Source organism: Perissodus microlepis, chromosome 5 (assembly GCF_051167445.1).
Source record: "Perissodus microlepis isolate ML-2025 ecotype Zambia chromosome 5, ASM5116744v1, whole genome shotgun sequence".
In the NCBI taxonomy this organism is placed as follows: domain Eukaryota; kingdom Metazoa; phylum Chordata; class Actinopteri; order Cichliformes; family Cichlidae; genus Perissodus; species Perissodus microlepis.
In genome coordinates, this window is record NC_140465.1 from 16,845,535 (window position 1) to 17,099,518 (window position 253,984).

General features: G+C 40.0%; 22 protein-coding genes and 1 long non-coding RNA gene across 37 annotated transcripts; 15 read left to right on the forward strand and 8 right to left on the reverse strand.

Annotated features, from left to right (window-relative positions):
• Positions 1–1,521: 1,521 nt before the first annotated feature.
• Positions 1,522–29,912, reverse strand: arhgef25b (Rho guanine nucleotide exchange factor (GEF) 25b). 5 transcript variants are annotated; one of them, XM_084928320.1, is made up of 17 exons: positions 29,699–29,909; positions 28,594–28,699; positions 14,913–15,235; positions 14,704–14,808; positions 8,942–9,063; positions 8,502–8,568; positions 8,260–8,363; positions 7,982–8,051; positions 7,275–7,364; positions 7,087–7,179; positions 6,376–6,426; positions 6,202–6,279; positions 5,908–6,099; positions 5,654–5,834; positions 5,358–5,563; positions 5,120–5,260; positions 1,522–3,496 (listed from the first exon to the last, which is right to left on the reverse strand). In XM_084928320.1, the coding sequence occupies exons 1-17, from the start codon at positions 29,753–29,755 to the stop codon at positions 3,395–3,397; spliced, it is 2,088 nt and encodes a 695-aa protein (XP_084784446.1). In that variant the 5' UTR covers positions 29,756–29,909; the 3' UTR covers positions 1,522–3,394. The 5 variants fall into 5 exon arrangements, with proteins under 5 accessions (XP_084784446.1, XP_084784441.1, XP_084784447.1 ...); XM_084928315.1 differs by having other exon boundaries at positions 5,908–6,279; positions 29,699–29,912; XM_084928321.1 differs by lacking the exons at positions 28,594–28,699; positions 29,699–29,909 and adding an exon at positions 25,866–26,348.
• Positions 29,913–32,708: 2,796 nt separating this feature from the next.
• ankrd33ab (ankyrin repeat domain 33Ab) lies at positions 32,709–36,344 on the forward strand. Its single transcript, XM_084927224.1, has 4 exons — positions 32,709–32,969; positions 33,065–33,194; positions 34,049–34,189; positions 35,419–36,344. The coding sequence occupies exons 1-4, from the start codon at positions 32,709–32,711 to the stop codon at positions 36,243–36,245; spliced, it is 1,359 nt and encodes a 452-aa protein (XP_084783350.1). The 3' UTR covers positions 36,246–36,344.
• Positions 36,345–38,021: 1,677 nt separating this feature from the next.
• On the forward strand, positions 38,022–49,067 carry LOC146387016 (activin receptor type-1B-like). The gene is made up of 9 exons (XM_084928326.1): positions 38,022–38,223; positions 40,583–40,828; positions 41,342–41,593; positions 41,702–41,932; positions 42,112–42,279; positions 45,026–45,182; positions 45,307–45,431; positions 45,557–45,687; positions 46,787–49,067. Exons 1-9 carry the CDS (start codon positions 38,157–38,159, stop codon positions 46,910–46,912), a joined length of 1,503 nt encoding a protein of 500 aa, XP_084784452.1. The 5' UTR covers positions 38,022–38,156; the 3' UTR covers positions 46,913–49,067.
• A 1,016-nt stretch (positions 49,068–50,083) lies between these two features.
• Positions 50,084–57,402, reverse strand: prkag1 (protein kinase, AMP-activated, gamma 1 non-catalytic subunit). The gene is made up of 13 exons (XM_084928327.1): positions 56,997–57,402; positions 55,909–55,960; positions 55,726–55,826; positions 55,563–55,644; positions 55,416–55,474; positions 55,205–55,250; positions 55,063–55,117; positions 53,749–53,875; positions 53,399–53,564; positions 53,263–53,300; positions 52,959–53,105; positions 51,840–51,939; positions 50,084–51,728 (listed from the first exon to the last, which is right to left on the reverse strand). Exons 1-12 carry the CDS (start codon positions 57,003–57,005, stop codon positions 51,841–51,843), a joined length of 981 nt encoding a protein of 326 aa, XP_084784453.1. The 5' UTR covers positions 57,006–57,402; the 3' UTR covers positions 50,084–51,728; position 51,840.
• A 3,182-nt stretch (positions 57,403–60,584) lies between these two features.
• On the reverse strand, positions 60,585–65,938 carry rhebl1 (Ras homolog, mTORC1 binding like 1). The gene is made up of 8 exons (XM_084928328.1): positions 65,495–65,938; positions 63,714–63,785; positions 63,523–63,590; positions 63,330–63,412; positions 62,841–62,897; positions 62,678–62,725; positions 62,416–62,497; positions 60,585–62,312 (listed from the first exon to the last, which is right to left on the reverse strand). Exons 1-8 carry the CDS (start codon positions 65,544–65,546, stop codon positions 62,220–62,222), a joined length of 555 nt encoding a protein of 184 aa, XP_084784454.1. The 5' UTR covers positions 65,547–65,938; the 3' UTR covers positions 60,585–62,219.
• A 3,674-nt stretch (positions 65,939–69,612) lies between these two features.
• On the forward strand, positions 69,613–77,745 carry LOC146387019 (zinc finger protein Eos-like). 6 transcript variants are annotated; one of them, XM_084928329.1, is made up of 8 exons: positions 69,613–69,744; positions 70,775–70,832; positions 70,933–71,040; positions 71,677–71,931; positions 72,180–72,347; positions 72,460–72,609; positions 72,820–72,951; positions 73,306–77,745. In XM_084928329.1, the coding sequence occupies exons 2-8, from the start codon at positions 70,793–70,795 to the stop codon at positions 74,190–74,192; spliced, it is 1,740 nt and encodes a 579-aa protein (XP_084784455.1). In that variant the 5' UTR covers positions 69,613–69,744; positions 70,775–70,792; the 3' UTR covers positions 74,193–77,745. The 6 variants fall into 6 exon arrangements, with proteins under 6 accessions (XP_084784455.1, XP_084784458.1, XP_084784460.1 ...); XM_084928332.1 differs by having other exon boundaries at positions 70,936–71,040; XM_084928334.1 differs by lacking the exon at positions 69,613–69,744 and adding an exon at positions 69,825–70,147 and having other exon boundaries at positions 70,936–71,040.
• A 50-nt stretch (positions 77,746–77,795) lies between these two features.
• On the reverse strand, positions 77,796–79,450 carry LOC146387020 (small ribosomal subunit protein eS26). Its single transcript, XM_084928335.1, has 4 exons — positions 79,345–79,450; positions 78,297–78,474; positions 78,079–78,209; positions 77,796–77,890 (listed from the first exon to the last, which is right to left on the reverse strand). The coding sequence occupies exons 1-4, from the start codon at positions 79,447–79,449 to the stop codon at positions 77,855–77,857; spliced, it is 450 nt and encodes a 149-aa protein (XP_084784461.1). The 5' UTR covers position 79,450; the 3' UTR covers positions 77,796–77,854.
• Positions 79,451–81,193: 1,743 nt separating this feature from the next.
• fkbp11 (FKBP prolyl isomerase 11) lies at positions 81,194–87,139 on the reverse strand. Its single transcript, XM_084928340.1, has 6 exons — positions 86,216–87,139; positions 86,064–86,126; positions 83,669–83,756; positions 83,513–83,546; positions 83,320–83,390; positions 81,194–81,447 (listed from the first exon to the last, which is right to left on the reverse strand). Exons 1-6 carry the CDS (start codon positions 86,342–86,344, stop codon positions 81,239–81,241), a joined length of 594 nt encoding a protein of 197 aa, XP_084784466.1. The 5' UTR covers positions 86,345–87,139; the 3' UTR covers positions 81,194–81,238.
• Positions 87,140–92,026: 4,887 nt separating this feature from the next.
• arf3b (ADP-ribosylation factor 3b) lies at positions 92,027–97,210 on the forward strand. Of its 2 annotated transcripts, none has more exons than XM_084928341.1 (5): positions 92,027–92,140; positions 93,705–93,950; positions 94,035–94,145; positions 94,246–94,370; positions 95,052–97,210. In XM_084928341.1, the coding sequence occupies exons 2-5, from the start codon at positions 93,803–93,805 to the stop codon at positions 95,211–95,213; spliced, it is 546 nt and encodes a 181-aa protein (XP_084784467.1). In that variant the 5' UTR covers positions 92,027–92,140; positions 93,705–93,802; the 3' UTR covers positions 95,214–97,210. The 2 variants fall into 2 exon arrangements, with proteins under 2 accessions (XP_084784467.1, XP_084784468.1); XM_084928342.1 differs by lacking the exon at positions 92,027–92,140 and adding an exon at positions 92,152–92,199.
• Positions 97,211–100,645: 3,435 nt separating this feature from the next.
• Positions 100,646–117,550, forward strand: LOC146387023 (receptor tyrosine-protein kinase erbB-3-like). Of its 2 annotated transcripts, XR_014800259.1 has the most exons (15): positions 100,646–101,354; positions 111,128–111,285; positions 111,649–111,835; positions 112,234–112,359; positions 113,100–113,165; positions 113,400–113,518; positions 113,632–113,773; positions 113,976–114,089; positions 114,182–114,305; positions 114,434–114,507; positions 114,626–114,716; positions 114,843–114,860; positions 115,751–115,962; positions 116,062–116,188; positions 117,479–117,550. XR_014800259.1 is itself a non-coding variant. In XM_084928338.1 (14 exons), the coding sequence occupies exons 1-14, from the start codon at positions 101,267–101,269 to the stop codon at positions 116,133–116,135; spliced, it is 1,593 nt and encodes a 530-aa protein (XP_084784464.1). In that variant the 5' UTR covers positions 100,646–101,266; the 3' UTR covers positions 116,136–117,550. The 2 variants fall into 2 exon arrangements, 1 of the variants encoding a protein (XP_084784464.1); XM_084928338.1 differs by having other exon boundaries at positions 116,062–117,550.
• Positions 117,551–126,128: 8,578 nt separating this feature from the next.
• LOC146387024 (receptor tyrosine-protein kinase erbB-3-like) lies at positions 126,129–148,533 on the forward strand. 2 transcript variants are annotated; one of them, XM_084928336.1, is made up of 29 exons: positions 126,129–130,555; positions 137,028–137,185; positions 137,549–137,735; positions 138,134–138,259; positions 139,312–139,377; positions 139,612–139,730; positions 139,843–139,984; positions 140,188–140,301; positions 140,394–140,517; positions 140,646–140,719; positions 140,836–140,926; positions 141,063–141,080; positions 142,642–142,853; positions 142,947–143,079; positions 143,559–143,652; positions 143,829–143,983; positions 144,063–144,116; positions 144,204–144,345; positions 144,427–144,540; positions 144,634–144,732; positions 144,964–145,149; positions 145,271–145,426; positions 145,612–145,687; positions 145,814–145,960; positions 146,309–146,406; positions 146,569–146,757; positions 146,856–146,924; positions 147,055–147,316; positions 147,480–148,533. In XM_084928336.1, the coding sequence occupies exons 1-29, from the start codon at positions 130,468–130,470 to the stop codon at positions 148,226–148,228; spliced, it is 4,242 nt and encodes a 1,413-aa protein (XP_084784462.1). In that variant the 5' UTR covers positions 126,129–130,467; the 3' UTR covers positions 148,229–148,533. The 2 variants fall into 2 exon arrangements, with proteins under 2 accessions (XP_084784462.1, XP_084784463.1); XM_084928337.1 differs by lacking the exon at positions 141,063–141,080.
• A 393-nt stretch (positions 148,534–148,926) lies between these two features.
• Positions 148,927–160,193, forward strand: pa2g4a (proliferation-associated 2G4, a). The gene is made up of 13 exons (XM_084928339.1): positions 148,927–149,125; positions 151,752–151,880; positions 152,167–152,272; positions 153,089–153,158; positions 153,266–153,358; positions 153,717–153,780; positions 153,936–154,014; positions 156,940–157,018; positions 157,115–157,248; positions 157,319–157,413; positions 157,492–157,619; positions 157,718–157,771; positions 158,835–160,193. Exons 1-13 carry the CDS (start codon positions 149,044–149,046, stop codon positions 158,895–158,897), a joined length of 1,176 nt encoding a protein of 391 aa, XP_084784465.1. The 5' UTR covers positions 148,927–149,043; the 3' UTR covers positions 158,898–160,193.
• A 1,481-nt stretch (positions 160,194–161,674) lies between these two features.
• Positions 161,675–163,377, forward strand: LOC146387026 (uncharacterized). The gene is made up of 4 exons (XR_014800260.1): positions 161,675–161,751; positions 161,851–161,877; positions 162,331–162,353; positions 163,046–163,377. It is a non-coding gene; the product is annotated as an uncharacterized LOC146387026 (long non-coding RNA).
• A 3,774-nt stretch (positions 163,378–167,151) lies between these two features.
• crbn (cereblon) lies at positions 167,152–189,175 on the forward strand. The gene is made up of 11 exons (XM_084928344.1): positions 167,152–167,317; positions 167,577–167,692; positions 167,827–168,029; positions 169,296–169,445; positions 172,278–172,440; positions 174,960–175,022; positions 175,122–175,206; positions 176,512–176,627; positions 179,715–179,779; positions 183,903–184,034; positions 185,407–189,175. Exons 1-11 carry the CDS (start codon positions 167,245–167,247, stop codon positions 185,588–185,590), a joined length of 1,350 nt encoding a protein of 449 aa, XP_084784470.1. The 5' UTR covers positions 167,152–167,244; the 3' UTR covers positions 185,591–189,175.
• Positions 189,176–197,254: 8,079 nt separating this feature from the next.
• LOC146387028 (uncharacterized) lies at positions 197,255–198,375 on the reverse strand. Its single transcript, XM_084928346.1, has 2 exons — positions 198,282–198,375; positions 197,255–198,206 (listed from the first exon to the last, which is right to left on the reverse strand). The coding sequence occupies exon 2, from the start codon at positions 198,070–198,072 to the stop codon at positions 197,545–197,547; it is 528 nt and encodes a 175-aa protein (XP_084784472.1). The 5' UTR covers positions 198,073–198,206; positions 198,282–198,375; the 3' UTR covers positions 197,255–197,544.
• Positions 198,376–199,579: 1,204 nt separating this feature from the next.
• On the reverse strand, positions 199,580–202,136 carry LOC146387029 (vasopressin V2 receptor-like). The gene is made up of 3 exons (XM_084928345.1): positions 202,059–202,136; positions 201,056–201,919; positions 199,580–200,872 (listed from the first exon to the last, which is right to left on the reverse strand). The coding sequence occupies exons 2-3, from the start codon at positions 201,882–201,884 to the stop codon at positions 200,664–200,666; spliced, it is 1,038 nt and encodes a 345-aa protein (XP_084784471.1). The 5' UTR covers positions 201,885–201,919; positions 202,059–202,136; the 3' UTR covers positions 199,580–200,663.
• Positions 202,137–203,052: 916 nt separating this feature from the next.
• Positions 203,053–207,159, forward strand: LOC146387030 (von Hippel-Lindau disease tumor suppressor-like). Its single transcript, XM_084928347.1, has 3 exons — positions 203,053–203,523; positions 205,866–205,988; positions 206,376–207,159. The coding sequence occupies exons 1-3, from the start codon at positions 203,337–203,339 to the stop codon at positions 206,567–206,569; spliced, it is 504 nt and encodes a 167-aa protein (XP_084784473.1). The 5' UTR covers positions 203,053–203,336; the 3' UTR covers positions 206,570–207,159.
• Positions 207,160–208,498: 1,339 nt separating this feature from the next.
• On the forward strand, positions 208,499–212,009 carry LOC146387031 (uncharacterized). 2 transcript variants are annotated; one of them, XM_084928348.1, is made up of 6 exons: positions 208,501–208,677; positions 208,768–208,846; positions 208,949–208,997; positions 209,090–209,173; positions 209,302–209,417; positions 210,692–211,124. In XM_084928348.1, the coding sequence occupies exons 1-6, from the start codon at positions 208,622–208,624 to the stop codon at positions 210,800–210,802; spliced, it is 495 nt and encodes a 164-aa protein (XP_084784474.1). In that variant the 5' UTR covers positions 208,501–208,621; the 3' UTR covers positions 210,803–211,124. The 2 variants fall into 2 exon arrangements, with proteins under 2 accessions (XP_084784475.1, XP_084784474.1); XM_084928349.1 differs by lacking the exon at positions 209,302–209,417 and having other exon boundaries at positions 208,499–208,677; positions 210,692–212,009.
• A 274-nt stretch (positions 212,010–212,283) lies between these two features.
• LOC146387032 (von Hippel-Lindau disease tumor suppressor-like) lies at positions 212,284–217,448 on the forward strand. The gene is made up of 3 exons (XM_084928351.1): positions 212,284–212,759; positions 216,145–216,267; positions 216,657–217,448. The coding sequence occupies exons 1-3, from the start codon at positions 212,573–212,575 to the stop codon at positions 216,848–216,850; spliced, it is 504 nt and encodes a 167-aa protein (XP_084784477.1). The 5' UTR covers positions 212,284–212,572; the 3' UTR covers positions 216,851–217,448.
• A 1,785-nt stretch (positions 217,449–219,233) lies between these two features.
• Positions 219,234–221,462, forward strand: LOC146387033 (uncharacterized). The gene is made up of 6 exons (XM_084928353.1): positions 219,234–219,414; positions 219,507–219,585; positions 219,688–219,736; positions 219,829–219,912; positions 220,041–220,154; positions 221,086–221,462. The coding sequence occupies exons 1-6, from the start codon at positions 219,359–219,361 to the stop codon at positions 221,139–221,141; spliced, it is 438 nt and encodes a 145-aa protein (XP_084784479.1). The 5' UTR covers positions 219,234–219,358; the 3' UTR covers positions 221,142–221,462.
• A 768-nt stretch (positions 221,463–222,230) lies between these two features.
• Positions 222,231–227,667, forward strand: tatdn2 (TatD DNase domain containing 2). Its single transcript, XM_084928352.1, has 7 exons — positions 222,231–223,305; positions 223,517–223,826; positions 223,943–224,356; positions 224,533–225,528; positions 225,652–225,779; positions 226,176–226,359; positions 227,169–227,667. The coding sequence occupies exons 1-7, from the start codon at positions 223,226–223,228 to the stop codon at positions 227,307–227,309; spliced, it is 2,253 nt and encodes a 750-aa protein (XP_084784478.1). The 5' UTR covers positions 222,231–223,225; the 3' UTR covers positions 227,310–227,667.
• Positions 227,668–229,260: 1,593 nt separating this feature from the next.
• On the reverse strand, positions 229,261–230,141 carry ghrl (ghrelin/obestatin prepropeptide). Its single transcript, XM_084927225.1, has 4 exons — positions 230,028–230,141; positions 229,571–229,648; positions 229,373–229,484; positions 229,261–229,280 (listed from the first exon to the last, which is right to left on the reverse strand). The coding sequence occupies exons 1-4, from the start codon at positions 230,139–230,141 to the stop codon at positions 229,261–229,263; spliced, it is 324 nt and encodes a 107-aa protein (XP_084783351.1).
• Positions 230,142–232,425: 2,284 nt separating this feature from the next.
• On the forward strand, positions 232,426–238,234 carry ccdc174 (coiled-coil domain containing 174). Of its 2 annotated transcripts, none has more exons than XM_084928354.1 (11): positions 232,426–232,546; positions 232,771–232,878; positions 232,974–233,074; positions 233,159–233,217; positions 233,304–233,451; positions 234,676–234,771; positions 234,894–235,030; positions 235,362–235,456; positions 235,855–236,002; positions 236,105–236,257; positions 237,530–238,234. In XM_084928354.1, the coding sequence occupies exons 1-11, from the start codon at positions 232,505–232,507 to the stop codon at positions 238,075–238,077; spliced, it is 1,635 nt and encodes a 544-aa protein (XP_084784480.1). In that variant the 5' UTR covers positions 232,426–232,504; the 3' UTR covers positions 238,078–238,234. The 2 variants fall into 2 exon arrangements, with proteins under 2 accessions (XP_084784480.1, XP_084784481.1); XM_084928355.1 differs by having other exon boundaries at positions 235,855–235,929.
• Positions 238,235–253,984: the final 15,750 nt, after the last annotated feature.

Consider the following 253,984-nt stretch of genomic DNA (forward strand, 5'->3'; position numbering starts at 1 on the left):
ACTGAAGTTGTCTGAGAGTGTCGGAGCCTGGAAGCTGAAGGCTCTATCCCTGAGCGTCTGAAACTTGGAGAGAGGAATGTACAGCAACCACATGTCAACACAGAAGGAAGATTTCTCAGGTGGGGCTGGGGGGTGTAGAGCTGAAGGAGATCAGAGAGGTACTGAGGGCCATGAACATGAAGGAACATGCAGGTAAGGAGTCTTATTTTTAGCTTCACGTTGCTCGTGCCAGGTTGTGCCCTGTCTTTCTTTCAAAACAGCTTTAATTATTTGTGGCAAAGATTCAACAAGTTGTTAGAAACATTCCTCAGAGATTTTGGTCCACATCAGCGTCACACAGTTGCTGCAGATTTGTCTGCTGCACATCCATGATGAGAATCTGCCGTTCCACCACATCCCGAGTCTGGTCTATTAGATTGAGAGCTGGTGACTGTGGAGGCCATGTGAGTACAAGGAACTCATTGTCATGCTCAAGAAACCAGTCTGAGATAATTTGAGCTTTGTGACGTTGTGCATTATCCTGCTGGAAGCAGTCATCGAAAGACCAGTTCGATGTGGTGATAAAGGGTTGGACATGGTCTGCAAGAGTACTCGGATAGGCTGTGGCATTTAAACAATTCTCTGTTGGTATTTAGGGACCCAATCTGTGCCAAGAAAATATCCTCTACACCCTCACACCATCAACAGCAGACTAAACTGTTTATACAAGGCAGCATGGATCTGTGCTTTACTGCTTACCACCAGATTTTGATAGCAAAAGTTCAATTTAACCCTCGGTTTCCTGTTCTTAGTTGACAGGAGTGATCCTCTGTGTGGCATTCTGCTGCTATTAATATAAAATATAAAAATATAATTAATCATAATATAAAATATTTGACTTGTAAACTGGTAAATTAAAGAGCTCACATTGTGACTCACTCTTTAATTCATAATGATGAGCATTTCCCTCCACTAGAGGGTGCTAAGCACCATCGGGTTCCCTGCTTTGTAGACCAGAGATCAGATTGTGTGCAGCTTCGATGTTTCGTTTGGATTTTCTTTTTAAATAATCTTATAAAAACAAGACAAAACAACCTGATTATTACACATTTGGGAACATAAATCTTCTGGATAGCGACCAAAGGCATCCATTAAGTTATACACTGCACATTATAATGAGGCTAGGAAGGGGTCCTCTGGCCTGTATTAGGAAAACTAATTCATGGAAAAGACAATAAATGACAGGAAATAGCTGCTGACTTACACTCTGACTGATCGATTGCAGACTGTTGGTTTAAGATGGAAATAATTCATATTTCCCAGCAACTATGCTTTAATGGGTCATTTATATTTAAAATAGACGGGAAACATGGAAGGATAAATGAACTGACCTATCAGCCTCGAGACCTCATAGGCACAAGGGCCAAAGCAAATATCGAGAACAAGTTACTCAATGGGACCAAATAACAAGAGACACACAACAGTCAGGAGACGCTAAAAGAGACACATGAAGTGAAAAACTAAAAATGATGATAACAAATATCTGAACAACTTCTTTAATTCCACGAGTGTATCAGGACAGCACGAGATTCACCGATATGATCCAACACAAAATTATTTACATTCAAGACGACAATGACAAATGAGCACCTCGGTTTTATCTGTGTTCCCTTTTTCCTCTCTCTGCTTGGTTATGACACGTGCTTTGTGTAAGTCCACAAATATGTTTAGTTCAGATAAGACTGACAATGGCAGGGTTAAAACAGGCCACCAGACAGAAAGCACAGCTATTCGCTAATCTCCAGGGACTGCAGGGCTACACATAACTCGTGTGGATTGAGATCCTGGACTATAACTGGGATTTACAGTCACTTGGCAATTTCATGGATACAGTTATTTGAGGAGGGATTTAAGATCTCAGTTCTCTGTGGGAATAAAGTGGAATTGGTCTCCTGTGAAAATATTACGCATTATACAAAGATCCATCAAAGAATTTTCAAAGGAAACAGGAAGAAATTAATACATAAACACCGTGAAGCACAGTCTCTGTGGTGACACAGATATATACACTTCATGTACATATATATATATATATATATGCCTGCATTTACACCAATCAGCCAAAACATTAAAATAACCTGCTTAGTGAAAAGACCTCTTTGGAGAAAGGGTGTCAAACATAAGGCCTGGGGGCCAGAATCTTCCTGACACAGACACCAATCTGGTCTACTGGAAAATGTGAAAGAGGGCGTAGTCTCGACTTTTAACTCTATTTTGGTATATTTAACAGCTTTTTCTGCTGGTAAGGACCGCCCTCCTGGGCATTCATGCTACACTAAAGTATTAACAATTAGAAAGAAACATAATTTTTGTTTGCCTCCATTTTTGTTTACTCTTAAATATCTACTCTTAAAACATTTCTTGTTTGTTTGTTTTATAATGGGTCCACATTAAAAACAATAATAATAAAATAATTTAAAAAAAATGTGAATTAACAACAATGTTCTGTTTTATAATTACAGAACAGTCAAGGAAATGAGATACCAGAACTTTTTCTGTAATTTTACACATTTATTTCTTACAATTTAACCCCAAAGTCATCCTGATAAAATTAGTTTATGTCTTATGGCAACATTTTTTTTAATCAAGCAGAAAAACTGAGACAAAATTTTGAAATTGCACTTTTTTTCTTATATTAAGATGTCACAGGCATTAAATGTGTAGATAAACCTAACCAACTTGAAATCAAAGTGGGCTGTATGTGCCCCCTCAATGGTAAAATGAATTTGGCATCCCAGCTTTGGAGGCATGGATGCAGGTTCACTGAGTCTGTGGCAAACTTTATGTTCTGTGGAATGGACGTGTTGTCTGTGGACGGGGCTTTCTCATGCCTTCGTGCAGATCCTCAGTCAGAATGGGTAAAGTTTGGAGGCCAAGTCAACAAATCTGGCTTTACGTCCAGTTTTTGCAGTGCGTATTGTGCACTGTCCAGCTGGAAGAGGCTGCTGCCCTCAAGGAGTGCCTTCGCTAATAAGGTGGAAGAAACATTATTTAGATGGTCCCTGAATATCAGCGTAACATCCAGATGAATGGCAGCACCTAAGGCTTCGCAGCAGATTTTTGCATCGCAAGAGATGATCGGAATTGTTCGGTTCATCTTGTTTTTAATGTTATAGCTGATTGGTAATGTATATGCAGATGCACTCAAATGAATACAGTCACACCAACGTAACTTCACTAGAATAGTCCCCACATTATAAGCCTAAAGGAAATATGAGACAATATGTGAAAACAGAGACACGTAGACTCGGACAGTTTGTGTACATGAGTGGAACAAAGTGTCCTGGCAGTCAGACCTAGTCGAGGTACTCCAGCTCCAGAAGGGTAAACTGAGTTCATGTGACACTGCAGCGCATTATTGCTCGCTCTCCTTGAGCTGATCCAAGTTATTTAGTTGATGCGCTGAATAAGTCCCAGCGTCCTTAAATGTGATTGTCTGGAAACTGGCGGGCACACCCTGAGAGGAAATAGGCAATTTTTACACTGGCATTTGAAGCAAAGACACACTGCAGATTTCAAAGGCTTCCTGTTAATCAGGTGATTGATTCTGGCATCAGTGTAATTCAGTACATTTGCAAAATAAGACTGAAAAGGCAAACTTTAAAAATAACACGGAGATAAAAGAATTGTGCTGTTAAGGCTGTAATATTAGCATATGCAGAATAAAGTGATTTGTTTTCACCACTTGAGGTAAATTTGAGGTAATTTAAACAAAAATTGTTAAATTATTTAATACAGTATGCACAACAAAAACTATAAACATACATTTTAAAAATAGAAACTTTAATCAATTAAAGTAATACTAGAAGTAAATAAGGCTATGCTTGCATAATAAAAAGCCAGGAAACCCTGCTCAAGTAGAACTCAAAGCAAGCAAGAATAAATAGGGGTTTTTAGTCATTAGGTAAATCATATGTGAAAAGGTCAGTTGTTGCACCAATTATGAAGGCCCTGTCACCTCTACTTTTTTAGCCTGGATCTAGGAGAATAGGGCTGCAAACGTTACGTGCAATTACTTCATCTGTAATGAAAAATGAACCGGTACTCAGTGACTTTCTTTACATAAATGTAATTAAGAAGCTGCTACATAAAAATGGCACGTAGTCAGGAATCATGCATGACATGTGTGACAAAGGCTGTGTGAAAAGGTAGATAGGAAACTTTTCTTTTCTTTTCTTGTGCATTTAAAGCACAATAGAAACACAGCTGATCCAAAACACAAAGAGCAAGCCAAGAGGACAAGAACAACTTTGTGGAATCAGGCCAGATCAGCACGTCTAATAAGTATTGTGATCAAACTGCTTCCTCCTCTTGGTGGAAGTCTGAATGAATGAGATAAAAGAGCAGGTCAACGGGTTTTCCATAAACTGGCTGCAGGTTAGGTCAACCAGGTTTGTAAATCCATGCAGTAACAACAACAGGATATTTTCACAAAGGCATACAGAGAGTCATTTCCCATCACCATCAATGATCGCCACAACAAACAGCCTCAGTCCACGCACACAGACCAGCTCCACAGAGCTGATCTACATCACTTTATTTTATTTAGAAATGCTGACTGCATTGAATTATATCACATTCTGCAACCAACTGCAACTAGTGTTGACTAAATGGCTGTCCAGAGCTTGATGGTTGTGCACATTCATGATCCCTTTGATGACAGGGCAATTGTCCAGACGACCTGATTGGAGGCAATCTTTCTGCAAACAGTTGCAGTCTGACTTGGACTGACTGCAATCAGTCTTAGAGATATTGTTGAAATTTTGCAAAAAACTGCTAATTTATAAATGCAGACAGACTTGTGACATTTTGCCATCAGTCTGAATGAGTCTTTGACCAATGACCACTGTTCAAAGGGACCCGACTCAATTGGCTGCCTGCAAATGTAATCGTTAAATGTGAATTTCTACCTAGTTTGGGTTCAAATAGACACTTTAAATGTTCACTGATGACACCAGTGCATAACTATAGACCGTAAACAACTTTTACCATATTTTCTTTCAGGGAGAATAAATCATCAGCATGGCAGATGCCTCATCTGTTAAATAACTGAGGTCAGTCAGCTTTGTGTATAATTTACCTGCAGGCTGTGATAGCTGCAGGGAGCCAGGCCATTGGATGTGCCACAGTCACGTCTCACCTCTGAGCACAGACTGAGCTGCATGGGGGAGGAAAGTGAGGGGTGAGCTGCACGAAGTGTTACCACGCAAGGGTTAGACACCTTAAAGAGACAAAGAAGTCAAAGTTAAATTGTGAGAAACATACAGATGCATGTTTGTGCATAAATATGATGGTGAGCACTGCTGTTTCACACACACCGTTTGCGAGGCCGGGCTGTGCTGGGATGAATGCATAGAGGGCAAGGAGGTGTTATAAGACAGCAAGCAGGGCTGCTGACGCCTGTCCACTGATGCTGAGGAGTGAGGCCACAGGCCAGATGCTGGTGTAGACGGAGACTTTGTGTTCCTGCCCAGGCTGTTTGACTTACTTTCCCTCCGTTGGTATTCTATCGGAGATTGAAGAGCTGCAGCAGACAGGAAGATATGTTGCATTATTCAGACAGACCAAACTTTTAAATCAACAGTCGTATAGAAGAAAGACTGAGCTCCGGTACCATTAAGGAAGTTCCTCTGAGTCTCTAATATCTGGACCACATCACTGTGCCAAGCCTGCTGTATATCCGGAGATGATGCCTGCATGATGAAGCGCGTCACACTGCCGTCAGTGCCTCGGGAAGTCAGGACCAGACAGCATGGATCTTCTTCAGAGTGCTCCTCCACACCAAGGCAGCTTACCTGCAAAACACAACATGCTCATTTTGAACATTAACAAAAGCACTCAACACTCAGCACTCAAATATAATCTCACCTTGATGCTGTTTTTAAAGGTGTACCCCGGCAAAGGGAAACCCTTTTTCTTATCAATTGGCTCACTGAAGATGACCAGCTGCTCAAACAGGAAGACCCGCCTCTCCCTCGCTTTGGACAGGAAGCCACTTTCCTGCTCGCTGACGGAGAAGGTATCCTGCTGGAGCAGCTTCCCCTGAGCCGTGATTTTCCCCTGAGCAGTGCATATATCATATACCATTGTCAAAGAACACAAGTCATCCCGGATATGCGTCTTATTTTTTAAGAACACATTAAAAAACGGCTGGGATCTTACCTCAAAACCTTGGAGCCTTCCCACATTCATCATATCATTACATCGTTTTGGCACAAAACACATAACCTCCACTGCTCTCTGAGTCAGATGGATAGCAGTGAAAACATAATTTTAGTGTGCGATTGAAATGATAAAGCATTTTATTGGAGTTTCCATTTCATAATGAGCTCGTACCTGCAGCTCCTCCACATCCTTCCCAGCTTTGCTGTAATACTTCAAGAAGTCCTGAAGGTGCCAGTCAATAAGAGATTTATTTTAATTTTCATAAAATAAACTGAAACAACTTGAATAGAAAAATGTAACATAAAGTAAGGAAATAAGGACTTATAATGGTTCAGTATAATCAAAACCTCCTTGTGACTAGGATCAAAATCAGTGGCTGAATTGAATTTTTCACATTTGGCAACCGGTTGCAAAAAACTGGGTGACAGCTGTTTGCAACCAGTTGCCGAACCTTTTGCATTCACTTTGCACAGGTCACCTGGATTGAAGGAAACTGTCTCAAAATAATCTTAATCTCCCTCTGCAACCACTCTCAGACAGATTGGAGAAGGTTTTTAAATAGCTGCCCTCTAATTTATAAAAGCAAATGGATTTTCAATAAGTTGCAATCAGCATGAGCCTGAGTACAACTCGTTCGCAAGACATCTTTCTGCAATAGAGAACTTGCCTCAACTGGTTACCCGCTAGTTGTATGCAAGGTTGCTGAGTGCCTACTCACAATTTTCAGTTGTGAATGTTTTAATTTAAGTAAATTAACCCATTTACTATTTAATATTTTGATCATTTTGATGTTTCCTGAATCAAACGAATGACAGATTATTTTAATGTTAACATGTAGCAGGTGCCATGCAAGTGAATGGGTCATCTTTTTAAGTAGCACACCTTCAGCAGTAGCTGATACTTCATGATCCTCTGAACAGGTTTGATAAGCAGGTCATTGAGCTGCAGCCTGTGACCCAGCTGTTGTCTGAGATCCTGTCAGAAGACAAAAATGGAAAGAAATGTGAAAAACAAGGGGTTTTTTAAGCTGAAAAAGTCATCTCTGGGGACAGAGACCGTTGGGCTGTCACCTCAAAGTATGTCTCGATGTATTCAGAGACAATGTGCTCGGACTTGGGTTTGTTCTGACAGTAAACCACATACATGTGAAGACGCCGCTCCTGGAAGTGGAAGAGGGATAATGGAAATTATTACAAATAAGTGTGGAGCAATGAGCAGGGTAAGAATTACACCTTAGTGTCCAAAGCTGAATTAGACATGCTGCAGTAACTTAAAGAAATAAAGATGTTTGGCCCGAAAATCAAATCAAAATTATGAGTTTATTCTGTTTATATTCAATACGGATCGCTCGACTGTAAAGTGCCAATAATCGTTTTCCACACCCTTCCAGTTTCTCCACATTTTGATGTTTTACATCAAAACACAAAATAAAAGTTGCTTTCTTTGTGTTTTATGTTGCCGTTTGCAATGATGATCATCAAATCTTCTGAAGTTTAGAGTAAAAACAACAAAAAAATTTAATAGAGCTCAGAGAGGTGTAGATTCAGCTCCTTTTTACAAACAGCAGGGTCTCAGTGGATGCGTCTTCGACACTGATTGCTGCCTGTTATTTACCAGCTGCACATGCAGTCAGCTGATCTACAAAAAGAAAACACATCTGCACAGCAGCAGGCTGAGGCATTACATCACTGGGGACTGTGATGACTAAATGTTCAGCCAAATGTTCAGACTGAGAAAAAAAAAAGGACACTAGTCTCTCACTGATCTTTAGGCTCACATGTTTGATGAAGAGCCGGGCCAGGCTGTCTGGATCACCCACACATTTCTCCAGCTCTCCCAGGAAATAACTGTGTGACACGAAGCACAGAAGGTCAGGCAAAAGCAGCCAACCAGCCAAACACACACACACGTACTCAGAGGCAGGAAACAAACAGCAGCAGGGGGTATGACACATGCTCAACAGTTATGAAACATGAGAAGTTTGGGGGGAAAACTTGTTAAACATAAGAGATGTTCATATTCAGAGGAACTCAGGGGTGAGACATTCTGACTCACTCCTTATGCCAGTCATAGATCTGGTGGATATTTCCAAACACAATCCTGTCCTTTCCTCTCAAGTCCTCAGGAACGCCCTGATTACCCATGGTGGCCATGTAACCCTGTATAAACACAAATATGTATCTAAGTTGCTTATTTCTATACGGGAAATAAACTCCTTTGCTTTTGGTACAAATGAAGGAATGTCAGGTGTTTCTTATATAAATACTAATAAGTAGATCATTTGAGGTGAGGCATACCTGCACTATAAGTCCAAGATCTTCAACATATAGCCTTTCTGTCTCTATCAGCTCTGTTAGCACGTATCTGAAAGACAAACATTAAAAAACAGGACTACTGTATTAGAAGCATTTGCAAGTTTTGAGAGTTCAACGAGATGCTTGATGATGATCTCAGGGCTCTGTGCGAAATATCAATCACAGTTAGTCACAGTTCTCTCAGCATAAAGGCATGAAACAAGGGCAAACACATAGCCTTTATCTATAAAAGGGAAAAATGATAAAAGAGCAGGGGGATCATTCCACAATTTGGGGGAAATAATTGAAATTGGACGATTGCCCGTGGTTTTCAGAGGGGTTTTTGGGACCGACAGGAGCAGCTGGTCCATGGACCTCAGCAGACCTGAGGGGATAAAGAAGTTAAAGAAGTTACAGTCATTGGTATAATGCTTTAGACTTACATGCTCTTCTCTAAAGCAATGTTTCTCTCTTCTTCACTGTCCACTGTACCAGAACACTGGCTGGTTGAGTCATCGGTTACAGTACAGCTGTCCTCCCGTTGCAGAGTGTTGATGCTTTGACTCTAAAACACAAAAGGAAAACATTACATCTTTTGGCATTTCTGTAACATACAGTATTACATTCAATCAGAGAGGTCAGTTGGTTAAAGTGCTCTGGATGACTGTGAAATAAAGAGTAGAAAAGTAACTCTAGGTACTTTTATTCAAGTAGTATTGTAGATACAGCAGTATTTTAATCTGCATGCTAGTTAAAAATTCTGTTACTTCTTCCCCCACTGCAACACAGTGCTGTGGAGCAATCCATTCACACACACTAAAATCATTAGGCTTCATGCACGGCACATCCAGTCAGTAATCGCCGCAGGAAACACATCAGTGGGGCAATTTTGAGTAACCTGAGAATAATAAGCACATTTTCTGTGCTGCTGAGGAGAGTGTTGGGCAGACAGCAAGGTTAATAATGAGCAGTTTGTCAAGTCATATACTGTAACTGAGAGCCTGCTAACTGAAAAATGCACAGAAAGCTGTTAAGCAACAAACATCACTCTTCACCTAAAAGCACTGTAATCTAATGTGAATTTAACTGGAATCCTAATTTTTATCTTTTGCCTCGGTGAACAAGAGCCTATTACAGAATCAGAACATGTTGTCAAGTAGATCAAATGTACATTTTATATTTGGAGAATGATTCAAATGTGTGGAGCTCAACTGGTTTGTAGGGATGCTCTGTTCTGCAATGACTTGCTGTTGTGCTGTCAGATAACTGGTGATGCTCTGAGATCAGGGAGCAGCTCAGCGGCTTCTCCAGCAAACAGTTTCATTTTCTAATTTATTCAAATTACTGAAAGAAAAAGCAGCAAGTACAAGTAGCACATGTACAAAGCGCTACTACTTTAGACAATGTATTACACAACATCCCAACTTTCCATAGTATCCTGGCCCGATTCACCTGACAGTGTCCAGACTTTTTGCGTGCAAACAAATTTATGGAGCTGCTCATACATGCTGGTGATTAATGGTTGTTACTAGTCTCTGCGCCAGGCTAACTGCCTTTTGGATGTTTGTTATACTGACCATACAAACCATGTATCCAATATATTTTCCAAACTATTAAACTAATCTTTTAAAGGGACAGTAAGACTGTTTATAGTAACCCAGGCAGCAGCAGAGTAAACAGTTAATAACTGAAAATAAATATGAAGCTACAGGTATCTAAGCAATGACATTTTTCTGCAGGGCCATGAGTTAAAAAAGGCTAAAAGTGAGAGCAATCATTTATTAAGAAAAACAATGTGCTTTATGAGTTAAAGGATTATTTTAATCATTTAAAAATTCCTCTTATCACCTTTGCAAAGCTTACAAAACTTTACTCTGTCATCTTTGGAGAAGTGTCCAACATCCACAGACCTGTTTCTCACCTTGCCTTTGAGGCTCTTCTTCTAATTTTGGCATGCATACTTTTGGCACCCTAACCCTGTTAAAGGCTGTTTACTTTACTTAATTACTTCCAGATGCGATCAACGAAAGCCCACAGGATTCAATCTACTCCACTCCCTCTCAAAGATTACTCAGTACAGTGTAGGGTTTTCTGAGAAATATTGTCGGTGCTTTTATATATTTATTTGTGTGTGAGCATGCACATGAAAAATGCAGCAAAATTGAGTCATAATGCACAAAGGTCAGGTGGTGTATATGAATAGGAGTGCTTTTATATGGGCAGGATGTAGATGGAGACATGTGCAGTGTAAGTGTAATTATGCTTTAAGTTATTCATTATCTGCTACAAGCTCTGCATTACATTATCAGAAGATTTAATAACAAGAGACACTCCATGGAAAATCTGTGGGAAAGTGCAGAGGACTTTACTGTTTTTTGTGTTTTTAAAATATATTCTTAACCAACAAATTGCCCAATTAATTGTTTAATTCACAAATCAAACATTTGCCTTAAAATCTGTCTAATAAAATGTTTTTTTATGGCCCAGAAGAGGCAGTGGAGTTTCTATTGATTTGATTTTGCATGATAGAGCTTTAAACTGAATCCATCCATGGCAAGGCAGATTGTGTTCACAGACAATGTTTTCTGGAAGTGTTCCTGACCCATGCAGTAATTTCCATGACAGAATCATGCCTATCTTTCATATAGTACACACAATACTGATTTGTCCCGTGACCCTTTGATGATATTATGGACTGTAGACGATGACATATTTCATCTCTTTACAATAAGTCTTTACAATTTTACATTGAGGAACATTATTCTGAAATTGTTCCACACTTTTTTGTAAATTGGTGACCCACTGCGTCTTTAAGATGCTATTTTTATACCCAGCTATGTTACAGGTCTGTTGATGCTTAATCTAGGTAGTTTTTTTTTTTTTGTTTGCTTGTTTTTTTTTCTTTTGATTGTCAAATTGCAGTCAGAGAGTCAAAATACTTGAATTAGTAACATACACAGAGGAAAAAAAATGTATAATAAACGAAGGGCTTTTGGAGTGTGCATATGAGTGTGTGTTTCTCAAGAATCTTTCATCTGATCTTCCTAACACTTGGCAGGTGTACTCCTGTTGTTCAGTTCTCATATTCTGGCTAAAAGCTGTTTTCTGTTAGGCTTTCTCAACAGTCTGACACACAGCCTGAGAGCAGGAAAGAGAGGCACATGCGGAGTCTCTAACAGAGGAGAACCATTACTTTAAGAATTTACATTTTAATCAGGGAGCTAACATAAGATAAATCTGAATGATACTCTATAGAGCTATGTCTAGCCCCCCACTACAGACTAGTGGCATGTCAAGGGTGTATTCCAGCTTTTAATTGAATTTCAATTCAACTTTTATATAGTGCCAAATCACAACAACAGTTGCTTCAAGGCGTTGCATATTGTAAGGTAAACACCTTACAGTAATACAAAGAAAGTGAAAACCCCAACAATCATATGACCCCCTATGAGCAAGCACTTTGGCGACAGTGGGAAGGAAAAACTCCCTTTTAACAGGAAGAAACCTCCGGCAGAACCAGGCTGAGAAAGGGGCAGCCATCCGATGCAACTGGTTGGCGTGAGTAAATGATGACAGGACAAAGACATGCTGTGGAAAAGAGCAAGAGATTAATAATAACAAAAAAAAAATAGATGAAGAGAGGTGTAAAAACATAGTGAGTGAAAAAGGTGACTGAAGAAGACTCAATGCATCATGGGAATCCCCCAGCAGCCTAGACCTATTGCAGCATAACTAAGGAAGGATTCAGGGTCACCGGATCCAGCCCTAACTATATACTTTATTAAAAAGGAAAATTTTAAGCCTAATCTTAAAAGTAGAGAGTGTGTCTATCTCCTGAATCCAAACTGGAAGCTGGTTCCACAGAAGAGAGGCCCGAAAACTGAAGGCTCTGCCTCCCATTCTGCTTTTAAATTATTTAGGAGCCACAAGTAAACCTACAGTCTGAAGGAGATATCCTGGTCAGAAATGATTCCAAGATTCCCCACAATGTTGCTGGAGGCCAGGGTAATGCCATCCTGAGTAAGTATCTGGGTAGAAACAGCATTTCTAGGATTTTCAGGGCCGAGTACAATAACCTCAGTTTTATCTGAATTTAGAAGCAGAAAATTTGAGGCCATCCAGGTCTTTATGTCTTTAAGACATTTCTGCAGTTTAACTAATTGGTGTGTGTTATCTGGCTTAACGGACAGATAAAATTGGGTGTCATCTGCGTAGCAGTGAAAATGTATGCTATGCCTTCTGATGATATTGCCTAAGGGAAGCATGTATAATGTAAACAGAACTGGTCCTAGCATTGAACCCTGTGGAACTCCGTAATTAACATCAGTGTATGAAGAGGACTCTCCATTTACATGAACAAATTGGAGTCTGTTAGATAGATATGATACAAACAACTGCAGTGCAGTACCCGTAATATCTACAGCATCTTCTGAGAGCTAACGGGGCTAAGCTACCTGCAAAAAAACTGCAAAGAGGCTACATTTATTACAAGTATCATTATTACTAAAGGACACCGAGGAGTAACTAAACATCTGACACACAGAACAGGAAGGTGCAAGAGGGCCATGCAGCTACCAAGTTGGCTACAAGCTAAGTTAGCGAATCCCTTAAGAAATAGTGAGTGAATACTGTGAATATAATTAGCGGCAACAGAGAGTGTGCTTTGGATAAACCATGTGAAGATTACACTATAAAATATTATCTATAAGTTACAGTGAGAGCCAGAGTGAAAATGGATGGCTAGCAACAGCAGAAGATTTCTCACAGCAATAACCTAAGAGCCCTTACGATTAGTGCAGGGACAATGTTATCAGATAATATTAGCTGTTTGCCAATATACAATATCTGTACTGGCATTTAAAACGGCAAGTACTTGACAATTTAAAAAGTAAACAAGAGACTACAGAAACACCCGTCAACCATATTATGAGTGTTGATGTTGCATAGTTTGTCCGGGAGAGGGCGCTCTGGAACCTCCCTGTTTGCAACACGTATTTTGAACACGACAAAAAAAGCAAATCTGGAGTCAAGTAGACTGTAAATGAGTAATTCAAACTTGTTGTGACAATTAAACAAGACTATTTTTTAAATTGCATTGTCACATTATTTTAGTAAGGACTCGTTAACAACAAAAATGTAAATATGTATATATATTTTACACCAGATACCTTTCCTGTTGCAATCCCCAAGGAATATAAGAGTTTATGTCTACTTCCGGGGTCTTTTGCTTGTTCTGCAAATACATAAACCACTACAATATAGAGCCACCATGTTAAAGAAATGAGCTCATTGTTTTTTATGTATGAAAGATTCAAAAATATTGACTGATACTTCCGATTTTTAAATCACCAAATATGGGTTGGAATACAAAGCTCTTCATGCACACATGTATGTTTGTGGGTGAATTCAATTAAACCTCTAATGTAGTCATTTAATGTGTTCTGTTGTGGATCAATGTTCAGTCCTTAACTGCCCACAAGTGACATAGATCATTTAGATGACAATGATGGGCTGATAACTCATGGAATAATAAATGAATTAGTATTGTCATGTTTTGGCATTCCTGCTGTGCTTACTGTGTGAGTTATTTCCTGTTTTATTTTGTTATCCTTGGTTACGACCTCTCAGTTGTACTTCCAACCTTTGTTCTGTTTTTTTCTGGACAACCTGCATTCAATTAGTCAGTCAGTCCCCTGAGAATATATGCCATCAGCTGTCCATGTCTCACTTACCAGACTGACTTGTCTGGATAATAGTCAAGCTTTTGTGCGCATGTTTGTTCCTAGATTTCTCAGTGTATCACTTCTGGGATTTTTTCCTTTTTTCTGCCCATTTCAGGATTTGTTTTCTTGGATTTTGAGTTTTCCCTGTGTCTTGTGTGTCCTATGTTTGGGTCTTGCTTCTTCTGAGAACCATCATAACTACCCTTTCAAGTATTTATTGCACAAATACACAACAAAATTGTTAGTTATTTTTTTTCTTCATGTGCATCAATGTACCAGGTTGTATTCACAGCATGCAAAAGAAACATTTACTGCCTGTGTCTGATATCGATGAATTTTAAATGTGTGCTTCTAGCAGAGTTACTTTTATGACTTCTATGAGACCTATTTATGGTGTTTAACTGCTGAGATAGAAAGAGGCTTTGAATCAGTTGCATTTATGGGTGTGTAAAGGTAAGACAGGTTAGGCGTAACATCATTACTAGACTCTGTGCGTCTCTGCCTTGGAGGAGGTCCGATAAGTAGCTCGGAGAAGCTGGATGTAAAGGAGAATGAGCTGCTGGATTCAACAGGCCATCTTTCCACTCCTGGCAACAAAAATAAACTGTAATTAGGAATAAATATATCATTATACTAATATAGCATATCTCAGTACCGTAAATGAGTTTATATGTCTGTCTTAAATACTAACTGTGTCTCCAGAGGTGAGGATGGTGTAGTTATTGTGCACTTCCATAGGCCTTTGTTGAGTTTCAGTGTGGGAAAGGATCAACATTGGTTGCCTCCCATCTGACCCAAACATCTGCTTCTCGCCTTTTCCCGCTCCACTTCTGGCATCAGAGCTCAGCTTGCGGACGGGATTGGTAAGCCATTTCTTCAGAGTGGTGACAGGGTGCCGTGAGCCTCCAGACGAGGAGTGCGAGCAGGGACTGGAGCAGCCTGAGGCCTGGTGAGGCACAGAGCCCACTGAGGGAGTGATACTGCCATCACTGCCTGCCACAGAGTACGACTCTGCTGCAAAAGGAGCAAGAAAGAAGGGGGGGAAGAGAACATGAATAAAGTCCAGGAGCTAATTGCAGGGTATATCCTCATAGGTCAAATGTTGCAGACAGAATTCTGCACAAAAATGTTCAATTTCCTGTCTTTAGCCCACACTGTAACTTCAGTAGCTGCAGCTACTGTACCTACGGGCACTAAATCATTTTAAATACCAGAGCTGGTCTGTTCTCACAAGGAAAGACTAAATAAATTCAACTGGAAATGTTATAGTAAAAGTTGACTTGCGTGCATTTGTTGTGCAAATTCACAGGAAAATGTAGTTAAAGCAATACTTTTGTAAAATAATAATATTTTTTTTAAAAAGATCTCTCCTATTTTAACATTCTTTTACTCAACACTAGATAATTTGATTTATTTTGTTATGCATTAAAGGAAATACAAACCCAGCACCAAAAAACAATTGGAGCACTGTGTAAAATGTCAAATAAAAGTAAGCTGCCAAACCATGGATACTATCAGAAGCTTTTCATGGTCTTGCTCTCTTCTGTTTCATGTTTTCCAAGCAGAATTTCAAATTTTGATTTGTCTGACCACAGAACAGTTTCCACCTTGTAGCCTCAGGCAATTTTAAGCGAACTTCGGCCCAGAAAAGCCAGCAATGTTCCTGGATCATATTCACATGTGACTTCTTCTTTGCATCACAGAGCTTTAATCTGCATTTGTGGATGGCACGGTGATTTGTGGAAGTGTTCCTGAGCCCATGCAGTGATTTCCATGACAGAATCATGCCTGTTTTTAAAGCAGTGCTGCCCAAGAACAAAATACACAACATCCAATACTGATTTTCTGCCTTGTCTCTTGCACACAAAGATTTCTCCAAACCCTCTGAATCTTTTAATGATATTACGTACTGTAGATGATGAGCTATTCAAAGCCTTCACAGTTTATATTGAGGAGCATTATTTTGAAATTGTTCATCAATTTGTAGATGTAGTTTTTTGCAGATTGGTGAATCTCTGCCCATCTTTACTTCCGAGGAACTCTGCCTCTCTAAGATGCTCTTTTTACACCCAGTCCCAAAACTGATCTGTTGCCAGTTGTTGTGAGCTGTTTGAGGACCACTAACTTTTCCAGCCTTTTGTTGCTCCTGTCCCAACTTCTTTAAGATGCGCTGCTTCCATCAAATTCTAAAAAATGTTTTATTGTGAATAAAATATCCACTTATGAGATTTACAAATGATTGCATTTTTTTTTTTTTCCAAATTTGGGGAATTGGGGTTGTAGTAGTGTAGTAGTATTCACATCATTTTGTTAAAAAAGTAGGTATAAAAAGTTAAAGTTGGCATTATGAAGAAAATGAACTTGTTTATATATCGTGTTATATTATTTATTGTTAGTTAAATATTTTTATGGAAAACTAATGTTTTATCTTGTCATTGTAGAGCATTTTCTTAAAAAAAACAAAAAAAAAGTGGCTAGTTGCTCACTAGAGAGTAAAAGCAAGATAGCCAGTACGTCATCAGTTTAATATGCTTACCACAGTTAAATGCAGGATACAGCATTTTCCTCTGAAATGTGCAACTATGTCAGAACTCTTCTGGTAAATATAGCTAGTGACCCCCGGATATATATCATGTTCATAGGATCAAACCTTTCTGATAACACAAATTAAAGCATTTTAAAATAGTCACAACTGAGATCATCATGTTTGCACTGAATGTTCTCAGTCAGCAGCTCAGCCTGGACCAGTACCAGCAATGACACCATTTAACACCACAGCTGGATCTTGTTTCCAGCTTTAAGTCTCTCCACTGTGGAAACTGGTATCAAATCGTGAACCACACGGTTTTAATCAAGAGCTGCAACCTTAATATTTCACTTTGTTTTGCTGATCGTAGCAAAATGAAATCTTTCAGGAGCCCCATTTTGTCATTTTGGACTCTTCCCAGAAGCCACTCTTCCCTGTCAGCACATTTATGTAAGCTGTAATCATAATAACAAGCTTTCTAGAAGCCAGTGGAAAACTGGGTCAGCCATTTGCCAAAACTGCCTGATGCAGCCATTAAACAAGACACCATACTGACAATAAAATACTAAATCATGTGGGATTTTTTTTCCTGTTCCATTTTAACTCCTTTTATTTTAAAAAAGACTGGGAAAAAAACTGTTCCCTGTGTACAAAAACAGACAAATATTAAATGCACTATTCATGATATTTGCACGATTAGTGATACCGACTGATGCTTTCAGCCGGCATGAAGATATCCTACAAAACAAAACAATACATTTAATGGAGGCTGCATTCAAGTAAGATTATATACTAAAACAATTGTCTGCTGCTTTATTCATGCAGTGAATAACACAAGCCGATTTCTGTAATGGGATGATTTAGACAGAGTGGAGGTGTTTGTGTCTGTTTAGAGTTTGGGATTGTTGACACGTTCAGAGATGAACTTGTCAACAGCTTGCTTATATTCTAAATGAACATGCTGACCAAAAATAATGGAAGAGTCTGGAAATGTAAAAGAAATAACGGTGAATCCAAAACAAGATGAATTTAGAGGATGAAGGACACAGAAAATAGATGCATTAGAAGGTGAGAACAAGAAGTAAAACAGCTAGAAGACATTATCCAGTACTAACGATTAGGTTTTTAACTGTCTTCTCTTTATGTTAAAAACAAACAAACAAACTGTGGAACAGCAGTAAGCAAGCAAGTTCAGGGTTCAAATCTGACTGACGCTTGCATATTTTCACTGTGCCTTCATGGGTTGGATGCTTTTCTGTGTCCCTTTCTCATCAGTACTGTGACAGATGTCGACCCTGTCCGGGTGTACCATGCATGTTGCCCGCTGTCAGCTGGAAACTACTAAGATGACAAGTTAGGATAAGGAATGCATATATTAGTTCTCTGGACCACAGCAGAGTCACATCACTGGTGAGTGCTACAGCCAAAATCACGCACAGTATAAAATTGTGGTTTTTTTCAGTTAATTTTTTTTATTTTCAAAGCAGATGTTTCAATCAGTTAAGTGACTGCAGCATCTTTATCAGCATCTCAACAACTATGTGATCCAAATAAGTACAGAACAAATTCAAACGGGTCACTACAAACAACCCCGAGCAGAGACTGCCATCTGGTCTCCTTTTTTTTTTTAAATAAAAAAAAAAACAACTATCAAGGTTAGGTCATTCATGAATGCTGTCAACCACCCCAACATCTGTTAAAATGAGGTATGTACAAATCACTGCTCGTTTTTCTGCAAATACACTAACATTTACCCTGAAATGACTCTTGGTATTCATAGTGGCTTCTTTGACATCCAGATCAGCACTGAGCTGAGCAACTCAGCCGGTCATGTTTGTTTGAAATTGTTATGTAAGGTGTCATTTTCCAACAGAGCAACAGCTGGACCACCATCAGGACTTAAGGGAGTGTTGGAAGTGCATGCAAGGATGCATGCTGCTAATGCATCAGACATTACAGACATAAGATTTTTATTTTAAATACATAGTTTTATATTCTGCAACCCTGTTGATTTAAGGTGGTTTCACAACATAAATGCTCAACGACATACAGATCCATGGACAGATTAGAGTTTGGAAGAGGATAATTTTCTCTGCATCCATGCCCAGATGGAAGGAGATGACAGTAAATGAGACCAAAACATTAAGGAGGGGTCACTCACTCCAACAGTAATCCTTTCTGGTGCACTGATCTCTGCCAGCATATTTTACTACAGTATGGAGTTTGATATGTGAGGGCAGAAACTGACTCACTGAACTGGAGTAGACCATCTGGGTAGTTGTGGATTATTTCTAAAGCTTCTAGTGAGTCAGAAAATCTTACCCCAGTTGGAATCACATCCAGAGTCATTCATAGTCAGTTATCAAGGAAAAGGAGGCCTCTTGACCTTTTTTGAGCATTTAACTTGCTACTTTGATATTTTTCCACTTTAAAGAAGTGCAGGTCCTCCCATTCTCTAGTTTTATAGTTAGTCTCCTGACCAGTGTCAGCACTGACCACATTTCCTTGATGTGTGCACAGAAAGAATAACTGAATAACTTTTGCAACTGAGTGTTCAAATAACTCACTTAAATATTTTGAATTAGTACCATGTCTGGCTCACAGTGAGTGACAGCAATCGGTACGTATTATCTAATTCTAATTTTCTAATGCTTTAAAAGTTATGTTAAACATTTTGCAACATAACTGAACGCTTAATTACAGTTAAAGTTACAGTTTACATCATAAAGTATTATCCATCCAGGAAATTAAATTGATTGTATAATTTCATAGAATATCTCTCTTAATAATCAGATGCCAACATGCGCTTTCATTTATTTCATTTATTTCAGTGTTTTCATCTCATTAAGCGTCATGTGAGGGAGCTGATTATTCATCTGTGCGTCACATTATCTTCCTGCTGATGGAAGAAATGATGATCACTGCAGTCTCAGTTTATACTTCTTCTGTCATTAAAAATACAAATCAAGCAAGGTGTATGTTTTCTGTGTACACCCACAGAAGTATATATCCAGTGCAATACACACAGAGAGGAATATGCCTGTTTATATGTCAATGAGTGTTTTTACTCCTTAACCACAAAGAGGACTTATCATGTAGGCATGAAGTTATAATTATTCCAGTAAAATAGATTTAAACAGGATCTGATCAAGACCTACCTGTGCACAAAATACACACCTGTTTAGACATGAGCCGCAACTTAAAGCCCTGTTTATTTAATGGCATATCATAAAGACCTCATAGTACCATATTATACAAACTGATCACTTTGCTCTCAGACTGCTGGTTTACTTGTGGTTCCTAGAGTTTCTAAAAGTTGATGGGAGCCGGAGCCTTCAGCGATCAGGGCCCTCTCCTGTGGAACAAGCTCCCAGTTTGGATTCAGGAAACAGACATCCAGGAAACAGGATCAGGTGACCATAGGCCATCCTTTAGTTATCCTGCTCTTATAGGCTCAGACTGCTGCAGGTCCTCTTAGCACTTCTTCTCCACTCACCATTTTTCCCTCCCTATGTGTTAATACACCACTGCAGCGAGTCACTACATGCATTTTTTCCCCCACAAGGTTTGTTTTGTCCTGTCTCCCTCTGCTCTCTCTCTCTCTGCTGTTCTCTTTCCTGTTACCCCTCCAACCGATCACAGCAAACAGATGCCCCTCCCTGAGTCTGCCAGAAGTCTTTTAAAAGGGAGATGTTCCTTCCCACTGTCACTTGCTCATAAAGGGTGGTCTGATTGTTGGTAACACTGTAGGGTCTTTGCCTTACAGTAAAAAGCACCTCATGGATTTCTACAAAATAAACTTGAATTGAACTGAATGTTGAATTACATTAATTTTACATGAGTGTAAATGAATTCTGTGTGGGCAGTTCACTACAATATCAAACCATGAAAGATCCACAGTGGAACAAAACAGTGTGTCAACAGCACGTACACAACTTCCTGCATAAAGTCTTACAGCAAGATATTAACTTATTGTACACATGAAGTACAATAAGTGATGATTTAAGACACAGACTATGGGCTCTCCTCAGTGCTTGCATTACCTAAGAATAAAAAATAACTTTGAACTAACCCGCTTTTACTCATACTGGTTACTTACACACACTGTTCCTGCTAACGTCTATTGCTAAATACACGAGCTACTCAGTGATCAGTTTCTCCTGCTGCTGCTGTGCTAAAATACCTTCACAGCGTACGCCATCTTGCCTCATTGTAGGTAAGGTTAAGGACAGAGTTTAGAGTGAAAAGATAAAAAGTAAGCATCACATTGACCATTGAGCACATGCCAGAAGCACACATTATTGTTTGCATCGTGTAGCTAATGGTTCCCAACAAACACTGATGTAGAAATATATCACAACCGTGTTTCCTGTTCCATGATTTTAGGGCATTGTTTGTGTAAAATATGCACTATAAATAAAACTGCTTTGTCTTAGAGAAAACTGAATCCTTCCCTTGCTGCAGGTACAACCCTGTTTAACTTTATGCTGTGATCAAAGGAGCTTGCAAAGAAAAGCGTCTGGACTTCTTTAAGTTTACTTGAAGACGTTTCACCTCTCATCCGAGAAGCTTCTTCAGTTCTAAGGTCAAATGGTGGAGAGTCCCAGATATAAACCTAGTGGGAGTATCCCCCCACAGAGGGACAAAAGGACCCCCTGATGATCTTCTAATCGCCTGAGCCAAGGTGTGAAACTGGGTGTGGGTCCCAATCAGCCAGAGTTTCGGGTGTGTTCATTGTGAAACCTGGCCCCACCTTATCATGCGAATTCCTGAGGTCAGATGGCCCAGGATGTAAGTGGGCGTTAAGGCGTCTGGGAAGGGATCTCAAAACTGGATTATAGATGGCAGAGAGTTGGTGTCGTAAACCCCCGCCTCTGTTCAAAGATGGTCGCTCACAGTGGACATAGATGGCTTCTTTCACTCCTCTTTCAAACCATCTGTCCTCTCTGTCCAAAATGTGAACATTGGCATCCTCGAAAGAGTGTCCTTTATCCTTAAGATGCAGATGGACTGCTGAGTCTTGTCCTGTGGAGGTGGCTCTTCTGTGTTGTGCCATGCGCTTGTGAAGTGGCTGTTTGGTCTCTCCAATGTAGAGGTCTGGGCATTCCTCGCTGCACTGTACAGCATACACCACATTGTTAAGTCTGTGTTTTGGCGTTTTGTCTTTCGGGTGAACCAGTTTTTGTCTGAGCGTGTTGCTGGGTCTGAAATGCACCGGGATGTCATGCTTGGAGAAAACTCTCCTAAGTTTTTCTGATACACCGGCTACATAGGGGATGACAATGTTGTTGCGTCTGTCCTTCTTATCCTCCCTCGTTGGTGTCTGGTCTTCTTTTCTTACACAGACTTAACAATGTGGTGTATGCTGTACAGTGCAGCGAGGAATGCCCAGACCTCTACATTGGAGAGACCAAACAGCCACTTCACAAGCGCATGGCACAACACAGAAGAGCCACCTCCACAGGACAAGACTCAGCAGTCCATCTGCATCTTAAGGATAAAGGACACTCTTTCGAGGATGCCAATGTTCACATTTTGGACAGAGAGGACAGATGGTTTGAAAGAGGAGTGAAAGAAGCCATCTATGTCCACTGTGAGCGACCATCTTTGAACAGAGGCGGGGGTTTACGACACCAACTCTCTGCCATTTATAATCCAGTTTTGAGATCCCTTCCCAGACGCCTTAACGCCCACTCACATCCTGGGCCATCTGACCTCAGGAATTCGCATGATAAGGTGGGGCCAGGTTTCACAATGAACACACCCGAAACTCTGGCTGATTGGGACCCACACCCAGTTTCACACCTTGGCTCAGGCGATTAGAAGATCATCAGGGGGTCCTTTTGTCCCTCTGTGGGGGGATACTCCCACTAGGTTTATATCTGGGACTCTCCACCATTTGACCTTAGAACTGAAGAAGCTTCTCGGATGAGAGGTGAAACGTCTTCAAGTAACTTAAAGAAGTCCAGACGCTTTTCTTTGCAAGCTCCTTTGACTACGATGACCTGGATGACTGAGAACCTTCACAGACTTTATGCTGTGATGTAAATCTGGTTAAAATCAGACATTTAGTTCAGCAGGAAACATACCATTACCCAAAAAAGTGTAAGATGGCTAAGTGAGTGTGTAAACTCCTGTATATGGAGGTGATCTGTGAAACTAGACACTTTCATGCTTGTTACTCATCGGGTTTACTTCTACACATGCTGGCAAGGATGATGTCACACACACTGGCTAATTGGCTATTAATCAAGGCAGTTTCTGCACCACAGTGAAAGAATGTCTGGTGACACACCAAACACTGTAGATTTCCAAGCAAGTTACCCAAAAATACTTTAACTGGAAGTGTTTCTCTGTCTTTATAAATAGCACTTGGACATTGTGCCAAATGAAATGAGCAATCAATGAGTAGGATCACAGAGTGAAGGAGAAGAATGAGGTCTTGTAAAACAAAGGAGAAATCTCCATACCAAACAAGATAAACACTATAAAATGAGAAGAAGAAAAAAGAAATACTGAATAAATAAAAGGCATGAGCAAAAAGATGTTAAAAAGCAGTTAGTGTTTTAGTGTCATCTATGACTGATCCACAAATAGAAAACAGATATTTTTAGAAATGTCTGGGGGGGGTGGGGGGGAATCACATCACTAAGAAGATGAGTATCCCAAAGGAAACCAGGAGGTGAGAAAGCGAGGCAACGCAACGCTGCTTTCATTTTCACATTTTACATGCCTGTTTGCAGGGTCTGCCACAGCAGCACAGCTCAGTGCGGAGAGCTGCCCTGTAATCACTTCCTGAAACAACTGGAACAACAGAGGATTTAAGGGTTGCAGTTGTGGGACATGGCTCTGTGTCTATGCATGTGCCTTTGTGTGTGCATGTCTTAATATGTGTGTATTTACAGCCGCATTAGCTATGAGGCAGTGTCACAGTATTAGGGAAATGATTTTTTCTACATAGAACAGCACTCAAAAATGCATCTAACATGAGAAACAACCAGATGAGAAATTTTACTAACATAATGCTTTCAGTATTTAAAGTTTGTGGCACACAAAACCAAAAGTGAAAAAATCTTTTCTAGCCATGGCTATGGGCATATCCATAGTAAACTAAACCTTAATCAAACAAATAAGGAAATCCAGTGAAATGCAGTTTGTTTGTCAAAGGCTTTTTGTGGAAGTGATTCATTATTTTTTGCCAACAAGAAAACAAGGGAATTTCTACAGCAACCAACACAACACAGGTATGTCATAATGAAATATGGACTTAGTCAGAACCCCTTGGCATCAAATTTTAATGCATCGAGTACCCTTACGTGTTATTGTTCAGTGTGCAAGGTTAATGTTGCAAATGTTCCAATGATGCAAAGGGTCATATTTTAACACAAACCACAATGCTTTCTTAAATCTAACTAAGTCACCTTCATCCCTAAATCACGCCATGGACTAGTAAATGACATAGTGGGGGTATTCTGAGAACATGGCCCTGATCCAGGAGCTCACACCTCACACCACAGCAAGGCTGGGCCCAGCAGACGTCATTTACTAACAGTGCACTCGGACAATATTTAAGACAAAATTTAAACAGCTGTTATTAGTAGCAGTAGTAATCGTAGTAGTTATAGTGGTAGTAGTTTTAAAGACTTCCTAAATATACTAGGACAGCCAGACCTTGATCATTTGTTCATACGCATGGTCACAGTATGAAAAACTGGATAAGATATGCCCTGACATCCTCGAGCATCTCGATGTATCTGTTGCAATACTGCATGGAGTTCTGAAATAGTACCAATGGTTAGCAGACCGAAGAGGTGGTCCCGCTTTTTAAGCGAGGGTACTGCAGAGTATGTTCCAGCTTCAGGGGATCACAGTCCTCAGCCTACGTAGCAAGGTTTTTACCATGTTACTGGATAGAGGAGTCTGTTAACTGAACCTTTGAGTCAGAAGGTTTAAAGTTTACATGTATGGTGTGGATTTGGAGAAGGCATATCTCTGTGCTATTTGGTCCATGAATAACTGTTGTGAGAGCTTGGTCCAGATTCCCAGGATTAAGACTAGCTCCCAGTTGGTGTAGGACTTTATATGCCTTCCCTTTGTCAGAGATTCTGTTCATAATTTGTATGGACATGACATTTTAGGGGCAAAGGGTTTACCCTATGGTCATGTTAGCTTCACTGACTGTGTGAAGAGGCTGGGATGGGAATTAGGACTTCCCAGACAGAGGGCATGGTTCTCAGTTAGAATGAGTTGCTACCCCCAGTGGAGGAGTTAGAGTATCTTGTGATCACAAGTGAGGGAATCGTTGTGGTCAAGAGACAGCTGAGTGTGAAGTGAAAGCTGCTTATTAACTGATTGATCTACAGTCCTACCCTGACCTTTGGATAACAAACTGTTGGTAGTCACCAAAAGAATAAGACCGTGGATACAAATAGCAGAAATGAGTATCCTTCGAAGGGCATCTGGGTTCTTCCAAGGTCAGGAGATAGCTTAGGAACTCAATCATTCTGGAGGAGCTCAGCTCAATCAAAATGAGCCAGTTAAGGTGGTTTGGGCATCTGGCTAGGGTGCCTCCTAGGGAGATGTTTCAGGTTCCACCCCAGGGTGGACCCAGGACACGCTAACGAGATTATGTCTCTCAACTGATTTTGGAATGTCTCAGTATCCCAAAAGCAGGTAACATTCAGATCAATTTTTTTGAAAAACATTCTTCTTGGCAGTTTACCTCCATCCATAGGATTAACACATTAGTGTTCATATAAATCTTCTAACAGCTGAAGTCGAGGGAAGAGATTTTTGGTTGAAAAGTCTGCATAACTTTTCACCTGAAACTTTCCTGTTTCCTGTTTTCCCGTACAATGAAATGGAAAATATTAAAAATTACCCGAAACCGAACAGATGAAAGATACATGCAAATAATGAAAAGATTAAAAATCAAAAGTAAAAGAGGAAGGATCGATGGTCTTTATTATATTGTATAACTGAATAAAAGCTCTTACTTTGCAGTGAAACTACAGAGTCTGAATGCATCTCCTCATATTACAAAATATGAACACTCTGCAACATCTTACAGACACCGCAACAACAGATGAATAAACCTGCAGTAAAACTTCTACGTACCTCTGGCTTTGACAAAGCAGCAGCCACATTTGCTGAGTAGTTTTCTAAACAGGTGCTGACACCCACACCCTCGGTGATGATGACTCCCTCTCATGGTGATGCACTTCTGCCGGTCCATTCAACACCATCAGAAATAGGCATAGTGCTGAGCACACACAGAAGCACATGCACACACACTATTTCTGTGGTAATCCCCGCAGGAGAGAGGAAAAGTGTACACAGAGCTTCACAGCCATATTCCAAATTCGAGCAACAACACCTGATGGGGAAGAAAACTCCACCACTATCCCATGATTTGATGGCAAATTGCAGGAAAACCAGAGAGGCTGTTGAGGGCTTCGGCTTACGAGCCTCTCTGCGCTGGGAGATAGTGGGCAAAGATTATGAGAGGGACCAAAAGCAAGTGAGGGAGCGACAGAGGGGCACGGAAGGGGAGGGGCCCTGATGAGGGAGGGATGGTAGCGAGCATGCTGCGCTGCTGCTGCTGCTGCACCAGCATCTGTTTTCCAGTCCCTCCTCTCATCCTCTCCCCTCCCCTCCTGATCCACTCTCGCTTCACACCTCCTTCATCAGCTTCTATTATCAGTGTTTGCTCTCTACTTACCATTAGCAGGCATGAATAACAACGAGCAAGAACTTTTCCACTGAACAGGCAAACAGTCATTTTCATTAGGCAATGCCTGCCTGTTGACTGTTCCACGTTTGGTCTGGGCTGGGTTAGCAAGAAAGAAAGTACACTATAAATCATGTTTTTCAAAGGAAGAAGTGCTTATTTAAATAATTGTGATGTTGACAACTATTTGCTACAAATTTGTTACAAATTAATCTCAGGTGTTCCCCACTTCCAGATTACAGAAACTATTCTACTTCTACTATTCAACACCACTTGACTCCAAAGGTTGCAGACCGTGGACTCTTAGTTAAAACAAATGTGCAATGCCTTACCACCATGCACTCAGCTAAAGTAATAAAAGCTGAGAACACATTGTGTGCCATCACAACCTACTAAGAGACAACAAGCTGCAGATTTGGAAACACATCAACGACCCACATTTGTGTATTTCAGGAGTAGAGGGGAAAAAGTGAGAAAGTGTGAAAAGAAATACCACATGCAGTCATAATTTCGTTTAAAGTCTATAAAATAAAAGCACACCCAGTTACTCAAATGGGCCGGCATTCTCAGCTTAATCTACGATTTATGTTTCCAAAACTTTTAACTAAACCATTCTCTCAAATCAGTATGACAGCCTACTATTCCCCGCTCGCCACCCGTCGATACCAAAGCACTGCTGTGGAAAAGCCAACATGTGGAAATATCCTGCACACAGCCCACCGAGGTAGCTAGATGGAGGCAGACCGATTTAATCTCAAAGCCAAGATTAAGTATTCTTGACGAGATGATCTTACGAGCACAGCTGTCCGTGCTCGCAGCGGTGACTCAAGAAGATTTACGAGTAAACTCGTATGATCCCAAATGTGGACAAAGTCAATGAAGAAGGGGGAGAAAAAAGGAATAGAAGAATTTGATACAGCTTCATTTTTTACTATATGCAAACTGCACAGTTTCACACACACATGCAAACCAACATTCACACATGACCAGTGCAAATGATGACATCTCCGTCCACAGAGGGGGAAATTACGGCTGCAAAAATGTCAAAATGCTCTTGTTCTGCTGGCCGTCGAGTTAAGCTTTTAAAAACTCTGCTGAGACGATGATCCCTCTGAGCTGAACTGCACTGATCCCGCCACAATTTAGGATTACAGTCCATGCGTGCATGTGTATGTCAGCTTGCGCATGCCTAATCAGTCAATAACTAATCACCAGAATAACATAATGTGGGGTTGCAATCGGTGTTTATTTTGGTGTGTTAATTCTAACTCTTGTGCATGCGTTGCTTTTCTGTCAAACAGCTCCCCACTATGGGTGATGTAAGAGTTGCACCCAGCAGCAAACAGAGGCTGTGTGCAAATCACTCACTACTCACTTTATAGCAAGTATTGACTATATAGAGATTTTATAGCACTTTCACTACACCTGAATTCAAAGTATCCCACAATGCCTCGTTAAATGTCGTGTACAACCAGTGGTCACTCCCCAACCCCTGTATAGTATCATGGATCAAAAATGGCAGACAGATGAGAGGAAAGAGAGGAGCACATGACACTACTAACTTTGTGTATTAATTTTGGAAAAAATATGTTCTGTGTTTAATACAATGCTGTGTGTCAGTATTTTTGTCATTATTTAACCTTTTTTCTTTTGCCACCTTCTGACTATGTAACAGCAATGGTGCTTTTAATGGTGCAGAGAAAATTATTCATAGAACTCAGTAAATATGAAGCAGGGAGTCATGCATGAGTGAATGATTATCACTGGTCCAAACCGTGAACCTATCTTAAGCCAAAACAAGTTGTATTTGGTGCCGAAATCTAACCAGCAAGTAAACTTTAAAGTAAAAAGCAAGTGAAGATGAAATGAATCAGTCAGTAAAAACTAAGTAAAACATAGCCTGCTTTCCTGGCTGATAAACTCTGAGTTACTCCAGACTCTGCAGCACTTTAAAAGAGGACCATTATCACTAGGTGTACAGTAATGATGCAGGTGGTGGATTGTGAAACAACAGTGCAGGATAGCATGTGTTTAATATGGAAAACTAGTGAGATTTGTCAACCAGGTGGCATGACATCCTGGGATACGAATCGATGCATACACTCACTGCGGTACCTTTGCAACCTGCGATCACACGTGACTTCCCAGCCCACTTCACCCGAGTCCCGATGTCCCGGCTATGACCATGCAACAACATTTTCTCCCTGCTGGTGTCTGAAATCTTATACATGGAAAAGACAAGCGAGTGATCAGTGAAGGGAATTGGATTTGTATTTTGATACATATATATGTGATAGATTAGGGGGGTAGGTAGATCCTAACAGACAGAGCTAATTATACCAGGCTAACACTCTGTTTCACCTCTCCTCCACCCCCTGTCTCTCTTATTTTTGCTTCAGCTTAAGTGGGTTCTTATCTTATCTGTGGAATTTCTCTTAGAGAACAAAAACGATCAGGAGAGTGGATAGTATCACAGCCTGGGGGTCAATGATGTTCACTCAAGTTAAGCCAGGGTAATTGAATCTTAATAGTCAGCTTCTAGCTTACAAAACAAAAATGCAGAATGCAGCTAGATTTGCTGATCACCACCCCAACAAGTCTTACTGCATGACATGTGAGAAAGATCTGCAGCTCATTTCATTTGAAATGATTTTTTTAAGGAAACCACGCTGCTCTGCATGTTGTTGTCTTTGCATTTATGAGAAATTCGAACGTATGGCCATAAAAACAGCAAGAAGCGCGTGTCTGCATGTTGGCTAAATGATTAAGGCTCAGGATTTGGTTTTCCATAACAGATGACGAATTAAATTAAACTGAAATGAGCCCTATTTTAGGGCAAAATAGTAATAATAATTTTAATAATAATGTTAATTTGTTTGCACTCATATTAACAAGAATGGAATCACTTTTAATGGATTTTGGAAGAAATTACATTTATGTGATTCTTTACATAAGAAATCTAAAGACTACATGGCAAAGAGAACAAGATGTGAAAACAAAAAATATATAATTTGAATCAAATAATAGTTGCACAGTTTTTAAAAAATCACTTATTTTCCTGTATTCAGATGTCTTCTTGTGTTATGTAATTCAACATCCATTATACTGGATAATATTTGACACAAATTAATACCTAATTAAACATTTGTTCAAAAATATGCTGATATATACATAAGATTTTATATGAGATCATTTCCTTTTATGTCACACAGGTACTCACTTTATCAGGCTTGTATTCCAGAAGTTCTTCATTCCTCCCTTTTGCCAAAGTCTTCATTTTTCTTCCTCTTGAGCTTCTTCTATCATTGCATCATCTTTCTTCACTTGGTGATGTACTCTTTCCCCTCATTAAATCATCCGTGCGCCAAGTTTTGGACTTTAATCAAAGGTAGAAAACAAGTTAAGCTTAGGCTTCAGAGAAACATCCGACTCATCCTGCCTGACAAAAAGACAAAAGCAGACAGCTTAAACTTTGCAGCGGGTCTCCTGCGGGAAGATGAGGACAGCTGGTCAATTTCAGTGGGATTTCTCCTTAGGCTGCTCTGGATTAGAGAGGGTCAAGCCATCCAGACAGGTCCTGCCATGTTCAGCAGATTCCTTGGGCTAATTTCAGACTGTTACTGCATTCCCAGAACAAAAAAAAATACTCAGAATAGTTTATTAAAAACCTCAACTGTCTTATTATTATAATTATTATTATGATAAAGAAACACAGACTTACTGCCTTTTCTTTTAAACCAGATTTGATTTAACACTTTTATTCCAGTTTGTGCTCTGAGGTAATTCCTGGAATATAAACAATCCACAGATTTAAATCATGCCAATGAAGTTTGTATATCCCATACACTTCTACCACAGATGTAGGATGTCATCACTTTCACTCTGCTGTGACCAACCAAAAAGACTGAGTGTGAGTCCCCATCCTGAGGTAAATTTGAGAAATACCATCCCTGAACTGCAGCTGTTTGGGAATTTCTTTGTTTTGGAGTCTGTCCCATCTATTCCGAGCACACTGGTCATGTCTAATGGGATTTGACTTTCTGCTAGTTAGTCTTAACAAATTAATTAGATTCCTTGGATTAAAGCAGCTTACTGTTAACATTTTATACTTGTAAATGAATTAAAGATGCCCACCAATAAAAATAATCTTGAAGACTGAAAAAAAAGTTTATATGGTAGTAGCTACTTATTTCCAGATTTTTATAATGTGGTCAAAAAGAAGACTGTATTACTGTAAGCTACATCGACCTCTAGGTGACCCTGTAGAGATTGCTTTTTCTTCTCCTTCATAATTTGAAATATGAAGGAGAAGAAAGCTATAATCTTTTATTGCACAGAAACATTATGAAGGGTTATATTTGTTTGTCCACAGCTACTTGTGCACATGTTTATCTTCATTCTTATGACCGATCAGGGGTAAAGCAGCTCATCTACTAATGGGAAGGTTGGTGGTTCAATCCGTCGCTGCTCCAGACTGCACACCAAATATGTTTGGGAAACATACCGAACCCCGAGTTGCTTCCAATGCAATCATTCAAGTGTCAATGTGTGTGAATGTGAGACAGAAAGCACTTAGGCATAGAAAATGGGTGAATGAGTCATGCTGTATAAAGTGTTCTTCTGCTCAAGTAGAGTAGAAGAACCAGTCCATTTACCATGTAAAATGTGTGATTTTAATATGTCGATGTCTGTCTCAGTTTTTTTTGTACACAGGTCTCTTGTGAAAAAGAGATTTCAATCTCAGTGAGACTTTGTGTTTAAATAAATACTTCAATAATAATAATAACAACTGCATGGATAAATAGTTAAAAAACGTCCTCAAAATTCAGAATTGTATGGCTGGATATTAGTCTAAACCTGTTACTTTGTAGCTTAGCATAAGGCCTTTTTAAACTGTTTAAGAGCAGTCCACTGCAACAGAGGAGTCGGAGCGTCAATCTGCATACTCATAAATCGGCACATCCCAAAAGAAGCAAAGTCGTAAAAGCTATTTTATTAAACAAGGGTATTATTTATGAAAAGTAAAAATCCAGATGTGCAGCTGAGGTGCTTTTTGAGGTTTCCATCAATGCTAGCAGTGGAACTTGAATAATTTATAGAAGGAGAAAACTTAGTTCATCCAGCTAAGACATATTTAGCTTTTAACTGCTATTAAAAGATGAAGAGAGCAACAGGTAATCCCCTCTATAAAGCTGTTACAAGTGGGATGAGCTAAGCATAGGAGATGAGCACACAGTGCCTCAGTGAAGACTCAACGAAGACTCCTCCTCTTAGTTTTATGTCATGATGACAACATGTGGGATGGAAATGGGTAAAGTATCTCTGTTCACAGGCCTGGGAGGAAACGGCTCCTCTGCAAACACAGCAGGAGGGTTGAAATCAGAAGTCATTTAGCACGAGTCACAGATAAATGCTGACAGGTTCATGCTACTTATGGTAAGTGTATGTATTTTCTGTTCATGTCTATGAGTGTCTCATAGTTTGACAGTCATGGTATTATTATTTATTACATAATGATGAATGACAGTCAATGCAGCAGATGCGCCTCTGAATTTTTATTTCTTTACTTCTGTTTTATGAACTGTGGCTTCACAGTTATGTACTGATATAAAATACTTGAGAAGTCTATACTCAGCGAATAAAAAAATGTACAGTTCAGCCATAACAGGTCATGGCTGTAGCATCAAAACATCTGTCAGTGATGTTCTTTATAGATAGATCTTTAAATCATATATTTGCAGTTTTGATTTCAGCGTAAAAAACTGTAAACTTAACTTTTTGCTGTGCGAAGTAAAAATTATACAAGTCAAAAAGCAGAAGTGATTACTTTCAATACCTATGTTGGCTTCAGATTGAAGCAAGCAGGTTCACATGTGACCAAGATTACTCTGAGGTGGGTTGTTCCTCATTTAGCCGTGTTGTGTGTTCAGCAGGGCATTTAGATTCTTATCCAGTTAACAGTGAGGCAGCGCTGAGCCCGGACTCATGTCACACTTAATCTGTCACCAAGTGAACCTTTGATCTTCCTGAAGCCTGATATATAGCATGTTGTGATGAAACAGCTTTATGCTTAGAATAAGAGGACAGATTTTAAAACAATAGCTTGCTTTCCAGGAAGCCAAAAAAACACGCATCTGACAGGAAGTTTCTGCCTGACCAGTTTCTGCTTTTGATATTGTTTTAGATGTAGACAAAGGCATTTGGGCCCATTTCACCTGTTCTGCTGGAAGATGGCCACTGCAGCGGAGGACCCCCACCTGGGATCAGGCCCTGACGATAGCGAAGTGTCTCCATCCGGGAGAGAGTCAGACTCAGATAGCATTCTTTCGGATGACTCGGTGCTTCCAGACTACACGCCAGAGACAAGAAATGGGAGTGCAGCATCAACACTGTATCAAGCGTGCGCCCGTAATGAACCGGTCTCTCTGCAGACAGTGCTTGAGAGGGGGGTCACAAAAGAAGAGGTGATGGAGCTGGACATCAATGGCTGGGTGAGAGTCTCATCCATAATGAACTCATGATCTCTATGACAGTGAGCAACATATTGCAACATCGCTGATCTTAACTGTTAACTTCAAACCAACAGAATGGTTTAATGGTGGCGTGCTGTAAAGGTTTCCTAGAGATCGTACATGGACTTCATACCTGTCCATATATTGACATAAATCACCAGGACAATGAAGGCAACACAGCACTGATGATTGCATCCCAAGCAGGTATGTTTTACCAACTTATTACAACTGGGGTGCTCAAGAAAAAGTTCATTTGATGCAAGTGACATGTTTGCTATAAAATCTGTTTCAGTAAAGGTGGGGATGGGTTCCCCACTCACTCTGACTGCATGGACAAACAGTTCAGGAAAGAGATAACTAAATGCATTCCTTAAATGCTGGTTAAAGCTTTATCAAGCAAAAAAGAAGCCATGTAAATGGACTAAAGCTCATTCAAAATGAACTGAGACAAAGTAGAAAATGGTACTTTGGTCAGATGTATCAAAAAATTTGACATTCTTTTTGGAAAACATGGACAACAGCTGTGTCCTTCCAACTGACCATCCAACATCTAAATCTTTCATCAGCTGAAAACATCTGGAACAACATGAAATTAAAAATATGTCAAAGGAGACCTGGGACTGTTGAGCAGCTAGAATCCTGTATCAGACAAGAACAGGAAAACAGTCTTCTCCCAAAAGTCCAGCAGGTGGTCTCCCCAGTTTCCAGATGTTTATGGACAGTTGTTAAAAGAAGCGGGGATGCTAGACAGTGGAAAACTGCACCAACTGAGAGTTATTGGTGCCAGTAATCTCAAAGTGAGCTAATATTTTTGTATGTATGTTTTTGTTTGAACCTTTGATATGGTTTATGTGTTCTATTGTGAACAAAATCTGGGTTTATTAGGTTTGTAATTATTCCATTTTGTTTTTATATTTTACACAGATTCCTGAGAACTTTTTTGGGATTGGGATTGCAAATAGTTTGAGCTTGATTTAATCTGAGATTTAACTAGTTGCAAATATGCACTCAACTCATGTTTTCTGACGCACTGTTGTATAAATTCTGTGTTTTTACAGGTCACATCATGACAGTGACGTATCTCCTGAACTATTATCCTGGAATAGACACAGAAATAAGGGATTGTAGAGGTTTCACAGCTCTCATCAAAGCTGCAATGACTGGCCGCACTGACGTTGTGGCAGCCCTTGTTATGGCTGGTATGTAAGAGTATAGTGCAAAAACACACTTTATTTCACTGGATCATTACCTATACATTTCAGCTACTGGTATAAAAACAAAGGTATGGTATATTCTCTGTTTCTTAATGCTTTGGGAAATAGCAAATATGAATAAATATCCATCATTAATTGAGATTAGACTCTTATAGAAATATATATATATATATATATATATAAAAAAACAACAGATTAGTCACTTACACATATGAGCTACTCAGCTAGCTCTTTTTGCTATAATTCAAACTATACTGACGTTCCATTAAAATAACTTTTTACAGTGTTGAACATACAAAAGCTACCCTCAACTGATATCACTGGATCGTTTCTGAAACTCTAACATCAGCTCTTTAACTCTGTCTTTCACTGCTCTAAATAAAGACTAAGAGCACTGCTAGTGAGAACGGCTGACCACATGGTTTATCTGACCATATTTGAACCCGGCTAAGTCTGCGCATATGTCAACGTGTCGGTGACGTGAGACTGGTTTAAAGGATCACTCTGAGGACATTATCACATCTTAACAGATACTGACTCAGTAATCTTTACCTTACTAGACTTGCGGGCTGGTCGCAGATTAGCCGTTTCCTTATTTTTGGACTGCACGTTTCCTCAAATCTCTGCCAGGAGTAACACTTAGGCCAACATTAATATCTTACAATAAACTGCCCTCATAATTAAATCCATAAAGATGGATTTCTGAAGCAGACTGTGGGAAAGTCAGCTGAACTTTACAAACCCCTGTCGGCTTTATTCTACCGCATTTAGAGAGCATATCACTGTATCAGAAAATTTAAGTTAGTAAGACAAATAAAACATTAGTAAACAGGCATTGGCACACATTTTCACATTTCACAGTATGACAACCACAGTTGTAGATAATTTTAACTGTGCAAAACGGCTCAGGGCTGTGCTGTTACTTAGTTATCTACAAACTGTGAGACAGCAACACGTTTATTGCAAGCCACCATGCGCCTCATGAACCTCGAGAACTCAGGTTTGGCATCAAGTCTGACGTGTGTAGGCTGTATGTGATAAGATTTACTAAAAAGTATTAATACATTATCAAGTCAGACACTTTGATGTTTAACATTTTTTTGTAGGGCAGCCCAAAACAGCACTTTAACAAGTTATTAATATGAACTTATTATTAATGAGTTATTATTAATCAGTACTTGTGTTTGTTTTTTCCTCCTGGTATTTCTTTTCAGGGGCTGACATACATGCAGTAGATTCCACCAGAGGAAGATGTGCTCGGGACTGGGCCTTTAAGACAGGTCGCTACGAGACCTTGCACCGTCTCCGTCGCCTCAATATGCATCCAAGAGCTGAGCAGTTCTGTGAGGGTTATGTCCCTGAGTGGCCTGAGCTCAAGGAGAGAGTAGCCAAGGCCGTATCTCAGAAAACTCCCAGGGAAAAAATTGCCCAGCAGATCAAAGACACCTTTGGATTCAGATTACCTCGTGACCCCGAGGACAACGGGGTGTTGGACCACATGGTGCGCATGACCACCAGTGTCTACAGTCCTCTGATTTCAACTGGATGTCGCCCACTCTGCCCCACGAGCCCTCCAGAGATTGGCAAGAAGCGTCTGGCCGTACAAGAGCTGGTCAGCAAACATACAAAAAAGGACCTTGAGGAAAGCTCAGTGTGCCACAGTAATGGCTCAGTGTCGCACATTATCCCCACAATCCACTCTGCGGAGTCGATTGCTACGACATGCTGTGCCGACACCGAGCGGCGAGGCAGTATGCTCTCCACCAAAGCTGCCACAACTTTTATTTCCCGGAGTATGGGGAGGCGGAACAGCGTGTTCCCCTCTGGTTGCATCCCAAAGATCAATGTAGACAGGCCAACAGAAGCAACACCAAAGAAAGAAAAGAAGAAGAAGAGGGAAAAGGGCTATCTGGAACCACCCAAGTGGAAGTACAAGGAGATCAAGGATGAGAAAAAAAAGGACAAGAAGAAGGCTGAAAAAGAAAAGGAAGAAAAGGAGAAAAAGAAGAAAGAGAAGGACAGCAAGAAGGCCAAAAAATAAGGTTTTAAAAAAGAAAGGGCTGTACAAAATATCCTTTGTGAGAAAAGTGTGTGTCTTTTCAACTCAGGGCTTAAAATGTTCAAACCAAAGAGCATTCAAGTAAATACTAAACTTAAATCTGAAAGGGAGTGACAGAGGAAGAGAACTGTAAAGACTCTTCAGGGAAGGTTTGAAGCATCTACGCTAAAAGCAGTACCTATATTTGGAGTTAATGTGAAAAATAAGTCTATTATTCTATTAGGGATTAAAAGACTTTAAAGAGCTTCTTTAAAAAAAAAAAGAATATGGCACAATGCACAAAATCCATATTTACTGGCTCATTCTTACCGGTGCTAAAGCATCCATGATGTCTACCTCATTATTCAAATAAATCACAGCCACAGTACGAGTAGACCTGCATCCATTTATAACATGAGATGTAAATCTAGAAGCATATATGCTACAGCTAATTTGTATTATTAAGTAGTATGTATAATATTTATACATAAGAAGAGTTTATGGATGAAAACATGAACTGTAAATACTGTATAGTGTTTAGACAACAAGCATCAAAACTCAGGATCTGTTTAATCCTCTAGGTTTATTGCCGCTTTGTGATATTGCCAATAATGTTCATGTAATCTTTGAATACCGTGCACACAGTCGTGAAAAAGAAAGTTTGCACATGACTCCGTACAGTTATGTAAAAAATCAAGTACACCCTTACCGACGGTAGCCGATCAAATGCACTTGATTAACTGATCATCAGCAGGTGTGAGTTTCTGTACAGATGTGGACGTTTTGGCAGTTTACTGATCTGGAGCATTCAGGTGTCTGTAAACACAATGCCACAGTCTTCCCAGGAGAGGATGTCCCAGGAGATTTAGCCCTAGGTCAGAGCGTGCAATCCTCAAAATAAGCTGCAAAAAAAACCCAAGAGCTACATCTGAGACTCTACAGGCCTCAGCTAGCATGTTAAATGTTAAAATTAATTAGAGAACAATTAGAAAAGTGAGGCTTGTTTGCTTATCTTTGCAAAAGTTGCATTTGAACAGACCACAAGACTTTTGGAACATAGATCCTTTGGACAAATTAGAGCAAAGAGGAGATGTCTGGTGGCGCCAGATTTGGCGAAAACCAAACACAGCATATCTGCACAAACACCTCATACCAACTGTCTAGCATGGCGGTGAGGCCATCTGCGAAAGTTTGGCTGAAACTGGGTCATGCATCAGTACAACAATCTCAAACTCAGCAGCAAATCTGCAAATCCATGTCTGAAAAAGAAAAAGAATCAACGTGTTGCAATGACCCAGTCAAAGTTTGGACCTTAACCTGACTTAAATGTTGTGGAGGAACCATAAATGAATGCCTGCAAACCTCAATAAAATGAGGCATTGCTTGAAAGAAGAGTGGGCTGTTAAGTTAAGATGTGAAAGACTGATAAAGTCCTAATGCAAAAGACTGGGTCAAATCATTGCTGCTAAAGGTGGCTCTTTATGCAGGACTTCATAGAGTCCGGTGAAAACTTCCTTTTTCACATGACTGTAGATGGATTTCAGCTGTTTGAAATTATAAAAATAAATGAATAAATAAAGGACAGTGAAGATTAATTAGTAGATTTGTTGGGTCTTAAAAGCACAGTGGTTAGTAATTTTATATCAACCAATTTGTAAATATAGCAATTTATAAATATTGTACCAGAGTATTGAAGGCACAGGATGTAACTGCGCAGTCTGCGTGTCTCCATTAAACATCTATCTATAGTTAATCTATAGATAGATAGATGTTACCTCCTCGCTGTCTGCGTGTGTCACTGCCTGCTGCTGGTGGAGCCTCTACACTACTTGCGCTGTCTCACTGTCTACATGACGGCTCACCAGATCCTTGGTTAACAACGTGTTAATGCGATGAACCTGGAATGCATTGATTATGGCTGACCTACGGATGTCACTCGCTGTCCTGGTTGTTCACACTGTCCTATACACAGCCTGCCAGGGTGAGTAACTTACTGTTTGTTTTGTCTGAGGACTGTCGCTACCGCTGTGGAGCCGACGCTCCGCGAAGTTAGCTGCTAGCTAGCGCTAAACTAACCATCATTAACCAGAGAAAAAACAGGTCAAACCTCCTGCTGTCGATACGGGGAGCTTTTCACTGCATGTTTATAAATCATGTTATGTTATCTGTCTATCTACGTTATCTCGTCCACGTCGAGGTTTGTTAGGTGAGTCTGATACAGCAGGTAAAATAGGAGCTCAGGTAGCAGTCTGTTTATACTGAGAGCTACCTTAAACACCAGATCCTGTATGCGTCCTTTAAAAGCATCCAGGTATCAGGCACCTTTGAGTCTTAAAAACTGGCTTAAAATGTTGATGTAGAATCGATTAAATGAAATTACTCGTGGGTAGAAGTGATACGTTGATGAAACTCTGCTAATCTTCTAGCTACAAAGGTAGTAATGTGTGCATTATAGCCTCTTGGAGTAATGCTGGAGAGTAGGGATTAAATCATGATCATGGGAGCGATTTTGCAATTACTTTATATGGCGCTATTGATGATGTGTATCATAATATGATATAGCCCAACTGGCATTTAATTGTCCTTAGATGAGATGGTCACATGGGGCATGTCTGCTTTGGTTTTATTTAGTGCATTCATCTGAAAATGCTGCTTCACGATGAAGTCTGATGTTCATAATATATTTTTATCTTTCTACACATTTCCCTCACATATTGTGTTTCTGCAAAAGTTTATTTTTAACTTATTAGTTTGTAGTATATTGAAATGCTCTAGACAGCAAACTAATGCTTATTAAATTGATGTTATTACATTAGAAAATAGTTCCAAAAACTTGGCGGACATTTTTTCTTGTTTTTTCTTTGACTTGTTGAAAGCTTTCAGTGTGGTTGAAAACAGGAAAATTAAAGTGAACAAAGTCGGTCGCTCAGCCTGCCAAATCCCTGTGCTGATATGAAGGCTTGTGTCACTGAAAAAAGCAAAGTAGCATGCTTTCATTGTAAATTACTTTACCCACTTGAAAAGTTTTATAGGTAGCCATCTTTGCTTTTGCATTTCTATTTTATTAAATTTTTTTTTGTCAGACACGGTAGCTTTGTGCCGCTTGACATCTTTGTGGTTTCAAACACAACAATGTATATTAAAATTGTGACATTTCTAGCTTTGGAAAATCTGAAATGTCAATCTTGTTTCATGTTTAGTCAGCGTTTATCTTCCTTTTTTCTTCTGTGGTTCTTCTATTTCTTGCCTCCAGTATGTGTGGGCATCGTGTGAGTCAGCACTACAAAATACATTGTAGCCCATTATATTTACCCCTTTATCTCCTGGATGCGTGGCTTTCTTGTTGTTGTTTTTTTATCAATCCCATCCAGCACACAGGCTGTTGAAAGGTCATTTTCCCACTGAGAATTCCCTGGCAGCTCTTTGAGAATAACCGGAATGCCACATCCCATTCTTGCCTAAATAGCATTACTCAATTTCAGAGGAACCCAGTCTCTTGGTTGCCTAATTATACTAAGTGAGTTATTAAAAAAAAGAAAAAACACTCTCCTGCACCTAATGCAATGACTGCACGTTTAACACTTCCTCTACTTCATATTTTTAGCACTTTGCATTGAGATATTTAGTTATGCGGTATATTTTGGTTCACCATCCTTGGCAGGAAGTAGCCTTAAACAGATCCCCCCACAAACCAGTAAGAAGCCAAAAAGGGAAATAGCTGCATGTTAAAGAGCAAAGCTGATCGTTTAAAAATATTTAGGCTTTATTTATGGCTTTATAAGTTGTAGTAGATAGTAAAGCTGTATGCCAAATTACCAATACCAATACCAGTTCTTCACAGGTGTACTACATGTACCAAATCATCAAAAAACTTCATCACTTTAAGCTCACAGGAAATATAACCACACAGTAACATGTGCTGTCAATCAAACTGCAGCTTTAAAAAGGTGAAAAACAGACCTTTTTTGAATGACTTAAAGTAGTATGTATGTTTCTGAGATTTTCCTGAAGCTGCCTCACCACCCTCTCAAAGCACATTTCCATCATGCAATGTATTGTAGGAGAAGAGTGTGCTTATTTACAGGGCACAGTACCTCCTTTGAGGTGTTTTAATGTCTCCTGACATACTAAAACCAGCCTACAATCCTCACATAGTTGTGTGAGGTTTTGGGACACAGCGGTAAGTCTTCAGGCTGTTGCTGCCCCCTGCTGTGTATTATAGGAGCTGTAAAATTCTCTCTAACTCTTCAGTACTTAAACAGTTTTGTGCCAGCGGATCACAGTTCGCTTGACTTCATGCAAGCTAATGGTCTTGCAAATGTTTTGCTATGTCTCTTCAGCTCTGTGGTGTAACTGCACCACTCCTCTGTGTAAGAAGTCTGACTTCCAGTGTGAGACCGATGGGGCCTGCACGGCTTCCACCATCTTCAGCAATGGAAAACAGCAGCACAGCCGCGGCTGTATCCCACAGGAAGATCTCGTGCCCCCTGGAAAACCGATCTACTGCCTCGGTGTAGAAGGCTACCTATACACGCAGTGCTGCTACACAGACTACTGCAACAGCATTGACCTCAGAGTACCCACTGGTGAGATTCACATTTAGTTACCTGTACTGTTTATATCACCAATGTCCGTGAAAGTCTGCTGTGCTAAATTAAAATTACATAGTGTTAAATGTCCTGCCTGTTCAGTGATCCCTCCAAAGAAATCCACATAATATTCCACATTGGGAATCACCAGTAAAATTTAAATCAAAGCTGTGGGAAGTAGGGGGACAGGTTCTAGTCAGCTGTTTGCATATAGCCTTATTGTATTTCTTGACTGTCTTAAAAGACTTTGTAGTTGCAATGAATGCAACTCATTTGCTCACATGCGTCTCTACAGAGGTTTAATTATTCTGGTGTCTTGGAGTTAAAATATAGTGTGTATATTTTTCCCAGCTGTGCGGATGAGTTCACTGAAGTTTTGGCTGTTTACCAAACAAAACAGAATAATTTGGATATTTTAAAGAAAATGAGCCTTTACAGGATTAATTTGCAATTACTCTAATTCAATATTTTTGTGATGCTTTTTCTTCCATTCCATTGTGACTCCATCAGAAATCGGGGGAGGCTACGGCCCGGGTGGGACATGGAGGCTCGTGGAACTGGTTGCTGTGATCGCAGGGCCGCTGTTCCTGCTGTGTCTGCTGCTGTTGGTGGGTGCGTTCATATATCATTATCACCGGAGGGGCTACAACCACAGGCAAAGGCTGGAGGTGGAGGATCCGTCCTGTGACCATCTCTACCTGGCCAAAGACAGATCCCTGGAGGACCTCCTTTGCAATCTATCCACGTCTGGTTCAGGCTCTGGTCAGTACACAGTTTGGTGGTGGAACTGCAGCCTGACAGTCATGTTGTGGATCTTCATCAGCTGGTATCTAGTAATCTTTTTCTATTGTCATTTTTTTTTCTGGGCAGGTCTCCCTCTCTTTGTCCAGCGGACTGTAGCCAGAACAATCGTCCTGCAGGAGATCATTGGTAAGGGGCGTTTCGGGGAGGTGTGGCGAGGACGCTGGAGGGGTGGCGACGTGGCTGTGAAGATTTTCTCATCCAGGGAAGAGCGCTCCTGGTTCCGTGAGGCTGAAATCTACCAGACGATCATGCTTCGCCATGAAAACATCTTGGGCTTTATAGCTGCTGACAACAAAGGTGCAACCCAGTTATATGCAATATTTAATTTATTTAGTCAAAGAAAGCACAGTTCATCTTTTCAGCAGTTTACAAGACCTTATTATGCATTTTTGTTTCACTGTGCTGTGTAATAACTAGTTATCCTAAAGTAAAATGATCATTTCTCGAGTATCTTCATTTGTATGTCTCTCCCTTAGACAACGGGACGTGGACTCAGCTATGGTTGGTGTCAGATTACCACGAGTACGGCTCTCTGTTTGACTACCTAAACCGCTACTCCGTCACTACCGAGGAAACGATCAAACTGGCACTATCAGCTGCGAACGGCCTCGCACATCTGCACATGGAGATTCTTGGAACGCAAGGTAGTGTTTGCTATTCTATTGTGTAATCATGTTAATTCTATTTATGTGTCCTAGATTACACTTTCAGTAAATATGCAGTTTTTTACATATGTTTCAGGTACTACATGTAAACTTCTGCCTTGAGTAAATAGCCTTCCTTGTTCTTCTGTATTGTGGCTGTGTTTGGAGTCTTTGTCATCAGATGATCAAGACACCTCCCTGATAGTATTGTTTTAGATAAAGAGTCTCTTTCCTGTACAGCCACAGTCACAGTAATGACGCAGTAACACAGGGGCAGGTCAAGTTTACTTTCTCATTTATACTCACCAGCCAGGCAAACCTGTTCAGGTGTTCCATATCTCCATATCTAATCAGCCAATTACATGGCTCGACTGCATGCATTTAGGCATGTAGACATGCTGAAGTTCAAAGCCTTTTAACATGGCATGGTCAGATGGGCTGGTCTGAGTATTTCAGAAACTGCTGACCTGCTGGGGATTTCCCACACAAACATCTCTATAGTTTACAGAGAATGGTGTGAAAAAAGAGAAACAATACAGTGAGCAAGACATTTGGAAGAAAATGTCTGGTTGATGCTGGAGGACCGAGGAGAATGGCCAGACTGCTCTCAGCTAATAGGAAGGAAAAAGTAATTCAAATAATCATGTATTACAGCCAATGTGTGCAACTTTCAATGCACAACGCGTCAAACATTAAAGCAGATGAAATACAGCAGTAAAAGACCACACAGGGTGCCACTCCCATCAAATAAGAACAGCAAACTGAGGCCACATTACACACTGGCTCAACAAAATTGCACAATAGAAAAACAGGAGATTAATTTCATGAATGTGCAGCAACTGTGTGATCATGTGATCTGTCATATCAGTATGGACAAACATTTCTGAGGAATGTTTTACTGCACCTTGTTAAATCTGTCACACAAAGAATTAAGGAAGTTCTGAAAGTAAAAGGGCCAACCCAGGACTAGGAAGGTGTACCTAATAATTTGTCTGGTAAATGTATTCATGTAGAAACGACTGGCAGTTCAAAACATCAGTTTTCTGACTTATGTTTAAACTAACATGCTATAATTCAGTTTCATAATCCAGTGAATTTAAGCATTGTGTGCACCTCCCTTACACTCTGTGCATATCTGCGTTATCAAAAAGTCCTTTGATCAACACCTTTTATCACTTCCACAGTAGTTTTAACTTTGCCTCCCCCACCCACAGACAGGAAAAAGGCATCAGGTGTTGACAGCTGAACTTTTCCGTTTTTTGCAAGACTCTGACGTAACTGGCTTGAGTCAACAGTAGGGCTGCCACGATTAGTCAACTAGTCACGATTACGTCGACTATCAAAATCGTCGAAGACTGATTTAATAGTCGACGCCTCGTTTGAAGCATCACAAAAGACGCAGAAATAAGTAGTAGGATTTAAGAGTGTAATAACGGACTGAAACAGAAGATGGCAGCACCTGTATGTACTACGATGCCAGCTGCCGTTAAACCCCAAAGAAGAAGAAGCTGTATCCCAGAATTCATAGCGCAGTGCAGCTCAGTTTACAACAATGGCGGCAGCTAGTTAGTTTTAATATTACTCTTATTATTCTTTCTGGGTCACAAAATAAACGATTAAAATATTTTCAGGCGAGAATGTAACTGTATAAACCTCAAATATTTGCTCAGTTTATCAAGACACCACATATTTTCAGAAGCGCTCCGACGTTTTCGGAGACGTCTGTTACCCACTAGCTCGGTAGCTAACCGGGGGCAAGGCTCACTAGAGCCCGTGAGAACACCGGACTCCCGCAAATCGTTTTCAAACCCACCGCTGTCTTTCGCTACTCAGGTTAAATATATATAAGTCACTTAGATAACTTCAAAATGTTATTGTTTGGCTTTTTTTTTAGTATTTTATTTGTTCCTGAGTAAATCGGTTTGGCTGAGATTAAAGTTATAGTTTTTACGCAGCTGAATAAACGTCAAGCAGACAACTGATTACCAGAAGTGTGAGATGCTCGAGAATATACTCCGGTGTCCCGTTATATTTTAGATAGCAAGGAGCAGACGGCTGAGTTTATTAAACTTCACCGAAACAATCTGCAAATTTCATTAAAATTTAATAAACTATCATCTTGTCTTTATTTTTAGTTAGCACATACCTTAAACACTTAAAGCTGTAAACTAATGATAGTTATATAAGAGCAGATGCATGCTGGTGGAATAAGCTGTACGTTTTACGTCCAATGGATGCATGATCTGATTAGTCAACTAATCGCAAAAATAATCGGTGACTAGTCGACTATCAAAATAATCGTTTGTGGCAGCCCTAGTCAACAGACTATGTCACAACCTGATATTTAAATGTTACTCACAGAGATTGTGCACTGACAAAGGCGACTGTGATATTTTGTAATGTTTTGCATATTTTGGTTAATCAAAGAACAATATTTTTTTTGTTGAATGGGCGTGTAAGCCGTGTTAAGTTACAAAACAGCTGCTTTTCAGTGATTTATGTTCCATTTTTTTAAGGCTTGGTCTCACCTATACTTATCTTTGAACATTTTTCTCTGTTGAGTCTGCTTGATCATAAATTGTTGCAAAAGTGGAGGAGTAATTCTATTTCTCGTAATCAAACTGTAGTAAATGAAAGTTAAAAAAAAATGGTACTTGCACGAACAGGCTCTATTTTCATGTTGACAAAACAATTAGATGCAGAAGAAAGTATTAACAAGTGACTGTTTTCCTTCATGTCATGATAGGAAAGCCAGGCATCGCCCATAGAGACTTGAAGTCCAAGAACATCCTGGTGAAGAAGAACTGCACCTGTGCCATTGCCGACCTGGGCTTGGCTGTCCGTCACGACTCTGCCACAGATACGATCGACATCGCGCCCAATCAGAGAGTGGGAACCAACAGGTCTTTCTCACCTGCTGACTTAACGCTGACCATCGTTTCTCACAGATATCTTCTGACATCTTTCCCAGAATATCCCTTTATCCTTTACGCCAGCACAAACCAGGACTGTGTTTATGTTCCCCAGGTACATGGCCCCAGAGGTTCTCGATGAGACCATAAACACGAGACACTTCGAATCATTCAAATGTGCTGACATCTACGCTTTAGGCCTGGTCTACTGGGAAATTGCACGCCGCTGTAACAGTGGAGGTTGGACTCTCTTTGTTTTCTCTTCAGATACTTGAACTGCCTTGTTTGTTGTTGTTTTTTTTTTCCTCTCGTTGGATATGCCAGAGACGGCACTGATCTGACCTCACACTATTCTGTGTTATCAGGTATCCATCAAGAATACCAGCTGCCCTACTATGATCTGGTACCGTCTGACCCGTCCATAGAGGAGATGAGAAAAGTGGTGTGTGACCAAAAGCTTCGACCCAATATTCCAAATTGGTGGCAGAATTACGAGGTATGAAAATTAAGTTCAAATCGAACTAAAATCTGCACTTACATCAGAAAGATCTTACTTTTGCAGTTTGGGCCTTTATTTATATTTCTAATTATAGCATTGCATTCATCATCTTAAACTAACAGTGTAACTTCCTCTTAGGTTCTTTGCTTGTGGTGTTTCTGAACTACACTGTTGGCTTTGTTACAGCTAGGACAACACATAATAGAGTTCATTCATTTCCAAGATTCACTAGTTTGTGAGTCTTTTAGTAATTTCTGTGCAGCTCCATGTGTAGCATGATAAAGCATAGTTTCCCCCACCAGAGAGCAATGATTACTTTAGTTTGTTAGACTGAGGCCACACCTCTTTATCTTTAAATACACACATTTGTGAAAGAGGTAAAGAGAGCTCACTAAATTCCAGTGTGGTACTGTAACAGGATGCTAACAGTCAATTCATGAAATCAGCTGTAAGTGGTATCATAGCAAAGTGGATGCATTTAGGAACTACAGCAGCTCAGCCGCAGAGTGGCAGACCATGTACAGTTACAGAGCAGGGTCACCAAGAGCTCTTCAGCAGAAAAACTGTGCATTAGGGGCTTCGTGGCATGGGTTTGCATGGCTAAGCAGTACGTGTGAAGGCACTCTGGTATTTTTGTTTGCATACATTGCAAATCTTGATCACAGTTCCCAAAAAATCCACATTTGTTGAGATTTTTTTAAGCCAATCATGGAAACTTTTTAAGTTTAAATGATATTTTTCACAATGATCTTATGTTTTTGTTTCAGTTTGTTTTATATATTTCCGTGTTGCCTTTTCCGTAATGTGTACAGATCATTGGTGATCTGCATTCATGCTGAATCTGAAAAAACTACAAAATAAGACCCAGAATGAAATAAACCGGGTTATTATTAAAACTGCTTTTCTACATTGTTTTTATTCTTATTAGTGTTTTATGTGAATGAATTAGGGTAATCTGATACTTGTATTCTTCAATATAAAGTAGCACTCAAATGCTGTTCATAGAGTGTCTGAACTACTTTGTGTCATCACCACCATTATTTATATTGCAATACAAGCTCTTAAGCCTTACTGGTGTTTTCCTTGTGCTTATCAGGCCTTGCGGATCATGGGTAAAATCATGAGGGAGTGTTGGTATGCTAACGGAGCTGCACGCCTGACGGCCTTGCGCATAAAAAAGACGCTGTCCCAGCTCAGCATTCAGGAGGACATTAAAATCTGAGCATGTGTGAGACAGCAGAACACTGAAGAGGACCCAGCCCCTCCATCCAGACTGAGAGGAAGGGGTCGGGCCTTCTAAAGAGATGGCACAATGAAGAGTGGCACTTTGTAAAATTTTACCGCACAGACACTTCTGTCAGGTTTGAAACCACTTTATTTCTGACAAACCCTACCTCGCTTTACCCAGCCAAAACATACAGGAACACCTTCCCTGTCTCATCCTTAGCTCCCGCTGCCAAACCTCGCCCTCTTTCCTCACCCTGTACGCTGCACTAACAGTTTCCTGAATTTCTTGTGTATGCAGTCATTAACAGCACATGTACTTAACCAAGTTACATTTTAAAAATCAGCTGCTGGTGTTTTATTGTTTCAAAGTGTGTTGACAGTAATTATTAGTTAGTAAACAGCATTTGCTTGTTTTGTCTTAGCAGAAGAGCATTAACTCATTTATACTGATTCTGTTATATCAGTAATTGAACACTGTGCGGGAGCTTGTGGGCCATCTGTGTAGGTTAATTCCTGCCATACCTGCAGCATTCAAAGGAAGATTTTATTGATACCAGTGTCATAGAGATCAGGACTCCTGGTAACCGTTCAGCCCAGGAGAAATGAGGCCTGCACAGTTTTTACTGTTTCATTCTCTCTGAGTCTGAACACAGTGCAGAAACAAATAGAAAAAAGACTGTGGGGGACTCCTTTGTGAGTTTGGTATGAGATTGAAATGATTGCTAATAGGAACAGATAAGCTGTGAGTAATATTTACATTTCCTGATTCCTGACATATTGCATTGCTTAGAAATCCTTTAGCACAAATAATTCACCTGATTTTAGTCTGTTCACATTTAGAAAAGTACATATTTAGGAATTATTAAACATCACTAGGATGGAGGGCAGCAGCTACTGCTGACTTTGATCTTCATTAGCTTCAGACCACTCACGTACAATACAACAAGATGCATGCAGATCCATGTGTTGTATGTTAGTATCATAGTCTCCTGTTATGAATGCATAACCTCAGATAAGCTTGTATACACAACATTCAGATATTACACTGCCCCTTCAGTGCAGTCCAGAATCCATGTTTAAGCTCATATTTTATACTCTTACAGCATGTCAGAGTTTTTTTTTCCCCTCAGGGCACTTTCCTCCTGATCAAGTATATTTACTGCATTGCACATACACTAGCCTTTTAAGGTGATACTTCAGTTTAGGTCTGAGTGTGTTTTTAGATGACTTTTTTAGTCTTTTTTTTTTTTTTGTAAAGTCAAATATTTACCAAATTACTTTGTGACCTGTGAAGTAACATCATTGTAGTTGTCAGGTGACCTGCTTATAGTACTTTATTACTGCCAAGCAGTATAAGTTAAATTCATATTTCTTTCTGTGCCCCCCAACCCCCCACCATGCTATACCTCCTTAATGTGCGTATTTTGCCTTATGTATATCACTTCACTCTTAACATTGTCAGAAATCACTGCATTTTTTTTATGTATTCAGGAAAAATGTGCACTTTCTGTCTTGAGCTGTATGCAGATTCTGCAGGTACTGTTTGCATGTATTCGTGTGAAGTCTGACAGACCAATTGTGCACTACTACTGACCTCGCTGCATTAACACCAACCTTTTCTCAGAATCATCTCCGGCCACGGCCTCCAGTGTTTAAAATCACGCCACTGAAAACGAGAATGTTTACACAAATCATGCCAGTCAGATGACCTACCTTTCTGACTGAAAATTGTAAAGATAATTTTGCTTTTCTTTAATCTCTGGGAGAAAGAAGTGTTGAAACTAAATACTGCTGAAATGCCTTCGTGTTAGCTCACATTTTTTTTCCAACCTGTGTTGTTTTTTAAAAAAGACCGGGGAGCTCTACTGAATGTGAAGCATATTTATACTTTCTTTGTTTGCCTTACAATTTAAAAGTGAATATTGCGTTCAGTGTTTTTAATACTTCGGTGTCTGTATCCCTTTGAAGGAACGCTGGAGTGAGAGTCAAAACAAAACAAATAACAAAAAAATATATATATATAGGTATTATATTACATGTTGTAAAACTCTCCGTTTATGTTATTGAAATTATTCTACTTAAAAAAAATCCTTCAAGACAATTATCATGTAACATTCAACACAAATGTAATAAATGCAGTCATTTTCCTATGTGGTGTCCTATTTCATTTTCGTCACCCTCCCCACTCAAAGAAATATTTTTATACTCAAAGGGGGTCGAGGATTATATTCATGTGAGAAAACCTACATTTTGATCCTGCAATTCTTCCCAACTTAACATTGTTTTTCAGCTCATTGCTTCAGTCTGGTTTTGCCCATGTGGTGTTAGAAAACATCTAAAAAATTAAGCAAGTAAGTAAAGTTTATTTATATAGCACCTTTCACAGACATGTCACAAAGTCCTTTTCAAGAAAGGTAAGAAAACACAATACAGTCATAAATACATCATAAAAACCCTGGTCTAATTAAAAGCTGTTTGAAATAAAAATGTCTTTAGCTGCTTTTGAAGGTCTCCACCGAGTCCAAACACTGTAGAAGTAGAGGAAGTGCATTGTCTGGGTGCAACAGCTTGGAAAGATTGGTCCCCTCGAGTTCTAAAAACGAGTGTGGGACCACTAAAAGGTTTTGATTTGATGACCTCAGGTTACGAGAAGAGGTATGTGTACGAATCAAATCAGCAATATAACAACAACCTGTAGACAAGCTAGCCCTTTCTTATTTAGACAAGTAAACAGGCTGTTACAGTATTCGAGTCTTTCAGAGACAAAAGCACGGATTATCATCTCGAGTTCACTTGTTGACACGATGGACCCAAGTTTTGAAATGTTCCTCAAGTGAAAAAAGCAAGATAGTAAGGTTCTTACTATCTGATTTAAATCTCCCTCCAAAGAAAAAGCTTCATCAAAAATAAGACTTAGATTTCTAACCTTATGCTTCTGTGAGGAACCTAAATCACCCAGTTGCTGTTTAATAGCAGGTATTGCACTGTCTGGTGCAATAATCAAAGTTTCTGTTTTGTCTGGGTTTAGCTGTAAGCAATTAAATAATCCATTTAAGAAAGGGTTAACAGGAAGTACAAAAGCCACAGTGCCAACCAGCTAGATATTAATGTCAAATATATTCATCAGTAATTAGCCACTGAAAAAGTTAAATAAAATAAATACAAACACTCTTAAAGAACCTTTATTGCTCATTGTTTAAATTATAATATCACTGTAGATTAGTACAAAAACTGTGCAGTTACATAGTTGTACACAATCCATTTCACATATCCTAAAACAGAAAGTGTGACATGTTCCTCACTTTATCTTCTTTAGAAAATAGCAAACGCTGGTATGTAGTGATTTTGATAAAGTCAGTCGTCTAAACGCAAAAAAACTCCATAAAAACTACATAAACCTATAACAGCCGATGTTCTGACACAGTAAATAAATCACATCAACACAACACAGAACAAAGAAAACAAAAGTAGAATAACTGAAAGTAATGGTCAAATTAACAAAGTAGGACTGTTTTTTAACAGAATGAGATTTTGGAGTACTGAAGCCATGAGCAGGGGGGATGTGTCTCTTGAGTAAAGTATAGAATCCATTACACATGCAGTTATAAGACAACACACTAAAATGCCAAAATATAACACCTATAAATATCCGGAGACAAGCACTCAAAGAGGATACAGCACAGTTAATGGTTGTCTTCAACAGCAAATTCATTTTAGACTTCACTCTAAGTGCTCTTCCGGGTTTGCTTCGTGGCTGTCTGGCTACACAACAGATTGAACTCTGAGGCCTTGGATTCTTTACAGAAACCTCATTCAGGTGTTTTGGGGGAAACTTATCAGGCCAAATAATGGTTCATTCTTAACTGAAAGGTACTGAGTGGCTGTAGAATATTGTATCCACTGCATGATGCTGATACTCGAGTAGAAAGGGCAGTCTAAGGCTGCACACCTCCACCAAAGCTTTCATCCAGATAATTTTTTTAAACCAAATGAGTTTGAAAGGTCAGTGATTTTTATGTTGGCCCCAGTTTTATATATCAAGTACAGGGGAACGGGTCACAAAACCTCCTTGGTGGAGGTAACTACTCAATAAGTCTTTGCAAATTGGAAGGGTGAAGTGGTTCAAATTGAATATGGTAGTTTGTATGTATGTATTTTACCAGCATTTATATAATCAAGTTAACTGAATGAGGAGTAATATCAATAACATCATACTACTACTTACTTAATCAGAGAACAAGGCTCAGAAAAGGCTCTGATGTGTTAAGAGAGTGCTGATCAATCCAAGCTGCACAGTTCAAAATCACCCTATTGGCAGGCTTTATGTGTGTAGATTTCAGCTTTAGATCAGAAGAAAAGTGATGCCAGCAAAAGGCAAAACAGGAAAATCAGTTTTCCTGTAAGGTTACAGACTATTTTATTATTGGAAACGTCTAACTGTCCTATATGTTGCTGGGTATTCCTGAGCAGCTACAGCTCCCCTCCAGAGGATTCTTGTGCTTCTGCATCTTTCTTGGTTTTCCAGTGACTCAAAATTTGGCTCAATTTACAGGAGGTTCTGTATAAGCTGTAGTACCAAAAAAATATTTTTATATGGTGTAAAATTCACAATCTTTTGGTTTCTGTAGACAAATAGAATTATTCATGGGTAAATTACAAAAAAAAACCAAACAAACAAAAATTATTGATAGAACTTCCATTTGCTGTCATAATTCCCCTCTTACAGGCTTGGTTATCTCCTCTCCTATGCTCCGGTGTCACCTTTAAAATGTGCAGCCTTTCATTTTTTGAGTAACTTTTCCAATTTGTCCCTGTAGGCAGAAAAATCAAATAATCACTTCAAGTTTATGTTCAGTGAATCCCCCTTATATAGAAAAAAATAAAAAAAAAATAGGTAGGCTTCAGTACAGAAGTGTACGTACTCTATTCTCTATCTGTAAGCACTAAGGCTTGAAGGATATCCGAAAGGGAGACGATTCCCTTCACCACCTCGTGCTCATCCACTACCACCAGCCTGTGCACCTGCAGGGAACACAAGAACATCGTTGGTGTTACACTTATCTCAGCAAGGTACCATTTTTACCTAAAGAACGTGGGGAGAAACTGGTGTAAAACAAACTGTACACAGACAGCAGCTTTGATAGCAGAAGTAACAAAGAGTTGATTTTTGTTTTTTTAATATGATTTCAAATTATGTTTTGAAACAATTATGACAAGAGATGTGCACACAAGTACCACTCAAAAAGGCCCCGGCATGGATTCAAATGCAGGATGTTCTTGCTGTGAGGCAAACGGGGGTGTGCTATTATTTATTATGGTGCTGATTTTTTTTAATGTATACTTAGTTCTTTAACTGAGTATTTTGGAATAAATCACAAATTTAACAATACCTATTTTGTCCATCTACATGGCCTTGCTGCAAACCCTCGGTTTATCCTCTTTTTGAAACAATGTAGTAATATGCTAATTAGACATGTGGTAATACTGATTATAATCCTAATCCTCATTCATCTCATAGTGGGCCTTGATACAGCCTCTGAATTTCTCCTCTGCCTGAAACAAACAGCTTTAGCATCTTTCCCTTTAAGGCCACCCTCTCTTTAGCCAGCCTTCTCCTAATTTGCTGCACCTCTCAAACAGAATGTTTGAACAGCAGGTGGGTGAGGCTTCTATAGTCACAGGCAGAGCTGTGTGCCTACAATGACCATCACAGGGATATCACCTCTCACTGAAATCATACAGACCTAACATTGGGGGGAAAAAAAGACTCTGAAACAGAGCATGAGAGAATACTTTTACCTAAACTGGCCTCAATATTTTAAACTTTTATATTATATAGATGGAAAGAGAACATAAGGAAAGGTATAATAAGTCCCCTTTTAATGAATATTTAATTTTTCCTACAGCTGCAGTGACAAAACACTGAAAGTTAAAGCTCAAAATCTGCTACTCAGATTATGCATGATAAGGAGCTTAAATAGTGGATGATTGACACATGCAGTAGATAATGTGAACAAATAATGTGTACATCCTCTTCTCACCTCAGCCTCCACCAGTCTGTTGATAATGGCCTCGAGGGTGTCATGCCTGTTGCATGTCAGCACTCCTTCAAAGTACTGTGAGCGGTGCTGCAAGGCTTTGGTCACCGTCACATCCAGGTTGTTGTACGTCTTCTCTGCTGCTAGATTCTGTAAAAAGACATGCTCTTATATGACGCTCCTAATGCATTGTTCATGATTTACTGTCATCATAAGAGTGCATTTATGGTGTCACAGACAGCACAATGTGCCCTGTCAGATGGTGGTGAGACACCTAAACAGCATGCAGTGAGTGCTTATAACTTACTATAACATCAAATTTTGAGTAAATGTCCACCACTCGACCTGCGAGACAGACACAGCACAATGGAGCATAAAATTCAAGATTTCTGAGATGGTTAATGGAAAACCAACAGGGGCATCATTTCAGTCAGTCCTCATACCTTTGTCATCAACAACAGGGAGCGCTGACACTCTCTGCTCAACAAAAATACCCAGAGCTGTGTAGAGCGGTGTGTCTGCACGGACCACTGCTATGTTCTTGAAAGTCCCGATATTCAGTTCTTCTAAAGTTTGCCTCAAGAACGAGGGTTTTGGCATCTCTGCTATCTGAAAACATAACAAGCATTTTAGATAACTGAATAAAAACTGTGGGTGTTTTAGTTAAGGAAATGAGATATTCCCAGACTACTTAACTGCAGACTCTTCTCTATTCAAAACAAAAATGAAGATGGCAGATGATTTAAAGTACTTAATGCAGCTGCAGTGTGGTGAGGAGCCCCGGGGGACTTACAAAAAGCTTCAAGAACTTGAGAATCCTCTTGTGTGTGAGAATATAGAGCGTGTTCCCCGTCAGCGGGTCAATTACAGGCAATCTGTGAATCTTGTTCTTCAGCAGAGATGACACAGCATCGTACAAACTGTAACACAGAAAGTAAGTTAATAAAGTTATTTAGTCTGCTAAATGAGACAGAAAACGACTGAATAAAATATTATGAAGAGACACATTGATGAGCAACTTTATTAGTTACACCTGTTCAGCTGCTCATTAATGCAATTATCTAGTCAGCCAATCACATGGCAGCAGCTCAATGCATGTAGACTGATTTTACTCTGAACACTGCATGTTTGTTAGCATTTCAGAAACTGGTTATCTAATGGGATTTTCCTGCACAGACATATCTAGGGTTTTTTAATAATTAAAAAAAAAAAGAAACAACACTAAAAAGGTGAAAAATGCCTCGGTGATGCCAGAGGTCAGAGGAGAATGGCCAGACTGCCTCAAGCTGATAGGAAGGTAAGAGTAACTCAAACAAACACTTTCTGCATACCAACCAAGGTATGCAGAAGAAAATCCCTGAACACACAACACACTGAAGCTTAAAGCAGAAAACACTGAAAACATCTGGAGCATCGAGAGATGAAAAATATAACAAAGATCATCCATGACTGCCGAACAGCTAGAATCCAATATCAGACAAGAATGAGACAACATTCCTCTTCTAAAAGTCCAGCAGCTTGTCTCCTCTGTTTCCAAACTGTTGTGAAAATGAGAGGCAATGATGCAACAATGGTGTTATTTAGCCCTTTAAACCGCCAATCATGTGTTTTATTGTGAATCTCAGCCCATCACCACTTGCCCTATTTTTTGTTGTTGTCGGTTTTTTGGGGGGTTACTTTATTTTTTAGTTATTTGATTTGTATGTGAGTGTTGTGTTTATATGATTATTTGTGCAAAATGTGAATACAAAGAAGAAAAGACACACTTTTTCAAAAAAAAAAAAAAAGAGGACGCTACACATAGCTAAATATGGCCGTGTCCCAACATTTGAGATGCGTTGTTGACATCAAATTCAAAATTATTGTGGGTGGGTTTGCCATGTTTGGCAAACATGCATTTCATTCGTTTTTATTTAGATTTCAACACAGGATCCCAAGGTTTGGGGGAATCGAGGTTGTATACTCTAGCCTTTCCTAATTTCTCAATAGTATATCTATGCAAAGTGATTCTGGTCAACAAACTAACATCCAAAGGGACTTTTCAGAGTTTTATATTATAGTGCAAATAAGCATTCACAAACTTAAAATAGCACATTCTGTTACTTACCTTGCATTAGGAGATATGCTAACCAGGGGCTTGAAAGAGTCTTGAAGGTACACCTCTATTGGAAATAAGAAAAGACAAATATGAATTTTCCCTTTAAGATATTACAAGTACATTATGTTACATATTAATAAAGGATTTTCACCTCTCCAGGTTTCAATTTTGTGCTCTTCCAACTCATATATCTGAACCTGAAAATTTACAATAAGTGAATGGAGGGATCAAGTAATGCAGAAACGAAGAGAAAGTGCATGTTTGACCAAAAATAAGGTAAAATATACATAACTAAAACAACCGTGGATGGAGTTTAAGTTTGAGATTTAATTGGTTACATCTATTCAGTGTCTACATCTTACCAATGGAGATTTATAATAGCGATGAAGAATGTTAATGAAGTCTGTGATGGTTAGCATACCTGCAGAGCAGAAACAGGAGTCCATTATTATTCAACTTTTTTTTTTTTACTTTTTAGTGCAACAGAGCCAAATGAAAGTTACTCTTACCAACGAAACACTGCTTCTTGCTATCCCATAAAGGCGCAGCTCGCACCCCGTTAGAAACAAGAGCAAAAAATGCCTTTTTCACCTGAGGATGAATTGCACAACAGATTAAAGCTATACTAGATCATGAAAAATATATGTATTTAATTTAGGGCTTTTGTTTTACCTGAAGTGATGTATCAAACACAACTAATTTGGAGCTGGTGGGCACAAGGTCATAACAACGATGGGACTTCATAAACCTGGTGTACACATTGTGTTCTGGATCTACAGGAATGAGAATCAGCTGTCACTATTTTCTAAAAATAACTGTTTCCCAGCATGACAGACTGTGTTGCAAGCCCCTTACCTTCAATGACTGGGTCCTTCTTGCTCTCAAGATCATCAATAGTTACTGGAATCTGAAAGATAACGTTTATATCACCAAATGAAGTGATATTTTTTGGTTGCATTCTATTATATCACACCAATATTGCTCTGACGCTACAACACTTTATTTTATACATTTTAATATTTACAATTTTTGGGGCACAAAAGATATACATCCATACAAAGCATTTCTAGAAATAACCTGATATTTCTAGAAGTGGTTATTTCTAGAAAAATGGTTGTGTTTATGTAAAGTTTCGCAACCTGATATATTGGGTAAGATGTGGGAATGTCTGTTTTTGACATGCACGGCAAAGTCAGATCTGAAGTTTATTGTTTGTTTTAAAGAAGTTTATCGTAGCTGATGTCGGAAAAAAAGTTTAAAGACCGTGAGAAGTACAGCCCAATGAGTCCTCTGATAAACATGTATTCACTGGAAGTGTCGCTGACAGGTCAGCTGTTTCCAGAGGAGTCATGAAAACCACGAAAATGTGAACCGTTTCATTGTTTATGACTTAACTCTGAGACGTGGGTAACTGTACTTTAACACCGAGTCATAGACTGCACTTAAGCAGCTGGCTAAACATCAAACAGTATAACTTTGCAGTCAAATAAGATCCTCTCTAATTAGTGAGATAATTTAGTGATTTCTAGGTGTCCAAAAAGACTCGGTTACACTGACAAGTAACGAAACTTTGGAAAATAAATAAATAAATACTATAACAGAAAGGTTAGCAGAGTATTACCTAGCCTGTCAGTCAGTTGACATTACTGAGCCTGTCGAGGTGACTTTCTATTTACGCTAAGGCTCTTAAGCTGCGTCATTATGTCGTGTATTGTTATATTTTACTGGTAATTGTGACAGGTACCGGGACTGATAATTATATCCGTTTTCCTGACAACTGACTAAGCGCAATAATAAGCGGGTTGGCCCCAACAACCACTCCACCAAGAATTTGCTCGCTAGCTAGCTTGTACCGTTAGCATGCTTCAAAAAGTCGTTCATTTGGTTTAAACGTGAGAAAGCTGGGTGGAAAACCTCTCTGTATATACAAGCTACTAACTTACACACTCCATGTTCCATTCGCTGATTCGCTTCTCTGTAGCCGGTTTCGTGTGCAGCTCTCCAAACCTCGAAGGTCTTCCGCTAACTAACTAACAACGATCAGCATGAATGGTTGTGTTGTCTCTGCCGTAATTGCCGTAATATTGCCGCACTCCAGGGATGTCATTTTAGCTCTGAAGCAGGTAGCGCTCAGGAGTAAAGAATTTGTGGTTTGTTTTATTATTGTGTAAATAAAAAAGCGTTTAGGAGTCCTATGGAATATTACTTTTAAGGAAAACTGAAAAATTCCCCAACTATTTAGAGTTACTCTGTTGTCTTGGAACTCTTGCATTCAGATGCTACGTAAAGTTTGGTTGAACAAAAAAAAGTTAACGCTTAAGAAAATCTTCTGTAGTGCTTTTTGGCTCAGACAACTTCTTAAACCCCCCCCCAAAAAAAGGTTTTGGTTGATAAGGTATATTCAGGTATATACAGTAATATGTGGGACTCAGCCACTATTGAGCAGTATGAAGATGGGAAATTGGGGACATTGGTAAATATTGAAAAAACTGGCTGAGAAAATACGTGAGTCTTTTCAGTTTCAGTTTCAGAGCAGGATAATTAGAAGCAGCATAACCTCTAACATATAACAATAATACTATATAATAAAAGAAGAAAGTACACTATACACGTCACAAGCATCTCTCTCTCTCTCTCTCTCTCTCTCTCTCTCACACACACACACACACACACGTACAGGGTGGGCCATTTATATGGATACACCGTAATAAAATGGGTGTAACTACAGGGGTCCAACAAAGAATGGCCACGCATCATACTGATGACTTCGGAAATTTATTTCTCTCTCTCTCTCTCTCTCTTATTGTCTTCAGACACCGTGAAAACTGAAGAAACACAAAGTTTACAACATAAATGTTTTGAGCTTATCAGTCTCTCATATCAGTGTCCATAAACAGTCTTGTGCAAGTAGAACAGAAAAAATGCACAATAATGGATATCACAAAAATGTCCTCTCATTACCAGTGTAGAACACGTATGCAACATTATACAAACAATATACATGAAACCATACCGTGTGCGCCTCTTGGACCACATGCAGAATAACATTAACGCTGAGGCTGTAGATGCATCTGTAGCCATGTATCCATGCTAGCTCCACAACGCCATGGTTGTGCTCTCAACCAAACTCTGGTCATGTGACAATTACAAACTTTACCTCATACAAACTTTACAGCACTTTACATATTTAACGAACCCATATTTTGTAATCACATATTTTAGACATGTTTTTTAATTAATGTTAAACTTTTATCATCTTATCTTATAAATAAATGAACTAAATTAAGCATGAATCTATCACAGAAACATGAAATAACCAACTTTATTTTAACTGTCTCAGGGACAGTTACAATGGGAATGGTTGGTGATATTAAAGTCCTGTTTGTGGCACATTAGTATATGTGAGGGGGCAAACTCCTCAAGATGGGTGGTGACCATGGTGGCCATTTAGAAGTCGGCCATCTTGGATACAACTTTTGTTTTTTTCAATAGGAAGAGGGCCATGTGACACATCAAACTTATTGGTAATGTCACAATAAAAACAATGGTGTGCTTGGTTTCATCCAGTATCCGTAGTTTCAGGTGCTGCACATCTCATATCTTCACACCATAGACAATTGCCTTCAGATGACCCCAAAGATAAAAGTCTAAGGGGGTCAGATCGGGAGACCTTGGGGGCCATTCAACTGGCCCACGATGACCAATCCACTTTCCAGGAAACTGTTCATCTAGGAATGCTCGGACCTGGCACCCATAATGTGGTGGTGCACCATCTTCTGGAAAAACTTAGGGAACGTGCCAGCTTCAATGCATAAAGAGGGAAACACATCATCATGTAGCAATTTCAAATATCCAGTGGCCTTGAGGTTTCCATGGATGAAGAATGGACCCACTATCGTTGTACCCCATATATCACACCAAACCATCACTTTTGTTGGTCCACCAGTCTTGGAGGGATCCATCCAATGTGGGTTAGTGTCAGACCAATAGCGGTGGTTTTGTTTGTTAACTTCACCGTTCACATAAAAGTTTGCCTCATCACTGAACAAAATCTTCTGCATGAACTGAGGGTCCTGTTCCAATTTTTGTTTTGCCCATTCTGCAAATTCTGTGTGCCGATCTGGGTCATCCTCGTTGAGATGCTGCAGTAGCTGGAGTTTGTAAGGGTGCCATTTGTGAGTAGCTAATATCCGCAGAAGGATGTTCGACTAATGCCACTTTCCAGTGACATGCGACGAGTGCTACGCTGTGGGCTCTTGCTGAATGAAGCTAGGACAGCCACTGATGTTTCTTCATTGGTGACAGTTTTCTTGTGTCCACATTTTGGCAAATCAAACACGGAACCAGTTTCACGAAACTTAGCAAGCAGTTTGCTAACTGTAGCATGGGAGTTGGGTGGTCTCGCAGGGTGTCTTGCATTGAAGTCTGCTGCAGTGACCCAGTTTTATATACACACATATATATATATATATATATATATATATATATATATATATATATATATACATATATACATATATATATATTAGTGTATGTATATGTTTCATTGTGTAGAGGTTGAATGTTAGTAGGAGTGGAGATGGAGTCTTGGAGTCCAGACTGGTTGAAAATTACTGCACATTATGATTTATCAGTCCCCACTGTGTGCTTGTGTATACCACCAGTATCTCTTTTATAAGGCAAAAACATTGTGACTTAATTGCAGTTTTTGGAAAAATACAATTTTGGTTTGACTCAAATAATGCCAGTACTAACTACCAGTACCATTTATTTTCAAATAATATACATATGGCTATTTTACAGGACACTGAAAACCCAAATCACACCTCTAAATTTCTAAAAAAAAAAAGAAAAAAAACCCTTTACTACACTGAACTCAATAAATTTCCTTACTTCCTTCTCTTTGTATTTTCCACAGTGATTTACTTGTTCTTCCTCATTAATAGCTGAACTTTTATCTGGTGAGACTTCTGCACTGTATCTGCATCATCTGTATCACATAAACAAAGAACTACACGCAACTTAAATCCCATAGCTTTATTATTATTTGTGATTTTTTTTTAAAGAAAGTATGTCAATATGAATATTTAACATGATTTCAAAACTGAAAAAGAACCCCTTTTTATGCATTTAGTTTAAGTAGCTTTGGGAATCACTATAGAACAACAACAAAAAAATTTGAATCATCTGCTAACAGCAAAAAATTTTCATCACATATATCACCAATATAATCAATATTCACAATATAAGGATGCTCTAATATATTGGTATCTGCATATAGTTGTCCTATTGACTGTCATCGGCCTGTTAAATAATACTAGATGGACTGATGTCAGCAGTTATAGTTTCTCTATTGAGTAACATCAAATTTGAATGGGTAGAGTACTCAAATCTTGTAGTAAAGGGCAATAAAACTTAAAATTTTAAAAAATATTATTTTTTTTCTTGTACAAAAAGCAGATTTAATAAAACTAATTTCACAAGCTAAGTTCCAAAAAGGAAGGGGGGGGGCAAAATCATCAGACACATCAGATGAGTAACAGATTTATTTATATACAAAACTGTTTACAGCAAGATTTCTGAATCAACATTGACCCATAGGGAAATATTGGTGTTCAGGTGTACGACACCTACACCCAAGGTGTCAAGTTAACAGAAGGGGGTAAAAATACTTTTAAGAGCACCTTGAGTCATGAAAGGAAGCAGATGAGGGAGTTTGAACAACAGTAAGGCACAAGACACAGCATCACCAGCTTCTGTTCAACCATCGTCATCAATTTGCAGCTATTCATTCAGCACAGCACTTGATAAAAAGTTACAATTAACCACTAAAGGTACAACATCGGGATTATGGGGAGAAGCTCCACAGTTTGTCACGTATTCATAAGGCTACAGATTCTATGAGGAAAAACAAAAAAAACACATCATGATTAAGGACCTCAAGTATCTGACTGCAACCATGCAAGTCCACAGTTTGAATTCAGTGGACTGCATACCATACTGACTTGGCTTTATCGAACCCACAGGAACCATCAAATCAAAACCACCAGATCAAAAAAGATAATGATAATAAATTCTAAGCTAACTCAGGCATTTTGCCACTTAACCTTACACAATGTTAAAAAGTATTTAAAAAAAAAAACCCCTCAATGTTCATAATTAACAATGCACATATATGCATAAACTCTACTTAGGATATTTAAGAGAGCAAAACTGCATCACTCAAGAGATAACCAATGATACCAAAAACCAATTTCTAAGATTAAATTTTTATTTTTTATTTTTTTTAAAAAAAGGCCATAAGTGGTAAATAGCAAAGATCTACTCAAATCTATCCTAAATCTCTCTGAGTGCTGTCCATAACATCTTTATTACAGTTAATCAGAAATTAAAATGTAGAAACAATGACAGTCTGTTTATCAGAACCTAAGATGTGAGTTGTCAAATATTTGAATATATAACAGACTTCTCTTGTCATAAAGACACAGCCCCACAGTTCATTAGTGAAAGGTACCTGAAGATGAGGAGACAAAGTTATTACAGTGAGGACTGTGAAACCACAGTGGGATATCTAATGTACAATGTCAGTATAGGCTATCCAAGGAAACCCACCATTTGTAAGAAACAATGACACTTTAACACCACATTTAAAGCAATGTGAACTGAGACTCTGCATCGATGCCAAAAAAGACCAGCTGAAGTAATACACCAGTCCTCGGAAAGACCATTAACCAGCCAATCACTGGAGAGTAATAAGGCATATGCCAGTGATTTCTCAAAGATTAGGGGGGAAATGATGCAATCAACATGAAGCAACAAATCTGAATGTCTAATTTTGTTTTCCGAGGATTTTGTTCAACTCAAAAAAAAAAAAAAAAAAATCAAGATTATGCCCAGACGTAGCTTACATTTCAATATTGGAAGGTGGTGTTCATCGAAGATGCTGCTTTGTTTAAAACAGAGTTTAATCCTTGTCTTAGAAACTTCTGTCTCAGTTTCTCAACTGTCTGAGCAGTTGCTTTGCTATGTAAATTAATCTAACATCACAATGGAGCAGAAAAGTTCCACCGCTGTGTCTTGGTGTCGGTGAGGTCACGATTGGCAAGCTGGTGAAGTTGTGCCTCCTGTCTTCAGTAAGTTAGCTTACTGATGTGTTGGATACACTTTCACATCACAATGCACTTCTTCTCCTCTGGGGGAGCATTGCCATCAGCTTTCTCCATCTCCAAAATGATCCGCTTGAAAACCTCCACAGCAGTCTGCATCGCAAGAATGTTGCCATTAGAGTGTTAATGTTCTCAGAAATTAATGTGGACTCGGCTAGCATTCAGAGTTAGCATTCAATAAGATATTTCTCACTACCTCGTTTTCCTTGGCAGAGGACTCCATGAATGCAGCACCCCAGGAATCAGCAAGTTTTTTTCCCTCCTCTGGCTTGATAACCCTGAAAGAAAAAAAAAAAAAAAAAGAGAGAAAAAAAAAAAACAACAAACAAAAATAAATACATAAAATATTAGATTGTTTTTTTTTTTTACTTGAACTGCTAAAAAAAACAAAAAGGTGCCATTGGTACAGTTACCATTCTACTAAGACATATTTTTACACTTTCCGAAATCTGGATTACCTTTCCATATGGAGATCTTTTTTGTTCCCTACAAGAACAGTTGGGACCCTAAAAAGACAAAAGCCTGAATGTATTAAGCATAACATAAAAAAAAAAAAAAAAGAAAAGGGAACAAAAAGACAGCACAGAAAATATTGAAATTTAAAGAACCAGCTAAACTTACTGAATCTTCCCAACCATGTCTAGCAGTTTATCATGTAGAACCTGCACAACTTCAAAACTGAACAAAAAGATATTTCAGCATGTGAGACACTGATCAGACAGTAGAGTTAACATACATCCTATGTATCTATAATTTATCATGATAAACATTTTGTACAAAAAAAACCCTAAAACAAACAAAAACAACTACAGCCTGGAAAATTATAATAAAGTGGATTTGATTGAAAAACACTTTATGACAGTAAGAAAAAAGAGAATATAACATGACTGCAAAAAATAAGGGTTAAAAAAAAAAAAAAAAAAAAAAAAAGACTACACTTGTGTTTTCTGATTAGTGTATTATCAGCTTCCCTCGGAGGCTATATCTGAAAATATGTCAAATCACAGTGTTGGTATGATTTTCTAGAAACATAAAGCATGGCAGTTGTAGTACAAAGAGTCTGGAAACCTGTGCTAGTGTATCCAAAATTAGTCCCAATCATCAACTCACCTCTTCATGGAAGTCACTGAATAGACAAGGACATAGCCATGGATGTCCATTGAGTGGGATTGTGGAAAAATTGAGTACTCATCCTACAGACAAGGGCAAATAAGACATTTGAGCACATGTTATGACATGGGCAAATTATCAACTGAAAAACAAACGCTCGGCGTTAGTTTACATATTAACATAAACTACTTACTTGTCCAGCTGTATCAACTAGCTGAAGATTGAAGTCTTGACCATTCACACTGACCATTTTGTTAAAGGCTTTGTTAAAGGAAAGAAAGGTGAACTAGTTTTACAATTCACTATATGCAATCAAACAGGAAAAAATGTCTTTGTTGTAACACTGTACAAAAAAAACAAAAAACAAACTAATGACAAACTTACTGTTTTCAATGGTGGGGTCATAGGAATCGACAAACTGCCCCTCCACAAACTGTATTGTAAGGGATGACTTTCCTGAGCGTTAAAAAATAAAATAAAAACATAAACAAACATTATGCAGTTAGTTACAATTATTCTGAGACATGATTTAAACAGCTTGTGCTTGTTGTTGATTTCTTGATCGTTTAAGCCTTTATACTGTAGATAAGTAATTTTAACACACTACAAATCCAACAAATTCTGTAACCTGGTCAGGAATTTAAGATGTATTGCCACAGTAAATGTTTCACATAGTTATTTTAATGTCCAATTATAGTCCCCCTGTGGTGTCTAGATAAGCTAACATGTTTTAAAAGTTAGGTAATGAAAGCAAAGGATGGCTGGCAAAAGGTGGAGGACTGTTCTTCTGATAGGCAACTGCCTCGAGTGCCAGTGTCCTGCAGGTTTTAGATATCACCCTTTGTCAACGTACCTGAATCAAATGATTAGTTCATTACCAGGCCTCTGGAGAACTTCAGCACATGTTGGGGAGGTAATTTAGCCATTTGAATCAGCTGTGTTGGATCAAGAACACATCTAAAACCTGCAGGACACCGGCACTCGAGGCCTTGAGTTGCCTACCCCTGTAGACGTATCTGCTATACAACCATAAAAGGCTGACATGTAGCATTCCTATTGGGTTATGTTCTGTTACAGCTATAAACGTTTTATGAGTATATACAAATTTTATGTAGGCATGTAAATGAATTTAGAATTATAATTTATCTAAGTAATGATGTGATAAAAGTTTTCACAGTGACAAAAAAACTGATATTTCTCTGTAAAACACCTGCACATATTATAGTACAGTTTCTGAATCAGAACTGTAGATTATTTAATTATGGACATACAGAAAGAGAAACGTTTTTAAGTGCTATTTCAAAAGAACACAGTTTTAAAGGAAGTACTGTACAAAGTCTTAAATCTTAAAGATACTAACAATTAAGTAAAATTACATGTATATTTCTTTAAATACCAGAATTTTTACTTTTTTAAAAAAATTTCTAATTAGGTAATTAGGTTTAGTTTTCAGTTAGTGGGTTTGTTCATTTCAGTTTGGTTTTTATTATTTTAGTTTCATTTTTAGTTTCTGTGACAAATACTGATATTTCTCTGTAAAACACATGCACCTATTATTATACCGATGCTGATTCAAAACTGTAGTTGACTTATTTGTAGACTTTTAGAAAGAAACTCTCAAGAGTTTTGTTTTGTTTTTTTAAAACAACAGATTTTAAAAGGACACACTTTACACTCTCCTTTTTAATACAGACGCCGACACTTGTATAAACAAAAAGTCACTAGGCCACAAATATAGGTGAACAACAAATTATGGCGCTTCATTGGTCACACAATGAGGTTTCATAATTTAAACTAATTTAAATAATACAATAAAAGGTTTATTCTTGTTGCAGATTGAGTTTCTTAAAATCTGGACGTTATGATTGACCTGCTAAACTAGAAGTTTGGAGCACACATTACTTGGCACTCCACCAGGGTATCCCCGGCTAAGTTTATTTTCACCGGTCACCTTTCATCTAGAAACGTGTGGATACAACTGTACAGCAACACTGGTTGACTTGAAGGTGCTTTAGTAGTTAATGTAGCAGAGAAAAAAAGAGCCCTGAAAAACAAAGGTAAGCTAGCGTTACTGTTGTACTTCGGATACGCTCACAAGGAAAACAAAGCCAGGACGTTAGCCTGTTACCCAAGCTAGCTGTGCAAGAGCTCGAACCTGTACTCACCTACAGACCGGTAACCTATAACGGCGATCTTTCTGTATTTCGGTTGAGGCATTGTAGTGAAAAACGGTGTTGAGTAGGTCTTTGAAAAATGTAGTACGCCACCTATATTTACTATCTAAGCAAACTTTTATCGCCACATTCGTCTCGCGTCACGTGACAACAACAAACTTTTTCGAGCCGCCGCTCGAGTTCTCCGCTGGGCCTCAAACTGGAACTGCAGAGTTTAGCTACCGTAAATACAGCTTATAGTCGTATAAAACTAAGCCCCTGCCTTCATCCAGTACATCATCGATTCTGGTGGGTATTCTGAAAGGATGTAACTGTCGTTTCAACCCAAAGTGGAAACGGGGGGGGGGGGAGAAAAAAAAAGCTGGTTCAACGCGGTCGCTGCTATCTGCAAGTCAAACTGACGGAAACTGTCATTGTGTAAGCACACCGTCGTAAAATCAGCCCACACGTCAGAGCGGCACGGGCCGTTTGCACAGCAGAGGTCACTCTTTGTACGTCCCAGCGTGTGCGTGACCACCATACTTACTTTTTTTAGACTTTTCCAGACCGACCTTCAATGCACAGTACCCGGAGAAATGTCAGATAAAGCAGTGTTGATTTTCCAAGTTTCAGTGCAGACATGATTTTTTTAGACTTAGGGGGCATTCTACAATTGGGGGACAATTTACTTAAAAAATAATAATAAGCAATAAATCAAAGGTAAACGTTTTATGAGATATATTATTTGTTGTGTGCTATGCAATTTTAAAGATATTGTGTGGAGAGAGATTTGTAAGTAATTTTGGACCCGCTGAAGTCTAAAAGAAATTACTGTCCTGAGTAATACATACTCAGGACTGTTTAATAATATTTCATATGTTTTTAATAAATGTTTGTAATGTTTATTTTATATGTATAGTACCAGAGTTGCATATCTGTGCTAGTTTTAGCGTTTTCTTGGAAAAAGATGTCAGCTGCAGAATGTGATGTAGTGTGAAAGTCGAGAATGAATGTAGTTATTTGGGTAACAGGTTAAAATGACACTCAGAAAAGATTGGGGAAAAATATGCCAAAGAGGACTGACTTTTGGTCTAGCCATGGTATTAGCACATGTCAACTCCTTTATGTCATGTTGCTTACTTTTTTGTCTCTTCCTTTTCCAGGCCAAGTAGGTTTCAGGAAGTTGATTGCACACACGCTGTGGGAAACAATTTGCAGAATATAATTGTTGTTCTTTAAAATATGTTGATGTTGAATAAATGGTTTAAAAAATATAAGGGACATATATGGATGAACAGAAATTGTGGATTTATATCTTATTTTAACTGTTATATTTGACATGGTTACCAAGAAGTTGGGATGAGAGAGGAGGAGTTATAGGTTTGGACTATTTAATTAGTTTTTAGGGAGGTTTTTTTTTTTTTTAACATTTTTTTTTTTTTTTTTGATTCTTAATTCAGTTTAGTTTCAGTTAGTTTCATAGCAGGTTTGACCATTTGAGTTTAGTTTTTGTTGTTTGAAAATGTTCAGATTTTTTATTTATTTATTTAGTTAGTCAGTTTCAGTCTTTGTAAGTATTGTTTGGAGGGCATATGTGAGACGCACGATTTAGGAAAACTAGTATAACGTTCAGTCTTGTAGAAATCCAAGGTCTCAATAAACACATCCACCAAAGTGTCATCATAAGGAAGATTGTTTCCACCACTAATTAATTTTTTTCCTGTAAGTTGATCAGGCTATCTAACGTGAAAATTGGAGATAATAACTTGACATTTTTCACTTACTTCTTTTTGTTGTCGTTTTTCTTCAGTGGCAGAAACAAGCCTTAATATCACCACACATGTTGTAATAACAAATTTTACCAAACCAACAAATACTAAAACAACATTTCCTCTAAATGTTTTATTTCCTTTTGGTTTTTTCACAAAATAATTTCAGTTACTTTTAATTTTTTAAATCTTTTTAAAATGCATTTCATCAGCTTATAATGTATTTATTCAAAATATGAATCTCAAAGATAACCGCTAAAGGATATCATTTTAATACACTGGAAAAAACCACACAATTTACCTTTTGTAAACACAGTAGAGTATGTGGCAGGAAGAGAAAAGTACCCAGCTCTGATCCACAGCAGTAGTGGGAAAAGTATTATGATTCCTTGCTGAGTACAATTATCTGTATATTAATGCAAAACACATTTAAAAACAGTCTGATGGGAAGAGGAATCACTCATTGCTGGATCAGTGACTAAAACCTTTGCCCAGGTCTTTAAAACCTGTATGAGCACCACCAGGAAAATGTGCAAAAAAATTAGTGCCAGTGCCAGCTGCCACAAACATATATAATAAAACTGAAATAAAAAGAAACGTGTATTTAATTATTTATTTAGGCTTGGTTAAACAATGCCGCAGCGGAATACATTTATTTGAGTGACTTGTTTATATGTTCAGCTGAAGTCATAATCATGTTTAAAAAAACCGTATTCTCTAACAGTGAAGATGCATATCTCACCATTTAGTTATTTCGTTTAAGACAAGACACGACACACATAGACAAGGACTGGGAATTGATGGTATGAACCATCAGGAGCTGTAAAGAAATCTCTCTCCAGAAGAATGCAGTCCTAGGAGCAGAAAGCATACTGCATAGAACCCACAGGCTTGGGATCTTAGCATCTGGTGTGTGTTAACACAATGCCATAATCTTCCCAGGAGTGGATGTGCTAGCAAATTCACGCCAAGGTCAAACCATGCAGTGCTCAGAAAAAATGCAAAAAAACCCAAAACCTAAGACTCACATCTTGGACTCCATATTCCTCAGTTAGCATGTAAATGATAAAGTTCATGACAGTACAATTAGAAAATGACTGAACAAGTATGACTTGTTTTTAAAGGGTTGCCATGAGAAACAATCTTCTCTCTTAAAAGAATATAGCAGCACAGGTAAGGTTTGCAAGGTTACTTTTGAAGAAACCATGAGGCTAAACCATGAGGGATCATATCTATTAGAGCTATTTTGTTTTATTTTGTAACTTTGTAAAGTATTATATTATTTAATTTAGTTTAATTTAGTTTAGTTAGTTAATTATTGATCTCACTGTCTTGGAGCAACTGTGGCCACATAATTTCCTCAGGGACTGATAAAGTATTCTGATTCTGAATGCAAAATACCACAGCTGGAGAAAACCAAACACAACATTTCAGCACAAACACCTCATACCAACTGTAAAGCACAGTGGTGGAGTGGTGTTGATTTGGGTTTATTTTGCAGCCACAGGACCTGTGTACCTTGCAGTCACTGAATCAACCATTAACCTCCTCTGTACAGCAAAGTATTCTAGTCAAATGTGAGGCCATCTGTCCGGCAGCTAAACCTTGACCAAAGCTGGATCATTCAGCAGATCAACAATCTCAAGCACAGCAGCAAATCGAATGGCTGAAAAAGAAAAGACTTAAATTGCAGCTATGCCTCTTGAACGACTTAGTCAAAGCCCAAAGTCCAACTTTATTGAAATGCAGCAGCAGACATTAAGAGAGCTGTGCATAAATGAACGCCTGCAAAGCTCAGTGAACTGAAACAACGCTGTAAAGAAGAGTGGGCCCAAATTTCTCCACAATGATGTCACACAAAAGTCTCACAAAAAACAATTACTTCAAGTGATTGGTGCTAAAAGATGGCTATGAAAGCTATTGAATGATGGGGTGTGCTTAGTGCTTAGTTTTTTACACAGCACTGCAGAGTCATGTAAAGACTTTCTTTTTCACATGACTATAGTGAACCAATTTCTTTAATAGACAATAGTTAGCCTAATTTGTGATTTGTAAAGGACTGCTACTATCTATCTATCTATCTATCTATCTATCTATCTATCTATCTATCTATCTATCTATCTATCTATCTATCTATCTATCTATCTATCATACCTTTTTGATAAAAATCTTTTCTTACAGGTAAATAACACAAATAAAGTTTAACAAAGAAATCTTGGGCTATTTGTAACTAAAAGTGGTTGTGTTGAAAATATTTTTAATTTAATATTTAACATAAATTATTACAAATTAATTTGCACGCTTGCTTTATGAGCCGGGTGATGGTTGTGCAATTAACCAGAGCTCTGGGAAACGGGTAGCTGTTGCTGCGTTGGAGATGTAACCCGGAAATTATTTGAAGCTGGAGGTAAACCCTGCCGGGAGATGCTGCTGTCATAATCAAACAGATGAAAATACGGAATAAGCTCACTGAAACGGCCCTTACAGGGAAAGGTAATTTAGTAGTTACTGGACAACTGGGCAGCTTTAAAACTACTGCTTCTGTGGTGTTGTTTTATACAAGTCAGCTTTAAAGCTGCTAGGGGAGCAGGCCAACAGCTAGCGGGCTAGCTGTAGCATTGTGGCTGGCTGTGGGTGCCATAGCAACCGTTTAGGAAACACTGGCAGTAGTGGCTAGCTCGTTAGGCTAGCGTTGGTTTGTTATGCTAGCGTTAAACACGACGCCGAGGAGTGTCCAAGTCAGCCCTAGTTAATTATTGTCACAAGTCAGCGCTATCTACTCGCATCGCCGCGCATGTTACTTAATTCCAACTTTGCTCCGTGCTTTCTAGCAAGCTGTCGGTGATGGCACACCGCCGTAACGTTAAAGTGTTAAGTTTAGCTAACTTGGCCAACGGTAATTTCCATCACATGCAGTAGGCTAACGTTAGCCGCCAAGGCCGTAAACTTAGGTTACCTCAACGCCACCGTTATGTAAACGTTTGCACCGTTTTTTGTCGTTTATTTTCTCAATTTCCGATTTAATCTTTCTCATGTTAGATTAGCGCAACTTTAAGTCAGTTTAGCAGCGTTGTCATGGCTCACCTCAATTGTTAGGGAGTCTTATCTGGGGTTGGTAAGGTTAGGTACGATGCTGAGATTAGCTGCTAGTTAATTATTTTTCTTGCACGATTAATCTTATTGATAGCAACAGACACGGATTTGATTTGATTTTTTAAATTGTTGTTGTTATAAATGAATGGCCGTTCTTGCACCGCAACAACAAATTAACGATAGTACATCTTAGTTAGAAAATTAAATGTGAGCGTTTATTTAGTTTTTTATCCCTTTGTTAATTGAAAGGGGTGTAGTCTAACGTGCTGTTTACAATCTAAGCCACACCACAATTACTTGATTTCAGAAAATGTCACGTTCCGACCTCAATCTGCAATAATTCATGTTTAAAGAATTAAGCGATTGTAGACAAATGGTTAGGTTTGTGTGCGTGAAAGAGAATTTATGTTTGTCACAAATGTCTTTTCAGTATTCAGTCTGAACTAGTATGGATGTTGATGACTGCAATGGACGGTCTTACATATCAGGTGCAGCTCTGATTTATTTAGTCACCCATATATACTTACCTTCTAAATTAGGCATGTTTTTTTTAAATGATATATCTTATTTTGGTTCTTTTTTTGGCAGCAGGTAGTGGAGACTCTTCATTGGAAAGAGAGTTTTCTGGAGCTCTTGGAGGTCCAACAGTGAGCACCCCAAACAGCAAGGAAAACTCTCCCAGTCGCTCCCTCAGTGGTCAGTGAGAACTTATAGCATCTTCATTAGTTCCATCTATATGAAGCTTTTTATTCTCTCAGTGTGATTGTCAAATTTTTATTTTCTAATCTAGATAAATATTTTTATAATCTTCTTCTCATAATCAGATTATGTTTATACATTAATAATATGAATTTTAAATTAACTTACTGGAGCAGCACTATTCACCCTACAGTGCTGGGGAAAGTATTTTACAGCATTGTGAACTACATCCCATGATTTCCCACTTACATGTTTAAGATCGCCGAACAAAATTTAAATATAATCCAAGCAAATACATTATATAACATATATAACTGCAATCAAGCATTTGTGATAACTAGCAGTGACTCTTTCACATTGCTGTGGAGGAATTTTGGCTCACACATCTTTGGAGAATTGTTTTCAAAATGTTTTGAAAACACTGTTGGGTTTTCAAACATAAATGACCTGTTTAAGCTCATGCCAAAGCATCTCAATCTGATTTAAGTCCGGATACTGACTAGGCCACTCCAAAATCTTTTTTTATTTTATTTTTTATTTTTTTTTAATTTTTAGCCAGTCTGAAGTAGGCTTGCTGGTGTGTTTCCGATTATTGTTTTGCTGCATAACACAAATGCGCTTGTACTTCTGTAGCCAACTCCATTAAAGTGGAGTTGTATAGTGATGAAGACCCAGGTCGGAGTACTGAAGATGAGCGAGGAGAACGGGTAGAGGAAGGAGGTCCAGAGCAAGGTTCTGAGGCTGTCACAAGCTATATAGAGCTCACCAATTCTGAAACTATGCCAAGTGGAGCCACCAGACTGCCAAATGGAAAGCTCAAGTGTGACATCTGTGGAATGATCTGCATTGGGCCTAATGTGCTTATGGTGCACAAACGCAGCCACACAGGTGATCAGTCAGTTGAGTTTGGATAAATATAGAGATGGTATCTTTGCTTGTTATTAATGAAACTAGGTCAGATGAGGGGGGAAAAAAAAAAACATCTTGGAATTTTATAGAAAATCAGCATTGTATACAATTGATGTACTATATTGACTTAAAAAAAACCCTTTGAGGTATAGTTGCAACTAACTCAAATTTTTTGAAATAGAAATTATGCTTAAGAGGTTGAGTTACCAAGTTTAAGTTTTCTACAGGTGAGCGACCATTTCAGTGTAATCAGTGTGGCGCGTCCTTCACTCAAAAGGGAAACCTACTCCGCCACATCAAGCTGCACTCAGGGGAGAAGCCCTTTAAATGTCCCTTCTGCAGCTATGCCTGTCGAAGACGGGATGCACTTACCGGCCATCTTCGCACTCATGCAGGTAGGACAGATTCAAGCCCGGTAGGTGTTTGTGTGTTTTTTGCTTCAGTTTTTTTTTTCCATTGTAGTGTACAAAAACAGTGAAAATGCTGTATTTCCACTTGTTTTACCAGTGTCTTCTCCAACTGTTGGGAAGCCGTATAAGTGCAGCTATTGTGGCCGTAGTTACAAGCAGCAAAGCACTCTGGAGGAACACCGTGAGCGCTGTCATAGCTATTTACAGAGTCTGGATTCCCAGCAGCCAACCAGTGCACCAAATTCAGGTATGTGTTCATAGATATAACTTGCACAGTATGGTGTTAAAGAAATACCAGCCTCCTAAAGGGAGTGTAGTAGCATCTAATGTAGACATGTAGTTTGCCAGCTTAGCAAGTTAACGCTTAGAACCCACTTTATCCAAACCGGAATTTAGGCAAACACAAATAGAAAATCCTAAAATAAAAGTAATAATAGTTTGTTTATACTCTGTACAGGAGAGGAAATGAGAGAGCTAGAGTTTATACCAGATCCTCTACTGCAGCCATCCTCAGACAAGATGGCATTTATCGATCGGCTCGCCAACAGCATCACCAAACGCAAGAGATCCACGCCACAAAAATTTGTAGGTGAGCATTTGGTCTCAGTGTGGACGGTTTCAGGAAACTCAGAAAGCAATAATCATTACTTGAATTGGAATACAGCATGAAGTAAGACAGAAATCTTTTGTTGTGCTTATATTACCAGCCACTATAATTTTAGATATTCAATTAGCACACAGTATTTATTTGGTTAGGAAAGGTCTGAAAGCTGCTCTCAGTATAGTAATCTAACTGAAAAAAGAAACACACAAAGAAAAAACTAAGTTTTGAGCATCTTGTAAAATTAGGAAAATAACCAGCATCATCGTAAAATAGAGAATGTATCCAAAATGCTGACTGTCATTGTACTGTATTATAAAGTCATATCTTTCTGTGTTGCAGGGCAGAAGCACATACGCCTCAACCTTGCAGATACACCTTACGAGCTCACTGCTAGTTTGGATAAAGATGGAGACATGCACCCAGTGGACCTTGATGCCCCACACTTTACTGGTCTGGGAGGAGAATATGTAGGTGTTGCAGGTACTGGAAGAGGAGGGGTATCAGACACACTCAGACCCTTGCACCTTCCCACCAGTCACTCTTCAAGTTTATCAGAACTCAGGCTGATTCACAGCTCCAGTCATGCTCCTGTTCCCCTTGGGCCAAGGTTAGATTGCACAGGGGCAGGAGCTGGCCTGGGAGCTGTGGGTGTTGGGAGCAGGGAGGCAGCAGAGGGTCACGAAGACCTGCCTCCGGGTCGAAATCACGCCCCTTCTCCTAGCAATGGCTGCCAGGATTCTACGGACACAGAAAGCATGGCAGATGAGCCTTACAACAGCTGTGCTCCGACTCCGACTTTGTACAGTAACAACGGCCATCACCTCCTCCACTCTAACAACCATAACCCAGCACCTCCACCCATCGCACACCACAGGAGTCGGGGCAGACACAGCCCCAGTCATGCCAAAGACGGGGAGGTGAAAAGAGAGGATGGAGGCCATTCTGCTCTCCCTCCTCCCACACATGCTCCAACACCGAGCTCACCTACGGCACCCTCTTCTACCTCCAAGGAGACTTTTCGGGTTGTAGACGGGGAGGGGCGAGCTGTGCGCTCTTTCCGCTGCGAGCACTGCCGCGTGCTTTTCCTGGACCATGTTATGTTTACAATCCACATGGGTTGCCATGGTTTTCGGCAGCCTTTTGAGTGCAACATCTGTGGCCATCGCAGCCAGGATCGCTATGAATTTTCTTCGCACATTGTCCGTGGAGAGCACATCTTTGACTGAGAATAAAAGGACAGCCTGCTGCCCTTAGTTTTTTTTTGGGTTTTTTTTGGTTTTTTTTACACTGAGAATGGGAACTGGTTGAGTTTGGTCTGCACAAAAGCAAAAGGCATCTGTGATGGTGTGAAACTGATGTTCCTAACGACACCGACACAGTTGGCATTAGTGGAAAGTTCGTGTATATGTTTAAAGAATTAGAGTAGTAGTTGCTTTCTGTCCACTTTTAACAACAAATCTATATTAAATTATTAAAGTAGATGAAGAGCCAACACTTTTTCATCCACAGATGTGCCTTGCTCTAAAATTCAGAATTTTAGCTCTGCTGCACACATTATTGTAGACAAATCTGACTTTTGTTGCTGAAATCTTTCACCCCTTGCACACTTTAGCAGAGATGAAAGAAAATGCTAAATATAAAGTTTGTAGGCTTGCAATCCCTACAGAATTTTTTTTGACACCTTCTAAAAGCACTTTTTCCAATTAAGTGATTCTCAAACAGACTTTAGGTTCGGCCAGGTTTTTTCCTAGCCCGGGGTTGATTCTGTACAAGTTTTATAATGCAAAGTAAAGTGCAGACCAAACTTAAAAACCAAGTCCAAGTCATGTAGACTTTAATGTTTGAGGGGTTGTCATTGGAATAGAAATGCACTTTGGTTTCAGTGTGAATGGAGTGAACAGAGTGTGTGTGTGTGTCTGAGAGAAAGGAAAGCTGCAAGATTGTGTGTGATTGTTTTTGAAAGTAAATTTAAAACGTAAAATGGAAAATGAAGGCCTTTATTCCTGTGAGTGAATGCCGTGTTGGAAGTGTATGAATTGTTTTCCTTTTCTATTACTGCTTTTGTTGCACTGATACCTGCCAGAATACAATGACTATATTAAACTATTTTATAGAATACATTAATGACCTGCACATTTCTCTGAAAATGTGAGGAAAAACAGGTGGAATGTTTTTCTCACTAGGAACAGGATTCGAGCATCACTGCCACAACTTGAGAGATTACCGAAGGAGGTTAAGGTGTTTGTTTTCTCCCCGTACAAAAACTCCCTCATACTGCAAACCAACAATAATAATCAACAAATGTGCTTATGCTGTATTTAAACATGATTTTGGTGTTGCGTCATTTTCCCGTGCCTTTCTACACGTTTCTGACCAGACTGAAGGATGTGAGATATAAAATCATTTCTGCCTTGTAGTTTGACTGTAGCTTTTTAATCTATCTAACAGAAGTCTGGCTCCCCCCACCACCCCCAACAGTTTTATCAGCAAAGATCAATTCTGATGCCTGAGCAATGTTGATGATGATGAAATGTGCATGGCTTTTGAAACATGCTGCTATGACATGGGTGTGCAGTAAATCAGTAGCACTTCACTACCGTCCTCATGGGTTAGAAACAAAGAGTTTTTTATATATATATATATATATATATATATATATATATGGAAAAAAAATATCCTGTCTTGGTCATTTGTGTGGAAATGAAATGTGAAGAGAAATGTGTCAGCTTTTGGTTCTATTTATTTTCATGTTAAAACAGCAGAGATGGTTGTTGTAATCAGTCTCTGTGAGTAATTAGTTTAACACAAGCACAATACGTTTATTGTTGAGAAGGATGCTTTGAATTCTAAATTGCAGACTTGTGCACAAAAATTAAAACTTAATTGATGTTGACTGTAGCTAGGGTTTCTTTTCACATCCTCAACAACAACAAAGATCAATCTGGGACACGGTGACAGATTTACCAAAGATACACAGAAATTTGCAGAGAAGACTGGAAAAACAGTGACTCTAGTCAAATTCATCAAGTAACTTGATCCCATTAGTTTTTTTTAAGTTCAGACAGTGTCTTATTGAGTAAAGTTTCCCTTGCAGTTATAACTGGTATTTCCTATTTTCATAATAGATGCCCAAGAAATATTACTTCCTGTAGAACCTTCACAGTCAGATCTAAGCATATTTTGGGTCCTGTCAGTGTTTGAGAATACTGAACTTTATCTTGACTTATAGTTAAAACAGCTTTCTGGATGTTTTGTTCTACAAAGAGAAATAAAACAGTAGTAATCATTTTTAAACTGTTTTTAAGATCAGCAGTACCGTGGTTCTCTATAAGCACCAAATAATTTCCCCAATGCTGAGCCAAAGAACCACTGTTTCCTACTGTTAAGCACTTTCCCCTACTACAGTGGCAAAAAAATGAAAACATAAAGTAAATAATATATTTGTACATAAAGTATAAGTTACAAGAAAACCTCAAGGTGTTCTTGTTCTTTTAATAATGCTGTTATTAAAGCCTTGATATATTCAAATGTTCTTCTCTTTGCAGAAGATCTTTGAAAATACATGACATAATGTTCAGCTTGTTTCATTTGATGGTGGATTAATTGTTACAAGTGGATCTACATTTGTTTGGTTATTGTTTCAGTCCTTTATTGTCAAAGCGCAGTAAGGTGATCTGGTTGCCACTCTAGTAACACAACCTAAACACATTTTAAATTTTTGTTTCTCATCAGGTTACTTTAATATTCTAATCATCTTGCCTTAATTTGTGAGCAGACTGTTAAATTAAGTTGGGACTGACGTTAGTTTGCAAATCAGAATCTGAAAGTTTCTTGGGAGTCTAAAAATCTACAAAACATTTGCAGTAACACCAAAGCTAGCAGTGTCACTTCATATCATCTTACACTGTGTATATTGTCATTTAGGCCCACGTGACTTTTCTCCAGTTGGTGTGACGTGCGTGAATTGGGTTGTTGCTGCTGTGCCTTCAGCTGGAGGTCTTAAATGTGTTTTATGTCTAAATGGTTCAAATTTATTTTCAGTGTGAAACTTTATGCTGTGTTAGTGCAAGAGGCTCCATGTTTTGAGTATACCTCGACCCACCACTCAGTGACCCTGCCCAAAACTAGTCTTTTTTTTTTTTTTTTTTTTTACCAACAATCCATTAAATACTAATTCATCAAAAGGACTTGGGTAATGCTACTTAGGAGCCAAAGAAAAATACTGAAATAACTTAATATTTGATGTATCCAGTTTTGTTGACCTTCAGTGAAATATTGTACAAAAACATTCAAAGTAAAAAGGTTTTACTCTATTCAATGGTTCAGTTCTTTGACAGAATTTGGATATTTAATTAACAAGTTCTGCATTATTAGTGGAGCAAATTCACCATTAATTCATGTGTGCTACAATGGTAATGTGCTTTTAAACCTGATGCATGTGGTACCAATGCTGTTTGCTCCTCAGCTTACACCCAGCCACCTTTATGTTTTAATCTTAAAGACAACCAAATAAACAGTCTACTCCAGTTTTAGCCTATACTTACAAAAATAAACTCCAGCTTTGTGGTATTCCGTGTTTTTAAACTTTCCTTGTTGCACTTTGTTCTTTTCAGTTTTTCTAACCTGCATTTCCCTGCTCTCCAAGTGGTCTGATATCGCTTTAAGTAACCGCAGAGCGTTTTTAAATGTATCATATGTAATTTTGCATAATTTGATCTTAAGCTACTGTTAGTTTTGTACTGTAAAAAAAGTTATTCCAAATAAAATATTTGAGCAGTTTGTCTTTCCTACGAGTAAACATCATTCAATTAATGAGCTTCACACGTTCATGTTTTTGTAAAGATTTCTCCATTTATTTGTCAGGTTTACAGCATTTTCAATTTCTGCTTTACACGGGCTTCGGAGGAGCTCTTGGTGCACCAGCCTGTAAAAGAGAAACATTCTTAGATTAAACAGGTGTAACCACGGATGGAACTTTGCCCAAATTATACTTGTGTTCCTGTTATTAGTAGTGACATTATCTACCTAATTAAGGTGCTATACAAAAATAATTCTAAACACTTAATGGAGCTACACAACAGGAGCTAAGAATTGTGTTTAAATAGTACTTACAGCAGGCCTGAACCTGGGTGGTGGGGTGCGGTCTTTCCTGGCCTCACAGGAGCGGTTCCTCACCACCTTGCTGTGGATGGCACAGCTGACACAGTAGTGCAGCTTCACATAGAGCTTGGGCAGAATATATGCTGCAGAGTGGACAAAGGTACAGATGAGTCAAATCATCGGGATGAAAAGGGGGTTTTATGAAATTAAGTACAATACAATACACTCACAGTCGAAGACGCTGGCCTCTGAGATGTCTCTCACGGCTGCCGCCTCCACGATATTCCTGATCACAAACTTCTTGATGGCCTTGTCCTTGGGGACGCAACGGGCACAGTTGGTGCAGCGGATGGGCTGCACATGCCCACGGCCCTTCTTAGCACGACCGTTGTTCCTCCTCTTCTTGGTCTGCCAAAATACAATAATAAGGGTTACCAATGACAAAGTAAACCTGAGTAAAATGTTAAAACAGAGGACTACATTAGGCAGTCTCAAAAATTCAGCTGTGTTAAGGTGGAAACAATTAACAATCACAAGAATATATCTGCTTTCCCCCTTGAAATCCCACATCAGCACTGGTTTCAAACCTTTTCACCACCACCCAGCCACACCAGTTATTAACACTGGCCACAAAGCAGTCGCTTCAAACTGACGGTCTAGTATGAATGAAATCTTTATTATATTAAAAACAGCAGCTCCCTGACGATTTCTCAGAGTATTACTTGACGTTCACGTTTACTATAACGTCTCAACGTTAGTGGGAACCCCTTAAACTGATGCACGTGCAATTCAGTTGCACATACACGTATGAACTAATGCCATCAATCACGAGACATTTAATCATTATTGAGTTTTGTACAATCATCTATCAATCTATCACTCTTACACAGTACGACTGACTCAAGTCACGGTTGGGGCTTACTGAAAAACACATTTTTAACCATGAACTGTTATATTTTATCGGTTGCTTTGTCAATCGCTGTGATGTGGCTTTTCTTTTTAGCCGCATCTGTTAGCTATGTTACAGCCCAAACCTGCACCGTCGTTATCCTTTGCTAGCACACGGAACACATGCACAAAATGGCTAGCGTGCTAACGGCTAGCATTAGGCCCAAACTCATTTTTAATCTTCCAGGATGACAGTTAATATCAACTCTCAGTTTTGTGACTTACACGTGGGATTAAAATACCCAAAGAAATGCAATTATGTGCCACTAGTCGACTGAAACATAGGTTTATTCTGTTTTCACGATTCGGCCATCAGTGAAACACACTCACCATGTTGCACGGGAAGCTGGAAAGAGGACCGGAAGAGGTTGCACCGTGAGAAGTAGTGCGGATGCTCCGCCCTCTAAATGTTACGAACAAAACGACAAAGTCCATTGATGTCTTGCTTTACTTTTCAATATTTGCAAAAGAAATGTGGCTATTGTGCACTAGGCTGAAACAAAAGCAAAAATATTGATTTTTTATGGGAAATAACAAAAACAACAACATTAAATTCGCGGAGGGATATCAAAACGCGCATAAAACTCCACGCGTCTCCCGAGTGAGCGGAGTTAACAGTTAAGGCAATGCTGGAACGGCAAAGGCGGTGTCATCGGCCTAACCGGTTATTAAAACAAGCTCACCTGCGACTAAAGCCCGTTAAAAACTGGATTTGTCTAGCTAAACAACAGGTTCTAATTGTTATTGAAATGAGAGTCAAATAAATCAATCACATTATCTCTCTCTATATATACATATGTATGAATATATAAAACTTGGGGTTCACAGCAAAATGGCCTTTAAGTTCACTATATAAATATCAGTATGGATAATAACACCAGTACCTGAAGATATTTTCTTAATCTGACAGCAGAATTGTATTAAATGACTATGTTACATCATTATTATTATTATATTGTATTGTATTATTATACTGGCACACTCTTTCTTTTCCAGGAAACAGTGTTTAACTAGACCAAAATGGGCTGTGTAGTTGCAATAAAGCTACAAGACATTATGAGTCACTGTGCTTAAAGGACAGTGTAGTGCTCAAAAGAAAAGCAGGGGAAATGCTGATAATACCACATTAGAATAATTTTCCATGACTGTATTCTGATTAAGGTCCACATGACTCTTTTTACAACTTAATCTTGGGGTTTCATGCGAGTTATCTTCAAAAAGGAAAAATGGTCCAATTTATTTATGGACTTATTAGGTGATGATCAGTACCGCAGAGAATATCTCTTAGTGGCACACCACAATTTGGCTTTTAATTAATGTGTCTTTATACATAAGCCTATTCAGTGGACATCTTTCAAAGCTTCCTGTCCTTTCTCTGTACACAAATGAGCAGGTCCTTACAAAAGAGAGTCTGTAAAATATTTTCAAACAAAAGGCCCAAATAAAAAAAGGTGGTTTAAACTCGCTGTTGTTACATGAGGATGTGAAGCAGGTGCTTCTAAACTGTCCCTTTATGCTTCTTCTGGTGAAATAACTTTTAACAAATTATGTTTTTTTTGTAATAAATAAACATCTAAAAGTCTGCTGTTCCATTGGTTTACAGCTTACCAGTTGCCCAAATTAGTATTGCTATAAAGTAAATGTGATCTTTCTTTTCAGTGACTGAACTGTAGGAAATTTATCAGGATTATGACAGCCAACTCCCTGGATGATGATATGATGTGTGTCTGGACACATCCACTAGATACTAATATTTGACCTGTGAGTCTTTGCTGTTGAACTTCAAAATTAAAATACCTTTCTTATTAATCCTACCCACACACTCCACTTTTCTATTTCACTGTATTTGCTGTTCTCTGCTCTCTCAATTGCTCCCAAGATGATTTCCACCTGTCAGATCAACGCAGGGCAGTGCTTCTGTATGTATGTTTGAAGCTGGCATGCTGTATGGACTACATATACATTTGATTTGAGATCTGAATACAATGTGAGCCTAACCTCCTAGAAAGAGCCTGTTCAGATACAAGCACTGTCAGTTTCAGGTTCTTCACCTGTAATTTTCTGTTTGTCCCGAGAGGACACTTAGCACATAACAGCCTTTAAAGTCTTGGCATACCAATGAACAAGGACCTACTCTAAATCCATCTCATCTCAATTCAACACAAACACAAAGAACAAGTTCAATTAAAAAAAACATTTATTTAAATAGTTCAGTGATTTGTCCTTATTTCTTCTTGTTCTTCTTATCCTTGGCCTTCTTTTTGCTAGCCTTCTGGGCACTGGCCTTTTTGTAGAGGTAAAGTCCCACCAAGCCCAGCAGAGTGGGCACCAGGGCCAAACACACCAGGGGGAACACATCGTTGACCATTCTCTGCCACTGCGTCTGCTGTGAGAGTGAAATCACCTCCACCTCGAACTCCAGAGCAGCATTACCTAGGACAGATCCATATCACAGTCACTATTCTGCAAAAAGTTTGTTGTTTATGATTATATGTTACATGAGTCAGAAAATAAAGGGGAAAAACATATAAAAGTTAACTGGAGAAACAAAAACAAAGCAATGAAATGCTTCCACGCAACGCAGTGCCTCTCTGCATATATTTTCAGAAATGAACTCGGAAGAATCAAATCAGGACACATCAGAAGATATCGTTTCCCCCATGTAGCAGAAAGGCTTAGACAGGGGGTGCAGCTCATCCTCAGGGAATGATCAGACTCTCTCAGGCAAGGCAAGGCAAGTTTATTTATATAGCACAATTCAACAACAAGGTGATTCAAAGTGCTTTACAGAGACATTAAAAAACAAAAACAAATAAAAAGCATGATTAAAAATTGATTTAAAAAAAAACAGTCGGTAAAATCAGAACAACAGATAAAATCAGTAGTTAAAATGTAAGTTTTGAAATTTAAGCTTAAACGTGTGGATTTGGTGTTTTATTCGAATGCAGCTGAGAACAGGTGAGTCTTCAACCTGGATTTAAATAAACTGAGTGTTTCAGCTGATCTGAGGCTTTCTATCTGAGTTTGTTCCAGATATATGGAGCATAAAAGCTGAATGCAGCTTCTCCGTGTCTGGTTCTGACTCTGGGAACTGATAAAAAACCGGATCTAGATGACCTGAGGGATCTGGAAGGTTCATACTAGGTCAGGAGGTCACTGATGTATTTTGGTCCTAAACCATTCAGAGCTTTATAGACCAGCATCAGAACTTTAAAGTCTATCCTCTGACGGACAGGCAGCCAGTGTAAAGACCTCAGAGCTGGACTGATGTGGTCCACTTTTTTGGTCTTAGTGAGGACTCGAGCAGCAGAGTTCTGAATGAGCTGTAGTTGTCTGACTGATTTTTTTAGGTAGACCTGTAAAGATGCTGTTACAGTAATCAAGCCTACTAAAGATGAATGCATGGACTAGTTTTTCCAGGTCCTGTTGAGACATCAGATCTTTTATTCTTGATATATTCTTGAGGTGATAGTAAGCTGAAAGAAAAGCCACGAGTGATCGCCTTTATCTTATGGTAAAACACTTCTACTGTGATGATGAAGGCCTTCAGTTACTAAACCTCACTGAAACAGACCACTGATGGTCAGTTCATGATTTATGGCATTCACAAATTTAGCTGCCCAACAGTGTGACGACTATACCCCATCAGCCTATTATGGCTGATGGGTAATAAAAGTACATCTTAGAAACCTGGTATTCAGATGTGTGGTGGAACAGCAGCTTACTAAGATGCCTCCTATACTTTTTTTCCTTTAATTTGTCAAGTGTTTATCTACATATATTTTACTGGACAAATGATCTCTTTTTATGGTGTTTTGATGATGGTGCCAGAGAGTGTGGGCACGTCGCTGCAGAAATGTGATTCCTGTAAATCATTAATTCTTTAATCAAACTTTGTATGACCTGTCATCTTGTCGTCATAACTATGTATAAACTTTTAAATACGGGTCAGTATATATTTAATGTTTAAATACTGTATTTTGTATTTATATTTCTGTCAGAAGTTTTTGCATCACGTGAGGGAGTATTGTCTTAATTTTGTTATGCTTGCATAATTATAATAAAGACTCTTGAATCTCCGTCATGGAAACAGTTGCTTTTGCTGTTTTGTCATTCATCTGTCATCCACTCAGCATTTTTTTTAACAGATCACCTAAAGCTGTAGTCCTGGAACAGACTTTGCTGGATTTGACACCCATAGAGTTTTCCAAATTTGCCTTTATATTGTATATACATATGGAAATATGATATTGATTTTATATTTGTCACGCTGCCATGTGCTGTAGGATATTTGTAGTCTATTACCTGGAATTGTTGGAGGGTAACCTTTCTTTCCATATGCGAGGTGAGAGGGAATAGTGGCTTTGATTTTCTGCCTGAATGAGAGAACAGAAACATACAGGAAGCATTCCTCAGATTCACTTCAAAACTATCCACTTTGGTATTTCTGATTTGTGACGGCATGCATCGTGAATTAACTGGTTTGCTATTCACTTACCCTTCACAGATGCCAATCAAGCTTTGCTCCAGACCTGATATGAAATTTGTACAGAGACATTCGATCAGTATAAAAAGCATGTCCACCACTAATTATGCAATATAAGCTAATCAGTCTGACAGAGCTGCTCTTAAGGATTGTCATTTGTTAACTTACCAGCGATGACTGTCCTCTTCCCCAGCTCGACAACAAGAGGATCCCGGGACAGAGATGTGTCAATCACCTTTCCATCCATCAGTTTACCCTGAAAACATTCAACAGGAGGAGTGAGGTGGTGCTGAGAATTTTTAAAAAATGCTGAGAGATTTCAGTGGGTGCATATTTTACAGAGGCAGGTTTGAGTTTAAAGAAGCGTGAAAAAGTGTGAGACACTGTCTTTTTAACCACAAAACACATTTATAGCTTTAAAGATAAATACAAGAAGTCATTCAAAATTTGCAGAAAACCTGAAGTGTATATATATATATATATATATATATATATATATATATATATATATATATATATATATATATATATATATATATATATATATATATATATATATATATATATATATATATATATATATATATATATGAGAGAGAGAGTTATTGATGCAATAAGAAGACAACCTCACTTGGTGAGTTTCTCAGATGTGGATTAAGTCTATGCCAACCCTGAAAAGATTTATAATTAACTTCTCTATTGCAAAAAGTTCTTCATCTAGGACTCGTCTTAATCCATGTCTGGGAAAATAAGCCACAGCGCTTACACCTTAAAGGAAGGTCCTGACAGTTTTGTAATTCACTGTCTTGCTAAGAGTTAGATGAAAAGACTGATTGCCAGGCATGTCTGTGGTTGGATTACCTTGGCACTAAGACGGGAACCAGGAGGGAGCTAACGGAACAAAATCTGCCTTCCAGCTTTCTACACATCCACAACCCATCACTTACAGATGTTAGAAGCAAATTTTGTTACTTCTGACAAAACAAACTAGCTCTTATTTCTGTTTCCAGCTAAGCAAAGCTACTGTAGCTCCAGCTGGTTATCTAATAAATATATAAAGCTTTTATGCAACTTTCTGCAAAAAAATCACCATATATTAGTTTTTATAATATAAATGTTGGAAAAGGAATGACCAAATATGAGTCAGATATGAGCAAAATATTTCCCTGCAGCAGATTCTTTGAACACACTTTCATTTAAGCAATCCTGTGCCATCTGTGTCACTTGAGTCCACAAAGAGCTAAATCATGAAGCGTTAATTAACAATTAAAAAGCACTCAGAGTCTAATTGAACCCTTAATGAATGTCTTTTTAACACCAGCTGAACTAGAGAGGTGCAAAACCAAAATGTAAGTTTGAAGATTCATAACAAATAAACATGTTTTTCATTTGCCTAAACTGAGTAACCAGGGTGTAACAGCGTAGCAAATGTTTTATTCTCTATTCAAACTGTCTAATTTCTTGTTGTATACAGTTTTATTTTTATGGGTATAACAGTGATGCTTACAGTTTCTAGTTTTTGTGCTTTTATTATTTGTCTTTTTCGACATTTGTTGTGAATTGTTGCCACCTTTGAAGCACAAGATTTTTTTTTAACTTCTATATAAATGATATTTTTTCTCATTATCTGTATTTTTTATTATCTATTCATCCATTTCTTCCACTTATCTAATTCAAGATGGCAGGGAGGGCTGAACGCACCTTGGATAGGTTGGCAGTCTATCACAGAGCTAATACAGAGAGACAGATGACCATTCACATTCACACCTAGGGGCCAGTTTAAAGTCACCACTTGACCAACTGCTGCCGTAAGATGGACCGGTGTTGGAGGAGCAGTGGACAGTGATCTCAGAGATAGAAGTAATGGGATTTTGATAAACTGACACAAAATCAAGACCATGTAAAGTTTGTTGCAGCCATGTGTCCCACTGCGGATATTATGCATCAGCACTGGTAGCACTAATTAATTGCCTGTGGACTGTGGGAGGAAGTTTGAGTACATAGAGAGAAAATGCAAATGCCACACACACTGGATGTGAACCCAGAATTCCCTGTGAGGCATCAGCAAACTAACTAATTTTTATATTAATTATTACTCCAGATGAAAAAAAAGAATTGCAGCAGTTAAATTTGGACTTCTGGGTTGCAATGGCAAAATTATGTACTTTAAAAAGCCGATTTTACATATTTTTAGCCACTTGAAATCTATATAATTAATCAGTAAGTTTCTATATTCAGGTTGAGTGGCAAAACTACGAGCTGTGGTCTTGGTACTGCTACTGCTGACGTGTTGCACCGCCCCATCGTTACACAGTAAAATCAGAGTGGATCTCCACATAAAACCACATTTAAAGCACACAGTGAAGCACTAGCTGACGATCAGAGCCGTTCAGTTCGCGGCAAAGCCTTTGTTTTATTCACGTGTGTACGAAAATGCACAAACACAGCGCAGGTCCACATGGTTCACGCAGACGGTGCCACATAGACAAGAACCGCGCACGCACTCAGCTTCTCTCCTCGCAAATCTCAGTGAAGCGATACACATCAGCAGCCGTGGACTCACCGTGTAGTGGATCTGCAGCGTGTCTCCCATTCTGGAAAGCATGGAGCAAGTTTCGGGTTTCACCTTTGGTCAGAAGAGTTAGCTGTTAACACTCATGCATCTTTGTGGCTGCAGTTGTGTTAGAGCTGCTGCTATTGCATTGTAATACTCACCAAGGTCTCCACCTGCAGCTCCTCGGGGGCGTCATCGTGGTCTACCTGCGCGAGTCCACAGGTGAAGACTGCGAGAAGGAGCAGAAAGACGCCCGTCCTCATTGTGAACTTCTGGGAAAGAGATGCCATCCGACAACAACAACTTCCGTGTAGGAGTCTTCTCCACTCATCAGCAGTGCGAAAGAGAGTGAGAGAGCCGTGCCCGTCGACCTCTGCGTCCAAAGTGGCTCAGCGCCAGGTAATGCTGATGTGTTGTAACACTGTAGCGATAAGCTCTAATAGCTGCTGGACGCCGTCCCAACACCTGGGTCCTCCAAAAGAGCCCGCCTCAAACATTCCGCATGCATCCCATCAGGCTGCCGTGGGTGTCAAGCGGAAACTCTGCAGAGGCGCTGGGGGGCGGTGCTGCGCAGCTTCTGCACGGCTCTCCTCCTTCACTGTGTGGCTGCTCCATGCTGGAGAAAGTCGGCGTGCTGAGGAGCAAACACCCCTCCGCTACAGACGCCACGTCGATGCTAGTCTCCCTATGCCCTCCGGTTTAGACTGCAGGAAACGTAAGTGATGGGTAGTACCCAGCTTTAGTCCGGAAGTGATGTAAAATAATGTATCGTATTAGAAATCTTCTAGAAAGTCTTTGTTTTGTTGTTTTTCTGAAGAACAGCATTATATTTGATTTCTCAACCAATGGTCAACTGATCATCAGTTTTCTTTTTTTCTAAGATGCCCCGCTCTTAAAGGTACAGTGGGTAATTTTTAGGTTATTTAATAGAAAAGAAATCAATGTTGTAGTCATAAACACACACTGATGTGTGTAATTACGTCTTCCAGCAAATTGAAATTACACATGGGAGCGGGAACTGGGTTGTGATGTTGCTTTGCCATCTTGAATACAAGATGGACATCCATGTTCTGCTTAATGTTTTATATATGTGGCTAAAGACCGGCCATGTACTAGTTCATTCTGTTCATCTGGACGTAGCGTTTTTAGTGGGAGAAGAAGTGTTAGGTCATTCATCCAAGTGACTCCTTCAGTATCAGCTGACTGCACATTTCCCCAACCTTATAAACAATACATTTACATATTGAATGAAACTAGCAACACTAACGAACAATGGGCTGTGAAGTCAGTTTCTTGATCAATAATATCCATATTGTCATGACCATTGCATTGATCAGTGACCACTGACAAATGGCTATGAGTACTGTTCAGAAGGTTGGGGAATGGCTGCAATCACAACACTGTAAGATGGTGAAATATGTACCCTCAGGCCCCCTCCTCGATTCAGAAATGGTCTTTCCCTTTTCACGTGGCCTCCTTGACTCCCCACTCAAACCAGCATTCCTCCCTGTCCAGGATGTGTACATCCTCATCATTGAGTGTCTACTGGCCTATAGGTGTAAATAGACTGCGGAGTTTTGGCCTGACGAGTTAGCTCTTGTGTGTTGTGCCATCCGCTTAGCCAGAGGTTGTTTGGTTTTCCCCATGTATAAATCACGGCAACCCTCGTGGCACTTAACAGCTTACACTATTTTACTCTGTTTGTCCTGGGGGACCCGATCCTTGGGGTGGACCAGTTTTTGGCACAGCTTGTTTTGGGGTTTGAAAACCACAGAGATGCTGTGTTTAGAAAAAATGCGTCTCAACTGTTTCAATACTCCTGACACATTAGCGAAAACCCTGCCAGCAGCCTCATCCAGATGAACAGAGGCACCTTTGTAATTTAAAGATCATAAATTGATCTTTCAAGCTACATATAACCATTTAACATTTGTACATGTGTTTTTTCATAATCTCTTTTTTATTGTGTCTCCCCTCCCTCATCTCCACCACCTCTCCTCCTCAAGCCTCATTTCCTGAAAATATGTACGAACATGCTTGTCAGCAGCAGACATGTGACCCCACCCTCTAAGGACAGCTGATAACGAGCCGACCAAACAACAGCAATAGTTGCATCTAAGATAAAATTATGCCAACTAATGTTAGACTCAAGTGTCCTAAGAATCACACTTTCCTTCTGATAAACAGTTTCATTACATTCTCACATTGTATGAGAGTTTATTTGGTGTTTCAGAGTCCAACAATGTTATCTCCACTTCAAAGTAAGTTTCACTAACGCTGGCTAACAGCAGCTAACAGCAGCTAACAGCAGCTAACAGGAACACTTTCTGATAAAAAAAAAAGTGTTAAAATAATATCCTTAACAATTCACCTCGGTATCACTGTCATCAGACAGAAATGAGCTTTGCTGACTCATCAATCATGTTAAACTTCTTTCATAAAGTTTTACAGCCGCCTCCAGCGTAAATAGACGTGGACGCTTTTCACTCAGCGTATTGACAGCTGAGGTAAACAGCAGGCTGGCAATATACAGTCACCAGAATTATTTGTAGTACAGCACCTAGTGTAGCTACCATCATGCACTTGAAGTGGGAGGGGCAAGAAAACCAAAATTATTTGACTGCAGTCTACTGACATCCACTGGTGAGATTTTACACACTGTATCTTTAAAGGGGACACAAAATCACGTGCAGTAAAATACAAATGAATGAATAGACGAATATCCAGAAATGTTGTACTGGGCTGTGAAACATAATGACATCTTTAACGTAAAGAAAATGTGAAATGGTATAAATTCAGGTACAACTGGTCAAAACATCCAACATTTTAAGTATGTCAGTCTCTCTGTGCCACCCCATATAGTCACAGTCATGCATGCCAAATTGATTATTTGTATCACAAATCTGTTGTGTTTCATTTCAATAGTATTTTTATGTCTTCCTTAAATGCTGCCAGTTCTCAAAGCAAATTTTAAAGAAATGGCCTTCAGTCTATACACATTTAATTCAGGTTCTCTGCAAGAACACTGTCCCAGATTGCAGTATTTGTGCCACATGCTCATGTGTTAGACAAAGGATAGTTTTTCGTGCAGAGGAGTTAATTATAGTATTTAGCTCTGGTGTTAACTAAAACAAACATCTAGTCTTGCTTGCTATGTGATTCTTCCAACACCGCATGCCGGGATGAAGCACCATGTGGCTTAGTCATATCCAGAGACCAAAATCTAATCATTTGACTGTGAACTACAATGATGGTGATAATATTCTGATTTGCCATTATGCGTCGTGGTACAGTTCGTATCTACATGATAAATCAGGTTGATTTATGCTAAACTACTTCCTCTCGCAGTCCAGAATGATCATTTGCCATGTTACTGTTACGCAACAAATGCTTTACTTTGTTCCCCATCTGTGCAGGGAAGTATTGCACAAGTGTTACTAAGTTCTGAAAAACAATTTCAACCATTTTCTGAAAACCAAGTAATTTTGCACATAACAGAAGTTTTATGTAACATTGTGTCGGGCACAGTGGCACTTGGATTTCTTTCATTTACAGTTGCACCCATGCTGAAGCTGATGGTGATTGACTCATTCAAAATAATTGAAGTAAATCTGTAGCTTTTAGTTGTCTCTGGGTGAACCTGCTGAGCTGGTTTAAGAAGTTGTTTTCTCAGCACTTGTTATTGTGACAGTTGTGTGAACCTGTCCTAAAAATGCTCTAGCTCCATTAAAACAATTGCATGTGCTACATTACATGTTTAATTTTTTGCTTGTGCATTAGTGTAATGCAACGGATTATTCACAATTTCAGTGTTGTCATAAGCAAGAATACTTCTATGTGTTATGTAGTACCATCAGGGAGTAGTCTGATTGGTCACAAATTCTTTCTACAGTATGTCAATGACTTTCAGCACACAGCCTGTTGTAAAAAGTTGTCTTCATGAAAAAGAACCATGAGTTCTGCAACAGACAGTCCCAACATCATGAACTCAGTCTGGTCTCAACAACACAACGGTGGAGGCCCATAAATATACTGTAAACTTATTCATGCAAACTTTTTATCGAATTCTACTGATCATTGAACTCCCAAAGTCAGCAGAAAATGCCACATGTCTGCTTAATCAACCACACTGGCTGCCTGTACCACAACAAATTAACTATGAAATACTCATGATAACATTTAAAGCTCTTCATAGTCTCTGCCCTGCATATTTTACTGATCTCCACCAGTCTTGCACTCCTCCCCCACTCCCTGTTGTCTCTAGGTGCTAGATTATCCTCTTATGCTACAACAAAACGTTCTAACTCTACTGTTCAGGAACTGATTTGTTTTCATATTGTACTTTGCAAAATCAAGATAAACTAAAATAGTAAGAAGAGAACATCTACTTAACCCCAATCAAGATTGTTTTAATTGAGTTAAAAACAGGTTTGTTATTTCAGTAAAGATTATACATCCATAGTTTATGTAATTGAATGCATTTATGCTTAATAGGATCTCCACAAACTAAACCACTTTAAAAGAGTATTCCCTGAACTGGGGCAATGGTGGGTTTTGTGGCATCTGGGAAATGTTTAGAAATTCCCATGTGTTACAGCACACTGTGATGTGGGTGTCTGAGAAACTGGGCAGCTGATAGGCCCTCGAGGCACTGGTGATAAAATGAAGAGCACAGGTGTAATTAATAACACTGATGAAGCGTCTTTTCTGTATATTTTACCTCAGTGAGGAACAACACCGAGACCCTAAAAATGTTAAACCTAAACTGACTGTGACTGCTGTTGGTGTTAGTGCAGTTTTCCTGCTCTGACATGTCAGAATTTTGCATTTAATCCTAATAAGGACCACAACTTTTGGACTTTTTCATACATGGAGCAGCTGGTTGTTTTTCCATGGTGTGCAGTGTAAATTTATGTCTCATTCATGTTTCAGACTATTTACATGACTTAAGATTTCAAAGATCCAAAAGATTGCCCATTGATTTAAAAGCACTGCATATCTATACAGTTGTTTTCCCATAAACTGGCTCATTTAAATGAGTGACCTCATTTAACCAACTCAACCAAGCATGAGGTAAGGTAGAATGCTATGTGTAATAAGGATTCTTATTTTATTTCACCCCCTGCAAAAGACTGGAGGCTCCAAGCAGCTCCTTAAGCAGCATGCTGTTACAGTGTGTGTGTGTGTGAGAGAGAGAGAGAGAGAGAGAGAGAAGGGGAGTGTCAATGAGTGCTTGTCATGAAACATACTTGAAAATGAGGGTGAGAGACTGCAAAAACTCCTCCCACCGAGAGCCAGAGGTGGACAGAGAGACACACAGGAGACCCTGGCTGTCCACAGCCCACTGAATAATGCTCAAGACCCAAGGTTTTTATTGTTTCTAAAATATATCTTATTCACTTTTTCTTTCTGACCCTTGTACTGTTGTAACAAGTGAATTTCGCCAGTGTGGCATTAATAAAGTCTGTATCTATCTGTTTTCACTCCTCACTTCCTTTTTAAAAAAATCCTCTTTACTTCCTTTACCTCTTCCTCATTTAGCTGTTTGTATTAGTTTTGGTGTTAGTTTTAACCTTTTTAATTATTAAAGGCTGAATAGATAGTTAGTTTAGAATAGATAACCCATTAAAGAATTTACTGAATCGAGTTGAATCTCAGTCATAGACATCTCAAAGCCTCATGATTAAGGTTCAGACAACCCATTTGCTAAAGAGTAAAATAAAGGACAGCTTCCCTATACATTTTTAAATGTTTATTAGTGTTGAGTAGCTTGCTCAGCATCCTTTCACATAGTTCCCGTTTTTGTGTTTCAGTCTAGTTTCTATTTTTATTTCAGTTAACCAAAATACTAACTAAAATTCACGGTTCGCTCTTTTACGTGACGTTTTAGTTAACTATAATAATCTTACAGACAACCTGGTTTTGTTTTTAAAAGAAAAGAAAAACAGAGAGAAGAGTCTTTACAACCTTTTGGTCGTATTGTACTGTTGAAGTGACACCTGCTCTCGCGAGATCCCGCTTGCTGCTGAGTCGCTTCTCTCGGAAAGTGTCGTGAGACGTTGATAGTAGAGGACTGCTCGGCTAAGGTAAGTGAGGATACTGGCTCCACCATCAGCACGACAAAAATCCACGTAGTTCCCGGCAGGTGATGAAACTGTAGTGGAGCAGATGTCTGTCCGGTGGGGGATGTATTAAGCTCGTTGTTACCCGGATACTCGGTCCGGGTAACAACGAGTGACGGCTCGCTAGCAGCCGGATGCCCGCTGAGGTGATGAGCGGACGGATGGATGAATGGGGCGGATCAGCACGCTAGCTACCGTCACGTCTAATCGATTCCGCGATTGAAGCAAACTAGACTGATAAATGGAGTTATTGTAGAAGCGATAATTCGGGGGGGGAAGGCGCGACTTTGTGCGATAACTAAGCTTGGGTAAAGACGAGAGATTTTACAGGAGCCCCGTGTAAGGGTTACCTAACGTAGCATTCCGGGCTAACCTGAGTCACTGGCAGCTGAATGAATTCTATCAGACCGGCACATCGCGGCCCTTCGCCCACCTAAGATCACCATTTAATGAAATATGCCGTGTTTGAACCTGCGGTAGCTGGATGAGGAGAGGAGCTGGTGTCAGAAACAGCAGCAGGGTGCCGATCGTGTTCAGCACCATGGACAGGGCTGCAGGAAGTCCTCGTTTACTTATATTTTCTAGTCTTAAATTTCACCTTACTGAGTCTGTTTACTCGCTTTCTGAATAGCTGTCAGCATAGGACTGTTTAATTACTGCACTTACAACATATTAAAAACTAAGCATTGGGCAGCTCTTGTCCACATTAAAAATAAACATACAATCAACAGTGTTTGAGTACCTTTTATAGTTTCATTTGATTTGTTCGTCTTTGGCTTGTGTGACCTTACTTGAATACTTAGGTGGAGTGTGCAGAGCATATTTTGCAGCCTTAGAAAAGAAATCCCACCTGTGTTGAGTATTTTTAGTTATTTTTGCCCCTTGAGTTGTCATTTGACTATTTCTACTTGCTGTGTCCACCCTGAAAGAAATATCCTTCCTCTTGCTGCTTTCCCTGAGGTTATCCCTCCTTTCCCCTTTGTGCTGTACAGATTTTACACCCACCTAGGGCACTTTTTTTAAAAATCATTATTTGTGCCTGATATGACTCTGTGTAAAAGTAATCTAAAGGGAGAATTTTAGTCATTTGTCCCTGCTTATGACCAGATGGCTTTGTTATAGATGTGTTCAAGCCATGCTCTGTAATATAGGACATTTTTCATGTGCTTTAAGGGCTTGGCGCCATTACAGGCTAACATTTGAAGGAGAAAAAAGCATCAGAAAGGGTCTGAACAGATTGTGCTGAAGCCTGGAGTCATGGCATCTCCATCACCCGCTCTGTGATAATGACTGTGGGCGAGTAACACAGCTTTGCACCTGTCTTGCTGCGTGCATGTAGAAGTGAGATTTCTCTGGCTTGATTTTGTCATTTTAGTGTTTGAGAGGTGAGAGGAGGAGTGAGCCAGAGTATTTACTGGATTGTAATTTGACAGACTTGACAGTTTGGCTCGTTAATCATTCTGTCTCATTCCAGCATGTTAATAATTAAGACCAGCATGATTGCTTCTCAATGTCTGTTTCTTTTCAGCCCTCCTAAAAAAAAAAAATCAATCCCCGCTGGACAACTGACACTTTGCAGAAAGGCCTCAAGCACTTAAACTGACGTTTAGGAACATCGTCTGAATCATGGGGAACATTTTTGGGAATTTGCTGAAGAGCCTCATAGGGAAGAAAGAGATGAGGATCTTGATGGTGGGGCTTGATGCTGCTGGAAAAACAACGATCCTCTATAAGCTCAAACTGGGGGAAATAGTCACCACAATCCCAACAATCGGTATGTGGAAGCAGCTTTCTATTCGCATCAGCCAACAGTGGATATGATGTTTTGCTTCACGCACTGTGTGACCTCTTATTTCAGGGTTCAACGTGGAGACAGTGGAATACAAGAACATCAGCTTCACTGTGTGGGACGTGGGTGGGCAGGACAAGATCCGTCCTCTCTGGAGACACTACTTTCAAAACACGCAGGGTGAGCGGAGCTAATCAGAGGGTCACAGCGACGTAAGCGCTTGCATTTCTCTTCTTCTAATGCAAATGGTTTATTTTGTTTCTTACACTTGCCGCTGTAGGTCTAATCTTTGTGGTGGACAGTAATGACAGAGAGCGTGTGAACGAAGCGCGAGAGGAGCTGATGAGGATGCTGGCTGAGGACGAGCTGAGGGATGCCGTGCTCCTCGTGTTTGCTAATAAACAGGCAAGAGACTCTAGTGTTATGTATATTCATACACATAGCAGGCTCATAGCAGAGGGTGAGCCCCCAAATACCAACTTCCTTATCTGTGTAATTTTAAAGCAGTTCTGGAAATTAGGTGGCATTAAATTATAGTGTGAGTTGTAATCATTACCAGGGTAGTAAAAAGGTAGTAAAACAGTCATTGTGACATGAACTAATGGGTAATCACAGATGTTACTAGTCACATTAGTGAGGTCAGTGATATTTAGGTGCAGACTTATAATTAACATCATGTGAACTTTCACATCGAGAAAGGTTTTCACAGGAGTATTAGGGAGCGGTTACTTTCTAAGCTCTAATATTAGAGAGTAGTCTTAAGACTACTCTCTAATGTCTTAAGACTACTCTCTAATGAAGCAGGAATATTATAGAGCAGTTTAGAGATTAGTTACTCTGTAATAATACTATTATTATATGTTATAATACTATTGTTATGCTCTGTTACTACTACAGAAAAGTTACTCTCTAATACTCCTATGAAAGAAGAAGACTTAGAGAATAACTACCCCTAATACTACTCTCTAAAGCTTGCAAAGTAGTAATAATAATACTCCAGTCAAAATAAAACATGCAGAAAATTCATCCACGCAGAGATGGAAAGCGCAATTTTCTCTCCTCACTGACCCGTCTGCTCTTTGACAGGACTTACCAAACGCCATGAACGCTGCAGAGATCACAGACAAGTTGGGCTTGCACTCTCTGCGTCATCGCAACTGGTACATCCAGGCCACCTGCGCCACCAGTGGCGATGGCCTCTACGAGGGCCTCGATTGGCTGGCCAATCAACTCAAGAACAAGAAGTAAGAAGAAAACTGAAAGAAAGCATCCAGCGACCACACCCATACCTACTTTTTATTTCTTTTTAGGGATGAGGGTGCGGGTTGAGCACCGAGGTTTTTGATTGATAAAAGATTCTGGGTCTTGGGTGGGGGCGGCGGGGTGTCAGATTTAGATTTTTGGTCTGGTCCTTCTGGTTTTCTGTGGTTATAAAAAAACACATTCTCATGTTCGTATCTAACCACTCACTCACAGACACACACACAGAGACACACATATGCACACTAACAATAAGCAATCACAGCAGGCACTTGCTTTTCCTCCGTCCACCTCTCGTCCCCCAATCGTCTTTAGGTATATAATGTACTGTATGTTAGTCACTAGGTGCTGTGTCGAGTCACATGGGACTCCAGCAATGAGTCCAATCTGACTTTGTTGATGTATGTTTTCCCGTTGTCAGTGGTCCATGAAAGGAACTGTTCCACGTCCTGTTTTTTTTCTTTTTTTGTTGTTTTTTTTATGTCTTTTCCTACAGAGTTCCAGAGCCATGTTTGAGAACAGTCACATCTGGCAGATTCATGTCACAATGATTAATATGATTGCTTTGCTTTTCCTTTTGACTTGCGAGCGTGTACTTGAACTCCGCAGCCTAGACAGTATTATCCCAAGCAGCTCTCTGACGTCTTTTGATATCTGTGCCATGTTTCTACTCCCCGTGTGGCAACCCGAAGCGTCGAAGCCGCCCTTTTTAAATATTTTAAAACGCACAACACTCTTTCTCAGTTGCCTCACCTGCATGCATCCTGCCACCACTGTTGGGTACTTCTCCATCCAGAGAACCGCATAGATGTTATTTGTATGTTTTCTCCCCTCATCGTGTTCTCGCGCCGTTTACAGTAGGATGCGCAAAACTATCCGAAATCACCACTTTTAGTGCAGTTGGTGGCAACATTTGCTCAGAACAACAACAACAAAAAAAAGCCAACAAAAAAAGCGACTAGTCAGCTTTATGGTCTTTTTAGATGTGAAAACAGCATATAGCACATTAACTCAGCACAGATGGCCTGTGCTGCTTGTCTATACGAGTACTCGAACTGCGTCAGGTTGCTCTTGCTTGTGTGGATTTTTTTTTTTTTTTTAATTTTTAAATTTTTTGTGTCTAATTTGCATACCGGGGGGGTGGGGATGGGGACGGGGACGATGCTGTAACTGATAACTCCGTATTACTGAATGTGAATATTGTTGATGAATCTATAAGTGGCTGTAATGATGTTTATCTGACATGCCATAATTTCAGTGATGTATCTGCATAAGTCATGCAAAACGAAGCAGGGTAACCGGATTGGTATATCGATGTTGTAGTTTGCAGAAATTCACAAACCACCTACTTTCCGAACAGCAGACGGGATTGCGGCGTCGCCACTGATACCAGCAGAATCCGCAGACTCCTGTCAATGAAACGATTCCTTTGTGCCACACATGGGTACTGCTGCCACTCATATACCAGTCACAGTGCAACACGCTGTGCATCCGCCCTACCAACTTATCAGCACATATCCAGCATCTGTTGTAACCATGAGTTAGATCCTTTGGTTTTCGTGGCCTTATATCCCGATTGATTTCCTCTCACAGGGTTTGGTTTCATATTTACCAGTAAAGAATGATTTATTCCTTAATGCCCTCTAACGGCAGGTTTCGCACCACAGCTCACTATGGTAAGGCAAAGATTTCGTCGTATAATGTGTTCTTTTGATTTTTGCCCGTATACTTGATTCATATTTGGTGGTAGATTTCTTCAGTTCTCTTTGGGGTTTAAAGAAACTTTGATGTAGACTGTGTCTGTGAAACAATCAGTGCAGAGAAAAAAATGATTCTGATGATTCATTCTGTACCGTTATAGTTACACAAGTAGATTTAAAAAAAAATGTTGAAGACCATGTTTCAATGCTGAATGCATGGAGACATCTGTATGTGATGTAAGAAACCAAAATCCTGCTGTATTATGAATAAACCCATTTTCTGAATGATCTGTCTCATCAGCTGGGAGCGGGAACTCATAGGCTTCATTGCCACATACTTACATCTTCTTCTTCCTCTTTTGGCTGCTTACACAGCACCATTTCACCCTGGCATTTTCCTTTGTCACACCAACTCTTCTCCACATCCATGAATCTTAGCTGTCTTTGTTTTTCTTCCCTGGCAGCTTCATAGTCAACATGCTTTGTCCAGTACATCCACAATCCCCGTCTCTGACTTTGTTTCCAAGCTGCTCAACCTGACCTGTCCCTCTGATGTTCCAATCCTGTCCATTATGGTCACTCCTAGTAAAAATCTTATCATCTTCAACTCAGCTTTCAGTCCTTTTCTCAGTATCACCGTCTGTAAACCGTACATGGCAGCAGGTATCACTACCACCTTGTAAACTACTTCCTCTCTTGCTGCTATTCTTCTGTCACAAATCACCCCTGACAGTCGTCTCCAGCCTACTCCACCCTGCCTGCACTCTCTTCTCATTCTGCACTCACCTGTCTTGTGCACTGTCCATTATCTTGGATTGCTGACCACAGGTATTTCAACTCCTCCACTTCATTACACTTCACTGTTACACCTGCCTCTATGTCCACGTGACAAATGTCTTGCTGTGACAGGCTCCAACCAGGAGAGGACACTGTTCCACAATGATATCTGTTCGGTCAAAGAGGTCCCAAATCATTAATCAAATTCGTTACAATTTTAAAGGTTTATTTGTCCTCTGAGACACCCCTGCTGAACAACATGCAGTAGCTGACATGATTTTAATTGTTCATCTCAGGCAACTCAGCAAGATCGGTTCAATCTTATCCAAAAGAAATAGAGATGGTCATAAGTGCGTTCATTTCCTCTAAATCAGACTATTGCTACTCTTTAAACACATGCTTGAGCCAGCAAGAGCTACTTAGATTAACGCTTGTCAAGTGTGCTGCAGCTGGACTCCTCAGAAATAGATATATGTACATAACTCATACATCACAAAACATATGGAATAATTCCTAAATCTGCAGTGAAAGGAGAAATATACTGTCATGTGAAAAAGGAAGTACAAAAACAAAGTGCACCTAATGAGTCCACCGTTTGTAGGGCTACCTTCAGCAGCCATAAGTTGAAGTAACTGTTTTCTGTTATCAGGGTCTCGTTTTGTCGTAGAGGAATTTCAGCCTTCTTCTTTTTTTTTTTATTTAAATTTTCAGTCCATTGAGGTTTGCAGGCATTCATTTATGCACCGCTCCCTTCTTTTCAGGCATTCTGTTGTAGATTTATTACTGTCCTTCCAATCATTGTCCTGTTGTGTGATTTACATGTTAGACAGCCTCACTGGACTCTAAAATACTTTGATACACATGGGAGTTCATGGAGTTCATGGTGGACTCAATGACTGCAAAGTGTCCAGGTCCTGTGGCTGCAAAACAAGCCCAAATCATCACCTCTCCACCACTGTGCTTGACTCTTGGTATGAGGTGTTTGTGCTGATCCTGTGGTTTTTGCCAAACTGAGTTTGAGACGTGGCTCTTGGGTTCCTTGCACCCTCGTACCTTTCTGAACTTTTAACTATGCATATTCCTGAATAGATCTTTAAGGTCAGCTGATCAAGGAAGCAGAGTAAAGCACAGGAGGAGACCATTTAAATGTGACTGCGTTTTGACACTTTTCTTTTTGTTGTATTTCTTGTTCTTCTATTTTTCTGTATTTTCCTGCTCTAGTTTATTCCGTATAGGTTTACAGCACTTTGGTCAACCTATGTTGGTTTTAAATGTGCTTATAAATAAACTGACTCAACTTGACTTGTCTGAACATTGCACAGTCTGACCTTGGGTTGAATTTGCTGCCAAACCTCCTGCTTTTACAAGATGTGATCACACTGGCCAATAATCAAGAGTGTCTGATCGCTCCTATTTCTGACAGAAGAGTCCGGGGAAGCCTTTCTTTTTCACATGACACATGAGGGAGTAAAGAGATTTACACATTTAACAGACTAGGTTTCATTGAATTTGACAGTTTAGCAAAAGGAAGATAAAGACAAATATTGACATATGGAAAAAGTGCATATTTAGGAGCTGAACATTTTAGTGGTGTGTACAAAACAGTTTAATGCACCTTTTCATGGTTTGCATCAGGTGCAAAACGAGTCCATTTACTTTCACTACTCTCAGCTTTACCCTGAAGCACCAACATACTTCAGTTACACTTCAGTAGTTTTCTGTGAGGTTTTTCTTTGGTAAAACAGCCTGAGAGTAGAGTGTTAATTTGAGCATCAGGTTCCATTAAAGATGTTAAAGTCGTTTAATGTTTCTCTGAACTTCTGTTCCTAAGCAGGCAGCTTCTGTGAGGAGAAAAATGAAGGAAATGCTTTTGATAATGATTCCTGTCATTGGTAAAACATTAACCATTTGTTTTTGAGTTTCCTTCTTACCTTTAGGCAGGGGGAGAGAGAGAGGTTATGCATATGAAGAAAAAACAAACTTGCATCAATCAGATTTATGCAATCAGTGTGTCAGTCTTTGTTTTCCACTGAAGTTATTTTGTATGGCCGTGTGTGCGTGACATGAACTGGAGGTTCAGGCAGAGCCAGTTTCCACAGAGCTGTTCAGCTCGCTCATCCACTGTAACTGGTACACGGTGTTTGCGTGATGATAAACAAGATGACAACAGATATGTTTTTTGTTACAAAATCTCACATTAGTTTGGTTTAAACGTGCAGTTTGACTTACTCTCCTGTACTGAAACTGTTCAAGAACTGCCTTTGTTATACAAGCAAATAACAAACTTTGCAAGGAGTCCCAAGTACAACTGTAAAATCACACAGGAGCAATGATATGATGCAGCAATAAAAAAAAAAAAGCAATCGTACATTTTCAGACTTTGAGGAGGTCAAAGTCCTGTTATCAAGAAAATAGATGTAAGAAACATGCCATCAGATCATATGTGGAACGTGCAAAGAAGCAGAGAAAAAAACTGAAGAGATTATAAGTTTTTGTTGTTGTTTTCTGCAGCAAAGGACAATAATGGGAGGGAGTGACTTGCATGCGCTGACTTTAATAATAAAGCTATTTACACGCACAAGAAAACAAGACTGATAAATAAGGGCTGAATTTTACATGATTTAACGAATGATAAAAACAACAACACAGACTTGTTTGCCTGAATAATGTTTGGGGAATTTACCCACTCAAAATCTAGCTACATTTAATCATTTCACAAATTATGATAACAGATACACGCACACACCATCAACAAAAAACGTTGTCTTCATGAAATTTTCATCACATGTTGACAAACAGCAGGAAGAAAATGGCCCAGAACCAGTGCAGCCATGCAAAAAGCAGTTTTTAATGCACTCACGTGGCAGAGATGCATGGCACAGCTTTGCAATATCATCCTCCCACATAAGAGGTGGAAGGTGTTGTTTTTACTGATATAATATCTTACTCTTTGTGTTACTATTGTGGCACACTTTTGTTGCTATTTTATTGTCATTTTTAATTCACACCAATATTATTATTATTACTGAACTGTAGACAACAGAACTGTGGATCAATCGGCCTCACGTACAGAGAGGGAAACTGTTTTCTGAAGGCAACACGCGTTTTTAACACGGTTTCCAACTGGACATAGGAGCAAAGGTATGAACGCATTTTTCAAGTTGTTTTCGATGTTTCTACTGGCTTTCTTTTATGCTATTGTTTGTTGCGCGTGAAGCCGCTCCCGCTACTGATTGGCTCCGCGGTGCGCTCCAATCACCGCGATGTAGTGACTCTTCTCCACACAAACCCGACCGGTCGACTAGTAAGATTGTGACAAATGTAGCGAAAACACAAACAGGTTTTGTTTGGTTTTGTTTTTCTAACTGGATGTACTCCTTCTGTTCGTGAAGACTAGAACAAGGTGAAGCAGAGGATTAAGAAAACGACAGCCGAGTGGTGGTCTAAATGGTCAGACTCGGAAGCAACGAGGGGATTTGGGAAGATTCAAGGACACATTTCTTCTCTATAAATACGATGGTGATGTTTATTTGATTCGACGCCAGCCTGGAGATTTGAATAAGAATGAAGGTCCTTGTGAAGAAGGTGCAGCAGGTGCTCTACGTCCTGCTGCCGTGTGTACTCCAGCTCTGCTGCGCTCAGACTCAAGGAGGTGGGCATAAACACCCGCACACACATATTCACACACGTTTATTTTTATCATTACCCTGGGAGAGGAACGATGAATACAGTGGCGGTTCTAGGCTGTTTGGAGCCCTGGGCGAACACTCCCCCCCCACACTAATTAATGTTATCTTGTTGTATCCCTGTTGTGGTCAGTGCTATCCTCTATGTTGTTGCATGCTGGGGGCAGCAGGTTGAGGGTCACAGATACCAACAGACTAAATAAACTGATCCACAAGGCCAGTAATGTTGTGGGGATGGAGCTGGACTCTGTTAGGGTGGTGTCTGAGAGGCAGATGTTGTCCAAGATATGGATAATACCTCCCACCCATTCCATGACGTCCTGGCTACTCACAGGAGCACGTTCAGTGAGAGACTGAGAGTACCAAAAAGCACCACTGAACAACACAGGAAATCATTCCTGCCCGTGGCCATCTCCCTGTACAATTCCTCCATCTAATACACTGTAAACACTGCAATAGTTACACATTTTTTTTTTTTACATTTTTAAACACGCTCTTTTTTACTCTGTAATATTCTTGTCATTTTTTTTATATTTATTTATAATCACCAATGTTAATCCTTGATATTTATAACTGAGTGATCTGTATACGGGGCTGGACTGGGACAAAAAATCGGCCGGGGCATTTTGACTAGAGACCGGCCCACCAGGTATTATACGAAAAAACATTAAGCCTTTGAATGAAAACAAACGCTGTTGTGACAGTGATGTACGCTGTCTTATTGGTCTATGTATGATTTCTATACGTTGTACATCAGATAAAAACTTTGGTTGTAAGATTCAGATAATTATTTAATAAAAGCTAGATATTTTAAATGAGAATAAGAAAGAAAAGTATTTCTTTGTGCCCCCCTCTCCCTGTTAATGCCCCACCTGCCCCCCTGGCAAAACTTTGCTAGACCCGCCCCTGCACAGTTACCAGCTGTCAGCTACACAGAAAGGATCCTGGTGTTATTTGTCTCTCAGAAACAGTTCATAACTTCCCTTCAACTCATCCATGTCACCTAAAAGGTAAACCTGTTTCTCCATCACCTGTTCAGCTCTGATGATTCAGTAAGGACATCTCCTGGTTTCATCTTCATGTTTCCCTCTCACCAGATAACCAAACCGACATAATGACCAGCAGCTTTTACAGCTGTGGCTCCAGCAAACATCAGCTGATACTAGAAATTAATATTAAATAAATTCTAACAACAGCTGATCAAGCTTAAACGTGCTGCTGTTGTTTAGCACGACAACCGCTAGTTTCCTCTTTCTGGCGCAAAGTGGGCGATAAATACGCAAGAGAGAAAAGCCAATCAGCTGATCATTGATCAGTTTCACGATTGAATGAGAGAAGAAGAGACAGCTGACAGCATAAAGACAGAGAAAAACTCCAACTTTTTGTCTTTTTCCATTCCAGCTGAAGTACGGGACAAACTGTGTTCCTTTTCACCTCAATACGAAACGCGTAATATTTTCTCTGAATACGGGACAATTCAGGTTTTTAGGGGACGGTTGGCAACTCTACTAACTAACCTTATGAATAAAATAAAGTTCACTATCAGTAACATAGCACCCACCCAGCTGTAGAAACTCCGTCATGCTAGCTAGTACGCAGTACAAGTTATTGTAACTGACGGTAAAAAGTCAGCACAACGAAAATAAACTCCACCTAAACTTGGTTTATATCTGACCCAGATAGACTGCAGGTCATAACTTCTTACCTGAAGTTCAGTTCACCTGACACTCGGACCGGCAGCCGCCTCGGGTGTCTTCTCCTCCTGCCTCACCTTTCCCTCATCCACCTGGCCTCTTGTGGCAGCTCCGCCATAGCCACCACCAAACAACTGAGTTGTTTTTACACATCTGACAGCATCTGGCCAATCCATCACCTTTCATTGTTTATACTGTTATAAAAATAAATAAATAAATAAAAAATCATTGGCCCATAAAAACAAAAAATCACCACCGGTGGGCCGATGGCCAGTCCAGCTATGTCTGTATATATTAGTGCTATTTCTTAGATGTGTAAAATCTGTAACATCATTATTGTTTGGAGTTTAGTCTGTTACTGTTACTATTTTTACAATTTCTTCTTGGACCAACTGTAACCCACATAATGTCCTTAGGGATTAATAAAGTGTTCTGATTCTGATTGTTTCAGGATGACCTGCCATTATCCAATGACAGTAGTAATAAGGGGGCATTAGTCCAAGATGGCGGCCAACCAAACCGGTTTGACAACCGGTTTGACCGGTTTCGTGTGTGTGCGCATGCGCGTTCAGGTGTGCTGGGGGCATGCTAGTTCATGTGTGGAAACACACAGGGCGTCAGAGGGGTTATATGAGTTTATGTGTTTTTAACTGGGCTTTAATTTAATCAAACCATAGGATTTTTTAATTAAACTATTTTTATCACTTAGGTGTATCTCAACATTCAGTTATGCAGACATACGTGTTCTTAAAAGCAATTCTTTGTTTTGCGGGCGGAGTGGAAGCTGTTTTGGTTCACAGTGCACCTTAACAAAGAGGGGGTGCTTTTTATTTACATCTAGTCAAAAGTGTTGGTAATAGTGTTTTAGTCACACTAATTTTGTGATTCTGACAATATCTCAGCTTGCAGTGATGCAAGCATTTTATTTTAAAAACGGCACAAATGGGAATTTCTTCTGAATGGGTAATGTCAGCATGTTCACAAGCGTTTCATTTAATCAAACCCCTAGTTTTAATTTAACTAGTTTTTAACGCATCTACTGGGGTTTCTTTCCAGGGTTGATGCGATCATTTTATTTAAAAATCGGGATTTTGGAATGTTGAACTAAGAGGGAGACAAAGCCAGCTACTTTTTGACACAGTAAATGGTCACAAATAACATTCAGTCCTTTAGAAAATAAATGCTATAAGCAGGCAGTATAACTCTTTCAAACTAATTGTGTCTTAATCAAACTAATTTTATAATTCTGATGTCTCCTCATGCAGCATGCATGCATTTTATTTTAAAAACGGCACAAGTGGGAATTTCTTCTGAATGGGTAATGTCAGCTTGTTCACAAGCGTTTCATATAATCAAACCACTAGTTTTAATTTAACTAGTTTTTACGCATCTACTAGGGTTTCTTTCCAGGGTTGATGCGATCATTTTATTTAAAAATCGGGATTTCGGAATGTTGAACTAAGAGTGAGACAAAGCCAGCTAGTTTTTGACACAGTAAATGGTCACAAATAACATTCAGTCCTTTAGAAAAGAAATGCTATTGGGCTACTTCTAAAACACGTTGCACACGATGTCACCTTTCCCCCCAAAGCAACCAGTATCGCTCTTTTCAAACTAATCGTGTTTTAATCACACTCATTTTGTGATTTGGATGTCACACCTTGCAGCGATGCAAGCATATTATTTATTTAAAAACGGATCAAACGGGCATTTCTTCTGTAAGGGGTTTCGTGGTTTCAGAGTAGTTTTTAACACAACAGATGGTCGCAAATAACATTCAGCTCTTTAGAAAATAAACGCTGCAGTGATACTTCTAAAACCAGTCGCCCAGACCGGCTCCGTCTTTTCAACAGCTGGCTAATTGTTTGAATTTGTTCAGGATTACAAAAGCCCACCGCGGGTATCATTTAATTGTTGGGATTCCTTAGGAAAAGGTAAAAGCCGGCAGGTGTACCAGTCGAGCAAGGCCGGGACCCAACCTATTGTTTAAAGTGGTCGGCTCTTTTTGTAATTCCTCGACAAGGTAAAAGCCCCGCAGATGTACCAGTTTCTGAAGTAGCCAGCAACAGCGGTCCCTTAAGCCTATCTTGGCCATTTACACCGGATCTCAGCAACTGCGTGCCCCCACCCTCATTGTTTTAAACTTGCACAGCAAGGTGATACCCTGTAAAGTAAAGTAAAGTGAAGTGAAGTGTGTGTGTTAGTCCCCATAGGGAAATAGTTCCTCTGCATTTAACCCATTCACCCAGTGGGCAGCCACCAATGCAGCGGCCCAGTGTGTAGGGACGGTACCTTGCTCAGGGGTACCTCAGGGTAGCCGTTCAGTGGAGTCGAACCCCCGACCTTCCGATCATGGGGCCACCACTCTACCTACTGAGCTATCCCCATCTATTGTTTTGGAAGCACCCGGTCCTATATGAAGCGTTCCTGAGAGCGTGAGACCCTTGCCATTTCGCGTCAGGACCAGCGCCGGTGCAGACCATTTTCTACCCACACAGAGCGTTTATGACCAGCCAGCGTTGCTTATGCATAAGAGAAAAGCGACAATACAACGAGGTTCTCTGCTCCAAGACATCCGCGGTCCTTTCACACGGTAAGCATGTGTGTTATAGCCAGCGCTTCATAAATGTCTGTCTGGCAGCGCAGATTATTCAAACTGTTTTTAAAACGTGACTCATTTGTTGTCCAAAAAACATTTCATTTGCTAAGTTACTGATTTAAAAATATATTTTTTTGAATTTTTTGCTGGATGTCAAACATATGATAGACTCTTGAGTATATTTATATAGCAAAATTCACAGTGGTATAACCATGTTAAATAAAAGATGCCCAAGTGTGCACCAATGCACTCTAATGCAAGCCTTTGAAATGTATGTTGATAAGTACATGAAGCGTACATCTACCTCTATAGTTGAAAAGAGTCTGTATCCATACTTTGTGGATCTGCTGATTTGTTTTTAATGTGGCACTTTTTTCACCAACCGCAGATGATGAAATCCTCTTTATTTGAGAAAGTGTCCCTAAGCTGTGGCTACTCATAATTACTGAGTTCCCTAGCCACTTCTTTACTATGTCAGCAAACTTTCTGAACAGGAAAGGTATCGTAGATTTAAAGACACATCTTCATTGAAGCAAAGGCAAAAAATTGGAATGAATTTTATGTGGCTGTTCATATTAATTCCAACAAAGAGTGAAAATCCAAAAGCTGCTGCAATCATTTGTATTAATGATCTCTCTCTCTCCCTCCCTGTGTGTGTGTGTGTGTGTGTGTGTGTGCGTGTGTGCAATGCTGCGTGTGCTACTATGCGAGTGTGTGTGTGTGTGTGTGTGTGTGTGTGTGTGTGTGTGTGTGTGTGTGTGTACAGGAGAAAGGTGATGGCTGGAGCTATTTTTTTTTTATGCATTTCGAATCAACTTTTTTTGTTTTACAAGAAGTGTATTTCATACATTGGAATAAATGTATTCTTTTCTATACTTTATAAGTATGAAACTCTAAAGATTTTAAGTTCATGCACATTGTGAAACAAGAATCTAAATCTTTGTGAAACAATGATTTCTATAAAAGCATGTTGTTTATGGGGATAATGTGAAAAATCTTTTGCGGGCTCTAATAATGATCAGTGGTAATTGAAGAGGAAGCTTGAACCCTGGCTCTGGACATTTTCATGACAAGTGACAGTGCAGACATCTGCTAACGAGAGAACATGTTTTATCATCATAACAACTGCGAATTTAAGCATCGTTAAAGTGTCACTTCAGCAATGCTACCAGAGAAAGAAGTGTTGACTCATGTTTTTTAATAGAAGACTTAAAACACTAAACTCTAATTTCAGGGGTTTATTTTAAGTTTACAGAATATAACATCTGGTAAGACGATGAGTTTTTACTTCTCACTGTCTGTGTTATGTGTATCCATTTATCATGTTGTGCTTTGCTCTGTAAACTGTAAAATGTTTCATTGTATTCATGAAATAAACCAGAATTTCAAATATCCGAATCGTTTACTGTTTTTCTGCTTTTGTTCACTCCAAGTTTGACAAAACCCACAGCTCACTAACTATGTGGAGCAATCTCAGTGTATTTAGCTGCTTTTTCCCTAAACACAATCAGTTGACTGAAAGAAATGCCTGTAGTCATCCACTGTGGTCATTGACAATGTTGAAGGAGATTTGTTCCATAGACACCTTATACTAGCGTTTCTTACACTTAATCCAACACTGCTATGTTCTATTTAAACCCAGATTCCTTTTATAGTTTGCAGTGAAATTTCTTAAACCATTGTTTAATGGGACAGAAGTACAAGTCACTCTTTACTAATACACTGTAGATAAGTTTATTGCTGAACGACACAGCTAGCAGTCTCACACACTCTTTAGATCTTTGAAGTTTTGTGTGTGATGGTTTTGCCTCTCACACCTTACCCCTTTCTCCCAGTATCACAACAGTATGACTCCCGAAGTACGACTCAGTAAACAAACAAGGACTCTAAACTCAGAACAGAAAGATATAGTTGGAAGATTAGTGATTGCTTTTATGATGCGTAATAAACTACACCCTCTTCTTCTCTGTATTTATGTTGTTTGTGTGCGCGTGTGTGTGTGTGTGTGTGTGTGTGTGTGTGAATGCCTTAGAAGTCAAAGTATACATTAGCCATACTTACAAAAACATTTTTAATTTCATTTAGAACTGAGATTCTAAGTTGTAAGCAGAAATCTTATGCTCAACCAGGAGTATGTTTCCCCACTTTCACAATGCTGAGGCATCAAATCCATGATCCAACAGATGGTTTGTCACACGTGGGCGAGAAGGGCAAGCCACCCCTTACTTACACAACCTCACACACTATAGATTTTTAAAGCTCTTGTGTACAACGGTTTAGCTAAAGATATAACTTCTACTTTTGATAAAGATCACTCCCTCTGCATATTTCTTAAGAAATGAAGCGTCTTTACTGGGATATTTATTGTCAAACTATGCAATTTTCCAAATGTGTGTGGAGTAAAATGTTGTGACCAAGAATCATTCAGGATTAACAACACAAACTGTTTTGATAGCAGAAACAGTCTGTCTTATAGTTCCCGTACTTTACCGCTAGTTTTACAAACACATTCTTCTTCATATCGGTTTAATTGGTTTTTTATGAAACTGATTTTCAATAGTACAACCAACGTCTAACTTTTCCTTGCTCCCCAGTATAAATGCAAGAATTTTGCAGACTTTATTGAAACTGTCACAATTTAACACTCAATGCCATAAACAGAGTTGATCCATGTTTCTATGGACAGTGTTTCATACATCAACAGCTCTGAAAATCACTTTTAAAGTAATGTAGAACATGATCTCTCTCACTCTCAGCGTCTCTAAAAAACCCAGCAAACTGACAATCACCTCTAAACAAGGGGGTTAGTTTATAGGCTTTTTGTTTGTTTGTTTGTTTTGTTTTTTATTAGCCGCAACACCATGTAATGCATGGATGTTAGACTCTTTCACCAGACCATGTTGCTAGCCCAACCACCAGGCTCAGGGTCTCTGAACTCTAACCCTGGCTGCCAAATGTGCCTCTGACCCTCTTGTGCCTGTTCACCACCAGACTAAGTTTGTAGTCTCACCTACTAATATTATTTTATTACAGGGCAATATTCAGCTAGGTTACTACTTTGACTTTCTTACTTTGAGCATATTTCTGAGCCCATACATTATCAAACTTTTACTTGAGTATTTCTGACACTAGCAGCTATACTTCTACTTAAGTAAAAAAAAAAAAATGCCTGCACTATCGGTATAAAGCTGTCTGCAATTCTTTAACAGTTCATGCAACAATTATAAATTAAACCTGCACCACAGCTAACTCTTTTTAATAACCAATAACAGGTGTATTTCTTAGATCTACAGATACAGCCAAAACACTCTGCTTGTATAATGCCATATTCTCTCCCAGCATACCCTTGACTCACAACAGGGTGATTCCCAAAGTACGACTCAATAAACAGAGACTCTAAAACCAGAACAGAAAGATAAAGTTGGAAGATCAAAGATTAAGGTTTGTGTTTTTATAGTACAAAGTAAACTGTCCCCTTGTCTTCTAGGCCTTGGCGTGCATACCTTAGAAGTCAGATTATACATTAGTCATACTTCCAAAAACATTTTGAATTCCATTTATAACTGAGATGTCAAGCTGTTATCAGACATCTTGTGCTCACCAGGAGCATGTATCCCCAACTTCAAAACCTTAAGGTGTCAAATTCACAAACCCAACATGGGATCATTCAACACAGGGGCCAGAAGTGCATGAACATGAACACATGAACTAGCATGCCCCCGAGCACACCTGAACGCGCATGCGCACACACACGAAACCGGTCAAACCGGTTGTCAAACCGGTTTGGTTGGCCGCCATCTTGGACTAATGCCCCCTTATTACTACTAATGACACATCTGCTTACCTGTATCTTTTGCTCGTTTCTCCTCTTCTTCTTTGCTCTTTTTTCTAAACTGAGCACCTGATGGCTTAGAAGTTTTCTTGTCCATCTTCCATTGGTTTGAATTTTGCACTCCAGTATGAGCACCCATCCCCTAACCCAAGGTTCACAACAACATAACCTAATAAATCTACACCTTAGTTCACAGATTTGCTTTGTCTGGGTTTATTTCTGGGATTTCACACAACCCAGGATTCAAATCATGAATACATAATGGGCTTGGATTTACATCATTATGAATGAAATGTGCTCTATTTGGAAGCAGCCGCCCCCCTCCCCTTTCGACGGGTTGTGTGAGACTTTAAATCATCAAAGTAAAGTGTATATTTATTTTCTTAATCTTTTTATATTTGTTGTTTGTTTAATTGCACTTCTGCAACTGGAGCCTCGTCGTCTCGTCTCTCTATATACTGGACTGTATGTAGCGGAGATGACAATAAAGTTTACTTTGACTTCAGCACAGCAGCAAGCAGGCGCACAGAGGGCTCTCGCGCTCACTTGCAAATTATAAGTCTGTATCATAAAGTCTAGTGTTTTCGTGTTTGTTGGTTTGTTTTTATTTTGTTTTATTTTGCGAGCAGGTTATTAAATGCCGCTCCAGCCAGCCAGAGAATCCCCCGTCGCCCCGCCCCTCTCCTCCCTGTGCCGCAAGCAGCAGGCGCACCTCGCAAACTGAGGGCGCCCTTACTCCCACCGATCGGTGCCTATGACATCCCCAAAATGCGGTGGCATGATGTTTTCTTTTCTTTTCTTTTTTTTTTTTTTTTTTTTTTTTTTGGCCGATGCCCGTGATGCTGCCCCCAGCACGATGCCGCCCTGGGCAACCGCCCATGTCGCCCTTATCAAAAATCGCTACTGTCTGTGGGGTTTTTTTATAGTTTAAAAACGGCTCTTAAACTTGCAAGTTGATCTTTAAAATCAAGCCAGAAAGGTGTGAACAGATGCATAGATACAGATATGCAAGTAACCAAGTAGCTGTGTGGTGTCTGTTTGTCAAACTGAAGGCTTCCACTTTCTTTTCTGATAGGAGCCAGTTTGGTCTATCTGAAGGTAGTGGCGCGCAGCGCTGGCACTACTGTTTCATAAGTCAGTGTTTTGGGATTGTACCCTGTGCTGGTTACAGTCTACAGATTGTAGACTGTAACCAGTGTTGAGGTCATTACCCAAGAAAAGTAATGTATTGAACAATTTCACCTGAAACTCTGACACATACACACACCAGTTAGCTATGTAAACCTATAGGCTAGAGTCAAACACACCAACACAGTGAGGAGACAGCCCAAAGCCACCCCAGAGTGATCTCCACAGCCACACAAACAGCCACATTTCTAAATGTTTCTTTAATTGACAGAACATCTCTCTGCTATGCTAACGTGAATGGAAAGTGTTTATTTTTAGTTCATTAATTAAACTGTTAAAACTGAACATGATAAACTAGGTAACGCAGTGTGCTGGAGGTTGTGGAAAATGGCTCGCTGTATACTGACGTGGATAGCCTTTTAAAAATCAGATGATTAATGAATTCACTTTTTTTTTTTTAAATCTAAGAACCTTTGCTTTTCGCAGTGACCGTTTGTGACGGCACCAAGAACTTTCTGAGCACGACTGGAAATTCAGAGATCCAGTACAACTTGATGAAGACGAGGTACAATAACTGCGACATTGTGATGGGCAACCTCGAGATCACCATGATGGGCCACACCAGAGACTTCAGCTTTCTGGAGGTGAGGTTGCAAACATTACGAACAACAAACCAAGAGAGAGTTTGACTACCGCTTTCACTGCAAATGTGTCACTGACAAGATGAGTAAGGATGTGAATCAACCATTTTCATTCGCCCAGGTGAACAGAGAAAGTCAAAACATGTTGTGTTTGATTGCTCTCTGTAATGGATTTTGTCTCAAATCCAGAATGAGCTCATTTATGCCCCCCCTCCTTTTGTGCTAGTCATGCCACTGGAGTCACAGTGACTAACTCAGTAAGCAAATACGCCCCTGCTGATTTGTGACTCTGATAACAATTTGATTGAGCAGAAGAATTGACAAACTGCATTTTTCTCTTCCTTGTTCTTTTCTTTTGCCTCACAGTCTATCAAGGAGGTGACAGGGTACATCCTTTTTGCTATCAATGAGTTCAGCCGCCTCCCACTGCACCACCTGCGCATCATCAGAGGCAGCACACTGTATGAGGACCAGTATGCCTTGGCTGTCATGGTCAACTATCAGAGGGATGGGGAGCATGGCCTTCAAGAACTGGGCCTGACTCACCTCACAGGTACACAGAGAGTCACTCATTTGATGTATAGAGTGTCTTTAACATGTGGGAGGCTGGATTGGAGCAGATAAGAGGTCAAGTTGGATGTGGCACTCTTACTGTTGGAGCTCCCACACCTACACAGTTCAGCCACACCTTTAGAATACCGGTTGTTGAAACGCAGCAGTGTGTGTGTTTGTGCCCGTGTGTGTGCTTGTGTGTAGGAGTGATATGAAGTCCCTGGAATGTACCATGTGCTCAACCGCTCAACTGCCAGTGTAACATGAGCTCCAGCACATGATACGTTTGCTGTGTAGTAAACAGAGAATGGCAGAGTTTGTTAGGATGAGTCACAGGCCTGTTCTGGCTTGCTTTCCTAATTGTACTGCCCCATTTACACCTATGTGTACCTTCTACAGAGATCCTCAGGGGAGGAGTGAAGATCATCCAGAATAAGTATCTGAGCTACGCCCCGCAGGTGAACTGGCTGGACATAGTGAAGGATGGAACAGCCCAAATTGTGATAGAGGACAATGGGCCTGAAAGTGAGTGCACTGGGTTGTAACTACACACATAGATATATCTGTGTCTTGTTTTTAGGAGCCAGAAGTGAATCCGTTTGAGCCCACAGGTTGGAATCTTAAGCTAATACTAGCAAGCTTAATGTTAATGTGCATCCATAGACTGATGCATTGCATTACCCAGACACAAATACCTGCTAATTGTACTAACATACAAATAAAATAGTAGAATTTCACTCCACAAAATGATGCAATTAACCACACAGAAAACACCCAAAAAAATCCCTAAAAGTTGCAAACCCGACAAACAAGTGGACCATCTGAGGTGACACCTAGCAGACACGTGGTGGTCTAGAAGCCCCTGGTCTCAAACTTCAAAGCCTTAAAACAATTTAAACACGTGAGTCATTTAAAAAAATAAGCACAAAAGGCCAAATTAGTTCTAAAGACAGAAACCATTTTTTGTTTAAGTCTGTAAACATGTTTACGCTGGCGAAACATTTTAATTTGAACGTCTTATTGGGGTTAACTCGCACTTGGATTCACCCTCAACTGGCCATTAGAGGAACTGCAGGCTTCATTTTTCAGCGCTGCAAGTTGCATCTTGTAACTTGTGAGGTTTCATTTTTTTCTTCTGCTGAACTTTGGATTTAAAACAAAGAACAAAATCTGAACTTTTCCTTTAATTTAAGACTTTTGTTCTGGTTTTGTATTAAAATGCGGAAACTAATAAGAGGTTTTTTTTGTTTTTTTTTTTATCTCAGAGCCTTGTCACAAAGCCTGTGGAGACGTGCCATGCTGGGGTCCAGGAAATGACACATGCCAGATCTGTGAGTGATATCAAGCACCTTTATCTTTAATATCTTGATTTTCCACGCACTGGTTACCTTGTGATGCCTTTGAGATGTCTCACATATGAGTCATGGCTGCCAGAGTTGTTCATTTACATCTTGTATTGCACATTGTTAATAATATACGTAACTTCAAAGTTAAAAGTTTAATATGCATCTACGGTACAGTTTTAGTTTCACGCCAGGTTTTTACAAGCGTCGACTCTCTTACAGTGACAAAGACCGTGTGCGCCCCTCAGTGTAGTGGCCGCTGCTTTGGTAGAAACCCGAGCGAGTGCTGCCACGTTGAGTGTGCTGGAGGTTGCACTGGGCCCAAGGATACAGACTGCTTTGTGAGTCCAAGTCTTCCACAGGCTTTAATGATAAGATATTTTCACATGTTGCAGTACAGAAAACGCAGATGTAAAGAAAACAATGTTCCTGTGTTATATATTGCATTTTGCAGGCCTGCAGGAACTTCAACAACTCTGGCTCCTGCGTGCCTCAGTGCCCACAAACTGTGATCTACAACAAGCTTACATATAGAATGGAGCCCAACCCCAATGCCAAGTACCAGTACGGCTCTATTTGTGTGACCCAATGCCCCAGTGAGTCCCACACATGACAATATTCACATAAACTCAGAATTTATACATAGTTTCTTCCTGTAAGAGTGCTGTTTTTATATATTTTTATTCATTGTTATGACTGCGCTGTTCAGCTTTCTTCACGGTGTTTACTGAAGGTTTAACGCAGTCACTGACGATCATTTATGCATTTATTCTCATGTGTTTTCTGTTTTTTTAATAGAAAACTTTGTGGTGGATGGCAGTTCATGTGTGAGCAACTGCCCATCTAATAAAATGGAAGTGGAGAAAAATGGTGTGAAAACATGTGAGCCCTGCAAAGGCCTCTGCCCTAAAGGTATTTCATGCAGATCGAACTCAAGCTCTCTCTACAGATACCTTACAGCTTTACTGTTATTAACTGTTTCCTTCTCATCTTTTTTTTCCCAGTTTGCCATGGCACAAGCTGGACTGATTCAAACAGTGAAACAGTCGATGCTCGCAACATAGAAAGTTTCATAAACTGCACTAAGATCCAGGGAAGTCTTAACTTCCTGGTGACGGGAATAGAAGGGTAAAAAAAACTTTCTTTCATAAAACGCAGCAAAGATTTAAAAAAAATATTCTTTAGATCAACCTGCACTTTTTTGACGTTTTTGCAACATGCTTTTCCTTTTACTTATTTATTTCATTTTTGCTCAGTGATGCCTACAACAACGTACCACCCCTTGATCCAGAAAAACTGAAAATCTTCAACACGGTGGAGGAGATTACAGGTGTGTGTATGTTGTGGGGTTGTGCTTTTTTTTTTTAGACTGCTTTTATCTTTTTATGTTATTTAATGCCATTTGCAGTCTGGTTGAGGCTTCTGAAAAACAATCTCTCCGTTTTCAGACTTCCTCAACATCCAGTCGTGGCCTGCAAGCATGTCTGACCTGTCAGTCTTCTCCAACCTCCAAACAATTCAGGGAAGAAAACTTTACAAGTGAGAAACTGTTTTTTTGTTTTTGTCTTTTCTGCATTGTTATGCTTTACTGGAATATAAAAGTAATTCTGTTTTTTATTTTCTTTGTTATTTCTAATTTTTATCCTATCTTGTTATCCTGTTTAGAGGAGTGATTAGTAAAAGGTACAGTAAAGATTTCACATGCTCACATCTCTCTATCTCCTCCTAGAGCCTACAAATGTTCTGTCAAATCAGTGGTGTTGGTATTTTTCAGGGGTAATTCAGCACTGGGATTGTCTGGTTAAGCTGGCCGTGGGCACAACCTTTTAAAGCTGGGAGAGGCAGCATGTTTTTGACATCAATTTGACAAAGAAAAAGCTCTTTTCAGACTGGTCTCAAGATTCAGTAAATGAGAGGAAAGCAAGATGGGGTACATCAGAGTACTTTTACCTGGGTTTAAATCCCGTTTGAAACCAAAAGCACTAAAGCATTAAAAACAAACCGCCTTCTCAGCTTTAATGAGTTCACATATAACTAAAGAATTTACCAAAGTAGATTCTACAAAATTGATACCGCAGTATCAGTTTTGTTGTAGTATTTCCATACTACATACTACATGATGCATGAAAATACTGAAGATTAAACATGAATATGTTTGTTGGCCGTTTGTCTTTGTAAGTACATGGGTTATGCAATTTGAAAAACATGACATTCAGACACCGAATCACTGAATTCATATTTTGTCTAAAAGGTATCAAAATGAATAGATGGTGACAAACTTCTCAAAGAAAACACACTGTGAAAGATTATATTACATCATTAAATGTAATCAGTAAGAACAACAAGAAACACAAAGTACCACACTGCTGGATTTTGTGCAAATACAGCTAAAGTGCATGCTTAATTATGTTTGTAAACCTTGAAAAATAATGTCTGAAATCATGTTCTTGAAAACTGCTAAACCTAAAAGAAATATGGCTTTCAATATTCACTTTGATTTTGTGGTAATTTAAACAAAATTGGAACATTTTCATCCACTTTCTGACCTTTATTTACTTCCTGCTGTTCTACAGGAGCTATGCACTCCTGGTGGTTAAGATCAATTCTCTGACCTCGTTGGGGTTGCGCTCGCTGCAAAACATAAATGATGGTGCCGTGTACATTAAAGGAAACAAGAATCTCTGCTATCATGATACTGTCAACTGGACACGGCTTTTAGGCTCCCGTCCACAGAAACGTTCAAAGCTCTTAGCCATCGCCAACAACCAAAAGAAGGGTGAATGTGGTGAGTGGGGGCGGACCATTTAAAACTTGCAAGACGTGATTGTGAACAATGGCTCTGCTCATAACATCGTTTCTGTTTTGGTTGCGTCCTTGGTTAAAGAGAAGCATGTGTGTCACCCGCTGTGCTCCTCTGATGGCTGCTGGGGTCCAGGCCCAGACCAGTGTGTCAGCTGAAAGAAATACAGCAGGGGAGGAACCTGTGTACCAGACTGCATGTTCTTAACTGGGTCAGTATTCACAAAATGACGTATAAAGCGATTATTAATATAAAGCTTTAACGGTGTAACATGTATGCAGGTTGTTAGAGAGTGAATGACAAGGAGGAGTGGTATTAAAGAAACAAGCAGTGATTTAGAGAATTTATATTTTCTGATAGTTTCAAAAAGAATTTACATTTTAAAGCACAAATACTCGCACCCTGTTTGAAGTGCCACATTGCAAATAGATTATGTGCAAATACAGATAAAGTACATGCTTAATCGTATCCACCATGCTCTCTGTGCACAAATCAGCCGGGGAGACAAATTGAATAACTGATTCAAATGCATTGCCGCCCAATTCTAGTGTGTTATAAGCAACGTTCCCTCTAAAATGCGCGCGCGCGGTCTCTGCGCACAGAAAATCTGCGTTGCGCACAAAAAAAAAAATCTAACCTGAATTGAAATTAAAATTAAAACGTTAACAATTTTTGTTTTGCAGTGTTAGTCAGTAAGTGACTGGCTGCTCCCGTATGGGATTAGAACGATGCCACCTTATCCCATAGTCCAGCCAATAATGCGATTCACATTTGTATATACGCAGCTAATCAACGTCATTGACAGGCTATGACAGCGTCCTTATGTGCCGACACCGGTAGCAAAGCGACGTGGCTGATGTGGAGTGAAGCCACGTTAATGACAACGTGTACAACCATTAGAGATGTGAGCAGGACAGACGGCACAAATGATGGAAAAGTGTGGACTTTATACCAGTTTTTAAATTGTGTTGATAAGCCACGTAAAACCAGACTTATGATAAAAATATATGTAATGTTTGGTTTTCTTCCTGAATACTATCGTTGTTTATATTTACTGCAGGAAGAAACGGTAAAAACAGCGTTTTGTAAGGAAAACCTCGAAAGCACTCTCCGCCTGTGAGCGAAAACAAAACCAGAAAAAAACCCCACCCTTTCCTATTGGTCGAACAATGTACCATGTCGACCAATCAAAAAATGATATGGCAACCTGGCATTTAGTTGTTTAGGAAAGGGCGGCAGTGTTTTGAGACGTGAGAGATTCGCGATGTTTAGCGCAAATCTTGTGTAGTTAGTGTGCAGCGACTGCTGAATGTTACAGGTGTTACAGGAGTGATACATCTCCTGTTGTCAGGCCTGCAGGTATCAAGCTGTTGTTCTCCTTTATCTCAGCTTAGTAGTAGGGCCTATAAGACAAGTATGTGGCTGTAATATGTTGTATGGTGATTATTGTTGTCTATAATTTGATTGTAATTTGTGTTCTGTTTTTCCATTCTGTTTGTAGAACCACACACACACACACACACACACATACCCACACCCACGCTAAATCTGCCATTAAAGAGCTGAACAATCATCCCCTGTCCTCGTTATTTTCTGGAGGGTCATAGTGGCACTTGACCTGTGCACACCCTGCGATCACCACCGTAGAACTGAACCTCATATCAGAAATCATCATAACAAAATTGGTCCTTCGAGCCGGATCAGGTGATTACAGAGTGAAGATGGATTATGACCCCCAGAGAGCAGGTGCACGTCCACGGAGGGCTGTGCGACCACCAGGATGGATGACTCAGTATGAAGGCTACACACTGCCACAACTGCTACATTGGAGCAACAGCAGACTAGAGAAGGATACGCCAAGATGACGCCCCTCACCCAGACTCCTGGTTCTACTGGAGCTGCAGGACAGACCCCAGTGTCATCCAGCATCCCTCAGGAGTTCATGAACATTGTGCAGCAACTGCAGGAGGACAACAGACAACTTCAGCTGATGGTAGGAGACATGAGGAGGCAGATGGATCGTAATGTCACCACGTTGGAATCCACCCGCTTACGTTCTGCCCAGCAACCAGGGGGCTACATTTCAGCTGATGACACTTGGGTCTCCACACCTCTAACTACACAGCCTTTTCCCCTGAGACCAGAGCAGCACAATATATCCTACACACAGGATGCAGCTGAAGAATGGCCAGTACCACCACCTCCAGTTTTTCTCCGAGAGATCATCCTGATCTACCAGAGGTATAGTCTGTTCCACCTCCACCGCTACCAGCCATTGCACAAGAGCTTAGCCAACGCTTACAAGAGCTACAGTTACAGCAACCCTCAGCCACTGAAGCTCCTGACTTTCAGCCTTGTGCACCACAGTCCACCCCCTTATCTCAATCACTAGCTGGACCTAGTTTCGACGCGAACATGCTCCCCCCAGAACAAGTGTTGGCTCCCACTACAGCCATAGCTGTAAAGGAGAAGACCTACAGAGGACCATCGCCCTCCATCCCAGAGTTCACGAAGGGTGATCCCAGGCAGTTTGCTAGATTAAGGCTTGCCCTAGACAATATTCTCCCCTTTGATGCAACCGAGAGGTTCAAATATCAGGTCTTATGTGACTATCTTAAATTTGAGGAAGCTCTTTTAATTGCTGACTCCTACAGTAACTCACCTCACCCCTACTCTGACACGATGGCCTCGCTCACTAAACATTATGGTCAGCCGCACCAGCTGTCACTGCAGAGGATAGCAAAGCTTATGGATGAGCCCAGCATCCGCCCAGGTGACACAACTGGATTCAGAAGGTTTGCACTGAGAGTCCGTGCTCTGGTTGGCATGTTAGAGCAACTTGGGGAAGATGGACACATAGAGCTGCAATGCGGGTCTCATGTTGCTAGACTGACACGAAAGCTACCCCAAGACCTACGTGCTGCTTTCCGCCGCTACCTTTACCCACAGAAAGATGGAATACCATCATTGAGAGACTTTGCAGAGTGGCTGGAGTATGAGCTGGTCATTCAAGAGGGTGGAGATCACACAGAGAAGGTAGAGGAGAGCTCGAGAGACAGGAGCAGCATGAAAATAGATAAAAGAGCCACCAAAAGGACTACCACCGTGCTGCATGGTGCAACACACAACACTGCCCCCCAAAGGTCCTCAGGCACAACCCCTTACACTTCTGAGGTCCAAGACAAGCCCACAGCTTATTGTCCGTATTGTAATAACACTCTGCACTTCCTAGATCAATGTGTCAACTTCAAGATGCTGACTAAGGAGCAGAAATCAACTTGGATTAAGTCCAACAATCGCTGCTGGCGTTGTGGGCGGCACCACCAGGCCGCTCAGTGTCGACTTAAAATGCAGTGTAAGACATGCAGGGGAAAACACCTAGAGGCCCTGCATGAAGTGAATCTCAGACCTGCTGCACCCAATCCACCAATGGAACACGTCGCTGAGCTGGGGAGTAAACCATCTACTGAGGTACTTTATCTAGACCGGCGTGCTGGCTGTAGCCAAGTGCTTCTGAAGATAACCAAAGTGCTGCTGCAGAACGGTGAGCACACCCTGGAGACATTCGCCATATTGGATGATGGATCTGAGAGGACGATCCTTCTCCCTGAGGCCACTCAAAGACTGCAGTTACAGGGCACGGCAGAGAGTCTTACTCTACGTACGGTGAGACAGGGATTGAGAACCTTGCATGGCGCATCAGTGACAGTCAAAGTCTCCCCTGCCAGCCAACCATCCAGAACATTCACCATTGAGAGAGCCTTCACAGCTGATGACCTAGGCTTAGCTGAGCATTCATACCCCGTGAAAGCACTTCAACAGAAATATAGACACTTGAGAAGGCTTCCCTTGCAGCCCTTCACAAATGCCCAGCCACTCCTTCTGATCGGCTCTGACTGTCCTCACCTAGTAACGCCCATCAAACCTCTGCGCCTAGGCTTACCTGGAGGACCAGCTGCAGTCAAGACTAGACTTGGTTGGGTACTACAGGGACCAATCCCCTCCCTTAAGCACTCTGCTCAACCGCGACAGTGCCTCTTCCTCTCAACTGCCTCTCCTCAATCAGAGCTTCATAGTCAAGTAGAGAGGCTTTGGCAACTCGACACTCTCCCATATCGAAGTGAGAAACTAGTGACACGGTCTCGGAGGGAAGAGCAAGCTATGAGGGTTTTGGAGGCAAAGACGACAAGACTGAATGTCGAGGGAGTAAACAGATATTCAACTCCCCTTCTGCGTGTCAGTGATATGCCTACACTCCGAGTGCCACCTGAAGCAGTACTCCCCAATCTACGTGGCACGGAGAAGCGCCTCAGTTGAGACCCAGAGAAGACTAAAGCTTATCAAGCGGAGATGACAAAGTTGATAGCAGCAGGCTATGTCAGAGAAATCAGTGAAGAGGAAATGAGGGCCTCCAAAGAATCATGGTTCATCCCCTACCACATGGTGACACACAACGGAAAGAACCGTGTGGTGTTTAATTGCTCATTCACCTATAGCAGGGGTCTGCAACCTTTAACACCCAAAGAGCCACTTGGACCCGGTTTCCACGCAAAAGAAAACACTGGGAGCCGCAAATACTTTTTGAAATCTAAAATGAAGATAACACTGTATATATTGTTTTTTTTTTTTACCTTTATGCTTTGTGTGAATAACTAAAGTAAGTAAGTAAAGTTTATTTATCAAGCGCTTTTCACAGACAGGCAGTTACAAAGCGCTGTACACAAATATTAAAATAAACAATACAATCAATAGACATTATACACAATGTAAAAGATCAAATGTAAATAATGTAAAGAATATAAAATACGTAGATCAACAAAAGGCTTGTTTGAACAAAAAAGTTTTTAACTGCTTTTTAAAAGAATCCACAGAGCAACTAAGGTGTGTTGCTTATGAAATCCATGAAGTGCTACAGAGAAAATTAATTTTATTTATGTAATTAACACATTTTGAACTCTTAAAGAAATATAACAAAAGGAAAGACACCCAGCTGAACTAAAATGATCCATGTAGCAAACAAAAACTGTTGTGAGCCGCCAACCTTATATCGCCTTTGGGCTTTTGGAGCCTTGATCTGACTTTTAAAAAATAATTGGAAAAAAAAGCACTATGCTGCTAAAAAAGAAATAGATATTCGCAAAATTCTGCCTAAATATGTATTTTACCTGGTTAATGTGTCTGGCGGGGCGTGGTCTGCAGTGCTGCTGTATGGGAGTCGGACGCACCTGAGCGGCACCCGCAATCACGCCTCGCCGCCTTAAAGTCTGTGCTCTCTCTGCCGTTGTGTTGTCGGGCTGTGAGCTGCAAAGCTACAGCCGGCTGTATGCGTACAGCAACCGTGTGTGAAAAGTGGTCAATAAAGAGATGCTGAAAAGAGTGTTCATGCAAACATCGTCGGGTCTGCCGTGGTATGTTTACAATGGGACTTCTGGTCCCAAACCTCTGCGCACAGCGTCTGCAAATTGGGGCTGTACGAAGTCACTTTCATCTTCACGCAGGACTGTAAGCTGTCATCTGTGAGGAGTGAGTGGTGTTTGTTTTTAACATAGTTCACGGTGGAGAACAGCTGCCGACATAATATGGATCCGAAGATCCATAATTGGTCTACCTGGGGTCGAAAGTCTCGATAAATGCACGGCGTTTCGGCGGGTACACCGGCTTCCGCGAGTGTGACGCTTATTTTGAGCGATGAAAAAAATAAGATATAATTTTATTTTTATATTTCAATATCACAATAATCTTCCAATTTAGAACTACAAGTTAAAAAAAGAACTAAACACAAATAAAATACACTTCAGCTAAATACTTCTAATTTAATTTCCCAAACCACCCGGAGCCGCAAAATAAAGACTAAAGAGACGCATGCGGCTCCGGAGCCGCGGGTTGCCGACCCCTGACCTATAGGGATCAGAACCTCAACGAGCTGCTTTTACCAGGCCCGAACCTGGGGGCCTCTCTTCTTGGTGTGCTGCTACGCTTCAGAGAATGCTCCATCGCAGTTAGCAGTGACATCAAGGGGATGTTCCACCAGGTGAGGCTACTGCCCGAGGACCGGCCACTACTACGTTTCATCTGGCGCGATCTGCAAAGAGACACCCATCCCAAGGTGTATGAATGGCAGGTGCTCCCCTTTGGGACAACATACTCACCATGCTGTGCAATTTATGCACTCCAGCGACACGTCCATGACCACAGTGACCAGGGAGATGACGTGCGTGACTCCATTGAGAAGAATTTTTATGTTGACAACTGGTTACAGAGCTTCTCTTCTCCAGATGTGGCCACAGAGGTTGTGGACAAACTACGGTCACTATTATCAGAGGGAGGATTTGAGCTCAGACAGTGGGCCAGCAGCACCCCAGATCTCATCAGCCATCTACCAAAGGAAATAAGATCGGAGAGCAGCGTACAGTGGCTGAATCAAACTGATATGGACCCTCAAGAATCTGCTCTAGGTCTGCGCTGGATGTGCTGCTCTGACACTCTGCACTACAATGCAGTTGGAGAGGAATCCTCCTACCATGAGAAACCTCTACCGGGTTCTGGCGAGTCAGTATGACCCACTAGGGTTTCTCGTCCCCTTCACAACGAGGGCGAGTACTAGTCCAGCAGTTGTGGGACAAAAAGCGTGAGTGGGATGACCCCCTGTTACCAAGTGACCTGCTCTCTGCATGGAACGAATGGGAAGGTGAGCTGCAGCATCTGGACAACATCAGTCTACAACGTTGTTATGTGAGCCCAGAGCTGGACAAATCCTACAGTAGGCGTGAGTTGCACATCTTCTGCGATGCATCTCAACAGGCATATGGAAGTGTTGCCTACCTACGGACAGAAGATACTGCTGGAAAGGTGGAAGTTGCTTTCCTGACTGCCCGCTCTAGGGTGGCTCCTAAACGGCAGATGTCCATGCCACATCTGGAATTATGTGCAGCCTTGACTGGAGCTCAACTCGCTAGCCTGCTGACCAAAGAACTCACCCTACCACTATGCAGAGTGGTGTTATGGACAGACTCCACCACTGTCCTAACATGGATCCAGTCAGAGTCCTGTCATTTCAAGGTGTTCGTGGGAACTCGGCTAGCTGAGATCCAGGAACTGACAGACAGCCAGTCTTGGCGTTATGTGACAACATATGACAATCTGGCAGATGATCTAACTAGGGGTAAAAGGCTACAAGACCTCACAGTCCAGTCCCGGTCGGCATGTGGGCCCGTTTCTGCAGCTACATCGAGACCAGTGGCCAGAGCACCCAGCCACACCATGTACAGACTTTGCTGAGGAGCAGCGTAAACCAATAACTTGCTTAGCTGTGTCTACTGACTCTATCTCCCTGCCTGATGCACAGCAGTTTACCAGTTTTAGTGAGCTTTTGGAAGAAACAGCCAGGTGCCTTCACGGAGCGGCTGGTGACAATCTCACATCAGAGAACTACAAGGAGGCTGAGCTTATTCTGCTGAGAGCTGCTCAGAAAGACAGTTTCCCAGATGAGATCCAGTTCCTGATCACTGGGAAACCAGTTCACTCATCCAGCCGTCTGTTTTGCCTAGACCCGGAATTTGATAAGTCACTTCAACTCATAAGAGTAGGTGGTCGTCTCAGACGATGCCATGATTTGGAAGCTGCTGTGATACATCCAGTTGTATTGGACCCTACACATCCAGTCACCAGACTACTCATCCGACAGGCTGAAAGTGATTTGAAACACCCAGGAGCAGACAGATTGTTTGCAGAGTTGGGAAGGAAATACTGGATTCTTTGCGGCCGTGAAGCCATAAGAAGTGAACAGCGCTCCTGCCCTGAGTGCCAAAAATGGAGAGCCCAAACTGCCAACCCAAAGATGGCTGACCTTCCCCTTGCACACCTACGATTACATCAGCCAACCTTCTTCTCAACAGGCATCGACTGCTTTGGGCCAATGCAGGTGAAGGTTGGTCGGAGAAATGAAAAATGCTGGGGCCTGCTCTTCAAATGCTTGACGACTTGTGCCATTCATATTGAGGTGCTGTCTAGCATCAACACCGGCTCATTTCTAATGGCATTAAGAAGATTTGTCTCTCGTCGTGGGAAACCAGCTGAGATACTGACATCCTCTGTTTGTACATTTTCTATAAGCTAAGTTATCGCTAAGCTAAACGGGCTAAGCTAAGCTAAGTTCGCCTAGGCCAAACTGAGTTTGGTTTGAGTTGGTGATTTGTTATGTGTATTTGCCTTCTTTAGTTGGCATCATAAGTGAGTGGGGCACAAGAGTTAAGTGATGGAAAGATGTTTATTTTCTTTGTTGCCAAATATGGTTCAGACTATAAGTAAAAGCCGCCAGCTTAGTAGTAGGGCCTATAAGACAAGTATGTGGCTGTAATATGTTATATGGTGATTATTGTTGTCTATAATTTGATTGTAATTTGTGTTCTGTTTTTCCATTCTGTTTGTAGAACCACACACACACACACACACACCCACGCTAAATCTGACATTAAAGAGCTGAACAATCATCCCCTGTCCTCGTTATTTTCTGGAGGGTCATAGTGGCGCTTGACCTGTGCACACCCTGCGATCACCACCGTAGAACTGAACCTCATATCAGAAATCATCATAACAATATACTGTATTTTGCAGACAGAGAGTTACAGGACTCTCTCCCAGACCACAGACTCATACTCATAATACAAGTCAGAGCTTTATAAAAAAAAGAAAAAAGAAAGTTGTGTTTTCAAAATTGGAGTTCAAGTTATTTTTTACTTCCAATAGTGTTAACATACTACACTACGGAGCCCCGCAAGGGACATGGGAGAAAAAAAAATTAAGATAAACTTTTGCGAGTTTGTTTTGCGAGATCTCGCAAAAGTTCATCTTAATTTTTTTTTCTCCTGCTGTATTACGAATAAACCCATTTTCTGAATCAGCTGGGAGCGGGAACTGATAGGCTTCAATGCCACATACGTACAGCTTCTTCTTCTTTTGGCTGATTTCACAGCAGCTCATCTGCCTCCATTTCACCCTGGCATTTTCCTTTGTCGCACCAGCTCTTCTCCACATCCATGAATCTTTGCCGTCTTTGTTTTGTTGTCATCCTCTCCCCCTTCCTCTGGACTTCAGGAAGACCAGGAAACACTTGACCCCTGTTTCAATCCAGGGGGTCAATGTTGACATTGTGGAGGACTATAAATACCTCTGAGTATACACTGACAATAAACTGGACTGGGCTAAAAACACCACAGCACTTTACAGGAAGGGCCAGAGTTGCCTCTCTCTTTTGAACATCTGCCGGACAATGCTAAAGATTTTCTACGAGTCTGTTGTGTGTTGCATGATGGGGGAGCAGGCTGAGGGTCGCAGATGCCAACAGACTCAATAAACTGATCCGTAAGGCCAGTAATATTGTGGGGATGGAGCTGGACTCCCTTAAGGTGGTGTCGGAGAGGTGGATGTTGTCCAAAATAAAGACAATGTTAGATAATACCTCCCACCCACTCCATGACATGCTGATCAGCTACAGGAGCACATTCAGTGAGAGACTGAGATTACCAAAAAGCACCACTGAATGACACAGGAAATCACGTCTGCCTGTGGCCATCTGCCTGTACAAACCATCCACTTAACACACTGTATACTGCAATAGCTACACCCTTTTTGCACGCGCTCTTTTTCTTATTCAGCTATTTATCAATAAGTGACTTATATATATATATATATATATATATATATATATATATATATATTGTGTCTATTTCTTACTTAGTGTATTGTCTGTCTTTGTTACTGTAGCTGCCCACTTGGAATTACCACTCGTGACGCAGAGAGCTTCGACTGATACAACTTTATTCTCTCCTCTTTAAACCACCGACAATATGGCACCGTGAAAACTATAAAGATGCACAAACAAATACCATTAAACATTCAAGTAGAAAGTGCAGAAATGTTCACATTTTACTATAGAAAATTATTTTGATTAACTCAAATAGTGACATTGACATAAATCAATAGTTTTTAAACTATTTATGTTACAGCATTTAATAAAATGAATTAACGACAACCTTTCTGTCTCTTAAATACATAAACAATCATTTGCATCATTAAACCAACCTCTTTCTGCTTCCAAGGGTGCTAATCATGCTGAATCAGCTAGCCAACCTCCTCCATGCACATCTCTTAGCCAGTCTTTCCACACCACAAACAAATGACATGCATATACAATAAAAAACGAATTCAACCACATTGAGTAAACTTTCAAAGCTATAGCATGTGACAGACACATAAAACACATAGTTTTGCATGAGTACCCTCAAAAAACAAACGCTTTTACTCACTCTGAAGCAACGTGTTTGCGTCGCCTCACCGAGAACAGAACAGGAAGTCTGCCACAATAAAAGAGGAAGTGCTAAGGTACTCTTCAAAATAAAAGCGCAAAGTAAAGTGGCTTTGCCGGCATTTACAGTTACTGTTTATACTGGAGCACTGTAACCAAAATAATTTCCCGTAGGTATCAATAACGGATTCTGATTCTGATTTTCTTCTCTGGCAGCTTCATAGTCAACATGCTTTGTCCAGTACATCCACAATCCCCGTCTCTGACTTTGTTTCCAAGCTGCTCAACCTGACCTGTCCCTCTGATGTTCCAATCCTGTCCATTATGGTCACTCCTAGTAAAAATCTTATCATCTTCAACTCAGCTTTCAGTCCTTTTCTCAGTATCACCGTCTGTAAACCGTACATGGCAGCAGGTATCACTACCACCTTGTAAACTACTTCCTCTCTTGCTGCTATTCTTCTGTCACAAATCACCCCTGACAGTCGTCTCCAGCCTACTCCACCCTGCCTGCACTCTCTTCTCATTCTGCACTCACCTGTCTTGTGCACTGTCCATTATCTTGGATTGCTGACCACAGGTATTTCAACTCCTCCACTTCACTACACTTCACTGTTACACCTGCCTCTATGTCCACGTGACAAATGTCTTGCTGTGACAGGCTCCAACCAGGAGAGGACACTGTTCCACAATGATATCTGTTCGGTCAAAGAGGTCCCAAAGCATTAATCAAATTCATTAGAAATTTAAAGGTTTATTTAACCTCTGAGACACCCCTGCTGAACAACATGCAGTAGCTGACATGATTTTAATTGTTCATCTCAGGCAACTCAGCAAGATCGGTTCAATCTTATCCAAAAGAAATAGAGATGGTCATAAGTGCGTTCATTTCCTCTAAATCAGACTATTGCTACTCTTTAAACACATGCTTGAGCCAGCAAGAGCTACTTAGATTAACGCTTGTCAAGTGTGCTGCAGCTGGACTCCTCAGAAATAGATATATGTACATAACTCATACATCACAAAACATATGGAATAATTCCTAAATCTGCAGTGAAAGGAGAAATATACTGTCATGTGAAAAAGGAAGTACAAAAACAAAGTGCACCTAATGAGTCCACCGTTTGTAGGGCTACCTTCAGCAGCCATAAGTTGAAGTAACTGTTTTCTGTTATCAGGGTCTCGTTTTGTCGTAGAGGAATTTCAGCCTTCTTCTTTTTTTTTTAATTTAAATTTTCAGTCCATTGAGGTTTGCAGGCATTCATTTATGCACCGCTCCCTTCTTTTCAGGCATTCTGTTGTAGATTTATTACTGTCCTTGCAATCATTGTCCTGTTGTGTGATTTACATGTTAGACAGCCTCACTGGACTCTAAAATACTTTGATACACATGGGAGTTCATGGAGTTCATGGTGGACTCAATGACTGCAAAGTGTCCAGGTCCTGTGGCTGCAAAACAAGCCTAAATCATCACCTCTCCACCACTGTGCTTGACTCTTGGTATGAGGTGTTTGTGCTGATCCTGTGGTTTTTGCCAAACAGAGCACTGTGTATTATGCCCAAACATCTTCACTCCAAAGGGATGTTGTTTGAGAAGTCTTGTGGTTGATTTAGATGCAACTTGATGCTAACCCGAGCCCTGCTGCCATGTTCTTTATCCTAGCAACCTTTCCAAACAACCTCTCAGCCCATGTCTAACTGTAGTTTCATGAATTTTAATATCTAACATGCTAGCTGAGTCTTGAGTCTCTGAGTTTGAGACGTGGCTCTTGGGTTCCTTGCACCCTCGTACCTTTCTGAACTTTTAACTATGCATATTCCTGAATAGATCTTTAAGGTCGGCTGATCAAGGAAGCAGAGTAAAGCACAGGAGGAGACCATTTAAATGTGACTGCGTTTTGACACTTTTCTTTTTGTTGTTTTTCTTGTTCTTCAATTTTTCTGTATTTTCCTGCTCTAGTTTATTCCGTATAGGTTTACAGCACTTTGGTCAACCTATGTTGGTTTTAAATGTGCTTATAAGTAAACTGACTCAACTTGACTTGTCTGAACATTGCACAGTCTGACCTTGGGTTGAATTTGCTGCCAAACCTCCTGCTTTTACAAGATGTGATCACACTGGCCAATAATCAAGAGTGTCTGATCGCTCCTATTTCCGACAGAAGAGTCCGGGGAAGCCTTTCTTTTTCACATGACACATGAGGGAGTAACGAGATTTACATATTTAACAGACTAGGTTTCATTGAATTTGACAGTTTAGCAAAAGGAAGATAAAGACAAATATTGACATATGGAAAAGGTGCATATTTAGGAGCTGAACATTTTAGTGTGTACAAAACAGTTTAATGCACTTTTTCATGGTTTGCATCAGGTGCAAAATGAGTCCATTTACTTTCACTACTCTCAGCTTTACCCTGAAGCACCAACATACTTCAGTTACACTTCAGTAGTTTTCTGAGGTTTTTCTTTGGTAAAACAGCCTGAGAGTAGAGTGTTAATTTGAGCATCAGGTTCCATTAAAGATGTTAAAGTCGTTTAATGTTTCTCTGAACTTCTGTTCCTAAGCAGGCAGCTTCTGTGAGGAGAAAAATGAAGGAAATGCTTTTGATAATGATTCCTGTCATTGGTAAAACATTAACCATTTGTTTTTGAGTTTCCTTCTTACCTTTAGGCAGGGGGAGAGAGAGAGGTTATACATATGAAGAAAAAACAAACTTGCATCAATCAGATTTATGCAATCAGTGTGTCAGTCTTTGTTTTCCACTGAAGTTATTTTGTATGGCCGTGTGTGCATGACATGAACTGGAGGTTCAGGCAGAGCCAGTTTCCACAGAGCTGTTCAGCTCGCTCATCCACTGTAACTGGTACACGGTGTTTGCGTGAAGATAAACAACATGACAACAGATATGTTTTTTGTTACAAAACCTCACATTAGTTTGGTTTAAACGTGCAGTTTGACTTACTCTCCTGTACTGAAACTATTCAAAAACTGCCTTTGTTATACAAGCAAATAACAAACTTTGCAAGGAGTCCCAAGTACAACTGTAAAATCACGCAGGAGCAATGATATGATGCAGCAATAAAAAAAAAAAAAGCAATCGTACATTTTCAGACTTTGAGGAGGTCAAAGTCCTGTTATCAAGAAAACAGATGTAAGAAACATGCCATCAGATCATATGTGGAACGTGCAAAGAAGCAGAGAAAAAACTGAAGAGGTCAATTTAAGTGTTTGTTGTTGTTTTCTGTAGCAAAGGACAATAATGGGAGGGAGTGACTTGCATGCGCTGACTGTAATAATAAAGCTATTTACACGCACAAGAAAACAAGACGGATAAATAAGGGCTGAATTTTACATGATGATTTAATGAATGATAAAAACAACAACACAGACTTGTTTGCCTGAATAATGTTGGGGAATTTACTCACTCAAAGTCTAGCTACATTTAATCATTTCACAAATTATGATAACAGATACACGCACACACCATCAACAAAAAACGTCTTCATGAAATATTCATCACATGTTGACAAACAGTAGGAAGAAAATGGCCCAGAACCACTATTGTGGCACACTTTTGTTGCTATTTTATTGTCATTTTTAATTCACACCAATATTATTATTATTACTGAACTGTAGACAACAGAACTGTGGATCAATCGGCCTCACGTACAGAGAGGGAAACTGTTTTCTGAAGGCAACACGCGTTTTTAATACAGTTTCCAACTGGACATAGGAGCAAAGGTGTGAACGCATTTTTCAAGTTGTTTTCGATGTTTCTACTGGCTTTCTTTTATGCTATTGTTTGTTGCGCGTTTTGCTCCCGCCCACAAAAATCAGTGCTAGAGGAAAACAGCCGCTTGCACTACTGATTGGCTCTGCGGTGCGCTCCAATCACCGCGATGTAGTGACTCTTCTCCACACAAACCCGAGCGGTCAACTAGTAAGGTTGTGACAAATGTAGCGAAAACACAAACAGATTTTGTTTTGTTTTTCTAACTGGATGTACTCCTTCTGTTCGTGAGGACTAGAACAAGGTGAAGCAGAGGATTAAGAAAACGACAGCCGAGTAGTGGTCAGACTCGGAAGCAACGAGGGGATTTGGGAAGATTCAAGGACACATTTCTTCTCTATAAATACGATGGTGATGTTTATTTGATTCGACGCCAGCCTGGAGATTTGACTAAGAATGAAGGTCTTTGTGAAGAAGGTGCAGCAGGTGCTCTACGTCCTGCTGCCGTGTGTACTCCAGCTCTGCTGCGCTCAGACTCAAGGAGGTGGGCATAAACACCCGCACACACATATTCACACACGTTTATTTTTATCATTAGCCTGGGAGAGGAACGATGAATACCCCCTCTCACTTCCACCTTAGTTAGAGGTAATCACCTGTCCTCACAGACCTCATATGCAGAACCTGTTCTGCATACTTGTTTGCTGTGAGTCACCTGCACCTCTCCCACGGCTCGATATGCTTTATCATGTTTGTGACAGAGTGGCCCAGCCTCTCTGCCTTACTGACAGCCAAATGTGCATTTCTTTAATAGTTCCGCAGTTGCAGTGGCTATTAAGTAAAATATCGCAAAATAAAAGTGCCCAAACTTTACATGGATGGCAACAGTTTGTGGTGTGAAGTAGAAAAAACATGAGTGCTGGTTCACTGCTTGCTCTTGGCATAGTTTAGCCTAATGTATAAGGGACATCACACTGAAACTGATCATTTCTTAATGTGTGGGTTCATATAGGGCAACTAGTCATTATTTTCATTAGTGAATCATCTGTCAGGGTTTTTATTCCCCTCATCTGTTTAATAGTTTGATCATTTGTATTATAAAATTTCAACAGATGTTCTCTTCAAGAATAATTACACTTTTATTACCACATAATTAATCGATTGATCAGCTCTCAGAGTAACACATAAGCATTAAACGTCATATAGGTGTATGGGAAGTAAAGGTAGCATAGACTTAAAGTGCTTACATACATGAAACTTTTAGTTGTTTGCCGTGCTTGAGTGATAATAATAAGAACTTTATTTGTGTGGCACTTTTCTAAACACAAAGTTTCAAAGTGCTTCAGAGTTTGAAATTATAGAAGCTGCACATTAAAGATGTACACGTTTCAACATATTAACCACATATTCAACCACAGGGACACACATTCATTCCAACATATAAACTTCCACCCACGCAAAAAGACCTAAACCAGCAATGTCAGACTCAGTTTACGTCGCGGGTCACATACAGCCCACTTTGCTCTGAAGTGGGCCCGATCAGTGAAACAACATGATAAATGTGTAAAGAACAAAGTTAAATGCAGAGACTGACCTGCATTTATAAAATATAGTAAGTTTTGTAAATCTAGTGGACTCACTAATAGTTGAAAAACAGGAACTTTGATGTAGTATAGAAGGGCATGGAGGTAGGCAGTCTTAATTGATAGGAAAAGCCATAAAACTTGGGAAAACACAATTAAAAGATCAAAATCTGTGCACTCTCTTACATTTTCTAAAGCTGTCCAGTGGGCCAGATTTCAGTCTTCGCTAGGTCGATTCTGGCCCCCAGACCTTATGTTTGACAGCCCCAATGAAAACTATGGCCCCAGAATATTGGGGGAAACATTAAGGGAAAGATGGCTTATAAAAATTAGTTTTCGGGAGTTGTTTAAAGCAAACCACTGATTCAGTGCTGAAGAAGGCTGTTCCAGAGTTTGGGCGCTACAACCTCAATACATGATCACCTCTGATTGTAAAGTAAGAGCATGGTACAGTCAGGAGATCCTAATCAGATGATCTGAATGGTCTGCAGTGGTCTCTTTAGATCTGTTACAAATGCACTCTGTCACCACTAGGCATTCTGATATGTTTGAGTTTTGATTTGAGTCCTGAAGGAACGCTGTGAACTTTGACTTTGTGTTATTGCTTTTGCCAACTTTTACAGGTGAATTTCCAGGTGTGTCTCTTCTCAGTGTCTGAAAAAAAAACAATGCTTGGCAGGTGCTGTTCAGTGACTTACTGTGTAGTCATCACCACTTCCCAAAAAAAACAACTCATGAAAGTGCGGGAAATGACTCTAAACCTCTTGAAGAGGACCACTAATGCACAGCTTCATTCCTTTTGACCTGGTTATTAAACACATGCCATCATTAATATATTAAATAATAGAGAAACTAATCATAACACTGGCCTGTGGTTTGTTGGCTGCTTTCTTTGTGTCTTTTTTATATGAAACATCAAAGTCGCTTTCTACAGTAAAGCAAATGAAATGCTGTTCACACACTCCTTTGAGCACAAAACTTAAAAGACAGCGTTACATAAAGCACACTCTAGGTGAACTGTACTGCTGCAGCCAAGTTGTAGTACTTGCATTTTTGGATGCAGTTGTTGTGCCAAGAAGAAAAACAAGGAATTTTCTACTCTGAATATCACAACCTTTGCAAAACAGTCTCTCAGGTGTATCAGAGAGGGGTTTTCCTTTAATATTAGGAGAAAAAAAAAGTATTTTAAAAAGAAAAACAAGAACCTTTTAAAAATTGCAAATATGCTGTTGCTCCTGTTGCCAGAGTGCGATGTTAAGCAACCCTCTGTCTTGGTGTGTTCAGCAATGCTTTGTGGAGCACATAAAGAGTCTTCCAATTCATTTACACACAATCTGTGCCTAGTCAATACCTCGCGAGTTGCTCAGGTGCCTGTGTTTGCGTTCGCGTGCGCACGCGTGTGCACGCGTGTGCACGTTCACTTGTGAGTTATGCAGCAATCTCTGTACGTCCTGTGCCAAGTTTCTGTTTACCTCATCGTCTCAGCTGCTTTTATTGGGCTTGTTTATCTCCTCCTCCCTCTATTCTTTTCTTTCGCTGTCTCTTTTCTTTTCAAATACTGAATCCTTGGTAACAGACAAATGAAAATAACAGCTAAACCCGATCCGTGCTGCATTTTCATCGTGTGTTAGGTTACCTGTCAGGACAATGACAACACGCTGAAGTGAGTTCACAATTCATGCATGCTCGTTAGTGATGGATTTAAGTAGGAAGGCTGACATACCGCAGTGTTTGTAAAGAGTTGGGGTGACAAACAAAAAGCAAAGTGTCGGCTTTGGACAGAGAGAGGTTTGGGTGCACATCTTGATACAGTACGACACTTGTTTTGCACTCTTTCAAAATGGGGCCATTGTGTTTGTGTGTGTCAATGTGTGTGCATTGACTCTAAACCCTCCACCCCATTCTTTTTTTCTCTCTCCATCATCCATCTGCCAACACTGAAAGTCCTCCTTTGACAGAGGAAAAACCCACTCAGCTTGTTGAGATTTTCAGCTCCCACAGCTGCAACTTTGTGCACCTCCTGTATGACAGACACACTTTGTCACATACAGTCCTGCATGCGTACACACCGGTTTTTCCCTTTCTAGAGGGCTGTGCTTATGCATGCTCTATATAAGTTACTGGGTAGAAGGTTGTGGACTATATGTGTAGAGGTGTTGGCAAGTATTTCCCAACAGGCAATTCAGACATTGTCAACCACTGATAGCACTGTGCACCTCACAGGGTAGGGCAGACAAAGAATTTGACCTGTGAGCTGTGCGTGCGCTTTCAATTATTTGGATTTTAATTAGCAAACATTTCCAAATAAGTTAAAAGTTGAAAATCCAATGTGTAAAAAAAGCAAAGCAAAATATGAAAAGGAAAGACCTCAAGAGGAAATAAAAGTAGAACAGGTTTTTTTTCACTTGTTGCAAAATACAGACTTATAGACTTTTGTTTGGCATTATCTTCACATGATAACCACAGAACTACAACTTCAATCCTAGACTAGTGTGTGAAAACTTCCAACTTTCCCACACTTTCAAATCTGCTGTGTGACTGCTAAATTGTCAAGGCCAGTTAACCTCCACATTACTGGGATGACAGCAGAAAACGGTGACGTAAACCTTCACAGATTTTATTTTTGTGAACTTCACTCTCACCCCCAATTTGAAACATAGGCTTCCTGTTAAAGTGTTTTGTCAGTCCAAGCCGAGTAAACCCTGATCACATAATCAGGGCTATTCTCCAAGACTTAACAAAGCTCCTCATGAGCCCAAGAGAACATTTTACAACTGTTTGCACAAGCTAAGAGTGACTGCACGGTGAGCAATCACATCTTTATGTCTAATATCTGCAGAGTTTCATGTCACTTCACCATTATGTGTTTAAGCTGAGCACAAGATGCTGCTTCTGCTGTCATCCTAGAACGGCGGTGAACTGTCCTGGACAGTTTGCAGGTGTTATGAGTAAGACATCATTTTCTGGAAAGCAGGATAAACAAATACTCGTCGTTTCTGTTATATTGCACTGGTGACAGGAGCTTCTGAGCAGGATATCTAAAAATAACTGTTAAAAGCAAACGCACACATGATGGCTAAACATCATGCAGCGTATTTTTCTGATTTGAGTCGTTTCATATTTTTAGTCCAGAGCTAGGGTTTTTTTGAAGATGGTGCTCTCAAAAACACAGTAAAGCAATCCTTATCGGGACTTTATGACATGCTCTTTGCAACATTGTATCACACAAGTACACACACGCACACACACTTTGACCTGCGCAGCGTTCCTTTGCTGTGAGGTTAATAATCATTAGTCTTTTTATGCCCTTGTTGATCCTGTTGTTCTGCTTTTACTGTAAGTTTGTTTCAGTACAAAGTAATCCTGGGATAGTCGTCCATATATCCAGTACGCTGCAAGCACGAACTGCTGATAGTTAATTTGGCATAAACTGTAAGTAAATGTATCCTACAAAGACTTTCACTTGCCTCGGGATCACAAAGGCTGCTTTTTCTTCATCCTAAAAATAACAGGTGTCTAACTTTAATAAGTATCACTTAATACAAGAGGCAAGAATCCTCTCTCTTGATCTAAAATGGCTTAACTGGCAGGAAATGCATGTGATTGATACATTGCGACCATGAGCATGTGGACATTGCTTTTAAAGTTTTTTTTAATGAGATTTTACATCATTGTTGTAGCGCAATTTCTCATCTTTCAACCACACAAGATGTAGTGAAGGTAATAGGGAGTGCTGTTAGTTATTAAAGCTGGGCTTACAGGTCATCCCAAAGGTGTTGATTCAGGTTGTAGGAAAGCAAACCAAGTTACTGGAAGCACTCTATTGTTTAAAAGATAATTGTATGATCTAACTGTAAGTTGGATGTGCATAAAGACGACATATCGTACATAAGCATATGTCTGTGCAAAGTATTGCTTTTCTATGAGTTTCACATCAGTAGCCACGCTCTGTTCACCGTCCGCGTTCCCGTTCTTCCATTTTCTCTCAGCAGCTTCTCTCCCGTCTAACATTTGAATAGCAAAGCAGCCTTCGAGTGATGCTAAATGGCTAAAGTCCCACAGACCATAAACAAGGCTTTGTATTTTTATTGGAAAGAAGCGCATGCTCTGCACAATCCTTAGCTTGTTTCAAACTGTTACAGTACATTTATTCATATTGAGCGCACCAAACACAGTGGTGTGTAGTAAGCGGCATAAAGCACACTTTGTAAGGAATTATGCTGTTGACTCATTAATGATTCATTAGAACTTCTGTGGGATTATTTGTGTTGTGATATAATTGCTCAATCACCAGTGATGTTTAGCAGTTTTACCCACTTTATCCCAACTGAGTAAATAATGTACTCAGGACAATAAGATACTCACACGGTGCATGAAATGTAGAGTACTGCTCCTGAGTTTGGGATCACTTAGAATGCTTATTGGGTTTTTTTGGGGGGGGTTTTTGTTTTTTAAACACAGACACATTTGTTTATATTTATATATTTGTAAGGCATGAAATTAACCCGAAATGTTGAAAAATACAAAGAGTATAATTTCAATCATAAATAATTTCTCATGAGTCTTATTAGAAGATCCAGCAACCACTGCTTTGTGTTAACTAATTCAAGTTTATCCTGTTAAAAGTAAGCATACATTTGACGTGTTTTATAAATTAAACATGGATGGATGGCCTCTGTGGGTTTGTTTATTGTTTAAAAACAGGTCAGAAACTTGCAAGTTCATCTTTAAAATCAAGTCAGAAAAATGTGGACAGATGCATAGATATAGATATAAAAAAAAGTTTCCACCAAGTGTGTGGCATCTGTTTGTCAAACTAAAGACTTCCACTTTCTTTTCTGATAGGAGCCAGTTTGGTCTATCTGAAGGTAGTGGCGCGCAGCGCTGGCACTACTGTTTCATAAGTCAGTTTTTTTGGGCTTATTTTAAGACTGTAACCAGTGTTGAGGTCATTACCCAAGAAAAGTAATGTATCAAACAATTTCACTTGAAACTCTCTGACACATACACACACCAGTTAGCTATGTAAACCTATAGGCTAGAGTCAAACACACCAACACAGTGAGGAGACAGCCCAAAGCCACCCCAGAGTGATCTCCACAGCCACACAAACAGCCACATTTCTAAATATGTTTCTTTAATTGACAGAACATCTCTCTGCTGTGCTAACGTGAATGGAAAGTGTTTATTTTTAGTTCATCAATTAAACTGTTGAAACTGAACATGATAAACTAGGTAATGCAGTGTGTTGGATGTTGTGGAAAATGGCTCGCTGTATACTGACACAGATAGCTTTTTAAAAATCAGATGATTAATGAATTATTACAGCGTTTACTGTCATTCCCAACTCTTCTGGTTATTTGAAATGAGGACACATGTTTTTCTGAAAAAACTTTTTTTTTTTTTAAATCTAAGAACCTTTGCTTTTCGCAGTGACTGTTTGTGACGGCACCAAGAACTTTCTGAGCACGACGGGAAATTCAGAGATCCAGTACAACTTGATGAAGACGAGGTACAATAACTGCGACATTGTGATGGGCAACCTCGAGATCACCATGATGGACCACACCAGAGACTTCAGCTTTCTGGAGGTGAGGTTGCAAACATTACGAACAACAAACCAAGAGAGAGTTTGACTACCGCTTTCACTGCAAATGTGTCACTGACAAGATGAGTAAGGATGTGAATCAACCATTTTCTTTCGCCCAGGTGAACAGAGAAAGTCAAAACATGTTGTGTTTGATTGCTCTCTGTAATGGATTTTGTCTCAAATCCAGAATGAGCTCATTTATGCCCCCCCTCCTTTTGTGCTAGTCATGCCTCTGGAGTCACAGTGACTAACTCAGTAAGCAAACACGCCCCTGCTGATTTGTGACCCTGATAACAATTTGATTGAGCAGAAGAATTGACAAACTGCATTTTTCTCTTCCTTGTTCTTTTCTTTTGCCTCGCAGTCTATCAAGGAGGTGACAGGGTACATCCTTTTTGCTATCAATGAGTTCAGCCGCCTCCCACTGCACCACCTGCGCATCATCAGAGGCAGCACACTGTATGAGGACCAGTATGCCTTGGCTGTCATGGTCAACTATCAGAGGGATGGGGAGCATGGCCTTCAAGAACTGGGCCTGACTCACCTCACAGGTACACAGAGAGTCACTCATTTGATGTATAGAGTGTGTTTAACATGTGGGAGGCTGGATTGGAGCAGATAAGAGGTCAAGTTGGATGTGGCACTCTTACTGTTGGAGCTCCCACACCTACACAGTTCAGCCACACCTTTAGAATACCGGTTGTTGAAACGCAGCAGTGTGTGTGTTTGTGCCCGTGTGTGTGCTTGTGTGTAGGAGTGATATGAAGTCCCTGGAATGTACCATGTGCTCAACCGCTCAACTGCCAGTGTAACATGAGCTCCAGCACATGATACGTTTGCTGTGTAGTAAACAGAGAATGGCAGAGTTTGTTAGGATGAGTCACAGGCCTGTTCTGGCTTGCTTTCCTAATTGTACTGCCCCATTTACACCTATGTGTACCTTCTACAGAGATCCTCAGGGGAGGAGTGAAGATCATCCAGAATAAGTATCTGAGCTACGCCCCGCAGGTGAACTGGCTGGACATAGTGAAGGATGGAACAGCCCAAATTGTGATAGAGGACAATGGGCCTGAAAGTGAGTGCACTGGGTTGTAACTACACACATAAATATGAGCACCAGGTATGTTTAAGGATCGGTTCAGATTTCCGTTTCACTATAAAACTGTTCAACAGAAATTCAGCAAAGGTAAACATGGAACTTTAAACTGAAAGAGGTAGTTGTTTTTCCAGTCTTTTCAGTGCTTATTTCACTTTCTGTTTTACTGCCTCTCGGCCAAATCTCAGTGAAAGGAGGAGAAATCACTGTCGAGGAAAATTGGAGCAAAAAACATAGGTAACTTAAAAAGATCCACTCTTTGGAGTGCATATAATAGATGGACGTAGTCACCACGACTTCATCCACTGGTTTGTGAAAGCATTAGACAGTCTGCGTCTTGTTTTTAGGAGCCAGAAGTGAATCCGTTTGAGCCCACAGGTTGGAATCTTAAGCTAATACTAGCAAGCTTAATGTTAATGTGCATCCATAGACTGATGCATTGCATTACCCAGACACAAATACCTGCTAATTGTACTAACATACAAATAAAATAGTAGAATTTCACTCCACAAAATGATGCAATTAACCACACAGAAAACACCCAAAAACCTCCTTAAAAGGTGCAAACCCGACAAACATGGTAAAGTGGACCATCTGAGGTGACACGTAGCAGACACGTGGTGGTCTAGAAGCCCCTGGTCTCAAACTTCAAAGCCTTAAAACAATTTAAACATGTGAGTCATTTAAAAAAATAAGCACAGAAGGTCAAATTAGTTCTAAAGACAGAAACCATTTTTTGTTTAAGTCTGTAAACATGTTTACGCTGGCGAAACATTTTAATTTGAATGTCTTATTGGGGTTAACTCCCACTTGGATTCACCCTCAACTGGCCATTAGAGGAACTGCAGGCTTCATTTTTCAGTGCTGCAAGTTGCATCTTGTAACTTGTGAGGTTTCATTTTTTGCTTCTGCTGAACTTTGGATTTAAAACAAAGAACAAAATCTGAACTTTTCCTTTAATTTAAGACTTTTGTTCTGGTTTTGCCTTAAAATGCGGAAACTAATAAGAGTTTTTTTTTTTTTTATCTCAGAGCCTTGTCACAAAGCCTGTGGAGATGTGCCATGCTGGGGTCCAGGAAATGACACATGCCAGATCTGTGAGTGATATCAAGCACCTTTATCTTTAATGTCTTGATTTTCCACGCACTGGTTACCTTGTGATGCCTTTGAGATGTCTCACATATGAGTCATGGCTGCCAGAGTTGTTCATTTACATCTTGTATTGCACATTGTTAATAATATACGTAACTTCAAAGTTAAAAGTTTAATATGCATCTACGGTACAGTTTTAGTTTCACGCCAGGTTTTTACAAGCGTCGACTCTCTTACAGTGACAAAGACCGTGTGCGCCCCTCAGTGTAGTGGCCGCTGCTTTGGTAGAAACCCGAGCGAGTGCTGCCACGTTGAGTGTGCTGGAGGTTGCACTGGGCCCAAGGATACAGACTGCTTTGTGAGTCCAAGTCTTCCACAGGCTTTAATGATAAGATATTTTCACATGTTGCAGTACAGAAAACGCAGATGTAAAAATAAAATGTTCCTCTGTTATAAATTGCATTTTGCAGGCCTGCAGGAACTTCAACAACTCTGGCTCCTGCGTGCCTCAGTGCCCACAAACTGTGATCTACAACAAGCTTACATATAGAATGGAGCCCAACCCCAATGCCAAGTACCAGTACGGCTCTATTTGTGTGACCCAATGCCCCAGTGAGTCCCACACATGACAATATTCACATAAACTCAGAATTTATACATAGTTTCTTCCTGTAAGAGTGCTGTTTTTATATATTTTTATTCATTGTTATGACTGCGCTGTTCAGCTTTCTTCACGGTGTTTACTGAAGGTTTAACGCAGTCACTGACGATCATTTATGCATTTATTCTCATGTGTTTTCTGTTTTTTTTAATAGAAAACTTTGTGGTGGATGGCAGTTCATGTGTGAGCAACTGCCCATCTAATAAAATGGAAGTGGAGAAAAATGGTGTGAAAACATGTGAGCCCTGTAAAGGCCTCTGCCCTAAAGGTATTTCATGCAGATCGAACTCAAGCTCTCTCTACAGATACCTTACAGCTTTACTGTTATTAACTGTTTCCTTCTCATCTTTTTTTTCCCAGTTTGCCATGGCACAAGCTGGACTGATTCAAACAGTGAAACAGTCGATGCTCGCAACATAGAAAGTTTCATAAACTGCACTAAGATCCAGGGAAGTCTTAACTTCCTGGTGACGGGAATAGAAGGGTAAAAAAAACTTTCTTTCATAAAACGCAGCAAATATTTTAAAAAAATATTCTCTAGATCAACCTGCACTTTTTTGACGTTTTTGCAACATGCTTTTCCTTTTACTTATTTATTTCATTTTTGCTCAGTGATGCCTACAACAACGTACCACCCCTTGATCCAGAAAAACTAAAAATCTTCAACACGGTGGAGGAGATTACAGGTGTGTGTATGTTGTGGGGTTGTGCTTTTTTTTTAGACTGCTTTTATCTTTTTATGTTATTTAATGCCATTTGCAGTCTGGTTGAGGCTTCTGAAAAACAATCTCTCTGCTTTCAGACTTCCTCAACATCCAGTCGTGGCCTGCAAGCATGTCTGACCTGTCAGTCTTCTCCAACCTCCAAACAATTCAGGGAAGAAAACTTTACAAGTGAGAAACTGTTTTTTTGTTTTTGTCTTTTCTGCATTGTTATGCAGACAGAGTATTTCCTGGAATATAAATGTCATTTTGTTTTTTATTTTCTTTGTTATTTCTAATTTTTATCCTATCTTGTTATCCTGTTTAGAGGAGTGATTAGTAAAAGGTACAGTAAAGATTTCACATGCTCACATCTCTCTATCTCCTCTTAGAGCCTACAAATGTTCTGTCCAAATCAGTGGTGTTGGTATTTTTCAGTATGATTTTTTCAGGGGTAATTCAGCACTGGGATTGTTTGGTTAAGCTGGCCATGGGCACAACTTTTTAAAGCTGGGAGAGGCAGCATGTTTTTGACATCAATTTGACAAAGAAAAAGCTCTTTTCAGACTGGTCTCAAGATTCAGTAAATGAGAGGAAAGCAAGATGGGGTACATCAGAGTACTTTTACCTGGGTTTAAATCCCGTTTGAAACCAAAAGCACTAACGCATTAAAAACAAACCGCCTTCTCAGCTTTAATGAGTTCACATATAACTAAAGAATTTACCAAAGTAGATTCTACAAAATTGATACCGCAGTATCAGTTTTGTTATAGTATTTCCATACTACATACTACATGATGCATGAAAATACTGAAGATTAAACATGAATATGTTTGTTGGCTGTTTGTCTTTGTAAGTACATGGGTTATGCAATTTGAAAAACATGACATTCAGACACCGAATCACTGAATTCATATTTTGTCTAAAAGGTATCAAAATGAATAGATGGTGACCAGTGTTGGTCAAGTTACTTGAAAAAAGTAATCAGTAACTAATTACTGATTACTTCCCCAAAAAAGTAATCCCGTTACTTTACTGATTACTTATTTTCAAAAGTATTTAATTACTTAGTTACTTAGTTACTTTTAAAAACACGATTTACAACCTGAATAGGTGATAAAGCAATAGCTCTTTCAGCCCAATTCTACTTTTTCTGCATAATCCATCATACAAAATGTAATCAAATGGAAAAGTCTCTTTTTTTTTAACTTGTTTTATCAGTTTTAATCTTTTAACTTTATGCATCAAGCAAAAATTAAATTATATGCAACATTCTCTGACTTGAAGAAATTAGTTTAACATTTAAACCTATTTTCTGCACATTCCAGCACATAAAATAAAATATTTTTTTTGTGTTTACACTCAGTCTTTCAAATAGATGCAAGTAAAACACAGCAGAAAATAAATAAAATCAAAGACTCAGCGGTCCTGTTGCTCTATTTTCACCTGTAAAGCAGGAGTAGGGTAGCGTGCAGCGTTCCTACAGGAAAGTAACGGTAATCTAATTACCGTTTTTGCAATAGTAATCCCTTACCTTACTCGTTACTTGAAAAAAGTAATCAGATTACAGTAACGCGTTACAAGTAACAGGTTAATGCTCATCTCTGATGGTGACAAACTTCTCGAAGAAAACACACTGTGAAAGATTATATTACATCATTAAATGTGATCAGGAAGAACAACAAGAAACACAAAGTGCCACACTGCTGGATTTTGTGCAAATACAGCTAAAGTGCATGCTTAATTATGTTTGTAAACCTTAAAAAATAATGTCTGAAATCATGTTCTTGAAAATTGCTAAACCTAAAAGAAATATTCACTTTGTGGCACATTTTGTGGCATTTTAAACAAAATTGGAACATTTTCATCCACTTTCTGACCTTTATTTACTTCCTGCTGTTCTACAGGAGCTATGCACTCATGGTGGTTAAGATCAATTCTCTGACCTCGCTGGGGTTGCGCTCGCTGCAAAACATAAATGATGGTGCTGTGTACATTAAAGGAAACAAGAATCTCTGCTATCATGATACTGTCAACTGGACACTGCTTTTAGGCTCCCGTCCACAGAAACGTTCAAAGCTCTTAGACGTCACCGACAACCAAAAGAAGGATGAATGTGGTGAGTGGGGGCGGACCATTTAAAACTTGCAAGACGTGATTGTAAACAATGGCTGTGCTCATAACATCGTTTCTGTTTTGGTTGCGTCCTTAGTTAAAGAAAAGCATGTGTGTCACCCGCTGTGCTCCTCTGATGGCTGCTGGGGTCCAGGCCCAGACCAGTGTGTCAGCTGTAAGAAATACAGCAGGGGAGGAACCTGTGTACCAGACTGCATGTTCTTAACTGGGTCAGTATTCACAAAATGACGTATAAAGCGATTATTAATATAAAGCTTTAAAGGTATAACATGTATGCAGTTTGTTAGAGAGTGAATGACAAGGAGTGGTATTAAAGAAACAAGCAGTGATTTAGAGAATTGATATTTTCTGATAGTTTTAAACAGAATTTACATTTTAAAGCACAAATACTCGCACAATGTTTGAAGTGCCACATTGCTGGATTATGTGCAAATACAGATAAAGTACATGCTTAATCGTATCCACCACGCTCTCTGTGCACAAATCAGCAGGGGAGACAAATCAAGTAACTGATTCAAAGGCATTGCCGCCCACTTCTAGTGTGTTATAAGTGAAGATTAAGAGGGATTACTGTGTATAGGTCTATACATTGTTAAGGAAAATCCTGAGCATTGGCCCTAAGATGTGACTAATGTCTGCTGTAAGTCTTTGAACTTGAATAGAAACTGGGTTTATGCCTCGATTGCAGGAAGCAGAGGGAGTTTGCTACTAAGTCAGGGGAGTGTCTGCTCTGTCACCCTGAGTGTAAGGTCCAGGAGGGGAAGGAGACGTGCACAGGCCCGGTATGTTTGACTTAAAACTTCTAGAAGGAAAAAAAAAAAAGAAGAAAAGAACTGGCATAAGGCTTCTACTGCCACCTAGCGGCCTTACAAAAAATGGCTGTATACCATAATGCCGCTCACCTTCAACTCTTGCAAAAACCTTTCTGCTTTTATTTACCCTTTTTTTTTGTCTGCAGGGAGCAAACAAATGTCTAGCTTGTGCCAGCCTGAAGGATGGGCCACACTGTGTCTCCATGTGTCCTGAGGGTGTTATGGGGCAGGAGGGAACCATCTTTAAATATCCAGACAAGGAGGGCAACTGTAAACCTTGCCACAGCAACTGTACCCAGAGGTAAGTACAAGTGGAATGATGTAGTTAGACACACACAATTTGCTTCTTCAAACTGATCCCCTGTGTTTATTGTTTTTAGGTGCACCGGTCCAGGAATCGGGGACTGTACAATATCATCTAGGTACATTTCAGGGTAAGTTCTCCTCTCATTCTGATATATGCTGTATGTAATTTTGACATTCAAGTATTAAGAGCTGACACTGTGCCCCTTTGCCTTTAGGCAAATGACCACGGCTATCGTACTGGGAGTGATTGCCCTCATCTTTGCTTCCTTCTCCATTTTCGTGCTAAGTATTCTCTACCGCCGAAGTCTCGCTATTCGTCGCAAGCGCGCCATGAGAAGATACATGATGAATAGCGAAGTCAGTATCTGTATTCGAGTGTTACTGTGCCGCTGTGCTTGTTTTGGGTTTGTCATAATGCATGCCCCTGTGTGCCTGCAGAGTTTTGAGCCCCTGGAAGATAAAGGGACAAAATATGAAGCTCGGACCCTTAAACCTACAGAGCTGCGTAAGATCAGGCTGCTGGGTAATGGAGTGTTTGGATCAGTCCATAAGGTACTTGAAGAGACAGACTCCTATAAAATGCTCCTCTTGTGCATTTGACTTTCTATTTAACAAATTATGAATCTGTCTCTCTGCACCTCACAGGGCGTTTGGATTCCTGAAGGCGACACAGTGAAGCTTCCTGTGGCCATTAAGACGATTGATGACCGCAGTGGTCGTCGGAAATTCTCTGAAGTGACCGATGTAAGAAACATAACAAAAAGAAGAAATGTGCTAAAGAGATATATTTTCAGAACCAATCACTCACTGCCTATGCAGAACCACATGCCAGGCTTCTAGGCGATGAGCATTTGACACTGAAAGTATGGATTATACAGATTTTTTGTTGTGGAGCACCTCCTTTAATACCATAAATCTCGGTGATTGTTGACACTAAATGAAATCCCTAATGATCTACTTATTCGGTTGCTACAGCACATGAGGACGATGGCAAGTCTGAACCACATTAACGTTGTCAGGACCCTGGGTATCTGTCCCGGTGACAGCCTGCAGCTTGTTACCCCGCTCAACAGGCAAGGCTCGCTGCTGGGACATGTAAAGAAAAATAAGGGCAAGCTCAGCCCACAGAGGCTGCTCAACTGGTGTGTTCAAATTGCAAAGGTATGGAAGAAAAAATGCTTAATATTTTTTGTTTGATGTCAAACTTTTTTTTTATATATATATGTATACAGTTTGGTTTATTCCTCCAAGTACTTCACCACCATTGTTGCTCTCCTGTCAGGGTATGAATTACCTGGAAGAGAACAGGATGGTTCACAGGAATCTGGCTGCCAGAAATGTACTCCTGAATGATAATTTCACTGCCCAGGTTTCAGACTATGGCATTGCAGACCTGCTCTACTCTGATGACAAGAAGTACTATTGCAACGAGCCCAAGGTCTGTTTTGTTTTTTGTTTTTGTTTTTTAGCAGAAAACGTGACATCTGGTCACACTTCTTTAAACAGTCTTAAATACCTTGCACACCTTAAAACATTATGCTGTTTTCTTTCAATGACTTGACTGCTTGTTCTGCTGTTTTTACTCAAGTAACCAAGAGAGAACTTTTCTGTTTACAATCTTAGACACCAATCAGGTGGATGGCCCTGGAGAGCATCTTGTTTCGCAGATACACTCATCAGAGCGATGTTTGGAGTTATGGTGAGTTTTAAAGCGCTTTACCAGCGCCAGATTGTTTCATACTCACGTATTAAAGTACGCAAATTTCAGAGTCAGTATAGGAGAAGTGTAAATGCAGGCCACACTAAATTCCTCACCCTGCTTTAGGTGTGACAATATGGGAAATGATGTCTTATGGAGCAGAGCCGTATTCAACGATGCGACCACAGGAGGTTCCCGATCTGCTGGAAAAGGGCGAGCGTTTGCCCCAGCCTCAAATTTGCACCATAGATGTCTATATGGTCATGGTTAAGTGTGAGTACCTCACTAGTATTTCTCATTTTCATGTGCAACCAGTAGTGCAAATACCAGTGGCGTGGACTGAGGGATTGCAAAAAAAATATGTTGGACTGAAATGTCTGTGTGCCATTAAGTTTAGTATAAATTCATAGAGCTCAGAAGATGATTTGGTTCATAAACCTCTGATTTTTTTATCTGCCACGTCCATTAGGCGTGACATATGAATAAAATGTTAAAACTAATTTGCACATTTTAACCTGACATTAAAATAAATATGAAAATGACTGAAAGCCGCCGAGTATTAAGTAGGCTGTCAATTCTTCATTTTGTAATTGGTTCCGATGCCCTTTTATGACTCTCCAGGTTGGATGATTGATGAGAATGTCCGTCCAACATTCAAGGAGCTGGCGAGTGAATTTACCAGAATGGCCAGAGACCCACCTCGCTACTTGGTGATCAAAGTAAGACAGCTTCATCACAGTACAGTAAAGTGGAGCTTCAGTTAAAGCTATGTGTAGTTTGCTTATATATATATATATATATATATATATATATATATATATATATATATATATATATATATATATATATATATATATATATGATTTGCCTTGTTTGGTCAGGAGGACTGTAGCCAACAGGACTCATCCCCAGATGAACCCGTCCAACGAAGTGCAGACCTGGATGACTTGGATGATGTAGATGTCAACCTTGAGGACCCGTTGGCAGATGAGAAAGAAGATGACTTGTCTCCAGCCAACTACTACATGGCAAAAAGTCTCAATCGTTACTCTAGGATGGACACTCACAAAGTAGGGCATACCACTTTCCTCTTAACTTGAATGTGCATGTGTGTGTGTGTGTGTGTGTGTGATATCATCCATTTACTGTCTGTCTTTTCTTATAACAGGTGATTCTTAATCCATCCAGCGGAACTGGATACCTGCCCATGACCTCAGGTGTTGACAACCATACACAGGTAGATAAAAGAGACTTTTGTGGTGTTAAACCAATTCATAGTGTTTATACACATGACCAGAACGAGTCCACTGAAGATTTCTGCTGTTACCAATTTGCCAATAGAGTTCTGATTGTGTTTTGTTGGGTAGGCGATGTGGCAGTCACGCTCTCGGCTAAATTCTGCCCGTACTGTGTCCGAGAGCTCGGAAGGCTGCGGCACTGGAATGGAGATGGAGATGGGTGAGGACTTCCCCTTAGCAGGGAGCCTGAAAAGAAGACGTCATCGTGAGGACAGCGCTTATGTGTCTCAGAGAGACAGCATGTCCGGCGGGCCACCTGAGACTCCCTCACCAGAGATGGAAGAAGAAGATCAAAACGGATATGTGCTTCCTGGAGGGAGCCCGGAGAGAGGTGATACCATAACTGTTAATTTACAACACACTAACAGTTACCGCTTGGAAATGAGCAGCAGCCCTAGAAGATTAGCTGTACTAAGCCAGCTGTTTAAAATACTTTGTCTTTATAGCCCCAGTTTAGCTAGTCTTTGTTGTTTACTGTTATCTGTTTCTTTCAGATACGTTGCTTTTCTCATCGCGAGCTGCTCCTGGGAGGATGGGAAAGTCTCGTTCATCAGAGCTCCTGGACGACCCATATGATGAAGAATACGAGTACATGAACAAGCAGGTGTGTTTAACGCCTGTATCACTCAGGCAAGGCAGCCAGTGGCTGAAGCCGAACAAGAAACGAACCTCTTCAATGTCATCACACGTGACAGCGTCCTCATGTGACACCGCTGTGTCGGTGGAGGTCAGGGGAAGCTACACCAGGAGCAAGGACAACTCTGACTCTGAGCAGCAGGGTTCCAGTGAAGTTGCGTATGAATACATGGACATCAGAGGCGGCGAAAAGCTGGAAGGTCCGCCAGTACGTGACCCTCCTCCTCCTCCAGCTCCTGTGAGGATGAGCAGCAAGGTGGAAGAGGAGGAGGATGAATACGTGGAGGACGATAACTATCATTACACAAACAGGCAGCCAAAGCTACGACAGGCTCTTCAAGACAAGAAAGAGCTGAATGTAGAGGGGACAGAGGCGGATGAATACGAGGATATGGACTGCTTTTCTGCCCCACCACCTGGCGGAGATGGTGCGGTGTATCAAAACTTACAGAGGGAGGAAAATGGGACAGTGGGGCGCAGAGAGCAACACCAGTCTGTGCGGGCCGGAGTCAGGGTCACGGAGCCTGCTGTCGGTGACAGATCTTTCGACAATCCAGGATACTGGCACAGCAGGATGTTTCTTAAGCCCAGTGCTGTGCCGACATGAAGAACATTTTAAATCTCATGGACTTCCCTCTCAAACACAGTCATGAAGGATCTGAAATGAGAAAAGCAACCAAAAGCCACGTTAAAGATGTAGCATGTAACAAAATGTACAAAAAACCCCAAACAACACGTGACTATTTTGCAGCTTTGTCCTTTGTTATACACCAAAATTGTTTTTATTATGTGATACAAGCTATATTTTTGTGTTTACATTGTAAATAAAGAGATTTCAGGTAAGAAATTGTGACAATATCATTTGAAGAATCATTTAAAGATGTTTACTCAATAAAAATATTTTGAATACTTGGTATGGAACTGCAACATTTTTATTTTAAATGAGCTGGTGAACTGTATAATGATGCAAAGTGTGCAACCTGTCAAAGGGCGCACATCTAATTACAGATTAACAAATATCCTTGGCTGAGCTATAGACATTTGCTCAAGTGGTAAATGCTCCCACAGGGGAAATATAATTATTAATGTTTCATTGTTCTCAGCTACAACTGGGGGAGAAGTCAGTTACACCCTGTAAAAGGTGCTAGAAGCAAAAAAAAAACAACCCCACAGTTATCATCCAAAAACTGAGAGAAACTAGCTTTTACACCATTTGGCGAGCCGGTCGTGACCCTCGTGCCGGATGTTTCACAGCCATGGTTTAAACAGTTGGTAGCGCGACTTTATTGGCGGGCTGGGGTCGCTTTACGTCAGGGTGAAGTGGGAGGGGCTTGGGGTAGCAGCTTCGGTCAGAGCTGAGCCGAGCCGAGGGGAACTGTCGCTGTCCAGAGCCGACTAGCGACTTCAAACTACACTGCCAAGATGTCCGACGACGAGCAAGAACAGACTATAGCCGAGGATCTGGTCGTCACCAAGTACAAGATGGGCGGTGACATCGCTAACCGTAAGTTAATGTCAGCGAGTAACTGTCGGTGACTGGATGTGACGACCTGCTCTTTTCGGCCTGTCGTACAGCAGCTAACATTGGTTCCGTATAGCAGCAACCATGTGGCTTAGATTCCAAGCACACATATGCTATCACATCTAGCTAGCTAGCAGGTGCAGCCGGGTCGGTTGAAAGCTGCTTTTAACTGAATAACTGAGCGACTGCTCGGCTTTCTGCTATTGTTACCCAAGAGCAGCGATAGGGTTTCTTACAGGCAGCTGTCTGTGTCACTAACTAGTGTGGGATGCTAACAAACCAGCTAGCTCAGAATGGTGACCGGTGTTCGGCTGTAAATGTCACGTAAACGGTCACGAGCTGAAGCTCTTTTAAAATACGTTTATGGTGACAGATGACATTCATGGTCAGTCGACAGCATGAAAGTTGCTCTAAAATCATTCACATAAGGCTTCTTTGTGCATTTAACGACCAGCACCTTGTGATTTCATGATCACCGCTCCATTATGTGATGAAAACACAGGAAACACTTGCATTCTATAGATCTCAAACATCGCACAAGATGTATCAGGGCTCGCAAAATTTCAAAATCCCTGGTAGCCCTTCGGGCAGGGACTCTTCAGTTTTTGGTAGCCCAAAATAAATTTAAGTAGCCCGAATAAAAAAAGAGAGCAATTTTTTGATTGATGTTTTGTTTCCTGTTTTGTTTCCTTTACAATATTATACATTAAAGTATAATATTGTAACGGAAACAAAACATTAATCAAAAAATTGTTGAAACACAAATTACAACATTGTATAAAAATTACAATCATCAACTCAAATACTTGGTTCTAATTGAACAGAAATTTCTATGAACTTGTAAGAACTGTGTAGAACATGAATCAGTCTGTGTCAGATCCTGAATTTGAAATTTCCACTGAAGTCACGGGTAAGAGGCAAGTGGAACCAAGATCTAGGCCATTTGCTTTTTGAAGTTTGCAAAGACTGCTAAATTTTGCCAGTGGTAGTTCACTCTTTGCAACATAGTACGCTGTTCTAAACAGATTTTTCAGGTTTATTTTTAGTATGTTATTTGCAATTGGTGTTTGTTCTGGGAAAGATATTGCAGACTGAGCAATAATGCATTTCTTGCATTTCTCATGGGTTCTAATGGGGGTCTTTCTTAAAATGACTGGTCCCAGTAACAAAGGCGCTTGTCGACTCAGAAATCGAGGGAAAACCAACAACACACCCGGCAGAACATTATGTTATTTACACGGGTGCACATAAGTGGTCCGCATGTGCGCATTTGCTGTCAAAATAAAAGACGCGCACCAGATAAGAAGTTGCAACGCGTGTTTGCGTCCATATAAAATGCACTGTTTTTGTCCGCTAGAGTGGGATTTTCACGGCACATTCCGCACCACATCTCTGTGCGTTCATCATTTGTTTGAAGCCAGCTCACCTCCTGCAACTACTTTTCCGAGAATACGCGCTTCTTTTGTGGTTCGGAGTCCTTCTGACATTTCTTTGGAGGTGGAGGAACACCAAAGTAATTGCTTAAAGGAGCTTGCTTCTTCGACATCTTTAAGAGTTCTAAACAAATGTCTGTCCTCCTCCAGAAAATCTTATGTACGCAAACACGCGTTGCAACTTCTTATCTTGTGCGCCTTTTTTTATTTTGACAGCGAATGCACCTGCGGACCACTTATGTGCACCCCTGTTTATTATTTAGCTTGTCATATCGCAGCCACAGAAATTCTTTTGTCCATGAAACCATAAAGCTGCACTTTATTTTTTGCCTTATAGTCTGATTTGTCATAACTTTTCCGTTTTGTGGTAACCTTTTCTTTGGCTGTCACTTCTTCACCCTGACCTGTCTTATTTGGCTCAGCAGAACTAAAATATATATCCTGCTGCTTTTACACACGCACTCACTTAACGCTCAGCGATTCTCTGCGCGATCAACCTCTCACATGTTTAAGCTTGCTGCGGGAGATTTCACTTGTCATGTTTGCATAGTAAGCTAACGATTGATAAGACGATGTCAGAGGAATTGGTGCGCAAATTATCGTCACTCACCAATCAGTACTGTCGCTCTCTATACACAGTTCGCGCGATTGCAAAGTGAAAGCAAAAAAAAACAAGCAAATTCAAACGAAATTTCCGAAAGAATGCAAAAGCATTGACATATATTTTCCCTTCCTACGATAGCCCGACGGGCAGGGCAGAGATAGATTTTGGTAGCCCGACTGGAAAAATCGCTAGCCCCGGGACGTCGGGCTAGCGATTTTGCGAGCCCTGTGTATGGTTGTATTTAACAATTTAAGCGGTAATTAGGTCGAGGTACTTGGTCAGATTAATGCTGTAATGAAAAACAAACTTAAACCTATCCATTTAATCTATTTGGATGATTAGTGCAGTCAGGAGATGGGACATATTTGCTGTGGCACTACGTCATAGTACATTAAATGCATATCCTGGCCACCACAGTTTATATTTACATTCTGTGTTTGTGTTACAGTGGTGGTCTGGAGCTTATCTCAGCTGTCATAGGTCTAGCATGCTAACATGATCAGAAAAAAAAAAAAAAACGTATAGTGAGCTAATGCATCAACCTGCCTGACTTTCCTCTTGTCTCATCCAGAGGCTCTCCGTCTGGTCATGGAAGCAGCCAAACCCGGGGTGTCAGTGCTCAGTCTCTGTGAAAAAGGTGACGCCTATATAATGGTGGAGACCGGGAAGGTCTTCAAGAAGGAAAAAGAAATGAAGAAAGGTGAGGCCCGCATCTGCCCGTTATGGGTTTTTGTGTTTTTTTTCTGAGGTGGACACATCAAGGAAATTAGATCCAGTAGAACAAACTGTTGGCAGTGTTTTCTGTGTCATTTCGCACAGCATCGAGTAACTCGAATAGCAGCAGGGGCTTTAAAAACTAGCATGGTGACAGAGTAGATCTTCTAAGTGATATACTCCTCCATACTCCATTCTTGTATGGCTTTCTTGATTACATTTGTGGATCATTTCCAAATGAAGACTTGGTGGTTCTCTTCTCCCTCTTCTAGGCATTGCGTTTCCTACCAGCGTCTCAGTCAATAACTGTGTTTGCCACTTCTCTCCCCTGAAGAGTGACCCTGACTACACACTTAAAGATGGGGATCTGGTCAAAATGTAGGCACCATGCTCTGCAATAATGTTACCCCCTCCTTTCCCCGTGTGTCTCTAGTCTCCCAATGTATTGTCCTCCCTACTTTCTGTGTGATAGCTCCGCTTTCTCTTTGCTGTTGATTGTGTCCTTCATCTCTATGGTCTTGCCTCTTGTGTGTGCTGTGTGGCAAACGACAAGTAAGGTTTCTTTTTAGAACGGGTAGTATGCCGGATGTTAGTTTTACTGCCCATCTTATCCGCTAAACCCCATATATGACATTTCTCAAATGCAGTATTTGGCTTTGAAAAAGAAAGTAGATTCATCTTAGTTGTTGCGTTGCCACTAATGTCTTTGTCCTCTGTAACGTCTTTGTGCTGTGTGTGGATATTCAGTGTTGTAAAGATATTTCTTCAAGTGTCGTGATGTGGTTTTTACACTTTTTGTTTTTTTAATGTGTCTCACTTTGCTAACCTCTTTGCTGGGCACGTCTGGAAAGTTTAATACAGTCGGTAATGCTGTTGCCTTGAATTCATAATAAGTCCTTCACCATATTCCAGCTGATCTACTGCCAAAAAAGAAACTCACCTTGGGTTATAGCTTCCATTTATTGCAGATTAAATTGTGTGTTTTTGTCTGACCTTCTCTTATTATTGTAGTCCTCACTAAGCTAATTTTCCAAAGTGGAACGATCTTTTGTCCTTCCCAGTAGATTTGATGTGATTGCTTCCTGCATCAGTACTAGTACATTTGACAGCCGGGTAGCACTTAATTAAAGGCATGATCTATATCCTACAGTTATTTAATTCTTTCGTTTTTCCTTTTCTTCTGATTTTGTGTAGCGATCTCGGGGTTCATGTTGATGGCTTCATCGCCAATGTTGCTCACAGCTTTATCGTGGGAGCCAGTAAGGTGAAAAAACAAAAAAGCAGACACATGTACATATCACACCTTGGTCACAGTTTTGTATCATCTCATGTGAGTCCTGAAGTCATCTTTTTTCGTTTTTCTATATGCAGGAGAACCCCGTCACAGGCCGGAAAGCTGATGTGATCAAAGCAGCTCATCTGTGCGCAGAAGCAGCGCTACGCCTCGTGAAACCTGGTAACCAGGTACGTTTGAGTGTTTCATGAGGCTTTTCCACGTCAGCTGTGATCAGGACTAATATTCTCTGCAGGGGTGTGCTGTGGTCATCAAAACATCTAAATGACTTGTTGTAATTATTAATTTGGCACAGATCTTACTTTTTATGCATTTTTGATAAGTGGAAGAAAATTAATGGATGTGTAATTCGCTCCAGTAGTGCTTCTTTGCTACTCTTTAGTCCATTTTTCTGGCTCGAATACCATCATAGACTAGTTCTGCTACAAACTAGGTGTGAACTTATTTGCAGTCTCACATGTATTTTAACGGTCATCTCGTACAAAGATGTAATTTGGATGTGAAAGTAATTAATTTTCTCTGCCTCAGAACACTCAAGTGACAGAAGCCTGGAACAAGATCGCACAGTCGTTCAAGTGCACACCTATTGAGGGTGAGTTCCTATAAAAACCTTTGTATTTTAATGTGCTGTCTGTCTTCACATAACAAGATGATGATGTGTGGGATTAATGACATGTATGGGAATGTTTTCATGGAAACGGTTCATGTTTTAAGCTTATGGATTCCGCCCATCTCTTTGTTTTAAAGGTATGCTGTCTCATCAGCTAAAGCAACATGTCATAGATGGAGAGAAGACCATCATCCAGAACCCAACAGACCAGCAAAGGTACATCTTTGCAATAAATATGAACTAAAGACAAAATCACCCTATTTCCTTCAGTTTTCTTCCACTCGTCCAATTCAGGGTTATAGTTTGGGTGGAGCCTATCTTAGCTGTAACAGTGTGAGAGGCAGGGCACACCCTTAAAAGGTCACCAGTCTATGACGAAGCTATCACAAAGACACAAACACACTTTCACACACGTGTTCACACCTACAACCAATTTAGAACCGTCAGTTAACCTAACATGCATGTTAGTCTCCCAAATCAAAGAGGAACCTAACATACACAAGGTGCCACAAAGCTGCTGCAGTTGCAGTCACTTTTTATAATTCAAAAATAATTACTTACAAAGATTGAATGCAAATAAGAAGAACTGGAGCCAACGCAAAAACAAACAAGAGGAGGAAGACCGAGAACCGACCACTCAGTGGGCTGGTTTGGATTCAGGTTTATCTTCTAAAAATAATGTTAATAAACTAGTAAAACTGAAACAGGGCTGCTGATAACTCCCAGCTTAGGTAATAATGAACAAAACTGTTAAAAGCAACTGAAGGAGCAAACGCACCTACAAAAGAGACTGCTCTGTCTCCTCTGAATTTATATGAGGGTGCGTGAGCCTGCTTGCTAGGGATGAATGCAAGAGGAAAGAGCAGGCTTAATATGGATAATAGAAAAATGATAACCAGATGGTAGATGTGCACACTGAGCCGTGCATAACAAATGCCCACGTCATTTGAAAAGATTTAAAAAAATAAAATACTGCATGGCCTTGTGACTTTTTTTTTAATAAATCCAAGTTCTCTGTAAAGACAGAAAACAGTCCAAGATCTTTCAATTATTTTGTCCTTCAGGCTTGACTCTTGTACGACAAACTTGCACAAACATTTTTGCTCAGGCTATCCCACCACTGAATTTGATCAGTTTTGGAGAATCCCACTGCTGAACTTCATCCACCTTCCAGTGCAATCCCAAGAAATCTGTTTCGTGATGCTAACTGTTGTACAACTGTAGAAAATCTGGTTATGTGACAGTTTTTTCAGTCATGAATTTAAAAGAAAGAAAGAAAGTTTCATAAATGTATATTCATGTAATGTGTTGCTGTCCAGTGCAGGGTAGGTATGGGCCAAGTTATTATTTTTGAATATTGGCATTGCCCCAGAATGTGACTGTGTGCATGTACGCAGCTTTTCTGCCTGTGTGCCGATGCCAACAGCGGTAGTTGTGCTGCATTGGAATGAAAAATATTTAGAGGGAGATCCTCCTGAGTAACTGGAATGATTTTTGTGGGACTGTTTGTACAGGGAGTGCAGAATTATTAGGCAAATGAGTATTTTGTCCACATCATCCTCTTCATGCATGTTGTCTTACTCCAAGCTGTATAGGCTCGAAAGCCTACTACCAATTAAGCATATTAGGTGATGTGCATCTCTGTAATGAGAAGGGGTGTGGTCTAATGACATCAACACCCTATATCAGGTGTGCATAATTATTAGGCAACGTCCTTTCCTTTGGAAAAATGGGTCAAAAGAAGGACTTGACAGGCTCAGAAAAGTCAAAAATAGTGAGATATCTTGCAGAGGGATGCAGCAGTCTCAAAATTGCAAAGCTTCTGAAGCGTGATCATCGAACAATCAAGCGTTTCATTCAAAATAGTCAACAGGGTTGCAAGAAGCGTGTGGAAAAACCAAGGCGCAAAATAACTGCCCATGAACTGAGAAAAGTCAAGCGTGCAGCTGCCAAGATGCCACTTGCCACCAGTTTGGCCATATTTCAGAGCTGCAACATCACTGGAGTGCCCAAAAGCACAAGGTGTGCAATACTCGGAGACATGGCCAAGGTAAGAAAGGCTGAAAGACGACCACCACTGAACAAGACACACAAGCTGAAACGTCAAGACTGGGCCAAGAAATATCTCAAGACTGGTTTTTCTAAGGTTTTATGGACTGATGAAATGAGAGTGAGTCTTGATGGGCCAGATGGATGGGCCCGTGGCTGGATTGGTAAAGGGCAGAGAGCTCCAGTCCGACTCAGACGCCAGCAAGGTGGAGGTGGAGTACTGGTTTGGGCTGGTATCATCAAAGATGAGCTTGTGGGGCCTTTTCAGGTTGAGGATGGAGTCAAGCTCAACTCCCAGTCCTACTTCCAGTTTCTGGAAGACACCTTCTTCAAGCAGTGGTACAGGAAGAAGTCTGCATCCTTCAAGAAAAACATGATTTTCATGCAGGACAATGCTCCATCACACGCGTCCAAGTACTCCACAGCGTGGCTGGCAAGAAAGGGTATAAAAGAAGAAAAACTAATGACATGGCCTCCTTGTTCACCTGATCTGAACCCCATTGAGAACCTGTGGTCCATCATCAAATGTGAGATTTACAAGGAGGGAAAACAGTACACCTCTCTGAACAGTGTCTGGGAGGCTGTGGTTGCTGCTGCACGCAATGTTGATGATGAACAGATCAAAACACTGACAGAATCCATGGATGGCAGGCTTTTGAGTGTCCTTGCAAAGAAAGGTGGCTATATTGGTCGCTGATTTGTTTTTGTTTTGTTTTTGAATGTCAGAAATGTATATTTGTGAATGTGGAGATGTTATATTGGTTTCACTGGTAAAAATAAATAATTGAAATGGGTATATATTTGTTTTTTGTTAAGTTGCCTAATAATTATGCACAGTAATAGTCACCTGCACACACAGATATCCCCCTAAAATAGCTAAAACTAAAAACAAACTAAAAACTACTTCCAAAAACATTCAGCTTTGATATTAATGAGTTTTTTTTGGGTTCATTGAGAACATGGTTGTTGTTCAATAATAAAATTATTCCTCAAAAATACAACTTGCCTAATAATTCTGCACTCCCTGTATTGTGGAATAAAACTGACGCTCGCAATGTGTTTTGACTGCCTGCTCTTTCTGTTGATTGTCAGAAAAGACCATGAGAAGGCGGAGTTTGAGGTACATGAAGTCTACGCTGTGGATGTGTTAATCAGCACTGGAGAAGGAAAGGTTTGTTGTTTTTCTTCTTTGTTTGTGAATGAATGTTATGATTCTGCTCCCAGTAATCAGCACTGAAGTATTGTGTTCTATGCGATTTGCTTTTAGGCCAGAGACTCGGGTCTGAGGACTACGATTTATAAGAGGGACCCGAGTAAACAGTACGGCTTAAAGATGAAGACCTCTCGTACGTTCTTCAGCGAGGTTGAGCGACGTTTCGATGCCATGCCCTTCACTCTCAGGTGGGAACACCACACTTTACTTGTAGCCAGCTGACAGCGAGTTGGGTGCTAACAGCCATTTTTCATTCAGAGCTTTTGAGGATGAAGCCAAAGCCCGACTCGGCGTGGTGGAGTGTGCCAAACATGAGTTGCTACAGCCCTTCAGTGTGCTACATGAGAAAGAGGGTGAGCGTCTTGGCTCTCTGCTAGACACGTTTGAATTATTCACAAGCTGTTAACCCTACGCCTGTATCTTGTTCTCAGGAGAGTTTGTAGCTCAGTTTAAGTTCACGGTGCTGCTGATGGCCAACGGGCCTCACAGAATCACCAACGGACCTTTAGACCCAGAGCTGTACAAGTCAGAGCATGAAGTTCAGGATCCAGAGCTAAAGGTAAGAATGATAATAACAATAATAAATATATATACAATAAATCAATTTCATTAGACATCTTGTTCACATCATGTCAAACTGTGTTGTCTCTTCTCTAGACTTTACTACAGAGCTCTGCAAGCCGCAAAACACAGAAGAAAAAGAAAAAGAAGGTAATATTTTATTATCAGTAGTACATGCCAATGCATTTAAACCTGACTTCATAAGTTAATGTTTCAGATGGTGTGATTTGATATTGATATGGTAAACATCACAGTTTGGAAATATCAAAAATGACTGTATTTAGTGTTTGCTGACTGAGATGTTATTGTTGTGAAATTAAAGTGGTAAGTGCCCTGATTGTTTAGCAGTAGTTTGTGGACAGAGATGAACTCAAGGAAAACTCGTGTATGCTCATGCTGCGGTATTGTTTGGCCTGTTGGCGCTTTTGGCTGTGAAATGAAAATGATATAATCAGGGTGCACATAAGTGGTCCGCAGGTGCGCATTCGCTGTCAAAATAAAAGACACGTACCAGATAAGAAGTTGCAACGCGTGTTTGCGTACATAAGATTTTCTGGAGGAGGACAGACATTTGTTTAGCACTCTAAAAAATATCGAAGAAGCAAACTCCTTTAAACAATTACTTTAGTGTTCCTCCACCTCCAAAGAAATGTCAGAAGGAGTCCGAACCGCAAAAGAAGCACGTATTCTCGGAAAAGTGGTTGCAAGAGGTGAGCTGGCTTCAAACAAATGATGAATACACAGAGATGTGGTGCAGAATATGGTGTGAAATCCCACTCTAGCAGACAAAAACAGTGCCTTTAATATGTATGCAAACGCGCGTTGCAACTTCTTATCTGGTGTGTCTTTTATTTTGACAGCGAATCCACACCTGCGGGCTACTTATGTGCACCCCTGGATATGCTTTTAAAAGGTGTTATGGGTACATAATTGATGGGGGGGAATCTTATTGGTATGTGGTTGTTAGGCAACATAACGATGTCGTGATATATATCGTTCAGCTTTTGTGGATCTGAATCGTTTACATAAAATTAAAATGATAGGATTCTTTCATAAGGTGTTGCTGGTGCATAAAAGCAACGAGGTCGGTAACTAGATCATAAGCCCTCATAATCGGGTCATTCCGAACAAATTTTGGAATATGGTAAGATGGGACTAAAATCTACAACAATGCCTCCTTTTACTGATTTACTTATTTCGTTTGATCTTTAAGGCCTCAAAGACGGCAGAAAACGCAAGTGGACAGCCGACCGAGGACACAGAAGCCGCAGAATGAAAACTGCCTTTCCACACATGCAAGACTCCAAAGAAATGCAAGAGAAAACATGACAAACTTCCCTGAACTCGCTGCCCATTCTCAACTCAGTATAGCCAATTAAATTGATCAATTCATAAGAGCATTGGCATCAGATGAATATTTGACATTCCTGTGTGAATTATTAACCCTTTACTGCATTCATGAAGAGGGTTACAGCACCGAGGATCCTACAGAATCTTTACAGATGGTTTCAGTAAATTTGTTGCTGAATGTTAATTTTTCTTTTAAATTTATAAATATATTAGTCCTTTTTACACTTGTATTGTTGGCAGCTGAAAACTTTATTTTTGAGTGGACTGGGGCTTACAAGTGGGCATTAATGGGAGTAAACTGGCATAAGGTTTGTGAATTATACCAACAGAAACTTGCATCATATTTGTTTAAGGTGTCATATCATGTTGTGTGGGATTTGCCACATTTCTCTTTGGCAACAAAGTCATTTCAGGAGACTGAAAACTAATTATATGTGTTAACAGACTTTTACATTCATGTGGAAATCCAGAGGTTTGATTGGCCGCCTTTAAAGCTCACTTTAAGTGCTAATTTTTCATCCACTTGATTATTAAGACATTTCTTAACCACGCCATGCAGTAAAGGGTTAAATTATAATTTTATCTCTCATTAATTGTTACAATCTACAAATGATCTGACTGCAGGACCTGAGAAACACAGACATGCTTACAAATTGGTTTTTACTTAGATTTTATGTATTGGAGGTTTATTCTTCTATAATAATGACCGGAGTACATTTTTCGCTAAAGTGACGATGTTTTACCTACACTAGATTTTTAAAAGCAATAACAGAATTAGCAGAAGAGCAAATATTTTTAAGTATACAGGCAACAAAGTTGTAATCAGCTTGACCTAAGGGAACAAACTGCTACATTTACTGCCATTCCCCTTGAATTTTATGAAAAGAGAGAACTCTGTAACTGTATGTTCCAGTTTAACGACAGGAAAAGGAAAAAAAAAAAAAGAACTTTTCTATCAGCGATTTGCTTTACTACATCATTTGTCTCGTGAAGCATGACAGCTAAAGCTGATCAGGTTTTAGGTAAACTGTTCTGGGTGTCTTCAGAGGAGTTGGACCATGCAGATCATCTGTGGTCAGAGTTTGATTTTTGAGATCTGGGATAATGTTGGGTCACATTTGTCAACAGGTGAATATGTTGGAAATCGGAAAATCCTGCTTTGTAGCTCAGTCAGTGGGCAATGGACCTTTACATCTATGAAATAAAAAAACATTTTCATACACTTCTGTCTTTCATCATTTCTTCAGGGCAATGCTGTTTTATGTCTAGTCTAAAGTATCAAGATCATCTGATTGTGTCCAAAAATTAGACGTTTTGTTTGTCTTTTAATGTTTGTTTTAAGCTATGAAGCAAATACTGATATTAGCAGAAACTAAACACAAACTGTTCAAGAATCCTGTTTGAGACAGTTTTGTATCATGTGTTATTCTTCTGGAAGCTGGTGTCAGAAGATGGACATTGTCAAAAACAATACTCAGGTAGGCGGTGGTATTTAAACAATGCTCTGCTGATACTGAGGAGCCTGAAGTGTGCCAAGAAAATATTCACCATGCCATTACACCACAGGCAGCCTGAGCTGCTGATACACAACAGAACGAAGCTGTGCTTTTGTGTTGTTTATGCAAAGTACTGACCCTGCATTCTAAATATTGCATCAGAATTCGAGAACCATCAGATCTGATGATGATGTTTCAATCTGCTGTTTCTAATGTTTGTTGAGTCTGTGCAAATTGTAACCTCAGTTTCCAGTTCTTAGCTGACAGGAGTGGGAATAAGTGTGGTTCTGCTGCTGTAGTCCGTCTGTTTCATGGTTTGAACTGCTCTTCTGCAGACCTTGATCATAACAAGTGTTTATTTGAGTTACTATTTCCTTCATGTCAGCTTGAAGCAGTCTGACATCTGACATCAACAGAACATGTTCCCCCAGGCAACTGCCGCTCACTGGATATTTGTGGATATTTTTGGACCATTCTCTGTAGGGCCTGGAAGTGGTTGTGTGGAAAAATCCCAGTAGTTCAACAGTTTCTTAAATACTCAGACCAGCCTGTCTAGCACCAAGAACTATGTTTAAATTCACTTAAATCACCTTTATTTAACTCAATGATAATCTAAAGTTAATTTGGTTTGATTTAGAAACACACATATACTGGTTATTAGATTAATTTTTAAACACTTTCAAAATATACGTGTAAAACAGCTGGAATGAATGAAAGATCCAGGTGAACTTCTAAAGGGACATTGAGATAAAACAGGATCTTCAAAGCAGGTTTGTGGCTATTTTGTGAAAAAGGTGTCAGAAAGGTCTACAAACAATGACCTGCACTTTTGGTGTTAGTCCACCATTGTGTATGAATATGTGTATTTCAATTCACACACACACACACACACACACACACACACACACACACACACATATTGCATTATTAATTAATAATTAATTACTATGATTAATATTTATGACTTTAACAGCTGATTCAGTAATTTTGTGTTAGTAATGTAAACTAAAAAAAATGCGAGTCTTAACGAAACATAAAATCAATAAAACCAACTTGACTGCAGGGTTAATTTTGTGCTCAACGGAAGGTCGTCGCCTTTAGAAAGCAGGAAAAGTGGTTGGAAAATATCACCTGGCTCGCTCGTACGTCGATTTGAACAGTTGGACTACATTTCCCGTTGAGCTGAGGCGCTTCAGCTGTCGCCTGAACATGACGTCACGACACTTTTAAAACCCGCTCGTTTTCTTCGTCACATCCTCTTTCCGTTGCTCTTCTCGCTTTGAGGTATGTTGAGTTCATTCCCCGCTATCAGGATCCAATTTAATCTGCTAATTTAACCGGTCATCCACTCTTACTGATCACTAATTGTTTTCATTTTCACAGAAACCTCTCCACACGATGAGAGCCAAGGTGAGATAACAAACCAATATCGGTATTTCAGCTGTTTGTGTCCTCTTCCCGCGCCAGCTAATGCTGCTAGCTCCTTCCTTAAGCTCTTCGTGTTTATATCATTAAATATACCCTGCTACCCAGCTCCTTAAAATATTAATAGAATTTTAAGTGATAACAGGGCATTAGCTACATATAGTAGTATAAATGCTAATGCTACTAGAAGCTTTGCTTTGGGGCATCTTGTAATGTTGGCGCCGTAGCTCGCTGAGCCCAGGCAGCCATGCGTGTTTGAAAACTGAGATCTGCATGCAGCGTGACAAACACCACTGTGAAATGCTTTTTAGTACAAACATGTACTGCATGTTCTGAGGCCCTGTAACTGTCTGTATCACAGTAAGCATGCTGTCCAAGTAGTGGCGCAAATGTGGTCTTGATGTACTCCTAATGACTGCTTTTTCTCCCTTTTTTCAGTGGAGGAAGAAGCGTATGCGCAGGTAAGCATCATGATAAACGAAGAAAATGTCTTTGTCAGCCCCCTAATCCAAGCTGCTCAAATTTAGGCTAGACAGCTGGACAACACAATTGTTTAGGCTTTGGAAAAGTTAGGTTTATAAGGAAGCAAGTCTTTGTTTTTTGTTTTATTTTAAATTTAGTGGATATCATTGAGCTTTAACTGTAAAGTATGTTAGGTTGGGCTTGTTCAAACGTTGACAATTGTTAGCCCCTACGTTTCAATTGGATGCAGGGAAAATTATATCTACTGAAAATGACCTGGTTTATACAGTTGCTGAGCAGCATTACTCCAATAACTGAAATTCAGTTTTCAGCCAAGTTTGTACAGTGTCAGTGTTTAATTTAAAGATGTACAGGTTTGTAACTGAGGGACCACTGTTAAAAAGGTTTACAAAATGAATGAATAAATGAATACACGTCAATGTAATCACAAACTCGCTTGGTCTAGGTGGTGATAAAAATCATTAAATAGAAAACACTCCTGTCCTGTCCTTAACAGCTGAAGGGAAATTTACATGATTGGTCCGATATTGATGTGCATCACAGGGCTGTCCAGTTTTGGTCATAATCTCGATAACTAGTATTACTGAATTATAGTTTAACAATTTTTGTTACTATCTTAGTCCTTGTGCTATTGAGTGTTTTACTGACAGCTGCTGTTGATTTCCAACAGGCTGAAGCGTAAAAGGAGAAAGATGAGGCAGAGGTCAAAGTAAGCCCCTCCTCCTGCCTGCCAGCTGTGATCACGTCTGAGCCTCTCCAGGTGACTGACATGCGGACGAAGGGGGATTGCTCGGCGGTTCCATCAACGAAATTAAAGGCCTAAACCCCCGATTTCAGATGACCACGCTTTTCACGGAGCCCGCTGTGACGGTCTGACTGGAAGATGGTGAAGATGCTGGAGAAGAACATGACTGCAGCTGTGTTGTTCATGGACCATAATGCATCTTGTTTCTGTACAATTGTTTGTGGTGTTTTGAACAATAAATGAACACTGTTAAATTACCAGTTTAAACCTCTTGATTTTTATGTTATAAAGTAAGGCTAGGTTGACTTACTTGTACTTGAAATGAATTACACCACTGGTGTCCTACAGGTGTTAGATGTGTCCTTGATCCAACACAGCTGATTCAAATGGCTAAATTACCGCAACATGTCTTGCAGTTGTCTAGAAGCCTGGTAAGGAACTAATCATTTCATTCAGGTGTGTTGACCCAGGGTGTTATCGAAAACCTCCAGGACACTGGCCCTCGAGGCCTGGAGTTCGACACTACTGAATTACACATTGTGTAGATTTTATCAGGGCTGTCGGGCAGGCTAACTGCATGCAGGGAGTGTTACATGTTAATGTGTTAGCTGGATGAAAAGAATTGGAGGCAAATATAACTGCAGGTGATTCATCCAAGTGCCTTTTAGAAAAATTGCTTTTGATCTGAAATCAAAAAGGTTAAAGTCCTTCAGTTGGAAGAGAACTTATAGTACACGTTGTTTTTAAAAGCAGAGGTCAAGATTGACTCCTGTGTGAACTGCTAAAGGTCAGCTGTGACACAGAATCCTGGTGATAGTGTTTTTAGTTCAATCAAGTTGTAAATTGCATCTTGCTGATGAAATGCTGCTATTCAGGGCCATCCCACAACAATAGTCATTCATTTCCATTATTTTTCATCTCTATTTTCAACCATTCTGGTTCTTTGTTTTTAGCCCAATGACATAATGCAAAATCTGCTACATAGTTGCTCATTAGAAATAAACTTTCTATGTATGAATGAAAAGATCAAGTATGGACATGTTATTAAAGTTAATAAAATTTCATACTATTAAATTTCTTGCAAAATGTATGAAATGTATTGAAAGGGACAAATATCCCCTTTGCAGGCATTAATATACACTGATAATGAGTAGATGTGGATTAGAAAGTCACTATTCAGTGTATTCAAGGCTAAGTACCTGACAATATTTGAGTAAATGTAGTAACTTGCCCTTTGTGTATGCCACTGTAAATGAAATGCCCTATTTCCTGTATAATCTAATTTAAACTACATCGTTATCTCCTTATTCTCTTTTCAAAACCTGCTGGACTGTAAAGGTTTACTATAGGAATATCAAACATGTGGTTTGATATGAAGTAACCTGCCAACGGTCCAGTCTGGTCCATCTGATTGCTTTGAAAACTGAAAAATTTCACAGAAGACAAGGTTAGCTTTTGGACATTAAGAACTGTGGTAATTTTAACTTGAATAGTAGCTATCAATGGTAGCTATTCATTTAGAATGTGTGGATTTCTGGAATATATGCATCCCAAAGTTTGTTTTTTTTTTTTTTTAATTTATAAGTATACACAGAAAGACAATATATATCTCTATTTGAGTTTTATAATTTAAATTAATTTACAGATCGTTGCCTACTGGGTAAAATACGACCAACTGTTAACCAACTGGTCTTCAGATAACTGAAGAACCTTTGTAACACAAGTACAGACATCATTGTAACTGTAATTTAGTTACAGAATTTAGTGCAGTAACATTTGCCTTCTGGATGGCAGCAGAGTCTTTCAGGCTGGAGTCAAAGAGTTTTCCCAAGCTCTTGACTGGTTGTTCCGTTATGGACGGGATTATAGTTCCTGAGATTGAAAACCGGAACTTGTCCGTCACCTTTCCCTTCTTCAGCACCATAGATCTTGACTTGGAAGGTTTGACACTCATCCTTGCCCCTGAGATGAGACTCTCAAGACCTCATAACATCCACCTGCACCCTGGGACTGATGGCATCGTGATGGTGAGATGCCATCAGTCCTGACCTAGTTAGCGGCCCTCTACACTCCACCTCAGCGGCCTTGACCACCATGTACATTGCGAGAGCAAAGAGCATAACTGAGATGGTACAGCCTGTTATTATACCTTTCCTGAGGCAATGCCAGTCTGAAGTCACTGACCCAGAAGTGACCCTCAGTCTGAAATTGCCATAATAATCCAAGATCAGGTGCTTGATCTTGCTGGGAACATGGTGGAGGTGTAGAGCACGCCCAACCAGCTTGTGTGGGATAGACCCACAGGCATTTGTCAGGTCAAGCCACAAAACAGCTAGGTCGCCCTTGTTCTTGTGGGCTCCTCTTATAAGGTGTGTAACTACGTTAGTGTGCTCTAGGCAACCAGGAACTACTGGGAGCCCCCCCCGTTCTGAACTGACGGATCAATGTAGCTGCTTCTAAGAAGAAACTCGGTCAGTCTCCGGGAGACGATGCTAAACATGACGATGCTCAATAGCGAGATGCTCCAAAACTGGTTGATGTTTTTCGAGTCCTCCTCTTTGGGAATCCAGACTCCCTCTGTGCACCTCCACTGGTCATGATCTCTTGCTCTCTGCCATATCACCTTTAAGATCTTCCACAGATGTCGGAGCAGCACTGGGCAGTGCTTATGGGACCTGGGGAGGATGCTGAGCAGGCTGACTTGATGACCTCACACACCTCCTTCAAACTTGGCTCTGTCAACTTAAACTCTGCTGATGGGGGGTTGACGAGAGCTTCATTAGGTCCCAAATCTTGTTCCCTCTGTGGGTCACTCATGATGTCTTGAAGGAAGTGACTCACCTCCTCTATTGAGCATTTCAGCTGGCCGCTGTGCTTGTCCCGAGCAGTTGTTTTAGCAATAAAAGCTGCTCGTTTCCTGGCTCTCTCTCTCTTCCCCGTCTCCTGTGCCACTCTGCTCTGCGGAGGATTATCAGCTTCTTCCTCAAGATGTCATGCAGTCTGTCCTGACTCTCAACACTCTTAGTTCTCAGACTGGAAATGAAACGTGTGAGTAAAACACAAGTTTAACTTATAAATACATGTTCATACTTTTATTTTACAATCAGAGAGAAAGAAAAAGAGAAGGGAAAGGTGCAGGACAGACAGAAAGGTGACAGGCTCAGGCTTTATACACTAGTACAAAAATAGCACAAGGAGTATTTCCTGTTTTTATTAGTATTTGTTTTATTAGGGGTACTAAATAAGATGAGAGCTAAATTTAAGTATAAAGTGGTTAAGTTTGTACACTGGCCAAATGTTTGGGTCCTGTGAATAAACTACTGTTCTTTTAACTTAACAAGTGAACTGCCTGCTTGTTTCTTCTTAAAATAAATATGTCTCAACACCACCAACAGAACCAGCTAAGGCAGCAAAATAACCGAACTAACATTAACATTAGTGTAATCGATCGTGCTGTTTGTGCGGGGCTGTAAAAGTGATTTTAAGCTCAGTGTCAAAGTCCTCCTGTCCTCCACAGCTGTCTGCTAAGGTTTATGCAGCATTCACACCCTTTGTACATGTTTCAGCTTGATCTGTTTGTGGATATTCTGGCATTAGTTATCCATAAAATCGTAATGTCTTTTTAACGTTAAAGTCGATCTTTGAACGGCGTGCATCATAAAGTAAAAGCTTTAAAAGCAAGTGGAACCTGCATTAAGTACTAACTAACATCACTAATGTCACATAACTTTGCTGACATGCAGCCAAATTGAACTTTTTCATGATTGTCATTGGAACATTTGTATCGCTGCACAAATAAGTGAGATAAAACCCAGTACTTACTTTTAAAATTTTACTTTTTGGCTGTCGCGTTTGAGCCATTTTTAAAAATTTTTATTTATTTATTATTCCTAATTTACTTTTTTAATTAGTTTCCTTTTTTCTCTATTTTTTCCCCCGACGTGTTTTTTTATGCTTTTGCTGCGTTTACTCTGCTTTCGTTTGGCCCCTCGGGGCCACCGTAGTAAAATGGCATTTCAACAGTGTGCATTATGTAGCGATGTCGCCGGGGGACGCTATATTTCCAGCGGGTACTGCACATTGACACGCCGTAGAAGAAGACTTAGTATTGTAAACACAAGGATATGGCTGACGAGAGGGGTGGAGGGGAAGACAACGCCAACGACAACATGGGGAACCAGTTACAGCTCTTACCAGGTACCCGTTAAGCTGACCGAAAGCCTGCTCGGTGTTTTCACCGGGACAGTGCGTTTCTCTTCCTCCTGCTAAATGCTAGCTAACACACCTCCACAGCAGGCCACTCTTAGTGATCACTCTCACTGTCTCAACCCTCTGCTTTCGCTTTCTTTTCAATTATGCCATCAGTGCGATTTATTAAGTTGAAACTTTTACGTCTAAGGCTTGTCAACGAGCTACCTAACTTAGCCTCTCTGTGTACACTTGTGCGCTGTGATAGACAATGAGGAGGAGGAGGAAGAGGAGGATGACATGGAGACCGAAGATCGAGACAGTGAGGAGGCAGAAAAGCCCAACATCATCACCTTTGACCCTAGTCTTCCCACATCACATTCAGTGAGTCATGCATCACAATCCCTCTTATTCTAACATCTCTTTTTACATGATTTTCTTTCATACATGTGATCCATCTCAGAGTTTTAGTTTCTCTGCAGCTGCTGTGTTAATCTAACCCCCTTTTTGTGTGCCAGTACCTGGGTTCAGACATGGAGGAGTTTCATGGCCGTACGGTCCATGATGACGACAGCTGTCAGACCATTCCCGTGCTGCCACACACAGCTGTGATGCTGGTGCCGGGCCAGACGCTGCCTCTGCAGCTCTTCAGGCCGCAGGAGGTCAGCATGATGAGGAGCGTCATCCAGAGAGACCGCACTTTTGCTGTGCTCGCACACAGGTGTGTGATGCTGTTAAAATCTTTGTGTATGCTGGCAATCATGGAAAGATGCACAGCTCTTACAAATGGAAAGCATTTTTTTGTTTTCATTTGAAGAAAATACAGTTGTGGTCAGAAGGTTGCACACACTCATCATAGGCATGAATGTCACTGCAATTTTGGGCTTTTAATGATTTCTTTGAACTGTTTTTTTCCCCCAGGGTTGAATGATTGTAAAACATATATCAGAAGTTTGAATTTATTTTTGGATTTTCTCTAATCCATGGAGGGTTAAAGTTATACACTCTGGCTTACACACACTCACTTAAATCTTCAAATATGTGAAGGTTATGCAGTGTCTTTTAACCTGACAAGTCTTAGGTCTATTAATATCTAATTTCTGATCACGGTTGACCACAACTGGTAGTGTCTCTTTCCCAGGATTGACCAATACTTAGAACAATGGGAAAGTCCAAGGACCTCACTATAAAACCAAAATGAATGCTTATGTTTTGTTTATTTGTTATGGTGGCACAGGTGTTTAGATTTTCCTGCACCTCAGGTGATTGCATGAGGGTGTGGTCGCATGTTATTTACCTGACACTGGCGTCAGGTGAGGCTGCAAACCTAGTAACACAGTACTAGCTGCATAAATATGGTGGTGATAGCATCATGGTCCGGGTTTGTTTTGTTGCCTGTGGCTCTGGTACATGGCACAAAGTACATGAAATAATGAAAGTGTACCACCTCTAAATTCTTCAACTTTAACTCACTCACAGCTAGATGGTTGAAACTTGAATAGAATTGCATCTTTCAGCAGGGCAATGATCCCAAACACACATAAAAACTTGTTTTGGAATGGCTAAAGCAGGTAAAAGCTTCTGGAATGGTCTTTCTAAAGCCCCGACCTCAAATCAATTGAAAACTTGTAGACAACACTTAAAAGCCAGGTCCATACCAGGAAATCAGTGAATTGAAACGCACTCTTAACAATTCTGCCAAGAAGAGTGGCAGATCCTCTGTGGATTATAGAAAATGGGTTATAGAAAATCCCAGATAAATTCAGGCTTGTGTACTCCAATTCTTGTTTTAGTGTTTGTTTGTTTTGTTGTTGTTTTTTTAAGCCAAAATTACTATGGCATTCATGTCCACGTTGAGTGTGTGTAACCTTGTGACCACAGCTGCAAATTTCCATGACTCTTCTTTATGTAAACTGTTTCTTGTGGGTCACTGGTGGATAATTCTCAGCATTTCATTTCAATTTCTGCATCTGATGTGTGTCTGCAGCGATACAGGTGAGCCGGATGCAGAGTTTGGAACTACGGCTGAAATCTATGCATACAGAGAGGAGCAGGAGTACGGCATTGAAACAGTCAAAGTGAAGGCTATAGGGAGGCAGCGATTTAAGGTCCACGAGATAAGAACTCAAGCAGATGGGTAAGTTGAAGTTCCCTCATAAAGCATTAAACCAAAGGTCGGGGCTGAATTCTTACTGCCAATCCCTGGTTCAAAGATGTGCGACAAATCAACAAAGCCACACATAACCCTTTAAAAATGCCAAATGAAATCAAATATATGCAAAGGAAAAAAAGTGCAGCCAGCTGTGGAACAGAAAATGGGTGCAAAACATTTTTCTTGTTCAATTCAGAGTTTCTGCAGTAAAAAAGGAAACTTTGTTTCTTGCATTTAGTGAGACAGCTGTTTTCTACAGGAGTTGCATACCTGCAGGTTTTCAGCCGGACAACTAGTCAGAAGCACATTTAGATGAGAAGGAAAACTATGTCAATAATGGCACAGAGACACACTGTCAACAGTCACACAGTATTTGACCACTAGGGGGCAATCTAACACTTCATAAAATCAACTAAAAACACAGGTTTTTATTGCGTCACAAACTGCTTCAAAACAAGTAGCATGGAGGCTGTCTCTAATAGATTTACTTAAAAGAAATGTAGTTTCTTAAAACATTTGTTTGTGGAAACCAGAGACTACAGCAATTCAGCATCGCGCGGATGTGCATGTGGATGTGGATGTGTCAGCTCTATACCTATCTATATTACCAAGAGGTGGTAAACAGACACTACACAATATGAGATTATTATGATTTTGAACATTTTGCAAAATGTTGTGTATTTTAATAACATACTGTATATTGCAATTTATCATCAACTGCAAAGTATCGCTTTTATCCAATAAGATAATGTTACGTCATTTTAGTTATTTTTTTTCTTTTTGCTGCAAAATGAGATTGTCAAGCATACCAACACTTATCACTAAAAGTCTGTAATCGGTCTACCTTTGAATGGGGCAAGTTGGCAATTACACGCAGTCTGTTCCTAATAATTCAATGGTAAATCATTGAAATTTGCATATCTGTTGCTGTCTACATAAACTGAAATTCACATCTATCTATTACATTTATGCTCAGCAGTCTTCCTCTTCTATTGGAACATAACCAGAATACAACCAGCTGACAGCCAGTTGTGTCGAGTCCCCTCGAGTTGTGCTCATTGACAAAGACTCATTCAGACTGATGGCAAACTGTCTGCATTTATAAATTAGACAGCATGTCTGTGCAAACCTTTAACAATCTCTCTGTGAGTGACTGCAGTCAGTTCAAATCAGAATGTGACTGTTTGCAGAAAGGTTGTCTCCTATTGGGTGATCTGTGCATTCGCCTTATGACTGCACAAGTGGTCATGACTGTGCAACACTCAAGTTCTGGGCAACCATCTCGCCACCATAAGTCCTATTTTTACTTGCGTCACTGAGTCATTAGCTTGCTTTTAATTTGGAAGTAGCTTTGTCAAGCTAAGCGTGTCCAGTGTTGGATGGTTTTTCGGTTGAGATGATTTAATGTAAGTTTACTTGCCTAACATTATCACAGGATGATGATGCATGAGATGCCCTCTCGTGCATAGTACTCCCAGAGTATTTTAATGTATTTAATAAAATATCAATATTTAGTGTCTCCAGATCCATACAATATCACCACACAAAATCACAATCACAATACTATGCTTTAGCAATATTTTTTTCACCGCCTCTAGAATCATCCTCAAATGTTGAAATTTGTGAAACAGCCACAAAGGCAGTAAGAGGGCTGTTGCAACAACAGATTTACGTTTCTGACTTATTCCAGAGTTCAGTGCAGCTGCTTAAATGCAAAGCATATTGTCTTTTTGGACTGAAAACAAAGGAAGCATTGATAAAGATGTATCTATTGAAGTCATGTAATAGATCGTATTAGCCCACATCCTCCCTGGAAATCATCGGCACATACTGTCCATAAAAATGAGGCTTTATTAAGGCATTTTCCTTTTCTCTAATTGAGGTTATATAATACACATACAGTGGTTGCCATGATTGTTGTGACTCTTGGAAAATACAGCATTTAATCAATCACTCAATTACATGCAGTCTGCTCTTTCTCTTGTTTAAAATTAAAATATACTTTGTACTTTTTCTGTCTGTCCTTTCTATTTCAGTAAACATCCTCCCTGTAATATTTCTAAGATTTCCTGCAGAGGGAAATATTTGTAGGGTGTGTCAGGGATAAGAATCTGCCTTTCACGGGTGGAGGTGGAGGGTTATCAGTCACATCCAGTAGAGACAGTGAGTCTGTGTTACCTTATTTGACAGAGGTCTGTGCATTTTCCCAATATTTTATATAGTTTGATAAACAAAATGTGTATCATGCTACAGAAATTACACCCCAGTTAACAAACCCTTAAAATCTGTTGACTTTTATCCCCCCTCTTTGGGAATGGCACCAAGCTCATTATGTGGAAGCTCATAATTTGATATTTGAGTCTGAATTATTACTTTTTTTTGGGAGGGGACTATGACAAAATGTCTCTCAGATGTGTAAAGGGATGAAATGGCTTAGTAATTATATTTTAGATCAGATTAAAAGGTCAAGTCTGGACAGACATGGATTTAGCCCTACAGCTGTGAGGCAGCATTTCTTGTTTCTCTGTGGTCTGGCTTTGCTTTGTATTTCTCTGCACGAAGTTCACTGAGAATAATCTGTGTCGGGCACTGGCAAAATATTTCTTATTGTCGAGTGAGGAAAAAACCCAGATGGCACCTTTTTGTGATCACCTCAGTGATCCAAACATCCTGTAATGTAGCGTTTGGCCAGTGCACCATTTGTTTAATCTACTATTCGCCTGCTCAGTTTCACTCATAATCTGCTGTCATCATTCACATTTCCCTTCTTTTGTGTCACGGGTCTTTGTTATTGTCTGCTTTTGTTCCTCTTCTCAGGATCAAACAGGCTAAAGTGCAGATCCTTCCAGAACGAATCCTTCCAGACCCCCTCTCCGCTGTGCAGCTAACGCCTCTGTCCAGGCTCCACATGCACCCTTCTTCCAAACCTCCAAGTCAGAGCTGCAAACAGGCTCAGTGCTGGTGGAATAACTACAAACAGGTACAGAGAATCACGCACAAATGTGAAATCTGTGTGCGCTTTCTAAAAGTAACAGTTTCTACTTTTGGAGATGTTCGAATCAGATGACAGTGACAAGAAAGTTAAGATGAATTTCCTCATCTAAGATGCAAAATGTATTTTTTCCACTTTGAGAAACTGTTCAGTAAAACATCAGATCAGTCGGTGCCTGTTCAAATAATCAAAGTCTAGTTTTGTCTAAAAGTGAAGACCTGAAATACATTCAAAGAATTACTAGAAATATGTGGTGAAGTTTCCATTTGAATCATGAGCAAAATGAGCATTTTCACCCTGAGACTGAATCCCACCCTAATCCTATACTGTTAGATCCAAAGGTTTTTGGACAGTGACATAAAAAAAGATTATGCCTCTCTACACCACCACAGTATATTTTAAATCAAATCACAATTTTTCCTAAAATGTTGCATTAACTACCTAAAAGTAATTGGACAAACTAACATAATGTTAATTACATGGAATGTCTTTAATACTTGATGAAAGTCTGTGGACGTAATCAAAAGCTGTTTCCTCCCCTGAGATCCTCTGCTAGACCTTGGCTCTCTCTGCCTTTAGTTTTGTCTTTGATAACTGAAAAGCATGCTCTGTTGGGTTGAGATCAGGTGACTAACTTGGCCACCGAAGAATATCTAAAATATTTTGCCTTGAGAAAATCTCAGCTTGCTTTTGCAGTATGCTTTGGGTCATAATCCATTTGCAGTGTGAAGTGCAGGATTTGGTTGAATCTGAGCAGACAGAATAGCCCTGTACACTTTTATCAGTCATTCATCCTCCTGCTTCTATCAGCAGTCACATCATCAATAAACACTAGTGGTCCAGTTCCACTGGCAAACGATACATGCCTGTATCATGACACTTCCTGCACTATGTTTCACAGACGTATTTTGATTCGGCTCAAGGGCTGTTTTTTTTCCATCTCCATACTTTTCTCTTCCTAGCTTGTACAAGTTCTTCTTGGGTTCATCTGTCCAAAGAACTTATTTTAGACCTCTTTTAGATGTTTTCTGGGAAAGTCTAATCTGTCCTCTTATGGCTGAAGGGGTATTGTCGTCATCACAGTTAGCGGGATGATTGTGAGTTTGTGAATGTGATAACTCGAGAATGAGGCAATGTTTGAATTTAATACAGTGGGTGCAGCTAATAAAAATCTCAACGACCTTGAGTTTGAGCCCAAGGTCAAGTTTTCTGAAAATCTTTTAAACGCAGTAACACAAGAAGAAGTTCATGTAGGATTTTGAAATTGATCTCACAGGTGTCTCTGCTACTAGGGTGAGTCATACCATTGGCGATTATCAGTGTTTTTGTTCTTTAGTGTAACCAGTAGTTTGCACCTTCTTGTAAATCCTCCTTTCCCAATCATGAAGTCATCTCTTAATTGTAGACTTTGACAATGATGCAACTGTATCTCACTGAGTGTTCTTGACTTGGTCAGATGTTGCTATTAAATTAATTTGGTTATGATCATTTGGTAGGGATCGTCTGTGGTCTTTCAGGCCTTTGATTGTTGATTTGGACCTAAAATTTGTGCTGTCCCTCGTAGGTTTATTTACTTTTTTCAGTCTAATGATGGCCTCCCTCACTTCCAACAACATCTCGCGAACGAGGGAAGAGACCTCATCTGCCCATTATACTGATTAACATTCAATTGTCCAATTACCTCTGAGCCCCTGAAAATTGTTATTAAAAACAATTAAAAAAAAAAGACCCAAGATAAAAACGTCTCTAACTCCTAAACTGTTAATGCAGTTAGTAAAACTACTTGATTTAAAGCTGAAATCCTGCCAATTCAAACACATTTTGATTGTCTGATTCAGATCTGTTGTGGTGAAGTACTGAGGCAAAATTGCAAAAAATGTGTCATTGTCCAAAAATTCTGGGATTTTTACCTCCATAAACTGTAAATGGTAAAAAAAAAAAAAAAAACATAAGCGGCTTTTTTCTGTCTTGTAATATTAAATACTGCCTACATTTAACTGAGTGCTGAATTATAGCTTGATATTTTTATGGTTCAGCATGTTTGGAGTTGGGCATGCTAATCTTTATTGTTTGACATTTCCAAATACAACCTGTACGTATAACCTATGGTGTGCTTAGTTAGTACATAGTTCATTTTAATCCAGTTCACTCACATGAATTGACTAGTTGCTGCAGCTGATGTGTTTCATAATGTAAAGATGTGAAATAAATCAATACAGTTAAAAACAGTAGAGAAAGTGACTTAGTGCAGATGTGTTGGCAGGTGTTAGATTGTTTTAGTAGGAGAAAATGTTAATGTCTACTGTTAAAGGAGAATAAGTAGATGACATGTTAAGGTATCTGTGCAGGTGATATTAACACTGGATGTGAAAGTAGCCCATGTGCAAAACCGTGACCTGGAACATGCTACTCTTACTTCTCTATATGACAAAGGGACGGATCTTGTGTTGCTTCCATAATCATCAGATTAGATTTGATTTAAGTGATACATGTGTTATTGACCACAGAGAAAGTTTCACTGTGCCAGTCTGACGCCATGGCCACCCTGGGTCTATGCACTCTATGATTCAGTAAGTACTGCAGCCCGCGGCACTTCCTCCTCTATATATAAACATGACACACAAATGAATATAAACCAAGATTTCTGCTTCTGGTGGTTCACCTCACAGGAGTCGCTCATGAACAGGGTGAAGAAACAGCTTCACGAATGGGATGAGAATCTGAAGGATGATTCCCTCCCGGCGAATGCAGTAGGTCAGACTATGTTGATTTTATTCCACAAGGTACAGGTACAGATGCAGACAAAATTATTACCTCCCCTATTATTAAAGTGATGAAGTCAAGGGGAATTTCTACATAGCTCACTAGTTTTTTTTGCAGAATGTCACTTGAGAAAGTGTTGTGCCAAAAATAAAATAAATCAGTTTAGATTTAAGAAAAGGAATTGTTGATGGTCACAAGGCAGGAGATGGATATACAAGGTTTTCTGAGAGTCACGAACTGGAGTGAGACGTATCAATAATAAATTCAAAGAGAGCTATTAATACAGAACAAGCCTGGCAGAGGCAGGAAGCCAAAAAGGCTTCCAAAGGCTCTGGAATGAAAACTAGTGAGAGATGTGTTTTAAAGACCCCAGAACAAAATGCAGAGACACTAGTAAATGATTTAGCAAAGTCAGAAATTGTAGGATCAAAGGACACTCACTGGAACGCCGCACAGGAATGGACTACAAGGTTGCTGAAGGGGAAAAACTCTACTTCTGTAGAAAAAGATGCTTTTAAACCAGACTGAAGTATGCTAAAGACAACCTGGAAAAAGATTACGCAGAACTATTTGGCCACAGAAACGTTGCTTATATCTGGAGGAAGAAGAGCGGTGGACAGCCCAGAGAGCACCACAATGAAACATGGTGGTCGGAGAATCATGTAGGGATTCTTCGGTTCTTCTGGAACTAGGAATCTCATCAAGGTGGAAGGAATAAAGAAGAAAGACGTGGAGATTTTAAAAGAAAGCAGTCCGCAGCATAACTGGTTCTGGGTCATTGCTTTGTCTTCCAGCACAGTGACTCAAAACATACATGGCTCCTGGTGAAGAATTGCTATCAGAAGACCAAAGTAAACATTACTGGCTAGTCTGCACAAAGCCCTGGCTTGAATCCGAATGAAAATTTATGGTGTGTACCGAAGACCAGAAGGAGGAGGGGGTGGTGGAGATTGACCAAAGAAGAATGGGCTGGGATTGCTCAGAAGACGTGTGTGAAAACCACAACAAATATCTGCAAGGTGTTACCCAGAAAAAAGGATACGCAATAGATTATTAGCATCAGGGGGGCTAATAATTTTCACCTGATTGTTTCTGTTTCTTGTGAAATTGTTTTGTTTCTGTGTGCAAAGTAAAATATGGTACGCAATCCCTATTGGGAACTACTTTTTTAGGGGGGCTAATAATTCTGTCCTCATCTGTATGCAAACATGCACACTCGCAATTTGTTTGTGTTCGTTGTGCTTTCTGTTCTCTTTATTTCATCGCTCTCTTGTCCTTCTGTCTACGCTCTGTCAGATTTCTCCTACAGAGTAGCAGCCTGTCTGCCCATAGATGATGCTCTGCGGCTCCAGCTATTAAAGATTGGCAGCGCCATCCAGAGACTTCGCTGTGAGCTAGACATTATGGATCGGGTAAGTAAATGTCACCAACAGCCTCGCTGACCTGCCCCAAACCTCAGACATAATTTGTCTTATGCAGTGATAAGATTCCTACTTGTGCTTTACTGAGCACACAGTGTCCCTCTGGTGTGTCTTGTTATATTTAACCATGTCTGACGGGGGCTGACAGATGTGTTAGTGCTGCAATATTTCAGTTTTCAGAGTCAAAAGCAGCCATTGCAGCATTTAAGGTTAATGGACCGGTATTTAGCATCCAGTGAACATCAGCTGTTTGTCACCTTGAAGGGGTTGATCTGATTTTAAGGAGAGGTTGGACACAGCAAGAGAGCTATCCATATTTCAATTAAAGAAAAAAACTCAAAACAAAGCACTCTGGCCACTGTAGATCTGCTTTTACTCAGTCATGTGGGCCAAAGCAGTCACAGGTTGTTTTTAGCCGTGTTAGCAGTATGGCTTTGTAGTAAGGACACTTATGCTGGTCAGTGGTTTCATCACTTTGCTGCGATTGAAATTGCTTCATAACTGTTACATTTGGCAAAAACATTTAACTCCCACTCCAGATGATTTGAAATCATCTCTGGTCTGGTAGCTGTTCTTCTAATCCCTTTAGTCAGGTCCACTATTTACAGAGACTATTCTTCAGGCCCTCTTGAGCACAGGAAGACATGTTCCACACATGCTCAGTGGAGAACAGCAATAGCTACTTTGTTTGTGTTCATCTGAAGAGGATGACAAAAAGCTATGTGTGAGTGCTTAATGAGAGTAAAATAAAAGAAGGGAAGGAGAGGAGTTGCATTAAAGCTCCTATATTGTGTAGCGTATTGGTTAATATGGAGACGGGTTACACCCTCATGGGGCTTTCATCAGCATCAAACACACATTGTTTACTCCTTCTTCTCTTAGATACTCCCATTAGGACTCCACACTGTTGATCATCCATTTTCATCTCTCCCAGTCTTTTTTGTCTTTCTCTGTCACATGTCCAGCACCTGACTGTCTGCTCTCACAACATCCACAAACCTCTTGTGCCTTCTTTTTTTCCCCCCTCTTGCCCAGAAGCTCAAACTTTAATAACCTTCTCTTAAAGATAACCATCATTTCTCCTTCCTCTCTCATTTTGTCCCTGAGCCTTCCCTCTAATATGCTCATTCCTAATCCTGTCCATCAGTGTAAATCCCAGTGTAAATCTCCTTCACATGAGAAACTACCTACAGTTCTGCTTCCTGACCTTTTATCTCGAACCTGCAATTGAGTCCATAAGTTTCTGTGACATTTCTTGTCATTTTGCCTCTGTACACCAACATAGTGGATTTTATATACTCAAGATTGAAGTGATTGAAGTGCAGCGTTTTAGCTTTCATTCAAAGGTTTTGTACAGAAAGCTTTGTATTACCTGTTTAGGAATTTTGGCAATTTATGTGCATAGTCTCTCATTTTCAGAGGTACAAAATGAACTGGACGATTGACTGACAAGGCTAGTTGAAGCCTTTTCCCCGTTATTTAATGAGAAATAAAGTATATGTAATATATGTAAGTTAAGATCATCTAACTAAGTCAGGTTCTGTCAGGTTCTCCAATCAAGAGTCTTCTTCATGAGTTTTAGACTTTAGGCTCCTTATTAAAATTATGTAATTTTTTTTCAGTTGCTTTTGAGTCTCTGAAAATGGGAGACTGTATAAAAATGGCTGAAATCCCCACACAGTTAATGCAGGACTTGAAGCCTCTGGAATTAAAGCTCAAAGTCTACAATCTTGATTCTTTAATTTGAAACTCACTGTGGTGGTGTAAAGGTGCTTAATTACAACAAATTATGGACCTAACTGTATATGACACACCCGATCTCACTGCCACCTTTCCTTTTACTTCCATCACAAATCATCCTGATATGCTCTTCACCTTTCTTCCATGACCGGCGGCTCTCTGAATGGACAACACATCTGATATCGTAGTGGCTCACACTATGGTATCAGGGTCTTAATCTAATAACAAATAAAAAAAAAAAAAGATTGCAATCAAGGTACTTAAAAATATTAAATATAAATCACAAAAACAGTCGCCTCAAGGCGCGTTATATTGTAAGGTAGACCCTACAATGATAAATTCAGAGAAAAACCCCAAAATCATATGACCCCCTATGAGCAAGCGCTTTGGCCACAGTGGGAAGGAAAAACTCCCGTTTAACACGGAGAAACCTCCAGCAGAACCAGGCTGGCCTGGAGGGGTGGCCATCTGCCGTGACCGTTTGGGGTAAGAGGATATGTTAAGCTGTTTGATGGCAGCACCACGTCTCTGAAAGCTGGGATGAAAACAAAAAAAGTCTGAGAAAGGAAGCAAGGTACTAAAAAGAAATCATTTTGCAACTAATGAATTAAATTGACAAGAGGCCACATGAGTGGGTATAACATTTTTTTTTTTTTTTAAAAAAGCACCTTAGAGAGGTAGAGTTCCTCAGAAGTAAAGATGGGCTGGCCTTCACCAATCTGCAACAAATTGTTCCTCAGTGTAAACATACAGTACGTAACATCAAATGACTCAGAGAAGAATAGGACAACATTCCTCTCATCAGTTCTTAGTCATTTACAGACTGATTTACTAACATGTTTTCTATGTTGTGAATGAAAAATGGTTTAAAAAAAAAAGGTGTGACTCTAGTCAGTTAGCCAAATCCAAATAATAAGGAGTAAAATTAGAAAAACAAACAAACATCTAATTGGTTAGCAAGCTCAGATGACTGATTCAGGAGGAGGATGGTAAGTTAATGTTAATGCCTAATGTTTTTCCAGGCATGTTTATATAAACAGTGATCAGTGTGTCGCACTTGTGTTGAATCAGAAGCTGAAGCTTGATTTGTGAAGTGCTTGTTAAATGTGTTTGCCCATTATCTGTTGTCCCTTCTTTCTGATTGAGGATAATAATCCCTCTCACCAACGACACTGACGTGACCTGAGCTCGGGCCATGTTTTGAGTCGCATTTGTGGAAGCGTGACGATTGGCATGATTAATATAACGCCCTCAATGAGCCTCAACAGTGGACGCTTTGCTTTGAAAATATGTGACATGTATACATATTGTTAAAACCCTCTTTTCTCTGCTCCTCAGTGCACGTCGCTGTGCTGTAAACAGTGCCAGGACACGGAAATCACCACAAAAAATGAGATCTTCAGGTGAGCGCTTGTTTTGTTTTTGTTAAAATAGTAGTTGGTAATGATCAGCACATAGTGGTTCTGTCTCAGCACTAGTAACATCCTTCTCACATCACTGGAAATTTGGATTCAGTAATAGAATAAAAGATGATGTAACCAACTTCACAGATTTCACAGATCTCCATGTTCAAGTCGGCAGTTTTTCCTGCTTTTAACAATAATGAAGTGTAGTAGACGCTTCAGGTTTTTTTTTATTTTATTGAATAACACATGAAATTAAATTTTTGACTGAAAATGACTTTTATAGTTTTTTGAGTTGTTTCCGGAGCATCTGGCATAATTGGGGGTGGAGGTCTATGACAGTTTTATTATGTCTTATTATCCAAGTTCTTCTTGTTTTTTTTCTTCATTGTAATCACTGAAATTATTAGCACGTCAAAGTCGAGCAATTTGTCTGTCTGTCTGAGAGTTACGTAAACTCTGGGGTTACATCAGGAAAATAAGTGGTGCTTCTCTACACCTCCTCACTCACACAGTCTAAGTGCACTCTCTTATACGCACACTGTTATATAATGTCATTTTCTGACGGTTTGCTGTGTAATGGTTAATCTGTTTGTCCAACAGTGACACAAAAAACCTTGAACAGTCATGAAATTGCCCAGAACATTCTTAGGGGTTTATGAGAAAAGTGCACTTTCTGTTTTGTCATCCATATAATTTAAGTCAGTGAGTGATTACGTGTGAGAGAGGCAAGCAGACTAATAGTTGAAGCACTGCCTCTGACGAATTTACATACCGTATGGTGCTAATGCATCTTCTTTCAATGCCAGAGCAGAAGTACATTAAATGTAACCAAATTACCGCTTTAAAGACTGACTGAAAATGAAGTTTTTGGGGCTGATTATACTTGGCGTGTTTGTGTGTGTGGGACATCAAAATGTCTTTTGATGCGTCATTTCTGATTGTGTTTGGCTTTTGGTACTTTAAACCTGAAAATGCAGTCTCTTTGGATTATTCATGGTGTGGGTTTAGCGCTGTACAGGAGCTGCTCTACCGCCTGGCTGTAGCTCAGGAGGTAGAGCAGGTCACCTACTAATCAGAAGGTTGGTGGTTCGATCCCTGGCTACTCCAGTCTGCATGTCAAGTGTCCTTGGACAAGATACTAACCCCAGGTTGCTCTCCGATGCATCCATCGGAGTATGAATGTGCGTGACCGTAGTTAGGAAGCACTCAGTATTAGGGCTGCCACAAACGATTATTTTGATAGTCGACTAGTCACCGATTATTTTTGCGATTAGTCGACTAATCAGATCATCATCCATTGGACATAAAACGTACAGCTTATTGCACCAGCAGCATCTGCTCTTATATAACTATCATTAGCTTACAGCTTTAGGTGTGTAAGGTATGTGCTAACTAAAAATAAAGACAAGATGATAGTTTATTAAATTTTAATGACATTTGCAGATTGTTTCGGTGAAGTTTAATAAACTCCTTGCTATCTATAATATAACAGGACACCGGAGTAAATTCTCGAGCATCTCACACTTCTGATGATCAGCTGTCTGCTTGACGTTTATTCAGCTGTGTAAAAACTATAACTTTAATCTCAGCCAAACCGATTTACTCAGGAACAAATAAAATACTAAAAAAAGCCAAACAATAACATTTTTAAGTTATCTAAGTGACTTATATATGTTTAACCTGAGTAGCGAAAGACAGCGGTGGGTTTGAAGCCGGGAGTCCGGTGTTCTCACGGCTCTAGTGAGCCTTGCCCCCGGCTCGCTATCGAGCTAGTGGGTAACAGACGTCTCCGAAAACGTCGGAGCGCTTTTGAAAATATGTGGTGTCTTGATAAACTGAGCAGATATTTGAGGTTTACACAGCTACATTCTCGCCTGAAAATATGTTAAACGTTTATTTTGTGACCCAGAAAGAATAATAAGAGTAATATTAAAACTAACTAGCTGCCGCCATTGTTGACAACTGACCTGGGCCGCGCTATGAATTCTGGGACAGAGCTACTTCTTCTTCGGGGTTTAACGGCAGCTGGCATCCTTGTACATGCAGTGCTGCCATCTTCTGTTTCAGTCCGTTATTACACTCTTAAATCCTACTACTTATTCCTGCGTCTTTTGGGATCTTACAAAGCTTCAAACGATGCGTCGACTATTAAATCAGTCGTCGACGATTTTGATAGTCGACGTAATCGTGACTAGTCGACTAATCGTGGCAGCCCTACTCAGTATAGAGAAAGTGCTTGTGAGAATGGGTGTGATTGGGTGCATGTGGCATGTTGTATAGAGCGCTTTGAGTACTCCAGGAGAGTAGAAAAGTGCTAACAAGAATCAGTCAATTTACAATTTTACCACTTACAGCACTGTGCAAAAGTCTCGAGTCATCTTCATTTCTTTATATTTTGCTTCCAAGCAGCCAGACTTTCTTGTAACCTTTTCAAGTTGTTTTAAGCAATAGTTCTTCAGGCTTTTCTGAAGGTCTTTGGAAGTTTTCCGTTCGACATTTTCACTCTGTTTCAGTGTAAACCTTGTAACTGACCATTTTGAGAGGAATGTTTTTATTTATTAAGCCACGTAACACTGACCTATGGATCATTCAAGCATAAAAAAGGCACCTAGCTCAAGTGATGAACCAGTATTGTGTCTAGACGTAATACAAACAACCAATTTTAAATGGCATCTTTAGGTACTTTGTTACTGGCAGCCTACTACAAAACACATAATTTAATCACATTTGTTTTTGTTGACTCTATAATAAATGCCACAGATAATACAGTTTACAGCATAAAATAGTATTTTTTGCACCAACAAGGTGATTCGCAAAGAGATATTAGGAAAACCTGCCATTGTCTATGGTCTGTCCTTAAAGAAATGTAGGGAAACTGAACAGGACAAAAGAAGAAATGACAGGCTGAAGTAACATCAGCAGATGAACAATATCGGAAAGTCTGAAAGACGAATCCAAATTTGAAAAATGCACAATGGAACGATATTAGCCTTGGCTTAGCCTCTCCAGGTTATTGAAACAGTGTGGGATAATCTTGACAGCACAAACAAAAGACAGTCAAAGAAGCTCTTTGAATGTCCTTCAAGAAGCCTGGAGAACTATTTCTGAAGACTCCTTAAATAAATTAGAAGAAAGCTTTCATAAGTAAGTTCAGGCTGTGTTGAAGTATGAAGGTGATCATAGTAAATATTGACTTTCAAGTTCATTTTACAAACTCTTATTTTACCTTAGATACTGTATTTCATTGTATCATTGCACATGTTTTAATAAATCACTGCACTTTCTTCCCATTTTTCTCCAGGGATGAGTTGAAACTTTTGCGCAGTCCTTTTGAGTTTCCAAATTTCACTCTTAGCTCCAAGAAAAGGAGCAAATGTTCTCCTCCAGCTAAAGGTAGATGACAAATAAAGGAAAAAAACCCATCATTAGAAGCCTTAACCTCAGCCTAACATAACAGCTTCACTGGTCCTGGAGATGAACACCACTCCTCTAAAAGACATTTCCTCATTTTTTTTCTCTCCATGTTTTAATGATGCCACTGTGTAATCAGACCAAATGGGTTGTTATCTGGTGGTGCTAAGGTCTTAGCATAAGATTCATGTTATTTTCATATTCTTCTGTCACTCTGAAAGAGATCATGACCATCAGGAGAGAGGTGATTTCTCCCACTAAGGCAGGAAGTGGATACCAACCATGCCAGTAAAATGCCTTCACGGTATATCAGAGCCAAAGTCCTTCCATCTAGTGGTCAAGCATTCAGTTTTTAAAATTGTGTGAGTCATGTGTACGCCTGCAGTTTTATATTGCATTTTTAGCTTAGCTGAAAATAGCACAGATGAGATTAAAAGTTCTTAAGAAGCTCCACTGAAAACATTACCCAAAAGAGTTAAAATGCTCTAAGAAGGAAACGATGAAGACAGAAAATTTGTCTTCATTGTTAATATAAAAATGATGAGCACAGCTGAACTTTTTGGCATTTTCAATTTTAGACCTCTTAAAGCCCGTTTCCCCTTTTCATTTTCAGTGTCTCACTTTCATGATGTTTTGTTTTCGCTCAACAGTTTACCGAATTCACACATTTTCCACCTGCCTCTCTCTCTCTCTCTGCCTCTCTCTGCAGCCTGTCCTTGTACGGCCCCATGGCTGCGTACGTCAACCCTCACGGTTACGTCCACGAAACGCTGACTGTCTACAAAGCCAACAACCTTAACCTGGTTGGAAGGCCATCTACGCTGCACAGCTGGTTTCCAGGGTAAATATTTTTAGCATACAGCATGAGTGTGCTTTCCATAAATGGATGTTTTAAGTAAGAGTCACATCTCTTGATACCGCACAGCCCAGGGCTTAGAATTTAATGGCATCTGGTGTAGCTGCAAGTTGCTGTGACACTGCTCAGTGCCTGAAATTAAAATGCTTTGTACTGTACTTTGTGTCAACTTGGTTATCAATGGTGCATCTCTTTATGCATGTTCAGGTTGTGCAATCTTGGATTCTGCAGTCAGTGAAGCCTCCAAATGACTTACACTAATAATCCGCTCATCCTTCTTCTCCTGCTTTTCCCATTCAGGGTCACAGGGTGTTAGTCTGTCCTACCTGCCATAGGGCAAAAGTGAGGGTAGTAATTAAATAACCCAATTTAAATTCCTGCAACATGATACCTGTGCAAAGCACTTTATGCTGACAGTAGTGTCAGTTCTTTTAAAATTTTAAGATATTTTTAAAGTTGTATCGCTGAACTACACTGAGAGATTTGGTGAATGATAACAGAATTAAACAGACCTGTAAGAATCTGTTTCAGAGTTTTAGAAGTTGAGGTTTAGATTCGACCAGGCGAATCAGACTCCAGAGTGGGACTTGTGATTTGGTTCTGTCGCAAACAAAAACAGTCACACTCTTAAGAGGAATGAGTTTGGACACAAATGACTTCTAGACCGATTTATTTTTCAGTGCAAACGTGATCTGACCTCATTCCGACTCATCTGAGAGATGTACACATAAACAACTCCAGCAGCTGTGCATGCTCTGAATATTGATACACAGATGAGCAAAATCAACAGTTGCTGTAGTTGCAAACCACTACTTATGTTTTTTCTGCCACATGATAAAATGGGCTACTCCAGTATAATACAGAGTTATTCTAGAAGTTTCTTGAGACATGGATTGCTTTTGTTTTGTTTTTGCTTTGACTCTGGGCTTATAGAGTAATACTGTGAACTTCTTAGTGATGTGAATTCAAGGTATATTTGACTTTCTGTACATAGTTTTCATTTGTATGTTTCACCTTTACTGTACATGTGATTCGGCGCGTTTTTTTACTGAGACGTCGTTGAATCTATTCTTATGGCACACTCACAGGGAGGACTGTGTTGGCATTAACTTGGAACTTGGAAGTCATCTAATCATGCGGCAATAGAGTACAGTGCATAAGTCTTAAGTTGCACTTTATTTTTTTATTTGCATTGTTTTCTTGCCTCCAAAGAGCCGGACCTCCTTGTAATTTTTAAAGTGGTCCTGAGCAACAGTTCTTCAGGCTTTCTGCTTGTAGCAAAGTGCCAAAAGTATACACAGTACTGTATGCACTACTGATCACAAATGTGAAAATGTGGCACTTTGATTGCTTTCAGGTACGCCTGGACGATTGCTCAGTGTCGAACCTGCGGATCCCACATGGGTTGGAAGTTCACAGCCACCAAGAAGGACTTGTCTCCACCTCGTTTCTGGGGTCTGACCCGTTCAGCCATGCTCCCTCGTATCCCACAGGGTGAAGGGGAGGAGGGCAGAGAGGGATCTCGCCTCTTCTGTCTGTGATACCAGACCATCTATTTGCCTCATTCAGAAAATTCCTGCAAACTTCCCACAGTCTGCATCTTTAGCTACTGTCTGGCTGCAGTTACTTCAATCACAATGCCTGTCACCCCTGGCAACAAATTCAGCATATTAGCAGAAAGGTCATTTTGGCCTTCAAATGGCAATTTTTAAGTGCATATTTGAACAGGCTGGATGTAATTATTATTCTAAAAGGTTCTTAAAATGCGGACGCAGTGTCGAGGTTGAAAGCAGTCGGTTAGAGTGAGAGTCAAACTGAGACTTGCAGAATAGACCATGATATGTGGTTAAGATCCCAGCATGCAGCTGCCTAATCTGCACCTCTTTCCAGCTGTTTTCCAAATAGAAGAACACACAGACCCACAGGGGGACGCTGAATGCATAATACTCTTTACCTTCACCTCCTCTCCTCTGTCTTAGCTGGCTGCATGCAGCTAAAATTGAGACGTCGTCGGCAAGCTGCGATGGCCACTTTAAGCTGTTGTAAAATCCACACACAGTAATTTAATAGTCTAGCATTCAGATCCTTTGTGAGTTTCTCAGATAGGATTTCTAATATTATTATCAGCTGCGAGAGACCGGTGGAGAAAACTGTTTGAAAGAGAGTGCACTCATGTATGTGTAGATCTGTCACGATAGGAGATATTTTGAATTTTGGAATTACAGCGGATGTATTTTTGTATGCAAGAAGGTTGGAAATTAAGCTAACATATTCATTGATGTTTGGTGAAACTGCAATTTGTTATCACAGTGGATTTGTTTTGTTCGAAACAAAAGAAACTGAAGTGACAATAATGATATTGTGTAATATATCTGATATAATCTGTGTCTGTTTTGTATTCACTAGAGACTCATTATCCCATCTGGAGACAAGCATCATCTTTGATTGCACGAGTGAAAATTAGCGATGCATTGGTGCCTTGCGGCAGACTGTTTATCAAAGGTCAAAGCCCACTGAGACAGAGCAAGACGAGCATTTACCCTTCTTTTAGTTTGTTCACGTGTGGTACGTTAAAATGGTGTGCCTACGCTCCAGCTCGGTGTCTTTTGAAGTGCGAGGAATCGGATTCAGAAAGGCAAAACGATGATAAGATTTAAGAGTTATTATTATTATTATTATTATTATTATTATTATTATTATTTTAATATTCTCTTGGGTTTGTAGGGTGACAGTTTTCAGGATTTTACTTCTTGTGATTCTGTTGCAAGGGTACTGGCTCACGTCTGTATTTATGTACGGTAAAACTGGGGCAGTATTTGTTGTTTATATGGCTGTCGACCGACTGTTTGTAGAGTCTAATTTATTTATTTTTTTCCAAAACTCTTTTGCTGATTCTTTGTTAGGAAATGATCTTTTTATGAGTAAGCTGAGTAACACAATGAGAAATCATCTCGAATGTTTGTCTGATGACATGTTTTTGGATAGAGAACATATTTTTTTGGATAAACGTGTCTTTTTCTTCACTTTTTCTGCTGAGAGAGGAAAACATTGTTCATGTCTGTGGGATCACATTAAAGTGGCAATAGATACATTTTAACTTTACCCCTCTACCCTTCCAGCAATGCTGCAAAAACTGCAACACTTTCTGTTTACCCCCCCCCCCCCAAAAAAAAAAAACCAAAACAAAACAAAACAAAACAAAAACAAAAACCAGCATAGTTTATCACCACCCCTGTTTCTTTCTACCCTTGATTGTTACTCTGGTTGTTCTGCAGTCTTCTATTATCGCTGCCTGGTGTAAGCTATAGTAGTATGCGCATCTAGAGACTGGTTTGCAACCATCTAGCAACCACCAGTTACAAGGGAAAAATGAGCATGTCCTGACTGATTCAGAGTGGTTGCTGGGGGTTAATGGCAGCTGCTGGGGAAGTGGTTGCTAAAGATCCAGTTGTGCAGGCCTATTCAGTGACCCCATGGTAACCAGCAGGCACCAGGAGAAAAACTGCCAACTAGTTGACCAAAATCTCCTTGTGATTGCTTTGGTTGCTAGCATATTGCTGTGGTCGTAGTTTGAATTGAAGTGTGTGAGTGTGACACAGACAGGAAATAGAGAAAGTTCACCTTCACAGTAAAAGTTGTGTCTCAGCTCTGCAGCTAATTTATTCAAGCCACAATTTTTCAAGTTGGGCTAGTGTATAGCAAGTATTTGCAGACGAACATTAAAACCACATGCAACACCTGTGGGTTTTGGTGAAACATCATGTTTGCTAACGATTTCATCCAGTGAGAGCCAGAGACCTCCACGAACTGGTGCCAAACATTCGAGGAACATATCCCATTTAAATTTGGCTACACCTACCCTCAAATGATGTACAAATGATCCAAACAGGTCTTCCAGAAAGCCGTCATGAGACAGAAGCTGCCCAGGAACGGGAGAAGTCCTTTAAGGGACAGAAGGTGCTTGGCCATGTTTAAATCAAGTATACTTTCTGCTCTTTCAGGATGGAGTCATAGAATTTTTATGATTGGAGCCTCTGATAGCCACTACATTGTAATAGCTACTTTCAGCTGCTGCATCAGTCAAAGGGGGCCACCACATATTTGACTTACAGTTGATACCCTTCCTTATGCAACCCCAAAGGGATATGTTTCTCCTCCTGGGATTTAACCAGTGATTGTTTGCTTGTCAGGCAAATGTGTAAATGTGTACATTATGTAATCCACATTTTCTTAATGAGGATTTAAAGTAATTATTGCCACTTTAAGCCACATCCACTGCCTGTTAAACAGAAAGCTGGAGGAAACTGCTTGTATGTGACAGTAATTTAACTCAAAAATTGAAAAGCAAGATTAGTGGTTCAATCAGGCAGAGGCTCATAATATTACTACTTAACTATTAAACTTTAAAGAAAGGAGATGATGGTACAAAGTTTTTTGTTTTCTTTTTTGTTTTGTTTTGGCCTTAGGACAGAGGCACGTTAGTTGTTTTCACTGGTTTACAGTCTTCACGCTAACCTAACCAGCAGCTGGTTCTGGGCTTTCTTCTAACAGACATGTCATATTTCTCTCAGCATTAAAAAAACAAACAAGCCCATTTCAAAAAATAATCTATTTCTCTAAAGGGGAGCAACTTACAATTTCAAATTTCTTCCTTGTTATTCTTACTGCTGAAACATGATGTCTAAGTGTACAGAGTTGTATTGATACTTGGTGGGGAAATACCTTTGTTATTTAATAGTTTATCTAGATGTAATCCAATCACCAATCTTCATATTATTGCTGTTCCCTCAAAAATCTGAAAATGTGAGCTTCCGAGTATTTATTTTTTAAGCTTTTACTCATAATCTTCATATTTCATATCAAAACACTTTGTTTCGTCGAGCAGATATATCCGCTTTGAGAGGAGCTCAGAAATTTAAATGACTGTCTTGTGATCTTTTGATGATATTCTCCATCATATAACTGATTTGAGTGTTTGCCATGCCGTCTGATTTACACTCACATATTAAAAACTATAACCTGGATGCTTCACTGGATAAATCATCTGTTTGCAAAAGCCTTTGCTCGTTTCACCAAGCCATTCGTTGTACCACAAATTTAAATAAACACGCAGGTTCCAAGCAGTAGCTCTTGTCTGATTTACATGTTTGTCTAAAGAGGACATCTGTGGGAGGTTTTTGAGATGATCTGCTGAGCTGTAACATGCAGGTAGAGCTAACCAACCACCATGCGCCTTCATTGCAGCGTGCAGTATGCAGATGTGACTACGTGCAACTATGCAGATGCACGTGGCTGGAGGATCATTGATATTCTGTAGCACGTGTGAGAATCTAATCAGTCCATGTATGGGAGCGGAGAATCGTCAGCCACTGTGGCCTTGAACGTGAGGGCCCATCGGAGAGGAGCATTTATAGTAAAAAAAAGTTCACTTGGTTTCACACGTAGACTACGTGACCTATGGTCGTGGTTAAAAAGTAAAAACACCCCATCCCAGATCTTCTGGTCATTATCAGGTCTTAAATGAGGTTAATACACCCTCAGAACAAAAACACATGAAATATTACACTATGTCATTATGAATTTAACAGAAATTGAGCAAAAATGCAAGTCCCATAAGTAAAATTTACCCATGCCTCCAAGAATAAATGCTTACATATACTATATTTCTCATAGTATGATTTCGTCATGAATGTTGCCCCCCTTTTTTTCTCTGTAAAACATTAGACAGCTTCATTAATTTTCATACGAAAAATGGAAGGCACCGTACGATGACCATTTGAAAAACAAACAAAAAAATTATTCAAAACAAAAACAAATTATTCACAGCAGGAACCTCTGCAGTATTTAATTTGGCAGATTTTTACGCCAGATGCCCTTCCAGATGCAACCCCCAGGGGATTTGTGTGTCCTCCCAGGAGGGGAGGCTTGTTAGGCAAATGTTTAAACTGCTACACCACAGAAAACAAATATTTAGCATACTGTTGTTTGCATATTGGTCAGCTTGTTTTGTGGCTTTAGCAGTTGTTTTGTTTCTCTCTTTCCTCCTTTATGAAACGGATGATGAGGTGGTGCTTTTTCCTTAGTCGTCTGCGACCAGTTTCTGTAAAGTCATTCCTCGATTTGTGGTCAACAAAAATCACGTAAATATAGAAAATCCTCCCTACAGTTCCCTATTGGAATTTGTTTAGATAAAAATGTAGATATTCATTGCTAGGCTAACTGGTAAAGTGCTTTAATTTTTTTTGAGTAAGTTTAAATTTACTTTTTTTTTTTACAATTAGTCCAAATTGATGACAGCTGACTCATTATTATTATTAATTAAAGTGAGGTTTTTATTCTCACATAAAAGTTTCATATTGTAAAAAATATATATACTTGTGTATGTGTGTATGTATGTATGTGTTGTGTGTGTGTGTATATCTATCTATCTATCTCTCTCTCTATATATATTACACATACGCTAACAGGTCACTTTATTAGGTACACCCGCTCAGCACTTTTAAACACACGTCTAATTAGCCAATCATATTGCAGCAATGCCATGCATTTAGGCAGGTGCACAACCTGCAAAAGTTCAAACTGGTCATCAGAAGGGAGACAGATTTAAATGACTTTGAATGTTGTTGGTGCCAGACGGGCTGGTCTGAGCATTTCGGAAACTACTGAAGTGATGGTACTTTCCCACACATGCATCTCTCAGGTTTACAGAAAATGGTCAGAAAAACAGAAAATGTCCAGTAGTGGTGAAAACACCTTGTTGATGCCAGAGATCAGAGGAGAATAGCTAGACTGCTTTGATCTCATTGGAAGGTAACAGTAACTCAAATAACCACTCATTACAACCAAGGTATGCAGGAGAGCATCTTTAAATGCAAAACAGGTCCAACTTAGAAGCAGATGGGCTACAGCAGCAGAAGACCACACTGGGTGCCTCTTCTGTCACCAAACCAAAACTGGACAACAGAAAACTGGGGGAAAAAAAGAAGCTGTGACATTTGTAGTGTCAGAATTTAGTGTAAACAACACCTTGGATAGCTGCTGGTATGGTATCAAATATATTTTCTTTGCACTTTGGGCCCCCTAATATCAGCTGAGCATTGTTTAAATGCCACAGCTTACCTGAGTATGGCTGCTGACCACATCCATCCTTATACGACCACACTGTACCCATTGTCTCATGGCTCAAATCATCTCAAACTGGTTCCTTAAACATGACCGAGCACCTCAATCACCAGGTATCAGCCCAATGGAGAATCTTTGGGATGTGGTGGAACAGGAGATTCACATCATGGATGTGCAGCAGACAAATCTGCAGCGACTGTTTGATGCCATCATGTCAAAATGAAGATTTTTTTAAACATTCTTTTATCAGCTAATTTGGGTTCAAGCATATATCCCCAGTCTGCTGATTATTATAAGAATATGCCTAACAAGCTCACGCTTCTCTAACTTCCTTGTTTATTTTAAAACTTCCATTCTTCCGCCTGTCCCATGCAGACTCAAGTGACATCGTTTGAGGACATGCACCGGATTTCTTTTCTGCTTATGCAGCGTGAAGGGCACATGTAAGTTTTACTCTACCCCCAAAATGTGAAAAACAATTTACAAAAAGATCAAAAACTAAACTAAATACAACATAAAATTAAACAACTTGACTTTTTTTTAAGGCCGAGATAAGATAAAGTGACATAAAGTGCCCAAAGTTGACAAAGCAGATAAAAGACAAAGGAGATCTTTGGCTGATCACAATAATGTAGATACATAAAGGCAAACAGACACTAACAAAGTGACTAAATAGAAAGAAGTTAACCAAACGGTAATGTGTAACCAAATAAAAAACATATGTAAAGTAAATAATTTGAATTCCCCCCATGATGTATCTTTAAGGAATTCACACATTCAGACAAAAAACTCAACAACAGTTGCAGAAATGCAGTCCCAGCATGCTTCACAGGCTGCCTAAAGCCTCTCGTCGCTGTGGCTGTCTCCACCCTCCGAGTTGGAGTAAGATCTCTCATCTGCTGAATCTCCAGTCCACACCTTTTGTTCCCCCTGCTTCTCCTGCTCCCCTTGTGCCCCCTGCTCCCCTTGTTCCTCCTCCTCCTCCTCCTCCTCTTGCTTCAGTTTGTTGACATTCAAGTCCTCCTGTTTCTGTTCACCTGAGAGTGTCTTGTCTTCGCTCGATTCACACATCTGGACCTGCTTTTTGCTCCTTCTCCTCCCATTAAGACCGCTCCTGGCCAAACATCTCCGCACGGTGGATGGGTCCACCAGAGTGCCGCTGGTCACCGCCAGCTCTGAGGTGATGGCGCTACTGGACATGGTCCGATTCTCCAGGAAAGTCAGCTTAATGAGTCTTTCGTCCGCTTTACTTAGTTTCCTCGGTCGGCCGCTGCGTTTCTGATCTTCAACCGTACCCGTTTTTTTGTGCTTCTGCAGAAGAGCTTGGACAGCACGTTTGGAAACACCTGTCTGACGCGAGATTTCCGCCTGTGAGAGACCTTGCTGGCGCAGGCTCACCACCTTGTGTCTCGTTTCTATGCTCACTTTAGCCATGGTGTTTGATCTTTCTGATCCCAGCAGCCTCACCTTATCCAGGTAGACCAGACGACGGGAATCACAACCACAACAGCAGGCGGAAGAGCGTCTTCTTCTGCGTCTTCTTCTTGACGCATACTTGAGGTTGGCACACATCTAATTGGTGCATTACCGCCACCAGCTGGTCCCGATAGCGTTCACTACTTAAAGACTTCAACAGCCAGGTTAACTTTTAGTTTCTTGGTTTTTGGACCACTTTGCGTCTCCTGTCTTCATATTTTTAATAGTATAATACAACATGTTTGGTGTTTTCCTGTTATGAATGACAGATGGGAATCTCTCCTGCTCCTCCCCAGAACCATTACCCTTTCATTTCGTGCTTTCATCACCTTTGCCACCTTTTCAACATTTTCTGCATCACGATGCTCTTTATTCCTGTCAGCCTGAGTTTAACTAAAACATTTTTTTCTAAAAAAAAGAACTTTATTCATGAACATCAGTGCAAAAACAAAAAAAGGCACTAATAATAGTTGTCTTGATTAACTATCATTAGTGTCTTTTTATTATAGTTATTCAAATAACCTATATACACAAGGTGGGGTGGCTGTGGTGGGAAATGAGAAAGAAAACACAAGATCATTTTAAAATTGTATATACATATAGATAGATAGATAGAAACAGTGACCATCACTCTAATTGATGCATCTGCATCAATGTGGACAAAACTCCCTATCCTTGCTCTTTCTTTTCCATTAATGTAAATTCTTCTGTGGCGACAGGAAGTATTTGTTGCTCTTTTGCCTGCAATGGCACGGTCTGACTAATGTTTAACTGGCCTATTTTAAGTTCTGTTGCTCTCTGAGACTAGCCAAAGCGCTTTGTTTTTTCTTTCCTTTTCCCATGAAGCTCTTAAGAACGCCTTGTGTTGGGTGACCCCGTTCATGGCCCTGTAACTTTGCTCAGCAATTTAGTGTCGGCTGCTCCCTTCTGATTTCTAGTGGCATTCCACCCAGCTCTGCTCATTATGCTGCTATTGGGGTTGTTTTACACGCAGGTGCGCTGGGTGCAATTGTATGTTTGTATGTATCTGATGCTGAACCATACACTACAATACTCCATAATCTAATACTGGCCTGATAAATCTGCTGTATATGGTCCTCATATAATTCCTGTCTGCTTAGTTATGTTCAGTTAAACATATGATTACATTTAACACTCTTGCATTTCTTACTGTTTTTCTTCATTGTGTGTGACCCATGTAATCCTTTCATGAAACCACGACCAACTCTTGATTACTTACATTTTCCACTGTAAAGCTTCCCATGACATGTATGTATTTATCCTTCTGTAGTTTTTAAAAGAAATGTATCTGTATAATAATTTGTAATGCCTATTTTCCTCACTTTCACTAGTTGACCTTCTCTTCGCATTGTGTCATATTGTATGTCATGGCACTTTGTTTGTTTACATTGCCTTTTCTAATTTCATGTTTTAAACATAAAGCTGGTTCAGTTGTACTTCTCCCTCTTCTAAGCCCACTTTCCATTTTATTATCTATATAGTACTTTAACCATTCATTTCATATATTTCTCCATTGTTTTGCAGATTTGGATTTTTAAGTTACTGGTCTGTAATTTCCTAGTTCTCTATCATCTTTCCCTAGTTTTCACATTGTTACTACCACTGCTAACAGAGCCTCCCAGTCTCTGTTACACAGCTCTAATAAGATATTTCTAGATGTCTCACTAAGATTGGTTATTAGATTTTCTCTTAGTGCTGATACTTTAATACTGATTCTGTCCCAACTTCCATCATTTAGACATAAAACATTTTCCATATTTCCATTTCTTCCTCGTGTCTCTTGTGCAGCTGAAGTAATTTATTTTATTTCAAATATTTATTTCAGTTATGTCACAAGTTAAACTAAACAGGACTCTCTGGCTGCATAGTACTATGCACTCGTAGACACGATATGTTTGACTCCACAGCTAGAAGGAGAGCCTCCATTACTCCTGGATGCCAGAGTCTGACGGTCCTAAGATGTGTGCTGTTGCAGTGTAATAAAGCAAAAGTATGCAGAAACCAAACAGGTGTGAAAATACTAATTTAATATGAAACAATAATATGGACTCAAAGTAAAATGAAATCTTCCTATCATCTTTTGCTTATCCACAATTATTCAAAATCAAAAGTTATTATCAAAGTTTACATCCTGAAATAATACTATGGTTAAATTTTAACTAACAAACTGCTCTTTGTCTAAAGCAATAGTTACTTCTGAGTGTCATTCATTAATTCCAGTGAGAGCCTACTACATGGGTTGTAAAACCTGACTGACTAAAAACGTCTTCCTGGTGTGTCTACCACACTCTTGAGACTGTACAGGGAGACACAGCAAACCATACTGGTTGAGATGGAGTGCCTGTGCAGTCTGAATGGACTGCTTGTTTCACAGTGAGCCTGAACTGTACCTGCAATAAAACATTAAATTGCTGTCTACAAGTGTCCAGACATATTCAGGGGTGCTGCAGCACCAGGTGAACTCACCATGAACAGTGTGATTCTAAATTTAGGGTTTAATTGGTAGATTTTTGGATGCTTGCATTTATTGTCCCGGTTTCAATTTTAGCACATGCTGCAAAACAACTCAAAAATTCTAAAAATCATACAGTGACACTTACATTTTTAGATCCTGCTCCCATTTTGTTTTGCTTTTTTCTAATCAGGGCATTTAAAAAGTGTGAGAGGAGCACAGAAAACAATGAAGAACATGAGCTGCTCTCTTCTCTTCTATATCCTGCACTGAAAAAAAGGGATTGGCCCGCTCTTGGATTTATGTAAGCATCTTGTGTGTATTTAACACAATTGCCTCATGGTTTAAAGTTAAGTGTAACTATATAGTGTAGAAACTGCATAATATGCAGAGTGGGTAGATTAAATTGTTCATATCATGTTCGAGTGAAGTAAGTCAATAATATAGCAATGTTAAATCTTGCGACACTGCACGGGATTTCAGTCTTGCATGCTTTGGATCGTGGTTTGAGGAAGGCATCCATCTCAGTCAAGTCGAACAGCCACCTCTGCTTTTTTTGGTAAACCGAAAGAAGTAAATTGGGTGGTTGTTACATTAAAAAAGTCTACCTTGTAATTTGAACACAAAATTTTCATGTTTCTATCTTGAATGTAATTAAATCATGTAGGATCTGTACGAAATTCAACAACTTAATTTGTTCTTGTTGAGATGACCTGATACAATCTAGTAAGAGTGGTTAGTTGCTGCACTCATGAAATTAACAAGATCACATGAGATTTCAAACTGCAGGAAAATCACTAGAACGTCTTGATGCATTCTCAATCATCCAGGAAAGTAAATCTCCAAAAGTTGATTCTGTTCATCTGGACGTAGCATTTTGTGGGATGAGTGACGAAACGTTTCTCCCACAAAACACTACATCCAGATGAACAGAATCAACTTTTGGAGAAAATCACTAGAGTTATAAGAGGCAGACAACTACACACACACAATGTGTATGCTATTGCTTTTTATTGTGTTTTAACCTGTCAAGGACAAAAACGTACAGAAAATTCTGCATCAAGCCTTGAAATCATAGCTTTCCTACTTTTGTCAACCCTGGATTGATGACATGGTGGTTAGCGCTGTTGCTTCACAGTAAGAAGGTCCTGGGTTCAAATCCACAACATGGCTAGTTCGCACTGATTTCTCTCTGGGTATTCTGGTGTCCTCCCACAGTTAAACGTCATGCAGTTACTAGAGTTAGCTTAGGTTGATTGGTGATTCTAAATTCACCGTTAATGCAAATGGTTGTTTGTCTCTATGTGATTGACTGGTGAGCTGTCCAGTGTGTACTATGCCTCGTAACCTAGCCCCCCTGCAACCAGGATAAAGATAGGAGGATGTTAGTTGTTGTAGACCCATTCAACTTTTATGTTAACCAGACTCTAGACTTTCTTGAACATTATGTAATATGAAGTCAACATGTAGTATTTAAGAGATCAAGTAGTACTGTGGTAAAGGTTATTGAATAGTGTTGAAATAAAATGACAAAATTGTGAACGATTAAAATATTCCAAGAGCTCAACTTACTTCATCTAAACATGTTTCAATCACGTTTTATGAACACAAAATGCACAGGTTTATTGACTATGAATAAGTTGAGTTGATTTAACTCAGTTGTTTAAGTTTCTGCCAAAGCAAAACGTTTGTGTGCAACCAATGTCCATTATTGAATCAAGTAAATCCAACATGGCCTTTTTTTCAGTGTAGTCTCACACTCATTAGGAGCTTCATGGTCTGTCTTTCTGCCTTTACTGAGCTTTGTATTTTTACCGAGACAAGAGTGTCAAATATTTGAAGATGATGGTGAAATACATATCTTGTTAAGGCCTTTAATCAGGTTAAACCCACCAATTTCAAGATCAAACTGCACATTACTGCTATCCCTGGGGAAACTGAGTAATTGGTGCAGCAACTATAAAAAGGTCCACTGGGGGAAAGGTTAATCATTTTTACAGGATAACACATGCAACATGGATTAAATGGATGTCCACCAATTTTCACAAAAAAATATGTCTATGTGACTTGGTGAATGCCTGTCTCTTTAAAATAAAAATGAACTTTTTAAATAGGCAGAACAAGGAGAACTTAACAACTTCACAAACGTCTCATATTTATTGCACTTTCTACTGAAGTGTAAAAATATATTTCAGATAATAATTTTTCTTTGAAACGAATACAAACACACGGCAGCTGAACATGTAATATAGTTTTGCACTTTAAGTTTAACATGAACTGATCTATATAAATATAATATATAACTCTGAGATTGTTGAAAATGCTTGTCTCAGGATAATGTGATGGATAAAAATGCCTGATCCTGATTTTGCAGACATGCAATCCCAAACCTATCAGGAAGCTCCAGCGTGCTTCACATGTCGCCTAATCTGTCTCCTCACAGTCCTGTGGCTCTCCAGCCTCTGTGTTAGAGTCAGAAATCTCAGCCTCTGAATCTTCATTCCAGACCTCCTGCTCCCATTTATTGTCATCCCAGTTCTGCTGTTGCTGTTCACCTGAGAGTGTCTTGTCTTCGCTCGTTTCACACATCCGGACCTGCTTTTTGCTCCCTCTCCTCCCATTAAGACCGCTCCTGGCCAGACTCCTCCGCACAGTGGACGGGTGCACCAGAGTGCCGCTGGTCACCGCCAGCTCTGAGGTGATGGCGCTACTGGAGATCTTCCTATTTCGCTGCAAAGTCATCTTAATGAGTCTTTCGTCCGCTTTACTCAGCTTCCTCGGTCGGCCGCTGCGTTTCTGATCTTCAACCGTGCCCGTTTCTTTGTGCTTCTGCAGAAGAGCTTGGACAGCACATCTGGAAACACCTGTCTGCCGCGAGATTTCTACCTGTGAGAGACCTTGCTGGTGCAGGCTCACCACCTTGTGTCTCGTTTCTATGCTCACTTTAGCCATGGTGTTTGATCTTTCTGATTCCAGCTGCCTCACCTTATCCAGGCAGGCAAGATGGGCGAATCACAACCACAACAGCAGGCGGAAGTGCTTCTTCCTCACGGTTTTCGTTGGCACTCCGACCCTCGTCGGAGATGCTAAAATGGCATAATGAGCTGAAATTAAATTTCAAAGCTAATATTCAGTCTTACTCACAAGTTATTGAATATTACCATATGAAAATGCACGTTAGCCCTTTATCATTGGCATTTATTTATGGTGGACGTCCTGGATTTCAGAGAGCTGCTGCAGAGATGAGGATCACTGCAGGGCTGCATTCACATCCAGTGGAACCAAAGGGCAACAATGTGTTCCTGGGCCCCCGAGAAAACAGCAGCTACACTGATTTGAAAAGATTGACTGTTTACTCCACCCATCAATATTATTAATAAGAAAAAATGACTCTGACTTTAATCCCAAAATATTTAATATGAGTTATGATTCATGCAACCATCAATTCACGAACATGCACACAGGGTTGTGATGTCAGTCATATGAAAAGCTGCTCTTCTGCAGGCAGGTTAATAAACATGAAGGAGCCAGGAGGAGGTCACTGTTTAAGATTAGAAGGGTTGCAGCTAAATTAACCTTAATGTAGTTTTGCCTGTACCCAGTTCACCTCTGATTACAAACAATAATCTCAACATGTGTTATGTTTTGAATGTGTGTTTTCAACATGAGCAAAAAGCTTGGTGAAACACATCTGAGCTGTCAATAAAATCAAGTGTTGATGAATTAAAGTAACCTGATTTATTATTGACCTAAACAGGAGGGGGGGAAATAGCCTGCTACCAGACAGAACTGTTTACTCTCGCATCAGATACCAGATAAACACAGGAGGACAGAAGAGGAAATCATTTCTGGGTTGTGTTGAAACATTGGTGATAATATTGAAAGAGAAAAGCTGACAATAATTATTTGGAAGCAATACAGAAAACCAGTGTGTTGAAGCATTATGCCTAAATTGTATGTTTTTTGATATATAAATAAAATACTTTCTATTGTAAATTTATGCAGAGGTACAAGTTAGCGCATAAAAATTTACCAGAGAAAATTGGATAGACTCCCAATGTAAGCTGTCGGATTACCTCAGTGCTCAGGTGAGCATATATGTGCACGAGTAACTGCCACCAGTTAGTGTCTGCTGTGATGTCTCTTTCTTTATAATATCCCAAAAAGCACATTTAGGAGGGAAAATAAGATTATGTTACTGCATGTCCCTGTGGACTCCAGTGAAACCTGAAGCACTGCTGTGAAGGTCAAAGTGTTCAGTCATTTTAAGATCCTCAAATGAAATTTAGACCATTGCAGCTCCCATAGTTACAAAGCAACCAACAAAACTTTTCAGCTCAGTACCGATGCTCTTTTTTCCACTGTCATATAGGTAGCACACGTTGGATATGCCTTCATTGTGGTTTCTCATTTGTCATAGTAATCACTGAAACTAATTGTTGTTGCTGATGACTAATTTTCTAGTTTGACCTGAAGTCCTGATCAAAATTACTGACTTGGACAATGAACTGGCCACGTTCCAAGCTTCATATGTTTCTCATTCTATGTCTCTCTTTGGCGTGCTGCTCTTTCAAAGAAGGTTTTTCACTCTGATGACCTGCAGATGTTACATGACGTAGTGCAGGGTTGTCCATCTGTCTATTTGTCTTTTGATTACATTCTTCCAGCTGTAATATTTGTGGAAAGATATGTTGACAATGTAGACAATTCAATCCTTGTTTTAAAACACATCAACATTAGGTGGGACCGCATGGACTTATATCTAAATATTAGTGCCAATACGATCTGTATCATTTGTAAATGTTTAGGATTACAAAGGCTACCTCATGTGTTATGTATACAACAGCAGTGCAACACATTTGTGACAACATTTTATTCCATAAATAAACAAAGTCGATCATGGCATGAACAGTATTTTACAAAATACAAGCACCTGGCATGTGATTTTGTGAACAGTGAGTAGGTTTTCACCACAGAAACATTTAAAGGGCTGACAAACATATTTCACAATCTTTAAATACAGTTTGTTCCAACATAAAGTGTGCCTCTATTTCCTCTCTGTTACATCAGTGAAACACATATGCTTGCTTTTAATCTTTCGTTTGGAAAGCTATGAATAGATTTTATTTACTTTAGATTGGTGAAATCAACTCAAGGAATGTTTCTATATATGGCAGTATGCAAAACACTATACAGCTGAATCCAATCTGGCTGAAAAGACTGGCTCATTCAGGTACCACTAAATGGGATGAATATTTTATTTCTCAAAGAAAAAAGATTTATCCAAACAGCTTGATGATCCACACCAGTTGTTTAGTCTCTCCAGATGCTGTTATCCAACAGCATGTTATTCTCACTCTCTTGCCTTTGCTGGCTGCTTTTTACTACACACTATATCTTTTTATGTGCCAGAGAACATACAGCATGCGTTGCCTTCATCCTTTGAAACGGTGGCTAAAATTCAGAGAGGCAGCATATCCAGGCGCGCAGACTTTGCACGGTTTGCCCTGCAGGAGTTTCCCATTTTTAGTAATGCGCTACCTTCACTTGGACTCGGGGGGATTTTTTAAGCTTAGATACAAAGTGCTGACCAGCGTCGCTTCCTCGTGCACTGAGTCCTTTCCGCCTGAATGCCTCCTGCACAGGAGCGACACCAGCCTCTTGGGAACCTGACCGCTGAACAAAAGGTAAATGCAGGGATTCGCGCAGCTGTTCAGGCTGGCAAGCAACATCAGGATGGTGAAAGTAGCAGCTGGAATTAAAAGAGGAGGGCAAAGTGTCACGTGTCTGCCAAGCAATCTCATCTGCCACCTAGAGATGAATAATTTGTGTTTGTGCGTAAATATGCTCAGGTTCTGTGTAATTAGAAAACGTAAAAGACCAAATGAACTACATTGATTATGACGATCACACAGCAAATATACGCAATACTTACTTTCTTTAGGCGCCTGCTTGTCCCACGCGGACCACAGCTGGACAGTGAAAAACGGAGCCCAGCAGACAATATAAGCGAGTACTATGACCACCGTCATCTTCAGTGTTTTCACTCTAGCCTTCGACATGCCGGCCACACCGCTGGCTCTGGATGGCAAACCCACCGTTCCTTTCTGCTGAGTCTTTTGGTAGATGTTGATCTGGATGGCTCGGCAGATGCGCACTTGGCAAACAACAACTGTGATAACGGGTAAAACAAAAATGACCAGCGTGGTCCAGGTGATGTAAGTCTGCAGCCCCCATGGCTGGATAAATGTAGCCCAGCAGTCAAACACACCCGGTGTAACCTCCACCTGTGAGAAAATGAAGACCTGAGGCAAGCTGCCCAGCAGAGAAATCCCCCACGCAACGCACACGGGGACATTTAGTCTCGTGCGTGTCCGCTGAAACTTTACCATCGGGTTGCAGATAGCCTGGTACCTGTCAACTGTCATCACCACGATCATGTAGGTCGATGAAAACATGCCGAGAACTTGCAAATACTTCACAAGTCGGCACACCAAGTCCGGTCCGACGAACCTGTCTGTGATGTCCCACAAAAGCTGCGGACACACCTGGAAGAAAGTGACCACCAGGTCCGCCAGGCAAAGGTGGAACACGAAGACGCGCATTCTGGACATCTGTTTGCGCTGTTTCCACAGGACGAGCAGCAGGCTGGTGTTGAGGACGGCGGCGCTCACGAAGATGACACTGAGCAGCGCGATCTCCACCTTGGCCAGACTCTCATCTCTTGGCACATCCTGTGCCTCCACAAAGTCACTGTCATTCATTGTGATTGAAGACCTTCGATGTTGACGAAAAGTATCTGAAATGAAGGAAAAATAGAAGATTTTCATTTTATGCAAACAAACAAAAGTCAAAACGTAATTTCCCATGATAAAATATTGTTGAAAAGAAGATTCTGTTTCATAGAAGTAACTGCAATGTGGTTTATTTCTGTATACCTGCTTAAACCTCAAATAATATTGAAGGCGAATGGAAGCTTGACTCCTGCAGTCGAGTTCAGTTTGCGAATGCTGTCTGGTGTTAATCTGGAAGGTTTCTACTGTGCCTCAGTATTTTATGTCAGAATGAAACTGGGTGGAGCTCATATTCATTGAATCTGATTAGCATTTCTTACACATAAAAAAGGCATGGATTAATCCTGATAATTAAGTATAAAGCATATGGGAGATTACTGCTAGCGGATTGTTGTTTAGGCTAAAGAAGAGATATCATGTGATTTTTATTGCATTATAAAGCTTGACTTTCAATATGTTAAAATGATTTTTTGATATTTAATATCAAGTATAATAGTATAGTATAGTATAGTATAGTATAGTATAGTATAGTACTATTTAGCCTACTTGATTTTGACCGATTTATCGCTTCTCCACAGATCCTTTACTCAGTAAAGGACGAGCAATTGTAAATACTATAGGCCTATATGCATTTGTATTATCAAATATAAATAGGCCAATTAAAGAATCTGTTATTATATCTTTTTATTTATTATTGTATAACCTGAAACTTTGGTTCGCATGCATAGTCTTTTCTTTCAAAGGTCTTTTTATTAGACAAAGGTTCCAATACAATGTATACAATAACACAAAATGCTTCAGAATATTCCAAAATTTCAATCTCGCATGCATAGTCTTAACAGATCAGGTCTAGTAAAAGTGGTTAGAACGTAAAATATAGAGTTTTAAACACACACACACACACACACACACATATATATATATATATATATATATATATATATATATATATATATATATGTATGTATATAAATGCTTTTATTTATTTTCTAGGTGGAGGTGGGTGAGAGTCTGACAGTTTTCCTGTTGTGATTTCTTTTGAAATTTATTTTCTTGTTGCTGCTTCTGCACCACGTACTCCGCGTCCTGAACGCATCTCTTGTAGCGAGCCACTGCATGTCGTCACGCATGTCACGACCAATCAGAGATCAGAACAGTTCGACGTTCCACACTTTCAACCGGAAAAGTGACTGTAAACAAACCAGTTGAGAAGTAGTTTTTTCGCTGCGGCGTTTAAAAGTGTTTTTAACTTTTTCTGTTTTATAAGATAAGTAAGCGACTAGACAGATTAACTGATACGATTTTTATAATTTCGAGTAGCTTCCGTCGCGGACGATTGTAAACATTTAGGGAGCTACTTGCTAGCGTTAGCTACAAAACGCGACTCTCGCTGCGATAACAGTTTAGCATTATTTAGCTCCAATGCCTCAAGAAGGAGAGGAGTCTGTTCCTCTGGTTCGTTCCCTGAACAGTCAGATACCAGTTCAAGTGCTGTTTTATAACCATAGTCCCCGTGTCGTACGGCCTTTGTGGATAAATTACCAGGGAGAACCGCATCCTTACGATGACATACAACCAGGGACTGGACGGAGGATGCACACTTACGTCGGTAAGACGGCTGCTTGCACGTTACTAGTGCATAAAGCGATTAGCTAACAAGTGGCTCTTTGTAGCTTTATTGTAGCAAGGGTGCTTACTCAGGTATTTCTATAGATTTAAAGCTTTGTTTTGTGTAAAAAAGCAATGAGTTTTCTAGGAATGCTGGTATCACCTGAACGCAGCTTTCTCAGACAAGAACCCAGCCCAGACTAAAGGAAAACGATGGATGTCTAGGATTAGGTTTACTACAAACACACATATATATAGACCTGTTTTTATGCAGGTCTGTTACATATGATGTCTTTACAGACTGGAAGTCAGCTTTCAGTTGTTTTGATTATCATCTGTGTTGCCAGCTCTTATTGATATTTGTGCTTAATTCTGTCTTGATCCTTGTCCTGACTGACTGATTGACTGGAGGTTTTTTGTGTAATTTTAATGATTGTCTTTTGTTTAAATAATATGTTTTAGTATTTTTGTCTGTCTTTTAATACCGAGATTCATAATAATGATAATAATAATAAAAATAATAAGCCATGTCTTGGAAACTGAACCTAGAATTGTATCAAGAAAATCATGAAATAGTATCACCTTTAAAGCATTACTCTTGTATATTTGTACATTTTATATATATTTTCTCTTTATACTGTTCATATGTATATAGTGCTGAAAAACTGTGATTTCCTGTGTCGTTCAGTGGTGCTTTGGTACTCTCAGCCTCTCACCGAACGGGCTCCTGTGACTGACCAGCATGTCATGGAGTGGGTGGGAAGTATTATCCAACATTGTCTTTACTTTGGACAACATCCACCTCTCTGACACCACCTTAAGGGAGTCCAGCTCCACTCCCACAACATTACTGGCCTTACGGATCAGTTTATAAGTCTGTTAGCATCAGCGACCCTCAGCCTGCTCCCCCAGCATGCAACGGCATAGAGGATTGCACTGGTCACAACAGACTCGTAGAAAATCCTGAGCATTGTCCGGGGGATGTTGAAGGACCTCAGTCGCCTTAAAAAAATAGAGTGGACTCTGGCCCTTCCTGTAAAGTGCTGTGGTGTTCTTAGCCCAGTCCAGTTTATTGTCTATGTATACTCCAAGGTATTTATAGTAATCCACAATGTCAACACTGACCCCCTGGATTGAAACAGGGGTCAAGTGTTTCCTGGTCTTTCTGAAGTCCACGATCAGTTCCATGGTCTTTGCCATGTTGAGCTGAAGATGATTCTGCTCACACCACGTGACAAAGGAGTCGACCACAGCCCAGTACTCTGTCTCATCATCTCTGCTGATGCATCCAACCACTGTAGAGTCATCAGAAAACTTCTGAAGATGGCAGGTCTCTGTGCAGTGGCTGAAGTCTGTGGTGTAGAGGGTGAAGAGGAAGGGAGAGAGGACGGTCCCTTGTGGAGCCCCTGTGTTGCTGATTACCTTGTCAGACATACACTGTGGACATATTGTGGTCTTCCTGTCAGGTAATCAACAATCCAGGACACCAGAGAAGCATCCAACTGCATCGCTGTCAGCTTATCTCCCAGGAGGGTCGGCCTGATGGTATTGGAAGCACTGAAAAAGTCAAAAAACATGACCCTCGCAGTGCTCGCTGGCTGGTCCAGATGGGTGTAGACACGATTAAGCAGATAGTTGATGGCGTCCTCAGTTCCGAGACGGGGCTGGTAAGCGAACTGAAGGAAATCCAGATGTGGTCTGACAATGGGTCGGAGCTGGTCCAGGATGAGCCTTTCCAGTGTCTTCATGATGTGGGAGGTCAGTGCCACAGGCCTGTAGTCCTGGGGGCCACTGAGGCGTGGCGTCTTTGGTGCAGGGACGAGGCATGATGTCTTCCACAGCACTGGGACCCTCTGCAGACTCAGACTCAGCATGAAAAGCTTATGGAAGACTCCACAAAGCTGGGGGGCACAGGCCTTGAGGACGTGGGGACTCACTCCGTCTGGTCCAGCAGACTTGCCTGAGTGGAGTCTCCTCATTTGCATCTGAACCTGGTCTGCAATGAAAGTGATGGGTGTGGGAAGGGTGTCAGGATTCTCACCGGAGGCGACAGCGCTATGTGGAGAGAGAGGCAGGCACAGTGGTGTGGCTCTGGTGCAGTAGGTGGGGTCTTAAAACCATTCTGGGTTACGCTATTTTATGGTGAGCGTTAGGCTGTGATTTTGTACCTGTTGATCCCTAATCTCGAAAAGGTACAACAAAAGGACAACACAAGTTATCATGGCGATATACCCTGACAGGAATTTAACCACCCTAGTGTGCAGTTAACCCAGGGTTAACTGTTCGTAGTACAGGCCTCAGGCTTTAACTCTTAAACAGTGTTTCCGCTTGTATCTTTTCCAGGTCACCCGTGGATGTTCAGAGATGCAGTGACCGATGACCCTCTCAAGGTCAACAGCAAAGAGCTGTTTCTTCCTAAGCCAGCAGGGGGTGGAAATGTGACATATGCCAATATCAGTTTACCAGGTAAAACATCAGTTATATTACCTGAAGTCTCTGTGCCATACAATTATGATTTAGTAGTAAGTGTGCATTAAGCTAGTTTCAGAGTATACAGAGTGATTGACATATTGATCAAATCATACAGGCTAATTTCATGAAAAAATACGTAATAGTTTCTCTGGATATTATAGAAATTTTACCAGTTGTTTTTCTTTTTTTCATCAGCAATTTTCAGGGGAAACCACGCAAAATAGTGTGACAGATGATTTGATTAAGAAACTCTGATGTTAGTAATGTTTGATTCACTTTTGGCATAAGAAATTTTGGTAAATTTAGAGACAAACTGATCTATATTTGGATTTGTGAGTTGACAAAAAATCCCACACTGTTAACAAGCGTTTGTTTACACAGTTTACAGTCTCAAGGATCGAGCTCTTCAGGTTACTCGGCGTCTTGTGCGACCAAACGACTACAGGAGCTTGGAAATAGCGTGGTCCCTCCACGAGGAGCTCGAAGATCGCCCGAGTGTTTTTAAAGATCTCCAACGCATAAACCAGCGAGTAGCCCAACATCTGAAAGAGAACACACAAGGGCAGGAGGAGTGATGATTAAGGCAGAATGGATATTTATCACATAAGGACAGATGTTCTTGCACTTTCAGAGAACGTAAAGAACTTTAAAGATGAAACACAGGACTTACTTCACAGCGGCTATAAACACATTTTTTGGAAATCAGTTTCAGTTTGATCTTCTGTTTGTTTGTCACAGTTGTTGAACAGAAGAAAATGTGTTTTTTCCTTTTTAGTAAGAGTTATATGTAATATAAATCCATCTTCTGTATGTAGCCACATTGGAATTCAGAGATCTGTGTTGTTCATATTCTTATTAGTAATGCTTGATATGAGGTTATCTTGCCATACCTGCACAATTCCCTTCAAAAACAGATGCTGTGTTGTATTCTATTGTTGTAGCTGTAATCTGTCAGAAATATTGGGTTATTGGGAACAGGTGAGACTGTCATACAGGTTAACTCACAGATGATTTCCAATGTGGGGAAAATACTGTGACCGAGGAGCTTATCCTCTTGTTTTTGTCTTCTTTTCTGTCTTCTTTGTAATAATTTTCCTGATGACACATTGCTGCTGTATCTAAAAGAGTTTTATTTGTATATTGAATAAAATATATACAAGTTTTATTAATGGATGGAAGCCTTGATACCTTTGAACACTCTTCAGTTTACATTGCTGTTTTAATTATTGGTGCTGTCTCTAAATAAAGCAAATGTATAACAGTTATGTTTCACAGGATGTCCAGGGGGTGTGAGGAAGTAATAGTTGTAAGAAAAAGAAGATGTGAAGGCACGATCATAAAATGAAGAAGTATTTTAAAAGAATTTATTTCAGGGTGACCGCTAAGCCATTGGATTCAGCAGTAACAAAAAAAGAAAAGCTGCAAAATTTACAACGTGGTCAAAAGAAGTGTCCTCTACTAAAACATTACAAAGACCAATGCCATGCAGACCATCCTCTCCTCCTCTACACATCTCTGCAATTAGCTGAGTGTAGTCAGCTGTGCCTAACTTACTGCCTCGAAAAGCACATTTTCACAAGAGTCTATGCAGTCCTTTGAAAAACATGTGCAATGCTCAGAAAAATCAACTTTGCAAAGTTAAACAAACCACAAGATTTCTGCAGCAATATCCTTTAGACAGATGAGAGCAAAGAGGAGATGCACAGTGATACAGAACCAAACAGACGCCAACTGTCCAGCTACACAACCTGGGTACCTTGCAGTCATTGAACAGGCCAGGAACACTTTTGTATACCAAAACAGAATCCAGTGAGGCTGTTTATGCAACAGGTAAAGCTTTGCTCAAACTGGTTCATTCAACAGGACAACAATCCCAGGCTCAGCAGCAAATCTACAACAGAATGGCTAAAAAAGCAAACAATCAAGGTGTTGTGCTGTGGTGGGACCTTAAATAGAGCTGTGTGTAAATTAATGCCAAGATAATTAATGCATTTCTTTAAATTTTAAAACAAGAATAGATGAATTCTAACAAGTTGGTATAATTAATACAGGTAACAGCGTAAATGGGTACACAGGTGTAAAAGCAATTTACGCAATCCTGTATCAAAAACAAAACAATTAAACATCCAATGAGCATCTCAAGGACATCTCGAACAACGTAGCCTCCTCTGTGTGCAGTCATACATGCCCCCTTTCCCTTTCTGTGAGGATAATAAATAAATAAAGGAACGACCAGGATATCACTGAGTTACATGTATTAGTGTCTCTAATTTATTGCTCTTCTGGTTAATAATACAAAAATGTGACCATTTATATTTTATATTAATTTATGATATGGCATTTATTTTAATTAATACTTGAAAATTTTATCATGATAGCAATGACACTGCTCAGACTTCACGTGTAATATACCCGAATAACCTCATGTTGGCACTTCTGTAGCAACTCACTCACAGCCTACATGTGGATGCCCTCTTTCAGGAACAGATCACAACCTGAAAACATAACGTGCTTCTGTTTGCTCAGCAGGGGCACTGTTGCCAGACATGTTGCTAAGTGACAAAGTAACACAACACATTTTTTTGTGTGTGTGAAACGAGTTGAGCTGGGTGCCGTGTATCAGGAGCATGCAGGCGGGGGAAAAGGAAAAAAAACAGCACTCAGGTCGTTTCAGGCGAGAGCTGTAAGACCTCAGCTTTTCTCTGTGTCTCACAACTGTAAATAATTAGATCTTGGATCCAGAGTTCATCATCCTTTTCATTTTCACCGCCAGCAAAACATTTTGGCCGAGGAGTCACCCAGTTGTCTTCCCACACCTGCAGACAGATCACTGGAGCAAAATGAAAACAATGGTAAGAGTAAAACGACAAGAAATCCTGCCTACCTGCAGAGCCACAGACAGATTACTAAATCATAAATTACTGTGAGTTGGTGTCATGGTTATTCCCACATAGGTACCAGTTTATTTTGCGTCACTTCCACCATCCTTGTTAAAAGAATCAGGTTTGTGAGAATAATCAAGTAAAAGAAACTGGCCTTTTCAAGAAAAATGTCTCTAATTTCTAATTTGTTTTTGATTTTATAATATATTTAAGTGGCTCCATCTCATGGAGGTAATTCTGCTCTAGACCGCACCACCGGCAGCCCGTTACCTCCTCTGACTCAGGACGAAGGTGCAGGTAATGATTCTCTTCCCTCCCTCTTGTGAGCATATAGCAGGTGTCACATCAGAGTTGGTGATGAACTCTTAATTTAGGTATCGGTCTCACTGCTGAATCTTTATTTTGTTTATGTTTTTTCACTCTAGGCGCATTAAAAAAAAAAACAGTGTTTCACCTCGAAACATGTCCCAGTACAGGAATGTGTTCAATGAGCGTGCTAGGACGGGCTTCTGCTACTGGCTTGTGGAGAAGAGTCCAACATGTTAGTACTGACTGAAGCAAAATGAAGCAAAACATACAATAATCTGCTTATTGCAACTTTCATGCACGTGTTGCTTGATTATCTAATGTGATACTGACGTCCCGAGTTGTGACACTGTGTAAAATGTAAATAAAGACAGAATGCAGTGATTTGCAAATTCCATAAACTCATATTTGACTTACAACAGAACATAGAACACATATCAAATGTTTAAACTGTGAAAAATGTACCATTTTAAGATAAATATTTGCTTATTTTGAATTTGATGACAGCAACACATCCCAAAAAAGTCGACACAGGGCTGTGTTTACCAATATGTAGGGTCAGCTCCTCTCCCTTACAACAGCCTGTAAACATCTGGGAACAGAGGAGACCAGCTGTTGAACGTTTGGGGGAGGAATGTTGTCCTAACCTTGTCTGATACAGGATTTTAGCTTCACAGCAATTCCGGGTCTTCTTTCTCATATTTTCCGTTTCATGATGTATTAAATGTTCTACTGTGGTGCCATGGTGTTGTAGTAGATCAAGTATATGGTTTAACATTATCTAAAATAGGTGAGGCCTTCCCTGAAAAGTACATCATCTGGGTTTCTGCATTTATGGCGCCTTTCAGATCTGCAAATTCCATAGGCACTAATGCAACCTACAGGTTTTTGAACTGAGTGCTGATAACAAGCTGGATGCTCCCCCTCCTCTTTATTCCAGAGGACATTACTCAGTCCCTTTTTACATGAGCTTTAGCTGAGAAAATACAGGCTCATTTATGGAACATGCTCACATATGGCTTCTTCTCTACACGAAGAAGTTTTAACCTGCATTTGTGACGGTGAACTGTGTTTACAGACAATGATTTCTGAAAGCGCTCTTGAGGCTCTGAATGATTTGTCTTTTTTAAATGCAGTGCCACCTGAAGTCCTGAAGTTCACGGGACTTCAGGTGGTAAGTTTTTTTTTTCAGCTGTGTCCATTGTGCACAGAAATTTCTCTAGATTCCCTGAATCTTTCGATGATATTAAGTAGATGATGAGATACTCAAAGTCTTCACAATTTAATGCTCACAATAGAATAATTTTATGTTCTATTGTGAATCTAATTTTTGATGGCAGACCATAACATGAATCAAGTGAATCTCACAATCAAAATCTGTTGCACCACAGCAGATGATTGTATAAGAGATAATTCCTATACAAGAATGTTCATGGATGCTGTTATAAGGAAGGACAATGATACATGACTAGTTTACACATTGACATACTTTCCTTTTCATTCCTCTAGGTAAAGGATGCAGCTTTGGTGCATATAAAACCTTTCTGGGATTACCAAAAGTTTGAAGAAACAGTTCACCAGACCTCTTCTAAAGATGCCCACATTAGTTTGAAAAGCTGAGCTTGCACTTACTTGAAAATCTGTAAAGAAGTATTATCAGAAATACACATACTTCTGGAAATTTGTTTAACTTTCTTATTTTTTTCTGCACAAGTAATGAGGTATGGCGAATTACTTTATTTCCAAAAGAGACTTGATATATAGCCTACTCAAGTTATCTTAGCAAAACATCTTTATTTTGTTTTTAGCATAAGTAATAATGATAATGGCAAATTGAAATTTAATAAGTTAAGCCTCACCTCTCATCACCTTCACAAGTTGAGTGAAAATCTTGTATATTCCCTTGTGCTATAAACGCTGTATTCGTCTTTTTTATGGTTGACTTTGTCTTTAGTTTCAATTCATTCAGAAATGCCCCTAAGGCTACGTCCACACGTACCCGGGTATTTTTAAAAACGGAGATTTTTCTATGCGTTTGCACCTTTCGTCCACACGTGAGCAGCGCGATCTCCACCTTGGCCAGACTCTCATCTCTTGGCACACCCTGTTCCTCCACAAGGTCACTGTCATTCATTGTGATTGAAGACCTTCGATGTTGACGAAAAGTATCTGAAATGAAGGAAAAATAGAAGATTTTTATTTTATGCAAACAAACAAAAGTCAAAACGTAATTTCCCATGATAAAATATTGTTGAAAAGAAGATTCTGTTCCATAGAAGTAACTGCAATGTGGTTTATTTCTGTATACCTGCTTAAACCTCAAATAATATTGAAGGCGAATGGAAGCTTTACTCCTGCAGTCGAGTTCAGTTTGCGAATGCTGTCTGGTGTTAATCTGGAAGGTTTCTACTGTGCCTCAGTATTTTATGTCAGAATGAAACTGGGTGGGGCTCATATTCATTGAATCTGATTAGCATTTCTTACACATAAAAAAGGCATGGGTTAATCCTGATAATTAAGTATAAAGCATATGGGAGATTACTGCTAGCGGATTGTTGTTTAGGCTAAAGAAGAGATATCATGTGATTTTTATTGCATTATAAAGCTTGACTTTCAATATGTTAAAATGATTTTTTGATATTTAATATCAAGTATAATAGTATAGTATAGTATATATAGTACTATTTAGCCTACTTGATTTTGACCGATTTATCGCTTCTCCACAGATCCTTTACTCAGTAAAGGACGAGCAATTGTAAATACTATAGGCCTATATGCATTTGTATTATCAAATATAAATAGGCCAATTAAAGAATCTGTTATTATATCTTTTTATTTATTATTGTATAACCTGAAACTTTGGTTCGCATGCATAGTCTTAACAGATCAGGTCTAGTAAAAGTGGTTAGAACGTTCTACACACACACACACACACACACACACACACACACACACACACACATATATATATATATATATATATATATATATATGCTTTTATTTATTTTCTAGGTGGAGGTGGGTGAGAGTCTGACAGTCCACGTACAATGCGTCCTGAACGCATCTCTTGTAGCGAGCCACTGCATGTCGTCACGCATGTCACGACCAATCAGAGATCAGAACAGTTCGACGTTCCACACTTTCAACCGGAAAAGTGACTGTAAACAAACTAGTTGAGAAGTAGTTTTCTCGCTGCGGCGTTTAAAAATGTTTTTAACTTTTTCTGTTTTATAAGATAAGTAAGCGACTAGACAGATTAACTGATACGCTTTTTATAATTTCGAGTAGCTTCCGTCGCGGACGATTGTAAACATTTAGGGAGCTACTTGCTAGCGTTAGCTACAGAACGAGACTCTCGCTGCGATAACAGTTTAGCATTATTTAGCTCCAATGCCTCAAGAAAGAGAGGAGTCTCTTCCTCTGGTTCGTTCCCTGAACAGTCAGATACCAGTTCAAGTGCTGTTTTATAACCATAGTCCCCGTGTCGTACGGCCTTTGTGGATAAATTACCAGGGAGAACCGCATCCTTACGATGACATACAACCAGGGACGGGACTGAGGATGAACACTTACGTCGGTAAGACGGCTGCTTGCACGTTACTAGTGCATAAAGCGATTAGCTAACAAGTGGCTCTTTGTAGTTTTATTGTAGCAAGGGTGCTTACTCAGGTATTTCTATAGATTTAAAGCTTTGTTTTGTGTAAAAAAGCAATGAGTTTTCTAGGAATGCTGGTATCACCTGAACGCAGCTTTCTCAGACAAGAACCCAGCCCAGACTAAAGGAAAACGATGGATGTCTGTCTAGGATTAGGTTTACTACAAACACACATATATATATAGACTTGTTTTTATGCAGGTCTGTTACATATGATAACTTTAGAGACAGGAAGTCAGCTTTCAGTTGTTTTGATTATCATCTGTGTTGCCAGCTCTTATTGATATGTGCTTAATTCTGTCTTGATCCTTGTACTGACTGTAGGGCTGCCACAAACGATTATTTTGATAGTCGACTAGTCACCGATTAATTTTGCGATTAGTCGACTAATCAGATCATCATCCATTGGACGTAAAACTACAGCTTATTGCACCAGCAGCATCTGCTTTTATATAACTATCATTAGCTTACAGCTTTAAGTGTTTAAGGTGCTAACTAAAAATAAAGACAAGATGATAGTTTATTAAATTTTAATGAAATTTGCAGATTGTTTAGGTGAAGTTTAATAAACTCAACCGTCTGCTCCTTGATATCTAACATATAACGGGACACCGGAGTAAATTCTGGAGCATCTCACACTTCTGATAATCAGCTGTCTGCCTGACGTTTATTCAGCTGTGTAAAAACTATAACTTTGATCTCAGCCAAACCGATTTACTCAGGAACAAATAAAATACTAAAAAAAGCCAAACAATAAAATATTTAAGTTATCTAAGTGACTTATATATGTTTAACCTGAGTAGCGAAAGACGGAGGTGGGTTTGAAGCCGGGAGTCCGGTGTTCTCACGACTCTAGTGAGCCTTGCCCCGGCTAGCTATCGAGCTAGTGGGTAACAGACGTCTCTGAAAACGTCGGAGCGCTTTTGAAAATATGTGGTGTCTTGATAAACTGAGCAGATATTTGAGGTTTACACAGCTACATTCTCGCCTGAAAATATGTTAAACGTTTATTTTGTGACCCAGAAAGAATAATAAGAGTAACATTAAAACTAACTAGCTGCCGCCATTGTTGGAAACTGAGCTGGGCTGCGCTATGAATTCTGGGACACAGCTTCTTCTTCTTCTTCGGGGTTTAACGGCAGCTGGCATCCTTGTACATGCAGTGCTGCCATCTTCTGTTTCAGTCCGTTATTACACTCTTAAATCCTACTACTTATTCCTGCGTCTTTTGTGATCTTACAAAGCTTCAAACGATGCGTCGACTATTAAATTAGTCGTCGACGATTTTGATAGTCGACGTAATCGTGACTAGTCGACTAATCGTGGCAGCCCTAACTGACTGACGGGTTGATTGGAGGTTTTTCTCTTTGTTTAAATAATATGTTTTAGTATTTTTGTCTGTCTTTTAATACCGAGATTCATAATAATGATAATAATAATAAAAATAATAAGCCATGTCTTGGAAACTGAACCTAGAATTGTATCAAGAAAATCATGAAATAGTATCACCTTTAAAGCATTACTCTTGTATATTTGTACATTTTATATATATTTTCTCTTTATACTGTTCATATGTATATAGTGCTGAAAAACTGTGATTTCCTGTGTCGTTCAGTGGTGCTTTGGTACTCTCAGCCTCTCACCGAACGGGCTCCTGTGACTGACCAGCATGTCATGGAGTGGGTGGGAAGTATTATCCAACATTGTCTTTACTTTGGACAACATCCACCTCTCTGACACCACCTTAAGGGAGTCCAGCTCCACTCCCACAACATTACTGGCCTTACGGATCAGTTTATAAGTCTGTTAGCATCAGCGACCCTCAGCCTGCTCCCCCAGCATGCAACGGCATAGAGGATTGCACTGGTCACAACAGACTCGTAGAAAATCCTGAGCGTCTGTCGTTTCATTTTACGCTATCGTTTGTTTCGTGGTGTCGCAAAATAAACTGAAATTAACTATTGTAAACTTATATTAATTTCTAAGTTCTCTCTTTCTCTTATATTTAATATAACCACACTACGGACGGACAAGCGCCTGTTTTTATGTGTTGTCGTTAGCAACAACGACGGTAAAACCAACACGTGTCCGCTTGTTTATTTTCCACATAAACCTTTCACAATAAAGCTAAAGATCCTGTTGAGATTTTTCAAAATAAACTGAATCACGTGAAAGAGTATGCAGAGAGTTTACGGATGAGAAGTAAAGAAGAGCCGCCAGGTGCTAGAAAATAAACGTTAGACTCAAACGTTAGAACAGGCTTTTCCCTGCAGCACGCCGTGTAATAAATACTCACAAAGAAAACGGCGGCCCTTACAACTTATGTCTAAAAATGTATAGTTTCATGCATCGGTTAAAACACTGGACTCCAGGTACACGCCCAGCTGGAAACACTTCACGCAAGTCGAGCTGCCCGAGATTCACAGAATTTTCAGAAAATGTAATTATATCGTTATCGGGACGATAGATGTCTATCAGGATATGAGATTTTGGTCATATCGCACAGCCCTAGTTGGAAGCACTGGAAAAGTCAAAAAACATGACCCTCGCAGTGCTCGCTGGCTGGTCCAGATGGGTGTAGACACGATTAAGCAGATAGATGATGGCGTCCTCAGTTCCGAGACGGGGCTGGTAAGCGAACTGAAGGGGATCCAGATGTGGTCTGACAATGGGTCGGAGCTGGTCCAGGATGAGCCTTTCCAGAGTCTTCATGATGTGGGAGGTCAGTGCCACAGGCCTGTAGTCCTGGGGGCCACTGAGGCGTGGCGTCTTTGTTACAGGGACGAGGCATGATGTCTTCCACAGCACTGGGACCCTCTGCAGACTCAGACTCAGCATGAAAAGCTTATGGAAGACTCCACAAAGCTGGGGGGCACAGGCCTTGAGGACGTGGGGACTCACTTCGTCTGGTCCAGCAGACTTGCCTGAGTGGAGTCTCCTCATTTGCATCTGAACCTGGTCTGCAATGAAAGTGATGGGTGTGGGAAGGGTGTCAGGATTCTCATCGGAGGCGACAGCGCTATGTGGAGAGAGAGGCAGGCACAGTGGTGTGGCTCTGGTGCAGTAGGTGGGGTCTTAAAACCATTCTGGGTTACGCTATTTTATGGTGAGCGTTAGGCTGTGATTTTGTACCTGTTGATCCCTAATCTCGAAAAGGTACAACAAAAGGACAACACAAGTTATCATGGCGATATACCCTGACAGGAATTTAACCACCCTAGTGTGCAGTTAACCCAGGGTTAACTGTTCGTAGTACAGGCCTCAGGCTTTAACTCTTAAACAGTGTTTCCGCTTGTATCTTTTCCAGGTCACCCGTGGATGTTCAGAGATGCAGTGACCGATGACCCTCTCAAGGTCAACAGCAAAGAGCTGTTTCTTCCTAAGCCAGCAGGGGGTGGAAATGTGACATATGTCAATATCAGTTTACCAGGTAAAACATCAGATATATGTTACCTGAAGTCTCTGTGCCATTCAATTATGATTTAGTAGTAAGTGTGCATTAAGCTAGTTTCAGAGTATACAGAGTGATTGACATATTGATCAAATCATACAGGCTAATTTCATGAAAAAATACGTAATAGTTTTTCTGGATATTATCGAAATTTTACCAGTTGTTTTTCTTTTTTTCATCAGCAATTTTCAGGGGAAACCACGCAAAATAGTGTGACAGATGTTTTAATTAAGAAACTCTGATGTTAGTAATGTTTGATTCACTTTTGGCATAAGAAGTTTTGGTAAATTTAGAGACAAGCTGATCTATATTTGGATTTGTGAGTTGACAAAAAATCCCACACTGTTAACAAGCGTTTGTTTACACAGTTTACAGTCTCAAGGATCGAGCTCTTCAGGTTACTCGGCGTCTTGTGCGACCAAACGACTACAGGAGCTTGGAAATAGCGTGGTCCCTCCACGAGGAGCTCGAAGATCGCCCGAGTGTTTTTAAAGATCTCCAACGCATAAACCAGCGAGTAGCCCAACATCTGAAAGAGAACACACAAGGGCAGGAGGAGTGATGATTAAGGCAGAATGGATATTTATCACATAAGGACAGATGTTCTTGCACTTTCAGAGAACGTAAAGAACTTTAAAGATGAAACACAGGACTTACTTCACAGCGGCTATAAACACATTTTTTGGAAATCAGTTTCAGTTTGATCTTCTGTTTGTTTGTCACAGTTGTTGAACAGAAGAAAATGTGTTTTTTCCTTTTTAGTAAGAGTTATATGTAATATAAATCCATCTTCTGTATGTAGCCACATTGGAATTCAGAGATCTGTGTTGTTCATATTCTTATTAGTAATGCTTGATATGAGGTTATCTTGCCATACCTGCACAATTCCCTTCAAAAACAGATGCTGTGTTGTATTCTATTGTTGTAGCTGTAATCTGTCAGAAATATTGGGTTATTGGGAACAGGTGAGACTGTCATACAGGTTAACTCACAGATGATTTCCAATGTGGGGAAAATACTGTGACCGAGGAGCTAATCCTCTTGTTTTTGTCTTCTTTTCTGTCTTCTTTGTAATAATTTTCCTGATGACACATTGCTGCTGTATCTAAAAGAGTTTTATTTGTATATTGAATAAAATATATACAAGTTTTATTAATGGATGGAAGCCTTGATACCTTTGAACACTCTTCAGTTTACATTTCTGTTTTAATTATTGGTGCTGTCTCTAAATAAAGCAAATGTATAACAGTTATGTTTCACAGGATGTCCAGGGGGTGTGAGGAAGTAATAGTTGTAAGAAAAAGAAGATGATTTCAGGGTGACCGCTAAGCCATTGGATTCAATTTTCCTGTTGACTCCTGGGGAAGCATAGGTCCGCAACAACACCACGCCAACGGACTCTGTTCTGGGCTGCTCTCTTTAGCTGGGTCCACGTCATTCCGACGGCCTTCACTTCGCTCTCGACAGATCTTCTCCAAGTCTGTTTGGGTCTCCCCACTTTCCTTTTCCCTTGTCGGTTCCAGTCCAGTGCTTGCTTTGCGACGTTGTCGAGTGGTTTTCGAAGTGTGTGGCCTATCCAGCCCCATTTTCTCTTCTTGATGTCTTGACCGACCGGGTTCTGGCTGGTTCTCTTCCACAGGTCTGTGTTTGAGATCTTCTCAGGCCATCTGATGTTGAGGATGTGTCGCAAGCACTTGTTGATGAAAATCTGTATCTTGCTGGTAGTGGTCTTGGTCACCCGCCACATCTCGGACCCATACAGAAGGACTGCTTTCACATTGCTGTTGAAGATGCAGATCTTGCTGTGCTGAGATAAGCCATTGGATTCAGCGGTAACAAAAAAGTAAAGCTGCAAAAATTACAACGTGGTCAAAAGAAGTGTCCTCTACTAAAACATTACAAAGACCAATGCCATACAGACCATCCTCTCCTCCTCTACACATCTCTGCAAATAGCTGAGCGTAGTCAGCTGTGCCTAACTTACTGCCTCGAAAAGCACATTTTCACAAGAGTCTATGCAGTCCTTTGAAAAACATGTGCAATGCTCAGAAAAATCAACTTTGCAAAGTTACACAAACCACAAGATTTCTGCAGCAATATCCTTTAGACAGATGAGAGCAAAGAGGAGATGCACAGTGACACATTTCCAGAAAACCAAACACAGACGCCAACTGTCCAGCCACACAACCTGGGTACCTTGCAGTCATTGAACAGACCAGGAACACTTTTGTATACCAAAACAGAATCCAGTGAGGCTGTTTGTGCAACAGGTAAAGCTTTGCTCAAACTGGTTCATTCAACAGGACAACAATCCCAGGCTCAGCAGCAAATCTACAACAGAATGGCTAAAAAAGCAAACAATCAAGGTGTTGTGCTGTGGTGGGACCTTAAATAGAGCTGTGTGTAAATTAATGCCAAGATAATTAATGCATTTCTTTAAATTTTAAAACAAGAATAGATGAATTCTAACAAGTTAGTATAATTAATACAAGTAACAGCGTAAATGGGTACACAGGTGTAAAAGCAATTTACGCAATCCTGTATCAAAAACAAAACAATTAAACATCCAATGAGCATCTCAAGGACATCTCGAACAACGTAGCCTCCTCTGTGTGCAGTCATACATGCCCCCTTTCCCTTTCTGTGAGGATAATAAATAAATAAAGGAACGACCAGGATATCACTGAGTTACATGTATTAGTGTCTCTAATTTGTTGCTCTTCTGGTTAATAATACAAAAATGTGACCATTTATATTTTATATTAATTTATGATATGGCATTTATTTTAATTAATACTTGAAAATTGTATCATGATAGCAATGACACTGCTCAGACTTCACGTGTAATATACCCGAATAACCTCATGCTGTTGGCACTTCTGTAGCAACTCACTCACAGCCTACATGTGGATGCCCTCTTTCAGGAACAGATCACAACCTGAAAACATAACGTGCTTCTGTTTGCTCAGCAGGGGCACTGTTGCCAGACATGTTGCTAAGTGACAAAGTAACACAACACATTTTTTTGTGTGTGTGAAACGAGTTGAGCTGGGTGCCGTGTATCAGGAGCATGCAGGCGGGGGAAAAGGAAAAAAAACAGCACTCAGGTCGTTTCAGGCGAGAGCTGTAAGACCTCAGCTTTTCTCTGTGTCTCTCACAACTGTAAATAATTAGATCTTGGATCCAGAGTTCATCATCCTTTTCATTTTCACCGCCAGCAAAACATTTTGGCCGAGGAGTCACCCAGTTGTCTTCCCACACCTGCAGACAGATCACTGGAGCAAAATGAAAACAATGGTAAGAGTAAAACGACAAGAAATCCTGCCTACCTGCAGAGCCACAGACAGATTACTAAATCATAAATTACTGTGAGTTGGTGTCATGGTTATTCCCACATAGGTACCAGTTTATTTTGCGTCACTTCCACCATCCTTGTTAAAAGAATCAGGTTTGTGAGAATAATCAAGTAAAAGAAACTGGCCTTTTTAAGAAAAATGTCTCTAATTTCTAATTTGTTTTTGATTTTATAATATATTTAAGTGGCTCCGTCTCATGGAGGTAATTCTGCTCTAGACCGCACCACCGGCAGCCCGTTACCTCCTCTGACTCAGGACGAAGGTGCAGGTAATGATTCTCTTCCCTCCCTCTTGTGAGCATATAGCAGGTGTCACATCAGAGTTGGTGATGAACTCTTAATTTAGGTATCGGTCTCACTGCTGAATCTTTATTTTGTTTATGTTTTTTCACTCTAGGCACATTAAAAAAAAACAGTGTGTCACCTCGAAACATGTCCCAGTACAGGAATGTGTTCAATGAGCGTGCTAGGACGGGCTTCTGCTACTGGCTTGTGGAGAAGAGTCCAACATGTTAGTACTGACTGAAGCAAAATGAAGCAAAACATACAATAATCTGCTTATTGCAACTTTCATGCACGTGTTGCTTGATTATCTAATGTGATACTGACGTCCCGAGTTGTGACACTGTGTAAAATGTAAATAAAGACAGAATGCAGTGATTTGCAAATTCCATAAACTCATATTTGACTCACAACAGAACATAGAACACATATCAAATGTTTAAACTGTGAAAAATGTACCATTTTAAGATAAATATTTGCTTATTTTGAATTTGATGACAGCAACACATCCCAAAAAAGTCGACACAGGGCTGTGTTTACCAATGTGTAGGGTCAGCTCCTCTCCCTTACAACAGCCTGTAAACATCTGGGAACAGAGGAGACCAGCTGTTGAACGTTTGGGGGAGGAATGTTGTCCTAACCTTGTCTGATACAGGATTTTAGCTTCACAGCAATTCCGGGTCTTCTTTCTCATATTTTCCGTTTCATGATGTATTAAATGTTCTACTGTGGTGCCATGGTGTTGTAGTAGATCAAGTATATGGTTCAGCATTATCTAAAATAGGTGAGGCCTTCCCTGAAAAGTACATCATCTGGGTATTCGATTTTTTTTTTTTTTTTTAGCTGTGTCCATTGTGCACAGAAATTTCTCTAGAGTCCCTGAATCTTTTGATGATATTAAGTAGATGATGAGATACTCAAAGTCTTCACAATTTAATGCTCACAATAGAATAATTTTATGTTTTATTGTGAATCTAATTTTTGATGGCAGACCATAACATGAATCAAGTGATTCTCACAATCAAAATCTGTTGCACCACAGCAGATGATTGTATAAGAGATAATTCTTATACAAGAATGTTCATGGATGCTGTTATAAGGAAGGACAATGATACATGACTAGTTTACACATTGACATACTTTCCTTTTCATTCCTCTAGGTAAAGGATGCAGCTTTGGTGCATATAAAACCTTTCTGGGATTACCAAAAGTTTGAAGAAACAGTACACCAGACCTCTTCTAAAGATGCCCACATTAGTTTGAAAAGCTGAGCTTGCACTTACTTGAAAATCTGTAAAGAAGTATTATCAGAAATACACATACTTCTATAAACGCTGTATTCGTCTTTTTTATGGTTGACTTTGTCTTTAGTTTCAATTCATTCAGAAATGCCTCTAAGTGAATATACAGAATACAGCTGATTTTTGCACACACTCTTTAGAGCTTGTTTTACATTTTTGGAAGGTTTAAATGAAAAAAACAAAAATAAAAATGTTGAATTCACTGTGTCACAAAAATAAACTTTGGTTTGCTTTAATTTGACCTGTTATTTTGGTAAAGTGAACTTTTGATGCAGGACAACACTCGCCTACAAATTCCTGAAGATAGGCATGTTTTTTTATGTGTTAATAATTCATAGATCATACATGGAAGCTTCTTTTTGCTACTGATAAAAATCAAAAACAAAACCCAAAAAAGACTGAAAATTATCTCAAACTTTGGACATAACTCAAACTCAAAAGTAATTTTGTAATTTTTGAGTTATGTCTTCGATATTTTTGCGATGCCTTGTTCAAAAGTTTGAGATAACAACCTGAAATTTTAAGTTATAGTGTATTTTCCTTCAGTAGCAGACACAAAACATCAAGCCTAGCTTCACAAAGAGACAAAAAAGTTTTCGGAAAATTGTCAGGTACAAAGACTGGACTGAATACTGGACTACTGCTCAAGACTACTTTAAATAATTAGTAAAGTAAACAAGAAAGGCTGGCTCATTGGAAGGAAAATATAGAGAAAACTAATGTGTAATTGCTGCTTTAGCCGGTGTAAACAATTCTCGCGAGATCTAACACGATTGTGTGACGAAAGCGCAAAGGAACTTTTAAATGTGCGCTCTTATCGCCACCTAGTGGTTAATTTTATAACAAACCTTTCTTGGTTCAACTCAATCCATTAATAATAAGTGTAATAAATAATAAGTTTCAGTGCTTTTGTTTACAGACCGGTCTCCGTAGGAGCCGTTTAAGCTGCCGGTCGACGCTTTAATTGCCGTTTCCACCGCGGAGACCCACCAGGTAACAGCTCCTGAACGTCAGGCAGTGCTACTTAAAACAAGCAGCTTAGCTAGATTAACGTTTTATAAATGTCAAATAATTATAGTGATATTGATTTAACTAGTTGGATTGAATATTTTGAGGTAATGATTATTGTTTGCAAACATTCGTGACCGGGAGTTTTGTGGCAGTCAAGCTGCTAGCTAGCACACAGTTATTGCCAAAGTTTTACCGTCAAGGCGCTCCCCCCCCCCCCGCGGAGTGCTTTCACACGATTAATTTAGTGTCACAGCTTTAAAAAAAATACACAAAATCCTACTGTATATAGGTTATTAAAGCTGTGTTTTATTGTTTATCCCGCTAATAATTTTATCACCTAAAATTGCCTCCAGGTGCAACCAGCGGAGTCCAGCCCTGCACTTAGAAACAGATATATTAGACCCACAGGTAACCCTGCAAGTTAATTCATTAATAAACAGGGATAGGTTTGACGAGCTGAACTAATGAATGAATGGCTACTCATTCTGCAGAACTTTGAGATGGAGATACTCAAACTTATTTGAGGCCAGATTATTTTTGTTAATGCTGTGAAAAAAGCTGTTTCTTTGTAAACATACATTTGTATTTAGTTGTAGTTTTGGCTGCAGTATTGGGGTTGATGTGTATTGATTTGTGCAGGGAAATGATAAGCCCATATTCACGCTAGTGTTAGGATTTACGTGATCTTAGTTTGAAAGACAAGGGTTTAAGGTCAGATGATAAAGTAAGACACCCACGCTTTTCCGGAGCCTTTTCCAGGTTAACAGTGCATATGACCACTTAGAGCTGTGGTTCGAGCAGGGAATTATCAGCCCCTAGGGATTAATATTGATAAGTATAGATTTACTCGCATTATTGCTTCTTCTTACAGGGCTAGTTCTTAATCCATCTCCTTTTTAATTGCTAATCAGATGTAGGTAGACCAAAAAAGGTTTTCACCACAACAGGAGAGCTTCATTGAGTCAAATAAGAGTATAAAAATGCTTGCATGACATTCAGTGCAGAAGCTCCACTGCTGAATGTGGTGTCCTTGTTGGTAGAACATGCCAACACTGATAAAACGAGCTGGTAAGATTGGAGAGATATGATTACTGTGGAATGAATTTTTAAGAAATTCTCTTAACCAGGTAACCCAGTGTTGGGCCCACTTTATGTAGAGTTAATGTTGTGTAGAAGCTAATAAAATGATCATCATTGCATGAGAGCCAGTCCGTGGTCATTTTTATCAAGAAGCTTATCCAGATGTGTTCATTCCTTTTCTAACTGCGTTTTGGATCAGGATCTTAGACATGGATAGCAGAAGAAAGAAGGTGGCCTTCAGCTGGCTCCGAACTACAGTCACTTCACCAGCACATCGTCAGGGTGGAAACGCTGACTCAGTCACACCGCCTTGCCGGACCATAACGCAAAATGAAGATTCAGAAACTTTGCCCTGCAGTGATTCTCCAGGATCTGCGCAGCTTGGAGCACTGAGTCTGGATACTCCCAAGAGAAAAGCCGAGGTGCTCTCTGAAAGTCTGCCCTCTGTAGGCAAACTTAAGCTGCGGAAGCTTTCCAGAAAAAACAGTGAAACATTTAAAACTTTGAAGGTAAACCTTTGCCATTGGATTATAATTTTAGATTGAATGTTTTGAATCTATCTTGAGTCTCACAAGTTGCTTGGTTCCAGTGAATACATTATCTGTTTGTGGTTAATTTGGCACAGGACAAACCTATGAACACCTCAGCCGCACAGCTAGAGTCCAAAAACATCCAGAAAGCTTCACCACCTCCACCCCACTCTTTTATCTTGAAGAAGAAAGACAGGACACCTGAGGAGGGATTAAAGGCTATCTGCAGGAAGGCACTGATGGCAGCCCTTGGAAACACAAAAACAACGTGCAGCACTACTAATATCATCAGAACTGACATGAACAGCTTGTCTTCACCTCTGCAGACTGAACGTCCCAGTCCAGCCTACCTTGAGACAACCATTGTGGATACTAACAGCTCCTGGAGCCAGTATGACAATGCACCTGAGGACCGAGGCGGTAGCAAAGGAGATCAGTGGCCCACCCCTCAGGTGTTGGAAGACTCAGACATCAAAGGTGATGCTTCAGAGCCAAAGACAGATGGAAGGGTAAGCAACTACAACTTGTAATAAAAGTAATATAGCATTTCTTCTCGTTATAATGTTTTAGTTGTGCATTGGTTGTTATTAATTCTAAAGTAGCTTCAGTTTTTATTTTAAAATGTTTTTAAATGTATCATACCATAAAATTATCAATAGCGCTGAATCAAGATTTTGTTTTTCAGCGTTTTGTGGTTGAAGGAGAGGATTTTCCCAGGATGTTTGTTAGTGAGGACTCTGTTTCTCTGGAGAAGACCTTCCAAGACAGACCATTTCCTCCAGAAAATGAACTGGAAGCTGAGGACCATGACTCCGCCCTCCCTGCACTAGAGTACATACCAGATTCTTCATCTCGTTTCTCATCTGACCAGAGCTGTGATCAACATCAAACTTTAGTCGATAGTGAGGGAGGTGTAACTCCCACTTTTACGTTTACACCCTCTAATGAAACCACTGGGACCCTTGAGGCAGCTGCTAAAGACATGGAGGTGCCTTTCTCATCACCACAGAGGAAAGTTTTTGTCTCACTGAAGCAGCCCCACTCACCGCACGTGAGCGTTTTAAATGCATCTGCAGTTGAGGCTGACAATATTTGCTCATCCATCATTAGGGGACGTTCATCGGATCCCTTTGCTCTGCCCCGACACTCAAATATGGGAGCGTCAAAGCTGTGCTTCGACCCCACAGCCTCACGCAGGCAGTCGGACGGTGTTTTCCGCATGCGTTACCCTGGTTACTCCTCATCTCATACTTGGACTCCTAGAAGACTGTCCTTGGGGGCTGAACCTTTATGGACCAGCTACCCCTGCTCGAGCAGTGAAGCTGGCTTCATAGACACGCATTGCCATCTGGACATGCTCTATGGAAAACTTGGCTTCTGCGGGACGTTCAGCAGCTTTCGAAGGCTGTACCAGAGTGGCTTCACTGGAGAGTTTCAAGGCTGTATTACAAACTTCTGCAACCCAGATATCATGGTGAAAGAGGCGCTGTGGGAAGGTCTGCTGGCTGAAGACATGGTATGGGGGGCATTTGGGTGCCACCCGCATTTTGCCAAAAACTACTCGAGTATTCAAGAGCGCAATATACTGACGGCGATGAGGCATCCAAAAGCCGTGGCCTTTGGTGAGATGGGCCTGGACTACTCCTACAAAAACTCTACTGACACCTCAACGCAGAAAGAGGTAAGGTAAAATCTGAAATGGATTTTCTAATTTGAGACTCAGTTTTTCTTGAGCAGCGTATGCCTGGATATTGAAAATAAGAATGTCGTGGTCTTTGTTTTGTTTCTCTGCTTCTCTGTGAAGGTGTTTGAGCGGCAGCTGCGTTTGGCCGTGGCCATGCAGAAACCTCTGGTGATCCACTGCAGGGATGCAGATGACGACCTGCTGAAAATCATGAAGAAGTGTGTTCCCAGGGAGTACAAAATTCATAGGTGTGTTGTGTGTGGAGTAAAACCCTTTAAACTCAGTTTTTCTTTTTATAGCTTCTTCTTAAAATTAATTGTTTATTTTTTTGTAAGAAATTCAAATGTTTCAGTTTAGAGAAATAAGATAAAGGCTTGCACTTTATTTTTGACTAGCCTTTTTGTAATTGTCTCGTAATAGTTGTCATTTTTCGATGGTGATGAAGAAGAACAGAAAACTGTCATAAAGTGAATTTGAATTATTTAATATGTCTGAAACACAACAGCTGTTCTGCTCATTTCCACATCAGAACTGACAACCTGAGGATTTTTAAACTCTAAAGACCTTTGGAGTTTAAATCTTAGGAGTTTAAATCTTAGTGCCTTTTATCAGAATTTTAATTTGAATTACGTTGTGCTTTCCAGGCACTGTTTTACAAACAGTTATCCAGTGATTGAGCCCTTCCTGGCAGAATTCCCCAATTTGTATGTGGGATTCACAGCCCTAATCACCTACTTGAGGGCTACAGAGGTCCGAAATGCCGTTTCCCAGATCCCTCTGAATCGCATTGTGTTGGAGACAGATGCGCCATATTTCCTGCCAAGACAGGTATGTGTAGATAGAGGCTCGGGAAATCCAAAACGCACATCTTGTGTCATTAATGAAAGAAAAGGTTTCTGCCATTTTTTTTTAAATTGCAAAATATTAGAAATGTATTATTGAACAAACTAGAGGTATGTCATACAGTTTATTAGGTACGCCATGCTAGTGCTGGTTAAACCTGCTTTTGCCTTCAGAGGATCTTTAATTCTTTGTGGCACAGACTCAACAAGTGGTCAGTTCTCAGAGAGTTTGGTCTCAGATCACAACACGGAAATGCCCACTTTGCTATCAGATTAAACATTTGAACAGTCTTATGTTACCAAGATATGATCACAAAAGATCCTGTTACCATTATGTTCAGTGGTTTTTATTTTGTTTTGTTTTGTTTTTTGTTAAACCAGCATAAAGGAGGATGAAAGGTATATAATGGTATGACGACAGTCTTGGGAAAACAAAGAAAGTTTGATCTATATCAGAATCAGATGTAAAGCATCAGAGCTGATTTTTAACAGACAACATCATCATACTGTGTGCAGCAGATCCAGCCGTGGAGACGTTTTTATTCCACCATGCTTCTGAAAAGAACCTCCTGCCTATTGGCCGGTCTCTTGTGTTCCTTGACTGCTTGATCTCTTGTTGATCTGAAACTAAAATTTTCACTCCAAGAGTGGAGTGAAACTGGGCACATATTTATATTTCTATTGAGTCTAAAACTACTATCAGAATTTAAAGCAAATATCCGTGTTGTTATATTCGAGGTATTAATTATTATGAGACTCCATGTTGACCTTTTTGAATGTCATGCTCTTTAACAGGTTGGGAAAGGTGTCTGCCAGTTTTCCCATCCTGGAATGGGCATCCATACTCTGCGGGAGCTGAGCCTACTGAAGGGGGAAGACATGGCCACTGTCCTTGACACCATCCGAAACAACACCACACAGCTGTATGGTATATGACCTTCAGAGAAAACGCTGCAAACTGGCAAGAAAGAAGAGAGACGTTTCCTGTTTTTGTTTTATATTTGTCAGTTCTCCATATATGGATGTTGACATGTGGAGAAGAAATCTCATTTTAAACAACCTGAAAGAGAAAAAGGAGACAAGCCTGAAAAATATCTCTTGTCTAACAGAGATCCAAGTGTATAATTGTTTATCTGAATATTTCTTTTATGCCATTGTTATTACAGATTAATTTTTAAGCAGTTTGTGTTTTTCTTTGTGTGTTTCTGTAGTTTTACATTGCTCGCTTGTTTGGTTTGCTGGACGTTTGGCTGCCTTGGTGTGATGCAGTAGAGATGCATTAAAAGTCTTTATAATAGTGCTTCTTTTTTCTCTGAGACATGTTTTGTTAAATTAGTCATCAGTGCGAACACTGGTGCTGATGGAGGAGCGCACGGAGACAGGAAAGCATAGTCTACAGTGGAGCAAACGTGTACACTGAACAAAGCCGATTCTGCATTGAGGAAAGGAGAGGGGCTGCGGGAGCGGTCCATTACGCCACTTTAATGACGCCCTGCTCGTCACACACATTTGTCTGAGTGCTCTTTTTTTTCTTTTTAAATCTAAACAATATCAAGAGTGAACAGATATGTGTTCATCCTGCCAGTTTTTTTTTTTTTTTTTAGCATATTTCTTATTATAGAGCCTTTAAAAAGGTCAGAGTAAACTCTGTCACTGAGGTTTGGACAAGATGTTCTTCAACATCCTTCTTCCTTTTTTTTTTTTTAAAAACATGGTCATTTTGTGTTTTGTAAGACATTTAGACTTTTAATTGTAGCTTTAAAGGTACCAGTTAAGTCTTTACTCAAGTGTTTGCATCCTAAGCATCTGTTTCTCTTTAATATTTTTAGCTCATACAACCAAAGTTTACATGGTGAGACATTCATGATCCATGATATCATGAGGGTCAGAATTTAATCAAACTGGCACACGGTGGTCACCTAATGGGTCTTCACCCAAATCATACTCAAAGTCAAGCATAATGTTTATGCACAAGGCTTACACTTTATTCTCCCTGATGTATTCAACAATATTCAGGTCAGGTTAGCAAAGTGGTTAACAAAACATTCTTATTAATAAATTTTGCGTGCAAAAAGACATTCCCAGGCCAGTCGAGAGATATAATTGACTGGCCTGGGAATGTCTTGGTGTTCCCTGAGCTGCGCTGGGGAGAAGTCTGGGCTTCTCTGCTTAGGCTGCTGCCCCCCACGGCCAGCCCAGCCCAGGGTGAGTGACGGAAAATGGATGGACAACTGTTTGTGAGGTTCCTTGACTTCTCAGTGGATTTTAATTGTTAGTTTTTGCAGTACAGCTAATTACCACCAAGAAAACTTACTCTGTTATTCACCCATCAGGTAACCTGTGAATCATGAACCGCATGAGCTGTTGCATCACAGACCTTCTGATTTAAAGACTCATTAAATATAATACAGTGAGACAAAAGGTTGATTGATGCTTTATTGTATAAGGCATACCGGAATCCTAAAGAGACAGATGGTACAGTGTGTGCTGTAGTGATCTATACAGGGTATCATTTTTTACAGGTTGACTAACATTAGATCGTATTTCTCTGCCGACACAGGAGTTTTAATAATGAATGCAAAATGTCAGAGTGTGAGTTAAACATTTGGGTGTTTGGGAGACATTTTTCCTAAAGCTGCACCCCGGGAAATTCATAATGACAGCTGAACCAACCCCTTGATGATGAACATAATCTTTGAGGCTGAAATCTCCAGGAAATGCTATTTGGCTGATTGATGTGTTCCATTTTACACACAGGGTCACATGGTAAGCATTTTAATGTTTTAGGCATCATTCATTTATCTTGTATTTCATGTTATTTAACCACAGTCTAATAACTTAGATAACTAAAGCTGATTATGGAAAACACTGACACAGTCTCTGATCTTCAACGAGGAGATGGTCTCTCTGGGGAAAATAATATATATATATATATAAATATATTGTAATATTTAAAGGAAACACTTTTTTTAATGTATAAACCAGAAAGAAGGGACAACCTGCTGATTCTGTGTTTCCCAGCAGGCGTTGCACAATCTCCTGCAGCTCTACAATGTAGTCCGCCAAGTCTTCTGCTCTCAAGGTGACGCCAATTTCAAAGGGCGCACTTATCTGGTCAGAAGAGAAAAAAACACAAAGCTGCAGGATTGACTGCTGGGAGATGGGCTGTATTTGTTTTGTATTTTTCCCCAACTCACTGTCATGGTTTTGTCCTCATTGGTTTGATTTGGCTCCTCCATGGCTTGGCGACCGATTCTGGAGGACTTCACTTTGTTCTGTGATTTAAAAATGACATCTCATCATTGTTATGAAATAATTTCCACTTAAGAGGTTTAATTAACATAAGAAAACCTCCCTAATTCAAATGGCATGGGTGAGGTACAGTGCAGAATAATGCCACTGGTTGGTTGGTGAGTTCACAGTCTAAATAGCTGGTAGAGTTTTAATTTTTAGTCCATCTTAAAGCTTTGGTGGTTATGATGGGTGATAATAAGTTTAAACTCAAAGGCTGAAAACAAAAAACATGAAGCATTGAAATATTTATAGGGTATTACAAGCGTTAAAAAGAAACCAAAACTGAGTGAAGTTTTCATAAAGATTTTATAAAAATGTAGTTTAAAAAAAAAAGATAAATTAGGACAGAAAGTATCTCACCTGAGGTTTCTGTGATGGGCTGAGGAAGCTTGAGCCTGCACTGGTTGACTTGCACCACAAGGTCAAGGAACACAAGAGAAAAGCCAACAGGCAGGTGTTTCTTTTCAGAAGCATGGTGGAAGAAAAACGTCTCCACTGCTGGATCTGCTGCACACAGTATGATGATGTTGTCTATTAAAAATCAGCTCTGATGCTTTTCACCTGATTCTGATATGGATCTAACTTTCTTTGTTTTCTGTCCGTCTTCGTACCTTTATATACCTTTCATCCTCCTTCATGCTGGTTTAAAAAAAAAAAAAACACTGAACACAACGGTAACAGGATGTTGTGTGATCATATCTTGGTAACATAAGACTGCTCAAATGTTTAATCTGATAGCAAAGTGGGCATTTCTGTGTTGTGATCTGATATGAGGTCTGATGGACATCTTATCAGTGGGCTATGGACAGAATAGTATTGCAGTCACAGACTTCTACAGCAGCACTGACTCTCAGGCAAGAGCTGTAATAAAGTTAGCAATAATCTAATGTTTGATTAGACAGGAAACTTAAATTTATATCAGCATAGTGTTATCATTACATCAGTGCTCAGCTGGAATGAATGCTACTTTAATATCTCTGAAATAAACAAATAAACCAAAGTAACTGGAGCGGATATTGACACAGCCATGTGGCATTTGATTTACAAGGATTTTCACTCACATTTACATGTTTGTGTTGTGTAATTGTGCTTTCAGTGGAACTGTGATGGTTCAAAATGGTTTTTAGTTTTTAAATCAACAGCCTACTAATTGACAAAATACACGAAGCCTAAAGCATCATGCATAAGACACAGTATGAAGGACAGTTTATATGAAATGGAAAAACTTGCATTGGTCAGACAGCTACTCCAAGAAGTGTAATTACATTTCTTTGATTTAGGAAAGTAATCTGTATTTAATATTTTTCTTATTTAGGCATCACACCTATCATATGGTTACTCAATACTTTGTTAGGTACACGTGTCCAATTACTCAGGACGATTATCTAATCAGCCTCAACTCAATACATTTACCCATGTAGACATGATCTAGACGACCTGCTGAAGTTCAAATGGAAGATCAGAATGAGGAAGAAAGGTGATTTAAGTGACTTTGAGTATGGCATGGTTGTTAGCACCAGATGGCCTGGCCTGAGTATTTCACAACCATCTATAGGGTTTACAGAGAATGGTCTGAAAAAAGAGAAAATAATCATTGACTGGTAGTCAAGCAGTAACTCGGTCCCTCGTTACAGCCAATGTGCACAGAAGAGCATCTCTGAATTTGCAGCACATTCAATTTTGAAGCAGATGGGTTACAGCAACAGAAGACCGCACTCGGTTTCTCAGAATAGGAAAATGAGGCTGTGCCATTAAGATGTTCAGGAAATAAACAATAAACAGTCTGAAAGCAAGGCAGCACGGTGGCACGGTCGTTAGCACTGTTGCCGCACAGCAAGAAGGTCCTGAGTCTTTCTGTGTGGAGTTTGCATGTTCTCCCCGTGTTTGCGTGGGTTCCCTCCGGGTACTCCGGCTTCCTCCCACCGTCCAAAGACATGCAGCTTGTGGGGATAGGTTAATTGGATAAACCAAATTGCCACTAGGTGTGAATGTGTGAGTGTGAATGGTTGTCTGTCCCTGTGTGTTGGCAGGGTGTACCCTGCCTCTCGCCCTATGACAGCTGGGATAGGCTCTAGCGCTCCCCGCGACCCTGAAAAGGATAAGCGGAAGCATGTATCCATCCTGTCTCATAACAGCAGATCAGTCTGCAGGGGACATTTTTGTCCCCCTCAATACCAACTGATCATCCTTTAATTTCCACAGCTTACCTGAGTATTGTTGCCGACCATGTCCACCCCTTAATGAACACACTGTACCCATCTTTTGATGAAAACTCTCAATTTCAAAAACAAACCCCCCAAACACTTTTGGGACGTGTTTAATTTTCATTGAGGAAATGGTAAGTTTATCCAAAAAAGCTTCTACCCAACAAAGGTGCAGACACTTTTGTCCTCCTAAACATATTGAAATTGTGTTGGATTCTAAACCTTGGATTAATGCCAATAGCCCTGTTGCAATTAAAGGCAATTTTCATAACTATCTCGCACATAAATGCATATAATCACCAATAAAGCAAAAAAGACAAGAAAAAGAAAACTATAAAACTACTAAAAGTCGTGCAGGAGGGAGAAGACTCCCTCCTGCACGACTTTTTTTCTTCCTTATAAAATCTGTTTTCCTTTATCTAGACTAGACAATAGTCAGCTCATTTTAGTTTATAGTTACTTTTTAACAAAAACGGTGAAAGTAAGAATGAACGTTTGAAACGGAAATGCGTGCAGTGTCGGAGAGACGCCACTAGTTGGCTGTAAAGCGACAGTTTGGTAGCAACAGAAATACCAACGAAGAAGTCGGACTGCAGCAAACAGCAACAAACTGGAGATTAAGGTGTAGGGGAAATGGATAAAAAGAAGAAACCTTTAGACGTGACTGCTTCATCGGTGAGTTGAATGTACAGGCAGCTCTTCAAATATTTGTTTGACAGAAACTGTAGATGCTTAAGCTTAATTATACGGATAAACATAGCTAACTTACTCTCATGGTTGCTAGCAGCACATAAAACGAGCATGGACTGTATTCAGAAGAAATACATAACGTTTGTTAGTTTTTTTTTTCTTTAGAGAATAAACAGCTAAACCTTAAATTTCGGTTTTATTTCGTGCAGCTAGTGGACCTTAAAGCTGAGCTGTACAGGAAACAGGAGCAGTTCAAACGGGAGAAACTTGGACAAGAAACTTCTGGAGCAGGATTCAAAGCAAAATCAAAAGATAAGGTACAGCACGAGTGATTTCAGAACACTTTTTTTTATAATGGTGTGCAATGACTGACTCACGTTTCTAATTTTCCTCTCCACATGTTCCTCTGCAGAAGCCCAACATCTGGAATAAACAAAATGCGGGTGTTTCAGCAAGAGCTGCTAAAGATGCAGAGCAGCTGGAAGAGGAGCGGAGCACCATCGATACAGCAAGGTGAGTTCAGTACTGCTGAAGTTTTTCTGTATAACAGGTGGGAGACCAAAACCTCTCACGGCTTTTTTTCTACTCTCTCGACAGGCGTAAGTTGGAGGAGAAGGCGAGACTCTACGAACAGATGACTAAAGGAGACTTTCCTGGTTGGTGAACTGTTTGTGCCTTATGTCTGTTACAACAGCGTCAAAGTGGGCATACTTTGTATTTACCTTGTTGTGTAACTCATCAGATGAAGAGACGGAAGGGCTGTTCCTTGTTGACTTCACCCAGAAGATTATTGACAAAAAGAGAGAAACACTTGCCCAGAAGGAGAAAGAGGACGAGGAGCAACTCAGCTCATCACACGTCCCTCCTCCTGAGAACCCGGATGAAGAATGGTAACTTCACATTGATTGCATTCATCAATATTCAACTTGTGCTGGCATCATATAACATATCAATATTAGGCTTATATGTTTTCCAGTATTTGCTAATACATTATATTGCCAAAAATATTCGCTTGTCTGTCTTGAGTGGCATTCCTTTCTTAATCCATAGGGTTTAAGATAATACTGGCCCACGCTTAGCTTCATATCTTTCAGCTTTCCACAGGTTTAGGAGTGAGTTTATGGGAATTTTTGACTATTCTTTTAGAAGCACATTTGTAAGGTCAGACAATAATATTTGATGAGAAGGCCTGGCTCATAGTTGGCACTCTAATTCAGCAGTGGTCAGGATTCTGTGCAGGCCAGTCAAATTCTTCCACTCCAAACTTGCTCATCCAAGTCTTTATCAACCTTGCTTTGTGCACTGGTGCTCAGTCATGTTGGAACAGGAAGGGCCGATCCCCAAACTATTTCCACAATATTAAAAGAATGAAATTGTCAAAAATGTCTCAGTATGCAGAGTTCCTTTCACTGGAACCAAGAAGCTGAAACCACTGCTGTAGAATCCAGTGGCAGCTGCTCGGCCATAGAAACTCATTCCATTATGCTGGCTACCCACTGTTCTTGAGCTAATCTGAAGGCCACATGAATTTTGTAGGTCTGTAGCGATTGACTCTGCAGAAAGTTGGCGACCTCTGCACAATGTACACCTCAGTATCCGCTGACCCTGCTCTGTGAATTTACATGGTCTACCCCTTCATGGCTGAGCTGCTGCTGTTCACAGTTAGTTCCATTTTGTTATAATACCAGTAACAGCTGAGTGTTGAATATTTAGTAGCGAGTAAATTTCACAATTGAACCTGTTGCACAGGTGGTAAGGAGCTCCTAAGAGCGACCCATTCTTTCAAAAATGTTTGTAGAAGCACCTGGGGCTTGCCACCTTTTGTTTTTAGAACAGAAGAAGCCTCTTGTATAAGAGCTGAGACATCTTCACAAACTTAGTTCAGTTGCCTTTTTTTTTTTTTTTAAGTTTTCTAGACTACCATGAACTGAATGATTGAGAAGCCAGAAAGTTTTTATCAGCCACTATATGCAAATAACAATTTTTGCTCTGCGAATATAGAAGGAGTGATCAGACTCTATCACTGCTTTTTGACATTACAGATAAACAAAAGGCCTTGTGTTATTTGTCACAATATTTAAAAAAACAAAAACAACTATTTTTTTTCTCTGCAGGGTGGACTTTGTTGATGCTTTGGGACGATCTCGGCGGTGCATGAAAAAAGACCTGCCAGACTTTAAGAAAATGGACCAAGACCTTCAAGGGAAAGGGTAATTATTTATGTATTGTAATTTTTTTTTTTAAAGATTTGTGTGATCTTTTTTTTTTCTTCAAGGACGTTAATGAAATATTTGAAACTCTTAACTCTTTTGGATATGCCTGGTCCCTGAAGAAAAGCTTCATCAGACAAGACATTACTCTCAGAAGACATGCGACGAGAGCTACAGAGGCAGGAGTGGGAGAGGGAGGAAGAGGAGGCAATGAAAAGGCCTGTTGGACCGATTCACTATGAGGATATCAGACAACAGGGTTAGTGTCACAGCAAAGAGCTTTGAGCCCTTACATTGTCTTTCACTCAGTCAGCCACAAGGCGATTTGTTTGTGGGTACAGATTAGTATTGAGCCTGTGTCATCTTTCCTCATAGTTGGCTACAGAGTTAATGATGATCTTGAGAGTTTGAAGTTAGATCTTTGTGGGTTTTGCTTAATCGCCACTGAATTCTTTGCCAAATAATATATACCAAAAGAATTTATGGACTGAAAATAAGGTCTTTTTTTATGCTACGCTACACTTTGAAACAGAGGAAGTTTGGTTTGCAGGTTTGAAACTGTTGTCTTACTGTTGTTGTTCTTATCTCAGAGGCTCGGGACCTTGGTGTGGGGTACTACGCATTCTCTCAGGATCAGGAGCAGCGGCAAAAACAGAGAGAAACTCTGGACATGCTTAGAGATCAGGTGAGCTATTAAACACATGTAAAATGCCGGCCCAGGACAGCATTATGGTTTCAGATAGAGGGATGGACATATAGATATTCTATTCATCCCAGGGGAATGACTGTGTTATAGCAGCAGCATAAAGAATTAAAAAAAAAAACATTGATAAAAGCACCACGGGCCCATATTGAAGGCTTTGTTATGTGAGGAAGTGCAAAATTGTACATACAAGAGAAAGAGATAATTTGATAACAATGAAGAGAATTAATAAAGGAATTATTTAACTGTTTACAACACTGAAAATGTATAATGTAATAAAAATATTTAGATTGTGATTGTCATTTAAATTAGATCCATCAGGAATTATTTATTACTTTATAATCTAATAAGTGTTTTATTCCACCTGTTCTGTCCTGCAGACTACAGATCAGCGCACAAAGAGAGAACGACTGAAGGAGAGGAAGCAGGCCATCCTACAGGCTCGACTAGCCAAGGTAAGGCAGAGGAAGATTAAGAAGGCCAAGCTGGATGGTACAGAGGAAGAGGAGAAAGAAGAGGAGAATGAAGGTTCGGATCTGCACGGCTGTTTGTGTAGAAAATTTGTTTGCAGGCTTCAGTTCAATGATCACACAAATGCTAGTAAGAACAGTTATGAATTCTTGGTTTCAGGAGAGGAAGAGGAATTTGAAACAACAGGGACCTCCCCTCAACCAGAGGAGTGCCCAGAGGTCAGCATACTCAAGAAGGTGGAAGTGGAGATCCAGGAGAGGAGAGACACCAAACCAGGAGTTCCTCATGTCAGAGAGTGGGACAGAGGCAAAGGTAAGTCTCATTAAAAAAAAACAAAACACTTTCATGTTATGAATATAATAAACATGCTGTATGTTTCAGCTAGATAACACGTTAAATAGGATGTTTTCTTTTCTGTCGATGATGAAGTTAATTCATTATTTAGATACAGCGGTTTCTGTGTCATGCATGCTGGGTCACTGGCATGATTTAACTGGGACCCTTGACTCAAACAGAGACATCATTGATATTATTAGTAACACTTGTTTGTCCTTCTGTAACAAATCAAAATGTGTTGTGAAAAACCCAAAGTTCAAGTCCCCAGCTGATAGTTATAGTATGATATACAGTACTCCAATAAAAAGACTATTTGGTTTTCCATTTGATGAGCTCACACTGCTTTAGGCTGTAGTAATGTTGAGATGTGTATTTTTTTTTTTTTTAATTTGTGGAAAGAGAGTCTCATTTATAAAACTGCTAAAAGAAGTACAAATTCACAAAAGCTGAAGATATTTGTGTGCCAAAAACCAGCAGTCAGCGTTCCTGTTATAGATAATAGACCACGCGGAAATGTGTGGTCAGCCTCATACTCTGCCCTCTGCACACCCACATTCAGCCAACAATGGTGACGCCAAGCACCTCATGACATTTGATGCATAGAGAAGAGCCAGACCCCACAGTGCTCATTGCTTGTATTTCCCTTTCCTTGATCTGCATTATGAACAGGACTCATAATGACTGTGTGAGAGCTTTTATTGACTTAATGCAGTCTATGAGCAGGTGGTGAAGGCAAGTCAGGTCAGGTGCCAGTAAATGTCAGAGGTGACTGACTGCTGTGTGCTGTCACAGTTGCACTGTTGTTGCACTTTTATGCAATTTGTTAGTGCTCCTTTGCTCTTTGAACCAGGGCTGATAATCACCTTTAATATCAGGGAAAGGCAAGTCTACAACTATCTATAACTCCAACTGAGCTGTGCTCCAAAGTCAGCCTCTTCTGACTATAAAAATGACTACCACCAGCTGTTCATCCTGAAGTTTCCAGCTTCTATTATTAGCACAGCACAAGTGGATGGAAGTAGTTATTTATTTGCACCCTTCTGCCAGTTTTCTGGAAATTCCATTCATATTTGCTTGGCTGTTTGTATCAAAGCCTAGCTAGTTCTTCTAATAAATTCAGCACCATCCAATAATAGATTTACAGATTGGCTTTATGTCACATTTAGGTGGAGTTTTAAGGATCAAGGCACCTCTGTTTTCTGGAATGTAACCTCCCTAACATTAGCTTTTGTCTTTGTTTCCTTTCAGAGTTCATGTTTACTGAGTGGAAAAGTCGGCGTCGGGAGGAGCGGGATTCTGAATTTGCACCTCCGTCTGCATACTTTGCAGATGACAAGAGGCCGAAACCAGGAAAGTATAAAAATGAGGAGAATAAATCCAACATGTCCTTCAAGTGGGCAAGAGCTCCAGGAGGAATCTCTGAGAGCAAAGCAGAACCACAACCTCGGTCTAAAACTGCATCTTCACCTCCTGAACCTCAACCAAACCCTCCCCCGTCTGCACAGCCACCGCCCTCAGACAGCTCGTCGCTGTCGGCTCCCCCCTTTCATCCCCAGTATCCCCCTCACCCGCTATTTTATCCTCCATTTCCTCCTCCACCTACTCCTCAGTTTGCAAGCCCACCTCACCTCCTTCCTCCATTTCCACCACCGTTCCCACATCAATATCCACCCCAGTATCCACCTCAGGTGCAGAGCCAGGCGCAACCTGCAGGTGACAGCCAAACCCAGCAACTCCACCAGGGCCCTCCTCAAAGTCTGGATGACATGTTGTCCTTCTACAGGAACTCCACCTGATGTCTAAATACTGCTTGATGTGTAGTTGGGTCATATTGTGAGTTTAAACACTGCTCTTTTTTTCTCGCTCTTTGTTTATAGAGTAAATCACAAAAACAATAAAACACAATATGTCAGCTTTTTGGAGTTTAGATATTTAATAAATATCAAGAGTGCATCATTTGTGTTTGTGTGTATTTTGGTCACAGAGGGGAAAAATGATTAATTTCTGCTCAAGCACTGCACGTGAATATCAAAACTTTAATCCAGCTACGAAGAATGACTGAGGGGATGTCATGCAATGCCTTGTTACTTCAGGGTCAGAGGTCAGGCAGAGACCAGTGACCTGAAGCCAGCTGAGATCTTCTGCCTTGACCTGAAATACTGAAGTTACACCGTTTTCTGGAGAGAAATGATCAAAAATGAATTGTCATCGTGCAGGTGACTGCTGTTCAAAACCCCACAAGGCTAGCCGCTCTGATCGAAACTGTGGGAAGAGCGGTGAGTGCACTGAACGAAATATGGGAAAGATCTTCGAGGAGCTCACGGCTCTTAAAACAGAGCTACACCTGGAGACCAGTGATGGACATTAGGACGAGTGTAAAATGGATGCAGTTCGTTCGACCTAAACCAGTTACCTCCATCTCTAATGCGGCTATGCCTCCACCCCCGACGGCGCCAGCTGCTTGAAGGTTGACGCCGAGGAGAACAACAACATTCTTACAGGAGAGACGATAATGAGAACGAACTGACTCTCTGCCCTATTCATCAAGGCCACCTGCGTAGGACTGTTGATCTTTGCCTAACAGGCGAAAGGACACTCTCTCAGGTTGAACTCAGGACACACACCCCGACACGCACACATGCACACTGATACTGATATGCAGTCACCACACTCCCTTCCCCGGATCCAACGCCTCCTCCCATGCTTACCTCCCTCGATGGAGACAGCGGCTCAGCTGGAGGCGCGAGGAACTGCAGCGTTCGCGACCGCTGTGTACATCTGCGTAATCCCCGCCCTTATGGTCTTTGTCTGTGTTTCATGGCGTATAGTGTGATGATATCTGTGCTTCTTTATGTGCTATGGAGTTTCCTGTTTTCTCCTCATGATGACTCCCTTGTTGGAAGTCATCATGGGCAGAAACCCTTTTTTTTCTCCTGAACTTTGCCCCTATATGTTACATATCTCACTGTCTACCCCTTTTTTGCTCCTTAGCCTGACCTGTCTCCCCAATGGAAGTTTGTATATTGTATGTATTGTCTGTATGGTCGACTAGGTCTGTCATTTCAGCTGCAGGCAACTGCAACTGACAAATAAAGCTTATCCTATCCTATAAAGTTAAAACCATTTGTGGGTTTTTGCTTAGATGAAGATCAACCGTTCTTTTATGAGTAATCAAAACAAAAATCCTGCTAAATCCTTCCAAGGGGTTCATAAATTTTTCTTGCAAGAGTATATCACAAAATGATTCATATTTGTGTTTAATGTCAGTCGGCTCACGGAGCTGTTTGGAATCTGGGAGTGTGTAATTTAGTTGCAGTATATAAATATCCACCAGATGGTACCACATACACTTTTATGTGAAGTTCAAGTGACGGTGCATTGATTTCTTCACTATTTCTTTAAGAGTTGCAGTAGCCTTTGTTAGTTGTTTATTTACTGAGTATTTATTAATGAAATTCTTATGCTTTGTCTCAAAACTGGCTTCGGCATAGCATCTTCAGATGCCTTGATTTATTCCTTTGCCAATCCAAACTGGGAAACTTTTTTTTCTCCAATCTTCTCTTGGAAAAACATGCTTGAATAAAGGTGCAGTTATGGTGAGCCTGTGTGAATATTAGCCTCAGTTTCCTGTTCTTATTTGACAGGAGTGGTCTTCTGCTGCTGTGGCCCATCTCTAATATTTGATATGTGCAATCATACCTTGGCTATGAAAACTGTTTATTTAGGTTACTATTTTGTTGCTATGAGCTTGAAGTAGTCTGACCATTGTCCTCTGACCTCTGGCATCAACATGACATTTTCACGCTGAGAACTACCACTCACTGGACATTTTCTTTTTTTCACACCGTTCTCTGTAAACCCTTGAGATGGTTCTGTGGGAAAATCCCAGAAGAGGAGCAATTTCTGAAATACTCAGACCAGCCTGTCTGGCACTAACAACTTAAAATCACTTTTTTTTCCCCTTCATTCTGATACTCGGGTTGAACTTTAGCAGGTCTTCTTGATCATGTGTACATGTCTAAATCCAGGCCATCGTTCATCTTTGGAGAGAATTTAGCAGAGCCCAATATAACAACTGCTCAGCTAAATAACCTCACATCACTGTTATGGGAGTGACTCAAAACTAGCTTTAATCATGACTTGACTCTGAATGCGGGCTGAATGCAGGCTGTTACATAAAAGCATCTAAAATTACCCTATAACGGAGATTCAGGCATGCAGCATTACGTTACAAAGGACAGCACTTCTGCCGTGGGATAATGTTGGTTTACATGTGCTGAAACATAACACAGATGGTTATCAGTTTTCTCATTCTGACCTCTGACCCTGTGCAGCTCCACAGAAAAATCACAACACACCTCCTCACCAGGGAGCTATTCAAGGGATTAATAAAAAGCCTGATTTACCACTTGACCCTCATCACCCTATTAGCCTTCCAGTTAGATATTTGGCCTGGGTTCTCCCTCCCTTGTTTCCTCTCTAACGAGAATGTTAGTTTGGCGCATTGTGTGTTTTGTTGATCTCTCCAACACATATTGGGTTTATCTTCCTGTTGAGGTAGATTTTTGACCCAATTGTAACCTTAAACATGATGTTTTTTTCCTCTTTTTGTTACTCTAGTCTCACATTGAGTCCATGCACTCTCAGACAGCTGAAGCACTGTGTCACTGGTAGGTAGATGTATTTGTGTGTGTATCTCTGTCAAGCATGTGTTTGTATGCACTGTTGAAGCTAAACTGGTGCCAGGTAAATTTTCTGCCTGTGGGGTGACAATATGTTTCTATAGTAACAGGACCTCACAGACTAAAAGTCATATACTGAGTTAAAGAGCAAAATAATAATTTATTTCCTCCCACATGGTTCCTTTTAATGGTATCGCTCAGCTGGTTCACTTTTTTGGTCCAGACTGAAATAACTCAGCAGGTTTTGGACTGATTATCACAGACTGTTTTTCCCAGGATATTAAAAATGCTCTGGGTTTTTCTTTACAGCCACCATAAACGTGATATTTGTGGCTTTTAGTGAAATCCCTCAACAACTGACCGAGTTTAAATTTGTCAAGTACTTTGGTTTATGACCAGATTTATGCAAACGAATGACACTTAATCAGCCTCGGCTTCCACTGTGTGCTCAGCAAATGTTAGCATGATAAAACACTAAGAGTAATATGTAGATCATAATCAATCTAAATTGCTGAACACCAGCATCATGTTTCAGGTGCATGGTCATTGTAAGAAAATTAGTGTGCTGATAAAAGGATTAAGCTGGAAGTATCACTCATTCTATATAAACATAATTAAGGTAATAACAATAGTGACATGTATAATCTTTGGACAGTCTGTTTATTGCCAAAAAAGTTGCCTGTGAAATGAAAAAAACAAACAAACAAACAAACTAGAAAACAGTGATTTTCATTCTGTTTTTGTTTGTCATCTAAAGCTTACACTGACTGGCCACTGTATTAGGTACACTCTTTCAACTGCTTGTTGATACAGTTACTCACATGCTAAAAACTAGACACAGTCAAGACAAGCTGCTGAACTTCGAACTGAGCCTCAGAATGGGGAAGAAATTAGACTTAAGTGACTTTGAATGATGACTTTAATTGACTGTGATTGCTGGTTCCAGACATGTCAGAAACTCCTGGTCCTCTCCGGATTTTCCCACACAACGGTTTCCAGGCTTTAAAGAGGCTGATTGGAAAAAAGAGAAAATGTCCAGTGAGCACCAGATCCCTGCGTGAAAACTTCTTGCTAATGCCAGAGGTCAGAGAATGGCCAGACTACATCGAGCTGAAATGAAGGCAACAGCAACTAAAATAACCACTCGACACAACCGAGGTATGCAGGAGAGCACAAGACATCAAACTTTGAAGCAGATGGGCTGAAGGAGAAGAAGAGCACACCAAGTGCCACTCCTGTCAGCTAAGAACAAGAACCTGAGGCTACAATTCACACAAGCTCACTAAAATTGGACAACAGAAGAGTGGCAAAGCATTGCCTGACCAGATTAGTCTCGATTGGGCCAGAATTTGGCTTAAAGAAAATGATAATGATCCGTCTGTATCAGAGTTCAGGAGTGAAATGGTATGGGGAATGCTTTACTGATACGGTTTTGGGCCCCAATACAGCTAAATATTGCGTAGACATCACAGCCACCCCATTACTGTTGCCGACCACGTCCTTCCTTTTATTATCATAGTCATCTTCTGGTGGCTGCTTCCAGCAGGATAGCACACCATGTCACAGAGCTCAGATCATCTCAAACTGATTTCCTGAACATGTCAGTAAGTTCCCTGAACTCAAATGGCTTCCACAGTCTCCAGATCTCAATCCAGTGGAGCACCTTTGAGTAACGGGAAATTTGCATCATGGATGTGCGGCTGTCGTATCTGCAGAAACCGTGTGACACCATCATGTCAATGTGGACCAAAAATCTCTGAGGAATGTTTCTAACACCTTGTTAAATCTTTAAGACATGTCTAAAAGCCCAGCACGACCAAGATGCACCTAGTGGTAAATTAAATGTGTCAATGCCATCAAATTTCAAAATCAAAGTCAATATTCCTCAGTTTCAGTCACTGCTGTCCAAAGTGAATGGCTCCGAACACTGACCACGACTAATCTGACCATACAGCCTTAACTGAGTGGGGCCAAGAAGTAAGTCAGTGCCTTTTGTGTGCAGTTTTACCAAAGACTGAACAAGATTTGACTTGCTGACTTATCACTTTCATGAATTTAATCACTTATTAGGGACATGAAGGTGTGTCCTGCTGACAGATCTGCCTTTCTCTCAAGGATCAGCCACACTGGGAAATCATTTCTGTATTTCTGTGTGGCATTTTAATTCTGCTCTGGGTGAGCAAAAATGGCAATCAGCCATTTTCTTAATGGACAATAAATGATCTGCACATCGAGGATACTTACAATGCACTCTGATGTTTTTTTTCCCTAATAATTTTTTGGGGGGTAAATCAAAAGCATTAAGTTTCGCCAACAGCCACACATGTGTTGATGCAACTATGAAGCCACTCAGTGCTGAAGGTTGCAAACTGGGGGTGATGTGCACCACTTTCTCAGCGATGCCCTCTAGACTTGAACTGATGATCTAATCTCTGCAGGGCCCTGATCCAGAGAGGTGGGAGGAGAAGGTCTGTCCCCCTGTTAATGCACTTACACTGACATAAAAAGCAAACCAGGCCAGTGAGCTGCAGCGTTTATCCCTTCTACCTGCAACATCAAACTACTGGCACTGGGAGATCAAATAAATCCTCTCCTCGTGCTCCAGAGAGGTTCAGATAAACTAGAGCAGTGCAGAGGTTTCACACTGACTCTTTGTATTAAAGTTTGTATAGTTTGGAGCTGATCCTGATTATTATATTGATATATTGAGGCAAACATTTTCTGTGTCCTCAAGTCTGTAATTAATCAAAATTGATCAAATTAGATTTTTTTGGCTTTGTAGTGGAGATACTAAAATCAAAAGTGCAGCTACAGCCGCTTGTTCACTGGGAAGAAGGGAAACAGCTGGCCTGCCTCTGTCTGAAGGCAAACTCTTTGTGTAATTATTATTTACTTACTTCTTGGCCATGAGCTATATACTTCCTGAAATCTCACGGCTTAGCTTACACTACAACGTCACACAGGTCTTTCCAAAAATCTGTTCACACTGTACCGGCATTACTTTAGTTAGGCCCAGGCGAGCTGTGAGCTTAGACGACACACCGGTCTTTGGGATGTTTTTAATCCTCTGGGCAGTTTTATGATGCAGAGTATCAACAGCACAGCAGGGGACTAAACTCTCAAAATGGAAAAGCAATCAAACTCATAAATTGTCAGTGCAGGATACACAACTGCAAGTTCACTGAGCTGGATGCAGGTTTGGTAATAAAACGAAACCTTCATCAAGAAGTTTTTTTCATCAAGAGGTTTGTTTTTAAGGTTTAATGTAACGGTAAGAAAGGAAATAGCATGGTTTCCTTGAACGGTAATAAGGGATTAAGTTTATTGATTAATGACATGCACATTTGAACCAACAGAGACATTTAGAGACATTGACAGATTACTGAAATTGTTATATGCAAAAAATTGCGAAAGAATGTGTCAAGTATTGGAGATTTTCTTTTACATAAACTGAAGTTTCTAAACATTTGAATTAAAAATCAGATTAAAGTTTTAAAGATATGCAGAGAGCAGGCTAAGATGGTAAGCACACATTGGCGTGTGTGTGTCTGTGTGCATGTGCTCACTGAGCAAAGTTACTTAAAGTTGGATTTTCACTGGAGTCATAAAACAATAGGGGGGCCTTTTTGTGAAGTCCAGCAATCCTGAAAGAGAGACTGGTGGAAAATCTAAAATTCATTAGAGCTTATTATGTTTAATTTCTGACACGTAAGCATTTTTATGCCTCTAAAATTAATTTCACCTTCTGTAAAGAAGGACAGCAGCTTGGTTTCATTTCCTTTCAACAATCCATGATTCCTGCTTTGGGATCCGCGGCGTTCTTCTGTGTGCTTATCTCAGCTGTGGAGCGCTGCAGGAGCTTCAACTTATTTGATTCCAGAGTCCTCCTAGAAATGCCACATGATAGAAATTAATTGAAAAGTTGCAGGGGAACAGAAACAGAGAGATAGAAAGAAGAAAACACAAATCAGAACAGGCTTCATGCCTTTGTTTTACCACTGTTGCTACTTCTTCTCGCTACAGCTATTACAAAAGAAATGGGTGAAACTCATGCTGCCCCACTGCTTGATAAAAATTAATAGCAATGGCACCCAAACAAAATGTGTCATTAGAACATCCTTTAAAAAAAATCTTCAATGAGCATCATCTAAAGATAATTAATTAAAAAAGGGAGCTCCATTAAAAAAATAAATACAACAACAACAAAGAAAAAAAATTAAATTTGTGCACGGAGCAGACAATTAAATCACATTATTAGCTTGACATCCCACACTGCTCAACGGGAGCACTGCTTTGCTGCTGTAGGCTTCCTTAATGGTTCATCAGTGAACAGTCTTACACTTATGTGTATTGCCACCTCCACACCATGAGAGGATGTGCTTCAGATGGAGGCCCGGGTCGCTCTGTCAGCATCACCCCACGGTGAGCTGTAATGAGTTGGTGAGCATAATGATAGCTAATGCTGCCACGGCTACTGAGCCCCTCTTGCCACAAGGCCGTAATGTGCTCCTGCTGCGCTGTGTCAAACAGCCACATGTAAAACAGACTGGTGCCAGTGAGCTTGATGGCAGGCCTGCTGCAATGTCTCCCCAGCAGCAGATGGATCAGAGAAAGAGGGGACAAAAGGGCCGTGGAGTCTGTAATGACAGTGTTTGGCTGCGGATCACATCACGACTTGGGGCAGCTGAATTTATGTTGTTAAATAACACCTCCTGCCTCCTCTGATCACACGTTGTTAACACAGGGGTGATATCAATTAGAATTTTTAAATTCCACTGCCAATGCAACCACTCGGTCCTGATACTGCTGCTTTGTGAGACGTATGGTTAAGAGACTCATGGTTGCATCAGCTGACTAAAGTGCAGTCAGTATTAGTATCCAAAAAAATGCCATAACTACTTCTAACAAGTCAACAAACTGCATTTACTGTCCTACTTGGTTAAGCAAACACTTATTGCTACCCAAAAGTAATAATGAAAAAATTAATTGTACATATAAATGTCCCTGGTTGCTATTACATTGTGTATAACATAATTAGACAATTAATTCTGATCCATCAGTGTACCGGCAGCATTTGAGTGCTGTATGAGGGACCACAAAGAAAAACAACTGGGAGAAACAGATTTAATCTTTTCATTAATATGCTTATGTTTGTTTGTTTTTAAGGTTTGAAATAAATGAATCAAGTCCAACACAAGAACCCAAGACTTTCAGTATAGTGTATATGAGTAATATAAAGGTACAGAAACCTTTTAAACACTGCTGGGTGACATGTTTAAGATGAACAGGGATGCGTTTTTCAGTTTATCACTGTGGTGAATATTAACAGATATACCAAATCAGTCTGCATTAATCTTTAGTCAATAATAGTCCTCCTTGAGTAAGTTTTGGTAAAACTCACTGAAAACTGCTAAATAGTGGGGTTTTTTCTAAATTAATAATAATATTTGTGACAATTTGAGCACATCCACTCTGTGAGAAGCTCAGAGCCACAGACTCTGTAGGCAAGTGAGAAAATGCAGAAAAAGTGTATTTTATGCAGTTATACATGATTAAGCAGTATAATGCTATACTTATTTTTAAGTGATGTGAAAAAGTGTTTACCCCCTTCCTGATTTCCTTTTTTTGTATGTTTGTCACACTTGAATGTATCCTATCATTAAACAAGTTTAAATATCAGACTGTATATAATAACTGTATACACAGTAGTAAGTGTACCTGATTTGAATCTACGGTAAAACTGATGGCTGATGTGTTTCTGTACATTTATGTCTTCACTTGTATTGTTGCATTGCTCCTGATTCTCTGGGATTTTGAGCACTTTTCGCTTTTCCTCTATTAAAAGAAAAGGTTTGTGCTGAATTCATTACTGAAGTTGTTTCCTTATAGAAGCAAACTAATGTGTCTGAGATGCTGAGGAGTGTAAAATGCATCAAGTGTATACAGTACTTCTGGGCTGAGCTGAGCTGTGAGCTTGGAGGTAGTTTGTCTCCTGGGCAGTGTATGTGTCGCCTGTCAACTCTCCCACACACACACACACACACACACACACACACACACACACACACACACACACACACATACACACACACACACACACACACACCACCCACGCTTCACGATGGTGGATAAAGATATTAGCTGGGCACTGTTGACACTGCATGCACACCCGTAATGGCCTCATAAATTCTGCTCATGTGAAAGGGGAGAAAAAAAGGAGTGAATAGGAAGGAAAGGGACTGGGGACTCATTGCAAGTCTACTCATTCTCCTGCTGCTCTAAACCACCCAGCAAGCTTTCTACCTGCAGTTAACAGATGCAGCAAATAGTCCTGCAAGTAGCATTTGACATTTGTGTTTACGATACACTTCAGAGCTCTGCCGCTTCATGTTGTGGTTATACGGTTTCTTTTTGGAATGTAACTCCTTTTTAAAGTGCTGCTAAAGTTCTTATATTACCATGTTTGCTATTGTTTTAACAATCTATTATTCACTTTTACCCTAAAATGGCAAAAATAGTATGTATATTATATTTATGGATTTATTTTAGATAGATTATGGGTATTTGATTGTATGAAAGTGGAAATTCAATTTGTGTGTAATATAGTTGAATAATGGTGCTGCCAGTTTTTGTCTTTATGTCTGTTCAGCTGATAATGTGCTGTGTTTGGACTCTGGTAAACTATTATTTGGTCATTACCTGTACATGAAAGATGGATATTGTCACGATAACATCACCTACTTTTCTGCCATCCTAGGTTTTAAAACCATATGTTAAGAGTGAGGGACAACCGGTTGGTATAAAATAGAAATAAAATAGACAATAAAATATGCAATAAATAAAACTAGAAAGACTAAACAGCAAAAAAAAAAAACGGACTAAAATTATCTTGACTAACTAATATTAACTCTGGTGTGTGTTTTTAAATGTGATTTAAAGTGGAGGACCAACTCATTCTATAATTTGGGGGTCACAGACCTTTGTTTGGTGTATATGTGCAGAAGGTCTGCCAGATAAGTGGGAGCCAAGCTCTAAAACAAAAACTGCTTTATTTACTTCACGTAGGACCTAATTTTTTTTTTAAATTAAAAGAAAAAAAAGATTAAAAAAGACTTGAAAGTAATGATTACATTTCATGGAACATGTTTGTTGAGATCTGACCTTTTCGTGGTTACTTTCTGATTATTTGTAACTTTTACTTTTGCACCAGACGAGTCAGCACCTGCTGGTTATTTGGAAAAAAAAAAAAAGTCCTCCTTTTGCATAAAGCTCCATAAACATATTGCGCATATTAGTGTGTTTTAACTGCAACTGTCACACCAGCTGCAGTATTTTGTGAACTTTTACAACTTCTTGAGCCTCTGACCAAACATCTCATACTAATTACATCAAAGTAATAGACATAAACAACAAACATCACCTGATGCTAGCTGGCTAGACAACTTTTCGCCCCTCCTACGGGAGACACAGGCTTCAACAACACTTCTGAAGAAACAATGCTATAAGTGCATGTTACAATACACTACATGCATTATTTACCTTAACAAAAAAGGGGGCCATGTGACCTAATTTGAAGGTTTTGTGACATGTGGAAAGTAGAAGTGTCAGCTAAAAACTAAGTGTCTAGAGTCAGACTACTGAGTTGAATTTGATGGTGATCTATGGCAGTCAGTGACCTTCCCTAAATTAGATGCTGTAAAGAACGGAGGCAGTGTTTCTTGGCAGCAAAGATGTCACCCTTGCTAGCTCCAGAGTCACATGCCCAGTATTGATTGTTAGATCCAGGAGCTGTTAAGGGGCTGCTTGCATCTCAATGTGTCCTTCAGCAGAGAATTAATGCTACCTCTGTAAAACAGCCTCTTTCCTGCTGGATTTCACTTCATTATTAATTAAGCACAAACAACAGTTTCCGAAACCAAAGTAAACTAAAAGATTCAGCAGGCACAGATCAGCATTCTGGTCAATACTGCTGTATTTATTTGAGAATTTTGAGCTTTCACAAATGCATCTCTGTGGTAAATACGAGGCCACAGCCAGGAGTCAGTTAGCTTCGTCGGGTAAAAAAGCACATTTTTACACATTTCAGTATGTATTAAACAAACTGGAAATGAAACACCCAAATCAGGGACATTAAAGGGATTTCATGCTTATAAGTTGTGAAATGGAGTCTGTGACTCAGACGTATTCCATGAATTCAAAGAAGGCAAGACGATAGTGTCAGTGCACCTGCTTAATGCATGTTGTCTCAGTTAATGCAATGCAGCAGAGCCAATATATGAATAAGTACATATAGTACTCATTCAGAAATCATACTTGTTATTAATCTCTGGCTCTCTTCCACAGCATGTCTTTTATCCTGTCTTCCTTCTCTCACCCCAACCTGTCGCGGCAGATGGCCCCGCCCCTCCCTGAGCCTGCTTCTGCTGGAGGTTTCTTCCTATTAAAAGGGAGTTTTTCCTTCCCACTGTCACCAAAGTGCTTGCTCATAGGAGGTCATATGATTGTTGGGTTTTTCTCTGCATGTATTACTGTAGGGTCTACTTTACAATATAAAGCACCTTGAGGCAACTGTTGTTGTGATTTGGTGCTATATAAACAAAATTGAATTGAATTGAATTCAGAGGATGTCAGTTGATGTAGCAGATACACAAGGCGCCATGTCCACTTGGGTAAATGGTAAATGTATCCTTATTTCCTAAAGATGAAATACTCATAGAACTAAACCACATCAAACTCTTAGGAAATTTATGTATTCATGGGGGAAATATGGGAGAGGCATAACCCATGAGACTTTTCATGAGTTTCACTCCCACACGAGACCATCATTTAATTAATTAGTTAATATATTGATTTTTACTTATTGTTGCATTGCTTTAAGGACTTTGATTTTTAGTTTTTCTGTTTGTTTACTAAGAGATAGGGCAGAGAACATGGTGCGTTTATGAAAATATCCACATTTCTTTCTGTACATTAAGCAAATTAGATACTCTGTATCCCTCTAATATAGACACAGACAGATTTAGTCCAACAAAACGCCTGATGTAATCTGATTTAGTGTGAAACACTGAACATTTGTTCTCATTTTTTTCCTCACTTTGTTGCAAATCTTCTGGAAATACAACGCTTAAATAATCAAAGGAACACTTTGCAAACCCATCAGATCTCAGTGGGAAAAGACTCTATCTACACTGATATGGGTTTGGTAATATGTTAGAAATGAAAGGATGCCAAATTGTTTTATTAAAAATGAAATGATCAGTCTCCTCTCAGATGTGGGAAGCATCACTGAGCTCCTGGACAGTCTGAGGCACAACTATCAGATGAATGAAATATATTGTCCCAGAGGTGTTCTACTGGATTTAGGTCAGGTGAGTGTGAGGGCCAATCAATGGTATCAATTCTGTCATCCTTTAGGACCTGCCTGCAAACTCTTGCCACATGCGGTGAACCTGCTCTAATCTCTGAAAAGCAAAGAGTGCCCGTGGTGGCCTGCCAGTTATGGTATTCTATGGCAAAAGCCAATCAAGCTCTATGGGGCAGTGGGCACAGAGCCCACTAGGGGTTGTTGGACCTTTTTTTCTGATTGTGTGGTCAGAGACATTCACACCAGTGACCTGCTGGAGCTCATTTTGTAGCTCTGGCAGTCCTAATCCTGTTCCTTCTTGCTCAAAGGAGCAGATTTTACAGCCTTGCCCAGCTTTCCTTGAGAGAAATGGTCTCCTCCATGCTCTTGAGACTGTGCTGGGAGACACAGCAAACCTTCTGGCAATGGCATATATTGATGTGCCATCCTGCAGCAACCTCTGTAGGCGCAAGGTATCACCTCATGTCACCAGCAGTGACACTGACCCGAGCCAAATGCAAAACCAGTGAAAAAACAGTCAGAAAATATGAGCAGGAAAAAAAATGGCAATGGCCTCCAACTATAAAACATCTTTTAGGGAATTGTCTCATTGTTGCCCCTCTAGTTCACCTGTTGTTAATTTCATTAACACCAAAGCAGCTAAAACCGATTAATGACCCCCCCTCTGCTACTTAACTGACCAGATCAACATCCCAGAAGTTTAACTGACTTGATGCTTTACTGTGATTAAAAAGTGCTCCTTTAATTTTTTTGGAGCAGCTTATTTGTTTTCACTGAGCTATCACTGAAGTTCAGCGACTTGGCCTCTGCGTGCAAACACACACTGACATTTTATTACAGGAAACACACAAAATATTCAAGACAGAGTTTAAATTAAGTTCATTTTTTCTTTTGTTTTTTTGAAATGACAATTTTAAAATTTTGCATCAACAACCTTATGTTCACAGTTTTCCTTTGTAAAAAACTATTCCTATTGTATACTTCTTGTACACTATTGTATGAAAGTTCTCACAGAAGAACAAAAACAACCTTCCAGCTGTGTTTTCTTCCTTGTCATGATGTGAAGGGAAACTAAAATTAGACCGCCATGACACAAAAGTTTGTTCCTGCATCCTATCAGACCCTGTCAGTTTACTGGATTCAGTGTTGCCAAAGAGAGAAAAGTCAACAAATCTTTTCAAGGATACTGAACATGCGCCTTTATTTTTCACTGGATGTACAAAAATAATGTATACCTGTTAGTTATCCATCAGCGTGGATATTATACTAGCTACCTACTTGCCTTCTGATTTTAGTTTTGAGACATTTTTCTCTCAAGTAACCTCTCAGTGCTGATAAAAAGTAGGACAATGAGGCCCTGGTTGAAAATAACTGGAATTATCCTTTACGATTGTTGACTACACCCTGTGTGTAGTTTCACTGAAAGGCTTGAAAACAGTGACAGGAAGGAGTAGATCAAGATGGAGTTCCTTTTTTAAGCCTCGGCCTTATTGTTTTACCTCAGAGCAGGAGAGAGGAGCAGACGCACTCTTTTCGTGTCTGACACAAACAGGAGACACACAGATGGAGATGAACCTCCGAGTTTATCTCCATCCTCACTGTAAACAAACTGCTTTTCTCACCCATTAGTTGTTATTGTGTATTTTCAACATAACGTGACTGCAGGACGCATGTGTAGCCTCAATCTCTATTAGGTTATGTACTCATTGTTCTTTAGTGATTTCTTATTATCTGTCATATATATGTACTATTGCAGTGATGGATGTAACAATGGGCACACCAAGTGGTGGGGGCACGCTGCTCGGAAACCCGACAATGGCTTTGTCATACTGTGTTTGGGTATTTTGCTGGCTTGTCTTCTTAGAGGAGAGATTAACTGTAAATCAATATAAAGTTGTTCTGAGTAATCACCTTTATCCTATGATGAAATATTTCCTTTATTCAAAGATATCCTTTAATTTTTCACCTATCCGCATGCCTAAAGAGCAGGTCTAGAGAGATCTTATCTTCTTCTTATTGCAAACAAATCCAATTAAAAAAATTATTTTAGGTACTTATTGAAGGTACTTTAGTGACAGAGTTTGCACTAGTGCACAATAGTGTATCAGAGCAGAGTGTAAATGATCCTGAGACAATCATACCTAAATTCACACCATTTTTTCTTCTTTATGCTCAATTTTTGTTAAAAAACTTGCTGTGCCCAGCTGTTTTGGAAAACAGCCAGATGCCGACAGACTGGGGAAGTTGCAAAGTACTGAGGGACAAATTAACTCATTGTTTGTTCGGCTCTGTACTTTAGACTGACAATAGCATCACCAGCCTTACCCTATTTTATTGTGTGCGCTCGTGTTTGTGTGTGTGTGTGTGTGCGTGTGTGTGTGTGTGTGTGTGTGTGTGTGTGCGTGTGTGTGTGTGAGAACACCCACTCATCCTCAACATGTTTTTCTTAGCGGATCTGTCATTACTGTTTGGTGCTAGAGCTCACCTTCCCCCCTTTATTGACTCAATATGAAAACACAATTATTGCACCAACAAAATCAGGGTCAAAGGTGGAACCACATGATGTTTGTAATGAGTCTAACACTCTCTTAATGACAGGACTATTCACGGCCTCACATAGAGCAGCACATTTGTGGTGCTTTTCATTTAGGCAACTGTTTGAAATCAGCCTAGTTTTGTGTTTCTTCGTCAGAGCATCTCAAGCTTTATGTTGGGCTGTGATAAACCATCTATTGTGGGGTTATCAGAGATGATATTTTCTATAGCTCAATGCATGCAAGATTGACTGGCATTGTCGGGGGACTGATTTTTGATCTTAAAGTGTGATGCAGAAGAATATCAAATGTGAGGCTATTCATCCTTATGTTGCATGGCCACATAAACTCTCCGCTCACTTGTAACGCACTAAATATGTACAATGGGATAACAGCCAAGGAAATGTCCATTATAAATGTTTGAGACATAAAGTCTACTACATATGATTTGCCCTGGATTAGCCTTTCTAGCATTTTGTAATCTAATTTCACTCATGTTTTGTGATATGAAAAAAGGATATTTAAAAAAAGAAAAAGAGATCAATTCATTTGCTGTTTTCTGTTTGATGTGAATTATGTGTTTTTGAGTCAAAACAGCTGTTACTTGACTCCCCCCTTTTTCGCATGCTGGACTTATCCCCCACTGAGCCACTCCCCTAACCCTGCTGTTTGCTGCTGTAACACACACATAGTTTTGGTGTTATAAATCTTCACCAGCTGACTACAATTGATTAGTAAAAATAACCCCCCTTACTTCACCACCGGTGAGTCACAGTAAAATGTACTGAGGGGTTAAATGATGTCCATAGGCTGCTAAGGATGTGAAGTTGGGCTGTGCAGGAAACATGGGAGAGCAGCTTCCTGTTGTGCAAAAAAGGAGCCTGTTGTACAGCAATCAGACGGACAGATGGGCGTGCAGGGAAACAAAGCCGGTTTATCAATGCAAGAGAGCTGTTCTGAAATGTCAAATATATTTTATGCTGCTAAGAAAAACAGTTTTATGAGAATATTATCCAGTCATTGCTCTGATTTGACACTAATAAATCAAACATTCAGTTTCACAACAACAACTTTAAAAAAACGCCCATAAGTTGCAAGCCATGACTTTGTTGTATGTTTTATT

Bases quoted from the DNA above. Each gene is read 5' to 3' on its own strand.
- arhgef25b (XM_084928315.1), bottom strand. From the start codon at position 29,755: ATGAAGACTTTGGCAAAAGGGAGGAATGAAGAACTTCTGGAATACAAG. The intron at 15,236-28,593 runs GTACCGCAGTGA...CTCCTTTTGCAG, and splicing joins TGTGATCGCAGGTTGCAAAG to CAGAGTCGTACTCTGTGGCA. The intron at 6,427-7,086 runs GTGTGCTACTTA...TGGCACCTTCAG, and splicing joins AGTATCAGCTACTGCTGAAG to GACTTCTTGAAGTATTACAG.
- ankrd33ab (XM_084927224.1), top strand. From the start codon at position 32,709: ATGGCCACTGCAGCGGAGGACCCCCACCTGGGATCAGGCCCTGACGAT. The intron at 32,970-33,064 runs GTGAGAGTCTCA...TCAAACCAACAG, and splicing joins AGCTGGACATCAATGGCTGG to AATGGTTTAATGGTGGCGTG. The intron at 34,190-35,418 runs GTATGTAAGAGT...ATTTCTTTTCAG, and splicing joins GGCAGCCCTTGTTATGGCTG to GGGCTGACATACATGCAGTA.
- LOC146387016 (XM_084928326.1), top strand. From the start codon at position 38,157: ATGGCTGACCTACGGATGTCACTCGCTGTCCTGGTTGTTCACACTGTC. The intron at 45,183-45,306 runs GTCTTTCTCACC...TATGTTCCCCAG, and splicing joins CAGAGAGTGGGAACCAACAG to GTACATGGCCCCAGAGGTTC. The intron at 45,688-46,786 runs GTATGAAAATTA...TGTGCTTATCAG, and splicing joins ATTGGTGGCAGAATTACGAG to GCCTTGCGGATCATGGGTAA.
- prkag1 (XM_084928327.1), bottom strand. The intron at 55,475-55,562 runs GTAAGAGTAACT...TCTGCTCTGCAG, and splicing joins CAAGAAGCAGTGTTTCGTTG to GTATGCTAACCATCACAGAC. The intron at 55,118-55,204 runs GTGAAAATCCTT...TATTTCCAATAG, and splicing joins CAAAATTGAAACCTGGAGAG to AGGTGTACCTTCAAGACTCT.
- rhebl1 (XM_084928328.1), bottom strand. From the start codon at position 65,546: ATGCCTCAACCGAAATACAGAAAGATCGCCGTTATAGGTTACCGGTCT. The intron at 62,898-63,329 runs GTGAGTTGATGA...CTTTTTGTTCAG, and splicing joins TCAGTGACTTCCATGAAGAG to TTTTGAAGTTGTGCAGGTTC. The intron at 62,498-62,677 runs GTAATCCAGATT...TTTTTCTTTCAG, and splicing joins AAAGATCTCCATATGGAAAG to GGTTATCAAGCCAGAGGAGG.
- LOC146387019 (XM_084928329.1), top strand. From the start codon at position 70,793: ATGGATGTTGATGACTGCAATGGACGGTCTTACATATCAG. The intron at 72,348-72,459 runs GTAGGACAGATT...TTGTTTTACCAG, and splicing joins CCATCTTCGCACTCATGCAG to TGTCTTCTCCAACTGTTGGG. The intron at 72,610-72,819 runs GTATGTGTTCAT...TACTCTGTACAG, and splicing joins AACCAGTGCACCAAATTCAG to GAGAGGAAATGAGAGAGCTA.
- LOC146387020 (XM_084928335.1), bottom strand. From the start codon at position 79,449: ATGGACTTTGTCGTTTTGTTCGTAACATTTAGAGGGCGGAGCATCCGC. The intron at 78,475-79,344 runs GTGAGTGTGTTT...GTATTTTGGCAG, and splicing joins CCAGCTTCCCGTGCAACATG to ACCAAGAAGAGGAGGAACAA. The intron at 77,891-78,078 runs GTAAGTACTATT...TCTCTTTTACAG, and splicing joins CACCCAGGTTCAGGCCTGCT to GCTGGTGCACCAAGAGCTCC.
- fkbp11 (XM_084928340.1), bottom strand. From the start codon at position 86,344: ATGGCATCTCTTTCCCAGAAGTTCACAATGAGGACGGGCGTCTTTCTG. The intron at 83,757-86,063 runs GTGAGTCCACGG...GAATGTTTTCAG, and splicing joins CGCTGCAGATCCACTACACG to GGTAAACTGATGGATGGAAA. The intron at 83,391-83,512 runs GTAAGTGAATAG...TCTCTCATTCAG, and splicing joins TTGATTGGCATCTGTGAAGG to GCAGAAAATCAAAGCCACTA.
- arf3b (XM_084928341.1), top strand. From the start codon at position 93,803: ATGGGGAACATTTTTGGGAATTTGCTGAAGAGCCTCATAGGGAAGAAA. The intron at 93,951-94,034 runs GTATGTGGAAGC...CTCTTATTTCAG, and splicing joins CACCACAATCCCAACAATCG to GGTTCAACGTGGAGACAGTG. The intron at 94,146-94,245 runs GTGAGCGGAGCT...TTGCCGCTGTAG, and splicing joins CTACTTTCAAAACACGCAGG to GTCTAATCTTTGTGGTGGAC.
- LOC146387023 (XM_084928338.1), top strand. From the start codon at position 101,267: ATGAAGGTCCTTGTGAAGAAGGTGCAGCAGGTGCTCTACGTCCTGCTG. The intron at 112,360-113,099 runs GTGAGTGCACTG...TTTTTATCTCAG, and splicing joins AGAGGACAATGGGCCTGAAA to AGCCTTGTCACAAAGCCTGT. The intron at 113,519-113,631 runs GTGAGTCCAAGT...TGCATTTTGCAG, and splicing joins CCAAGGATACAGACTGCTTT to GCCTGCAGGAACTTCAACAA.
- LOC146387024 (XM_084928336.1), top strand. From the start codon at position 130,468: ATGAAGGTCTTTGTGAAGAAGGTGCAGCAGGTGCTCTACGTCCTGCTG. The intron at 137,186-137,548 runs GTGAGGTTGCAA...TTTGCCTCGCAG, and splicing joins GAGACTTCAGCTTTCTGGAG to TCTATCAAGGAGGTGACAGG. The intron at 140,720-140,835 runs GTGTGTGTATGT...CTCTGCTTTCAG, and splicing joins CACGGTGGAGGAGATTACAG to ACTTCCTCAACATCCAGTCG.
- pa2g4a (XM_084928339.1), top strand. From the start codon at position 149,044: ATGTCCGACGACGAGCAAGAACAGACTATAGCCGAGGATCTGGTCGTC. The intron at 154,015-156,939 runs GTACATCTTTGC...GTTGATTGTCAG, and splicing joins AACCCAACAGACCAGCAAAG to AAAAGACCATGAGAAGGCGG. The intron at 157,414-157,491 runs GTGAGCGTCTTG...TCTTGTTCTCAG, and splicing joins TGTGCTACATGAGAAAGAGG to GAGAGTTTGTAGCTCAGTTT.
- crbn (XM_084928344.1), top strand. From the start codon at position 167,245: ATGGCTGACGAGAGGGGTGGAGGGGAAGACAACGCCAACGACAACATG. The intron at 176,628-179,714 runs GTAAGTAAATGT...TCTGCTCCTCAG, and splicing joins AGCTAGACATTATGGATCGG to TGCACGTCGCTGTGCTGTAA. The intron at 179,780-183,902 runs GTGAGCGCTTGT...CTCTCTCTGCAG, and splicing joins ACAAAAAATGAGATCTTCAG to CCTGTCCTTGTACGGCCCCA.
- LOC146387028 (XM_084928346.1), bottom strand. From the start codon at position 198,072: ATGGCTAAAGTGAGCATAGAAACGAGACACAAGGTGGTGAGCCTGCAC.
- LOC146387029 (XM_084928345.1), bottom strand. From the start codon at position 201,884: ATGAATGACAGTGACTTTGTGGAGGCACAGGATGTGCCAAGAGATGAG. The intron at 200,873-201,055 runs GTAAGTATTGCG...TTTTAATTCCAG, and splicing joins CAAGCAGGCGCCTAAAGAAA to CTGCTACTTTCACCATCCTG.
- LOC146387030 (XM_084928347.1), top strand. From the start codon at position 203,337: ATGCCTCAAGAAGGAGAGGAGTCTGTTCCTCTGGTTCGTTCCCTGAAC. The intron at 203,524-205,865 runs GTAAGACGGCTG...TATCTTTTCCAG, and splicing joins GAGGATGCACACTTACGTCG to GTCACCCGTGGATGTTCAGA. The intron at 205,989-206,375 runs GTAAAACATCAG...TTGTTTACACAG, and splicing joins TGCCAATATCAGTTTACCAG to TTTACAGTCTCAAGGATCGA.
- LOC146387031 (XM_084928348.1), top strand. From the start codon at position 208,622: ATGCAGGCGGGGGAAAAGGAAAAAAAACAGCACTCAGGTCGTTTCAGG. The intron at 208,847-208,948 runs GTAAGAGTAAAA...ATTCCCACATAG, and splicing joins GGAGCAAAATGAAAACAATG to GTACCAGTTTATTTTGCGTC. The intron at 208,998-209,089 runs GTTTGTGAGAAT...AATATATTTAAG, and splicing joins ATCCTTGTTAAAAGAATCAG to TGGCTCCATCTCATGGAGGT.
- LOC146387032 (XM_084928351.1), top strand. From the start codon at position 212,573: ATGCCTCAAGAAAGAGAGGAGTCTCTTCCTCTGGTTCGTTCCCTGAAC. The intron at 212,760-216,144 runs GTAAGACGGCTG...TATCTTTTCCAG, and splicing joins GAGGATGAACACTTACGTCG to GTCACCCGTGGATGTTCAGA. The intron at 216,268-216,656 runs GTAAAACATCAG...TTGTTTACACAG, and splicing joins TGTCAATATCAGTTTACCAG to TTTACAGTCTCAAGGATCGA.
- LOC146387033 (XM_084928353.1), top strand. From the start codon at position 219,359: ATGCAGGCGGGGGAAAAGGAAAAAAAACAGCACTCAGGTCGTTTCAGG. The intron at 219,415-219,506 runs GTAAGACCTCAG...TTTCACCGCCAG, and splicing joins GGTCGTTTCAGGCGAGAGCT to CAAAACATTTTGGCCGAGGA. The intron at 220,155-221,085 runs GTTAGTACTGAC...TCATTCCTCTAG, and splicing joins TGTGGAGAAGAGTCCAACAT to GTAAAGGATGCAGCTTTGGT.
- tatdn2 (XM_084928352.1), top strand. From the start codon at position 223,226: ATGACATTCAGTGCAGAAGCTCCACTGCTGAATGTGGTGTCCTTGTTG. The intron at 223,306-223,516 runs GTAAGATTGGAG...GTTTTGGATCAG, and splicing joins AACACTGATAAAACGAGCTG to GATCTTAGACATGGATAGCA. The intron at 226,360-227,168 runs GTATGTGTAGAT...GCTCTTTAACAG, and splicing joins CATATTTCCTGCCAAGACAG to GTTGGGAAAGGTGTCTGCCA.
- ghrl (XM_084927225.1), bottom strand. From the start codon at position 230,141: ATGCTTCTGAAAAGAAACACCTGCCTGTTGGCTTTTCTCTTGTGTTCC. The intron at 229,649-230,027 runs GTGAGATACTTT...TTTAAATCACAG, and splicing joins GCCCATCACAGAAACCTCAG to AACAAAGTGAAGTCCTCCAG. The intron at 229,485-229,570 runs GTGAGTTGGGGA...TCTTCTGACCAG, and splicing joins ATGAGGACAAAACCATGACA to ATAAGTGCGCCCTTTGAAAT.
- ccdc174 (XM_084928354.1), top strand. From the start codon at position 232,505: ATGGATAAAAAGAAGAAACCTTTAGACGTGACTGCTTCATCG. The intron at 233,452-234,675 runs GTAACTTCACAT...TTTTCTCTGCAG, and splicing joins GAGAACCCGGATGAAGAATG to GGTGGACTTTGTTGATGCTT. The intron at 235,031-235,361 runs GTTAGTGTCACA...TTCTTATCTCAG, and splicing joins TGAGGATATCAGACAACAGG to AGGCTCGGGACCTTGGTGTG.